The 260814-nt window shown below is 47.0% G+C and overlaps 5 protein-coding genes, 2 long non-coding RNA genes, 1 other non-coding gene and 3 pseudogenes across 35 annotated transcripts; 5 read left to right on the forward strand and 6 right to left on the reverse strand.

Moving 5' to 3' along the window:
* Positions 1–3594: 3594 nt before the first annotated feature.
* LOC107968258 (uncharacterized) lies at positions 3595–27311 on the reverse strand. The gene is made up of 4 exons (XR_008538950.2): positions 27128–27311; positions 10129–10328; positions 6718–6853; positions 3595–4099 (listed from the first exon to the last, which is right to left on the reverse strand). It is a non-coding gene; the product is annotated as an uncharacterized LOC107968258 (long non-coding RNA).
* Positions 27312–27388: 77 nt separating this feature from the next.
* Positions 27389–29017, forward strand: LOC129136915 (uncharacterized). The gene is made up of 2 exons (XR_008538949.2): positions 27389–27495; positions 28419–29017. It is a non-coding gene; the product is annotated as an uncharacterized LOC129136915 (long non-coding RNA).
* A 14568-nt stretch (positions 29018–43585) lies between these two features.
* Positions 43586–45749, reverse strand: LOC129136916 (uncharacterized). The gene has a single exon (XM_054665822.2). The coding sequence runs from the start codon at positions 45747–45749 to the stop codon at positions 45201–45203; it is 549 nt and encodes a 182-aa protein (XP_054521797.2). The 3' UTR covers positions 43586–45200.
* A 541-nt stretch (positions 45750–46290) lies between these two features.
* Positions 46291–55077, forward strand: EIF5 (eukaryotic translation initiation factor 5). 2 transcript variants are annotated; one of them, XM_016926765.4, is made up of 11 exons: positions 46291–46499; positions 47554–47833; positions 47937–48018; positions 48578–48750; positions 49012–49123; positions 50223–50368; positions 50628–50786; positions 51065–51226; positions 51532–51696; positions 52320–52454; positions 52853–55077. In XM_016926765.4, the coding sequence occupies exons 2-11, from the start codon at positions 47762–47764 to the stop codon at positions 52940–52942; spliced, it is 1296 nt and encodes a 431-aa protein (XP_016782254.3). In that variant the 5' UTR covers positions 46291–46499; positions 47554–47761; the 3' UTR covers positions 52943–55077. The 2 variants fall into 2 exon arrangements, with proteins under 2 accessions (XP_016782254.3, XP_016782256.3); XM_016926767.4 differs by lacking the exon at positions 46291–46499 and adding an exon at positions 46733–47086.
* Positions 49745–49870, forward strand: LOC112205484 (small nucleolar RNA SNORA28). Its single transcript, XR_002939436.1, has one exon. It is a non-coding gene; the product is annotated as a small nucleolar RNA SNORA28 (small nucleolar RNA).
* Positions 55078–77702: 22625 nt separating the features above from the next.
* On the reverse strand, positions 77703–78347 carry LOC112205369 (high mobility group protein B3-like; annotated as a pseudogene).
* Positions 78348–87265: 8918 nt separating this feature from the next.
* Positions 87266–88238, reverse strand: LOC735746 (small ribosomal subunit protein uS2-like; annotated as a pseudogene).
* A 10672-nt stretch (positions 88239–98910) lies between these two features.
* Positions 98911–216543, forward strand: MARK3 (microtubule affinity regulating kinase 3). 26 transcript variants are annotated; one of them, XM_009428520.5, is made up of 19 exons: positions 98930–99630; positions 118569–118760; positions 141839–141892; positions 162391–162439; positions 165361–165426; positions 170283–170353; positions 175515–175571; positions 178658–178894; positions 179073–179192; positions 179444–179543; positions 180174–180286; positions 181130–181283; positions 188115–188332; positions 193523–193626; positions 204076–204231; positions 204901–205158; positions 211648–211674; positions 213338–213382; positions 216064–216543. In XM_009428520.5, the coding sequence occupies exons 1-19, from the start codon at positions 99580–99582 to the stop codon at positions 216407–216409; spliced, it is 2418 nt and encodes an 805-aa protein (XP_009426795.4). In that variant the 5' UTR covers positions 98930–99579; the 3' UTR covers positions 216410–216543. The 26 variants fall into 26 exon arrangements, with proteins under 26 accessions (XP_001138504.4, XP_054521811.1, XP_063649991.1 ...); XM_009428523.5 differs by having other exon boundaries at positions 181178–181283; XM_009428522.5 differs by lacking the exon at positions 213338–213382.
* LOC107968271 (large ribosomal subunit protein uL1-like) lies at positions 125584–140112 on the reverse strand (annotated as a pseudogene).
* Positions 216544–232822: 16279 nt separating the features above from the next.
* On the reverse strand, positions 232823–235971 carry CKB (creatine kinase B). Of its 2 annotated transcripts, XM_009428530.4 has the most exons (8): positions 235890–235971; positions 235425–235629; positions 235147–235301; positions 234942–235074; positions 234387–234558; positions 233624–233747; positions 233280–233469; positions 232823–233198 (listed from the first exon to the last, which is right to left on the reverse strand). In XM_009428530.4, exons 2-8 carry the CDS (start codon positions 235615–235617, stop codon positions 233020–233022), a joined length of 1146 nt encoding a protein of 381 aa, XP_009426805.1. In that variant the 5' UTR covers positions 235618–235629; positions 235890–235971; the 3' UTR covers positions 232823–233019. The 2 variants fall into 2 exon arrangements, with proteins under 2 accessions (XP_009426805.1, XP_016782264.1); XM_016926775.2 differs by having other exon boundaries at positions 234942–235301.
* Positions 235972–242272: 6301 nt separating this feature from the next.
* TRMT61A (tRNA methyltransferase 61A) lies at positions 242273–249194 on the forward strand. The gene is made up of 4 exons (XM_016926777.3): positions 242273–242386; positions 243075–243434; positions 245731–245997; positions 247700–249194. The coding sequence occupies exons 2-4, from the start codon at positions 243104–243106 to the stop codon at positions 247969–247971; spliced, it is 870 nt and encodes a 289-aa protein (XP_016782266.1). The 5' UTR covers positions 242273–242386; positions 243075–243103; the 3' UTR covers positions 247972–249194.
* The last annotated feature ends 11620 nt before the right edge of the window (positions 249195–260814 follow it).

Genomic DNA, 260814 nt, shown 5'->3' on the forward strand with positions numbered 1-260814 from the left:
AGACTCTCAATCAATGGAGGCTGCGTGTGAAGCTCTCAATCAATGAGGGGTGCATCCGGGACTCTCAAGCAATGGGGGGCACATCTGAGACTCTCAAGCAATGGGGGCTGCACGTGAAGCTCTCAATAAATGAGGGTTGCATCTGAGACTCTCAACCAATGGGGGGGTGCATCTGAGACTCTCAATCAATGGAGGCTGCGTGTGAAGCTCTCAATCAATGCGGGGTGCACCCGGGACTCTCAAGCAATGGGGGGTGCATCTGAGACTCTCAAGCACTGGGGGCTGCCCGTGAAGCTCTCAATCAATGGGGGTTGCATCTGAGACTCTCAAGCAATGGGGGGTGCATCTGAGACACTCAAGCAATGGGGGCTGCATGTGAAGCTCTCAATGGAGGCTGCATCTGGGGCTCTCAATCAATGGAGGCTGATTCTGAAGCTCTCAATCAATGGGGGCTGCATCTGAATCTCTCAATCAATGAGGCTGCATCTGAAGCTGTCACTCAGTGGGGGCTCCATGTGAACCTCTCAGTCAGTGGGGGCTGCATCTGAGACTCTCTATCAATGGGGGCTGCATCTGAGATTATCAATGGGGGCTGCTCTGGGGTTCTCAATGGGGCTTCCTCTAGGGCTCTCAGTCTATGGGGCTGCATCTGAGACTATCAATCAATGGGGGCTGCAGTTGAGACTTCAATCAATAGGGGCTGCATCTGAGAGTCATTGAGGGTTGTGTCTGGGAATCAGTGGGGACTGCCTCTGAGACTCTCAGTCAATGGGGGCTGCACCTGAGACTTTCAATCAACAGGGGCTGCATCTGAAACTTTCAATCAACAGGGGCTGCATCTGAGACTCAATCAATAGGGGCTGCATCTGAGACTCTCGATCAATGGGGGCTGCATCTGAGACTCTCTATCAATGGGGCTGCCTCTGGGGCTCTCAGTCTATGGGGGCTGCATCTGAGAGTCAATCAACAGGGGTTGCATCTGAGACTTAATCAATGGGAGCTGCCTCTGAGACTCTCAAGCAATGGGGGCTGCATGTGAAGCTCTCAATCAATGGGGGTGCATCTGAGACACTCAAGCAATGGGGGCTGCATGTGAAGCTCTCAATGGAGGCTACATCTGGGGCTCTCAATCAATGGAGGCTGATTCTGAAGCTCTCAATCAATGGGGGCCGCATCTGAATCTCTCAATGGAGGCTGCATCTGAAGCTGTCACTCAGTGGGGGCTCCATGTGAACCTCTCAGTCAATGGGGGCTGCATCTGAGACTCTCAATCAATGGGGGCTGCATTTGAGATTTCAATCAATAGGGGCTGCATCTGAGAGTCATTCAGGGTTGTGTCTGAGAATCAGTGGGGACTGCCTCTGAGACTTTCAGTCATTGGGGGCTGCATCTGAGACTTTCAATCAACAGGGGCTGCATCTGAGACTTTCAAGCAATGGGGGCTGCACGTGAAGCTCTCAATAAATGGGGGTTGCATCTGAGACTCTCAATCAATGGAGGCTGCGTGTGAAGCTCTCAATCAATGGAGGCTGCGTGTGAAGCTCTCAATCAATGCGGGGTGCACCCGGGACTCTCAAGCAATGGGGGGTGCATCTGAGACTCTCAAGCACTGGGGGCTGCACGTGAAGCTCTCAATCAATGGGGGTTGCATCTGAGACTCTCAAGCAATGGGGGGTGCATCTGAGACACTCAAGCAATGGGGGCTGCATGTGAAGCTCTCAATGGAGGCTGCATCTGGGGCTCTCAATCAATGGAGGCTGATTCTGAAACTCTCAATCAATGGGGGCCGCATCTGAATCTCTCAATCAATGAGGCTGCATCTGAAGCTGTCACTCAGTGGGGGCTCCATGTGAACCTCTCAGTCAGTGGGGGCTGCATCTGAGATTATCAATGGGGGCTGCTCTGGGGTTCTCAATGGGGCTTCCTCTGGGGCTCTCAGTCTATGGGGCTGCATCTGAGACTGTCAATCAATGGGGGCTGCAGTTGAGACTTCAATCAATAGGGGCTGCATCTGAGAGTCATTGAGGGTTGTGTCTGGGAATCAGTGGGGACTGCCTCTGAGACTCTCAGTCAATGGGGGCTGCACCTGAGACTTTCAATCAACAGGGGCTGCATCTGAAACTTTCAATCAACAGGGGCTGCATCTGAGACTCAATCAATAGGGGCTGCATCTGAGACTCTCTATCAGTGGGGCTGCCTCTGGGGCTCTCAGTCTATGGGGGCTGCATCTGAGAGTCAATCAACAGGGGTTGCATCTGAGACTTAATCAATGGGAGCTGCCTCTGAGACTCTCAATCAATGGGGACTGCATGTGAAGCTCTCCATCAGTGGAGGCTGCACCTGGGGATCTCAACCAATAGGGGCTGCATCTGAGACTCAATCAGTGGAGGCCGCATCTGAGACTCTAATCAACGGAGGCCGCATCTGAGACTCAAAATGGTGTGGGAGTGCACGGCAAATCTGGCCTTTGGTGCCCTCTGGTGGGCATTGCATGCCCTGCTGACCAGTCTGAGGACAGAGATGAGGGAAAGAAATCAGGGTAGCGTGGGGCTGTCCAGGGTTTTCCCCACCGACATGGATGACAGGGTGACCCTGAAGAAGTCACTCTTTTCTCTTAGCCTTGGTTTCCTAATCTGCAAAGATGGTGACAGATACATTCCATTTCAAAAGGCTGCCAGGGTCTAGGCGCAGCTGCTCATGCCTGTAATATCAGGTGCACTTTGGGAGGCTGAGGGAGGAGGATCACTTGAACCCAGGAGTTTAAGACCAGCCTGGGCAAGATAGTGAGACCCCCATCGCTACAAATAAAATAAAATAAAATAAAAATTAGCTGGGTGTGCTGGTGTGTGCTTGTGGACCCAGGTCCTCCGGAGGCTGAGGTGAGAGGATCACCTGGGCCAGGGAGGCCAAGGCTGCGGTGAACCATGATTGTGCCACCACACTCCAGCCTGGGTGGCAGAGTAAGACCCTATCTTTAAAACACAAACAAAAAACAAACAAACAAAACTGCCAGGGATGAGATAGTTCAGGCGAGACTGTGCAAGTCCACAGCCCTGGCAGTTCCTTCCTGTGTCTCCCAGACAGAGGGGCTGAGTTCCAGAAGAAGAGGGTTTCACCGTCCCCCGTCCTCCCCTCCATCCTGTGTCTGGCTGCCAGGGGATGTTCCTAAGCCCTTCAGGTTCCTGCTGGCCATAGGACAGTCCCCGAGTGCTCTGGCCTGGCTCTCAAGGACGGGGATGCCCTGCCTGCCCCTTCCCCAGCCTCAGCTGTGCTGACACCTTCCATCCCCACACACACCCATACCGTGACCACCTCCTGGCCTTTGCCCCTGCTGACCCCCTTGGTCACTCCCTCCCGCTGTCCCCTTGCCCTCTGACAAATTCCTATCTTCCTTGTAATCCCAGTGTGGGTGGGCATCGTCTCCTCTGAGAACCTTCCTGGATCCCACTGCTCACCCCCACCCCGCCCCGGCCTCCCCTCTCCCCGGCCCGCCCCAGCCTCCCCTCTCCCTGGCCCCACCCCGGGTCTTCCCTCTCCACAGCTCCGCCCCAGCCTGCAGTCCACTCGCGTCTTGTCATATGAGACCCTGGGTGTCTCACATCCGACACGGCTTTAATTCTTATCTTCCTTACATGTTGTTCTCCCTTGTTGAACTAGGAGATCCCCTGACCTTGGTTTTCTTCCAGGCCCCGGAGACACCTGGCCTGTGTTGGGAAGGGTACAAGTGTGTTGAAACCTCTGTCCGACTGAGGCGGCACATCAGCAGAAAGGAGCCAGGGAGCCCAGGGACGTCTGCGGGCAGTCCCTCTGCCCTCCTACCCACACCTGCTTCTGGGCAGCCAGTGTTCATCTCTCGGAGGCCATGGGCCTGGGGACTGGGTTCAGGTGAGCCATGCTGCAGGTGCTCCCCACGCCTCGCAAAGCTGGCAGGAGAGGACTATCAGCCTGCACTCCCGGTGCCCACCCCGGGTCCAGCTGGGCCAGAACTTTTTGTTCAGAAGAAAGCCAAGGCTGTTCTTTCCAGAATCCATGTTGAAGGGTTTCCTCTTCTCCCAGGACTGCAGCTCACAGGGACCTTCCTTCAGTTGTTTAATTTACTCTATAAGTTATAGCAAAAAGAACATTGATTCAAGACAATCCCCATCAGAGTCTCAGCTGGCTTCTTTGTAGGAATTAAGCTGATCTTAAAATTCATGTAGAAACTCAAGGAACCCAGACAGCCAAAAAAAAAATCTTGAAAAAGAGCAAAGATTGGAGGATTCACACTTTCTGATTTCAAAATTTACTACAAAGCTACAGTAGTCAAACCTGTGTGTGCTTGTATAAAGACAGACATATAGACCCATACAATAGAACTGAGATTCCAGAAAGAAACTCACATTTAGGGGTCAGTTGATTTTGATGAGAGCCAAGGCACTCTCATCAAAATCAATTGACCCCCAAATGTGAGGGTGAAGAGGGGGAAGAACAATCTTTTCTTCAGCTGGGAGAGCGGAGAGCCACCTGCAGAAGAACGAAGTTGGAGCTCTACTTCACATCATATACATAAAGTAAATGAAAATGTACAAGACCCTTTCAGTTTAAAGATTATAATCTCGAGTCCACATTATAACTAACCTTTAATCCACATTTTAACCAATCTTTGATTATAACTCATCTTTTAAAGAATCTTTAAATAATCATGATAACTAATCTTTAAACATCTCCAGTTTTGGTGTGGTATCAAAGAAGGATAGTCACAACTATCTAAAGACAGTATTGAATTACTCATCCTTTTCCAACAGCATGTCTGTGAGCGGCTGAATATTCCCCACAAACTTCAACCAAAACAACGTATCACAACAGACTCATGCAGAAGCAGATATGAGAATCTACCTGTCTCCTATCAAGCCAGACCATAAAGATATTGACAAAAATGAAAACTAATGCCACCCTTATTGTTAACTTTGTTGTTGTGGTTTCAGAACATACTTATTTTTCATTTAAAAATAATGACTAATGTTAACATGTTATGGCTTTGTCATTCTTTTAAAATAAATATTGTTTCTAAACAAATATTCTTTTTAAATAAAAATTTATTTTCAAATGTATCTATTTATACAGTCATGTGTTGCTTAACAACAGGGATACATTTTGAGAGGTGTCATTAGGCAATTTCGTGGCTGTGTGAACATCATGACAAAGACCTAGATGAGGCAGCCTACTACACACCTGTACAACGTGGGACTGTACTGAATACTGTAGGCAATTGTGACACAATGGTAAGTATTAATATTTGTGGATCTAGGCCAGGCATGGTGGCTCACGCCTGTAATCCCAGAACTTTGGGAGGCCGAGGCAGGTGGATCACCTGAGGTCAGGAGTTCAAGACCAGCCTGGCCAACATGGTGAAACCCCATCTCTACTAAAAATACAAAAATTAGCTGGGGATGGTGGTAGGTGCCTGTAGTCCCAGCTACTTGGGAGGCTGAGGCAGGAGAATCGCTTGAACCCAGGAGGTGGAGATTGCAGTGAGCTGAGATCATACCACTGCACTCCAGCCTGGGTGACAGGGCCAGACTCTGTCTCAAAAAAAAAAAAAGTATTTGTGTATCTAAACAGATACAAACATAGACAAGGTACAGTAAAAGTATGGCATAAAAAATAAAAAATGACACACAGGTTTAGGACACTTACCATGAATGGAGCTTGCAGGACTGGAAGTGGCTCTGGGTGAGTCACGAGTGGGTGGTGAGTGAATGTGAAGGCCTAGGACATTACTGGCCACTACTGTAGACTTTGTAAACACTGACACTTAGGCCGCACTAAGTTCATAAAAAATATTTTTCTTTCTTTGATAACAAATTAGCCTTAACTTACTGTAATGGTCTAACTTTATATACTTTTTACTTTTTAAAAAACATTTGGACTCTTGTAATAACACTTAGCTTAAAACACACATTGTACACCTGTATAAAAATATTCTTTCCTTTTTTTTTTTTTTTTTTTAATTTTTGAGACAGAGTTTCTGTCTTGTTGCCCAGGCTGAAGTGCAATGGCGTGATCTCGGCTCACTGAACCTCTGCCTCCCGGGTTCAAGCGATTCTCCTGACTCAGCCACCCGAGTAGCTGGGATTACAGGCATGCACCACCATGCCTGACTAATTCTGTGTTTTTAGTAGAGATAGAGTTTCTCCATGTTGGTCAGGCTGGTCTCAAACTCCTGACCTCTGGTGATCCACCCACCTCGGCCTCCCAAAGTGCTGGGATTACAGGTGTGAGCCACTGTGCCCAGCCATATATTTTTTCTTTATATCCTTATTCTATAAACTACATACTGTTTTCTGGGTTTTTTGTTTGTTTGTTTGTTTTTGAGATGGAGTCTCACTGTCGCCCAGGCCAGAATGCAGTGGTACGATCTCAGCTCACTGAAACCTCCGCCTCCTGGGTTCAAGCAATTCTCCTGCCTCAGCCTCCCAAGTAGCTGGGATTACAGGCACGTGCAACCATGTCAGGCTAATTTTTTTTTATTTTTAGTAGAGACGGGGCTTCACCATGTTGGCCAGGCTGGTCTCAAACTCCTGACCTCAGGTGATCCGCCCACCTCGGCCTCCCAAATTGCTGGGATTATAGGTGTCAGCCACCACACCTGGCCATATAAACTGTTTTTTTTTTTTTTTTTTTTTTTTTTTTACTTTTTAAACTTGTTTTACCAAAAACTAACAGACAAGCACACACATTAGCCTAGGCCTACTCAGGGTAGAGTGTCTTCCGCCTCCACATCTTGGCCCCCTGGGAGGCCTTCAGGGGCAATGGCAGGCATGGACTGTCATCTGCGATAACACCTTCTTCTGGATGCCTCCTGAAGGACCTGCTGTTAAAACAAAGCTGTTTTAAGTAAACTTTTTTTAAAATAAGTAGGAGTGCGCACTAAAATAATGATCAAACATATAGTATAGTAAATCCAAAAACCACATAATTGTTTATTATGATTACGCACTGTGCACAGTTGCATGTACTAAACTTTGACACAACTGACGGTGCAGTAGGTTTGTGTACACCAGCACCACCACACACGCGAGCGGAGCACACTGCACCCTGATGAGTGTCAGGGCGACAGGCATTTTCCCTCTGTTTCCAACTCACTCCGCCGCAACCCCGCCCCGCCACCCTGCGCCTGCCGCGCATGCCTGCAGGGCCTCTCCGCGGAGACCACTGCGTGGGGGGAAGTATCCGCTGGCGTTCGGCTCACTGTCCACCTGGTGGCACTTTTGCCCAGGTGAGGCCCCAGAGAGCAGAACTGAGGCTTCCCCTTGGAAGAGAGGTGAAAGTCTGACCGAGTAGCTGGGGTTACACGTGCGCCCCACCACACCCGGCTGATTTTTGTATTTTTAGTAGAGACGGGGTTTTGCCATGTTGGCCAAGCTGGTCTCAAACTCCTGACCTCAGGTGATCCACCCGCCTTGGCCTCCGAAAGTGCTGGGATTACAGGCGTGAGCCCCCGTTACTCCCCGGGCGCTGTTAAGCGGCTTTGCGGCAGCCTCACACGTAGCCCTCACAACCACTAGGGACAGCGGCTTCTCACTGCTTGCTCCAACCCACAGTTAAGAAACACGTGGGTATTTACAATACATGCCCACAAATGCACAGGCAATCACATTTCCCCTGCACGCCCTGGCCCCTTCCCACACTTTCTCTTCCATTCTACTTAGGATTGCCAGATTGAGCAATACAAATACAGGACACCTGCTAAATTTGAATTTCAGGTAAATACTTTTTTTTTTTAGTATGTTCCACCCCATAGAATATTTGGGACATACACACTTTTAAAAAGTTACTTATCTGAAATGCAGATATGACTGGGTATCCTGTATTTCACCTGGTAACCCTAGTTCTACTCCGTTTTTTTAAAACTGCTGGTTGTAACCCCCTAACCCAATGTTACAGCCTTCAGTGAGTCCCAGCCCCCGCTTCCTTAGGCCAGGAGACCTGGAGTATCCCATTCCACAGGGGAAGCCACAGCTGGGAGGAATTCAGCCTCCTCCTTCCAAGGCCCAAGGGTGAGAGATTCGGATGAGCATCTCAAGGGCCTGTGGATGCCACAGGAGGAGGTTTAAAGATGTTTAAAGATGACTTCTGGCCGGGCGCAGTGGCTCACACTTGTAATCCCAGCACTTGGGGAGGCCGAGGCAGGCGGATCACAAGGTCAAGAGATCGAGACCATCCTGGCTAACACGGTGAAACCCCGTCTCTCCTAAAAATACAAAAAAAAAAATTAGCTGGGCGTGGTGGCGGGCGCCTGTAGTCCCAGATACTCGGGAGGCTGAGGCAGGAGAATGGCGTGAACCCGCGAGGCGGAGCTTGCAGTGAGCAGAGATCGCGGCACTGCACTCCAGCCTGTGCGACAGAGCAAGACTCTGTCTCAAAAAAAAAAAAAAAAAAAAAAAAAAAAAGACTTCTGCAGGCCGGGTGTGCTGGCTCACACCTGTAATCCCAGCACCTTGGGAGGCTGAGGCGGGAGGATCACTTGGGGTCAGGAGTTTGAGACCACCTGGCCTACATGGTGAAACCCCGTCTCTACTGCAAAAATTAGCCAAGCGTGGTGCTAGACACCTGTAGTCCCAGCTACTGAGGAGGCTGAGGCAGGAGAATCGCTTGAACCCAGGAGGCGGAGGCTGCAGTGAGCCAAAAAAAAAAAAAAAAAAAAAAAACAGAAAGAAAGACTTCTGTGCACATAAATGACTAGTGGCAGTTACTTCGGTTTTAATATATATATATATTTAAGGTATTAAAATTCTACACTTAAAAACCTAGTTTTTCCTTAAGTGTTGAAGATCAGCTCAAAAACCTGACCATGCTGTGGATAAATCCAGCCAGTTCTAACAACTGTTTACAGAGGGGCTTGTGGTTTACGTTCAGTCTCATTTACAAGCTGGTTTAAATGAGAACTCTTAAACCTTTTAAATTATATATTTAATTGCTTCAAATACTGCAATTGAATAACAAACAAAACATTCCCTAGGTCTTTGATCCTTAAACATTGGCCACACTCCCTTTACTAAATTCCTTTTAGTTTCAAACTAAAATATCATAGGACTAAATTAAAATACTCAATTAGGCATTGCAAATCCATGTCCCTTTCTAGGTGGGTTTAGTTCCCTGTGGGTCAGAGTCACTGACTGGGAGCCAGGCCTGGAGCTAAGGACAGCCACCAGATGGCTTTTTCATGACAAAAAGGGACAAGTTTTATATTCTCCGTAAAGCCAATAGGGGGCCAGGTGTGGTGGCTCAAGCCTCTAATCCCAGCACTTTGGGAGGCCAAGGCAGGAGGATCACTGGACCCCAGGAGTTCAAGACCAGCATGAGCAATGTAGCAAAACCCCATCTCTACAAAAAAAAAAAAAAAAAAAAATTTAAAAATTAGCTGAGTGTGGTGGTGCACACCTGTAGTCTCAGCTACTTGGGAGGCTACAGTGGGAGGATTGCTTGAGCCTGGAAGTTAGAGGCTGCAGTGAGCTGTGATCACACCACTGCACTCCAGCCTGGGTGACAGAGTGAGACTGTCTCAAGAAACAAAAAAAAAAACCCTGTGTAAGGCTCCTCCACACAGTGAAGCCTTCCTGACATGCCCTGCCTGCCCCACAAAGGAATCCTTCCCTTCCCCACCAGACGGATTCTGGATCTTGTGCTCTGGACCCCTTTGCCAATGTAGTAAAAACTATAGAGCCCTTTTCAGGGTACCATTTATACAGCGTAACATAAAATACATAAGGTTACAAAGGAAACCAAATATATTGAAAATATTACCAAGTGTTTTTAAAACAGTAACTGGGTGATATAATGATCTTTACTGTTATTAGGCAGGTCTATGGCTGATCTAATAGCTGCTATGGGTTCAAATGGTGAGCCTCACTGACACTTCTAGATCTGCTACAACTGAAACGCAGCAGGACAATGTCTGTGATGGTGACAAACTCAGGGACCCTGCTAATACTACTCTGGTTTGTTGCCTATGTTTGTGATTAAAGAAAATGCTAGATTTCAGGTAGAAATTAGTGAGACTAAAGATACAAGTTTCCCCTGCACTCATGGAACCCCTGAATTCTGTCAACAGACCCCAGGACAGGAAGCTCTGCACCATTTCCATACCTTCTGTGAGCTCTGTTCTTCTCTGGATATTCCATCTCTCCCTGGACGATGGTGGGGGCGCTCTTGTTAAGAATGATGGCAGGACCGGACGTGGTGGCTCACTCCTGTAATCCCAGCAATTTTGGATGTTGAGGCAGGCAGATCACTTGAAGTCAGGAATTCGAGACCAGCCTGGCCAACATGGTGAAACCCCGTCTCTACTAAAAATATAAAAATTAGCCAGGCTTGGTGGTGGGCACCTGTGGAGGCAGCTACTTGGGAGGCTGAGGCAGGAGAATCGTTTGAACCTGGGAGGCGGAGGTTGCACTGAGCCGAGATTGCACTGCACTCTAGCCTGGATGACAGAGTGAGATTCCATCTCAAAAAAAAAAAGAAAGAAAGAAAGAATGATGGCAACCAGCGTTTGCAGAGGGCTTAGTATAGGCCAAGTACTACGAAAAGCCTTTCATATGCATTATTTTCTCCAGTCCTCCCAGCAACTATTAGCTTGGTGCAAAAGTAATTGTGGTTTTTGGCCAGGCACGGTGGCTCACACCTGTAATCTCACGACTTTGGGAGGCTGAGGCAGGCTGATTGCTTGAGGTCAGGAGTTCGAGAGCAGCCTGGCCAACATGGTGAAACCCTGTCTCTACTAAAAATACAAAAATTAGCCGGGAGTGGTGGCACATGTCTGTAATCCCAGCTACTGGGGAGGCTAAGGCAGGAGAATCGCTTCAACCCGGCATTGCGGTGAGCCGAGATCATGCCACTGCACTCCAGCCTGGGACACAGAGTGAGATCCTGTCTCAAAAAAAAAAAAAAAAAAGCAAACAAAAAACAAAAGCAATTGCATTTTTTGCCATTGGAAGTAATGGCAAAAACAACAATTACTTTTGCACCAACCTAATAGTAGGCTTTGGATGCAGGTTAGTCTGACATTCCGTTCTGCTGTTCATCAACACAAAGCCAGTGTGTCCACATGCCTGCTTCTGCCATTAGACAGTAGCCCTTCAACAGCAGGGATGATCAGAGTCATCTTGGTGTGTACAGCTAACACAGATGCCTGGCACAGAAGAGGCACTTGCTTTCCACCTGCTGGCTGGTCACGAAGACGATGCACACACATGCACAGACATGAGCACACAAGCACACACAGGAGTGGACCAGGCCGAGTGCGGGGGGACACACGCCTACCCTCTTTAGAGCCCAGCCATGCTGACCTCCAATCACACATCCTATTCACTCGCCTACTTCTGCTGCCACCTAACCAAACTTCCTGGCTTTCGGTATAAACAAATCCTTTCTAGAGAAATAAAGCATTCCTAGTTCACTTTTGAGAAAAGTGAGCCCCCTGGGGAACTGCAGTGCTGAGAAGTCTGGCGGGAAGGGCACATTCATGGGGCTTGATGACAGGGAGGGACTGGCTGGATCTGCTTTGAGCACAGTCCAACCATCTTTATAGTTCATCACAACCAGCCTTTAAAATGCTTCGGGAACATCAGGATAGTGATCACCATCAGGGCACCGAGGACAGGGCGTAAGGGCGGCTTCTGAGAGGGGGTGTGATGTTCTGTTTCCCAATGTGGGTGCCAGTTCCCCCAAAGTGGTCGGTGTAAGAGTGGTCATGGGGCCACACTTAGGTACCTGCGGTTCTCTGTATTTCATATTTCAATACAAAGCTCCAAAAATTGCTTCAGAAGTCAGTTAAGCTTCTCCTCCTCCAGATTCCAAACTCATATGCCAAAAGTTCACTTCTCTGCAGGCCAAAATGGAGCAGCCTTTTATAAACAGGCTTCCTAGAGTTTTGCCCCAAAATATTCCTGTATCCCAGCAGCAAGCACCCTGATGCCCACCCAGCGGTCTGTATCTGTGTCAACCAGCGGTTCTCAGCCTGGCCTCATCCAGGGCTTGAAGCCTACTACAGAACCCCCAGCAGCACGTGGGGTGCACAGCAAAGATCAGCCCTGGACACAGCCGGGTGCACGGGGCCGGGGTAAGGGGGCAGGAGGCAGGACGCAGGAGGTGAGCTGTCCAGGCGGGGCAGAATGAGGGAGTCCTGCATTGCAGAGCTAAGGGGGAGAATCATCAGCACCCTAATTAGCTCTTGATGGCTTCCAAAGCCTTTTAAGTCCTTTTTTTTTTTTTTTTTTTTTTAATCCCTACAAGAACTCTGAGTGGTAAACAGGACAAGTAACATAATTCCCAGGATACAGGTAAGGACACTAAAGCCCAACCCAAACCGGTGGGTAGCAAGGCCAGGCCCAAACCCAGAGCTCTGGGCTCTAAGCCAGCACCTACTCCCCAACACAGAAAGGAGGTGGGAGCAGCCGGGCCCTAGCCAACCACTCCCGGCCCCTTGGCAGATCGGGCAGAGTGAGGGCACAGGAGGGAGAGAAGACCTCTATGCAGACCAGTGCAGCCAGGCAGGGGTGAGGGGCCCCTGCCACCACCACCAAAGACAAAACTGAGCCTCGATCCAATGCAGACTCCAGGAAATATGGGGCAGGTCCATGACCTTGTGAGAAGGGAATCAGTCAAATCCAAAATGTGGGACATGTACGGGACAACTGACCCAGTTTCTTTAATGAGTCAATGGCATTAAACTAAGGAGGGGTGACAGTTCTAAATTAAAAGACACTTTCAAAGGACCTCAAGACGGCAGTGCATACCGTGAGCAGATCTTATTTAGATCCTGATTTAAGTAACTCAACTATAAAAAGACCTTTTTTTGAACAGAGCAATTTAATTTGGTACTTGGTACATTTAATGTGGCAGTTGGATATTCAATGATATTAATCTTCAATTTACCAGCAGGGTCCAGTGAGTTCTTTTTTTTTTTTTTTTTTTTTTTTTTTTGGAGACGGAGTTTCACTCTTGTTGCCCTGGCTGGAGTGCAGTGGCACAATCTCGGCTCACTGCAACCTCTGCCTCCCAGGTTCAAGTGATTCTCCTGCCTCAGCCTCCCGAGTAGCTGGGATTACAGGCATGCAACACCACACTCAGCTAATTTTTTTGTATTTTTAGTAGAAGTGGAGTTTCACCCTATTGGTCAGGCTGGTCTTGAACTCCTGACCTCAAGTGATCTGCCCGCCTCAGCCTCCCAAAGTGCTGGGATTATAGGCGTGAGCCACCACTCCTGGCCTATTTTTATTTTTTTAGTTTACTTTTTGAGTAGTTCTAGCACTGTATAAGGATTGATAGTTTGTGAATTTTATTCTGTCTTAGAGACCTTCTACAGAACAAAACCCATTCTGTCTTGCAATTCCTACAGGGATTGGTTCAAGCCTTTTGTAAATCTAAGATATATTTTGGAATCAGGGATCTTATTTTTGCTGTATCTTGAAATATTTTTCTATTTCATCATCCTGAGAATTATTTCATCATCACTCATTTAAGTATTTCCAGTTATGCTAAAAGAGACTAAAATAACAAAAAAAATGAAAAGCTGATGGACTTGCCTAAAAAGCAGAATGAAATAAACCATCTCTGCCACAGCATCCTTCCGTTTTCTCACTACATTGCTAACAGTATTGCATCAACTTTCAAGAAGGTAGAAGAGAATTCTGGAGATGACAGGCTTTCCTTTGTTTCACTCTTATCGAACAATACAATCAAGCATTCTGAATTTTTCATTTTTTACCCATAACAGCAAGGAGAAGAAAGCTGACTGAGGGAGACATTCATAATTATAGGCAATTAGAAGCGGGGGAAGGCCCAACACAGTGGCTCATGCCTGTAATTCCAGCACTTTGGGAGGCTGAGGTGGGCGGATCACTTGAGGCCAGGAGTTTGAGACCAGCCTGGCCAACATGGCCAAACCCATCTCTACTTAAAATACAAAAATGAGCCAGGCGTGATGGTGAATGCCTATAATCCCAGCTACTTGGGAGGCTGAGGTGGGAGGATTGCTTGAACCTGGGAGGCAGAGGTTGTGGTGAGCTGAAATCACACCACTGCACTCCAGCCTAGGAGACAGAGCAAGCCTCCATCTCAAAAAAAAGAAAGAAAAGAAGAAGAAGCAGCAGCAGCAGCTAGGGGAAGGCCAAGCTCCATGGCTCAGGCCTGTAATCCAGCACTCTGGGAGGCTGGGGTGGGTGGGTTGCTTGAGCCTAGGAGTTCGAGACCAGCCTGGGCAACATGACAAAACCCCACCTCAAAAAAAAAAAAAAAAAAAAAAAGAAAGGAAGGAAGGAAGAAAGAAAGGAAGGAAAAGAAAAATTGTCCAGGTGTGGTGGTGCATGACTGTAGTCCCAGATACTCCAGAGGCTGAGGTGGGAGGATTGCCTGAGCCTGGGAGCTAGAGGCTACAGTGAGCTATGATCACACCACTGCACTCCAGCCTGGGTGACAGAGCAAGACCCTGTCTCTTTAAAAAAATATATATATATATATATGGGAGAAGGGACAGTCAGCCACTCTGTCCCATTAGCCAGAGGCTAATGATGATGGTGAAATCAATCAAATGGGATAAATTTCAGTGAGCATTCAGATGACCATATCCCAGACAAATTTTCTCAAATCCATATTTCCAATGACACAAAAAATTTGCATTCAATTAACAGGCAAGACTTCACTCAATATTTTGTAATAAGAACTTGGACCACTGCATTTTTTCTAAAAGGATGTATGATGGTATACTTTCACATTTTTTGATGTTTGTGAACAAAATGGGATACATTTCATAAGTGGACAAATGCCAAAAGCAGGTGTTTATACAAAGATACTGAGAGGAAATAGATAATGCAAAATTTTAAATTAATTGATCATTCTAATGGGTGTTTATAGATCAAAAAATGAGAATGTTTTGCAATCATGGAACAAAGAAAATGGCCACACTCTCTCCAACAAAATTGTAAGTGTCAACAATTTCAAAAAGTTCATCCAAATATCACATTTTGACAACATCAGTGCAAGAAGAAGGAAAAGTAATGTTAGCTTAGACACCCCTAGAGGTGCAGTTGAAACCTGGAATTAGCACTTTTAAGGTGGATGAGTTCCAGGCTCATGCAAGGCAGGTGATAAGTAGCCAGTTGCATTCAAAGGATGCTACCAATATACCTTCAAAATCACAAACATGGAATAAAAAGTTCAGTTTGCTATGTCTTCATTCTAAAATGTCTAATGAAGTTGTATTTCACCATCCCTTTATTCTTACTTCTGCAAATGACCAACGGGGACGCCTCAGAGATATTGCAGGTTCTGTTCCAGACCACTCAATAAAGCTAATACTACAAGAAAGTGAGTCACAGTTTCCCAGTGCATATAGAAGTTATGCTTACGTTATAGTATAGTCTGTTTATAGTCTATTAAGTGTACAATAGCATTGTGTCTAAAAAAACAAAGTACATACCTTAATTTAAATATTTTTATTTCTGGCTGGGTGCAGGGGCTCACACCTATAATCCCAGCATTTTGAGAGGCTGAGGCAGGAGGATCATTTGAGGCCAGGAGTTTGAGACCAGCCTGGCAACACAGAGAGATCACATCTTTATATATATATATATAATTGCTAAAAAACATGCTGACAATCACATGAACATTCAGTGAGTGGTAATCATCTTGCCGGTAGGGGTCTTGCCTCAATGTTGATGGCTGCTGACTGATCAGGGTGGTGGCTGCTGAAGGTTGGGGTGGCCGTGGCAATTTCTTAAAATAAGACAACAACGAAGTTGGCTGCATAAAGTGACTCTTCCTTTCATAAAAAAATTTCTCCGCAGCATACAATGCTGTTCGATACCATTTTATCCACCGCAGAACTTCTTTGAAGATTGGAGTCCATTCTCTCATACCCTGCCACTGCTTTATCAACTGAATTTATGTAATATCCTAAATCCCATGCAGTCATTTCAACAATGTTCACAGCATCATCACTAGGAGTAGTTTCCATCTAAAGAAACCACTCTCTTCGCTCATCCATAAGAAGCAACTCCTCATCTGTTCAAAGTTTTCTCATGAGATTATAGCAATTCAGTCACATCCTCAGGCGTCATTTCTAATTCCAGTTCTCTTGCTCTTTCCACCACATCTACAGCTCTTCCCTCCACTGAAGTCTCAAACCCCTCAAAGACATCCATGAGGTTGGAATCAACTTCTTCCAAACTTTTGTCAATGTTGGCTGGGCGCAGTGGCTCATGCCTATAATCCCAGCATTACAGGAGGCCGAGGTAGGTGGATCACTTGAGCTCAGGGGTTCGAGACCAGCCGAGCCAAAAAATACAGAAATACAAAAATTAGCCAGGTGTGATGATAGGCTCCTGTAGCTACTCGGGATGCTGAGCTTGGAGAATCATTTGAGCCAGGGAGGAGGAGCTTGCAGTGAACTGAGATTGCGCCGTTGCACTCCAGCATAGGCAATGGGAATGAAACCCTGTCTCAAACAAAACAAACAAACAAACAAACAAACAAAAAACCCAATCAAACTCTTGTCAATGTTTGTTGATATTCTGACTTCTTCCCATGAATCACAAATCTTCTTCATGGCATCTAGAATGGTGAATCCTTTCCAGAAGTTTTTCAGTTGACTTTGCCCAGATCCACCAGAGGAATCACTATCTATAGCCTTATGAAATGTATTTCTTAAATAACAAGACTTGAAAGTCAAAATCACTCTTTGCAGAGTGGACGTTGTGTGAGGAGGCATGAAAACAATATTAATCCCCTTGTACATCTCCATCAGAGCTTTTGGGTGATGAGGTGCATTGTCTATGAGCAGTAATATTTTGAAATAATTTTTTTTTTTTTTTCTGAGCAGTAGGTCTTAACAATGGACTTAAAATATTCAGAAAACCACACTGCAAACAGATGTGCTGTCATCCGGGCTTTATTGTTCTATTTATAGAGCAGAGGTAGAGTCAATTTAGCATATTCTTTTTGTTTGTTTGTTTATTTTGAGATGGAGTCTCACTCTGTCACCCAGGCTCGAGTGCAGTGGCACAATCTCAGCTCACTGCAACCTCCACCTCCCAGGTTCAAGCAATTCTTCTGCTTCTGCCTCCCCAGTAGCTGGAACTACAGGCACGTGCCACCACACCTGGCTAATTTTTTTTGTATTTTTAGTAGAGATGGGGTTTCACCATATTGGCCAGGCTGGTCTCAAACTCCTGACCTCATGATCCACCCACCTCAGCCTCCCAAAGTGCTAGAATTACTGGCGTGAGCCACCACGACTGGACATTTTTTTGGAGGGGGGGTCGGGGGGCTATGGGGTCTTGCTCTGTCACCCAGGCTTTAATGCGGTGGCACAATCTCAGGTCATTGCAGCCTCTGCCTCCCAGGTTCAAGAAATTCTCCCACCTCAGCCTCCCGAGTACCTGGGATTACAGGGGTGCACCGTCATGCCTGGCTAATTTTTGCATTTTTAGTAGAGATGGGGCTTCACTATGTTGGCCAGGCTGGTCTTGAACTCCTGATCTCAAGTGATCTGCCCACTTCGGCCTCCCAAAGTGCTGGGATTACAGGCATGAGCCACCACGCCCGGCCAATTTAGCATATTCTTAAGTGTCCTAGGATTTTCTGAAAGGTAAACAAGCACTGGCTTCCATGTAAAGTCACCAGCTGCATTAGCCACTAACAAGAGAGTCAGCCTGTCCTTTGAAGCTCTGAAGCCAGACATTGACTTCTCCTCTCTAGCTATGAAAGCCCTCTTTCTATGAACCAACCTCTGGTGGCTTCCAACTTTTCTTCTGCAGCTCCCTCACCTCTCTCAGCCTTCACAGAATTGAAGAGAGTGAGGGCCATGCTCTGGATGAGGCTTTGGCTTAAGGGAATGTTGTGTTTGGTTTGATCTATCCAGACTCCAACTCCCTCCATAGCAGCAGTGAGGGTGTTTCACTTTCTCATCATCCATGTGTTCACCGGAGTAGCACTTTTAAATTTCCTTCAAGAACTATTCCTTTGTGTTCACAACTTGGCTGTCTGTCGCAAGAGACCTAGCTTTTGGCCTATCTTGGCTTAAGGAGGCCTGAGGAGTTGGAGAGAGATGGGGGAGCGGCCGGTCTGAGGAGCACTCAGAACACACAACGTTTATCCATTAAGTTCACTGTCTCAGAAGAACACGGTTTGTGGTCCCCCAAAACAGTGATGATGGTAACATCACAGATCACCGTAACAGATATAATTCTAATGAAAAAGTTGGAAATACTGTAAGAATTAGCAAAACGTGACAAGACAGACATGAAGTGAGCACATGTTGTTGGGGAAAAAATGATAGATTTGCTCACAAACCTTGAATTTGTTTAAACAATTAAAACAATATCTGCGAGATGCAATTAAGTGAAATGCAATCAAATGAGGTTTGCCTGTATTTCTAAAATGACTTAAACATTGAAAATGTAAAGGGTCCTTTTGACCCACGGAGCCAGTGGTGACGCTGAGGGGGAAGCAATTGCTGTCGATGCTGTAAGGTGTAACAGGGGCCCTTTAGTTACTTAAGAAAATGACCTTGGCCGGGCGTGGTGGCTCACGCCTGTAATCCTAGCACTTTGGGAGGCTGAGGCAGGAAGATCCCTGGAGTCCAGGAGTATGAGACCAGCTTGGGCAACATAGGGAGGCCCTGTCTCTTAAAAAGAAAGAAAGAGAGGAAAGAAGGAAGGAAGGAAGGAAGGAAAGGAGGGAGAGAGGGAGGGAGAGAGAGAGAGAAGGAAAGAAAGAAAGAAAAAAGAAAGAAAAAGAAAGAAAAGAAAAGAAAAGGAAAATGACCTTCTTTGGGCTGGGCGCGGTGGCTCATGCCTGTAATCTCAGGACTTTGGAAGGCCGAGGTGGGAGGATTGTTTGACCTCAGGAGTTTGAAACCAGCCTGGGCAACATAGCAAAACCTTGTCTCTACTAATAATACAAAAATTAGCGAAGCACAGTGGCAAGTGCCTGTAGTCGCAGCTACACAAGAGGCTGAGGTGGAAGGATCACTTAAGACTGGGAGGTAGAGGCTGCAATGAGCCATGATCATGCCACCATGCTCCAGCCTCAGTGACAGAGTAAGATCCTGTCTTGAAAGAAAGAGAGAGAGAGAGAGAGAGAGAAAGAAAGAGGAAGGGAGGAAGGGATGGAGGAAGGGAGGGAGGGAGGGAAGGAAGGAAGGAAGGAAGGAAGGAAGGAAGGAAGGAAGGAAGGAAGGAAGGAAGGAAAATAAATGACCAGGATGCTTTGTTGAGATGCTGGGCAAAGAGAGGGTGGCTGCCAAGGCCGAGTGGGTGCTGTGAGTGCTGCTGTTTGCTCTGCTCCTGTGAATGTCGGACCTCTCCATAATACTTTTCTTCAGAAACGAGAACAGGAGAATGCTTCAGCAATGCAGCTGTCACTCTGCACAACTGGGAGTGCAAATGACATGCCCTAGTCAGGCCCTGGCATGGAACGTGTCCACCTCCACACTGGGAATAGCAGAAGCCCCACCGGCCGGTCTATCCTGGCTGCCCCAGAGCCTGAAACCCAGTCCTAGCCCAGCAGGTGGTCCAGAGGGAGAGGAGCTCAGGCCCCCAGGGAGGCTCCAAGGCGGGTCTTATCAACACCACTCAGTCAACCGGCCTTGAGAAGGTCAGTCTGAGGGTAGATGGAATCCCAGCTCCTGTCCATCAAGGCACAGGCCTTGATCTTAGGACAACTATTGGTGGGGGGCTGTTCCCTCCCCAGCACAGCAGCTGACAAATGGGGATCCCAGCAAAAACTGCCAGAATCCTTGAAGTTAAAGCTCCATCAGTGCCATGTTTTTGGGTACCTCCTTCCCCAGGCAATGGCAGCAGAAAAGTTTGTGAGAAACCAAGGCTGGCAGGTGCCCAAGAACGCCAAGAGTGGATGCCATAGGAAGGCTGGGGAAGCCATGGAAGGCACTGCCTTCTCTGCCAGGCCACCACAGTGGTCCCCAGGGCCAGGCTTGATGACAGGCCCCTACATGCCCTTACCCAGCTCCAGCCAGGGTGCCGGGGGGTCAGGCAACCCATCCAGGCCGGTCTCCTTCACAGCTCTGCCCAGAGTCTCTCCAAGATGTGCAGCTGCTTTCTAAGCTGAAACGTCTCCTGGTCCAGTGGGGCCCACTAGCACAACCAGCTCGTCCCGGTTTTAGCAGCGAAAGCCCTGTGTGCTCATCCTGGGGCCTGCTTGCCCATCATTTAAATAACCAAGGAAGGCCGGGTGTGGTGGCTCATGCCTGTAATCCCAGCACTTTGGGAGGCCAAGGTGGGCGGGTCACTTGAGGTCAGGAGTTTGAGACCAGCCTGGGCAACATGGTGAAACCCCATCTCTACTAAAAATACAAAAATTAGCCTGGTGTGGTGCTGCACGCCTGTAATCCCAGCTATTTGGGAGGCTGAGGCACGAGAATTGCTTAAACCCAGGAGACAAAGGTTGCAGTGAGCCGAGATCACACCACTGCACTCCAGCCTGGGCGACAGAGTGAGACCCTGTCTCAAATAAATAAATAAATAAATAAATAAATAAATAAATAAATAACCAAGGGAGGCTGACCCAAGCAATTCTTCCCAACATTCTTCTAGCCTTTCCTGATCACTCTTGAAAACTGCTGGAAAATTCTCTACCTTAAGAACGATGGGAAAATCTATCTCCACACTCCCCCTGCCCCATACATACCCACATATGGATGGAGACTCTCTGAAGGCTTCTCAAGCTTTTGACTGTGACCCCACTATAAGAAATAGGTTTACATTATTGCCCAGTGCGCACACACAAGTACACACACACACACACACACTCAGGAGTCATAATACTAAGTACTTAGAGACAATGATAACAGAGACAGGTTGGAGTCAAATAACCAACCCTTCTCACCAGGGACCCAGGAATAGATGCGGCAGCCCCTCGCCGCAGCCTCTGCCTGGGGACAGCTTTTCTGGGGGAAGGCCTCAGGGCAGAATGCAGCCTCCACCTTCCCAGGGCTCAGCTTGGGGGTCAGTGGGAAAAGTCGGAAAGCAAGGATGCAGGGCCAGCCTCTATTCCCCAATCAGGAAGAAACACCAAGAGGGAGAAGCCTCTGCCCGAGACAGGAGGCCCCGGCTGTATTGTGGGCTGTGCCAGGAGCGTCCGGTTTCCAGCCTTGGTTCCCAGGAGTGGTTTCTCCTCCCAGGGCCCCTCTGGCCTCATCTACAAAATAACCTGCAAGACCGTGGCACCACTAAGCGCTGTCTTCAGATTCAGAGAGTTTACAAAGATCGTTCTCTCCCTCACTTATTCTACAAATGTTTGTTATGTTACCCAAAAACATCAGACACTGAGCCAAGCACTAGAGCTTAAAAAGACAAAGAAGTCACAGTCCCAGAGCCCACAGAGTCTCGAGCCCAGCCCAGAGGCACGGGCTCCCCCACCCAACACCCTGCACGCGGATCCATATGTGCGCCTGTGTGTTGGGGACGGGGGTGTGGGCAGGGCACAGAGCTGCTCATGGTGGCCAGGTCCCCTGTGCTACAAGTAAGGCAGCTCCTGCCATTGCCACCTCGTCCTCTAGAGAAGCCTTTCCACGAGCCACGCTGTGCTGTTGCCTTTTCCCCAGATGGTCCACGGAGGTTGCAATGCTCAATTAACACACTCTGAGAATGGAAGTGACAGTGTAGCACAAAGCAGAGGTAACACGCGTGAGCTCACGGCCGGGTCCCCCCCAGCGTCCACCCCCCAAGAAGTCCCCCGCTGTCTGGGCCGCCAGTTTCATTCAGCAAATACTATTCTATAAACAGCTGACCCAGATTCTCCGCTTGAATTAGGACGTTTCCCAGGCAGTCGAGGATGTACAGGGATGAATTTCAATGTTGCTTAAAAGCATTAAAGCTTGAAGGCACACTCAGGCCACTCTTCCACGGGGACAATGCTGCTGGCACCATCCGAAGGCCACAGCCCCCAGGCAGCCAGGACCCTCCCAGCGCCTCTCTCGCTCAGGGCTGACTCAAGGAACCTCTGCGGAAAGAGGCGTTTTAAACTTTAATTAACCTACGTTCTTTCCCAGGCCTCGTGACCTGACTTTCCATCCTCTCTCCGTAGGGACCTGCAGCAGCAATACAGTCACATTCCATTTTAATCCCAACGCCCGTCAAACGTGGCTTGGCCCCCAGAGCAAAAGACAGGAGCGTCAGCAAGTAGGGAGGAAGCGGGGACAGACGCACAGGCCAGGGCCACAATCCCCTTGACCCTCCATGCATCCTCACGGAGGCAAGGTGAGGGAGAGCTCCAGCTGTTCACGCTGGGGGAGTGTGGAGGCTGTGAGAATGCACCTCCCTCACCCCCCACAGCCCCAGGAAGTGTCATCGGCCCTGGTCCCAGGTGCTGGGCTCTGAAATCCATGTTCCCCCAGGCTGCTCCCAGCCAGTGGTCTGGCATGGCAAGGGTACCGAGGCAGGCCCGTTCCCAGGGGACAGGAGATTTGCCGATGGCCCTGTGGGCCCTTTCCTCAGGGCCAGACCTGCAGCACGGATCCATAGCCCTCCCCGGCTCCTTCTAGGAGGGCCCAGGTTAACAAACAGACCAGCCACCGACACCACAGCTCATGCCGCCGCCATTCCTCACCCAGTGGTGGCACAGGCGTCCCAGCTGGCAGCCCCTGACACCCTGGCCCCCAGGCTCCATCCTCCATGCAGCGACCAGACCAACCCTTCGAAAACATGAATATGAGGCCAGGTGTGGTGTAATCCCGGCACTTGGGGAGGCCAAAGTGGGAGGAGAGCTTGAGCCCAGGAGTTTGAGATCAACCTGGGCAACCAGAGTGAGACCTTGTCGCAACAAAATAAAGTTTTTTTAAAAAGTAAGTTAAATTAAATGATTACAAAGACTCGTGACTGAAAGGCTCACAGAGCACCAAAAAGAAGACCCACGCCCGCAGACTAAGAGGAAAAGAAAATCTCAACAGCCAAGACCAAGTGGAGAAATCTATGTCTGAAACAATACAGAAGTAAAAGACCAGAAGTTGTTAGTACAAGAGGAATCAGGGCATCCTGGGAGACCAAAGGATGCGGGCAGCTGGTGTGTCTGTGTCTGCTCAGGAGAGCACACAGAAGTTAATTCAGAAAACAGACAGCATTGAAAAGAAATACAGGGCCGGGCATGGTGGCTCACACTTGTAATCCCAGCACTTTGGGAGGCTGAGGCAGGCGGATCACGAGGTCAGGAGATGGTGACCATCCTGGCCAGCATGGTGAAACCCCATCTCTACTAAAAATACAAAAATTAGCTGGGCGTGGTGCCGCATGCCTGTAATCCCAGCTACTCGGGAGGCCCAGCCAGGGGAATCGCTTGAACCCAGGAGTCGGAGGTTGCAGTGAGCTGAGATCATGCCACAGCACTCCAGCCTGGGCAACAGAGCAAGATTCTGTCTCAAAAAAAGAAAAAAGGCTGGGCGCAGTGGTTCACACCTGTAATCCCAGCACTTTGGGAGGCGGAGGCGGGTGGATCACGAGGTCAGGAGATCAAGACCATCTTGGCTAACATGGTGAAACCCCGTCTCTACTAAAAATACAAAAATAAAAAAATTAGCCAGGCGTGGTGGCGGGCGCCTTGTAGTCCCAGCTACTCGGGAGGCTGAGGCAGGAGAATGGCGTGAACCCAGGAGGCGGAGCTTGCAGTGAGTGGAGACTGCGCCACTGCACTCCAGACTGGGTGACAGAGCAAGACTCCGTCTCAAAAAAAAAAAAGAGAGAAGAGAAAAGAAATACAGAAAAAGTGGGACCAACTGATGTAACAGATTAAAATGGTAGAAACGGGTCTAAATAGATCAATAATTACAATGAAAGAAAGTGGACTAAACCTATCAGTCAAATGACAGACACAGACGCTGTGGATTTTTAAAAACATCATGACACACACAGTTTCCCAAAGACACACATAAAGCCTAAGGACACACAGAGGTGGAAACAAAAGGCGGAAATGATGAAGCCGTGAACGCTTGCCAAGGGATGATATGATCAGCTGAAAGAGACTCTGAGACAAAGCTTCATTGGGGATAGAGATGGCCACTAAGTAAGATAAAAGGTTCGATTCACCCTGATGACAAAGCGATTTTAAACCTAAGTGCCCCTGACAGAGTGGCCTCGAAAACCATGACATGCACAGAGAAACAGGCGAGCACCGATCTTACTGGGGGGGTCTCAACACATCCCTCAATATATTGATCGTTCAAATATCAACAGAAAAGCAGCAAGGGCTGAGATCTAAAACTCAATCAACAACGTGCATATGGTGTTTTGCAGCCGACGAAGAAAAAATGCTCACAGGGGCCATTTTCGGAAATCTGTCACGGACTACCCCTGGCCACAAGAAAGGGCTTCCGTGCCCTTCAAAGACCAGGTCTCCCCCAGACCATGAGCCTGGACCAAGCGCATGAAGACAAGATGTTCCCAACAAAAGGGAGAGATTTTAAAAGAAGATCTCGCATGTTTGTTTTGGATAGCATAAAACACCACTAAGTCATTCACGGGTTAAAGAAAAATATCAGAGTGGAAATACCTATAACATAGTTGGAATTCTGGAAGGAAATTGGCAATGGCTAAGTTTTCTAGAATTGAGAAAAGAAAGATATTGGCATCCAGCTTCAGAGAGCCCAGCTCTTGCTCTCGGGAAATGAGGCAGAAACAAGACTCGGTACCAAACATGTGAGGCCAGGAAACAGAACAGCAAGTGGAACCTACAAGTGTGCCCTGTAGGTCCTGAGAGTGAGAGCCCCCAGGTGGTGAGTGGGGCAGCTGGGCAGCCAGGGGTCAGACGTCTGTTTACACACAGACACACACGACAACACGCACACAAGGAACCGCCCCTCCTGCTCCGTTCTCTGGCATGCACGGCCTTGATATCTGTTTTTCAGGTTGACTGGAGATTGTTGGCCACATTTGCCAAGAAAAGATAAGCAATCCTCACCACGGGCTCACCCATGGTGCACAGAACTCCCAGCCCGGAGATCCAGCCACTTCTGAGAACAGAATCAACAGCCACTTAGAAGGCTCAGCCTAGGCTGGGCATAGTGGGTCATGCCTGTAATCCCAATACTTTGGGAGGCAGAGGATCACTTGAGCCCAGGAGTTCAAGACCAGCCTGGGCAACATGGTGAAAGCCCCTCTCTACAAAAAAAAAAAAAAAAAAAAAAAAGCCAGGCATGATGGCCTGCACCTGTGGTCCCAGCTACTCGGGAGGGGGAGATGGGAGGATCGCTTGAGCCCAGGAGGTCAAGGCTGCAGTGAGCCGAGATCAAACTGAACCACTGCACTCCAGCCCGGGCAACAGGAAAATACCCTGCCTCAAAAAAAAAAAAAAAAAGAAGAAGAAGAGAAGAAAAGAAAAAGAAAATGAAAATGAAAAAGGAAAAGAAGGCCCAGTCTAGGTGCAACTTAAGCCCACCAGCATCCTTCGAACCATAGCAGATCAAATTAAAACAAGCCATTGGCCCAATTCTAACTTTCTTATGGGCAAAATGGAAAAACGTCTGGCCTGAGAAGGAAATGCCATGTTACTCCTAGGGTGGGCTGATTAAGTCACTCTTCCCATCCGGGGCCAGAGCAGGATCCGTCAGGACTTAGCTTGGTGTGAAATGAGGCCTTTCCTGGAAATGCCGTTCATAGAACGCGACGAAGCAGCCGTGACATAAGAGCTTGGCATTTTGCTGTGTACAAATCCAGACCTTTCAACAGGATGTTGGGGTGGCCAGCCTGCTCTTTGGAAACACGGGGCTGGCAGAGGCCGCCCCTGCCCCTCGTCCTTGGCCCAGCACTATACTGTCTTTGTGTCATGGACAGAGACCAACACTTCTCCTACGTGCCCTCCTACTTGGAGTTAATCCCAGCCCAGCCAGTGCAGGGGAGACAGGTGTCACCACAGAATCACAGTGGCTCCACTCTCTGCCCTCCTGAGCCTCTGGGCAGTCCCACACTGCCAGGTCATCTGCCCAGGAGCCTTCCCAGACCCCGGGCCCCCTCTCCTTCATCTGTATCCAGGCACGTGCCTCGTGACAGAAGCCTTCCCAGACCCCGGCCCCCTCTCCTTCCTCTGCATCCAGGCATCAGCCTCGTGACATCTCTTTGGGTTTCAGGCTAATATTAAATACACTAATCATGGTGTGGAAAGAGTTTCTGGGTCAACAATAACCAAAGGCACACAGAGACAAGGATTCGAGGCAGGCACCGCGCTGTGTCCGTCTGTCCTCCACCTCTCCACCCCTGGGTACTTCAGGGGCCCCCTCACAGACTACAGGGTCCTAGGGGGCAGGACAGTGGCCAGTTTACCTGGGATTTCCCAGCAGGGCCTGGCCTGAGGCTGATGGTGCTCAGAGACTGTTCGGGATGAGCAAGCCGGTGCCTCCCTGTGCCTCTACATCTGCTTAGCTCCCCGCCGCCAGCCTGACTGGGGCCTCCTTCCTTGGGCTGGCAGACTGCTGGCCTCCCCTAGTCCCCCCACGGGCCTGGCAAAGGGCAGCCTGCCCAGAGCACTGTCCCCAGGGCCACCACTCAGAGCCCTGGGGTGCTCACTTCCACCATGGTTTTTGCTTGTTTGTTTTGTTTTGTTTCGTTTGAGACAGAGTCTCGCTCTGTCGCCCAGGCTGGGGTACAATGGCACGATCTTGGCTCACTGCAACCTCCGCCTCCCGGGTTCAAGCGATTCTCCTGCCTCAGCTTCCTGAGTAGCTGGGATTACAGGCACCCGCCTCCATGCCCAGATAATTTTTGTATTTTTAGTAGAGACAGGGTTTTGCCATGTTGGCCAGGCTGGTCTCAAACTCCTGACCTCAGGTGATCTGTTCATCTCAGCCTCCCAGAGTTCTGGGATGACAGGCGTGAGCCACCACGCCTGGCCCCACCATGGTTTAAACTCTTCTTCTTCCCGTGCCACAGAGTCCTTGTGCAGCGAGGCCCAATCACTCCCCAACATCTGTACGTCGGACTTGGACACCCCACCTTCACGCCCACCCCACCTTCACGCCCAGCCACCTTCACGCCCCACCTCTGCAGCCCCTGTCCCGCCTCTGGCACGCCTCCCACTCCAGGAGCCTTCACAAGCGCTGCTCCCTCTGCCTGGAAAGGCTTTCCTATTCTCCCATCCAAGTACTAACCAGGCCCGACCCTGCTGAGCTTCCGAGATCAGAGGAGATGGGGTGCGCTCAGGGTGGTATGGCCATAGACAACCCTCCCCTATTCTGTTCATCTGGCCGCTTCCTGCTCAGCATTTGGGGCTTCATTTAACGGGCAGCTTCCTTAAGGAGGCCTTCCCTGACCCCCTTCCCTTCCCATTCACCCCGGCCCACAATGCACATTGATTGCCTGAACTCAGGGTACTCCTGAAGTACCAATCATCACGTTGCATCATAATTGTTGGTTTCCTTGGAGGCACAGGGTCAGGCTCCGCGTGGGCAGGAGAAGTCTTCAGGGTGTGTTTGCTGGATTAACGAAAGGTCGATGCCAATACAGGACACCCCTGCAGGTGAGGATCCCCCTCCTCAATCTGATCCTGAGAAGACGCCTTCTCCGGCCCTTTGGTCCCACCCACCCTGACTCTCCCAGGTGAAAAGCAGCTGGTGGTGATATTTGCATGACTGTGCCAGCTGGAACTTTTACTGTAGGGCCGTTTCCTAAGATCATTTCCTAAGACTCTCTCATCACTCTGATGGGGACAGGAAACTGCTCTGGGCACAGCACTTGTGCGATCTCCAGCCACAAAAAGCCGTTAATCTGGCCAAGAGCAGAGGCTTGCGGGTGAAGGGAGTGGAAGGGCTGCTGAAGATGGAGATGGTGCTTAGTTTTTTTTGTGGGTAGAAGAGTGCAGAGAGGCCCCTGCTCATCCCAGGAGAATGAAGTAGGCTTTTTGTTCTAAAGGGCCAGGTCTCTAAAAGCAACGGATTATATTGTTCAGGCTGCGTCAGTGGTGTTTGTGTTTTCAAAACCAACAGTGGGCCGGGTGCAGTGGCTCATGCCTGTAATCCTAGCACTTTGGGAGGCCGAGGTGGGTGGATCATTTGAGGTCAGGAGTTCAAGACCAGACTGGCTAACATGGTGAAACCCCATCTCTACTAAAAATACAAAAATTAGCCAGGCATGGTGGCGGGCACCTGTAGTCCCAGGTACTTGGGAGGCTGAGACAGGAGAATCTCTTGAACCCAGGAGGTGGAGGTTGCAGTGAGCCGAGATTGCACCACTGCCCTTCAGCCTGGGTGACGGAGTAAGACTCTGTCTCAAAAAAAAAAAAAAAAAAAAAAAAAAGCAAGAGCAGAAAGCTACCAGGCAGTTGCAGGGGGCTCCCTAAAGCCAGCTTATAACCAGGAACCAAAAATAGGGCTTGGCACGAGGAGGGGAAGAGGGGTGTGTGTCTCAATGAGGGGAATGGCAACATCTCTTTGTGCTCTACAGGTTTTAAAAAACAAAATGGCCAAGGCTCTCCCCAGGTGTCGATGGGGTGGGAGGCATGGCCCAACTCCTGAAGATGTCATGGCACAGTGGGCAGCCACCATGGGGAATCCGGCCAGGATGACAGAGACAGCCCTGCAGCATGGCACTGCTCACAGTGGGGCCAGGCCCTGGAGGAGTCTCCTGAAGCCACAAACATACATAGTCCGCACCCTCCCCTGCCCCAAACTCAGCGTGTAGCAGATCAACCTCTGTACTATCAGCCAAGCCAATACAACAAGCACAGTGATCTGTGGACTACTCCCCAAGAACAAAACATCGAAGAACAGCCAAGCTGGCACGCTGGCTCACACCTGTAATCCTAGCACTTTTCAAGGCCGAGGCAGGCAGATCCCTTGAGCCCAGGAGTTCGAGACCAGCCTTGGCAACATGATGAAACCCTGTTTCTACAAAAGGCACAAAAATTAGCTGGGTGTTGTGGGAGGATCACTTGAGCCAAGGAGGTAGAAGTTGCAGTGAGCCTTGATTGCACCCTGCACTCCAGCATGGGTAACAGAGCAAGACCCTGTCTCTAATAAATAAATAAATGAAAATAACAGCCATTCATCAGAACAGCCATTCATCAGAACAGCCATTCATCCCGGCTCTCAGCACCTCCAATCTGCACCCTGTACTGGTCAGCCCAAGCTATTCTAGAGAGTGCTACCCCACAAGTCTCCCTAAGCAGTCTGACCATAATAACAGCTAAAGATAGGTGCCTCTGATACTTCATATACTGTGCCAGGGGAATGCCACAATTTACTCACCTGGCACTGGCACCAACCCACCCAGATGGGCACCATAACTGCCCCCATCCCACTGCTGAAAAACAGGCATAGAGAGACTAAGTAAGTGCTGGGGTTTACTCATCCAGTAAGCAGGAGCACGGGTTCAGACCCCAACCCCTCCTCACAGCCTTCCAGGGCTCCACCCCGCCCATGGTCTCACCACCCTTCCGGTCACTGCCGCCCACCTTCCCCCTCCTGGGCATCCTCCACACTCCTCACTGTCCCCTCAATCCCTCCCCCAATACTCTTGGCCTCTGTTGGGTTTTCTCCCTCCTTTCCCTACCTTCCAGGGTACCTGACCCCAAAAAGCCCTTCCAGGCTCTCCCTAACCTGATGTGCCTCTCCATCCCTTGAACTCCCAAAGTCTCTCTCAATCTTTTGTCACCACAACTCACAGTTAGGGAAGAATTTTGCACGACAAACAGCACATACATTCAAATTCGTAACTGAAACAGGACGTTTCCCAGAACGATACTGTACTTACCGCCACCAGATGCAAAGCACCCTGACCTAGTCTGTGCTGCTTTTATTTTTAAAAACGTTTTGCTGCGTAGAATGTGCCACACCAAGAGTGAGCCCGAATGTAGCATGGACCAGGTGGTTACAATGCGTTCATGTTGGGTCATCAGGGGCAATCAATGCGTTACCCAGGGAGACGCTGATAACAGGGCAGGCTCTGCATGTTGGGGGTGCTGGGGGCACTTGGGATAGTTTGTATCTTCCTCTCAATTTTGCTATGAACCTGGAACTGCTCTAAACTGCTCTAAAAAATAAGATCTTTTTTTTTTTTTTGAGACAGAGTTTCACTCTTGTTGCCCAGGCTGGAGTACAATGGCAGGATCTCGGCTCACTGCAACCCCTGCCTCCCGGGTTCAAGTGATTCTCCTGCCTCAGCCTCCGCAGTAGCTGGGATTACAGGCACCCTCCACCATACCCGGCTGATTTTTGTATTTTTAGTAGAGACGGGGGTTTTGCCATGTAGGCCAGGCTGGTCTCGAACTCCTGACCTCAAGTGATCCACCCACCTCAACCTGCCAAAGTGCTGGGATTACAGGTGTAAGCCACCGCACCTGGCCAATAAATTTTTTTAAGAGATAGGGTCTTGCCCTGTTGCCCAGGCTAAAACTGGGCTGTTGCCCATTTCCTCCCTGCTTCCTGATGCTCCTGTCTTTTCCTCTGGGGGCCAAGCCAAGTGCAGCTCACTGCAGCCTTGATCTCCAAGGCTCAAGAGATCCTCTTGCCTCAACCTCCCAAGTAGCTGGGACTACAGGCACACAACACCATGCCTGGCTAATTTTTGTGTTTTTTGTAGAGGTGAGGTTTCTCTATGTTGACCAGGCTGGTCTTGAGCTTCTGGGCTGAAGCAATCCTCCTGCCTCTGCCTCCCAAAGTGCTGGATTACAGGTGTGAGCCACTGCACCTGGCCAAAAAAAAATTTAAATGCTCCTCTGGCCCCACTAAATTGATTGTACGTCTTGGCTGCTCCCTGCAATGTGGACATTCCCTAGAGAACTTGATCATTCTTTTGGGCAAGTTTTTTATTTTCTCATAAATAAATAATAAAAATTATTTCTCATAAATAAATAAATAAATATCTATTTTTTAATTTTAATTTTTATTTTTATTTTTTTTGAGACAGAGTCTTACTCTGTTACCCAGGCTGGAGTGCAGTCTCCAGCTCTCCAGTGCGATCTCAGCTCACCACAACCTCTGCCTCCTGGGTTCAAGCGATTCTCCTGTCTCAGCCTCCCAAGGAGCAGGGATTACTGACATGTGCCACCACGCCCGGCTAATTTTTGTATTTTTAGTAGAGACGGGGTTTCACCATGTTGACCAGGCTGGTCTTGAACTCCTGACCTCAGGTGATCCACCCACCTCGGCCTCCCAAAGTGCTGAGATTATAAGCATGAGCCACTGCGCCCGGCCTCTCATTCCGCTTTATATCATACCATGTAATTTAGGTAAAAGTCATGCTGCTGCCCATGGTGACCAACTGTCCTGCTTTGCTTGGGATGAGCTGGTTCCTAGGTGGAGGGATTTTTGGTGCTCTAACGCAAGGGTTCTCCACCCCTGGGCCACAGACTGGTGGCCTGCTCACGGCGGGGGGTGAGCGGTGGGCGAGTGAGCATTCCCGCCTGAGCTCCACGTCCTGTCAGATCAGATTTGATTCTCATGGGAGTGTTAACTCTACTGTGAACCGCGCATGCGAGGGATCTAGGTTGCGCACTGCTTATGAGAATCTAATGCCTGGTGATTGGAGGTGAAACTGTGGTTTCATCCTGAAACCATCCCCCCGCCGCCACCAGTCTGTGGAAACTGGTTCCTGGTGCCAAAAAGCTTGGGGACCCCGGCTCTAATGAGAACATCCCGAGGAAACCAGGAGGTGCTCCGCCTCCCTACATGGGCCCCAGCGTCCACACAGGGAAAGAGCTTTGCTCAGAACCTGCTTGCTGGCAGGCAATGTGCCAACGCGGGCAGCTGCTGTGTTACCACCCTAGCACTGATAGCCCCGCAGGCTTGACCTTGGGCATGCTCTCCACAAACACCTGCTGGGTTGCACTGGGCTGGAAAGGTTGTGAATTCCATTGCTAAACCTGCAGGGGTCCCCTTTGCTGCTCACTGGGGGCTTCTCAAGGTTCTGACCAAAGGGCCATGTGGCCAGGAGGCAGCAGGCACAGGAGTTAGAGCAGTCAGAGTGGCCCCTGCCCAGAGACATGCGGCTGTCCCAGCAATATCAGTTGACACGGAAGCTTCCAGCACTCACTCTTGATCTCCATACACATCTCAAGAACCTCACTTTAGGCCGGGTGCGGTGACTCACACTTGTCATCCCAGCACTTTGGGTGGCCGAAGCAGACAGACATCCTTGAGCCCAGGAGTTTAAGACCAGCCTGGGCAACATAGTGAGATCCCCTCCCCACCAATCTCTACAAAAAATAGAAAAATTAGCCAGGTGTGGTGGCATGTGCCTGTAGTCCCAGCTACTCAGGAGGCTAAGGTGGGAGGATCACCTGAGCCTGGGAGGTTGAGGCTGCAGTGAGCCATGACTGTATCACTGCACTCAGGCCTGGGTGACAGAGCAAGACCCTGTCTCAAAAAAAAAAAAAAAAAAAAAAAGAACCACCCTCACTTCGATAGCACTGCCTGCACTACCTATGGCACCATGATTCCCCTTTACTGAGACCCATCACGACCACATATGTCTCCACTGGCCAGGGACGGACTATAAGAGCTCAAAAGAGGAAAATGTTATTTGGAGGAAGTGGGGAACCTGCAGGGCTCCCCCGAGCACATGCTGCCCTGAGGGTATGCCATTCCAAGGAAAACCGTTTTTTTATTTGTTTTTGAGACGGAGTCTCACTCTGTTGCCCAGGCTGGAGTGCAGTGGCACGATCTCGGCTCACTGCAACTTCCACCTCCCAGGTTCAAGCAATTCTCCTGCTTCAGCCTCCCAAGTAGCTGGGATTATAGGTGCCCGCCACCACGCCCAGCTAATTTTTGTATTTTTAGTAGAGACGGGGTTTCACCATGTTGGCGAGGCTGGTCTCAAACTCCTGACCTCATGATCCACCCACCTCAGCCTCCCAAAGTGCTGGGATTACAGGCGTGAGCCACCGTGCCCGGCCTGGAAAAAGGTATTTTGAAGCATAGAGCTGGCGAGCATGACATGTCTACAGAGGCCCTGCTCATCCCAGGCCTGCCAGTTTGTGCCCCGGGTTAGAGTTCTACTAAAACAATCTAAATTCTCACAGTACATGTTAATAACCTGAGAACCAAAGATAAAAATCCGTCTGTCTCAAGACGTGTAAAATTTCATAGAAGGCCAACAGAATCAGAGATACAATAATGTTCACAATAAATTCTTTAGACAATTTAATCCAAAGAACCAAATAAAAACACTGTCATTGCAATTTTAAAAGGCTCGTAGGCACATAGTATGCATATCAGAATTTCTGGTGAACATTGAATGCTGGGTTTTGTTGGGAGGTGGCAGCTATCATTAAAATAGAAAAGTACTAGGAGCTGACTTGATCTGGGCAGTAACACAAAATTAAACAAATGTATCTACGTTTAAAAAAAGATTCAAATTCAAACTTGGAAGGATATATTATCTGAAAATAAAAAATGTTTCTAGCTGGCAGGGAGGTAGAAGAGAGCCCTGAAAATAATTGTCTAACACCTGGATTCTAGACCAGCTCTTCCTAAAGCAGCCCATATATTAGTCATGGTTTCTCTTCTGAAAAATAGGGGTTGGGACCAAAAGGCCTTCCATGTCCCCTCTAGATCTAAGCATCTCTCACTCTAAAACAGAAATTGCAAGCTGGGTGCAGTGGCTCACGTCTGTAATCCTAGCATTTCAGGAGGCCAAAGCAAGCAAATCACCTGACCTCAGGAGTTCAATACCAAGACAATGTGATAAATACAAAAAATTAGCCAGGCATGGTGGTGCATGCCTGTAATACCAGCTACTTGGGAGGCTGAGGCACGAGAATTGCTTGAACCCAGGAGGCCGAAGTTGTAGTGAGCTGACATTGCACCTCTGCACCCCACCTTGGGAGACAGAGTGAGACTCTGTCTCAAAACAAACAAACAAACAAACATATAAAAATTTAAAAATATATATATATATACAAAATTAGCCAGGCATGGTGGTCCATGCCTGTAATCCCAGCTACTCGGGAGGCAGAAGCAAGAGAATCAATGGAACCTGGGAGGTGGAGGTTGCGCTGAGCCAAGATTGCACCATTGCACTCCAGCCTGGTAGCAACAAGAGTGAAACTCCATCTCAAAAAATAATTAATTAATTAATTTAATTAAAAAGTGAAGCAGAAATTGCAAACCGGTGGCCCACTGGCTAGATAAAATCCGTCCAAGTTTTGTTTGCCCTGCATGGAGTTTTTGTTTTTTTCTAACTGAATATAAATGCCTCTAAATTGAGGCCCTCCGGTTTGCCACAATTACTGCCGTTCCTTATTGCCTTGCCCCAGCCTGCTTCCCTCTTTGCCATCACCTGCTTGGCCCCTGAAGGACTCGGGCTTGGGACTGCCGTGCTATGGGGCTAAGGGATTTCCAGCACTGCACTTGTTCCCATTACCACTTAAACCCTACTGAAAGATGATCTCAATTTATTTTGGTTTCTACCTGTGTTGCTGAGCAAATTTCACAGCTTTACAATTTGGACGGGGGTGGGCACCCTGTAGAGTACTATCATTCCTATTATACAGGACACTAATAGCTCAAAATACAAAAGACACTTGTTCAAAGTCACAGAGTTAGTAAGTCAGAGAGTTAAAATAATTTCTGTTTGCCAAGGAAAGTTTTAATTTGAAAAACCTGGAAATATACAAACCGAAAGCAAATTTCATATATACATGATTATAATTAATATTTATGGCATACACCATGTTTAATTGCAGAAATGTAATCATTTATATATTCACCATTTTGTATATATTTGCTTTTGTTTTTTTAAGAGATGTGGGTCTCACTATGTTGCCCAGGTTGGAAAGAAGTGGCTATTCACAGGCGTGATCATAACACAGCACAGCCTTGAACTGCTGGTCGCGCAAGTGGTCCTCTTGCCTCAGCCTCTCGAGTATCTGGGGCTATAGGTGTGCAACGCCATGCCCAGCTTTTATGTTGTATATATTTGGATGTAGTCACTTAGGCTATTATTGTAGGGTAGTGGCTTTTTGTTATTGTGGTAAAATAATGGTTAAAGTTTACCATTTTAACCCTTTTCAAGTGTACAGTTCAGCGGCATTAAGTCTATTTACATTATTGTTCAACTCTCACCAACATTCATCTCCAGAACTTTTTCATCTTGTAAAACTGAGACTCCGAAACATTGAACCACGACTCCCTCTAGCCCCTGCCCCAGCCTTTCTGTCTCTATGAATTTGCCTGCTCTGGGTACCTCATACTAATAGAATTCTATAGTAATTCTCCTTTTGAAACTGGCTTATTTCCCTTAGCTAAACGGATGAACCCCGAAGACATTATGCTAAAGGAAATAGACCAGTCATGACTTTAAATTCTGACTGTGATTTTATCGCAGCAAAGGTGTGTGTTAAAAATGGCTATGAACTTTGTAGATGCCTAGCAAGAGAGCATGGAATGTGAATGACCCAGCCCGGAAGACTTCCTTCTGCATGAAATACCCAAACATACAAGTAGCCTTTATGAGCGAAACTAAAAAAAGGATTTCTGAGCACAGGCTCCTGGCACATAAAGCTCAGAATAGCTGAGCTTCACTTACCAACTATAACAGCACAAAATGTCACGCCGGGAATATTGAATGTGGGAGTTCAGTGCTCAAGGAAAAAAATCGCTCACCTAATTTAAGGAAACCCTAAATGAATCAATTTTTTTTTGTTGTTAAAAACTCTGTATTGCAACAGTCCCATCTGGTGCTAACTATATTTGCTTAGAGAAAGCAGTACCACAAAAGAAAGGTTATTTAGAGCATGCAATGGTTTCTGGATGGTTCTTCCATCTACTAGAGAACATGACAGAGACCTAAGAAATTGACCCTAAATATGGATATAAATTTGTGTAAACGTAAGGTTAGAAACATCACATTCTGGGCCGGGTGTGGTGGCTCACAGCTGTAATCCCAGCACTTTGGGAAGCCAAGGTGGGTGGATCACTTGAAGCCAGGAGTTGGAGACCAGCCTGGCCAACATGGTGAGACTCTCTACAAAAAATACAAAATGCAAAATACAAAAATTAGCCAGGCGTGGTGACGCATGCCTGTAGTCCCAGCTACTTGGGAGGCTTCGATCACTTGGACCCAGGAGACAGAGGCTGCAATGAGTCTAGATCAAGCCATTACACAAGACCCTGTCAAAAAACAAACAAACAAACAAACAAACAAACAGGCACAGTAGCTCATGCCTGTAATCCCAGCACTTTGGGAGGCCGACGCGGGCGGATCACAAGGTCAGGAGTTCGACACTCCTGACCAGGAGCCCAGCCAATATGGTGAAACCCCTGTCTCTACTAAAAATACAAAAATTAGCTGGGCATGGTGGTGTGCACCTGTAGTCCCAGCTACTCGGGAGGTTGAAGCAGGAGAATCACTGGAACCTGGGAGGCGGAGGTTGCAGTGAGCTGAGATTGTGCCACTGCACTCCAGCCTGGGCGACAGAGCGAGACTCCACCTAAAAAAAATAAAAATAAAAAAAGAAATATCACCTTCTGGGTCAAGAAGATAATCAGATTCATTTTACCTTATACCAGAAGCCCTTGCTTCTGTACCGTCCGTCTCCCTGTAAGATGGTCACCCTGGGAAATTGGCAGGATAGCCTGTCCTACCTTGTGAGGGTATTTAAATGACGGCAGACTTGACTTCAGGAGAGTGACCAAAATATAGGTTAGTTTCCTGCTGTCCACATCACAAGAGAGGAGTCTGATGGGAAAGAGATCACAGCCTGCTGGGCTTTACCAGGAAACACACGCTGTTCATCTCTCAGGACCCTGCCTCCTGCCCGTATCCACACACCAGCTCTGCTCAAGTGATCCTCCTGCCTCAGCCTCCAGAGTAGCTGGGATTATAGGTGGGCAACACCGTGCCTGGTTTTTATTTTGCATATATTTGGATATAGTAACTTAGGTTTTAATTGTAGCCTCGGTCAAGCTGTATAACCTCTCTGTGCCTCAGTTTCCTCATCTGTGCAGAAGTGGAGCAGCAACAGAATCTCTGTCAGAGGACTGCTATTGTGGGGATCCAGTGATTAGTGTATCTGAAGCAACAAGGCCACCAAACCACAGCTGCCACCGGGTACTGGCTGACGCTTTAGGAGTCTCCCAGAGTGGATGATGAGCAAGGGCCATGCTCTACATTTCGTGTGATTTGAGGTTTTTTTAAATCATGTCCCCAAAGCGATATGTTCTCTCACTAGACCCTCCAGAAGAAAAAACAAAACAAAACAAAATCTAATATGTTTAACACCTAACCCCAGGTACCTGTGAATGAGACCTTATTTGAAAATAGGGTTATTGCAGATTTAATTGAGTTACAATGTGGTCATGCTGGAATAGGGCAGGTCTTCAATTAAATATGTCTGGTGTCCTTATAAGAAGAGACACAGAGGCCGGGTGCGGTGGCGAGGTGGCTCACACCTGTAATCCCAACACTTTGGGAGGCCAAGGCGGGTGGATCATCTGAGGTCAGGAGTTCAAGACCAGCCTGGCCAAAATGGTGAAACCCCATCTCTACTAAAAATACAAAAATTAGCCAGGCGTGGTGGCAGGCGCCTGCAATCCCAGCTACTGAGGAGGCTGAGGCAGGAGAATCGCTTGAACCTGGGAGGCAGAGGTTGCGGTGAGCCGAGATCGCATCACTGCACTCCAGCCTGGGCAACAAGCGCGACACTCCATCTCAAAAAAGAGAGAGAGAGACACAGAGAGGAAAACGCCAAGTGAAGATACTTTACGCAAGGGCAATGAAACCAAGTGATGACAGAGGCGGATTTGGAGCTCTATGGCTGCAAGCTGAGAAACGCCAAAGACTGCCGGCAGCCATCAGATGCTGGAGAGTGCATGCAGTGGCCAACCCAAGGATTTTGTACCTTCTGGACTACGGAACTGTGAAAAAATGAATTTCTTTTTTTTTTTTTTTGAGACGGAATTTCACTGTCGCCCAGGCTGGAGTGCCGTGGCGTGATATCAGCTCACTGCACTCCAAGGTTCAAGCGATTCTCATGCCTCTCAGCCTCCCGAGTAGCTGGTATTACAGGCATCCACCACCACGCCTGGTTAATTTTTCTATTTTTAGTAGAGATGGGGTTTCACCATGTTGGCCAGGCTGGTCTCAAACTCCTAAGGTGATCTGCCTGCCTCGGGCTCCCAAAGTGCTGAGATTACAGACATGAGCCACCGTGCCCAGCCAAAAACTAAAACTGAATTTCTGTTGTTTTAAGCCACACAGTTTCTGTTGCTTTGTTAACAATAGCCCTGGGAAACAATGTCTTAGCTGTTTAAATCCTCTAGGGCTGGCAGATAGAGGGCATGTGATACATATCCATTGAATGAATGAATAAATGAGTAAAGATAAACACAGAGGTAAGGCAAGCAATGGGGAATAAATGATGGGGCAGATGTGGGTGCACACACACACCTGGAGGGGGAGAGCCCACACACACACCTGGAGGGGGACAGAGCACATGCACACCTGGAGGGGGACAGAGCCCACACACACACCTGGAGGGGGACAGAGCACAGACACACCTGGAGGGGAAGAGTGCATACCCACACCTGGAGGGGGGACACAGCATATGCACACCTGGAGGGGGACAGTGCCCACACACACCTGGAGGGGGACACAGCCTACATACACACCTGGAGGGGGACAGAGACCACGCACACCTGGAGGGGGACAGAGCCTACATACACACCTGGAGGGGGACAGAGCACACGCACACCTGGAGGGGAACACTGCACACCTATACCTGGAGGGAGACAGAGCCCACGCACACCTGGAGGGGGAGAGTACATGCACACCTGGAGGGGGACAGAGCCCATGCACACCTGGAGGGGGAGAGTACATGCACACCTGGAGGGGGACAGAGCCCACGCACACCTGGAGGGGATACAGCCCACGCACACCTGGAGGGGGACAGAGCACACGTACACCTGGAGGGGGAGAGCACAAGCACACCTGGAGGGGGAGAGCACACGCACACCTGGAGGGGAACAGAGCACACACACACCTGGAGGGGGACAGAGCACACGTACACCTGGAGGGGAGAGCACACGCACACCTGGAGGGGGAGAGCACACACACACCTGGAGGGGGACAGTGCACACGTACACCTGGAGGGGGAGAACACATGCACACCTGGAAGGGGAGAGCACACACACACACATGGATAGGGAGTCACTCGTTCTTTTCTATGAGCATTCAGTCCCCAACTTTGGGTCTAAAAGGTCAGCTGAAACTTGGCTCCTGGAAAATCTATCATGTCGGTATGTCCCAGAGTACAAGGGCTTCCAACTGTCCAAGGAACCAAAAATCTGAATTTTTAGGTGAAATCTTCCATGTTTTTCTTTTCTTTTCTTTTTTTGAGACGGAGTCTCACACTGGTGCCCAGGCTATAGTGCAATGGCACGATCTTGGCTCACTGCAAGCTCAGCCTCCCGGATTCAAGCGATTCTCCTGCCTCAGCCTCCCGAGTAGCTGGGATTACAGGCACCCGCCACCACGCCCGGCTAATTTTTTGTATTTTTAGTAGAGACGGGGTTTCACCGTGTTAGCCAAGATGGTCTCGATCTCCTGACCTCGTGATCCACCCACCTTAGCCTCCCAAAGTGCTGCAATTACAGGTGTGAGCCACCATGCCCGGCCTAAAACCTTTCATGTTTTTCAATGTTGTCTTACAAAAGTCCCCACTCTGGGGTCCATTTGCATCTCCAGTGTCTGGCGCCCCCCGGGCAGGATATGCAGTGGCTAATGAAAATCTGTAGCATAAAGGAGAACGCATCCTCACAGGTCTGAAGACAGCACACCTGAGTGGATCTTCTGGGATCCACTATCAGGGTTATGACTTGGATCCTGCCTCCCCTCATGTGAAACTTTCAAAAGCACTGGAGTAAAGGAAATCCAGCTGAGGGAAGAGAGGCAAATCCCTGGGACCCAGATGCACCACACAGGACTATTAGTCCCTAGTCAGGGGGAAGAGCTCTGAAGCTGGGAATCAGGACACCTGACCCCCCAGCTGGAGGCAAATCATCTCTCTGAGTCTCGGCTTCCTCGTCCATAAAATGAAGGAATAAAATGTATCCTTGCCACCTCCCAAGGTGTGAGGAGGACAGTGAGAGAGCATGGGTGACGAGGCGTTGTCAGCACGGCAAGGCCATTGGCACCTTCCTAATTCTAACAGCCATGATCAGTCTAATGCCACTCCCATCACGTCGCCATTAGACCTGGGGACCACTTCTCCAACCCACCCATTGGGGCAGAGATTTTGTTCTTCTTATCCACAAACAGACTATCTAAATTAGGGCAGCTCGAATGTCTCAAAAGAAAGCTGCTGAGACTATGCTGAGGGGAAGAAGGGTATTTGGGTTCCAACATCATGGGGGTCCCCCAGTTTTAAGGCACAGGACAGTCCTGGGATCAGCAGCTCCTGCAACCCCTGAGAATTTGTCACTGGGGTGCTGTGTGTGTCTTCAATGTGACCAAGACAATACCAATCCAATATTGTAGGGCCTGCTCTGATCCATCCACGTTTCTCTGTCATCTGCTGCACGTAGGACGCTGCGCAGGCAGAATCAATGCCATTTTGCATTTTTTTCTTTTTCCAGGAATGGGACAATTTCTTTTTCCAGGGATGGCTGCTGGGTGGGATCACAGCTCCACACTTCGGAGGAGGAAGACTTTGTGTCAGTCTCCAGTGATCCCTCACCTGGACCCCTATCTTTCCTCAAACACCTCTGCTTCCTGCCTCTGTCCCTTTTGGAACTAAAGGCCTGTTCCTCAGCCAAAGTCCAGAATCCTTTCTTCTCAAGCATGAGTCCCCTGCCCTCCAGTTGCTTGGCCCAGTAAGGAAGTCAGAGAAGGAAACAGGCAACTGCAATCAAGTGACATGAATGCCAGTGGTGTGGCGTAGGTGCAGCCTAGCCATGGGATGGGCAGGTCACGAAGGCAGGGAGACATGCTGTTCAGAGCGTCAGAGATTTCACGAAGGGCAAGCTTCAGTGGGGTGTCCAGCAAGCAGATATTTGCCTCTACTTGTTTACATGTGACCTCCTGGGCAGGGTCTGTGATGTAGGCGGGCCTGCACCCTCACTGCCTAGCACAGAATTATGTATTGATAGGGATGCACTAGATTACCATGGTTTAAGACACCAGCCCTCATGTCAGCCGATGCCTCTGTACTCACCAGATAACCTTCAGTTCCCTTCCAGCAGCTTCAAATGTCTGCTCTATGAACACCCCTGTGACTGGCTGGTGCTAGAAGAAAAATTATGCATATACCCTGTAGCATATACCCTGAAGTAGGGGGGACAAGAACTTCAGTTAACAGTGTGCAGCTTTAAAAGTTGAGAGGTTGGGCACGGTGGCTCACACCTGTAATCCCAGCACTTTGGGAGGCCGAGATGGGCGGATCACCTGAGGCTGGGAGTTCGAGACCAGCATGACCAACATGGAGAAACCCCGTCTCTTACTAAAAATACAAAACTAGCCGGGCGTGGTAGCAGGTGCCTGTAATCCCAGCTACTGAGGAGGCTGAGGCAGGCGAATCACTTGAACCCAGGAGGCAGAGGTTGCAAGAGCGGAGATCGTGCCATTGCATTCCAGCCTGGCAACGGAGCGAGACTCCATCTCAAAAAAAAAAAAAAAGTTGAGAGGTGGGTGTCACAGAGGACCAGCTGGCCAGCCAGACTGCCCCTCACAGTGTACAATATCTGAGTCCATTTGAGAGCTCACAGCTCAGAAACACAAGGCTCTCAGTCCATGCAGAGTTGATCTTGGTGGGGGGTGGGAGGGAGGGGACACTCATTCACATTCAACAGAGTCACAGCCAATGTGTAAACAACCAGAAGGCCAGTTTACCAATCTACCTTTCCAGCAGCTATTCCTGTCATCAGGGCATGCACTGAGGTGTGCAATTCATGCACTCATTCAACAAGGTTTTGACAAGCACCAAGTGTCCATTAGTGCACGGACTGTGAGCACCTGACTGGGGAAAATAATGCAGCCAAATGAGGTGGAGATCCAGAAACGGGAAGTGGAATTGTGCAATGAGCTTGGCGTCACACAAGCTGGAGTTCAAATGCTGTCCATCATTTATTAGGGAGGCAACTTTGGGGAAAATTGCTTAACCTTCCTGAGTCTCTTTCCTCACCTGTAAAATGGGTATAACATCTCCTTACATGATTATTAAAGAATGGGATTACATATGTAAAATGCCTAGTTTTGTTTGTTTTTGTATTTATCTGGAGAGGCCATGCCACATAATTTTTAAGGGAACAGGCTTTGGGATCAGACAGAGCTGTCTTTAAATCCTAGCTCTGCCACTTACTAGGTACATGATTTGGGTAAGTTGCTTAATTTTTTTCCACTAAGCCTTGGTTCGCTCATTTGTAAAATGGAAATACGAATTCCTCATAGGGCCTGGGAAATAAGATAATGTATTCCAAGGACTTAGAAAACTCCTAGGATATGATAAGCATTTAACAAATGGTATGATTAAGAGTAATTTTTAGGTGCCAATATCCAGAATAAACAAGGAACTCAAACAACTCAGTGACAAAAAATAAATAAATCTGATTTTTAAATAGACAAACGATCTCAATAGATATTTCTCCAAGAAAGACATACAAGTGGCCAACACATGTATGAAAAAATGCTCAATGTCACTAATCAACAGGGAAACGCAAATCAAAACCACAAAGACAAAAAACAGCAAATGCTGGCAAGGGTGCAGAGAAAAGGGAACTCTGATGCACTGTGGGTGGGAAGGTAAATTAGTACAGCCATTATGGAAAACAGCATGGAGGTTCCTCAAAAAACTAAAAATAGATCTTCCATATGATCCAGCAATCCCACTACTAGGTATTTATCCAAAGGAAATCAAATCAATATTATCAAAGAGATATCTGCACCCCCATGTTTATTGCAGCGCCAGTCACAATAGCAAAAGATATGGAATCAACTTAAGCATCCACCAACAAATGAATGGACAGGCTGGTTGCAGTGGCTCATGACTGTAATCCCAGCACTTCAGGATGCCAAGGTGGGAGGACTGCTTGAGGCCAGGAGTTCAAGACCAGCCTAGGCAACATAGTGAGACCCCCCACCCCTCCCACGCCATCTTATTATTTAAAAAAAAAAAAAAGGATAAAGAAAATGTGTTATAGGCTGGGCGTGGTGGCTCATGCCTGTACTCCCAGGACTTTGGGAGGCCAAGGCAGGTGGATCACACAGGAGTTCAAGACCAGCCTGTCCAATACAGTGAAACCCTGTCTCTACTAAAAAAAAAAAAAACAAAAATTAGCCGGGCTTGATGGCACGCACCTGTTGTCCCAGCTACTTGGGAGGCTGAGGCAGGAGAATCGCTTGAACCCAGGAGCCGGAGGTTGCAGTGAGCTGAGATCAGACCACTTGCACTCCAGCCTGGGTGATACAGTGAGACTCCGTCTCAAAAAACAAAAGTCTTACATATACTGGAATACTATTCAGTCATAAAAAAATAATGAGATCCTTTTATCTGAAGCAACATGGCTGAGACTGGAAGACAGTATCATATTAAGTGAAATAAGTCAGGCACAGAAAGATAAATACCACATATTCTCATTCATATGTGGGAGCTAAAAAAAAATTCGAGTTCATGGAAGTAGAGACTTGAATTGTGGTTTATTAGAAGCTGGGAAGGCTAGTGGGAGGAGGGGAGAGGTTGATACAAAATTGCAGCTCAATAAGTTCTAGTGCTCTGTAGTATTTCAAGGTAAATATACTTAACAACAATCTATTGTATATTTTCAAAAAGCTAGAAAAGAGAATTCTGAATGTTCCCAACACAAAGAAATGATAAATATCTGAGGTGATGGATATGCTGATTACTGTGCTTTGATCATTACACATTGTATACATGTACTGAAATATCACTTTGTATCCCACAAATGTGTTATGTATTAACTAAAAATAAAAGGGAGAAAAAGAACACAAAAGTATAATTTTTTAAAGTTGTCCATGGTTGCATATAAATGAGTGGTACACATATTAAAAAGCAGTTAAAATTATTACAAACTTCAACGAAATTAAAAATTGTGCCACTAAACATACAAAAAAGCTAATTACTTCGTGTTTCATTATTAAAACTTTTCTGAAAAGGAAGGCCTCTCACCTCAGAGTAGTTTCATGCCTATACTTTCCAACAGAGTTTCTAAAATAACATCATTTTTGTGCTGCCAAGCAAAAAGTCAGATCTGTTTCAAGATTGCTAAGTCATGCTCCACAGTGAAACAGCAGCAGCATGTCTGGGATCCCCTTTTCTAGTTCGTCTGATAGGAACCCTGGTACTCATAAGGCACTGTGCATTTGGCTTAACAACTATACACCAAGGTACACACTGCGGGATTATAAAAGTCCTTGCCCTACAGAACACAAATCACCTCTCAATTCTGGATTGTGCCTTTATTTCTTCCTACCAACACTGCCAATTTTTAAGTTGTTTATAAAGCTTTTAGTTATGGAATCGCGATCTTGGATTTTGATAAAAATCAACATAGCTGCCAATTCTAACCTCAGTGCAAATGCAACTGGTCTATAACAAAGGGCAGCCCCTTATCTACCTCATCCTGTCCTCAGCAACATTGCTCTTTTCCAGATCGGGAAACCTGCACGGCCGCTCAGGACTTTTCGATGACTGCACCTTAGAGACCAGAGTGCAGGTTAGCGGGGCTCTCGCTCCATCAGTCAAGTGAGGTCTTCAAACTTCAGGGTGAACTATGGATGTGTTTTTAAGACTCAAGTTTTCACAAAAAAAATCCAAGTTTCAGAAAGAATGGGAGAGTTTCAACAGAACTAAAATATGAGAGCCTCTCTCTAAATAATAAAAAAAATTTTTTTTTTTTGGAGACAGTCTCGCTCTGTTGTCCAGCCTGGAGTGCAGTGGTGTGATCTCGGCTCACTGTAACCTGTGCCTCCCGGGTTCATGGATTCTCCTGCCTCAGCCTCCCGAGTAGCTGGGATTACAAGCGAGCCACCACGCCCAGCTAATTTTTTGTATTTTTAGTAGAGACAGGGTTCCACCATATTGGCCAGGCTGGTCTCAAATTCCGGACCTCAGGTGATCCGCCCACCTCAGCCTCCCAAAGTGCTGGGATTACAGACGTGAGCCACCGCGACCGGCCTAAATAATAGTAATTTTCAACGGAATACATTGGAATCTCATTATAAATGCCTGCTCTGGGCTACGATTTGCTTATCAAAGAATTCACAAGTCATAAACTAGAGGGGTGGACTCGACGTGATGCCCACTAGGAGAAAGGTGACAAGAGAAGCACGAAGGATAGCGCTTTTCAACCCTGGGAGAGCAGGGAGGCCTTCACCAGAAGGTGGGAACCCACCACGAAGCGCCTTCAGGAGACCCCGGGATTCCAAACCAATTAAGGGCCTCCTCTTCCGAAAACCGGAGGCGACGCGCTGAGCTAAGCGCGCAGGCTGGGTTGCGGGCCGACACCGAGGCGGCGCGGCCCCGCGACCGCCCTGGGCGGTCACTGGCGAGTCACGGACTCGTTCCGCCAGCGGCCAATCCACCCCGAGTCCGAAACAGAAGACGTCCCTGGGATGAAAGACCCAGGCCTGGGGCTTAAGGTGGAAAAACAACTCATTCCTCGAGGCCCGGAGACGGGCGTCCCGGGAGGACGGGAAAGGGAGATGAGCGCCCGCTGCGGGGAGAACGCGGTCGGGTTCCTCTGCCCGAAGGTGGCGGCCGCAAAAACACGGCCTCGAAAGCAGTTTCGAGGACGATGGCTCCTGCGTCCCGGGAGTCGCCATGACGCCGCGGCCTGTCCCAGACCCGGCGAGGGAGGGGACCAACCACCATCTTCCCCTCAAGGCCCAAACCGACAAAGAACGGCCCCCGGCGCCCTGGCCCCGCCACCAGGGCCACTCCGGGTATCGCGAGACCCAAGGGCTGCGCCGCGAAGACCTCTGGGAAAGGCGGGGGAGGGGAGAGGAAGGAAGCGGGGCCGGGGCTGGAGGCGGGCCGAGGCCGCGAGTGGAGCCTCAGGAAGCAGAAGGGGCGCGGCAAGATGCGATTGACGTCGCAAGCGAACCAATGACGAGCGAGCTGTGGCAGGCCTCCAGCCAATGGGCAGTGAGGCCTGACGCGGGGGGCGGACGCTGGGGCCGAGGGTAGCTTGAGCGCGGCGGCGGCGTTGTTCAGTCAGAGCGAGAACATTCCAGAGGTGAGTCCGGTGGAGGGGCGGCCCCCGGCCCGGTGCTTCCCGCCCCCTCGACCCCTCGGGCCGCTGGCTGGCGGGGAAGGCGCACTCCCCGACCGCCCACGGCTCACGGCGCCGTCTCTCCGCGCCAGGTCGCCCAGCTCCGGCGCTGACGGGTGTGGACCGCGGACGTCGCTGGGACAGCCCCTCCCCGCTGCTCGGCGGCGGCACCTGGCCCGGCCGCTCCTCGCTGCGCTTCGCCTCCGCCTCCTCGGACTCGGACTCGGGTTTATATCGCGCCTCACTTCATCCCAGTCCCGGGCGAGCAGCGTTGGGTTTATGTCTTTATTTGACGAAAACGGTGAGTCGCGGGCGCGGCGGGCCAGGAGATGGCGGCCGCACAAGATGGCGGCGGCCGCCGCGTGACCCCGCCGCGGCGTGTGGCGCAGTTTGGGCGGACGGCGGGCGGGCGCGGGCCCGGGTACCGGCCGCCCCCTCCCCGCGCGCTCCCCGGCCCGGCCTCGCCCCCTCCCCGGCCTGGCGGGAGCGCGCCGCGCGTGCCCGCCGCTCGGGCTGACTCAGGCTTCAGCTGCTGCATTTGTGAGTCATCGCGCGCTCCGGGGCGGGGGCGGCCCGATCCCGGCACCCCTCGGCCGTGTGTCGCTTCCCGGCTGTGCACCCTCCGGGGCCGCCGGCTCTCGGGGGACGCGCTGGGGATGGGGCCAGACGCCCCGGTCGCGCGCCGCCCTCCTTGGCGGAGCTGCCGGGTTCGCCAGCCCCCGCGGAAACGCCTCGGAGCGCGGTAGCCATGGGGACCAGGGCGAAGGTTAACCGAGTGTTTGAATAGCGAGGAAAAGGGAGGCCGGGGCGAGCCTGGCGTTCGCTCGCGCTCTCTTGCTTAATGGCCCTTCTGGGCGAGCGCTGCGTTTAAGGAAGTGCTGCTTTGAAGTAAGCCATGGTTGCCGAAGCAACAACTAGTTGTAGAGAACAGTTCCCTAGTTTCCCCTTAAAAATGAAGACGAACGGGGGTGTGCCTGAGAAGTTTGCTTATCCGGGCGGGGTGGGCGGCGGAGAGGGCTGGGTTCGTTCTTCAGCACTTCCAGGATGGCCGCAGAGGCAAACCTGCTGATTGCCCTCGGTCTGATGGAATCTCACGGCGGCTGAGGCAGCACAGCTTGTGTTTTCTTGTCAGGCATTTCCCTACCAGAGTCACAGTTTAGTCGAAATGGAGGCCTTTTTATGTTCCCGCAGATTGTACTGTGTTACATGAGAATGGCTGTTTGCATGTGATCTCAGATGCTTTTTAAGGTGGAATTAAGCGGAAGCATAACTAGGATGTAAAAGGAGGCGTTTCCATCCAGCGATGGTGTTAAACCTGGGGGGATTTTTGTGTGTTCTTTCCCTTTTTCTTTCAGAGCTGTTGCGCAGCCATTGGTACCTGTATTGGGGAAACATAGCATACAAGCAAGAAGCTTACAGCCTCAGTGGCGAAAATTTTTTCATGTCAGAGACCGAGAACTCTTGCAGTCGTTTATGTCATCCCTTCTTCTCCAGACAGAAGATACCAAAAAGTTGCAATCAAAGATCTCTTCATCTTATTGATAAAGTCACTAATAAGCCAAAATGTCTGTCAACGTCAACCGCAGCGTGTCAGACCAGTTCTATCGCTACAAGATGCCCCGTCTGATTGCCAAGGTAATAAACTGCTCTTCAATTTAGTTGATAGCTCTTTTTGTAGAATTTTGAAGTTTGCATTTGTCAGGGGAAACTGCACAACTAAAATTCTTATTTCCTTTAGGTTGAGGGCAAAGGCAATGGAATCAAGACAGTTATAGTCAACATGGTTGACGTTGCAAAGGCGCTTAATCGGCCTCCAACGTGTAAGTAAAGCTTGGAAAAGTCCATAAAGGGCATATTATGGATAGAGTCTTCCAAGTCTTTGAGCTGCAAAACTTGTTCTAATTGTGTGCTAGCTAATTACCTTACAAGTTGTGAGGAACCGTGGTTTATTGGTTGCCATGAGTTTACAAAACTACCAGGGGAACGCATTTAAAGAGTGGATGGCTGGGCGCGATGGCTCACACCTGTAACCCCCAGCACTTTGGAAGGCTGAGGCAAGTGGATCACGAGGTCAGGAGTTCTAGACCAGCCTAGCCAACATAGTGAAATCCTGAGTCTACTACTAATACAGAAATTAGCCAGGCGTGGTGGCATGCACTTGTAGTCCCAGCTACTTGTGAGGCTGAAGGGGGAGAATCGCTTGAACCCCGGAAACGGAGGTTGCAGTGAGCTGAGACCGCGCCGTTGCACTCCAGCCTGGGTGACAGAGTGAGACTCTGTCTCAAAAAAAAAAAAAAAAGTGGCGTTCGTACAAATGTGACTGAGTAGCCAGAGATCTAGTTAACTGTAATGATCCAAACTCCTTTTTCATTCAAATAGATCCCACCAAATATTTTGGTTGTGAGCTGGGAGCACAGACCCAGTTTGATGTTAAGAATGACCGTTACATTGTCAATGGATCTCATGAGGCGAATAAGCTGCAAGACATGTTGGATGGATTCATTAAAAAATTTGTTCTCTGTCCTGAATGTGAGAATCCTGAAACAGATTTGGTAAGTGCTTTTGTGGTTGTCGAAAGAAAAAGCCATATACCTGCTTCTGTGATACCGCTAAGTCACCTTCCTGAGAAGGCAGAGCAAATGTAATTTTAAATCAAACACAAAACTCCAGTTTTCGAGATATTTCCATTCTTTTTTTTAAAGTAGGTCACTGTGTGAAAAAAGTTTGCATGTGAAGCTGTCTGTGGTTTAGATGTCCTCTGATTAGATATTTTCATGTTATATTATGGATAACATTTGTTATTTTTTTGGCAGCATGTCAATCCAAAGAAGCAAACAATAGGTAATTCTTGTAAAGCCTGTGGCTATCGAGGCATGCTTGACACACATCATAAACTCTGCACATTCATTCTCAAAAACCCACCTGGTGAGTCTTCCATGATGAACTCCTAAGATCCTAAGAGAAGTGACTAACTGTTGGGAACAAAATAGAAGGTTTTTTTGTAATAGGAATGTAAGGGAGACTGGGCACGGTGGCTCATGCTTGTATTCCCCGCATTTTGGGAGGCCAGGGCGGGCACATCACTTGAGGCCAGGAGTTCAAGACCAGCCTGGCCAACATAGTGAAACCCGTCTACTAAAAACACAAAAATTAGCTTAGCATGGTGGTGTGCTCCTGTAATCCCAGCTACTCCGGTAACTGAGGCATGAGCGTCGCTTGAACCTTGGAGGCAGAGGTTGCACTGAGCTGAGATCGTGCCACTGCACTCCAGCTTGGGCAACAGCGACTCTGTCTCAAAAAAACAATATAAGGAACCTTTTAGTCCTTGTACTATATTTTATCAAATCTAAGACATCTTTCAAAAGTGTATTGTTAATTACCATTAAAGGTGAAAAATAGGCTGCCAATTAAACTGTGCCATATCAATTAAGACGTTATCTGAGGATAGATGAAGTAATGACTAAAATTCTGCTGGAAACCCAGCAAAGGTTCTTTTACTGGCATTGTTTGGTAAAGAGGGCCCCCTTCGTTAAACTTGAGTATTGCAAGCAACACTCTGTGGCAGATGATCAAAACTGTCTGACACAATTTGAGCTTGCTATAGCAAGAAAGTCTAACCTATTCCGGTGTTCTCTCTCCCATGAGACAAGCCGTTATATAGACTTAAACAGTGTTCCACCTGTTGGCTAAAGCTGGGTTGAGTTAATGACTTTGTTCATGAGGGATGACAGGGATCCTTAGGGCCACCTCTCCCTAGTGGAGGCATCATCACTTCATCTTACTCTTTCTTAGCAGTTACAATACCCCTAATATTTTGTGTCACTCCATGCTTAGACTAACATTCTTACGTATGAAATACATGATGAATTTGATCTGTGAAGCCTCTTAGGTAGCATTGTGTGTGCTGTGTGGTTTTTCTGAGGGGATCCATAGGAAAATAAGGGCAGGGTTTTAAACGTTAATGATGGGCAATGAGGTAATGTAAGTTATGGGGTTAAATTTTTATTTTCCTTTTTTTCTGTAGAGAATAGTGACAGTGGTACAGGAAAGAAAGAAAAAGAAAAGAAAAACAGAAAGGGCAAAGACAAGGAAAATGGCTCCGTATCCAGCAGTGAGACACCACCACCACCACCACCACCAAATGAAATTAATCCTCCTCCACATACAATGGTGAGTGCAGGGTTGATGGCCTAGTGGGCACTAAAGTTGTGTAAAGTATATGGCATTTGGTTGAGGTGGGTGGAAGTGTTGAAACTAGCCTTCAGTGTGTAATACACTAATATTTTGGATTCCAAGTACTGTTTGTTGTTTGAATTAAGGTGAACCCAATTTTGGATGGAGATGGACTTGATGCCATTAACTTGGCAAAATCTGAACCTTTTTGTTGTTTTTAGGGCCTTTGATCAAGTAGCTCTGTTTTCATAAACAGGAAGAAGAGGAGGATGATGACTGGGGAGAAGATACAACTGAGGAAGCTCAAAGGCGTCGAATGGATGAAATCAGTGACCATGCAAAAGTCCTGACACTCAGTGATGATTTGGAAAGAACAATTGAGGAGAGGGTCAATATCCTCTTTGATTTTGTTAAGGTAAAACGTTTGCTTGGTCTGTAAATCAGCTTCAACCCAGCCTTGTTTGTGCCTTTAGATATAGGATACTTTAGCAGTGTAATTAGGATTACTCTAATGCACGACTTTTTAGAACTCTTGTTCATTTAAATATTTTTTGCGCGTGATTCCAGGCACTATGTGTCACAACTGCCAAATTAGGCAGGAAAAATATGTCCATCAGAGCAGGGACTGGCTGGTGTCTTGAGCCTGGCAAAGTGTGCCTCCATTGCACTGAATTGTTTTCCTTTTCTTTGCAGAAAAAGAAAGAAGAGGGTGTTATTGATTCATCTGACAAAGAAATCGTTGCTGAAGCAGAAAGACTGGATGTAAAAGCCATGGGCCCTCTTGTTCTAACTGAAGTTCTTTTTAATGAGAAGATCAGAGAACAGATTAAGAAATACAGGCGCCATTTCCTACGAGTAAGCAAAGTGCTCTGGATTCATAAATGAGACTACAGCTGTGTGGCTTTCGAGATGGTCATTTTAACCACTCTTGCTTGTCCTGTCATGCTTGAAAGTGGGGAAATTGACCCACCTTACAAGCCTCTGAGTATCTGAAAGTGCCGTACCTAGGCCCTTACAAAGTAATAGGGATGTTTATGCATTGACCTTTTTGAACCACTATGGTATGGACCATGCACTTGCAGACACTCTTATTTGGGTAATAGAGTTGTCAACTTAGAACACATAAAAAAGCTTGTTAACACCAAGGTGTCTATTTGCAGTTTTGTCACAACAACAAAAAAGCTCAACGGTACCTTCTTCATGGTTTGGAGTGTGTGGTAGCAATGCATCAAGCTCAGCTTATCTCCAAGATTCCACATATCTTGAAGGAGATGTACGATGCAGACCTTTTAGAAGAAGAGGTCATCATCAGCTGGTCAGAAAAGGTGGGGAATACATAGGTGGGCTCTTAAAGTTCACAAGTTTTGGGGGATTTTTTTGGTTGGTTGATTGTTTTTGGAGACGGAGTCTCATTCTGTTGTCCAGGCAGGAGTACAGTGGTATGATCTCAGCTCCCTGAAACCTCCACGTCCCGGCTTCAAGTGATTCTCCTGCCTCAGCCTCCCAAGTAGCTGGGATTACAGGCACCTGCGATCATGCCCAGCTAATTTTTGTATTTTTAGTAGATGGGGTTTTACCATGTTGGCCAGGTTGGTCTCGAACACCTGACCTCAGGTGATCCACTGGCCTCCCAAAGTGCTGAGGTTACAGGTGTGAGCTCCTGCGCCCAGCCGTTCACAAGTATTGAGACGGCTTTGAGATGAAGAAAAAATGTCTTAATATCTATAGCTAAAGTTCAGTGCCTGTCCTATAGATTGTGATTCACATCATGTCAGCTTTGTAGTCATAACAGACTGCTGAGACTAATGTGTTCACTGAGTACCTTGATTCTGTTTGAGGATTCAGACTTGTTAGGACCCAGTCCCCTCAGCTCAGTAAGGGGGATTGTATAAATAATCAAAAGTTGTTAAAATTCCTCAACTAAGAGACTTGTACTCACATTTTTTAGGCCTCTAAGAAATATGTCTCCAAAGAACTTGCCAAAGAGATTCGTGTCAAAGCAGAACCATTTATAAAATGGTTGAAGGAGGCAGAGGAAGAATCTTCTGGTGGCGAAGAAGAAGATGAAGATGAGAACATTGAGGTAAACATTGGGGGAGGAGGGTATTGGATACAGTGCTGGCATGGGTGTTTGAGATTTAAAAAGGTTTGCGAGGAGTGATATAATGGCAGTTTGGGGTAATTTCAGGTTTAGAATTTAAGATGCAATGAAATACAGCCTCTCAATAATTTGGAAAACAATAGAAAGGGTGATGGAAACTGTTCCTACTCCTACACATTATAGTCTATAAAAAACTTTAAAAATGCCCTTAGACCGGAGCCTGTGTAAGAGAACTTGCAGTGTTTGCATAACAGAGCTGTTCCGTGAAGAAGAAATAGCTGCATCTAGGCAGTTTCCTCCTCTGTGACCACAATTTACATTGATTTGTTTTATAAACAGATGTATCAGCTTATGTTGAATAAAATCATTCCTCTTAACAGGTGGTGTATTCGAAGACTGCCAGTGTACCGAAAGTTGAGACTGTAAAGTCAGACAACAAGGATGACGACATCGATATTGATGCCATTTAAAGGGATGGATGCAACCTAGCTTAACAGTATAATGCTGCAAATTTTCCTCCATTATCAGCCAGAAGTGCAACATGTATGTGCAAAAGCTAAAATGGCTTAACATCATGCTACACTTTACACTAAAAATCTATTACTGTGAGTGGTCTGTTATTAAGCCCAATGAGACATCTAGGGAGTCCATACACATCAGTGAGCAGATGTAGTTTGCTTATTTATAGCATGTTTCTTTTTGAAAAACTAGTGGTGGACACATTTGGATCACATTTATACAGTTATAAAAATAAAGGTTTGATTTTGGTCGTTCTTCAGATGTTTGGCTCTGAATGACTTAAGCTGAAGTAACTGGCTCCTTACTTTAAATGTTCTGCCATCATTTCACCTGATGAGCATTCTTGGAGCCTGCCAGATATTGTTAGGTCCTGGGGCTGCAAAGAGGTCCTCAACAGGATGTAAAGCAAACTTAATTGTCATTAATTTGTTCAGCCCATTAAGAAAGTACTAAAGTTTTATCTCTGTAGTTCCTCAAATTGGCATCTGGTAATGTACATTGTGAGGTAGACTGATAATCAAATGACAGTGCAACATCTTACCAAGAAGTAAATATGAGCTCAGTGTCCTATAAATAATGTAAGAGCAGGATTTGAAACTTGGAGAGCTGTTTTCTCATTTCATGTACACTTGCCCCAAATTGTAGTCTTTGAAGTCGTGTGCATTGCACGTTGGATGAGCCAGGGAAATTATTACATTAACAAGCATTTTGTGTGTACGTAGTAGTTACTTTGTACTGAGAGAACTTGCTTTGGGGTGCAATTAAACAAACTGATTTTATTTGGGAGAAACAGGGAAGGGTGCACTTAACTAGCAACCTAAGCATGATTTTTCAGCTTTTGCCCTTAGGGTTTAAATTACAATTCCAAAATGTTAGACATACTGTATTTTTTTGTTCAGTGTGGCTTTAATTTTCCCTTCTTGCAGTTTGTTCTGTAATGCCTTTTACATTTGGACACATAGTTTATGCTTTTTAGATTTTGGTTGCTTTCTTGCCAAAATAAGTGTTAACTGTGTTTCAAACTTGATTTTCTTTCTTTTTTCTTTTCTTTTTTTTCTTCCAGAATGTCTTATTTAAAAAGAAAGCTAAAAGTATACTTCTAAGTCAGAGCCTCTATTTTGGTGTAAGACTTGGGATATTTTTTACTTCACATTGAATATAGCCAGGCACCCAAGAAGTCTGATGGCCACCTGAGTGCAGGTGACAAGGACCTGACAGCCCATGCAGGGCTTTAGATTTGGACACACAAGAGTTGATAACTTCCTCATGAACTCCTTGCCTGATCTAAACTCATATTATGGGTTCTGACTGTGTTTGAGTAATCATCTTCAAGGTTAAACCTCTTGGCAGTTACCCTTTTCACAAAGTGCACAGTGGGAATCGAGAATCGATAGGGTTAATTTTGGAGCAGTGGCTTATACCATTCACCTGTTTTTTTGTGATTATTTCACAGATAATGAGACCTTAATAACAAATAGGCGTAAAAAAATTTTCACATTGAAATGATAGAAACATTTGATGTAATAAAACTTGGTTGGCTTGATATTTTAAGGAATTGAAACCTAGCAATCTTACTGGAGAGACAAGAATTGGTCTCCAGCTGCCTTTGATAGATTCGGGTGCAAGTGGAGCAGGAGCCATATACCTGGAGGGAATGTGCTTTGTCACACCAAAGAGGATTTTTTTTTCTTCAAACTTGTATGTTGCCTAGGTTTCAAATTCTTTGCCGCAAGGCTGATCTGCTTTCATTAACTGGAATTCTGTAGGAGATACAGGTGACCTAAGCTAAGTTGCACTCAGCATACTCAGTGTCAAGCTAATGAGGTTCTGTTATAAAGGTTCTACTTTTAATCTGAGGGAAAACATGTTCAGGGCTTCTAGAACACTAAAAAATTTGGCTTAAACCAGTGTTCAGTCTGGTGCCAAACTTCCAATGGAATACAAATTCACATAATCTGAACTTTGTTCACAGGTTATCCTAATAGAGTAATTCTTCACTTTGCTCTATTGAACTGTCTTAAGGATTTGTTTAAACAGCTAAGTTACTTGATTAAAATAATAAAATTGTATTTTGTCTCTGCTTTAATATTAAAGTTAACAAGTTTTCATTTTATAATGAGATCAAAGCATTGGAATCTGCCCTGTTTTGTAGCCGTTGCTTTGGATTTGTGTTGAATGTATCCTGCAGTTACACTTGCCAGCCCCACTCACAAAAGTTGTTCATTTCATTGGGTCACTGGCTTTATTTGCTAGTCTTGTCTGTGAACTGAGAATCTGCCTCAGTTTTATTACTTGAAATCTTGGCAGGTACTTAATAGGGAACATACAACTATGTAACTGAATAATTGTATATATCTCTAGTTAAGAATGAGGGAATGGGGAGGTTTGCTTTCTAAACAAGTGCATTCTGAAATTGACTCAAAAATTTTTAGTGTGGGTCCTAAAGTTTAGAGATGGGCAAGGAGGTCTCTAATCCACCGCTTCCCACTTGAGAAGGGAGGGGTATCAAAATTGAGCCCCAAGCTGTTTGTTCAGTGTACCAAGCACTGACTTTATGCCTTTGGCCTGGAGATGGCAGAAGTGAAAGCTGGCCATCTGCAAGAAGCAGATAAGTGAGTTTGAACCTTTTGCATTTTGTTTACTCAGTCAGTCCTCATCGTGGTCCTGAGGCATAGGTACTGTTGTACCAAGGTCACTTATCTAACAAAATAACCAACCCTTCATGTATTTTAAATTTGACAAGTCTGCAGACAATCCTTATCTAACCAACTATTTTCCTAATTGCTACAGCTTGACCTACCAGTGTTCCAGAGTAACCAGCAAATGCAAAGTTGACCTTGTTCCTGCATCATCTTTTTGATGGTTCAAATTTCAGCCTTCCTGACTACTACAAAGCCAGAGCAGTCTTAGTACCAGAAACAGTGTTGCACTTTTGTTGCATGTGCTGTGTGACCCCAAGGGGACAGGGAGTCACTTTGGTCATCTCTGTCCCCAGTACAGATCTTGATTCATGATGACATTCCATAAGTGGGGTGACAGCAAATGACTTGCCAGTAGTCTCATTGTAGGTTTGTGCACCAGAGTGACCCTGTGAGCCTTTGTTAATAGGTTGGGAGCTCAGGGTGTTTATGTCCACCTGTCTGGTCTAGCCAAACAGTTTTTTTCTGGGAATCAAATTTCTGTGGTTTTTATGGCCAGAAATTTTAAGGACTTGTGTGTGCTGGGATATGAGAATAGAAGCTACAGAGTTCTTTTCTTGGGACCTAGACTGGGAGGTGCAATGTCAGGACCTCCAGGTGAATGGTAGGATCTGAGTTGACCCTGCAGTTCGGTTATGCAGTCAGTTATTTCTTTTTAAGAGGAGGAGGATTCACTTGGGTGTTGGGATCAAATCTGGATTCTGTCCCGGGCCTTACTGTAAAACTGGGGGATTGCCTTTCCATATCTGGTGGGGGCAGAGACCCTTGTGTGCGGCGCTCAGAATCCCGCTGGAAGCCTAATGCTGCAGTCAGAAGCAATGCCTGGCGGGGGCAGTAGGGGAAATTCCACCCAATTTTGCTATGAGCCTAAAACCTCTTTTTAAAAACGGTCAGTTAACTAAAAAATAAAAATCGAGTCTTTTACTTTAGGAGAGTAGAAAACAACTAAAAAGCAGGGACATCTGAAAGAGATGTATTAAGTTAACATTTTTAAAAATCCAAATGAAAGTAAATGGAATCTATCAGGTAAAGGACAAGTTGTAAGCTTGGATTTTTAAGTCTAGCAATACACTGTTTACAAGAGCATCACCTAAAATGTGACAAAAGATGTTGATGAAAAAAGGTATAGTAGACATACACTAACCAAAAATGTAGCTCTTTGAATCTCAGAAAAAAGATTTTAATAAAGTGAAAGTTGTCAGAATCAAAGCGGAGTCCCTTGTGTTCAAGAAACAAAAAAACAACCCGAACAAATAGAGTAGGGTTTGCAGTCTTGTGATGGTGAAGGGTCTCATGCTGGTATGCCCAATAACGAAATTATCACAAAAGATTGCGAAAACCGCAGCCTTGCACAAAAAGCATCACAGCCTTATGCAAAAAATACTTCAAGGATATCTACCCAGCAACAGCCTGTCCAGCCGTGGACTTGCATCGCCCTTGTTATGGATCTTTGTAGCCACCGGTGGTAATCTCAAAACAGTTATGTAATCTTCACTTATCCTTTAAAAACCATTCTCGGCCACGCGTGGTGGCTCACGCCTGTAATACCAGCACTTTGGGAGGCCGAGGAGGGTGGATCACCTGAGGTTGGGAGTTCCAGACCAGCCTGACCAACATGGCGAAACCCCATCTCTACTAAAAATACAAAAACTTAGCCGGGCGGGGTGGTGCATGCGTGTAATCCCAGCTACTCGGCTGAGGCAGGAGAATCGCTTGAACCTGGGAGGTGGATGTTGCAGTGAGCCGAGATCGTGCTACTGTGCTCCAGCCTGGGCGACAGAGTGAGACTCCATCTCAAAAAAAAAAAAATTCTCTCCCTTTACCTCCCTAAAGTACACACACAGCTCACAATGACGTGTATTCCCATTGCAATGCCCTATTCCTGAATACATACCTTTCTTTCAGCCCGTCTCTCTCATTTAATTGATATAAATGGGGTCAGAAATGAGACCTAAAGAAAGATGACTATCAGAAAAAAATACCCTTTTCTTGGCCGGTATGCATGAGCCCTTTGCGCTGTAGGCGTCCATGGCTCACATTTTTGGCCCTGGTGAGTCTTCTCTCAGGCCAGCCCTCCCTGTTTTTGGTGGAGGCTTTGTTTTTCTTTTTTCTTTTTTTTTTCTTTTTTTTTTTTTTTTTTTTTTTGAGACGGAGTCTTGCTCTGTAGCCCAGGCTGGAGTGCGGTGGCGCAATCCTGGCTCGCTGCAAGCTCCGTCTCCTGGGTTCACCCCATTCTCCTGCCTCAGCCTCCAGAGTAGCTGGGACGACAGGCGCACGCTGCCACGCCCGGCTAATTTTTTGTATTTTTAGTAGACACGGGGTTTCACCATGTTAGCCAGGATGGTCTCGATCTCCTGACCTCGTGATCTGCCCACCTTGGCCTCCCAAAGTGGTTGGATTACAGGCGTGAGCCACTGTGCCCGGCCTATTTTTTTTCTTTTTTTTTTTTTCTTTTTTTTTTTTGGTAGAGGCTTTTTGATATTCAAGATCAGGTTTGGTTATAAGGCCACCTTAATAAAGAACCTTACATCCCTCCTGAGATGATAAAAGACTGTCTTTTCTGGTAAGTCCTTTCTGGTATAAAGACAGAGGTCTCTGGCTTGAGTATTCTGGTTTCTATTGAATTCACATTCTGTGAGGCATGTCATTTCTGGTGAATTCACTTTTGGTCTGAGCGTGTAATATTTTGTTTGATCTGCATGCCTGGGTTAAAATTTTGTGAACACTCATCTCTTGGTGTCCTGTGATTTGGTTTCACTCGTTTCCCTGGATTTTTTTCTAAAAACCTTCCGCGTTTTAAATAGTGGGCTCAGGATGTCTAATTAAAAGCCACTAGGGCAGTTGCCACCATCTAAAACACCAATCCAAACTCCTGACATTCTCTCACAGGATAAAAAAGATATTCTGGCCGGGCACAGTGGCTCACGCCTGTAATCCCAGCAGTTTGGGAGGCTGAGGCGGGCCAATCACTTGAGGTCGGGAGTTCGAGATCAGCCTGACCAACATGGAGAAACCCTGTCTCTACTAAAAAATACAAAATCAGCCAGGTGTGGTGGCACATGCCTGTAATTCCAGCTACTCAGGAGGCTGAGGCAGGAGAATCGCTTGAACCCGGGAGGCGGAGTTTGCAGTGAACCGAGATTGCGCCATTGCACTCCAGCTTGGGCAACAAGAGCGAACTCTGTCTCAAAAAAAAAAAAAAAATTCTTTGCTCTTGAGAGATTAATAAAAAGCAGAATGGGATTCTCAACCATTATAACATGCTGCTAGGCTTTCTGGGACTCCAGCCAGTTACATATGATAGCCCATTCTTGTGAACATTTTTTAAATGATGGGCAAATTATGTCAAGGAAAAATCAGAGTTCAAATGGTCATTGTTTGAACTTTCAAAAAAAAAAACAAAACCCAAAACTCTGCAACTATAGAGTTAAAGTAGGCCGGGCGCAGTGGCTCATGCCTGTAATCCCAGCACTTTGGGAGGCCGAGGTGGGTGGATCACTTGAGGTCAGGAATTCAAGACCAGCCTGACTAACAGTGAAACCCCATCTCTACAAAAAAATACAAAAATTACCTGGGCGTGGTGGCTCACACCTGTAATTCTGGCTACTCGAGAGGCTGAGGCATGAGAATCGCTTGAACCCAGGAGGCAGAGGCTGCAGTGAGCCGAGATTGCGCCACTGCACTCCAGCCTGGGCAACAAAACAAGACTCCATATCAAAAAAAAAAACACTACAGTTAATGTAAAGCCTTCTAAGTTGTGTGTGTGTGTGTCTCTCTCTCCCTCTCTCCCTCTCTCCCTCTCTCCCTCTCTCCCTCTCTCCCTCTCTCCTCTCCCTCTCTCATCTCCCTCCTCTCTTTTCTCTGCTGGCTATTCTACTGGTATTGGGATAAAACTCACTGCTTATGGCATTCCAGCCAAGATTTTTTTTTTTTTTAAGTCTTAAAGGGCTTTCTACTTAATGGCTTATAAATGACGAAAGCGCATGGTGACCAACAACCTAGACACCTTTTGGAAATGTAAATTTAAATCTGCTTGACTAATAATTGCTTAGGGTGATGGAACAGTTAATTGAAAGATTAACAGTCTAAAAGAAAAGAGCCAGATAAATATTTATGAAGGTTAGGCTCTGATTAAATGGGCCAGAATCTTCAGCTCAGAGCAATAACATAAAAGATCACTATGGGCCGGGCGCGGTGGCTCACACCTGTAATCCCAGCACTTTGGGAGGCCAAGACGGGTGGATCACCTGAGGTCAGGAGTTTGAGACCAGCCTGGCCAACATGGTGAAACCCCGTCTTTATTTAAAAAAAAATACAAAAATTAACTGGGTGTGGCGGCATGTGCCTGTAATCCCAGCCACTCAGGAGGCTGAGGCAGGAGAATCGCTTGAACCCGGAAGGTGGAGGTTGCAGTGAGCCGAGACCGTGCCATTGCACTCTAGCCTGGGCAACAAAAGCAAAACTCCATCTCAAAAACAAAACAAAACAAAAAATCAAAAAATGTCATACTGTTATGTTAAAATTTTTGCAAAGCCTGGTACAGTAGCTCACACCTGTAATCCCAGCACTGTGGGAGGCCAAGGTGGGCAGGTCACTTGAGCCCAGGAGTTCAAGACGAGCCAGGGCAACATGGTGGAACCCCATCTTTACTAAAAATGCAAAAAATTAGCCAGATGTGGCAGGCGCCTGTAGTCCCAGTTACTCAGGAGGCTGAGGAAGGAGGATCGCTTGAGTCTGGGAGGTGGAGGTTGCAGTAAGCTGAGATAGTGCCACTGCATTCCAGACTGGGTGACAGATTGAGACCCTGTCTCAAAAAAAAATTTTTTTTTTTGCAGAATGGCAGGGCAGCGTGGCTCATGCCTGTAATCCCAACACTTTGGGAGGCTGAGGTAGGAGGATCACTTGAGACCAGGAGTTTGAGACCAGCCTGGGCAACAAAGTGATACCCTGTCTCTACAAAAAAACTGAAAAATTTAGCCAGGCACAGTGGCCTGCACCTGTAGTCCCAGCTACTCAAGAGGCTAAGGTAGGAGGATCCCTTGAGCCCAAGAGTTTAAGGTTGCAGAGAGCTATGATCGTACCACCGCAGTCCAGCCTGGGTGACAGAGCAAGACCCTGTCTCAAAAAAAGAAATTTTACAGAAGTACAACTCCTAACAGAATAACGCTGGCCTGGCGCTTTGAAATGATTGCAAAAAAAACTATGGAACAGACAAAATTGAACTCAGTAATGGACTCTAAGTAGACTTAGCTGACAGCCGCTCCCTTCGAACCTCCCTCGTTGTTCACAGGTGGCTAGAAGGTTTTGACACTGGCTCCTAGTCCCCAATCACTCCCTGCAGTGTGGGACAAGACTGGCAGCCAGGACAGATCCACCCTGGTATCAAGGGACAATCAAGACCCAGCCACAGGATGACTGACCAGCGATGCTTTCAGGGAGAGATGCTGACCAGAGGCGGAAACGTGAAGGCTGTCAGAATGAGAATGGAGTCATTTGTGTTTTAAAAGGCAAACACCAAACAAAAAAAACCCCTGAGAAATAGAGCCAGGTGAGGCTGTGAAGAGAGCATTCTCATGCTTGTTTGTCCTATCACGACTATCAACTAAACGATCACAAAAGACTGCAAAAACCACAACCTGCACAAAGGCCGTCACAACCTTCCACAAGTAATACTTCTGCAAGGACATCTACCCAGCAACTGCCTGTCCAACCTTGGACTGGCGTCGGCCTTGTTATTGACCTTCATGGCCAAGGCTGATTATCTCAAAACAATTATGTAATCCTCCTCACTTTTCCTTTAAAAGCTATTCTCTCCCTTTACCATAGCTCACTATGACATGCATATTCCCATTGCAATGCCCTGTTCGCAGATACCTTTTTCTTTGAGAGAGCCTCTCTCTGTTTATTTTGTTGACAAACCAAGAAAAGTCATTAGGAATAAAGAGGATCAGCACAATGTGATGAACAGTTCAACACATCAGAAATAAAAGTTCTGACTGGGAACGGTGGCTGACGCCTGTAATCTAAGCACTTTGGGAGGCCAAGGCGGGTGGGTCACCTGAGGTCAGGAGTTCGAGACCAGCCTGGCCACTACTAAAAAATACAAAAATTAGCCAGGCGTGGAGGTGAGTGCCTGTAATCCCAGCTACTCAGTAGGCTGAGGCAGGAGAATTGCTTGAACCCCAGGAAGCAGAGGTTGCAGTAAGCTGAGATCGCACCACTGCACTCCAGCCAGGGCAACAGAGCAAGACTCTGTCTCAAAAAAAAAAAAAAAAAAGAAATAACAGTTCTATCATTGGATGCACCTGATGAAATACTCTCAAAATATATAAAGCAAAAGTTTACGAAAGAGCCGTAGTGAAATACCACTACACACCCACCAGAACAGCTGAAATTTGAAACTTGACAACACCAAATAGATGGTGAGGAAGTGGGGCCACTGGAACTCTTACATACTGTGGGTTGGTATGTAATATGGTACCAACACTTTAGGAAAAGTTCTGACAGTTTCTTACAAAAACTGAACATACACCTGCCTTCTAAACCCACAATTCCACTCCTAGAGAACTCCACACTTAATAGAAATGAGGCCAGGCGCTGTGGCTCACGCCTCTTAATCCCAGCACTTTGGGAGGCTGAGGGAGGTGGATCACGAGGTCAATAGATCCAGACCATCCTGGCCAACATGGTGAAACCCTGTCACTACTAAAAATACAAAAATTAGCTGGGCATGGTGGCACACGCCTGTAGTCCCAGCTACTCGAGAGGCTGCGGCAGGTGAATCACTTGAACCCAGGAAGTGGAGCTTGCAGTGAGCTGAGATCGTGCCACTGCACTCCAGCCTGGTGAAAGATCGAGACTTTGATGCAATAAATAAATAAATATGAAAGCAAGCGTTCCTGAAAACACTTATGAGAATGGCCATTGCAGCTTTTTTTCATAATAATCCCAAACTGTAAACATCACAAGGACCTATTAACAGGAGAATGGATAAACAAACTGTACCATATGCTCAAAATTGGATATTAACAATAAAAAGGAATGAATTACTAATGTGCACAACAAAAGTTATGAATCTCAAAAATGTACTAAATGAAAGAAGCCTTACAAAGAAGAATACATATGTACAGTTCCATTTATATGAAGTTCTAAAACAGGCTACACTAATCTGTGGTGAAGAAATCAAGACAGTGATTGCTTCTGTGGATGGTGTGGGGTGGGGATTGATGGGAAAGGGCACAGGGGAACCTTCCATGGTGACAGCAATGTTTTATATCTTGATAGAAGTTTGGGTTACATAGGTGTATGGGTATATGCATTTGTCCCAAATTTGTTCATTTCATTGCATGTAAATTTTACCTTAGGCCGGGCACGGTGGCTTATGTCTGTAATCCCGCACTTTGGGAGGCCCAGGCGGCTGGATCACCTGAGGTCAGGAGTTCGAGGCCAGCCTGGCCAACATGGTGAAATCCTGTCTGTACTAAAAATACAAACATTAGCTAGGTGTGGTGGCAGGCATCTGTAATCCCAGCTACTCGGGAGGCTGAGGCAGGAGAATCGCTTGAACCCAGGAGGCAGAGGTTACAGTGAGTCGAGATCGGCCATTGCACTCCAGTCTGGGCGACAAGAGCAAAACTCTGTCTCAAAAAATAAAACAAAGTACAAAAAACTAGCACTATGTGGTGGCGCATGTCTGTAGTCATAGCTACTCAGGAGGCTGAGATAGGGAGCTCGCTTAAGCCTGGGAAGTTGAGGCTGCAGTGAACCATGATCATGCCACTGCACCTGAGCCTCGGGGACAGAGTAAGACCCTGTCTCAAAAAAAAAATAGATAAAATAGGTATACAAGATATATATTGTATATACAGATATTTCAATTAAAATATATAAAATATGAAATTATGTATTTCATTACATGTCTAAGATTCTGAGTGGCCATGGCAACCAGTGTCTCTCAAGATGGCAGCTGTGGTGTCAGCATGGGTCCCAGAAGGGGTGGAGCAGAGCCCCCAGTGGACCCTCAAGGGAGCTGGAACATCAGTGAGAAATCACCTTTGTTGTAGGAAGTCACTGAGACAGGGACAGTGTGGTCAGCAGAGCCTCCTTGACTGAGGTGTGCCCGACGCTGAGCGTGTCCTTTTCTAAGTTCTCCTTTCAGTCTACGTCAGTCTGCATCAGTCTATGTCAGTCCATGTCGGTCTATGTCAGTCTACGTCAGTCCACGTCAGTCTATGTCAGTCCACGTCAATCTACGTCAGTCTATGTCAGTCTATGTCAGTGCATTTCAGTCTACATCAGTCCATGTCAGTCTACATCAGTCTACGTCAGTCCACGTCAGTCTACGTCAGTCTACATCAGTCCATGGCAGTCTACGTCAGTCTACGTCAGTCCACGTCAGTCTACGCCAGTCTGTCAGTCTATGTCAGTCTATGTTAGTCTATGTCAGTCCATGTCAGTCAATGCCAGTCTATGTTAGTCTATGTCAGTCTATGTCAGTCTATGTTAGTCTATGTCAGTCTATGTCAGTCTATGTCAGTATGTAAAAGGGATTTTTGCTGAAACATTTCTTTGTCATGCCTGTGGCTAGCCACCCAGATACCCTCTACAGAAAAGAGTCAATGTTGTCAGAAATAGTTTATGCATATTCAAGCAAAATCATACTTTTTCTCCTTTTTTATAACACAAATGATTGCATGTTTTACATCCTGTTCTGAACCCTGTTTCTTTCACTTTATATTTTGGAAATTATTCCATAGTAGTACATGTATATTTTCCTAATCAGTTTTTATAGCAAAATAATATACCATTGCTAGAAGGTAGCAATATTTATTTATTTAACCAGTGCCCTATTGATGGACCTTTGAGAAGTTTCCAGTCTTTTGCTATTACAAACAATACTGGGTTAACCTTCAGTATACTGGAAAAAAGAATTATATAATAATTTACCTCGGGTCCAAAGGACCCTATTAATTTTATTTATATTTTAAGCAGCCTTATAATAATTTACAGAAGAATAAAAGGATCATAACAAACAACCTTATTAGAAATTATAATAAGAATGTAAGTGTAGGAAACCCAAATTTCAATCCCAAATTTTCCTGTTTTGAAAGTATATATACCAAGAAAGGGCTGGGCGCGGTGGCTCACACCTGTATCCCAGCACTTTGGAGGCCGAGGTGGGTGGATCCCTTGAGGTCAGGAGTTCGAGGCCAGCCTGGGCAACATGGCAAAACCCCATCTCTACAAACAAAACAAAACAAAACAAAAAAAATAGCTGGGCATGATGGTGCATTCCTGTAGTCCCAGATACTTGGGGGGCTGAGGTGAGAGGATCACTTGAGCCAAAGAGGCAGAGGTTCTCAGCTGAGATCGAGCCACTGCACTCCAGCCTGGGTGACAGAATGAAACGCTGTCTTAAAAAAAAGAAAGAGGTGGCTGGGTGCGGTGGCTCACGCCTGTAATCCCAGGACTTTGGGAGGCTGAGGTGGGCAGATCACCTGAGGTCAGGAGTTAGAGACCAGCCTGGCCAATGTGGTGAAACCCTGCCTCTACTAAAAATACAAAAATTAGCCGGGTGTGGTGGCGGGCGCCTATAATCCCAGCTACTTGGGAGGCTGAGGCAGGAGAATCGCTTGAACCCGGGAGGCAGAGTTTGTGGTGAGCCGAGATTGTGCCATTGCATTCCACCCTGGGTGACAAGAGTGAAATTCCGTCAAAAAGAAAGAAAGGAAAGAAAGAAGGAAAGAAGGAAGGAAGGAGGGAAGGAAGGGAGGGAGGGAGGGAGGGAGGGAGGGAAGAAAAGAAGAGAAGAGAAAAGGAAAAAAAAGAAAAGAGAAAAGAAAGAGAAAGAAAAAGAAAGAAAGAAAAAGAAAAAAAAGAAAGAGGCCAGGAGTGGTGGCTCACACCTATAATCCCAGCACTTTGGGAGGCCGAGGCAGGTGGATCATCTGAGGTCAGGAGTTTGAGACCAGCCTGGCCAACACAGTGAAACCCCATCTCTACTAAAAATAAAAATTAGCCGGGTGTGGTGGTGGGCACCTGTAATCCCAGCTACTTGGGAGGCTGAGGCAGGAGAATTGCTTGAACCCGGGAGGCGGAGGGTGCAGTGAGTCAAGATCGCGCCATTGCACTGTAGCCTAGGCAACAAGAGCAAAACTCTGTCTCAAAAAAGAAAGAAAGTATATATACCAAGAATGGACTGAATGCAATGACTCACATCTGTAATCCCAGCCCTTTGGGAGGACAAGGTGGAAGGATTGCTTGATCCCAGGAGTTCAAGACCAGCCCAGGCAACATAGCGAGACCCTGTCTCTGTTATAAAAAAAAAAAAAAAAAAAAAAAAAAAAGACTAGGCAATGTCCTTTGCTTGCCACTTACTGCTCATGCCCTGCCTTGTATGTTGAATCTAGAACATATCCATCTTGTAAAAACTGCTTCCAGATTTCAACTACATCTTTAGTAGGTTTTAGCTTATCATGACTTCTCACTCTTCTCTTTGAATCTGTGAAACCCAATACTTTTGAAAACTTTGACACTCATAATTTTGTTGAGAGGATGGCCATCTTCTTTGTTCCATAATTGTGAAATATTGTCACGGTTAGATTTATAAACCCCAATTAAATGGTCAATCCAATGAATTGTTTTCATTTCTTCATCATCTATTTCCTTCCAATCACCCCTGTGTATCCAACTTTATCATCCACTTACTGAATGTATCAAGTAAAGTATGTACACAAACATCATAAAAGATGAAGAAATATTATCATGCATCCTTTTAACAAAATGTACCCCATTTCTTGTCACAAAACGTTGTGTTGCTAGTTCTTCCTGTTGAAGGACTGAATATGGATATGAGAATCCATAATTCAGCCGGGTGCGGTGGCTCATGCCTGTAATCCCAACACTTTGGGAGACCGAGGTGGGTGGATCACTTGAGCCCAGGTGTTCGAGACCAGACTGGGCAACATGACAAAACTCCGTCTCTACAAAAAATACAAAAAGTAGCTGGGCATGGTGGCTCGAGCCTGTAGTCCCAGCTATTAGGAAGGCTGGGGTGGGACTGCTTGAGCCTGGGAAGTCAAGGCTGCAGTGAGCCAAGATCACTCCACTGCACTCCAGCCTGGGCAACAGGAGCAAGATCCAGATTTCCTTTTTGTCCTCAGATGCATATTGTTCACTCATTGATGCTTGGATTTAAGAAAACTCATCTAGGGTATGGTCATCTGAAGAGTCATGGAGGGTTTTTTGTTTTGTTTTGTTTTGTTTTTTAGGTGGAGTTTTGCTCTGTCGCCCAGGCTGGAGTCCAATGGCACGATCTCGGCTCACTGCAGCCTCCACCTCCCAAGTTCAAGTGATTCTCCTGCTTCAGCCTCCCGAGTAGCTGGGATTACAGGCACGTGCCACCATGTCTGGCTAATTTTTGTATTTTTAGGAGAGATGGGGTTTCACCATGTTGGCTAAGCTGGTCTCAAACTCCTAACCTCAGGTGATCTGCCTGCCTCAGCCTCCCAAAGTGCTGGGATTACAGGCATGAGCCACTGTGCCCAGCCAGAGATTTCTTTTCTATGATCCATTTTACCATCACAATTGGCATCTTGACACAGTGCTGTTCTCTGTCTCTGCACACATCTCCTGATTGTCTAAGAAGCATGAGCCCCGTGAGTGTTGACTGCCAGAGTTCACGCCCACCTTCTCTCCAGCCAATTGCCTTGGAAGAATAGGTACTGCCTTGTCTGATAAGTCAGCAGCGAATGACAGACTCACAATGTGAAATGCCCATCCCTTGCTTTGATGTGGGATGAACCCAGATGCAATTTTTGCTCCAAGCTTTCCATGGGACCAGACTGAAGCCACACGGACCCCACCCGAGACCACAGCCGTGCTTACCCTTTTTCCTTTGCCCTCTCCGATTTTCCTCACTCTCTTCTCCTTAGAAAGCTGATATAGTTTGGATATTTGTCCCACCCAAATACATTTAAATGTATCTCCAGTGTTGGAGGTGGGGCCTGGTGGGAGGTGACTGGATCATGGAGGTGGATTTCCCATGAAATAGTTTAGCATCATCCTCTTGGTGCTGTTCTCATGACAGTGCGTGAGTTCTCACAAGATCTGGATGTTTAAAAGTGTGCGGCACCTCCCGCCCACTCTCCTGCTCCCACTCCTGCCTGGTGAAACACCTGATCCCGCTTTGCCTTCCGCTTTTGCTTCCTGAGGCCTCACCAGAAGAAGATGCTGGCACTATGTTTCCTGTACAGCCTGCAGAACTAGGAGACAAATCAGCCTCTTTTCTTATAAATTACCCAGCCTCGGGTATTTCTTTATAGCAATGTAAGAAACGGCTGAATGCATGCACACTGTAATAAATTACTTTTACAAGAATCCCCGTTGCAGGTGCTGCTTATGGGAACTTGACCTAGGATAGCTGGAACCAGAGCCATCCCATGAAGGAGACCGCAAGGATGGGATTCCTTAAGGGTGACTCACTGGCTGAATGGTAGTGAGGACCCAGCAGGTGGAATATTGACAGTCCCTGAAGTGCCCGAGCCCTGCAGTGGCTAAAACTTTCACCTGTGGTGCCCCGGGGGCACAGCAGCATCCGTTTATGGTCTTCCCAACAGCAATGTGAATTGTGCAGCTCTCTGTCACAATAGAATTCAAGACCTGAACCCTGGCTGCTGCAGATGTCCTGAGGCTGGATGTGATACTCATCATCTCCCTCCTCCCACTATGAGGCCATAGGTGTAGCTGAGGGAGAGGTGTTGGTGCAATACTAGCAGATGACTCGGGTGTCTGAGCCACCTGCTGTGCAGCCCATTGCGCCCCCTGGTCCTGCCATGCTGTACTGCAGATGTACCACTTCCATCTCACTGTGGGTTACTGTTGGGTCTACCTCACCTGAAGACTTGGTGGGTCCAGCAGAATCAGCTCTTTTATTTATTTATTTATTTATTTATTTATTTATTTATTTATTTATTGGAGATGGAGTCTTGCTCTGTCACCCAGGCCAGAGTGCAGTGGCGTGATCTCAGCTCACTGCAACCTCCTCCTCCTGGGTTCAAGCGATTCTCCTGTCTCAGCCTCCCAAGTAGCTGGGATTACAGGCACCTTGCCACCACGCCTGGCTAATTCTTGCATGTTTAGTAGAGATGGAGTTTCACCATCTTGGCCAGGCTGGCCTTCAGTGGTCACTGACCACTGACCTTCAGTGATTCACCTGCCTCGGCCTCCCAAAGTGCTGGGATTACAGGCGTGAGCCACTGCGTCCGGCCAGATTGAACTCATTTTGGGAAGTTCTAGCCATCAGACAGTTTCTAGCAGGGTCCAGGAGCGCATCAGGGCTGCTTTTTGAATGGTTTGTAGTTCTCTGTTGTGTAAGGCACAGACTTTCTCCAGAACCCAGGGGGTCTGTACTGGGAAGTAGCATCTTTCCCAACCACAGCCCCCTCTAGTTCCATTGCACCTGCTGAGTCATGGGTGCATGCAGGAAGCTGCTCTTGTGGCAGCCTGGGCTGCTGGAGAGCTCTTTCTGCTCCTGGCCCAATGCAAAACCAGCAGTCTTCCATGTGCCCTGATGAATGGGTGAAACCGTCCACGTGGAGGCTCCTGAGTCTCCGTAGGCTTTATCTCCAGTCCCCTGGAATGGCATGTGTCTTACCACGGCATCTGCTCTGATTAACGTGATGCCCTCTATATGGTGGCCAACATGCTGTTTTGCAGAATGTCTAGATGGTTCAGGGTGGGGGAAGATAATGAGTATCAAGTACAGCCTCAGGGCATTGGCAGCAGCCAGACTGTGGTTCTTCCCACTAACTCTCGTCTTGTAAATGTCCCCAGAAAAGTGTGACCAACCAGAGTCACGGAGAAGTCGTGCCTGGTCGGGACCACCTGGCAGTGAGAAGTAAGTGGGTCTGAATGGGGCAGAAAGATCAGAGGCTGGCCCCGGATGCTGTTGAAAGTGTCGTATCAACACTGTGCTGATTCCCTTCAAGGTTCTTTTAGAGGAGGGAAATAAACATTTGCCTTGTTTTGCATATTTTTTCTTATGCATGCAGCCAAAACTCGTCAAAGCTGGTATATAGGGGAAGATAAATACCCCCAAGAACAACGTGAGTGTCAGAGAAATCTCCCGCTCAACATCAGAAGAGATAGCCTAGCCAGAGCAGCCCAAACACACCATGAGCAAGATGAAAGTAAACAGCTTGGTAGATATGCAAGCATACACAGGGCCACTACAAGGAAGCAAAAACGTCAGTGTCATGAAGCACCAAAAAATAAATAAATAAATAAAATAAAATTTAAAAGTCTTCTTTAATCTAGAAAGAAGGTTGCTATGGACTAAACAGTATCCTCCCAAAATTTCTGTATTGCAGGCCAAACTCCCAATGTGATGGTATTTGGAGATAGAGCCTTTGGGAGGTCATAGGGTTAGATGAGGTCAAAGGGTGGGGCCTTCACGAGGGGATTAGTACTCTTATAATAAGAGACACCGGAAAGCACTTTTTTTCTTTTTTTCTTTTTCTTTTTTTTTTTTTTTTTTTTTTTTTTTTTTGAGACAGGATCTTCCTCCATTGCCTAGGCTAGAGTACAGTGGCACAATCTCAGCTCACTGCAGCCTTGACCTCCCGGGCTCAAGTGATTCTCTCACCTCAGCCTCCCAAGTAGCTGGGACTACAGGCATGTGTCACCATGCCCAGCTAATTTTGTTAATGTATTTATTTTTTGTAGAGACAAGGTCTCATTATGCTCCCCAGGCTGGTCTTGACTCCTGGATTCAAGCAATCCTCCTGCCTCAGCTTCCCAAAGTGCAGGGGTTACAGGTATGAGCCACCACACTTAGCACAGAAAGCATTCTGGAGTGTGTTCTCTCGTCTCTCTCTTCTCTTCTCTTCTCTCTCTCTCTCTCTCCTGTCTCTCTCTCTTCTCTTCTTTCTCTTCTCTCTCTCTCTCTCTCTCTCTCTCTGTCCCCTGTGGGGGTCACAGGAAGAAGACAGCAAGCCAGGAAGAGAGCCCTCACCGGGAGCTGATCATGCTGACACCACGATCTTGGACTTTCCAGCCTCCAGAAGGACAAGAAAATAAATCTCTATTGTGTAAGCCAATCAGTCTATGGTATTTTGTTATGGCAACTAAAGCAGACTAAAGATACATTTCTGCTAAATGCAATGTGTGATCCTCAGTTGGAGTCTGATTTTTTTATTCAACCTGCAAAGGAAAAAACAAACAAGGACAAGTATAAAAACAGATATGGTGAAATTCAATCCAAGGCAGAAAAGCAGGTGTCCCCAGATCCATCTCCCCATAAAAGAGCTCATAACAGTGGCTCACGTCTGTAATCCCAGCACTTTGGGAGGCCGAGGCAGGTGGATCAGTTGAGGTCAGGAGTTCGAGACCAGCCTGGCCAACACAGTGAAACCCCATCTCTACAAAAATACAAAAATTAGCCGGGCATGGTGGCAGGCACCTGTAATCCCAGCTACTCGGGAGGCTGAGACAGGAGAATTGCTTGAACCTGGGAGGTGGAGGTTGCGGTGAGCCAAGATCGCGCCACTGTGCTCTAGCCTGGGCGACGGAGCAAGACTCTATCTAAAAGAAAAAAAAAAAGAGCTCATAAGACTGTGACGTGGTGAGGCAACAACTCAGAGACAGGGCAGGAGCAGACAGAACCAAAATAATAACACTGCACCTCTAATGGATAATGAAACAGCAAGAGGCCAGGCACGGTGGCTCACACCTGGCAGCTCCCACCTTCCAGCATTTTGGGAGGCCAAGGCGTGCCATCTTTTGAGCTCAGGAGTTTGAGGCCAGCGTGGGCAATATAGTGAGACACCGTCTCTAAAAAATATACAAAAATTAGCAGGACATGTCTGTGCATGCCTGTAGTCTCAGCAACTCTGGAGGCTGATGTGGGAGAATCACCTGAGCAAGGATGGGGAGGCTGCGGTGAACCAAGATGGGGGCAGGAGAATTGCTTGAACCTGGGAGGCAGAGGTTGCAGTGAGCCGGGGTCATGCCACTGCACTCCAGCCTGGGCGACAGAGACAGAGTCTGTCTCCAAAAAAAAAAAAAAAAAAAAAAATACAAGCTTTGGAATTGGCCTGTAGTAACTGAACTTTCTGTTTGAGGTTTTTCTGATGATTAACCTCTAACTACTATATAACACGGGTACATAGCTATAAGTTGCTGTCATTTTGAGACATTATCCCTTGGGGTCTCAGATGACACCTGTAGAGGTGACTCACCACCCCATCCCCCCACATCTTCCTCTTAATGTGGTTATTACTATTTTCTATTATTATTTTCATTTTTTTTAAACCGAGTCTCACTCTGTTGCCTAGGCTGGAGTGCAGTGGTGTGATCCCAGCTCACTGCAACCTCCGCCTCCCGGGTTCAAGCGATTCTCCTGCATCAGCCTCCCTAGTAGCTGGAATTACAGGCATGTACAACCGCTCCCAGCTAATTTTCGTTGTTGTTGTTGTATTTTTAGTAGAGATGGGGTTTCACCATGTTGGCCAGGCTAGTCTCCAACTCCTGACCTCAAGTGATCCACCTGCCTTGGCCTCCCAGTGTGTTGGGATTTCAGGTGTGGCTCACAGCACGCCTGGCCATTATTATTATTTTCAATCCCTCTATTGGTTCCTTCTATAAGCTTAAACATAATATTTGCGATTTTATTACTGGTTCTTCTATCCATAGAGGCTTCTCTTGATTCCCAACAAGGGAAGATGAAGATATTTGTTTCTCTAACCTTGGCTTTATAACCTCCACCTTCCAGCTCCCAACTTAAGTCGTCTGTACTATTACTTTCATACTGTCAGAATTGATAGTATTTATAATCTGCTTGCAATAGAAATAAACTGGTTTTTTGTTGTTGTTGTTGTTGTTGGGTTTTTCTTGAGACAGGTTCTCACTCTGTCACCCAGGCTGGAGTGCAGTGGTGCCGTCACAGCCCACTGCAGCCTCGACCTCCTGGGCTCAAGGGATCCTCCCACCTCAGCCTCCCCAGTGGCTGGGACTGCAGGTCAATGCCACCACACCTGGCTAATTTTTTAATTTTTTTGTAGAGATTGGATCTCACTATGTTGCCCAGGCTGGTCTTGAACTCCTCAACTCAAGCAATCCCCCTGCCTCAGTCTCCTAAAGAGTTGGGATTACAGGCGTGAGCCACTGCACCTGGCCCAGAATAGAGCTTTCTGTCCTTTACTTATAGGTCGATTCTAAAGGCGAAGATTGGGGCAACACTTTTCTTTTTTCTTTTTTTTTTTTTTTTTAAGACGGAGTCTCGCTCTGTCGCCCAGGCTGGAGTGCAGTGGCGCGATCTCGGCTCACTGCAAGCTCCGCCTCCCGGGTTCACGCCATTCTCTTGCCTCAGCCTCCCGAGTAGCTGGGACTACAAGCACCCGCCACCACGCCTGGCTAATTTTTTGTATTTTTAGTAGAGATGGGGTTTCACCGTGTTAGCCAGGTGATCTCCTGACCTCGTGATCTACATGCCTCGGCCTCCCAAAGTGCTGGGATTACGGGCGTGAGCCACCGCGCCCGGCCAACACTTTTCTTTATAAGATAATACAAAATGTCATCACTGTAGAACCAAGTTGTGCAGTGCCACATTTTTCTTTATTCAACTTTTGCTTTTTTCCCTAGAGTTGGAAGTTGCCTTTTTTGTTTTGTTTTGTTTTGAGACGGAGTCTCGCTCTGTCACCCAGGCTGGAGTGCAGTGGCGCGATCTCTACTCACTGCAACTTTCACCTTTGGGCTCAAGCAATTCTCCTGCCTGCCTCAACCTCCCGAGTAGCTGGGATTACAGGCACTCGCCACCACGCCTTGCTAATTTTTTGTATTTGTAGTAGAGATGGAGTTTAACCATGTTGGCCAGGCTGGTCTTGAACTCCTGACCTTGAGCGATCTGCCCGCCTTGGCTTCCCAAAGTGCAGAGATTACAGGCGTGAGCCACCAAGCCCGATGGCAAGTTGCTTTTCTTTCTGTGTTGCATTGTCTTCCTTTACTGCATCTCAAGGCTCTTCCAGAATCTCAAGGGTGCTCTGGCATCTGTGGAATCGCCTTGTTTTCAGGACGCCCCTCTCCCGCTGCTGTCGTGCCCTGCTCCAGTCCGAGCCTGCACCCACTGTCTCCCAGGTCTTCCTTCATTGCTGTCTGAGTTGAATCTTCTGTTTCCTGGATCCCATGCGTTCCCCTCTCTGCCATCGCAAATCCCCAAGGAACCTCCCCAGAAAGGGTATGTGGGAGAGAAATTATTCTGAGTCCATGTGTCTTAGGTTTTGCTGTATAACAAACTACCACAAAGCACAGTGGCGAAACAACCATTTATTTCTTCCTTACATATCTGCAGCTCAACTGTGGTTCAGCGGGTCCAGGCCAGGCCAGGCCTGGCTGGGCTTGACTCTGGACTGCGGATCAGCTCCCAGTCTGCTCCAACCATCTTTTGTCCCACGTGAACCAGCAGCTACCAGACCGATATCTCTCTTGGTGAAAGACACAAGCCCAGGCCCATGGCAAGCATATTTCAAGTTTCTGCTGGGTCACACACATCTGCTTCCATCTGATTAGCCAAAGCAAGTCACACGGCTCAGCCCAACAGCAACGGGGCAAGGAAGTCGGCACCTCCCACAGAGCTCAGGGGAGAGGAGTGAATATTTGCTAGGTAATAATAGAATCTTCCACAGCATGTAGTTCTAAACATGTCTTTATTCCAGGCCTGGCACGGTGGCTCACACCTGTAATCCCAGCACTCTGGGAGGCTGAGGTGGGCAGATCATCTGAGGTCAGGAGTTCAAGACCAGCCTGGCCAACATGGTGAAACCCTGTCTCTACTAAAAATACAAAAATTAGCCGGGCATGGTGGCAGGCACCTGTAATCCCAGCTACTCGGGAGGCTGAGGCAGGAGAATCACTTGAACCCAGGAGGCAGAGGTTGCAGTGAGCTGAGATCACACCATTGCACGCCAGCCTGGGCAACAGAGCGAGACTCCATCTCAAAAAAAAAAACAAGTTTTTATTCTGCCCTAACATTTTGTTGGTAAATTAGCTAGGTATAGAATTTCAAGTTTCAGATTATTTTTACTGAGAACATTGAAGGCGTTGCTCCAGGATCCTCAAGCATCCAATGAGGCTGATAAATTTGATGTGATTGGATTTTCATTCCTTAGTAGGTTAATTTCTCTCTCTCTGAGAGCTTTTAGAATTGTCCTGCTTTTTCATTTTTCTTTGCTTTCTTTCTCAAAGTACTGTTTTATGTATGTTAAAGAATATATACAGTCGGGCTGGGCAAGGTGGCTCATGCCTGTAATCCCAGCACTTTGGAAGGCTGAGGCAGGCAGATCACCTGAGGTCAGAAAAAAAAAAAAAAAAAAAGACTTGATTACTATGTATATAGTATTTTTTTTGTTTACCTACATACCCATGATAAAGTTTCATTTATAAATTAGGCACAGTAAGAGATTAACAACAATAACTAACAATGAAATAGAACAATTATAATAACCTACTGTAATAAAAGTTAAGTGAATGTGGTCTATCTCTCTCTCAAAATATCTTATTATACTGTATTCACCCTTCGTATGATCATGTGAGATGATAAAATGCCAGCATCACTACTCGTGCCCTTTGGGGCCGTTATCAATGAAAACAGGAGTACTTGAACACAAGCACTGTGACACCGTGAGAGCCGATCAGAGATGGCTGCTGAGTGACTAATGGGGCAGGTAGCGTAGAAAATGTGGATACGCTGGACAAAGGGATGATTCACATCCTAAGCAGGATGGAGCAACCTAGCAAGAGATTGCATCATGCTCCTCAGAATGGTGCACAGTTTAAAACTTATGAATTGTTTACTTCTGGAATTTTCCATTTCATATTTTTGGGCCACAGTTGACCATGAGTAACTGCAACCACAGAAAGTAAAGCCTTGGGTAAGGAGGGGCTGCCGTAGCATACTCTGCTCCTATACGGCTCTGCCACCACCCTCTCAGCTAATGATGTCAGAAGTTACACCTTTATACATTGGGTGCCAAAAAACATAGACTTATTACTGGCTTTTTACTATTAGTCTTTTAAATCATGTATAAAAAGAAAAGTGGTGTTACATCCCAAAATGACAATAATACTAGCTTTTGTAATTGTCCATGTATTTACCTTTATAGGAGATCTTTATTTCTTCATAGGACTTTGAGTTATTGTCTAGTGTTCTTTAGTTTATTTTTTTTTTAATTTTTGCTTTCTTCCTACTGCCTATATAATGGCAAATGTCCTTTAATTTCAATCTGCAGAAGTCCCTTTAGCATTTTCTGTAAGACAGATCTAGTGGTAATAAACTCTTTCTGCTTTTGTTTATCTGGGAATACCTTCATTTCTTCTTTTCTGAGGGCAGTTTTGCCAGGTATAGGATTACTTTTGTTTTGTTTTGTTTTCTTTTTTAAGAGACAGAGTCTCACTCTGTCAGCCAGGATGGAGTGTAGTGGTATGACCACAGCTCACTGCATCCTCAAACTCCTTAGCTCAAGTGATCATCCCTGCCTCAGCCTCCTAAGAAGCTGCAACTACAGTTGTGCACCAACATGCCTGGCTAATTAAAAAAAAATTTTGGGGGGGATGAGGTCTTGCTATGTTGCCCAGGCTGGTCTTGAACTCCTGACCTCAAGTGATTCTCCCACCTCAAGCCTCCTAAGTAGCTAGAATTACAGGAAGGAGCTAACTTGTCCAGCAGGATTCTTGATTGACAGTTTTTTCTTTTATCTCTTCAAATGTACCAACCCATTGCCTTCTTGCTGCCAACGTTTCTGCTGAGAAATCTGCTGTTAATCTTACTAGAGATCCCTTGTATGTAACAATTTGTTTCTCTCTCCCTGCTTTCAAGATTCTCTCTTGGCTCACACCTGTGGCTGGGTGCAGTGGCTCACACCTGCAATCCCTATACTTTGGGAGGCCAAGGCAGGAGGATTGCTTGAGTCCAGGAGTTTGGGACCAGCCTGGGCAACATAACAAGATCCTATCTCTATAAGATTAATTGGTTAGTTAATTAATCTATAAGGTTAATTAGTTAATCTATAAGATTAGTTAGTTAGTTAATCTATAAGATTAGTTAATCTATAAGATTAGTTAATCTATAAGATTAGTTAATCTATAAGATTAATTAATTAATTAATTAATCAAAAAATTAAAGATTCTCTGTTATCTGTGGTTTGGGCAGTTTGATTACAGTGTGTCTCTGTGAGGGCCTCTTTAAATTCATCCTACTTGGAGTTCACTGAGCTTCTTGGATGTTTAGATTCATGTATTTCACCAAATTTGAGATGTTTTCAGCCATTATTTCTTCAAATAATCTCTTATCATTTATCGATTAAAAACAATAATAATCTCATTTTCTTTTTTCTTTTGAGATGGAGTCTTGCTCTGTTGCCCAGGCTGGAGTACAGTGGCACAATCTCAGCTCACTGCAATCTCTGCCTCCTGGGTTCCAGTGATTCTCCTGCCTCAGCCTCCCAAGCAGCTGGGATTACAGACACCTGCCACCACTCCTAGCTAATTTTTGTAGTTTTAGTAGAGACAGGGTCTTACCATGTTGGCCAGGCTGGTCTTGAAGTCCTGACCTCAAGTGATCTGCCCACCTCAGCCTACCAAAATGCTGGGATGACAGTTGTGAGCCACTGCACCCAGCCAATAATTTAATTTCCTCTTTCCCTCTCTCTGTTCTATTTCTGGCACCCTGACAGTGTGCATTCTTCTACTTGATGGTGTCCCACAGGCTTCTTGGGCCCTGTTTACTCTTCTTCAGTCCTCTTTCTTTCTGTTCCTCAGACTTAATCATTTCAGTCGTCTTATCTTCAAGTTTGTTGATTCCTTCTTCGGCCTGTTCAAATCTGCTTCTGAATCCCTCCATGAATTTTTCATTTCAGTTATTGTACTTTTCAGCTACAGAATTTCCTCTTGGTTCCTTCTTGTGTTCACTGTATTTTTATTGATCTTTCCATTTTGTCCCTAAATAATTTGCTTGGCTTTGTCTGCGTCTTTCTTTTCTCTTCTTGACAGTTAAACGGTTTTTTTTATTCATCCTCCTCTTTCTTCTTCTTCCTCATCTTCTTCTCCCACGTTTTTCCAGGCAACTTTAGCAGGACCCTTTGTGCCATCAAACTTTCCTTTAGACTTAAAGTCAGCAACATCCTTCTCATACTTCTCCTTCAGCTTTGCCGCCTTAGTGATGTAAGGCTGCTTTTCACTGTCGTTTAAGTTATTCCACATCTCACCCAGCTTTTTGCCACATCTCCAGTAGAGATGCCAGGGTTTGTGGATTTGGTCTTGGGGAGGAATTCTGAACAGAACAGAAATAATATAGAGGATGGCCTTTTGGGGGCATTAGGAAACTTCTTCTTGCCCCCCTTAGCTGGTGGTCTGTTATCCTCCATTTCCCGATCATAGCATACTTTATCTGCCTTTGCAATTTCATCAGATTTAGACTTCTCTTTCCCATTGTCTTGCACCTCTCAGAGGACTTCTTGGAAAATTCTGCAAAATTGACAGGGACCTCTGGGATTTTCTTCTATGTCCTTCTCTGCACATCTGCACAAAGAAGGCATAAGCAGACATTTTGTCCTTTGGTTTCCTGGGATCACGTTTAGCCATCCTGACTGTATTGTTCGCTAGTCTCTATCTGCATCTCTCTTTAGCTCTCTGAGCATTATTAATCAGACAAAATGCTTTGTCTAGCAAGCATTAAAGACAAAGCCAGCCAGGTGCGGTGGCTCACATCTGTAATCCCAGCACTTTGGGAGGCCAAGGCGGGCAGATCACTTCAGGTCAGGAGTTCGAGACCAGCCTGGCCAACATGGTGAAACCCCGTCTCTACTAAAAATACAAAAATTAGCCAGACCTTGTTGCAGTTGCCTGTAATCTCAGCTACTCAGGAGGCTGAGGCGGGAGAATCGCTTGAACCCGGGAGGCAGAGGTTGCAGTGAGCCAAGATCATGTGACTGCACTCCAGCCTGGGCAACAGAGCAAGACTTTGTCTCAACAACAACAATAATAGCAACAAAAACAAAGCCTCAGAAAAGGCTGAATAAGTTTCAGGCCATTGTTATAATGTCTTTGTCTAGTAAGTTTGCCATGTGGTTCTTCCTTAGAGATGGTTTCTATATATTTTTTCCCTATGAATGAACCCACTTTCCTGTTTCTTTGTATGCCTGTGATTTTTTTGTTGAAAACAGGATTTTGAATGTTACAATATGGTAACTGTGGAAATCAGGTTCTCTTCTTTACCCACGTCTGTCTGTCTGTCTTTTTCTTTCTTTCTTTCTTTCTTTCCTTCCTTCCTTCTTTCTTTCTTTCTTTCCTTCTTTCTTTCTTTCAAGACAGAATCTCACTCTATTGCCCAGGCTAGAGTGCAGTGGGACTATCATGGTTCACTGTAGCCTCTACCTCCCGGGCTCAAGCAATCCTCTCATCTCAGCCTCCCACCCAGCCAATATTTTTTTTTTTGTAGAGACAGGTTGTCACCATGTTGCCCAGGCTGGTCTCAAACTCCTGGGCTCAAGCAATCTACCTGCCTCGGCCTCCCAAAGTTCTGGGATCACAGGTGTGGGCCACCATGCCCAGCCTGTTTTTCTTTTTAAATTGTTGTAAGGTGTCTCTGTGCAGGGGACGAACTTGAGGTGTAAACTTGAGATTGTCTCGGGTCTTTTCTGAGGCTTTGTCTTTCCAGGCATGAATGGTGACTTTCTAAATTCTCCTGTATACGTGGTTGCTTTTGAATGTCCTAGTCCTTAATTGTTTGGCCACTAAAAGGAGAAAAGGGAAAAATTAAGGGTAAAAAAATAAAAAACAGGCCGGGCGTGGTGGCTTGGGCGTAAGCCTGTAATCCCAGCACTTTGGGAGGCTGAGGCGGGCGGATCATGAGGTCAAGAGATCAAGACCATCCTGGCCAACATGGTGAAACCCCGTGTCTACTAAAAATACAAAAATTAGCTGGGCATGGTGGCACGCGCCTGTAGTCCCAGCTACTCAGGAGGCCGAGTCAGGAGAATCACTTGAACCCAGGAGGCAGAGATTGCAGTGAGTCGAGATCACGCCACTGCACTCCAGCCTGGCGACAGAGTGAGACTCCGTCTCAGTAAATAAATAATTAAGTAAAAAACAAAAAAACCTCAAAAACCAGCCTCTATCTCTTTAAATGCTCTGGAAGCTGCTTTAGCCAGTGGGGTTGTAACAATGGCAGTCACCTCTGTGTCTGAACCTCTGCAATCAGAAGCAACAGCCAGTGATGAGAATACACATCTCTTCCGGGCACGGTGGCTCACGCCTGTAATCCCAGCACTTTAGGGGGCTGAGGCAGGCGGATCACCTGAGGTCAGGAGTCCGAGACCAGCCTGGCCAACATGGTAAAACACTGTCTCTACTAAAAATACAAAAATTAGCCAGGCTTGGTGGTACACACCTGTAATCCCAGCTACTCTGGAGACTGAGGTGGGAGAATTGCTTGAACCCGGGAGGCGGAGGTTGCAGTGAGCCGAGATGGCACCTCTGCACTCCAGCCTGGGCGACAGAGCAAGACTTCATCTTGGGAGAAAAAAAAAGAATACACATCTCCAGTATTTGGAGGACAAGGTTATGTGCTAACCCTGGGTGCTGCCAGCTATTCCAAGAACGACTGCATGTAGGGCTGAGGGGGCTGGGGAATGCATAGCCACTACCATGCAAAGAGAGGACACTGACCGAAATTAACCAGGATTTACATTCAAGCTGTTATGGTTTGGATATTTGCCCCTTTCCAAACTCATGTTGAAATTTGATTGCCATTTTAACGGTATTACGAGTTGGGAGGTTTAAGAGATGATTAGGGCCAGGTGTGGTGAGTCACACCTGTAATCTTAGCACTTTGGGAGGCTGAGGCAGGAGAATTGCTTGGGCCTAGGAGTTCAAGACCAGTCTAGGCAACATAGGGAGACCCCCTCGCTACAAAAAATAAAATAAAATAATTAGCAGGACATGATGGCACATGCCAGCTACTCAGGAGGCTGAGGTGGGAGGATACTGGGGCCTGGGAGTTTGAGGCTACAGTGAGCTGTAATCATGCCACTGCACTCCAGCCTGGGAGACAGAGCAAGACCCTGACTCTAAAAATAAAATTTAAAATAAAGAATAAAAAATTTAAAAATTAGCCAGATGTGGTGGCACACACCTGCAGTCCTAGCTACTCAGGAGGCTGAAGTGAGATGATCACTTGAGCCCAGGATTTCAAGACTGCAGGGAGCTATGATCATGTCACTGCACGCTAGCCTGGGTAACAGAGCAAAACCGTGTCTCAAAGAATAAATAAAATAAAATAAAAATAACAGATGATTATGCCCCGAGAGTGGAGTGAATTAATTAATGCCATTATCTTGGGAATGCATTTATTATTATGGGAGTGGGTTAATTATAGTACGGAGAAGGCTGGGCACAGTGACTCATACCTGTAATCCCAGTACTTTGGGAGGCCAAGGTGGGAGGATTGCTTGAGCTCAGGAGTTTAAGACCAGCCTGGGCAACATAGTGAGCTCCTGTCTCTACTAAAAATAATAAAACTAGCCAGGCATGGTGGCACATGCCTGCAGTCCCAGCTACTGGGGAGGCTGAAGTGGGAGGATTGCTTCAGCCCAGGAGACTGAGGCCTCAGTGAGCTATGATCACACCACTGCACTCCAGTCTGGGTGACAGAGTGAGACTCTGTCTCAGAAAAAAAGAAGGGGGAAGAGTTAGGCCCCCCTTTTGCTCTCTCTTTCTCTCTCTCTCTTCTCTTTGCCCTTCTGCCATGGGCTGACACCATAAGAAGACCCTCATCAGATGTCAGCTCATTGATCTTGGACTTCCCAGCCTCCAAAACTGTGAGCCGATGGATTTATTTTCTTGTAAATTACCCAGTCTGTGGCATTCTGTTATAGCAGCACAAAAAGGAGTAAGATACAAGCCTTCCCCTGGAAACTGCAGGCCTTCAGATGGACTCCAGAGTTCCAAAATAGTTGCATCAGACAGATTCTGCCAGATTGTTGTCTAGATGGGGGCGACAGATTCCTGGCACTTTCTACTGTGTCATCTTCCATGATATCACTGCTATGTAAATAATTCTTACAACTCAATAATAAAAAGACAGCTCAATTAAAAATTGGGCTAAGCGTCTGTATACACATTTTTCCAAAGAAAATATACAAGTGGCAGGCTGGGCGTGGTGGCTCATGCCAGTAATCCCAGCACGTTGGGAGACTGAGGCAGGTGGATTGCTTGAGCTCAAGAGTTTGAGACAAGTCTAGCCAACATGGAGAAACCCCGTCTAAAGAAAAAAAAAAGAAGACTGTTCTCCAGGCTCTGCAATGCCCTCTGTTGTCAATCAGGTATCCATGTGTGTTGGTCTGCTTCGGACTTTTTCTTGCTGGTTCACTGGACGATTTTTGTATTTGTGCACTAATCACACTGCCTTAATTACCATACTTTATAATAAGCCTTGACAGGTAGTGAGGTAATTGTCTTGACTTGTTCCTCTTCTTTTTTTTTTTTTTTTTTGAGACGAGGTGTCACTCTGTCGCCCAGGCTGGAGTGCAGTGGCGTGATCTTGGCTCACTTCAAGCTCTGCCTCCCAGGTTCATGCCATTCTCCTGCCTCAGCCTCCCGAGTAGCTGGGATTACAGGCGCCCGCCACCACGCCTGGCTAATTTTTTGTGTTTTTAGTAGAGACGGGGTTTCATTGTGTTAGCCAGGATGGTCTCGATCTCCTGACCTCATGATCCGCCCACCTCAGCCTCCCAAAGTGCTGGGATTACAGGCATGAGCCACTGCGCCCAGCCTGTTCCTCTTCTTTAGGAGAGTTTTTGGATATTCTCATTCTTCTGTATTTCCATATACTATTTATTTATTTATTTATTTATTTATTTATTTATTGAGACAAGGTCTTACTCTTGCCCAGGCTGGAGTGCAGTGGCGCGATCTTGGCTCACTGCAACCACCGCCTCCCGGGTTCAAGCGATTCTTCTGCCTCAGCCTCCTGAGTAGCTGGGACTGCAAAAGCGGGCCACCATGCCGGGCTAATTTTTGTATTTTTAGTAGAGACGGGATTTCACCATGTGGTCAGGCTGGTCTCGAACTCCCGACCTCGTGATTCGCCCCCCCCCCCACCCCCCCCACCCCGACCCTTGGCCTCCCAAAGTGCTGGGATTACAGGCGTGAGCCACCGCGCCCAGCCTAATTTTTGTATTTTTGTAGAGACGGAGGTCTTGCCATGTTTCCCAGGTTGGTCTCGAATTCCTGGGTTCAAGCGATCCACCCGCCTCAGCCTCCCAAAGTGCTGGCATTACAGGTGTGAGTCCCTGCACCTGGCCTTTTTCTCACTCTTGACTTTTTTTTTTTTTTTTTTTTGCAATTTTCTCTTTTTCTTTGGTCAGTTTCACCAGAGATGAGACTTTTAGCTTTGTTGATTCTATTATATGTTTGTTTTTTATTTCATTATTTTTCCTCTTTATTATTTCCTATCCTACACTTTCTTTGGATTTGGTTTGCTGTTTCTTTTCAAGTTTCCTGAGATGTTTGCATAGTTCATGGATTTTCAGCTTTTCTTCTTGTCTGAAAGAATTTGTATAGAACTGAAATAATGTCTTCTTTGATAATTTGGTAGAATTCACCTGAAAATTATTTGGGTTTGCTTTGATTTCCTTAAAAGTAACAGAGCTATTAACGTTCTATTTCTTCTTGGGTTGTTATGATGATACCGTTTTCAAGGAACTGATTGGTTTTGCATAAGCTTTCAAATTTACTGATGCAAATTTGTTCACTGAATTTCCTTATTTTTTAAATCTCTGAACATCTGTAGTTGTATCTCCCTTTGTGTTTTCTAATGCTTACCCATGCTTTCTCTGTTTTATTCTTGGTTAGCCAGGCTAGAGTTTTGCCTTTTTTTTTTTAATGAGTTTTTACAAAAAACTGTTTCTTGGCTTTATTGATCTAATTATATCTTTGGGATTTCATTAATTTCTGCTTACTATGTCCTTTTAACACTCTTTGGGTACACTGTGTTCCTCTTTTTTTATTTATATTTATTTATTTATTTATTTATTTATTTTTGGAGACAGGATCTCCCTCTCTCACCCAGGCTGGAGTGCAATGGCTCAACCTCAGCTTACTGCAACCTCTGCCTCCCAGGTTCAAGTGATTCTCCTGCCTCAGCCTCCCGAGTAGCTGGGATAAGAAGCGTGCCACCACGCCCAGCTAATTTTTGTATTTTTAGTAGAGACAGGGTTTCACCCTGTTGATCAGGCTGGTCTTGAACTCATGACCTCAGGTGATCCACCCACCTCGGCCTCCCAGAGTGCTGGGATTACAGGTGTGAGACACCGCTCCCAGCCTGCATTCTTTTTCTTTATTATTATTATTTTTAACTCTGTCACATCTCGGGATGTGTTCTTTTTCTTCTTTTTCTTTTTTTTTTTTTTTCGAGGCAGAGTCTCGCTCTGTCATCCAGGCTGGAATGCAGTGGCATGATCTTGGCTCACTGCAACCTTTGCCTCCCCAATTCAAGCAATTCTCATGCCTCAGCCTCCCAAGTAGCTGTGATTACAGGTGGGCACCACCACGCCCAGCTAATTTTTGTATTTTCAGTAGATACAGGGTTTCGCCATGTTGGCCAGGTTGGTTTCGAACTCCTGACCTCAGGTGATCCACCTACCTCGGCCTCCCAAAGTGCTGGGATTACAGGCGTGAGCCACCTCGCCTGGCCCATAGATGCCCTTTATACAAAGTTCCTTTCTATTCTTAGTTTAAGGGTGGTTTTTTGTTTTTTGTTTTTACCATGAAATTGTCTTGGGGCCAGGTATGGTGGCTCACAGCTGTAATCTCAGCACTTTGGGAAGCCAAGGTTGGAGAATCACTTGAGGCCCAGAGTTCGAGACCAGCCTGGGCAACATAGCAAGACCCCATTTCTAATTTTAAAAAAATGTTTTTAAAGAATGAGCCAGGTGTAGTGGCGCATGGTGGTATTCCTAGCTACTCAGGAAGCTGAGGCAAGAGGGTTGCTTGAACCCAGGAGTTTGAGGCTACAGTGAGGTATGCCTGTGCCACTGCACTATAGCCTGGGCAACAGAGCTAGACCCTGTCTCTAAAAAAAGGTGTTGCATGGCCAGGCATGGTGGTTCACGCCTGTAATCCCAGCACTTTGAGAGGCCGAGGCAGGCAGATCACCTGATGCCAGGAGTTCGAAACCAACCTGGGCAACATGGTGAAACCCCGTCTCTACTAAAAATACAAAAATTAGCCAGTCGTGATGCCATGTGCCTGTAATCGCAGCTGCTTGAGAGGCTGAGGCATGAGAATTGCTTCAACCTGGGAGGCGGAGGTTGCAGTGAGCCGGATCCCGCCAATCCCGCCACTGCACTCCAGCCTGGGCAACAAGAGCGAAAAACTCCGTCTCAAAAAAAGGTGTTGCATTTTGTCAAATGCTTTTTCTGGGCCTATTAATATGATTATATTGTTTTTGGCCAGGCGCGGTGGCTCACACTTGTAATCCCAGCACTTTGGGAGGCTGAGGTGGGCAGATCACCTGACGTCAGGAGTTTGAGACCAGCGTGGCCAATATGGTGAAACCCCATCTCTACTAAAAATACAAAAAGTTAGCCAGGTGTGGTGGTGGGTGCCTGTAATCCCAGTTACTCAGGCAGCTGAGGCAGGAGAATCACTTGAACCCCGGAGATGGAGGTTGCAGTGAGCCGAGATCGCGTCACTACACCCCAGCCTGGGTAACAAGAGCGAAACTCCGTCTCAAAACAAAACAAAAAAAAAACAAACGAAAAAACAGAGTCAGGAATGACAGTGTGCTGCTCAGGGCCAGTCCTGAGGAATGGAAGACAGTGGCACCATCACACACACACACACACACACACACGCACATGCACACACACACACAAAGTCCTTTTTCCATTTCAACCCTAAAATTGTAATTTTTAAAATAACATGCTTATAAAAATAGAGTCTCTTCCAAGTAGGTTTCTGTTAAAAACAGGGGGTTCAGGAAGTTTAGAGGTGTTGTTTATGTGGGTTTTTTTGTTTTTTGTTTTTTGTTTTTTTTTTTGCCTTCGGTGTAGATTGGAGGATTTGCTTTAACAGAATATCTTTTTGGTTTTACTGGCTAAAATAGCCAGTTCCTGCTTATTAATACTCAAACACATCAATTATTCATCTGCACTTGGGTATATTACACACGCCGAATCATCCATCCTCCTGCCCTCTTTGTTAAAGGAGGCTTTGAGGCCAGCAGCCCCACGGGGAAGGCGTATAGTTGGGACTCAGGGCTGACTCAGAGGGCCAGCCCTGGCCAGCTCATGTCTGAGGTCACATCCGAGGGAGAGGAGGCAGCAGAGCTGAGTGAACAGAATCTTGTTCTAACAACTTCCCAGGCTCCACACTGCCTTGCCATGCTGAGCTGTCCATGTGAGGTCAGGGATTTGTCAAGGTGAAGGGCTAGACCTTTGAGGGTTTTGCTCTTTCAACTCTGCTCTTGTCCTTGACCTGAAATTATACTAGCGGCAAAAAAAGAAAAAAAAAAATGATGACAGCTGATGTGTGCTGGGGAAAATGATGGACAGTCAGAACCATTGTGATCCTCAGATGAGGAAGCTCAAGTTCAAGGTGGGAAGGAAGGCTATAGGCAAGGCCGCTTGGCAGCCAAATGCAAAGTCACAGTAGAATCTCCGTCTCCCGGTGACCATCCCCCATCAGCCTCCTGCATGGAATCCATAATGAGGGCCAGAACAGTGAAGGGTCTGCTGTTAGCTATGCCCTGGTGCACTGACTCCCAGGTAAAACCAGATCCACAGAGGAGAAGGGAGTGAGGATTATTTATTTATTTATTTATTTATTTGAGATGGAGTCTCACTCTGTCACCCAGGCTGGAGTGCAGTAGCTTCATCTCAGCTCACTGCAACCTCTGCCTCCCCGGCTCAAGCCATTCTTGTGCCTCAGCCTCCTGAGTAGCTAGGATTACAGGCATGTGCCACCACGCCCTGCTAATTTTTGTATTTTTAGTAGAGACAGGGTTTCACCATGTTGCCCAGGCTGGTCTCAAACTCCTGGGCTCAAGCGATCTGCCCTCCTCAGCCTCCCAAAGTGTTGGGATTACAGGTGTAAGCCACTGTGCCCAGCCACCACTACCCTGATTTTTGTGTTTTTCATCCCCTTGTGTTTTTTTCAATAGTTTCATTCTATACGTTTGCATCTTTAAACAGTATGTTGTTTGGTTTTGCACGCTTTCATTTCTGAATCACGCTATGTGTATTCTAGGAATTGCTCTGGTTTTTTAAATAATATCTCAAGATTATGATACTGAGATGCATTCACATTGTGTGTAGCTGTAAAAATTATTCTCTCTGTTATATACTATTTCTTTGTGCTAATATGCCATTTTCTGTATTCGTACAGATAATGGACATTTGAATTGTTTCCAGTGTGTTTCTATAACAAACTGTAGTGCTGTGACTATTCTTATACATGTTCCCGTGCATATGTTTGAGAGTTTTTTTTTTTTAGAAACTGATGTCTATTTTCCATCAACCTTATTTCCATGTTGCTGAAGAGCCTGTGCAAGAACAGCTTAAGACTATTCAGTGGTTGCTCCTACCCCTTCAGTGGCCTGAGCAGTGGGAGCTGCAGACCAGTCTTCCGTGGCAGGCTGAGCCCTCCAGTCTTCAGTAGGGAACTTCTGAATAGGCACAGAGGGCACCTAAATGCCGTCAGACCAGTCTGCAACCTCAGGCTGAGTAGCAGCTGAGGAGCTGGAGCAGTCCATTCACCCTGAAATTCCTCTTTGGTCTCAGCCTTTTCAGCAGCAGCCTGCTCTTCTTTTTTAATCTCTTCAGGATCTCTGTAGAAGTAGAGATCAGGCATGACCTCCCACGGGTGTTCACGGGAAACAGTGCCATGCATGCACAGAACTTCCCGAGCCAGCGTCCACCACATCAAACCCAATGAGTGAGCTCCCTTGTTGTCACATGGGATGGCAATGTCCCCATAGTGCAGAGGAGAATCTGTGTTACACAGAGCAATGGTAGGTAGGTTAACATAAGATGCCTCCATGAGCGGCCGGTGGTCAGCTGTGAGGTCAGTAACCACAAGAAGCCGTGGCTCCCGGAAGGCTGCCTGGATCTGGTTAGTGAAGGTTCCAGGAGTGAAGCGGCCAGCAACTGGAGTGGCTCCAGTGGCAGCAGCAAACTTCAGCACGGCCGTCTAGCCAGTATTCCTGGATGATATGGCACTAACATCAGCAGGGTTTTCAATGGCAACAATGGCACGAGCTGCCAGCAGAAGCTTCTCCCAGGTCCTCCTCAGATTTATGATGTAGATGCCATCACTTTTCCTTTTACAGATGTACTGTTCCATCTGGAAGTCAAGCTTGGTGCCACCTAAGTGGGTTCCTGCCGCAAGGAACTTAAGGACATGCTCCTTCTTCATTTGCAGGACATCAAAAGCTCCGGACCTTGTGAAAGTTTCCCTTTAAGTTACAACGAGAATCCAGAACAACGCCGTATGGACCCCTCTGTGGGTAGCGCGGAAAGCGGGAGTTTCTTTTTTTTTTTCTTTTTTTTTTTTTTTTTGAGATGGAATCTTACTCCGTCACCCAGGCTGGAGTGCAGTGGCGCCATCTCGGCTCACCACAGCCTCCGCCTCTGAGGTTCAAGTGATTCTGCCTCAGCCTCTCGAGAAGCTGGGATTACAGGCGTGGGCCACCATGCCCAGCTAATTTTTTTGTATTTTTAGTAGGGAAAGTGTTTCACCATGTTGGCCAGGCTGGTCTTGAACTCCTGACCTCAGGTCATCCACCGCCTCGGCCTCCCAAAGTGTGAGGTTATAGGCATGAGCCACTGTGCCCAGCCGAGAGTTTCTTTAGGGCAAATATTTTGGGTGGAATTGCTCAGTTGTAGGGGCCACACGACTTCAACTTTAATTGCTAATGTCAGATTGTTGTCCAAAATGTCAATTTTACTGGCTTTTGCCAAAGAACTAAGTTTTGGCTTTGTTGAGTATGTGATCTTTGCACTGTGCTTCACTATTTTCTGCTCTTACCTTGAACTTACACTCCCAAGCAGGGTCTAAGAGTGCCCACTGAAGCCAGGGGCAGCAGCTCATGCCTGTAATGCCAACACTTTGGGAGGCTGAGGCTGAGGATTGCTCGAGCCCAGGAGTTTGAGACCAGCCTGGGAAACATAGTGATATCTCATCTCTTTTTTTTTTTTTTTTTTTTTTTTTTTTTTTTTTTTTTTTTTTTGAGACAGAGTCTCGCTCTGTCGCCCAGGCTGGAGTGCAGTGGCCCGATCTCGGCTCACTGCAAGCTCCGCCTCCCGGGTTCACGCCATTCTCCTGCCTCAGCCTCCCTAGTAGCTGGGACTACAGGCGCCCGCTACCACGCCCGGCTAATTTTTTGTATTTTTAGTAGAGACGGGGTTTCACCGTGTTAGCCAGGATGGTCTCGATCTCCTGACCTCGTGATCCGCCCGCCTCGGCCTCCCAAAGTGCTGGGATATCTCATCTCTACAAAAAACAATTTTAAAAAAATTAGCCAGGTATGATGGCTCTTGCCCATAGTGCTAGTTACTTGAAGGTTGAGACAGGAAGATTGCTGGAGCCTAGGAGTTCGAGGCTGCAGTGAGCTATGATCATGCCATTGCACTCCAGCCTGGGTAACACAGTGAGACCCTGTCTCTAAAAGATAATAAAAAGTTCCCATTGTTCCATATTCTCAGCAGCACTTGATATTGTCAGACTTTTTCATTTTTGCCAATCTGGTGGCCAGTACATGGTAACTTATTATGGTCTTTGCGCTATAGATTGTTTGTGTCCATCCAAATTCATATGTTGAAAACTAAACCCCAGCTGGGCACAGTGGCTCAGGCCTATAAACCCAGCACTGGGATGCTCAGATTGGAGGATCACTTGAGCCCAGGAGTTCAAGACCAGCCTGGGCAACATGGTGGAAACCCGTCTCTACAAAAAATATAAAAAAATTTGCTGGGCATGGTGGTGAGTGCCTGTAGTTCTAGCTGCCTGGGAGGCTGGGGTGGGAGGATCACCTGAGCCTGGGAGATTGAGGCTGCAGTGATCCATGATAGCCCCACTGTACTCCAGCGACAGGGTGAGACTCTGTCTCAAAAAAAGAAAACTGAACCCCAGTGTTTGATGGTATTGAGAGGTGAGGCCTTTGGAAGGTAATGAGGTCAGGAGGGTGGATCCCTCCTAGAAAAGAGCCCCAGAGAGCTCATTCGCCCCTTCTGCCATGTGAGGGCACAGTGAGATGATGGCTATCCATCTGTGAACACAAAGCCAGCCCTCACCAGACAGTATGTCTGCCAGGACCTTGATCTTGGATTTCCCAGCCTCCAGAACTGTGGAGAATAAATTTTTGCTGTTTTTAAGCCACCCAGTCTATGGTAGTTTGTTATAGCATCCAAAATGGACTGAGATAGCTTGCACTTGCAATAACAGACGACTTTAAGTATTTGTTCTTATTATTTATCAACCCCCAAGTGCCTGTTGTTGTCTTTTGCCTATATTTCTATTGGGTTGTTGATCTTATTAAATTATAGATCTTTCTTTCTTTCTTTCTTTTTCTTTCTTTGTAATGGAGTTTTGCTCTTTTTGCTCAGGCTGGAGTGCAATGGCATGATCTCAGCGCACTGCAACCTCTGCCTGCCAGGTTCAAGTGATTCTCCTGTCTCAGCCTCCTGAGTAGCTGGGATTACAGGTGCACACCACCACACCTGGCTAATTTTGTATTTTTAGTAGAGGTGGGGTTTCACCATGTCGGGCAGGCTGGTCTCGAACTCCTGACCTCAGGTGATCTGGCCTCCCAAAGTGCTGGGATTACAGGTGTGAGCCACCGTGGCCAGCCAATTATAGACATTTCTTATATGGTATGGATTGAAATCCTTATCGGTTATAACTTCTCCCAGTTTGAGGCCTGCATTTTTACCCTCTTTATGGTGTTTTTGAAAAACATAAACTGTTAAAAAAGCTTTAACTGTGTATTCCTTTGCAGCTTTTTATTTTGCACTATGTGTACTGAGGAACAAAAGAAAAAAATGAAATTTGAGGCCAGACGTGGTGGCTCATGCCTGTAATCCCAGCACTTTGGGAGACCCAGGCAGGCAGATCACAAGGTCAGGAGATCGAGACCATCCTAGCTAACACGGTGAAACCCTGTCTCTACTAAAAATACAAAAAATTAGCCGGGCATGGTGGCGGGTGCCTGTAGTCCCAGCTACTCGGGAGTCTGAGGCAGGAGAATGGTGTGAACCCGGGAGGCGGAGCTTGCAGTGAACCGAGATCGCACCACTGCACTCCAGCCTGGGTGACAGAGTGAGACTCCATCTCAAAATAAATAAATAAATAAATAATAAAAAGAAAGAAATTTGAATTAAAACCAAAGAGCTTAGTCTGTATCACCCTCCCCTGATTAAATTTTTAAATTACAGTTCTCCTGTCCTGAAATTATATTATGCATGAGTTCTGCTATGTGTGTCCTGTGACCTGAGAGTGGTCAAGAACTTTCTCTGTTCACAGCTATGTCCTCAATGCTTCAAACATAGCTTTGCCCAAAGTAGGTGCTCAATAAACACTGTGGATGGAAGGAACAAAGGAAGGAGAGAGGAGTAGGGGGGCAGCCACCGAAGGCCGATGTGGCTTTTCATGACTCCACCCAGTGAGGCCCAGCTGGCTCCAAGGGTAGGGCAGCAGCCTAAGGAATGGAGGAAATGGTCTTTCCTCAAGCAGAGCTTAGACTTTATTGTCTTGGAAAAACCTGTTTGTATTTGGGAGATTTGCTTACTTTAATAGGTCAACCCTGCAATAATGGGCAGGTCTGAGGCTCCAGGAGTGCTGGGGTAGTCTATTCACCCCCTTATTCCTTCTCTCTATCCTTTTTTACCCACCTGCCTTGCAGCCAGTGGGTGTCAGAGCCAGCAGCAGACTGGAGTCTAAGGGCACTGCTTTCTGTCCGTGAGCTTGAGAAAGCTTCTTGCCCTTCTGAATCTCCAAGTCCTTGCCTGCAAAGCAGAGGCAATGATAAAAACACTAACGCCTTATCTGGTGTTGCAGGATCCCTTACCAAGGGCTTCTACGTCTCCTATCATGAGCTCAGTACTCAGTGAGGTAGGCAAAACTGGAGGAGGAAACTGGGGAGGAGGAGTGAGTCTCTAACTCCCCACCCTGTGTGGCCTAATAAGCCTTGATCTGTGTTCTACAGACTCTGAGCTCTGTGCTCCTCTCTGGGGGACAGGTGGAAAGGGCAGCCCTCCAGGAGGTGGTGAGTCCTCTGAGCTTTGGAAGGGTGGACTCTGCACCTGCTGCGCTGGTGCTCTCTGGGAATTTTCTCCACGGACCTCCAGAGCAACTGTGAGTGGTAGCTGTTACCATTCCCATTTGACTGGTTCAGAAACCTTGCCTGAGAGACATGAAGTCACTTGCCCAAGGTCCCCCAGCATTCAGGGTCATAGTCAGAGTTCAAACTCCAAAGCCCTTGCCTCTGCCTCACCACTGTGGTCTCCCTAGACCTTTAGATATAGTTCCAGACAGTGGGTTTTCCCAGCTCAGAGCAGAGTGGGTCATGGGACAGGGCAGGCTCCAGAGGGCTACGCTACCAGAATCTGGTAATGACAACTGTGTATGTGTGCGTGACAGGCGGCTGACCGATCTAGATGGGGACTGACCGATCTAGAACTAGACGGGGATCAATCATCTTCAGCAGATCCGAGAGCTGGAGAATTACTGCAGGGGCAAACGGCTCTTTCTCTCCTGCATCCCCCAGGGCCATCTCTACACTGCGGTGAAGCATGGGACGTGGTCAAAGGACACCTTTGAGCTGTGGGAAAAGCTGACACGATTTTTCACAATAGTGTGTTTAGGAAGGCGGGGGCGCCCATGTTCTTCCCGAGAGGCGTTCCATCCAGAGCTATCTGGAAAGGCTGGGGTACTGGAAGCCAGAAGGTGGAGAATCACTGATGCAGCTCTACTGAGTTTTCAACTGGGCCCCACCCACACTGACCTAAGCACAGGAGGTTCGAGGGCTCTCCACTGACCAGGAATGAAAGGATCAATTGCAGAGTTTCGGCCTTGGAGCCCAGTCCTGGCTCTCCCTTTGCTTGCTCCTGACGTTGGAAGAGTTACAGCCCCTCCTGAGTCTCAGTCAGTCGCCTCTCACATGCCCATTGACGTCTCACAGGCTGTTGGAGAGTTAGGGGGTCCTAGCATAGGTGTCTTGTGCCAGGTACACAGCTGGAGCTCAATAAATGTACTGTGACCTCAGGCAGGAAAAGCCAAGGAGGGGCGGGCCACCCTGGGGGCTGGTCTGCAGAGTCTTCAGGGAAGAAGCCAGGACGAGGACAAGGACCCAGGATGAGGACAGGATGAGAGGATGGCTGCATAACAGCAGGGAGGCTTTGGGCAGGCAGGGGAGCCTTTCCAGGTGGGTGAATGGCAGGAACACAATCTTGGAAGTGAGAATTCCTGGGGTGCCTTCTGGGCCTTGAAGCAGGGCTCACAGAGGGCAACAGGACCCTGCTGGAGTGAAGAAGGGGACTGGAGGGTAAATTAAAAGAATAGCAGCTTGTCTGCCCTCATCCCCGGTGTGGGGGGAGCAGCCTGGCATGGAGTCCAAATGGACCTCATATTTCCCAAAGACTCAAAGCATCTGGGGCCTACCTGGAATGTCCCAGGAACACCTACTGCCCGGCCCCTCCTCTTTCCCCTCACCAAGCATGATGACTGCAATGTCTCATAATTATCACAGTCTGCTTTTCTCCATCTCTGTGGCTTTACATATTCTCAGTGTTCAGCTCTTGGTCTGCAACATATCTGCGTACAAACACACACACACACACACACACACACACACTGAGGAATGGCTCCTGGGTCCCAGTGGTTCCCACTCTCTGGTAGAGGAGTTGTGTTTGTGAGGGCTGTGATGGGGTGACGAGCCTGCAGCAGCCTTTCCACGTTCGTCCAAACTAGATGTGGTGCAGACAGCACAGGCCTGTGGATCAGCAGATGTGACACTTAGCATGATGGTACTGGTTAGGATCAAGCTAGGCAGTGAGTAACACACAACCCAACTGTAGTGGGTGCAACAAGCAGGTGCTTATTTTTTTTGCAGAAGAAATCAGGAGGATGGCAATCTCACTGCTGGTGCAGGTGCTTGAAGCTGCCATCGGGGACCCAGATACTTTCTGGTGATAGTGTATATGGGGGGCGTCTGCTGGAGCTTGGGAGATTTGGGCCCCCCTTCTGGCTCTGTTGCTAACTAGTTGTGCAGCTTCAGACAAAGCTTCTGAAGCTTTGACTTCATTTCTTTATTTGTTTTTAAAATTGCAGGCTGAGTATAGTGGCTCCTGCCTGTAATCCCAGCACTTTGGGAGGCTAAGGTGGGAGCATTGCATGCGGCCAGGAGTTCGAGACCAACCTGGGCAAAATGGCAAACCCTCATCTATACAAAAAAAAAAAAATACAAAAAATTAGCTAGGCATGGTGGTACATGCCTGTGGACCCAGCTACTTTGGAAACTAAGGCAGGAGGATCACTTGAGCCCCGAAGTTTGAGGCTGCAGTGAGCTGTGATTGTGCCACTGCACTCCAGCCTGGGTGACAAAGTGAGGCCCTATCTCAAAAATGAATAAATAAAATTGTGGTAAAAACATATAACATAAAACCATCTTAACCATTTTTAAGTGTACAGTTTAGTGGCATTGAGTACATTCATACTGTTGTGCAATCCGTCCTCATGTCTCTTTTCTTTCCAAACGGAAACTCTGCCTATTAAGCAAGAACTCTCTATTTCCTCCTCCCCACTGGCACCACCATTCTGCTTTCTGTCTCAATACATTTGACTGCTCCAGGTAACTCATAGAAGAGGGATCATACAGAATTTGTCCTTTTGTGTTTCACTTATTTCACTCATCATAATGTCCTCAAGTTTCATCTGTGTTGTAGCTAATGTCAGAATTTCCCCTCTTTTTAAGGTTGAATAATATTCCATTGTATGGACATACCACATTTTGTTTAGCCATTCATCTATGGATGGACACTTGGTTTGCTTTCACATTTTAGCTATTGTGAATAATGCTGCCATGAACATGACTGTGCAGATATTTCCTTGAGACTGTGTTTTCAATTCTTTTGGGTATCTATCTGGATGTGGGATTATTAGATCCTATGGTAATTCTATTTCTAATTTTTTTCAAGAAGCATAATACTGCTTTCCATAGAAGCTGCACCATTTTACATCCCCACCAACAGTGCACAGTTTCCAATTTCTCCACGTTCTTGCCAAAATTTGTTATTTTCTGCTTTTTTGGTAGCAGCTATTCTAATGGCTTTGAGACTCAGTTTCTCGTCTGTCCCACAGGGACACAGTAGGGCTAGATTATCTCCAGCTTCTGATGTCTCATGGTGCCTTCCTTCTTGCCATGAAAGTAAGTACTGCTTATGCACATATACATCTTAGTAAATTTAGTTATATCTTTTCAGCTTGGGGCCCCAAGGTAGAAACTATTTTAATATGAAGACAGGAAACAAGAAATATGAAAAGGGATTGAAGAAGGCATTCCAAAGACAACTTCCAAACCCTCCTCTCTATTCCTTCCAGACCATAGATGCACATAATTCTGGGCCACAGAGAGTCCTTTGGACAGAACAATACTTTACTCTTTCTTCTCTTCCTCTCCTTTTCTTTTTTGCTTGTAATTCACACACCCAGGTGGCTAGGCACAGTGGATCACACCTGTAATCCCAGCACCTTGGGAGGCAGAGATGGGAGGGTTGCTTGAGGCCGGAAGTTCAGTCTGGGCAAGACTTGGTCTCTAAAAATAAATTACCTAGGTGTGGTGGTGCATACCTGTAGTCCTAGCTATTCAGGAGGCTGAGGCAAAGAATCACTTGAGCCCCGGAGTTCAAGGCTGCAGTGAGCTATGATCACACCACGGTGCCCCAGCCTGGACAAGAGAGCAAGACCCTGTCTGGGTCAAGCAACAACAAAGGAAGGAAGGAAGGAAGGGAGGGAGGGAGGGAGGGAGGAAGGAAGGAAGGGAGGGAGGGAGGGAGGAAGGAAGGAAGGAAGGGGAAAAAGAGAGAGGAAGGGAGGGAGGGAGGGAGGAAAGAGAGAAAAAGGCAGGCAGGCAGGGCAAGAAAGAGAGAAAGAGAAAGAAAGAAAGAAAGAAGAAAAAAGAAACACACACACCCATCTCCCACTCTTTATAGTGTCATGATGTCATTTAACATAAGTACAAGGAAAAGTTCAAGGCATTTAATTCTAGCTTTTACAAAACCCAGAAGCATCTTGAGTTAAGTACTATTATCTTCATTTCCTAACTTTTGGCATTCGCTGACTCATTATTTCATATGTGGCTTGGGTGAGAAAAGCATCTGGGTGGCAACCTCCTCCCCCAGCTACTTCTCTGGCCAATGGGGACTGTTCTGAACTTCCCATACACTTTCTCGCAGCTTCTGCCTGCGGCTGAAACCCTTTCTGGGGTGTTTTCCCAACTGTCATCAGGATGGGATGCAGAACCAGGTGCCATGCTCTGTCCAAACCCTGCCTGGCTCCGGCCTTCTCCGGCAGTCTCACTTCTCACCGCTCACTCTCCTGATATTTACCCAGACCCACCGTGTGGCTTCTCATTGCGGTGCTCATCAGGCCATCCTTCTGCTTGAACTGTCCTTTCTACCCATCCTCCCACAGCTAACTCTGCTCATGCTTTTAGACTCAGCATAAACATCCTCTCCCCCAGGAAGCCTTCCCTGATCCAAACCCCCGAGTTGAGCTAAATGTCCCTGCTTGGGTCTCCCACAACACTTATGCTCACCCCGTCTTATCATAACCAACATTGCAGTTGAAGTGTGTGAAGCACACATTTAACTAATGGAATTCCACTAACTCCTCTTGGCCAGAAGGAGAAAGAGAATAACTTTATTTATTTATTTACTTATTTATTTATTTTTGAGGCATGTTCTTGCTCTGTCTCCCAGGCAGGAGTGCAGTGGGCATCATCCTTCTGCCTTTTTTTTTTTTTTTTTTTTTAAGTTTTTGTAGAGACAAGGTCTCACTCTGTTGCCCAGGCTGGTCTCCAACTCCCGGGCTCAAGTGACCCTCCCACCTCAGGCTCCCAAGTAGCTGGGATTACAGATGTGCATGCCATCTCCCTATTCACATTTTATTTTACTTTATTTTGTTTTTTGAGACGCAGTCTTGCTCTGTTGCTCAGGCTGGAGTGCAGTGGGCTGATCTTCGCTCACTTCAACTCCGCCTCCCAGGTTCAAGAGATTCTCTCGCCTCAGCCTCCTTAGTAGCTGGGACTACAGGCACACACCACCATGCTTGGTTAATTTTTTGTATTTTAGCAGAGATGGGGTTTCACCATGTTGGCCAGGCTGGTCTGAAACTCCTGAGCTCAGGCAATCCGCCCACCTCGGCCTCCCAAAGTGTTAGGATTACAGGCGTGAACCACCGCGCCCGGCCCCTATTCACATTTTAAATAGAACCACTCTTGGCCCCCTGAGCATTCCTCTCTGAGGGTTAGATGGGAGCCCTGAGTGTTACCTTAGTCCTCAGGTGTTTTAACATTGGGAGCCTCTGGCCTCTCTGGGAGTGAATCTGGCGTTTAAAGATACATATATTTGGCCGAGCGCAGTGGCTCACGCCTGTAATCCCAGCACTTTGGGAGGCCGAGACGGGCAGATCACAAGGTCAGGAGATCGAGACCATCCTGGCTAACACGGTGAAACCCCATCTCTACCAAAAACGCAAAAAAAATTAGCCAGGCATGGTGGTGGGCACCTGCAGTCCCAGCTACTCGGGAGGCTGAGGCAGGAGAATGGCGTGAACCCGGGAGGTGGAGCTTGCAGTGAGTGGAGATCGCGCCACTGCACTCCAGCCTGGGCGACAGAGCAAAACTCCGTCCCAAAACAACAACAACAACAACAACAACAACAAACATATATTTCGTGGAGCAAGAAATGTCTCAAACATAGCAAGACAGTTGGGATGCCAACGGACCAAAGGGAAAGCAAGCATGACATAGCCACCCACTACAAGGGCTTACCTATTATCCAAGCTTTGGGAACTAGGTTAGAATCCCAGCTCTGTCGCTAACCAACCTGTGTACTTTAGCCAAGTCACTGTACCTGTCTAGACTTCGGATCGCATGTGTGTCTGCCCATCTCATAGGGTTACCCTGAGGCTAAATGAGGTAACAAATGTCATGAACCCACAAGGTAGACTCGACTCTCGGTAACAGTTCCTGTCACCCCCATCTCACACTACTCTCCCTCTTCGGACCCTGCACCCATGGATTCCATCCACCGCTGGCCAGGAGCTGAGTAGAGGCACCGAGCACGTGAAGAGGTGAATGGGCAAGGAAGGCTTCCAGGTCAGGTAGCATTTCCAGTGTTCCAGCCTGCAGGCATCTACCGAGCCTGGCCCGAGGCTGGCACCCAGAGATGCTTCCAGTCTTCCAGCAGCAACGCACTGACTGTAAGAAAAGCCTGCTTATAAACCCCCTACAGGCATTTGGAAGCTGGTTCCTGGGGTCCTCTACAGATTCATTTCGCCCCCGACCCCATCCCCTTTGTGCCACCCTCGTTATTGCACTCTTCCATCCGGATGGCATTTAGCTGGGTCCGGGTCTGTCACCCGTCTGACCACCAGCTCCTTGAGGGCAAGAGGCGCCTGCTGCCCTCAGGGTCCGCGCCCAGCCCGCAGCTGCTCAGATCCGGAGACGGGAAGGTTTGTTGGCGAGAGCCTGACTCCCGGGTCACAGTTAAGGATGCAAGAGCCCGGCGCCTTCCCGTAGCCCCGGCCCTGTCATTAATTAATGCTGGGGCTCCATTCGGTGCAGCGCAGTCCCAGGGATGCAACCGCAACTTTTGCGCACAATAGGCTCTCGATCTGTAATCCAGCCAACCCAGGCCTGTAGTGTGTAAATGCCAACTCAGCGGGAGGGCTCTGGCTGTCGCCCAGAGCCGTTTCTCGGCTCTTTCGCGGTTGCCGGCGCGCTCGGGACAGGAGGAACCCGCAGCCCGCGGGAGTCAGCGGAGACCGGACCAGCACTATCCAGCCCTCTGCACCGCCCCCGCGGCGGGGTCTGGACCAAGTCGCCCCTAGCAACAACAGCCGGGCCGGCTTTCTCAGGCCATGCTGATTGGCGGGACTCCGGGTGGCGGCCTGTCGTCACTTCCGGCAGCCGGAGGCAGCAGAGGAAGCCGAGGGGCGGCCATCTTGGCTCCGTAAGGCTCCGAGGTGCCGGGGTGCGGCGGCGGCAGCGGCGGCCAGCAGGGCGGAGGCTGAGGCAGCAAGCTCGCTAGAGAGGGAGAAGCAGTCGGGCGCAGGCGCCTCCTCCGCAGCCCGCTCCATGGTCGGCGCCCACAGCCCGCGGCGGCCTGTCTTGCGCTCCACTTCCTTCACATCCTCCTCCGCCTCCTCTTTTTCAGGCGCCGCCGGCGGCGCTGTGTGGAGGCCCGCGAGCTGAAATTCGCGGTGCGACGGGAGGGAGTGGAGAAGGAGCTGAGGGGGCCCAGGATCGCGGGGCGCCCTGAGGCAAGGGGACGCCGGCGGGCCGAAGCGCAGCCCGCCGCCCGCAGGCTCGGCTCCGCCACTGCCGCCCTCCCGGTCTCCTCGCCTCGGCCGCCGAGGCAGGGAGAGAATGAGCCCCGGGACCCGCCGGGGGACGGCCCGGGCCAGGCCCGGGATCTAGACGGCCGTAGGGGGAAGGGAGCCGCTCTCCCCACGGCGCCTTTTCAGAACTGCCGTGGACTCGAGGACGCTGGTCGCCGGCCTCCTAGGGCTGTGCTGTTTTGTTTTCACCCTCGCATTGTGCAGAATTAAAGTGCAGTAAAATGTCCACTAGGACCCCATTGCCAACGGTGAATGAACGAGACACTGAAAACGTAAGTAACCTGGGCGTTGTAGTTGGCGGACCTTCGGGGTGGCATTCGTGCTCCTCGGGCAGTGCCTTGCAGTCGGGTGTTCCCCCCAGCCGAACGCTCTGGAAATAGAGGGCAGGCCGTAGTCACCCAAGAGGCAGCCAGGTCGGACCGTTTCCTCCAGAAGTCTGCCCTGTCCCGCTGTTCGCGGGCGGGTCTGCGAAGTATATCGATTATGCCGGCAGTCTAGTCGGTTAATAAAGCCCAGGAGTTGCAGCGTTACGGATCGGTGCTTTGAGAGGCCAGGTTGCCGCGCAATGGATTGTGCAAATGTGTGTGTCAGATCACTGCAGTGGTCAGCGCTTATTTTAACCGAACTCTGCTTTTAACTTGGTCAGGCAGTTCTTGAGAGACTGTCACATTAATAACATATGTTACCGGTGCTGAGTAAGAGTAATCGATTGGGTCAAGTGGGCGGTCTCGCTCTTTAAGATGGTCTGGAACTAAATTTAATCACAGTCACTAAGTGTCCACTGAGGGATCTTTGCGGTCCCCTTAGGAATTCCAAAAACACTAGCGCGCAGCCTTTATTAAGGCAGTTTCCTTTCCATACAAATCTTTTTTGAAGGAGTTGGTTAAACATTTTGAAAAGCAGAAAAGCAGATGTATAGTGAAGCTGTGCTCTGCCACTCACTGCCTAGCTGAGGGACACCCGCTGGGGGCTTCGCTGTCCTCCTTCCTAAAAAGAGATTGGCTTAGATGAGCTCTTAGGTCCCTTTCAGCGCTCACAGGCTATGGTTTTATAAAAGGAACCTTTGATTTTGTTCATGTGAAACTACAAAATGCCAGGAACAGCATTGCTAGAGAATGAGAACTTGCAGTAGAAATTCGATTGAAGAAACGTTTGACTCTGTTCGTTTTCTGAACTCTCCTCTAACACTGGGTTCAAAAGTGTTTCAATCTAGTTGTTGCCTATATTCTGTAAAACATCTAGTAAATAATTTGTAAAGAAACTTCACTGGCCTTTCATTAAAAGTGTTATGAGGTAATTGCTGGCACGAAATGTCTTCTCTTAGGGAATGCTTCCTCGCTTTGAGTGTTTTCATGCTTTCAGTAATGTCCTGAGATGTTGTGGCCTAGTGGAGTTAATGCTTTCATTTTGATCTTCAAAAATGCCGCTTGTTTGCTGGATAGCTGTTTGATAATTTAATCCGTAAACGTAAACCATAGCCTAAAGCATCCCTGTAGCATATTAGTATACAATATTTAATGCTCTGTGGCCCTGAGTAAGTAGAACAGTGATGTACCTTTCTCCACCTGAGATAGATTAGAAAATTATATAAAGAGTGAGTAATAGAAACTCTTAGACTAGGTGAGTCAGGGTACTAATTTCCTTATAGTCCTTTTAAAGAAAGCTTATTTATTTATTTATTTATTTATTTTTTGAGACAGACCGAGACTGTCTCCCAGGCTGGAGTGCAGTGGTGCGATCTTGGCTCACTGCAGCCTCCACCTCCCAGGCTGAAGTGATTATCATGCCTCAGCCTCCCGAGTAGCTGGGATTACTGGCGTGCACCACCACGCCCGGCTAATTTTTGTATTTTTAGTAGAGACAGGGTTTCACCATGTTGGCCAGGCTGGTCTAGAACTCCTGGCCTCATGTGATCCACCCGCCTCGGCTCCCCAAAGTGCTGAGATTACAGGCATGAGCCAGTGTGCCCAACTGATTAGTTTTGATCATTGATCTTCACTCAGAGAAGCAAAACCTTACATTGAACCAGAGTAGGAGCTCCATGCTTTCTAAACTGAAGCCAAAAACAGTCATAGCAGATTTGTGATAATGAAGGATTTCAAATGGGTCTTTTTTCTTTCTTTCTTTTTTGAGATGGAGTCTGGCTCTGTCTCCCAGGCTGGAGTGCCGTGGCATGATCTCGGCTCACTGCAACCTCCACCTCCCAGGTTCAAGTGATTCTCCTGCCTCAGCCTCCGGAGTAGCCAGGATTACAGGCATGTGCCACCACTCCCGGCTAATTTTGTATTTTTAGTAGAGACGGGGTTTCTCCATGTTGGTCGTGCTGGTCTCAAACTCCCGACTTCAGGTGATCCTCCCGCCTCAGCCTCCCAAAGTGCTGGGATTACAGGCGTGAGCCACCACGCCCAGCCATGTAGTGTATTTAAAATGAATTTTTGACTTTTTTTAAAAATCAAGTTTATCACATATCGTTGCATTAATTTACCATGCCCTGTTACATTTTTAACTCTTGCATTGGCATGTTCTGGAAGGAGCTGTGTAGCTTTCACAGTGTGGAGCCCTTGTGTCAGTGTTACAACTCAGGTATAGACCATATTAATTACCTACATTACTGCACTGCTAAGTATTAGACTTCCTGCCAATTGAGTGGTGAATGTACAAGAATGAATGGGAGCTCTCATTCTGTTGAGAACCTTTTTTCTTAAAGTTAGGTTTGTTGAGATGTAATGTTCATCTGTTTTAAGTATACAGTTTGGTGAATTTTGACAAGCATATAGTTATGTAACCACTATCACAATCAAGATGTAGAACACTTCCATTGCCAGAAAGGTCCCTTATGGCCCTGTATAGTCAGTGCCCTCTCCCTTTCTCAGCCCCTGGGTAACCACTGATCTGCTTTCTGTCCCTGTAGTTTTGCCTTTTCTAGGATACTATGTAAATGGAGTCACAGAGTAAATAATCTTTTGTGTCTTCTTTCACTTAGAGTAGTGCTTTTGAGATTTATTTGAATGTGTATCAGTAGTTCATTCCTTTTTATTGCTGAGTAAGTATTTCCTTGTTTGGATGTGCCACAATTTTTTTTAATCCACTCACCAGTGATGGACATTTTTGGCTATTGTGACTAGAACAGTTTTCTTTTAGTATTCTGTAAAAATACTGTTTATTGTGCTTATCCCAGGAATCTTATTTAAATTTTAAATAATTGTATATAACTGTGATAAGAATGTTGCTTATTAGATCAAGACTAAGAAAAGGCAGGCCGGGTGTGGTGGCTCATGCCTGTAATCCCAGCACTTTGAGAGGCTGAGGCTGGCGGATCACGAGGTCAGGAGATCGAGACCATCCTGGCTAACATGGTGAAACCCTGTCTCTACTAAAAATACGAAAAATTAGCCGGGCGTGGTGGCAGGCACCTGTAGTCCTAGCTACTCGGGAGGCTGAGGCAGGAGAATGGCATGAACCTGGGAGGCAGAGCTTGCAGTGAGCCGAGATCGGGCCACTGCATTCCAGCCTGGGCGACAGAGCCAGACTCCATCTCAAAAAAAATAATAATAAAATAAAATTAGCCAGGTGCGGTGGTGCATGCCTGTAATTCCAGCTACTCAGGAGGCTGACGTGGGAGAATCACTTGAACACAAGAGGCGAAGGTTGCAGTGAGCCGATATCATGCCACTGCACTGCAGCCTGGGAGACAGAGTAAGACTCTGTCTCCAAAAAAAAAAAAAGAGCAGACAACTTGCAACATAAATATTATCTTCATCCTTGTACACTAATTTGTTTTTGTTTGATTTCCAAATATTAATGTCCACCCTTAGTGAATGGGTATATAAAAGTTTACTGTTGGCCAGGTGCAGTGGCTCACGCCTGTAATCCCAGCACTTTGGGAGGCCGGGGCAGGTGGATCATCTGAGGTCAGGAGTTCGAGACCAGCCTGACCAAGATGGCAAAACCCTGTCTCTACTAAAAATACAAAAATTAGCCGGGCGAGGTGGCGGGCACCTGTAATCCCAGCTACTTGGGAGGCTGAGGCTGGAGAATCGCTTGAACCCTGGAGACGGAGAGTGCAGTGAGCTGAGATCAAGCCATTGCACTCCAGCCTGGGCGACAGAGGGACACTCCGTCTCAAAAAAAAAAAAAAAAAAAGGCCGGGCGCGGTGGCTCACACCTGTAATCCCAGCACTCTGGGAGGCCGAGGCGGGCAGATCACGAGGTCAGGAGATCGAGACCATCCTGGCTAACACGGTGAAACCCTGTGTCTACCAAAAATATAAAAAATTAGCCGGGCGTGGTGGCAGGTGCCTGTAGTCCCAGCTACTTGGGAGGCTGAGGCAGGAGAATGGCGTGATCCCGGGAGGCGGAGCTTGCAGCGAGCCGAGATGGCGCCACTGCACTCCAGCCTGGGCGACAGAGCGAGACTCCATCTCAAAAAAAAAGTTCACTGTTGCTGCATCGTGTTATAGCTCAAAAGAACTACTCAATCTGATCCAGTGAGGTTGCTGAGACTCAGAGAGGTGACAAAGGCTGCTAGTAATGACAGGAGACCACTAACTATTTAGTAGCAAAGCCTCTACTGGGCCCCAGATCTCTAGCTTAGGCTCCACAAGGAGATGTAGTTGTACCTGTACATAGAGTATTTCTAAAACTTTTTTTTTTAAGCTTGTAGATCAGGGGTGTCCAATCTTTTGGCTTCCCCGGGCCACATTGGAAGAATTGTCTTGGGCCACAGATAAAATACACTAACACTAACAATAGCTGATAAGCTTTAAAAAAACTGCAAAAAAAATCTCACAGTGTTTTAACAAAGTTTATGAATTTGTGTTGGGTCACTTTCAAAGCTGTGGTGGGCTGCATGCAGCTCTAGGGCTGTGGGTTGGACAAGCTTGCTGTAGATTTTATTTTGATTTTGAGACAGTATCTCGCTCTGTCACCCAGGCTGGAGTGCAGTGGAGCAATCACAGCTTGCTGTAACCTTGACCTCTTGGGCTCAAGCAATCCTTCCGACTCAGCCTCCTGAGTAGCTGGGACTACAGGCGTGCCCCACCACATGCATGGCTAATTTTTAATTTTTTCGTAGAGATGGGATCTCCCTGTATTGCCCAAGGTGGTCTCTAACTCCTGGGCTCAAGCAGTCCTCCTGTCCCAGCCTCCCAAAGCACTGGAATTACAGGTGTGAGCCACCACACTCAGTCAAAACTATTTTTTAAAATATTTTATTATAGGAAAATTTTTAAAAATAGAATGTTATTTATCAGTGCTTCTCAGCCACAGGGTGATTTTGCCCTCTAGTGGACATTTGACAATGTCTAAAGACATCTTTGGTTATCACAGCTGGAGAAAGGTTTGGCTGACCAGGAATGCTACTAAACATTTTACAGTACATAGGACAGCCTTCCACAGCAAAGAATTACCCGGCCTAAAATGTCAGTAGTGCCAGCGTTGAGAAACCCTGGTATGTACTTAGCCCCCATGTACTCAACAGCGCGGCTCAGTGGCCAATCTTATTTCATTTATAAATGAAGAAGCAAATGCAGTATCATTTCCTCTCTAAAGCTTTTAGAAGAGATAAAGCCTGTTTTGAGAAAAAAGCAATACTTTTATCATATTTTCTTAATATCAAATATGCAGTATTTAAATTTTCTCACATTTCTAATTTTTAAACTGTTCAAATTAGAATCCAGCTTGAATTCATACATTATAGTTGGCTGATATGTCAAATATGCTTTTTTTTTTTTTTTAATTGAGACGGAGTCTTGCTCTGTCGCCCAGGTTGGAGTGCAGTGGTGCAATCTTGGCTCACTGCCAACGTCTGCCGCCCGGGTTCAAGCGATTGTCGTGCGCAGCCTCCCGAGTAGCTGGGATTACAGGCTCCCGCCACCATGCCTGGCTATTTTTTTTTTTTTTTTTTTTTGTATTTTTAGTAGAGATGGGGTTTCGCCGTGTTGGCCAGGCTGTTCTCAAACTCCTGACCTCAGGTCATCCGCCCGCCTTGGCCTCCCAAAGTGCTGGGATTACAGTCGTGAGCCACTGTACCTGGTCAAAATATGCTTTTTAAAGGCAACCAAACAGTTTGCATTTCAGTTTATGTTCTGTAGTTATATGGAGCCACAGATACATCCTTTTTCTATACTGGCAAAATGAGAAACATATTTTTCATCTTAATTTCAAAGGATATGACACTTTGTAAGCCTGGTAATGTTATTGGCCAAAGTACCAGAGGCCCAGGGCTTTCCCAGTTATTTAACAGTTACTGATATGTGTGCATCATGTACTTATTATTAGTTAATGCAAATAGTCCCCCAGATTTCTGACCTCTGTGAAACTGATGATGCTGTTGTCTAGTCAGTCGTCGGTTATGTGAGACTGAATTAACCTATTCAGCAAGTGTGAATGCCTACCGTGTGTATGATACTGTGCTAGGTGCTGTAGAGGCCATATACCTGGGACACATAGCTTTCCTGCTCTTTAGGATTTCCTGCTCCTTGCAGGACAAAGCAGCCTGAGCTTTATGAAACTAGTCTGTAACTCAAACTTAAGCAAACATCAGAATCACCTGAAGGGCTTTAGAACCGTGATCACTGGGCCCTACCCCTAGACCTTGATTTTACCCATAGAATTGGAATTTCTAACAAGTTGCCAGGTGATGTTGATGCTCTAGGTCCGGGGACCACTCTTAAGAATCACTATAGCAGGAATTTCTGATGTTTATTTATTAAGAAAAAAAAATCACTGCCTTAGTGTGCAGTGAAGGCTTGCTAACTAAACTATACTCCTTTTAGATTGTACTGTGACTATCAAAGGAAGATTTCCAGACCATTTAATTGAGTTTTCAGGTTCCACGAGTTTAAAAAAAACTGTTTATTAAAAATTGTGGTTCTGGAAAATAACAATAGTTGCCATTTGGTGATCACTTAACTGTATACCAGCCAGCAATACTTTGTAGAGTATCTCATTTAAAATATGTAATATGGTTTTATTTAATTAACTTTTTTTTTTTTTTTTTAATTTCCTGAGGCGGAGTCTCGCACTGTTACCTGGGCTGGAGTGCAGTGGCACGATCTCGCTCGCTGCAACCTCCGCCTCCCGGGTTCAAGCGATTCTCCTGCCTCAGCCTCCCAGGTAGCTAGGATTACAGGCACCCGCCACCATGCCCAGCTAATTTTTAAATTTTATTTTATTTTTTGAGACAGAGTTTCACTCTTCTTGCCCAGGCTGGAGTGCAGTGGCATGATCTCGGCTCACTGCAACCTGCGCCTCCTGGCTTCAAGCAATTCTGCCTCAGCCTCCCGAGTAGCTGGGATTACAGGTGCCTGTTACCATGCCCAGCTAATTTTTTTGTATTTTCGGTAGAGATGGGGTTTCACCATGTTGGCAGGCTGATCTGGAACTCCTGACCTCATGATCCTCCCACTTCCCTCCTCGGCCTCCCAAAGTGCTGGGATTACAGGCGTGAGCCACTGTGCCCCGGCTTAATCAGCTTGTCAACTTCTAAGCACAACCTGTTGAATCAAGCTGTTTGGGCCTTATCAGAAAAAAGTTGGCCTATAGTTTCAGCTACTCAGGAGGCTAAGGCCAGAGGATCACTTGAGGCCAGGAGTTCCAGTCCACCTGGACAACATGGTGAAACTATGTATCTTAAGAAAGAAAAAAAAAGTTGATCTCTGAAGAATTCATGAAAATATTTAGTCAGTTTTCAGGGAAAGATCTTATAGACTTCAATTTGAGCATCCTTATCTTATGTATGTAAATTAGGTAAAGGTTGAAATTTGCAGTAAATAGAATTTTGGTCATTTAAGTTATGTAGCTCATGATATATACATTGTATAACTATTTAGACTTACATGGTGCATGATTTACATTGTAATTACATAGAGGCTTATACAGTCTAATAAAAATTAATATTAACTATTTGATTGCAAAGAGGATTGTTCTGCATTTTATTACTTTTTTTTTTTTTTTTTTTTTTTTTGAGACAGAGTTTCACTCTTGTTGCCAGGCTGGAGTGCAATCTCGTGACCTTGGCTCACTGCAACCTCCACCTGCCAGCCTAAGTAGCTGGGATTACAGGCACACACCACCATGCCCAGCTAATTTTTTTGTATTTTTAGTAGGGATGGGGTTTCACCATGTTAGCCAGGCTGGTCTCAAACTCCTCACCTTGGGTGATCCGCCTGCCTTGGCCTCCCAAAGTGCTGGGATTACAGGCTTGAGCCACTGCGCTCGGCCTGCATTTTATTATTCTAAGATATAGCCAAATTTTATGCCTGGAATTTGTTCCTGGGCTGGAACAAATTCCTAGTAAGAGTCAGGGAATATTCCATGACTTGTGGCTTTGGTTAAAAAAGAAAAAGGAGTCAGGGAATGCAGTACCCTCTGATCACCACTGGGAGGACTAAAGCAGAAAATTCATTTGTCTCATATCCATTTTCAAATTTCAAATTAAACATGAAGGAGAAAATAAATCTCTTACCTGGGAAGCTTTAATGTCCTGTCTCACACAAGAAGTTAAAGGTTGTGCTTGGAGTTGGTCTGCAAAAGTAATAAGGAATTTGTACTCACCCATCTGCACCTGCTTGTACAGAACAATTGGAAGGGCAGAAGTTGGCTTTGAAAGAAAAGGCCTTTTTTTGGAGGTGGGAGGGGCATCCAACTTTGTCTTCAGCCGAGAGTTCGCTAGCACTACACTCTAGCCACTCAAGCTGCTCAACTATGGTTGGTCTTGTGTACTTCTGTGTGCACTAGATAAGACATTGTTTCTGTGGGTTATGTGGGACCTTGAAGTTCAGTGTTGAAGCTCAAACAAAGCAGGTGTTTTTTCTGTATTTCTTGTTGATAGGCATTTGCTTTTTGTTGGACCTAAATATTGTGGGGTTTGTGTATGGACATTTGACACAAAAATCTGTATTGGTAGAATTTAATATAAAATCAGGGAAGTTGAATTCACAGGTTTTGTTCATAGAATTTTACATAACCCTAGTCTTTTTTCTTTTTTTGTGATGGAGACTTGCTCTGTTGCCCAGGCTGGAGTGCAGTGGCATGATCTTGGCTCACTGCAACCTCTGCCTCCTGGGTTCAAGTGATTCTCCTGCCTCAGCCTCCCGAGTAGCTGGGATTACAGGCACCCGCCACCACGCCTGGCTAATTTTTGTATTTTTAGTAGAAACGGGGTTTCACCATGGCCAGGCTGGTCTTGAACTCCTGACCTCAAGTGATCCACCTGCCTCGGCCTCCCAAAGTGCTAGGATTATAGGCATGAGCCACAGCGCCTGGCCACAATCTTACACTACTTTCCTGAAGGGATGTGTGATGGAAAGAGTCTGGGCTTGAAAGTGGAAGACAAAAATGAGACTCTAAGACTGATTGAGATAAAGATTCTGAAGAGGTAGAATGGACCTCATAAGATGGAGCAAAAAAGAAGGAACAACATATAAAAGGAGAAATTAGAATTTAGAGTTATAGACTAGAATTTGAAACTAGTCGTGAGATTTAACTGTGGACAAATTCACTCGGCTGTGCCTCATGGTTTTTTTTTTTTTTTAAATCAAAAGAGAATAACATCATCTCAAGTTGTGTCTTGGTTTTTTTGTTTGTTTACTTAGATTTTTATGACTTCACTTTCTCAATTTCCTCTGTGGCCAGATTCATCAGGCATTCAGTCACTTTCATCTCTGTCAGGCTGGCCTTGTGTTCTGTCTGTCTGTTCTGCTGCATAGTTGTCATCCTGAGATCTCCCTTCACCCATATCCTAGGGATTCCCTTTGCCTTTCCTGTTCGATCCATTTTCTTCCTCTTGGTTCACTCCCAGGTTTCATTGCAGCAGTTCCTCCAGTGATTTTCTGAGAAAGTTGCTCAGAGGTAAATTTTTAAAATCCTTTCATATCTGCAAACATCTTTATTCTGTTCTTATACTTGATTGATATTTTGGCTGCATATAGAATTCTAGACTGAATGCCCTTTTTCCTCAGAATTTTGTTTTCTGTCTTATATAGCATCTGACACTCCGATTTGGAGAGAGAGAATGCTATTTTGAGTCTTGCTTATTTTTCTGTTTATTTAAGGCTGATTGGAAGTTTTGTGCATTTGGATGGATCTTGAATACAACAGTGGGACACACTGTTATTTCTTTGTGGTGCTCTTGATACCAATATATTTTGTCTTATCACTTGGCCTAGGCAAGCACAGAATGCCCATGTTCCAGGGAGCTGAGTCGGGAGAGGGCAGAAGGAAAGATCTGTGGCTTTCTGCTTTCTCTGCTTGTTTTCAGTGTCCCTGCCCTCAGTTGTGCCCTGTGTCCCCAAGCCCAGAGACTTTCCATTTTGCCCTTTCTAAAGAACCTCCAGTTTTTTGCCTGAGTGGGAGAGGAGACCCAGGGGGTCTGTTATTTAACAGACTGATAGATCTTCTTGTTTCAGGCTTACTTCACTCACACTTCTAGAGGTACTTGTACTACCAGTTCCTGAACCTTTTGAGAGTTCTATAATACAAATCAGGATTTTCCAATATCTCCATAGCTGGCTTAGGATTAATCTTTCTTATATGTGTTAAGTCATTTTCCTTCTTTTTTTAGTTTCTGAAAGTATATCTGTTACCACTTTTATTTTCTTTGTCTTGTGGCTTTTTTCCTTATGCCTTATATTTTTTTCCTTTACTTTCATATTAATGGAGTTTGGAGAGGGAGGGGAAGTAAATGCAGCCATGATTTATAACCAGACTTGGATTAGGTGTTTACATATGTCAATACATGTCTTTAAAATTTAACTAGTACTTGTTATTATAAATAACAAACTAAGATTGATAGGCTTCTTGAAAAATTGGCAGTAAATTTGGCTAATGGTGGGTTGTTGTAGTAGAGTAGCGTTTCCCCTTTTCACCCAAGCTTTCTTACCTCTTCTTGGGTGGTGCCTGGCCTGAGATGTCCCTCATCTCTCATAAGAACTCTCCTACTTGCCCTTTGAGGACTCCATCCCTTCACATCTTGGGGTACCTTTTTTCCTTCATCTCACCCAAATGTGATCATGTCCTTTGGGTGCCTAGAGCTGCATTATCCAGCACAGTAGCAACTCGCCACATGTGGGGCTACCAAGCACTTGAAACGTGGTTAGTTTGAATTTAGGTGTTCTGTAAGTATAAAAGATAAACCAGTTCAAAGACAGTATTTCAAAAATAGGATATAAAGCCTTTTTATATTATGCATTGAAATATTGGGGGGTATATTGAGTTAAATAAAATGGTATTTAATGTAACGTATTAAATATGTTTCTTTTTACATTTTTTAATGGAGCTACTAGAAAATTGAAAATTACATATGTATGTCACATTATACACCTATTGGACAGCATTAGAGTATTCACTCTGATTTTCTCTTGGGGCAGGAATTGCCCCTTGTTTCAGTTGCTATTCCCCCGTTAGCACCCCGTGTATATCATGAGTGCCTTGAAGGTTTGACACCACACTTTTCTATTTCTTTTATTCCCTGCTAATGCCTACCATATAGTTGACTAGCCGAAAGTTACTGAATAAACTTTTTTTTTTTTTTTTTTTGAGATGAAGTCTCACTCTGTCACCCAGACTGGAGTGCAGTGGCGCGATCTCGGCTCACCGCAACCTCCGCCTCCCAGGTTCAAACGATTCTCCTGCCTCAGCCTTCTGAGTAGCTGGGACTACAGGCACCCGCCACCATGCCTGGCTGATTTTTTAATTTTTAGTAGAGATGGGGTTTCACCATATTGGCCAGGCTGGTCTCGAACTCCTGACCTTGTGATCCTCCTGCCTCAGCCTCCTAAAGTGCTGGGATTACAGGCGTGAGCTACCGCACCTGGCCTGAATCAACATTTTTTTAGCCACAACTTGTGCCTTACAAGTTTTTTATTCTAAGGATTAGACAAGTAAATTATTTTTCACCATATTACATTAGTTCACCTACTATACCAGTAACAATTATTTTATTCAAAAGTGAAACAGATTTTACTGTATTTATGGGACAATAACAGTTCCCCCTTCCTATTCATATTCTTAGATGCTTTCTCATAAATTCAGCTGTGAAGAGTCACATTATCTTTGATACATGTGAGACTATCTTCTTGTTTTATCTATTCCTGTTAGTCTCCATATGTCATTACTCTTACCCTCCACCCCACGTTACTGTTTTAATGTGTTTAGTATGTGTATGTGTTCTTACATAGTGTATTTTGGTATGTTTGCTACTTTATGTAAATATTACATATGTCTCATCTGTGCGCTTAATATATTGCATCTAACTGCTGAATAGCAGTGAGATGTATGCATCTACCACATTTTACCAGTCTGCTCGCCAGAGGTGCACATGTTAATTTTCTCCAACTCTGTTACCACAAAAAAAATGCTTCAACATCTTCATGCATGTCCCCTTATGGAGCAATGTAAGAGTTTCTTTGGGATATATAGCTTGGAATGGACTTGATGGGTCACAGGAAATGTCAGATTGTTCTTCTAGATGGCTGCTTCCATCAATAGTGCACCACAGTTTCTGTATTCCCGTTTCTCTGCCAACATTTCAGAGCTTTCTGCCTTTTCCCTATCTAACAGGCCTAAGGTGATACTACATTGTGGTTTTAACTTGTATTTCTTTCTGATTTTTAGAATCTCTTTATACATTACTTGGCTTTGGGTGCATTCTTGTTTTTTGGGGGGGTTGGTGATTTTTATCAAATCAAGGACAGACATCCCATTCTAATCCTAGTTTGCTATAGGAATTTTGTGGGGGCTTTTTGGTAGAGACAGGGTCTTGCTATGTTTGCCCAGGCAGGTCTCAAACTTCCGGGTTTAAGCAAGCCTCTTGCCTCAGCCTCTGAAGGTGCTGGGATTACAAGCATGAGTCACCATGCCTGGCCAAGAGTTTTTAAATTATAAATTGTTCAATCTTATCAAATCCTTTTTCTGTGTTGAATGAAATAATTGCCTAGCTGCTTTCAAAAGTGAAACGTGACTTTGTGAATATTTCTAAAGTACAAAATACTTGGAGGATAGCCATTTATTGTCACAACTTGGCTTTGTAGTTTGTTTTTGTTTTTGTTTTTTAACATTTGGAAACCATACCTATGTGTTAAGTAGGTGGCTTGTGATTTAAGGAATAGAACGCATGTAAGGGCACACTTCTTGTGTTTTACAGAAGGGATCAAGTTCTGTTCAGGAAGATTTGAAACATAGTGTAAAGTTGTTGCTGTTTTAAACTTGTAAACCTGATTCTTCTCATGTGGGAGGTACGTAAGTAGGCCTCTCAGATTTCAGGTTGGTTCTCTGCCTGGTAGATACAAGGGCAAAACTATTCTGGAACCATATTGATGTTAAAAAATTTTTTTACGGACTTCCTGCCGGCAAGGATTTTTTAAAAAGATTTTAAAAATGTGTCTAAGAAATGTTTTAATTTGTCTTCTGATTATACAGTGATTTACAATTCATGGTTCTTTTATATGTGGGCAAAATTAAGAACTAATATGTAAAACAAAATGGAGCACATTCCCATTTTTCTTATTGCTTTGAGTTGATATGGCCCCTATGTCAGTTAGTAGTGCTTTGGCTGAACGTCACAAAGACCTAACACAGTGCCCTAAACAAATAGGGGTTTGTTTTTCTCCAAAAAGAAATTTGGGGTAGGGTGCGGTGGCTCACGCCTGTAATCCCAGCACTTTGGGAGGCCAAGGCAGGTGGATCACAAGGTCAGGAGATCGAGACCACGGTGAAACCTCGTCTCTACTAAAAATACGACAAAAATTAGCCGGGCACGGTGGCAGGTACCTGTAGTCCCAGCTACTCGGGAGGCTGAGGCCAGAGAATGGCGTGAAGCCGGGAGGCGGAGCTTGCAGTGAACCGAGATGGCGCCACTGCACTCCAGCCTGGGGCAACAGAGCGAGACTCCATCTCAAAAAAAAAAAAAGAAAGAAAGAAAGGAATTTGGAGGTATGCAGCGTCTAGCTTTGGATCAGCAGTTCAGTAATATTGGATTTGGTGGTATTTTAAGGTAGTTTTGTCTTTTCTGTCATGTTTGAGACCCTGTAGCTACAGGATAATGTTTTACAGTTACAGCTACATGGTTGCATTCAAGGAAGGAGGAAGGAACTGTACTGGCAGCTCTGTCCTTACCCCCCCACACTCCTTTTTTTAATTGAGATGAAGTTTCTGTCACTCAGGCTGGAGTGCAGTGGCGGAATCTCAGCTCACTGCAACTGTCGCCTCCCTTGTTCAAGCGATTCTCATGCCTCAGTCTTCCGAGTAGCTGGGATTACAGGCATGTGCCACCATGCCTGGCTAATTTTTGTACTTTTAGTAGAGATGGGGTTTCACCATGTTGGCCAGGCAGGTCTCAAACTCCTGACCTCAGGTGATCTGCCAGCCTTGGCCTCCCAAAGTGCTGGGATTACAGGTGTGAGCCACAGTGCCCGGCCTCCCCTTTTATGATAAACAAAGGCATTACCAACCCCTACCCCCTACTACATTGCCACCTAGTAGACTTTAACTAATGAGAACTGGCCAGAACTAAGCCAGATGGCTATCTCTAGCTGCAGAGAAGTTTGGGAAAACAAGTATTTGGCCAGTGTGGTCTCCCTAAACACGTGTTCAACTTCTTGAAGAAGGAAATCTCATGTCTTTGGCTGTATTCAGCATTATTTTCAGTAGCAGTTACATATTCTAGTTTTCATGGTGGATGAAGTGGTACCAGCTCAGTTCCACAGGAGGGAGAAGAATCAGGACTCATTTAATCCATAAGAATTAAACTCAGCAGCTTTTGAGTACCCATTATGTGCATAGTCTGCCATGAAATATTATAAAGTAGCCCAGGTATGGTGGCTTACACCTGTAATATCAGCACTTTGGGAGAATAAGACAGGAGGATTGCTTGAGGCCAGAGTTTGAGATCAGCCTGGGCAACATAGTGAGATCCTATCTCTACAAAAAATTAAAACATCAGCCATGTGTGGTGTACGCACCTGTAGTACCAGCTACTAAGGAGGCTGAGGTGGGATGACCCCTTGAGTCCAGGAGTTCGAGGCTGCAGTGAGGTATGATCGATCACACTACTGTACTCCAGCCTGGGCAACAGAACGAGACCCTGTCTCAAAAAAAAAAAAAAGGTTATCAAAGAATTATATAACATTTTGTGTGTGTGTGTGTGTGTGTGTGTGTGTGTGTGTGCAGGTTGTTTATTGGCTCCTTAGGAAGAAAAAAATATGTGTATGAAATAATTGATTAACAGTACAAGAATTCATAATTATTTGTTTAAATGTTTAATGTTGGTACTGAGTGCTGTGGCATAGGAATAGGGAACTTTTTCTTAGGGTCGGTGATGGATTCTTGGGAAAATAAAATGAAGGGCAAATGGAAGCAAAAGACAATTTAATTTGCTTCTGTTTTAAGGGAACTTTTAAAAAGTTAATTCTTAAATTTTTTAATTTAAGGACTTCGTCAAGAAACATCAAATTAAATATATTGAGTTTAACCCTAACGAGCATCAGATCTTTCAATCTGCTGTATGAGGAAATACAAGTTTCTTTCTGCTTTCTATTATGATTGTTGATTTGCATGAGCGTGTTTTAGGTTAGGCTGTGTTATGCTGTGGTAATACATACCACCAAAATCCTCATGATTTAACACAATAAAAAACTTCTGCTCACACCAAGTCTGCTTGAGGGCTCATTGGCTCCGTGGAAACTGACCTCCATGTCCAGGCCAGTTTGGTCTTGTGGCCGTCCGTTTTAGGGCAGTGCTTAGGGTCAGGAGAGCAAAACACAGGGCTGGAGAGTTAAGCACAGGCAACTAAATGCTTCAGCATGGGAATGGCATTCATTTTCACTCACAGGACGTGTTCAGCTTAGTCACATGGCTGTCTATGCCTAACCTCAAGGGAAGGGAGTGCAGTCCTCCAGGAACTCAGATGTAAAAAAGCCAGTATGATGGATATAGTATTGTCTACAAAAAAAAGTAGCAAAGTACTCTGGGATCCCAGTAAGGAGAAGTAAGAAATTCTGATGAGATGCAGGGAGAGCCATAGAAGGGTTCATGAAGATGGTGACAGATGATACAAACTCAGTAGAATGAGCAGGTTTTTCTTAGATTTGAAGAGAAGAAAGGACATTCAAACTAAGGGAACAACACTGACTGAGTCAGAGCTAGACTCAAAGCTAGAGTCTACTGGATGATGTCATGGGAGAGGAAGAAGAGATGAGCGGGCCTTGAATTCATTTAACATTCAGCAAAAATGTATTGCATGTCTACCATGTGTTAGGCACTGTTTCAGGTTTGGGGAATATCTGATAATGAACAAAACACAAAAAGCCTGTCCTTGTGAAGGTTACATGCTAGTGGAAGAAGCGCTAAGGAGTTAGTATTTTATTATAAGCACACTGGTGAGTAAGCAAAGATAGGAACATTGGATGCCTGTGAATCTTAAGATTTTCCTGGCCGAGCGCGGTGGCTCATGCCTGTAATCCCAGCACTTTGGGAGGCTGAGGTGGGTAGATCACTTAAGGTCAGGAGTTCGAGACTAGCCTGGCCAACATAGTGAAACCCTGTCTCTACTAAAAATACAAAAATTAGCCGGGTATGGTGGCGCGCACCTGAGTCCCAGCTACTCATGAGGCTGAGGCAGGAGAATTGCTTCAACCTGGGAGGCGGAGGTTGCAGTGAGCTGAGATTGCGCCACCGCACTCCAGCTGACAGAGTGAGACTCCATCTCAAAAAAAAACAAGATTTTTCTAAGATTTCTATTTTACATTAAATAGAAGGCAGTTGGTTTGCATGAAAATTATTATTTCATCAATTTGACTGCCTCATTGTAGAAAACACATATTGAAGTCAAATAAAACGTAGAGATGAATCTCTGAAGTTAAAATATGTTATTTGGGACGCAAGAATTGCAATTTGGGGCACACAGACCACAGGGTGGTCTTCAGTATGTATGAAGAACAAAGTAAAGGATGGAGGTTTTATAAAGAGAAGTGTTACATATTTTGAAAGACAGGTCATTGGCACTAGTGAAGTTTTGGGGAGGTGGCAAGCCCTGATTGGTGAGTGACAGTGGTGGGTAATACTGGTCTTAGAGTCAGCAACAAGTTGTTTCAGTAGCCATTAGATAAACTGGTTTCAGGTTACAATAGGCAGTTTCAGCAGCCAGGCTTACAGAGAATTATCATCTTGGAGCAATGTTACATCCCTCCCCCTCCCCTGGCCCCCCACCCCATCCCTGCCCCTCAACTCTGATTTAGTTGAGTACGAATAGAATGACCCAATTAGTATGATCAGCTTTCACACATGAAGGTTGAATTTATGAAACATGTAAATTTGAAAATATAGGTTTACATTGCAAAAAGCTTTTTTAACAAAAATTTTGGCAAGTAGTATAATTTCAGTGAATATGTTTTCATTGCACAGATAGTAAAACCACTTGATACATACCTCATGGGGACATGGACTGCTTTATGCACTGCTTTTTACCACACCTTAAATAGTGCCTGGTTGTATGTGTGTGTGTGTGTAACTCACTCAGTAAATATTCAATGAATGAATGAAGAAATTCAGAAGATAAAAAGGAGAAATTTCCCTTATTTTTAACCTTCTGAACACTATAGTGGTTAGCATTTATATCATTTATTCGGCCATTCTAATATTTATTGAGTACCAGTTTTGTACCAACTGCTGTTCTAAGATATAAGGAATAATAAATTCCTGTTACTGTTTTCATGAAACTTAAATTCTAGTGTAATTAAAATCATGTAGAAATAAACATAAACATGATCACCCAGCTTCTTTTAAAACTAGATTGCAGTTGATGTAATAATTTGCATTACAACAGCATGCATCTTGTGCACAACAAAATCTACCTGTTTTTGTATTAAAGCCTTAGTGTCAAAGCTTTATTATCATTTTAGTCTTTTATCAACTCCATATTTATAAATGGTCTATTTTCCCAAAGTTCTAATATGGAAATCAGAATCATTTTTGTTAGAGGAACAATGTTTACAAGTTGCCTAGATTTGCAGTGAGGTCATAAAAAGCCTGTTTAATCTAAAATAGACATTTGCAATAAAAACAGAAATTGTTGTTGAGATGCCATATTATGTGATAACTGAGTAAAACAGACAAGAGCCTATCCCCAAACCTGGTATGTGAATGTGAAAATATTAGAGAAATAATGAAGAAGTAGATGGAGACTAATGAGGAAATTCTGAAAAGGACATCTTTTGAGAAATTCAGAGGTAGATGGCGCAAGTTTTAAAGCTTACTTTCACTTTAAAACACCTGAGTTTCATTTCCTTTGATTTGAGGAAATTACAAAGCAGTTTATTAGTTAAATCAGGCTTGTTTTGATTTATAGGTATATAGAGAAAGACAGGACATTTTCCTGGACAAAAAGTTGGAAAAGAGAAACGTGTAAAGGGGGTGGAAAGTGGCTGTGAGTGCATGTGGAATGAGAAGCCTCCCTTGGGCAGGAGTTAACAGCCACAATGGGGAAAGGATTGGGACATCTAATCCTTTGAGTGTGTGTGGGGGCCAAGGGAGCAGTAGTAGCAGGATACCTGCGCATACAGCCATGTACACAGTGTGTACACAGAAGTGTAATTCTTGGGCCTGAATATTTCATAGGGTAGAGACATATTGAGTACTTTATTAAGTAAGCGTATTGAGTACTTTATTCATCTATACAACAAGGGTCGTCTATTAAGGGCCACACAGTCTAGCCGTTTCTGTAAAGCACGTTGTTTTGAATTACTGTTAGCAGTGTAGTGTAGAAGGAAATCGGGAATCCAGATTCTCTATGGATTTCCCCCTGAACAGTTACGTGGCTGTATCCTTATCTAGTGAATGGTGACATTAGCTTTTCCCCTGCTGCACGGGCTGTAGTGAGGCTCAGGTGTGCAGGTGCACTTACTAACATATGGAAAAGTTAAGCACTGTATAACCAGAAGGTAGCCCTTTTACTCCTATTTTATATGACAGCCACGTATGCAAAATATCTAATTTCTTCCTGAACACTCAATTGAACTTCAACACTTGGTATTTTTCGTCTCAGAATTTTTATTTTCCTCAAATTTATATTATGTGTTTAAATTCCTTTGAAGTGCTAGATACTTTAAGATTAAAATTAAAGTAGGAATGTTTTTTCTTCAACTAGAAGCTCTTAGAACTTGGCAAGTACTCTGTGTTCTCTCATTTCCTTATCTTTGTGTATGCTGTATTGCAGCACACGTCACATGGAGATGGGCGTCAAGAAGTTACCTCTCGTACCAGCCGCTCAGGAGCTCGGTGTAGAAACTCTATAGCTTCCTGTGCAGATGAACAACCTCACATCGGAAACTACAGACTGTTGAAAACAATCGGCAAGGGGAATTTTGCAAAAGTAAAATTGGCAAGACATATCCTTACAGGCAGAGAGGTAAATACCAGTTATGCTTATTTCTGTTATGACAGTTGCTCTGTTTATTTCCATGTAAGAGAAAGAAAAGAATATAGATATAGGCCTTATTTCTTTTTTTTAAGACGGAGTCTCGCTCCGTCACCCAGGCTGGAGTGCAGTGGCATGATCTCAGCTCACTGCAAACTCTGCCTCCCGGGTTCACACCATTCTCCTGCCTCAGCCTCCCAAGTAGCTGGCACTACAGGTGCCCGCCACCACACCCAGCTAATTTTTTGTAGAGACAGGGTTTCACCATGTTAGCCAGGATGGTCTCGATCTCCTGACCTTGTGATCCGCCCTTCTCGGCCTCCCAAAGTGCTGGGATTACAGGCGTGAGCCATAGCGCCTGTAATACATAGCTTCTATGTATTACATGTATTACATGTCAAGTTCTAACCACATAATATAAATTTGTAATACATAGCTGGGATTACAGGCGCACACCACCACACCAGGCTATTTTTTTTTTTTTTTTTTTTGTATTTTTAGTAGAGACGGGGTTTCACCATGTTGATCAGGCTGGTCTCGAACTCCTGACCTCGTGATCCACCCGCCTTGGCCTCCCAAAGTGCTGGGATTACAGGCATGAGCCACCGTGCCCAACCTATTTTATTTTCAAGACAGGGCCTTGCCCTGTCACCTGGGCTGGAGTGCAGTGGCTCAATCATGGCTCACTATAGCCTCGACCTCCTGGGGTCAGGCAGTTCTCCCACCTCAGCCTCCTGAGTAGCTGAGACTACAGGCATGCACTGCCACACCCGGCTAATGTTTAAAAAATTTTTTTGTAGAGACAGGGTTCTCACCGTGTTGCCCAGGCTGGTCTTGAACTCCTGAGTTCAAGCAGTCCTCCTGCCTCAACCTCCCAGAGTGTTGGGATTACAGGCATGAGCCACCATGCCTCACTAATTAAGCTTTTTCTTTTTTCGGGGGGTGGGGGGGGTGTCGGGGGTTGGGACGGAGTCTTGCCCTGTAGCCCAGGCCTGGAGTGAAGTGGCGTGGTCTCGGCTCTCTGCAACCTCCGCCTCCCAGGTTCAAGCGTTTCTCTTGCCTCAGCCTCCTGAGTAGCTGAGATTACAGGCGCACACCACCACGCCTGGCTAATTTTTTTTTTTTTTTTTTTGTATTTTTAGTAGAGGTGGGGTTTCACCATGTTAGTCAGGCTGGTTTCAAACCCCTGACCTCAGGTGATCTGCCCACCTCAGCCTCCCAAAGTGCTGGGATTATAGGCATGAGCCACCACGCCCAGCCTAATTAAGCTTTCTCAAAAGAACATGAAACATATATTAGGTGTCTGGGAGTTTTTTGTTTTGTTTTTGTTTTTGTTTTTTTTCTGAGGCAGAATCTCACTCTGTCACCCAGGCTGGAGTGCAGTGGTGCAATCTCAGCTCACTGCAAGCTCCGCCTTCTGGGTTCAAGCCATTCTCCTGCCTCAGCCTCCTGAGTAGCTGGGATTATAGGCATGAGCCACCACGCCCAGCCTAATTAAGCTTTCTCAGAAGAACATGAAACATATATTAGGTGTCTGGGAGTTTTTTGTTTTGTTTTTGTTTTTGTTTTTTTTCTGAGGCAGAGTCTCACTCTGTCACCCAGGCTGGAGTGCAGTGGTGCAATCTTGGCTCACTGCAAGCTCCGCCTTCTGGGTTCACGCCATTCTCCTGCCTCAGCCTCCCGAGTAGCTGGGACTACAGGCATCCGCCACCACACCCGGCTAATTTTTTGTATTTTTAGTAGAGACGGGGTTTCACTGTGTTAGCCAGGATGGTCTCGATCTCCTCATCTCGTGATCCGCCTGCCTCGGCCTCCCACAGTGCTGGGATTACAGGCGTGAGCCACCGTGCCTGGCCCATCTGGGAGTTCTTTTGCTTTCCCATTACTTTAAATGTTGGAAATATCATAGAGTGTTTAAATAATATTTACCTTTAAAAATAGGTAATGTTTTGTTCTTTTTCAGTAGCAAATGTCTGCTACCACAGTAAAAATTGTCTTTAACTTCAGGTATACACTTATGTGTATGAGCTCATGTTACTTGCTAATCAATAGTATTGTCAATATTTGCAGATTTATCTTCAAGAAGTTTCTTAATCTCTCTACTTTTCTCATAGCGTATGTTTAATCGGTTATTGTGTAGGAAGGCACATACTTTCCTAACCTTTGTGAAATGGCTTTCTGCTCAGCCCCGTTCCTATTAATCAAAAATACGTGCATTAAAACCACAAAACTAACTCCCTCCTATTGTTATACTCATATGGTACAGAGCCTGTTTTGCTTTTTTTTTTTTTTTTTTTTTTTTTTTTGAGACGGAGTCTAGCTCTGTCGCCAGGCTGGAGTGCAGTGGTGTGATCTCAGCTCCCTGTAACCTCCGCCTCCTGAGTTCAAGTGATTCTCCTGCCTCAGCCTCCTGAGTAGCTGGGACTATAGGCGTGCGCCACCATGCCCGGCTAATTTTTGTATTTTTAGTAGAGATGGGGTTTCACCATGTTGGCCAGGATGGTCTCAATCTCTTGACCTGGTGATCTGCCCGCCTCAACCTCCCAAAATGCTGGGATTGCAGGTGTAAGCCAGCGTGCCCAACCTTTGATGTAGTTTCTTGCATTTAGGTCTTTGCGCCTGCTTTTCCCTGTACCTGAAATACTCTTTACTCTTCTGTTTAGGGAACATTTCTGAGAAGTAATCATTGACAAATCCCCTTTCCCCAGGCATGGGATTCCATAAAAATCCCGATACTCCCCTTATATGGCACAGTTTACATTGTATTGGAATTGCTCGTTTGTCTGTCTCCTTCTCTAGTTTGTAGGCTATCTCCAGTCTGTAGGGGAAGATGACAGAACTTAACACAGTGCTTGGAACCTGTTAGGTACTTAATAAATATTTGTTAAATGAATGCAATAATACTGTTTTTTGGGTGGGGGGAGGCGGTGTTGGCAACAGAGTCTCACTGTTGCCCAGGCTGGAGTGCAGTGGCGTGATCTCAGCTCACTGCAACCTCCTGCCTCCTGGGTTCAAGCGATTCTCCTGCCTTAGCCTCCCGAGTAGCTGGGATTACAGGCACCCACCACCACACCCAGCGAATTTTTTGTATTTTTAGTAGAGAGGGGGTTTCACCATGTTGGCCAGGCTGGTCTCGAACTCCTGATGTCAGGTGATCCACCCACCTCAGCCTCCCAGAGTGCTGGGATTACAGGCGTGAGCCACCATGCCTGGCCTGAATGTAGTAGTAATACTTTTGAAGGAAGCTTTTAAAACAAATGCTCTCCCTGTGCGAGACCCTTCTGATAGATGTGCCAAGACTGTGACACATATGGCGTAGCATTCATGCCTGCAGCCCACCAGGCCTGGGGCTGCAAGAGCATGAGCCCTGGGTCTGTCATCTGTCAGCATGCATCCTCTGTTTGCAGCAGTGTGCCCTGTAAATATTTTCATTTCCTGTGTGTGCGGAGACTTGGAAAAGGTTGGGAAGTACTGGACTGTGCTAACTGGAATTTTAAAAGACTGTTGCCAGAAATTTGCCTTTTGACAATTCATTAATTTTAGTGATAAAATTCTTGTGGATTTTTAGTTAAGACTCCTTGTTGCTGAGCTGCCTTATAGACTGCTTTTGGAATCTGTAAACAGCTTGTGTGGGCGGAGCTGTCCTTGTTGTCCTTGATTAAAGCTTTCTTGAGATAAGGAACGAGACCTCTGAGTTTCTTAGTTCCCACCAGTTCCAGGTGGCTACTTGCCAGCTTCCTCATGTGGGCAGAGATGGTGGGCCAAGAGAGCGTTGAGACAGACGAACCTGTTCCATTTACCTTACCTGATTTACATTATCTAGAGTCTGGCCTGTGGTGTTTACTTCTAGTAGGTTCTTTCTCTAGAAATGCTTGAATATGACTAGCAGAGTGGTTTAATTTAAAAACTTTCTCAGTTTCTCAGTTTTTTAAAAACTTTGAACAAGTTCTCACTCGTAAGTGGGAGTTGAACAATGAGAACACATGGACACAGGGAGGGGAACATCACACACCAGGGCCTGTCGGGGTGAGGGGCAAGGGGAGGGATAGCATTAGGAGAAACACCTAATGTAGCTGACGGGTCGATGGGCGCAGCAAACCACCATGGCACATGTATACCTGTTTAACCTGCACGTTCTGCACATGTATCCCAGAACTTAAAAGTAAAAAAAAAAAAAAAAAAGGAAAAACTTTTGAACAAAATCATTTTACTCTTGTGGGGTTTTTTTGGCCTATTGTAGATGTGACATATAAAATGTAAACATTATAGAAATATAGAAATTCATTATGTAGAAAGTAAGTTCCTTGAAATTTGTCTCTTCAAAGACAATCACTTTCAGCAGTTTGGTATATATTCCCAGAGTTTTTTATATAGACATTAACTTTTAAAAAAATTTTAACAGAAAGGGACTCATGGAACATGATGATAGTTTTTTTTACTTAGTAATGTACCTTGACCATGTCTGGGTCTTAGTACTCATAGATCTGACATATTAGTCTAAAGGCAGCATAGTCTTCCTGGCTATGGTGGTACCATAGTTTATTTCCTATCAGTGGGCATTAGGGTTGTTTCTAAATTTTTGTTGTTACAAACAGATCTGCAGTGGACATTCTTTAGCATTGCGTGTCCTTGTTAAGTGTTTCTGTAGGATAATTCCTAGAAATGGAAGTCGTGGGTGAAAGTGGATGACTATTTGACATTGTAATAGATACTACTAAATTGGTTTTGAATAAAAAGTGATGTACCTACTTTATTATTCTACCAAAATGGAATAGAGTATTCATTTTCGTACATGCTTCTACACTGTAGATAATTTTTGTCTATCTGAAGGTCTCAGTCTGTTTTTGCTGCTGTAACACAATACCAGGGACTAGGTAATTTATAAAGATAAGAAATTTATTTCTTACAGTTGTGGAGGCTGGGAAGTCCAAGATCCAGGGGCTGCATCTGGCCAGGGCCTTCTTGATACATGAAGGGCGTGATGGAAGGGCAAAGAGTGGGGAAGGAAGGGAAGAGGAGCGCAGAGCCCTTGCAATCTGATTGCCTCTCCAGGGCCCCGTGTCTTAGTACTGCTGCAACAGCAATTACATTTCAACATGAGTTTGGGAGGGGACATTCATTCAAACCATAGCACGTATGGACAAAAAAAGGGTGTAGAAAAAACCAGAAGTTGCTTTTTCCCTTTTCACTACTTAGATTTATGATCTTTTTATATATTTTTGTCATTCATAATTTCTTTTTGAAGCAAGTTCCCTGGCCACCCGCAGTAGCTCATGCCTGTATTCATAATGCTTTGGGAGGCCAAGGCAAGGAGGATCACTTGAGCCCAGGAGTACAAGACTGCATTGTGCTGTGATTGTACCACTGTACTCCAGCTGGGGCAACAGAGGACACTCTCTAAAATAAATAAAAATAAAACAAGTTTCCTGTTTATATCTTTTATTCATTTTTCTTTTTTTTTAATCTTAGTGATTTAAACCCTTTATGTTTCAGTCATCTGTCTGATGTGTCTGTTAATGTAGGTTATGAATATCTTTCCCTAGATTACTCCTTTTAACTGTTTATGATGTCTTTCTTGTTTTAGGGAAGTTTTTAAGTATTTATGTGGCAAAATCATTTAATCTTTTTCTTTATTACATTTGGGTTTCATGTCTTCTTGAAGATTTGTCCCATGACTTAAAAAACAGTTCTATAGGCCGGGTGCAGTGGCTCACGCCTGTAATCCCAGCACTTTGGGAGGCCGAGGTGGGTGGATCACGAGGTCAGGAGATCAAGACCATCCTGGATAACATGGTGAAACCCTGTCTCTACTAAAAATACAAAAAATTAGCTGGCGGGCGCCTGTAGCCCCAGCTATTCAGGAGGCTAAGGCAGGAGAATGGCATGAACCCGGGAGACGGAGCTTGCAGTGAGATGAGACTGCATCACTGCACTCCAGCCTGGGCGACAGAGTGAGATTCCGTCTCGAAAAAAAGACAAACAAAAAAAAACCAGTTTTGTATTTTCTTCTAATACTCCTCCTATGGCTCACATTTTAACATTTAATTCATGTGGTATGTATTTGGGAAGATTAGTATTAGGTGTAGGGATCTGACTTTTTTTTTCCACTTGGATTACAATTGTCCCAGAACCATCAGTTCTCTCCCAACAATTGAAGATACCTGCGTTAACACATAATAAATTCTCATATGTGTCCTGTTATTTCTCCAGTCTGTTTATTTAGTCCTATACCCATACCGTGGTGTTTTTATTACTGCAGCTGTGGATTGTATGTTTTAGGTCAAGTTCCCCTCCTGATGATTCTTTTTTTTTTCTCTCTCTCTTTTTTTGGTGAGATGGAGTCTCGCTCTGTCGCTAGGCTGGAGTGCAGTGGCGGGATCTCAGCTAACTGCAACCTCCACCTCCCGGGTTTAAGCAATTCTCCTGCCTCAGCCTCCTGAGTAAGTGGGATTACAGGTGTGTGCGACCACGCCCAGCTAATTTTTGTATTTTTAGTAGAGATGGGATTTCATCATGTTGGCCAGGATGGTCTCGATCTCTGGAACCCATGAACTGCCCACCTCAGCCTCCTAAAGTGCTGGGATTACAGGTGTGAGCCACCATGCCTGGCCAATGACTCTTATTTTTCAAAATTTTCATAGCTTTTTTTTTTTTTTTTTTTGGTCATTTACTCTTCCACATGAATTTTAGAATTAAGTTGCCATTTTCTAAAAACAGAACATGAAATTTTGATTAGATTAGTTTTCATGGGATTAGTTGGTTTTTTGTTTTTTGTTTTTTTTACTAGTAGCAGTAGAATCTTTTCAAATATGCCTTAATATAGGCGCTGGGGCTTGCCCATGGTGCTCTTGATATATAAGGCCCAGACATTCTGCCAGTTTTTTCTCGAGCAGTGACACCAAGAGGTTAACAACCAGGTGAATGTTATGCACAAGCTCATCGTCTGTCATCTTCATGTGGCCAACAGCCACAGCCAAACATAACATGTTCATATGAAACTTGATTGTGGACTTCGCCTCATCCACTTTGGCCACCGTGTTTTCATCGTGTGTGAGCAGGGAAGGGAACTTTACTGCCTTTGTTAGGCCTATGCCGAGGATTCGTGGGATTTGCTTGATCAGAGACTCTGAAGCCAAAAATGCATCATAATTCTTGGCCAGCTTCTTGACCAGTTTCTTATTCTTGAGTTTTTTTGGCACCTCAGTGTCCACTTGGGGGGATATCCATGGCCTTGGTCTCGTCACAGTGCTGCTGTTCCCCCAGGACCCACACTTGGGACAGGGAGTGGACTTAAGCCTGACGGTGCCCGAGAAGCGCTTGTCCTTCTGGGGGTCATAGTTCTTCAAGCTGATCTGCAACTCCACCATCTTCAGGAACTTGGGGCACTTTCACTGGTTCCCGTGCAGGACTTCCTGCACCGCCTCATCCAGGGTGTCGTCAGAGACTTTGCTGCTTATGGGTTCTCATGCCACGCTAACCAGAAAAGAGGGTTTAGTTGGTTTTATAAATTATTAATAGTTTGGGAGGAAATTGATATTTTAATGATGCCAAGTCTTTCTTTCTTTTTTTTTTTGAGACGGAATTTCGCTCTTGTTGCCCAGGCTAGAGTGCAGTGGCGTGATCTCAGCTCACCACAACCTCCGCCTCCTGGGTTCAAGCAATTCTCCCACCTCAGCCTCCCGAGTAGCTGGGATTACAGGCATGCACCACCATGCCCGGCTAATTTTTGTATTTTTAGTAGAGACGGGTTTCTCCATGTTGGTCAGACTGGTCTCAAACTCCCAACCTCAGGTGATCCACCCGCCTCGGCCTCCCAAAGTGCTGGGATTACCGGTGTGAGCCACCACATCCGGCTAATGCCAAATGTTTCTATTCAGGAATGTGCATGTGTCTCAAATTTGTTTTCAGGTTTTGTAACTTTTTTCATCTATGTTTTATATAATGCTTGTTAAATTCATTTCAAGCTATTTTATAATTTTTGTTGCTAATGTAAATGGAACTTTTTTTTCCTCAAGAAGGCAATAATCATATAACTTCTTGCATTTGGGAAACTTTTGATCTCTCATTTGGAATGTCGAAAATTAAATTTATATTGTTTTTTAATAGCACGCTTTTTTTTTTTTTTGAGACAGAGTCTGGCTCTGTCGCCCAGGCTGGAGTGCAGCGCGATCTCGGCTCACTGCAAGCTCCACCTTTTGGACTCAAGCAACCTCCCACTTCAGCCTCCCCAGTAGCTGGGACCACAAGCACACAGTACTGCACCTGGCTTATTTTATTTTATTTTATTTTATTTTATTTTATTTTATTTTATTTTATTTTATTTTATTTTATTTTTGGTAGAGATGGAGTTTCACCATATTGCCCAGGCTGGTCTCGAACTCCTGAGCTTTAAGCAGTCTGCCTGCCTCGGCTTCCCAAAGTGTTGAGATTACAGGTGTGAGCCACCACGCCTGGTCAGTTGTCTTTTTTTGAGAATGTCAAATAAAATGGGATCATATGGTATGTAACCTTTTGAAACTGGCTTCTTCTCACTCAGCATCATGTCTTTGAGATTGATTCAGGCTGTTGCATATATTGACAGTTTGTTCCTTTTTGTTGCTGAGAAGTATTCTGTTGTATGGCTGTGCTACAGTTGGTATTAGCTCCCCCACTGAAGGACATTTGAATAGTTTCCAGTGTTTGGCAATTATGAATAGAACTCCTGTACAGGTTTTTCTGTGAACATAAGTTTTAATTTCTCTAGGAGTGACATTACTGGATCGTGTGGTAAAGAATTAAGTGAATTGTTAACTAGAAAACTGATTTTATATAACAGTATAATATTCCTAGTAGAAAGAAACCTAAGGCCTCTGGTCTGGTCTGTTAATTGGTGTATTTTTATTACTTAGTACTTTTCTTTTCTTTCTTTCTTTTTTTTTTTAAGATGGACTTTTGCTCTTGTTGCCCAGGCTGGAGTGCAATGGCTCAATCTCAGCTCACCACAACCTCCACCTCCCAGGTTCAAGCGATTCCCCTGCCTCAGCCTCCCTAGTAGCTGGGATTACAGGCATGTGCCACCATGCCCGGCTAATTTTGTATTTTTAGTAAAGACAGAGTTTCTCCATGTTGGTCAGGCTGGTCTTGAACTCCCGACCTCAGATGATCCGCCTGCCTCGGCCTCACCAGGTGCTGGGATTACAGGCATGAGCCACCACACCCGGCTACTTAGTACTTTTCTCAGCTAAGATCTTTATTTTTGTCAGCGTTCTCTTGCCCTGTGATGGGAACGTGATGTATCTTGCCTATTGAAGAACTAAAACCTCTGAAGAAAACCCAGAGGGTTGTGGGAAGAGTGGCATTGATGATTTGGGGACTTAATTCATTCTGAGTCAGTATAAGTTAAAGGCTTATTGTGTATTATGTTGAGAGTTTTAACTGCTATCCTTGGGGTAAGAACAGAGATGTAGAATTATATAGTGAAAAGAATTTTCTGAAAGAAGGGAGTAGGGACAATCTATATCATGCATTTAAGTCACAAGGATGTCATGAACATAAAAGATACTCACGAAGGCCGGGCATGGTGGCTCACGCCTGTAATTCCAGCACTTTGGGAGGCCAAGGTGGGCAGATCACAAGGTCAAGAGATCGAGACCTGAGGTCAGGAGTTTGGGACCAGCCTGGCCAACATGGCAAAATGCCATCTCTACTAAAAATACAAAAAATAGCCAGGGATGGTGGTGTGCGCCTGTAGTCCCAGCTACTCGGGAGGCTGAGGCAGGAGAATCACTTGAACCCGGGAGGCGGAGGTTGCAGTGAGCCAAGATCACGCCAGTACACTCCAGCCTGGCAACAGAGTAAGACCTTGCCTCAAAAAAAAAAAAAAAAAAAAAGATACTCATGAAAAACTATGTGTTCGTTGGAAGAAAGTTGTTTTAATTTAACAAACATGTTGGAATAAGAATTATAAACAAGATACATTAATATGTACACTCTGGAGACCATTTTAAATCAAGCCTTTAAATAGCCTAGTTATGGTGTAAGTTCAGTTTAGATGAGACTTCCCCCAGGATGACCATGAACCAATTAGAAATGGATATCAAAATGCTCATTTTATATATTTTTAAAACACATGTACCAGTTGTGAAATTCATCTGATTTAGCTCTTAAATGAAAATGCTACCCATTATCCATATTGTCCTGGAAGCATCTATCCCATATTTACTATGAATCTGGGGATGTTAGTTGCATCTGCTGTCTTGCTTTTGACCAACTTTTCATAGCTTATGGTTATTTTGGTGTGAAATATTGCCTGTTTTACACCACAGTTTTCTTTCAAGTTCATTATTTTCCCCCCACTAATTTTCATAGCCTCCCAGAGACCTTTCCCCTCACACGAACTACAGAACTCACTTGTTTCAGTCATTCGTACTTTATTGGAGTTATTTATTGTTAAAAAATTATTTTCCTAAAGTAATGCATGCACATAGCTTAACAAGTCAAATATACTAAAAAGTTCTAATGACAATCAGAAGTTTCTTTTCTTATCCCTCTTTTTCCTCAGCATTATTACTCAAAGGCCCCAACTTTTTTAAGCTCTTTCTTCTGATACTCTAATAGCTTTCTCCAAATTTATCATTTTAAACATTATTGACTTCCACTTCCCACTTCCATATCTACATTTCTTTCCCTAGCTTTTCTATTGCAGTGATATATTTGGCTTATTTACTTAAATTACGACTGTGTAAGTATTGTTGAGTTTTGGCTATGATCATTTATTTTCTTATATAATTGTAAAGCTTTGTCTAAGGTTAATAGTTGTTTCTTTTTCTATAAACTCTTAGGTTTTATGTGTTACTGCTAATTGGCCAAAATGTTCTAGCTTATCTTTCAAATATTTTGCAGCACTCACACATATAATATAATGTATTAGCTCAAGAGAGAATCGGTGAGTATAAATTAGAGACAGCAAGGTAGCTCTTTCTAGGCACAGATAAGTGGGATGGTAGCTACAGGGAGACATTAGGCCAAGGTATTTTTTAGAAGATGGACAAAATATCAACATATTTCTCTACTAATGGGGATAATCTCATAGAAAGGAGGAAATTGGTGCTGTCGAAGAGATTTTGGAATAGGTGAGGGGATGGTGGAGGCATTGGTCTTTGGATAACATGGACAGTTCTTCCATAGAAATAGGAGGAAAGCAAGCCAGGCGTGGTGGATCACGCCTGTAATCCTGCACTTCGGGAGGCCAAAGCGAGTGGATCACCTGATATCAGGAGTTCGAGACCAGCCTGCCCAACATGGTGAAACCTCATCTCTACTAAAAATACAAAAAATTATCTGGGCATGGTGGCGTGCCCCTGTAATCCCAGCTACTCAGGAAGCTGAGGCAGGCGAATTGCTTGAACCCAGGAGGCAGAGGTTGTGGTGAGCCGAGATCGCACCACTGCACTCCAGCCTGGGCAACAAGAGCAAAACTCTGTCTCAAAAAATAAAGAAAGAAAATAAAGTAAAGAAATAGGAGGAAAGCAGAGGGTGCCGGCATCAGTGCAGGTGAGGGGATCCTTATGGTAGTAGGAGCTTGTAGAAATTTTCTGAGTGCAAACTGTTTTTTCAGTAAAATGGAAAGCAAACTGATCTGCTACGATGAGGAGATGTATTAGAGATGTGAGGAGGTTAAAATAATTGCCAGATAAGCAGGAGAGTGAATGGACTAGAGAAATGTAATAGAATTGCCAGGCAGCCTTAAGGCTTCCCTGAGGTTGGTGACCAAGGATTTAAAGTGGGAAGAGTCAGCATGGCGTTGTGCTACTCTCCAGCCGCGTTCAGTTGCCCAGCTGCAGGCATGGCATTTGCAGAGATTGGGGTTTTGTCACATTAGTATAGTGAAAGGACAAAGGAGCATTGTTATACAACACCCCAGGGAGTGATCACAACGAAATTAGTGATATAATTAGGAAGTAAGAACTTGAGGAGGAAGACTGACCCTATGAAGGTGTGGGGTCAGTGAATTACAGATCCTGGTAAGTTCCAAAAGTTATTAGAGTACTAGATTGAGTGAGCAGGAAGGTGGAAGAAGTTGGTTAAAGAATGGGAAGCTCAAACTTGGATCATGAAAGGTTTTCAGATATTGGAAATGTCAAAGACTGGAGTATAACCATGTAAGTAGCTTAAGTATGTAATATTTTTTTCTTTCTGGAAGTTTATCCTTGGTTTTTAGAAATTAGCCATTGAGGTGCCAAGGGTTAGTCTTCATTCATTGTTCTTGGTGCTCATTGGACCCTTTTAATATAGAGGTTTTTGTCTTTCAGTTCTGGAAAATTGTCTCTTTTTTAACTTAAAAATCTTCATTCTGGAATCCTTAAGCAGAGACTGGAGTGCTTGAAAAGAGCCTCAAAATCTGTCTTCTATCTCTAATGTTTTACTTTCTGGGAGATATTTTTAACTTCATCTTCCATTCTTTCTGTTAAAAATGTGTGTGTGGGCCGGGCACGGTGACTCATGCCTGTAATCTCAGCACTTTGGAAGGCTAAGGCAGAAGTGTCACTTGAGGTCAGGAGTTTGAGACCAGCCTGGTCAACATGGTGAAACCCTGCCTCTACTAAAAATCCAAAAAAATTAGCTGGGCGTGGTGGCGCGCACCTGTAATCCCAGCTACTCAGGAGGCTGAGGCAGGAAAATCGCTTGAACCCGGGAGGCAGAGGTTGCAGTGAGCCGAGATCGCGCCACTGCACTCCAGCCTGGGTGACAGAGCGAAACTCTGTCTCAAAAAAAAGAAAGGTGTGTGTGTGTCTCCTCTTCTCTCCCCAGCTCACTCTTTGATCATTTTCATCTGTTTGTTGTTATTGTCTTTACACCATCTAGCCCTGGTATTATGAATGTTGTTTCTTCTGCTGACTCCCTGAGATAGTAAAGGCTTTTTTTTTTTTTTTTTTTTTTAGCTTTTTTATAAAGTAGATTTTTGTTCCCTGCATTGTTTCTCTTTTTTTCTGGGGTTCTTTCTTGTTACCGCTCTTTCATATAGAGACTTTCTCTGGATGTCTGGTAGCCTCTGGTTGTCTGTACCTAATGTGGAGCCCTAAGCATCTGATCACAAGCTGTGTTTGTATGAATAGGACATGTTTGACCACAGAGCTTTCCTATTGGGAGTTGTCTGGTGCTTTTATTGAAGACCCCAGATATTTGTGTCCTTAGATTTCTGAGAGTATCCAGTTTCTCTAGATAAGAATCTTCTCTTCTGCCTGGGAGGAACTGATGATCCCACCCCTCAGTCACTTAGTCCTCCCCCTCCTGCCTTTTCATCTGGTGCTTCACTCCTGAAACCACATTTCTTCATCCTGGGGTGTGTGAAACTTCCTGAGACTTTGTATAAATGCTTATGTTTAGTCACGAGTTTGTTGGTGAAGACTATGTTAACAACTTTACAGAAAGTTTGGAGAATAGAGAAGAAAAACCCCACAATCCTAATATTCTGAATACCATTTTTGTTTTTGTATATTTTCCATATACATGTTTTTTCAACATATTTTTGATTATAATTTTGTATCTTGTTTTTTCGCCCTCGGAATTTTATCCAAAGCAGTTTTCTACGTTGCCACTAATCGTCATAATTGTTCATTTCAGTGGTTATGTACAATGCCATTGATGAGAACAGCAGTTCTCAAACGTTTCTGTCTCAGAACTCCTTTAAATTGAAAATTGAGGCTGGGCGCGGTGGCTCACACCTGTAATCCCAGCACTTTGGGAGGCTGAGGCGGGCAGATCACGAGGTCAGGAGATCGGGACCATCCTGGCTAACATGGTGAAACCCCGTCTCTACTAAAAATACGAAAACAAAATTAGCTGGGCGTGGTGGCGTGCGCCTGTAGTCCCAGCTACCAGGAGGCTGAGGTGGGAGAATGGCGTGAACCCGGGAGGTGGAGCTTGCAGTGAGCCGAGATTGTACCACTGTACTCCAGCCTGGGTGACAGAGCGAGACCCCATCTCGTAAATAAATAAATAAATAGAAAATTGAGAACTCCCCAAAGCTTTTATTTATTAGGGTTATATGTATTGATAGCTGCTGAACTGGAAGTTATTACTTAGGAAACTTAAAATATATATTAATTCATCAAAAATAATCCTGTTACATGGTAATGTAAATAACATATTTTTATGAAAAACAACTATTTTCCAAAGCAAATTATTGAAAAGAGTGAATTGTTTAAATTTTTTGCAAACCCCTTTAATATCTGGCTTAATAGAAGTTAGCTGGGTTCCTGTGTCTGCTCTGCATTCACACTATTTCAGTATGTTGTTTTGGTTGAAGTGTATAAAGAAATGTAGCTACAAAAGGAAGGGAGCATATTAATACCTTTTCAGGTGATTGTGGATATTGTTCTTTGACATTATACCAAAACTCAGCAAGTGGTTTCTTGGGGGTGGGTAGACAGTGATGAATTTTTATTCAAAACAACTGTAGTGACTGATAAAAAAAGTTAAAACCCAGAATGATTTGCTTCAATTAAAAATTAATTATATCCCAAGAGCAGGGGTCTACCAGGTTGTCTGAGGGGAGGGGTGAACTGGCCCAGAAACGGAGCAGGTCAAAATTCCTCTGCTGATCAGTGGGATGGGGATTGGGATCAAGATTGCTTCTGTGAATAGCCACTGCCTGGGGAACATAGCGAGATCCTGTCTCTTAAGAAAAAGAAACAGAAACTTTTGGAAACAAGCAGACAAGGGCGAAAGAAAGCCTTGGTGTAAGATATAATTTATATATTCCATATAAGATATAGAATACATATGTTATATAACTAAAAAGCATGAAAACAGTCAGCATGCTTTTAGTACAACCTGGAGGTATGGTTAATGTGCAGGAAAAAAGCTCCATATAAGCCTAATCCCTATATATAAAAAATCACGGAATTCCACAGTTTTGAACATTTTTTTTTCTTTTTGAGACAGCCTTACTCTGTCGCCCAGTCTGGAGTGCAGTGGTGCAATCTTGGCTCACTGCAGCTCTTTACCTCCTGGGCCCAAGCAATCCTTCCACCTCAGCCTCCTGAGTAGCTGGGACCAGAGGTGTGTGCTACCACATCCGGCTGATTTTTTGTATTTTCTACGGAGACGAAGCATCCCCATGTTGCTCAGGCTGGTCTCGAACTCCTGGGCTAAAGTGATCCTTCTGCCTGGGCCTCCCAAAGTGCTGGGATTAAAGGGATGAGCCACCACACCTGGCCAACACTTTTTTTTGTGTGTGGTAAAATACATACAACATAAAAGTTATAATTTTAACCATTTTTTAAGTGTGTAGTTCAGTGACATCAACTATATGTACATTATTGGGCAACCATCACCACTATTCATTTCCAGGCAGATAGTTAATACTCATTTTTTTGTGGTTTCTATATTTGCAAATTTACCTGTTCGATAAAATTTATTTGTAACCCCCAAATCAGTACAGCGCTTTGGTAATCCTTTTCGGACATACGCGGAACGGTGAAAAAATATGCACATCCCTAGTTGAGGTTCAACAAGAGGACACTTTGCTTTCTTTTTTCAGTCTTTGTGCCGTAAACCAGTGTCTTTTTTGTGATCTATTTAATGCCTTTTTTTCATTTTTGTACTTTTTGTTGATGATTTTGCCATTTAAAATGGGCCCGAAGCATAGTGCTGAAGTGCTGTCTAGTCTTCCTAACGCACCCTTGAGTGAAACTTACCTAACACCTGCATTTTCTTTGTAAGGCACATCATAGCCTTGCCATGGATAAAACTCTGGACAGTTGAGTTTTTCCTTGCACTGCACATGGCTATGGTGCTTTACAAAGAAGATGCACGTGTTAGAAGTTTCACTCAGGTGTGCGTTACAGTGCTGTGGCTGTGAATTCAGTGTTAACCAATCATATATAGTAAAGAAGGTGTTCTTAAACAGACACACACATAAAACAAACTTATGTATTAATCTGCTGTTGCAAAATGTTGTGACCAGAGGCTTGCAGAAACCTAACCCCCTAGAAGCAATGATTTCGTATTCACTAATTCAGTGAGCACAGTAACTGCATAGAATGAACAATGAGAATTGACTGTAGCTCCTTTTTTGAAAGAAGAGGCTTAATTATGGAGCAAGGCATCAGGAAAAATCACAGGCTTTCCTCATTTGTGTGATTTTTTATTCTGTTCATGTCTTCAAGAGTGGAGCCCTAAGAAGAAAGCTGAGAGCTCCCAGTAAAGGGGTGACGAGTGCCTGGCTTAGCCTCATAGAGGCCAGAGGAACGTCGGTCTTTACACTGGGACATTCCACACACGCAACACAGAGTTATTTTCTATGGACAGTTGAGTTTTTCCTTTTCCAAGCATATTCTAGGGTTGTCTTTCTGTGCCCTGCTACATGTGCCACTGTACTGCTGTCAGATTTTTATCTCCCAGAAATTCTTTGAAGTCACTTGTCTTCTGGTGGCAGCCCTTCCCTTCTCTTGGCCATTCTTTGTCATTTGGTCTTTGTTCTTCAGTGGGCCTATCAGGTGGCAGGACAGAGAAATGCATGTGATCAATATGCCATCTTTAACCAATGTCCTCATTATGGTTATGAAAATAACTTTTCATGTAATTATTTTTATTCAAGTTACATATTACACACAGTTTAAAGAGTCAAGACTTGTTAAAAAAGATTCCCCTAGACTCACTGGTTTCCTTGTCTCCCAGGATGGCCACTTTTAATCTTTTAAAGTGATTCTTTAGTCTTTTAAATGATTCTTTCATACTTTATAACATGCTTGTAGTCTTACTTGTTTTTCAGGTTTAGGCATTATCTATTGACATTTTATTTAAAGTCATCATTGACTTTAAAAACACAAAAACTCTTTACTGAAATGTAACACAGGTTGGGTGCAATGGCTCATGCATGTGAATCCCAGCACTTTGGGAGGCCGAGGCAGGCAGATCACCTGAAGTCAGGGGTTCAAGACCAGCCTGACCAATATGGTGAAACCCTGTCTCTACTAAAAATACAAAAATTAGCTGGGCATGGTGTGTGTGCCTGTAGTCCCAGCTACTTGAGAGGCTGAGACAGGAGAATTGCTTGAACCCAGGAGGTGGAGGTTGCAGTGAGCCAAGATCGCGCGACTGCACTCCAGCCTGGGCGATAGAGCAAGACTGCATTTCAAAAACAAAACAAAAAGAAACGTAACATACATAAAAAGTGCCCAAATCATAAGTGTACAGCTTGATGAATTATCACAAAGTAAACACATTTGAATAACCATGACCCGGGCAAAAAATATACTGTGACCCACACCCTAGAAGCCTCCCTTTGGCCTCCTTCAAATCCCTTCACTACCCCACCTCCTCAAGTGAACCTCTGTGCCACCTTCTAATACCATAGGTTTTGTCCGTTTGTTGTTTTAACATTGTGCTAATAGAATGTTAGAGTATTTTAATAATAGTGTATTATTTTGTGTCTATTTCTTTTACTCTACTTCATGCTTGTGATATTCTTCCATGTTGAGGTTTTCCTTTGTAACCAACTGTTGTAGTTGTTTGACTTGGCCTCCATTTGCTATGGATTGAATCATATGCCTCAAAATTCATATGTGTAAGCCCTAACCCCCAGTGTGACTGTATTTGGTGATAGGGTCTTTATAGAAGGTTAAGTGAAGTCATAGTATGAATCCTGATTGATAGGATTAGTGTTATTACATGAAGAGACACCAGAACGCTAGCTTTTTCTACCACATGAGAACGCAGGGAGAGGGTGGCCATCTGCAAGCCAGGAAGAAGGTCCCCTCCAGAACTGTGAGAAAATAAATTACTGTTAAGTCCCACAGTGTGTGGTATTTTGGTTATGGCAGTCCAAGATGACTAATGCATCATTCTTCAGGCCACTCTATCCCCCTAGAGGACTTGCAGTCTTTTTTTTTTTTTTTTTTTTTTGCCTCCTCTTTTAGTGACTGAGAATGTTGTTAACACTTTCAGAAACAGGGTGTTAGCATCTTTTGACCGTTGGTGAACCAACAGAAAGTGGAAGATAAGGATTTTTCTCCAGTGGGTATTTGCTGTGGATTTGTTGGGAGAAGCCCATCTCATGTATGAGCTGTCCCATCCCTATTGTGTAATATTCCACTTTGCTGCTGGCATCAGAATGAATGTAAATGGAATTTCCCAGAAATTTCCACAGCAAGTGGCTTTCTCACTTAGTGAGCCCCCTTGGTGTTTGTTGAGTCTCCCTTTACCCAACCCCACAATCACTGGAATAAAGGGGTGGTCTTCTCTCCAGTCTACACCTTTCTGAGGCACGGCAATCGGGGATACCCCAGTTACCACCTCTTTTGGTGACCCCAAGGTTTCAGCTTTGCCTGAGCTCTCCAGGCTCCAGCTCTGGGCCAAGGTGATTTTGATGGAGTCATCCCAGCGGGGAGCTAGGAGGAAGAGGGGATTAGGAACTCCCGCTCAGGCTTCCTTGCTGCACGTACACATGTCACATCAAATGATGGTGTTTCACTCTGGGGACATAGTTGCTCTTGATAAAATGACTTTTCTGCAGTTTGGTTAAGCTGAATGAAACATATTTGAGCTCCTATTTTTGCTTCAGATGCTATTGAATAGCAGTACCTGAAGATGAAAGTGTATAAGAACAGAATCAGTCCGGGCGCGATGGCTCATGCCTGTAATTCCAGCACCTTGGGAGGCCGAGGCGGGTGGATCACCTGAGGTCAGGAGTTCAAGACCAGCCTGGCCAACATGGCGAAACCCTGTCTCTACTAAAAAAATACAAAAATTAGCTGGGTGTGGTGGCACGTGCCTGTAATCCCGGCTACTTTGGGGAGGCCAAGGCACGAGAATTGCTCGAACCCGGGAGGCGGAGGTTGCAGTGAGCCAAGATCACGCCACTGCACTCCAGCCTGGGTGACAGAGCGAGACCCTGTCTCAAGAGAAAAAAAAAAACGCAGAATCAGAATCTTTGGAATAGTGACCGGATGCCGTGGCTCATGCCTGTAATCCTAGCACTTCGGGAGGCTGAGGTGGGCAGATCGCTTGAGCCCAGGAGTTTGAGACCAGCCTGGGTAACATAAGGAGACCTCATTTCTACAAAAAATTAGCTGGACATGGTGGCACGTGCCTATAGTTCCATCTACTCGGGAGGCTGAGGTGGGATGATCACCTGAGCCTGCAGAAGTCGAGGCTGCAATGAACTGTGATCATGTCACTGCACTCCACCCTGGACAACAGAGTGAGACCTTGTCTCAAAAAAAACAAAAAACAAAAGAATCTTTAGAATAGGAGGAGGATATTGAGCAGAACCATAAGGAACTAGTGATTAGGAGTCCAGGTGTGAAAATAGAAACCAGGTCTCAGAAGCTCAGAGAGAAGAAGAACTGGAAAGGCAGCATCTTTGATGGATTTGGCCATGAGGAGGAGGAGGAATAAAGCAGAATGGAGGCCAGAAAAGAGTGTGTATGTCTAAGGGTTTCTTTGGAATTGGGAGATCTAGGTATACCATGTAAAATTACTGATGAAGGTAAAGTTTGAAGAAAATTCATTCGACTTTGATTTATATAATTTTTAAAACCTCATTATCTGTTAAAACACCAGAAGCCCTGTTTTTTAGTTACTGATTATGAGTGTTCAAGGCCTCAGATCAACTCAGCATTTATTTATTTATTTATTTATTTATTTTTATTTTTTTGAGAGGGAGTCTCGCTGTCTTGCCAGGCTGGAGTGCAGTGGCATGATCTCGGCTCACTGCAACCTCTACCTCCCAAATTCAAGCAATTCTCCTGCCTTAGCCTCCCGAGTAGCTGGGATTACAGGCCCATGCCACCATGCCCAGCTAATTTTTTGTATTTTTAGTAGAGATGGAGTTTCACCATGTTGGCCAGGATGGTCTTTGTCTCCTGACTTCATGATCTACCTGCCTTGGCCTCCCAAAGTGCTGAGACTACAGGCGTGAGCCACCACACCTGGCCTATTTATTTATTATTTATTTATTTATTTATTTATTTGATGGAGTCTCATTTTCTCGCCCAGGCTGGAGTTCAGTGGCACCATCTTGGCTCACTATAACCTCCGTTTCCAGGTTTCAAGTGGTTCTCCCGCCTCAGCCTTTCGAGTAGCTGGTGGGATCATAGGCATCCGCCACCAAGCTCAGCTAATTTTTGTATTTTTAGTAGAGACGGGGTTTCACCATGTTGGCCAGGCTGGTCTCGAACTCCTGACCTCAGGTGATCCACCCACCTCCCAAAGTGCTGGGATTACAGGCATGAGCCACCGCACCCGGACAACTCAGCATTTATTGAGTACTCCTTATGTGCCAGTTAGGGCTATAAAGATGAATAAGATGTCTTTTCCCCAGTTGAGATATGCATAAGACAGTTCGTGTTTGCCTATTTCAGTAGTCAGTATTTTCTTTTGCTTATTCAGTTTCCACTGAAACTTATGTTTTCCAAATACAAAATTAGAATTCCAACTTTGCGTTTTTCAGGCGCACACACTCGTTTTCCCTCCACTCCTTCCCCAGTTCTGATTTGCTTCCTCCTGAAAATGGGGGTGATGGCCCATCCACTCCAGGGTCAGAATTGCTGGATACCTTGTTGCAGTGATTTTTTCTGTAGCTCCTCTGGAGGTTATAGACTCATAGGGAATAAATAATGTGGTCAGGTGGAGGCTTTAGACCAAGTTAAGCAGGGTTTTTAAAACATGGTGTTAATGTACATAATGCAGCCATTCTCAAAAGTATGACATGGGGAGACCCCTGGAGGTTTTCTGAGACCCTTTTAAGGAGTCTGCTGAGTCAAAACTATTTTTGTGATACTAGTAAAACATTTGCTTTTTTCATTCTGTCTCTCACAAGTGTAGAGTGGAATTTTCCAGAGGTTACATGATGTGTGATATCACAACAGATTGAATGTAGAAGCTTGTATGAAAATTTCATACAAATATATTATTTGTGTTATAATGTGCTTATTGTTATTTTGAAATCAATTGTTAAATACTTTTTTTTTTTTTTTTTACAGTTTCTCAGTTTTTATTTGTATTATGGTAGATATTCGTTGATACAACCCACATTTGGGGGAATGAGTAATCTTTAAAAGTGTAAAAGGGACCAAAAAGTGTGAGAATGTTTGATGTAGAGAAACTCCAAGCTCATTCCCTGGACTTTGGCTATAGATGCTTTCTTCAGGGGTGGGTCTTCTGGGCTTGTGTCCTGCAGGATGCCCAGTAGGAAGCACAGCCTCTTTGATCTTATGGGGGTGGGCTCATTTGCTGTTTTGGAGCTCAGGTGCAAAGCCGAGTTACTTGATATTCCCTGGTCATGGCAAAGCCTCTCTCCACTTTTCTTCCCTTCTATTGTCACTTCCATTCTTTTTCCATAGTCCATAGAAATCATTTTTACGTGACAGTGATGAGCTGACCAGAAGCTATAGAAGCTATAGTACTTCCTATATCCTAATGGGTTTTAAAAACACTGGCTGGGGCATACTCACCCTTTCTGAACAAAGGCTGCTAGGTGACCCTGCTGTTGCCTCTCTGTATATTCACTTGGTTAGCCCACAGATTGGTTTGGACCTAATTCCCTTTCCTTCTTTAACTGCCCAAAGGGCTTTTCTATTTAAAAAAAAAAAAAATGTTTTTAAAGTTTTCAGATTCAATACCCACCTATTTGTATGCTTACCCATCCCAGAGTCAGCTAAATTTAAAGTGTCAGTAAATTGTAAAGAAAAGATTTGCTACATTGCATATGTTTTTAGAAGTGCTTTCTGTGTATAATCTCTCTCTCTCTTTTTTTCTTGGTTTGGAGGAGACTTTCCCCTTGTCTATAAGTAACTTAAATATAAAATGTTATAACAATACGTTTATTAGTTTGGAGCCCCAATTTTCTTTTTTTTTTTTTTCTTTTAAGTGAAAACAAGTTTATAAAAGAAGTAAAGAAACAGGCCAGGCGCTGTGGCTCACACATGTAATCCCAGCACTTTGGGAGGCCGAGGCAGGTGGATCACCTGGGGTCAGGAGTTCAAGACCAGCCTGGCCAACATGGTGAAACCCCATCTCTACTAAAAATACAAAATTAGCCAGTCGTGGTGGTGTGCGCCTGTAATCCCAGCTACTCCAGAGGCTGAGGGAGTAGAAACTATGAAAACTTGGGAGGTGGAGGTTGCAATGAGCCGAGATCATGTCACTGCTCTCCAGCCTAGGCAACAGAGGGAGACTGTTTCAAAAAAAAAAAAAAAAAAAGAAGTAAAGAAACAAAAGAATGGCTGCTCCATAGACAGAGCAGCAGTATCAGCTGCTTGACTGAGTCTACTTATAGTTATTTCTTGATTATATGCTAAACAAGGGGTGAATTATTCATGAGCTTTCTGGGAAAAGGGCAGAGATTTCCTGGAACTGAAGGTCCCTCCCCTTTTAGGGGACTATTTAGGGTAACTTCCCAAGGTTGCCGTGGCATTTGTAAACTGTCATGGTGGTGGTGGGAGTGTCTTTTAGCATGCTGATGCATTATAATTAGCTTATAATGAGCAGTGAGGACAACCAGAGGTCACTTTCATCGCCATCTTGGTTTTGGTGGGTTTTGGCCTGCTTCTTTACCACATCCTGTTCTATCAGCAGGGTCTTTGTGACCTGTATCTTCTGCCACGCTCTTCCTATCTCACCCTGTGACTAAGAATGCCTGACTTCCTGGGAATGCAGCCCAGTAGGTCTCAGACTTATTTTACCCAGCCCCTTTTCAAGATGGAGTTGCTCTGGTTCAAACACTTCTGACATATTTCCCCCCTCCCTTTTACAGGGGGACCCTTAATCCTTAAGAATTGTAGCGGGACAAAGATCATCTGTAACTTCTTCAAGCCAAATAGGGGTGATGATATTCCTGCCTATTAGGGTCTCTTGTATTTAGGGTAGGGAGAAGTTTAGTTAGAAAGCATTGGTATAGAAGCCCTTATTTTCAGTTACACAATTTTATAAAGTTACAATTGCTTATTGTAACCAGCTGAGTTTTAGGTTTTGTGGTTTGTTGCTTGCTTGGTTGCTTGCTTCTTAATGCCATATATCTTGGCATTTATCAGTCCATAATTACTAAATTCTTAAAATCCATAAATATTTATTATTCTTTCTAGGTTGCAATAAAAATAATTGACAAAACTCAGTTGAATCCAACAAGTCTACAAAAGGTAAGATTGGTTCAATGTCTAGTACTTTTTAAAAAATTATCAGTGCTAATTGCCATCTAATTTGTCACTTAAATACCCCAACTGTTATTTTATGTTTAATGCCATAAAGCTTCCTATTCCTCAAATGAATGCAACTTAATGTAGTATTTCATGAAAAATTGTTGGGTTATCTTTGGTCGGAGATTATTTTTAAATGTTCTTAACAGCACAAACTAAAGGCTGTGCTTTTTTTTGTACTTTTTTATTGATATAGTTGTACGAGGCTGTACTTTTTATTGAATATTCTTAATATCGACTAGAGTTTTTAAAAAATAATACAGTACAAAAATATTTTCATGTAATTGATATTGTGCAAATTTGTACCTTATAGCTAATACTGAAAATTTTAAAGTGAACACTTTGGCTTCCTTAAACTCTTGACACACCACATCTGATTAAGGACTGATGATTAATATAAAAGGGAAATGTTAAAGTAAAACTGAAAGTGGAAAAGCATGTTCATAAAGCAGTATTGCCATTAGTATCATTTAACATAGATCAAGTCTTTGCCCTAGTGCCTTTTAGAATCACCTGGGCAGATTTTTGAAAGTCTTAACACTTACATAATAATGCCTAAGCAATTAGGTTGGGCCCAGGCATAGGTATTTCAGTGGTAGGACATCAGCAAATAATTAATGATCTTCATAATAAAATCCTTCTAGTTGTTTTTAGCTTCGCAGAGTCTTTTTACATACTTCATTTGATTTCTAGATTTGACCTGTAGTAGTTGAGGGGGGTACAGAGACCATGAAGTAGGAACAGGAAGTACTGAATTTCAGTCCTGGCTCTGCCACTTAGCCGAATATCTGACCTTGAGCAAGGCACTTAACTTTGCTGGACCTTGGGTTTCTCATCTTTAAAATGGAGATAATTTCATCTTCTTATGATGGATGTGAGTATTAATGAAATAATGCATATAAAAGGGCTTTGTAAACTGCACAGCACTGCACAGTTGTGCGATATTTTGATAAGAGCAGTGCTCTATATACATTTCTAATGTATTCCTCATGGTTGTTTATATCCTGGTAATTTTGAAGCCCTGTCCCTGTTTTGTGTGTGGGAGGTGGGGAGGGAGATAGACTTTCTCTGCACTAAAAATGTTATTTCAACAAGTGGTTCTTTGTGATCTGCAACCCATAATGGGCCTTAAGGCTTCTCAAGGTGGGCATGAAACATCTAAAAATCCCAGTCCTTTGTCCTGAAGAGTAAATTTTATCTATTTCCTTAAACTTCCATATCTTCAGCTATCTAAGGATTTGGTACTAACAAATACATTAGAGTTTAATACAATGTGGTATTCAGAACTAAAATTAACATACAAGGATGTTTAATGAGGACTCTAATTGAGTATTCTATGATGTTACATACCTTCCACTATTCATGTGTACCTGGATATAATTGTAATCCTAACAGTTTTCCCGGAAAAATTTTTACCATGGTGTTGTATCAAGTTGGCTGCAGTTTTTCCTTCTTGTTTGCTTGCTTCCTTTAGTCATTTTTTATTTTATTTTTTTTTTTTTTTTTGGTAATTTTTCATTGCTGCTCTTTGTTTATTATTTGTCACATCATTATCAGTTTAGTGCATGGTAGTTTGGTTAGCCCATTAGTGTGATTATGCATATTTGCATCTGAATTAATTTTGACTTATAATAATAATTAAAACTTTAAGATTTGTTTTTGGTATTATTCAAGTATGAACCATTCACTGAAGACTTATTCTAAAGCCAGCTCTATCCCAAGTTAAATAACTTGATAAGTATAATATTTTCAGTTTATAGGCCATTGTTTAAAATTGTGTATATAACTTCATATGCTTATGAAGTAAATTAGAAGCATTTTACATACATTTGTTTCCAATTCTTTTTCACCAAGTATCTTATCCCCAGCCCCCCCATCTTCCCCCACCCCCAGCAATTTTGCAACAATGTAGAATGTACCAGGCAACTTGGTCAGCCCCCTTTGCAGTCATTCTTGCATCCTTTTTTCTTCTCAGCACCATTCATAGTTGTATCACACTTGCTTCAGGAACAGCTCTCTTAGATAGTGATTTAAAGCTGTGGAGCATGCCCTAGCAGCTAACATCATAAGGAACATTCTGCCATCAGCAGTGTGCAATCTCTTTTTACCACCACTACCGAAAAAGGTGGACTGGCTCATTCAGGCAGTATTTTAACAGTGAACACACGTGTTAAAATATCGGTTTCATGATATTCAGGCTTGCATACTGGGTCATGAACATTTACTAAATGCACATATAAGTAAACCTGAGTTGACTATGTTTGCAAATTGATATTATTTTCACAGATGAGTCTCTTCATTTTTCCTTTGTATTTTTGCAGCCATTGAATTAATAAACGTTAGATTCTGGTGAGAGATTTATTTTTCTCCATTGTTTTTGTACTTTTTTTTTTAAGAGATGGGTCTTGCTCTGTTGTCCAGGCTGGACTCGAACTCCTGGGCTTAAGCAGTCCTTCCACTTTAGCCTCCCAAGTAGCTGGGACTACAAATGCACACCACAGCATCTGGCTATATACCTTCCAATGTCTCACTAGTATATCTGGAATACTATTCTATTCTTACGCATCTTTTAGGTCAATTTTTTGTTTGTTTGTTTGTTTGTTTTTGTTTTTGTTTTTTTGAGATGGAGTCTCGCTCTGTTGCCCAGGCTGGAGTGCAGTAGTGGGATCTGAGTTCACTGCAGTCTCCCTCCGCCTCTTGGGTTCAAGCAATTCTTCTCCCTCAGCCTCCCAAGTGGCTAGGACTACAGGTGTATGCCACCACACCTGGCTAATGTTTGTATTTTTAGTACAGATGGGGGATTTGCCATGTTAGCCAGGCTGGTCTGGTCTCAAACTCCTGACCTCAGGTGATCCACCTGCCTCAGCCTCCACTTGCTGGGATTACACGTGTGAGCCACCATGCCCAGGCCAAGGGATCACTTGAGGTCAGGAGTTCGAGACCAGCCTGGTCAACATGGTGAAACCGCGTCTCTACTAAAAATACAAAAATTAGCTGGGCGTGGTGGCACATGCTTATAATCCCAGCTTCTCAGGAGGCTGAGGCAGGAGAATTGCTTGAACCCAGGAGGCGACAGAACAAGACTTTGTCTCAAAAAAAAAAACAAGAAATTTGTAACATGTAATGAAATAATTGATTTTTTTGTAATGTATTTATGATAGCTGGTTAGTTAGCCAACCTTGAGCACATTCAGGGATGGAGACACACTCCTTCCCGTAGCATCTTGTTCCAGTGTTCAGTGGCTTTGCTATTAGAGTCTTTTCCCCTTACTTCAGACTAGCATCTGTCTTCTAGAAACTTCTACAACACTGTTTACCATTTGTCATATGGAGTTATAGTTACTCCAAACATAACCAGCCCTTAGAAGTTGCTATTTTGGGTCTTGTTGATTTTCTCTTATGCAGAGTAAATCCCCTCAGCCTCCTTGGGTACTCCCACAGGAGTTTCGCTGAACAGAAGCCTACTTTATTCCATACTTGGAATTGTTCCCCCCCCCCACCTGAATTTGTTTGATTCCTGCTAAAATTCATTTAATTGATTTTCTGCCTTAATTCCAGTCTTTTGGGGGATTTTTGGAATAATGGGTCATTTGTATTAGCTGCTATGTAAATTAGATATGGATGTCTCCATCCAATTAAAATATTAAACAAGACAAGAACAAGACTTTTCAATGGAGAATTCATCCAAGTTGATACTGCTGACCCAGTAGTAAAGCATTTTTTGAGTAAGATTTAACCACCATTCTTAAATCTAGACTGAGTAGGACAGAAAGGGAAATCCCTGTGTTTTTAAATTTTAATGAGATTTACAGAGGAAGAAAAAAAGGAACATTAAACACAAATATATGCAAAATACCCAGTAGGATTTATTAAAGCATTATTGACTATGGATTTCATCAGGGTCTTTGTGGGGAAATCCTGCTTATACCCACCTCAATCTTCCTCCCTCCCTTCCTTCCACTGGCCTTATCGTGATTGTAAAATAGGGCAACACTACATTCCATAAAATAGAATAAGTGTTCCTATGAGCTGAGCAGAAGTTGGCTTTAGAGACAGGCAAAGGCTGAAGAAGGCTGAGGCAGGCCAGGCACAGTGGCTCACTCCTGTAATCCCAGCACTTGGGGAGCCTGAGGCGAGAGGATCACTTGAGCTCAGGAATTTGAGATCAGCCTAGGCAGCATAGAGAGACCCGTCTCTACCAAAAAAAAATTAAATAAATTAACCAGGTGTGGTGGTGTGTACCTGTAGTTCCAGCTACTTAGGAGGCTAAGATGGGAGGATCACTTGAGCCTAGAAGTTGGAGGCTGCAGTGAGCTGTGATGGTGCCCCTGCATTCCAGCCTGGGCAACAGAGCAAGACCCTGTCTCAAAAAAAAGCTGAAGCAAAGAACAAAGAGTGTATTGGTCCTTTCAGAATTCCTTTTTTTTGTAAGGCAGGGACAGGGAAACAGAACAATAGACCACAATAGACTATACCACATAGAAAAGTAACCGATTAGTTAATGTCAGGTTACTTCACACTACATTTTTTTCTGTAAGGATTAAAGCAGTAGGAACTTTGTTATTGTGCCAATTGAAGTTTTTCCTTTTCTTTTTTTTTTTTTTTTTTTTTTTTGAGACAGAGTCTTGCCCTGTGACCCAGGCTGGAGTGCAGTGGTGTGATTTTGGCTCACTGCAACCTCCGCCTCCCGGGTTCAAGAGATACTCCTGCCTCAGCCCCCTGAGTAGCTGGGACTACAGGTGTGTGCCACCACGCCTGGCTAATTTTTGTATTTTTAGTAGAGACAGGGTTTCACCATGTTGGTCAGACTGGTCTCCCAACTCCTGGCCTCAGGTGATCTGCCTGCCTCAGCCTCCCAAAGTGCTGGGATTACTGGCCTGAGCCACCGTGCTCAGCTAGGACAGTTTAAATCTTCAATCAGGGGCTGGACGCAGTGGCACACGCCAATAATGGCAGTACTTTGGGAGGCCGAGGCGGGTGGATCACCTGAGGCCAGGAGTTCGAGACCAGCCTGGCCAGCATGGTGAAACTGCGTCTCTACTAAAAATACAAAAATTAGTTGGGCATGGTGACATACCCCAGCTACCCAGTAGGCTGAGGCACAAGAATCGCTTGAACCTCGGAGGCGGAGGTTGCAGTGAGCCGAGATCACACCACTGCACTCCAGCCTGGGTGACGGTGAGACTCTGCCTCAAAAAATAAATAAATAATAAACTGTCCTGTTTGGGAAATTAGCTATTATCTCCTTTTCTTCTGATTTCTAGGAAGGTCAGATAACAACTTAATTTAGGTTTGGGAATGTGGAATCTTAGCAGGGATTACTCCATTTTTAATTTTAACCTGGTTTCCTGGGGCCTAATGCAGGAGTTTAGTCCCAAACAATGGCTTCCTATAATTTTTATTTAACAATTCTTCCCTTTTGGTCAGGCTTTCACCTAGGTAAGAGTGTAACCAAAACCTAGGATATCCCTGCTGTTCTCAGTTGCCATCATTTTGAGTTTCCTGTTTCAGCATGCCGTTGACAGGGTGTTCTCATTATCGTGTGTTTCTTTTGAGTTTTTGTTGTTCTAGCCAGAGAGAAACCATTTGACATCTGATAGGTGGCTACATGGAGACACTTAACACTCTGGGAGGATACAGCGTACCAGAGAGACTACCATTATGACTATCATGAGGATCACACCAAGCATTTAGAGTATGCTCCTAAGCCAGGGTTTTTATGAACCAAATCAACTAAAATTGTATAGCCAAACAAGGAGTCTGCCAATTTTAACCAAGTTGTCCGCTCTACCATACCCAAATCGCAACGAGAAGTGTCATGAACTGCACAGATTCCTCCATGTTTAGTAGGCAGCCCAGCATTCCATGACCGGGCTAAGTATAAAGCAGGGAGTGCAAGTTACCCACAGAAGCTACTGACTGTGAAATTTTAGCTACAGCATGATCCTGCCAAACTGAAAGAGGTAGGCATTAGTAAGGAAAAATTAAGAGGGGCAAAAGCCTTGTTATGAAGTCTTGTTGTTCTGACAGTCTTGGGAAAAGCTGTCCATAGCATGCAGTCCACAACTTCTCGTCCTGGTTCGCAGTTTGAATGTCTCTGGTTGTGGCATCTGGCATTCTGGTGAATTCTCTGTGTGGCCTACACATCAGGCATGAGACTCGAAATTTACATCAAGCTGTCAGCTTTGGTTTATAGGGCTTCTGAAATTGAGCAGCTCATTCTTCATTGGCAAGTTGTAGCCAGATATTAAAGAAAACTAGAAGAATTCAGAATCTAGTTCAGTCAGGAATAATCTTATCAGGTCATTTCTGGAAGTCATTTCTGTGAATTAATATTTTAGCAGCCTTTTTTGCTTCTAATTTCAAATTGGAAGGTATAGGGTTATTCATTGTGCCCCTCAAGCCTGGTCCACTCCGATACCCCTCAAGCACCAGACACCTACCCAGGAAGAGGGAGGCTGTTTTCTTTTTAAAGCTAGTATTTGCTTTGGAGCCACTGTTAGTGCTTAGAGCTCTGTAGCAGTAGCAGTAGTGGCCTTTTTTGGCGTCCTAGGGAATCTTGGTCATGGGATGTAGCAGGGAACCTTATAATTTGAAAGCAAGGAGAACCAGTTCATGCTTTTCATGTGGTCTGTCGTGTAATGACTTTTACTGCTGCCACCACTGGGTTATTTTGGGCACTGTTGATTTGGTTTTCTTAAGCCAGTACTTTTCAACCCTTCTTGTGCATTAGAACCATTTGTGGAGTTTGAAAAAAGCATATTTCCTTCACAGTACTTTCCTCCCTAGAGGTCCTATCTTGGCGGGTCTAGAAATGTGGTGATCTCAGTACACACCCCAGATGAGAATGGCTCCTAGTCTGTCTTCACTTCCCCCAAAGTTCTTAATTTCTCTCTTCTTCCAATTTTACTTATTTTTATTTATTTATTTATTTTTTTGAGACGGAGTCTCGCTCTGTCACCCAGGCTGGAGTGCAGTGGTGCGATCTCAGCTCACTGCAAGCTCTGCCTCCTGGGTTCACGCCATTCTCCTGCCTCAGCCTCCCGAGTAGCTGGGACTACAAGCACCCGCCACCACGCCCGGCTAATTTTTTGTATTTTTAGTAGAGATGGGGTTTCACCGTGTTAGCCAGGATGGTCTCAATCTCCTGACCTCATGATCTGTCCGCCTTGACCTCCCAAAGTGCTGGGATTACAGGCGTGAGCCACCACGCCCGGCCTATTTATTTTTTATTGATTGAGTGATTGATTGATGGGGTCTTGTCCTGTTGCCCAGGATGGAAGGTAGCAGCAAGACCAGAGCTCACTGCAGCCTGGAATTCCTGGGCTCAAGTATCTTTCCACCTCAGCCTCCTGAGGTAGCTGGGACTATAGGCGCACACCACCACACCCAACTAAAGTAACCTATTTTATTTATTTATGAGACGGAGCCTCCCTCTGTTGGCCAGCCTGGAGTGCAGTGGTGCCATCTCGGCTCACTGCAACCCCTGCCTCCCGAGTTCAAGTGATTCTCCTGCCTCAGCCTCCCAAGTAGCTGGGATTACAGGCACCCACTGCCACACCCAGCTAATTTTTGTATTTTTAGTAGAGACAGGGTTTCACCGTGTTAGCCAGGCTGGTCTCGAACTCCTGACCTCAAGTGATCCACCCGCTTCAGCCTCCCAAAGTGCTGAATTACAGGTGTGGCCACCGTGCCTGGCAAAGTAACCTATTTTAAAGATGACCCCTTCCCCAAATATTCTAAGTTTCATAGACAGCTGCTACTGCCACTGCTGAATATTTTCTCCCTCTCTGGAACTCTTCCTAGGAGTGCCTTAGTACCCAGTTCCTGGCCTCCTTTCTCTATTGGGTGAAGCACAAGTTATTTTGGAAATCGTTTTCATTGAACAACTCTTTTCATCTTTTTCTTTTCTTTCTTTTTTTTTTTTTCCAACTATCTTTCTCTTTCATTTTCTTAATATTGACTTTTCAGGCCATTAACAAAAGTGGTAACCACTGTAAAAATAGTTGTTACAGTCTTGTCTGTTATTTAAAATCCAGTGTCTGCATTCACATCAGTGTCATAAATCTGATAAATTAATACAAATAGGAGATGGCAAATGAAATCCAAGACAGGCACTTCTTATATTGATTGATTGAGGCTGGATCTTACTTTGTAGCCCAAGCTGAAGTGCAGTGTCATGATCATAGCTCACTGCAGCCTGGAACTTCTGGGCTTAAGCAATCCTCCCGTCTTGGCCTCCCAAAGCCTTGGGATTATAGGCATGAGTCACCACCCCCAGCCTGATTATACATATTTAAAATATTGAGAATAGACTGGGCACGGTGGCTCACTCCTGTAATCCCAGCACTTTGGGAGGCCCAGCTGGGTGGGATCACCTGAGGTCTGGAATTCGAGACTAGCCTGACGAACATGGTGAAACCCCGTCTCTACTGAAAATACAAAAAAATTAGCCAGGTGTGGTGGCGCATGCCTGTAATCCCAGCTACTTGGGAGGCTAAGGCAGGAGAATCACTTGAACCCAGGAGACGGAGGTTGCAGTGAGCCAAGATGGCACCACTGCACTCCAGCCTGGGCAACAAATGAGAAACTCTGCCAAAAAAAAAAAAATTGAGAATAAAACTGTATATATGTTTGTTTATTTTTAGATTTCAAAAGAGATAGAAGAAATAGAAAAAACGGCTTTCAGTATTGTTGCTTCTTTATTCCTTATAAACTTTTAAATTTCTTGCCAGGCTTATTTTTGTTTTGGCAATAAATAATACAGGTTGATATTTAGAATACATTATAAACTCGGGAAGCTGAGGCAGGAAAATGGTGTGAACCTGGGAGGCGGAGCTTGCAGTGAGCCGAGATCACGCCACTGCACTCCATCCTGGGCGACAGAGTGAGACTCCGTCTCAAAAAAAAAAAAAAAAAAAACATTATAAACTGAGAATAGTAGAGTGTATTTTAGAGATTGTTTGTTTGTTTTTAGAATTGAGGTCTCACTGTCTTGCCCAAGCTGGTCTCAGACTCCTGGGTTCAAGCATCCTCCTTCCGAGGATTCCAGTCTGCCTTCCAAGGAGCTGGGATTACAGGCACACACCACCATACCCAGCTAAAGTATATTTTTCATTGTACCAAGGACTCATTATGCTATTTTAGAAAAGTCACCAAGGAACCAAGTATTTTAAGTGGGTTAAACTTAGAGCATAGCCTGGACCCATTTGCAGAAAATATAAACTTGGGTGCAAATTAGGCCTTTGTGAGAGAATTATAACAGTAACATCAGCCAGAATCACAAACACATGTCAAGAGTTTATTGTATGCCAGGTGCTGTTCCATGCACTCTGTATGTCAAGCCATCCTTTCATTGTAGAGGTGACAGGGTCAGGGAGGTCAAGTTACCTAGACTCAGTGAGTGGTACAGCTGGGTTGGGATTAGGTAGTATAGCTCCTGGAGTCAAATTCTACACACACTTTATCTTATATCATTGCATGTACTTTTCACAACAGTCCTGTGAAGCAGTTGTTTTCTTTTTTTTTCTTTGAGACAGAGTTTTGCTCTTGTTGCCCAGGCTGGAGTGCAATGGCGTGATCTCTGCTCACCGCAACCTCCACCTCCCTGGTTCAAGTGATTCCCCTGCCTCAGCCTCCCGAGTAGCTGGGATTACAGGCACCCACCACCACGCCCAGCTAATTTTTTTGTATTTTTAGTAGAGACAGGGTTTCTCCATGTTGGTCAGGCTGGTCTGGAACTCCCGACCTCAGGTGATCCACCTGCCTCAGCTTCCCAAAGTGCTGGGATTACAGGCGTGAGCCACCACGCCAGGCCGAAGTAGCTGTTTTCAAAATCTATCTTATAGGTAAGTAGGTTAACGCTCTCAAGATTTTGTGGTTTGTTCACTCATCCAGTGAATAAGGGACTGAACTAGCCTTAGAACCTAAATTTATAACATCAAATAGCTTTCTTTGCATAAGTTCCCTTGGAGCCAGTCACTCATAGTACTTTCCATATGGGAAGGATAACAACGGAACATATGGAAATTCAGCTTGCATGTGGTAGATACCTAGTAAAATCTGGTAAGTTAATTTTGTTAGTACCAAATTCATTTTAACACTAAATTAATTTTTCCTGATGTTGCTCTGATTCTAGGAATCTTGACCACCAGAACCTTGAGTTTGGGAGATGGGAAGATTCTTAGTTTGTCTTTGAAATATTTGATCATAAAAAACACATTATTGGCCAGGCATGGTGGCTCAAGCCTGTACTCCCAGCACTTTGGGTGACCAAGGCAGGCAGATTGCTGAGCTCAGGAGTTCAAGACCAGCCTGGGCAACATGGCAAAACCCTGTCTCTACATACAGAAATTAGCCAGATGTGGTGGTGCGCACCTGTAGTCCTAGCTACTTAGGGGGCTGAGGCTGGAGGATTGCTTGAGCCCGGGAGGTCGAGGCTGCAGTGAACCATGTTCATGCCACTGCATTCCAGCTTGGGTGACAGAGCAAGACTCCTTCTCTAATTAAAAAAAAAAAAAGCACACACATTGTCGCTACTCTTATTTTACATTTTTAGAAAACTGATTTGTTGTATTACTCAGCTCAAGCTAAGCAATTTTTTAAAATTTAGTTTTTAATTTTTATTAGATACTGACTGCATACAAAAGAATGTTCCATGTTTAGCATATAAATATGTATATGAGATGAGCACCGTTATACTACCTGCTTCAAGAAATAGATCTTCAACCATACCTTTAAACCAGTCCCATATTATGCCCCTCCTCAACCTGATTCCCCTTTTTCATTGCCCACCTACTGGGTAAACACTAACAAGGATTTTGTGTTATTATTTTCTTGCTTTGTCCGTATAATTTTACCACATATGGATCACTCATCAATGTAGTATAAAGGTTTTTTTTTGTCTGTTTTTTGTTTCTTTTGTGTTTTTTTGTTTGTTTGTTTGTTTGTGACTGAGTCTCGCACTGTCTCCCAGGCTGGAGAGCAGTGGTGCGATCTCAGCTCACTGTAACCTCTGCCTCCCAAGTTCAAGCGATTCTTGTGCCTCAGCCTCCTGAGTAGCAGGGATTACAGGCGTGCGCCACCACACCCAGCTAATTTTTGTATTTTTAGTAGAGACCAGGTTTCACCATGTTGGCCAGGCCGGTCTTGAACTCCTGACCTCAAGTGATCCACCCACCTCAGCCTCCCAAAGTGCTGGAATTACAGGCGTGAGCCACCGCACCCCACCAATGTAGTGTAAAGTTTAAAAAATTGTATAAATGGACTCATGCTATGTGTATTCTCCTATTGGCTTTTTCTTTGCTTCCTTTTTTTTTTTTTTTTTTTTTGAGACGGAGTTTCGCTCTTGTTACCCAGCCTGGAGTACAGTGGCGTGATCTCAGCACTGCAGCCTCTGCCTCCTGGATTCAAGTGATTCTCCTGCCTCAGCTTCCAAAGTATCTGGGATTACAGGTGTGCATCACCACACCTAGCTAATCTTTGTGTTTTTAGTAGAGACGGGTTTTCACCACGTTGGCCAGGCTGGTCTCGAACTCCTGACTTCAAGTGATCCACCCACCTCAGCCTCCCAGAGTGCTGGGATTACAGGTGTGAACCACCATGCCCAGCCGCTTTTGCTTTCTTTTACCTACATTGTGTTCCATGTTGATGTATTTTGCTGTAATTCACCTTCACTGCTATGTCCATTTTCAAGAATATGTAGTATCCCATTATGTGAATATGCCACTCTGTATTTATTCCGTGATTCAGAGACATTTGGATTGCTTTTTGTATTGCAAACATGACTGCTGTGAATTGTCCTCTGTGTGTCCTGGCACACTTGTGAAGAGTTTCTTAAATATATATACTTAGAATTCTTGTATCACAGAGTCTGTCTGCACATCCTCCTTCTTCATTAGAGAAGGCCAAATTATTTTCAGAGCAGGTATGCTAATTTATATTTCCATCAGCAGTGTGTAGGAGAGCACAAGTGATGTAGCATCCTCATCAAAATTTGATTTTCTCTGATTTTTTAAAATTTGTGCCATCACAGGAGAATTGCTTGAACCCGGGAGGTGGAGGTTGCAGTGAGCTGAGATTGTGCCAGTGCACTCCAGCCTGGCGACAGAGCAAGACTGCATCTCAAAAAAAACAAAAAAATTGTGCTATCAATTTGGTAAATATAAAAGTGATATTTGGCCAGGCATAGTGGCTTCCTCCTTAAATTCCAGCACTTTGGGAGCCTGAGATGGGAAGATCTCTCCAAGCCAGGAGTTCAAGAACCAGCCTGGGCAACAGAGCAAGACTCTGTGTCTACAAAAAGATTTTTTTTTTTTTTTAAATTATCTGGGCATGGTGGCACATAGCTGTGGTCTCAGATAATTGGGAGGCTGAGGATTGATTAAGCCCAGGAGTTTACAGCTGCAGTGAGCTGTGATTGCACCACTGCACTCCAGCCAGGGTAGCAGAGCAGGAGCCCCTCTTAAAAAAAAAAAAAAGAAAGAAAGAAAAGAAAAATCTCATTATGGTTTTAATGTAACATTTTCCTAATTACTGATGAGGTCATGCATTTTTTCATATTTAGGTTTTTTGTTTCTTCTGTGAAGTACGTATTCATCTTTTGTTTAATTTCTAGTGGATTTTTTCTTAGTTATTTTAGGATATCATTATATATCATAGATACTATTATATATGTGGCACATACCTTCTACTTGATGGTATATCTTCACTCTCTTGATACCGTCTCTCAGTGAATAGCAGAGGCTCCTAATTTTAAAGCAGTTACATTTATCAGTCTTTTTTTTATGTGCTTTGCACTTTTTATGTCTTTTTTGTTTTTTTGTTTTTTTGTTTTTGAGACGGAGTTTCGCTCTGTCACCCAGGCTGGGGTGCAGTGGCACGATCTCGGCTCACTGCAAGCTTCGCCTCCCGGGTTCACGCCATTCTCCTGCCTCAGCCTCCCGAGTAGCTGGGACTACAGGTGCCTGCCATCACGCCTGGCTAATTTTTTTTGTATTTTTAGTAGAGACGGGGTTTCACTATGTTATCCAGGATGGTCTCGATCTCCTGACCTCGTGATCCACCCATCTTGGCTTCCCAAAGTGCTGGAATTACAGGTGTGAGCCCCCACGGGTCCGGCCTTTTTTGTGCCTTCTTTAAGAAATTCTTTTCTACCTGGGGTCATAAACATATTTTTCTCTGTTGTCTTCACATGTTTAAAGTAATCTTTAAGCCACCAGCAGTCATGTGTTACGAGGTAGGGATCCAGTTTCATGGTTTTTCGTATGTATAATCACTTGCTGCCTCACCTCTCCTTTCTTTGCTGATCTGCATCGTGGACAGAGTCTCCGTGTCTAAACACACACTTTGTTCTTCAGAAGTGGTTATTCTGGTTCACTTAACAATTGCCATTTGAAAAGCAATTATTTTTATTTTATTTTCATATTTTTAAATTTTATTTTTAATGATAGGACACCAAATGATAACCAGAACCCCAAAATACATAGGTGAAAATCTGAGCTAAATTAATAGAAACACAGGCATGACAGAGAAGACTTTATCACTTAACTCTCTTAGGCCATTCATTAATTACACAGTAAGTAGGGGGAAAAGGTACATATCTTAATATACAGCACCTCCATGGCCAGGTGCGGTGGCTCACACCTGTAATCCCAGCACTTTGGGAGGCTGAGGTGGGCGGATCATGAGGTCAGGAGATTGAGACCATCCTGGTGAACACGGTGAAGCCCCGTCTCTACTAAAAAATACAAAAAAATTAGCTGGGCGTGGTGGCGGGTGCCTGTAGTCCTAGTACTGGGGAGGCTGAGGCAGGAGAATGGTGTGAACCCGGGGAGCGGAGCTTGCAGTGAGCGGACATCGTGCCACTGCACTTCAGCCTGGGTGACAGAGTGAGACTCCGTCTCAAAAAAAAAAATAAATAACAGCATTTCCATTAGCCCATAGTATAGCTGTTTTAATCCCCTTTTCAGGATACATAACAGCTGTGTGCTAGGATATTATCGTCATTACTATTCCAATGTGTGCTGACTATGAGGTATATTATTTTCTCAGAGTTGGGCAATACATAACATTTGAATAAGCCAGACTAACATCTTTCTAGGCTATAGTTCTAATGTAGAGCAATAAAAATAGAACCAAACAAAATATACAAACATGTGGAACCTAAAACACACAGAATTCTTGGATCAAAGAAAAATTGCAAACAAAAATTACAGTATATCTAGAAATTAATGATAATAAGCTGTGTGTCAGAACCTATGTAATACTGCTTTTTGGTGCTCCGGGAAATTTGTAGCCTTAAACACATTATTAAACAAGAATGACAAGGAATGCATTAAACATTAAACTAATAGTTTAGAAAAGGGAACAAAATAAATCTCAGGAATAAATAATAATGTAAGGAGTCAGTAAAGCTAAAGGCAGAAAATAATGAATTTGAAAACAGTAGAAATGGTAAATCCAAAACTTTGGTGGGTCCCCCCCCCCCCGCCAAGGAAGTGAGAAGAGAGGCAATGAAATAGATAAGCTACTAGGTGCTGCCAGGGGGAAGGGAGAGAAAACACAGAAAAATGAGGGGGAAATACCAGACACTGAAGAATTTAAATTATTATAAAGGAACCTTTTCTACAACTCTGAAAAATGTTAGAATATCCAAAGAAATTGATAATTTTCTAGGAAAACATGACTTACCAAAATTAACTCTAGAAAAAAATTGATACACATCAGTAACAACAGAAGTTGAGAAAGTAGTTAACATATTGCCAAACCTGGAATTCATGATTGAATTCTTTGAGATCTACTGTGAGTACATACTCTGCCTCTGTTCAGCTGTTCCAGAACTTAAGAAGAGGAACTTCCAAATTCTTTTCTCAAATTCAGAAACATTGCTATTGAAATATATTGGAAACAGGAACGAAAACTACCGTTCAGTTTCACTTATAATATCCATTCTAAAATTCGGAATTAAAAATATTAGCATATAGGACTAAATACTGGTACATTTATCTTTGTTTCCCCAAAGATTCACTAAATGATGGTAAAGGAATTAAAAAGGAGGGGAAAAGAGTCCAGGAATTGAGTACTGAGGCATTCTCAGGAAGAGCCCCAAGAGAGGGAGGAGATACCCAGCGGTCACAGTGGAAGTCATCTTTGAGACTTAGAGCGTTTGAGGAAGGGGTCGTCTTTAAAATAGGTTACCTACCTAGCATTTGGGAGACCAGACCAGCCTGTGGCAACCAGTGACATCAGTTCCTTTGAGTCTTTCCAGAGATACTCTGTATATTAAGAAGCAATTTTTTTTTTCCTTTTTTACACAAATGCATTTTCTTGAAAATTCCTTCTCATGAACTTTGCCAGCCTCTCTGTCTTGGTTTGTCTGAGAGGGCCTTTGATGCACCCTTCCATTTAGGTGCTGTGGTAGTTGAGGCAAAGAGACAGTTTCTGTAGAGTGATGAGGGAGTGACTTAGGTGGCCTGGTCTTCTGTCCCTTATCTGTGTATCTGGAGAAGGGAGCCTGAACACCTTCATTGTGATGGTTTAGATCAGTTTTATGTCTGTAACCCCCGTGTTCTCTTTTACATACTCATTTTACTTTCGTATTGGTTGGTAAAATTGTCTTTTTTTTTTTTTTTTTTTTTTTTTTTTTTACTAGAGACTAAAATTCTCTCTCTCTCTTTTTTTTCTACTTGTCAAAAGGTAAAATTTTATTTTTCCAATGGTAATACTTGACAACCCCCAGGTCTTGGCTATTGGGACATGTTTCTTTACTTCTCTGATACCATAGATTTAGTGTCCTTGATATCCCCATTGCCAGGATTCCAAATCTTTGCCTTCAAAGGTATTTATTCTCCTCTTGTGTGCCAGTTCCATAGAGGATGTATAGATGTGAAAATGTGTGGAGGATATAGATTGATCAGTAAGGAGAGAATTCTTTCAATTTATACGTTTCCATGTAATTTGATTTCTTTTTTCCAACTAACATCTATTTAAGATTGAAAAGGGAATGTGGAGAAATAAGTTGTATTAAGATAGTAGAAATAGGCCGGGCGCGGTGGCTCACGCCTGTAATCCCAGCACTTTGGGAGGCCGATCACGAGGCCAGGAGATCGAGACCATCCTGGCTAACACGGTGAAACCCCGTCTCTACTAAAAATACAAAAATTAGCTGGACGTGATGGCAGGCACCTGTAGTCCCAGCTACTAAGGAGGCTGAGGCAGGAGAATGGTGTGAACCTGGGAGGCGGAGCTTTCAGTGAGCCGAGATGGCGCCACTATACTCCAGCCTGGGCGACAGAGCGAGACCCCATTTCAAAAAAATAAAGTAGAAATAAGGTGAGTTTCTCTTATTTAAATGGCCTTTTACAATTACAAAACTTTAAAATTTTTCTGGTATAGTCCTTATAGGGACTTTCCTTAAAGTTCATATTTGCCTTTCAGTACATTATTCCTATCCAAATTTAACTATCTTTGGTCATCAGATTCAGAGATTATGAAGTCTCTGGCATTTTTATCTCACTTGTATGCAAATTGTCAACTTCGTAAAAAGCTCTGTGCCAGTACCCACCTGTTGCTCTGGACTTTTCTATATCAGCAGCTTATAATTTGTTGATTTTTTTTTTTTAGTTAAATTTCTAAGGTAGCAATGTGGAATCCTGAGATGAACGTAGACTTTGGAGTCAGGCAACCCAAAGTGAGAATCCTGGCTCCAGCATATATTAGCTGAGTCTTTGGATGAGTTTGCTAACCTGTCTCAGTCGTCTTTCTCTGTATACTGGAGATGATCATACTCAGCTGATAGAGTTGTGAAAATTAAGCTTAGATAAGACTGTGAATGTGAAGCATCTGGCTCTGTGCGTCAGACACAGCAGGCACTAGATAACTGTTAGCTTCCTGCTTCCTCCCTGTCCTGCTTGTTTAACTTAGCATAAAGCTTATTTACACATTTGCTGCCTGCCAGTATCTACCTAATACATAATTCCAATAGAGAGGTGAATACATAAAGTTATTTGGGCTAATATCCTGCCACTACCTCTCTTGGGATTCTTTGGCTGCTCTTTTTGCCTACGGAATTAAATTTTTACTAGTCTTCTATCTGGTCCCATTTACCTGTCCTTTTTGTTTTCACATTGCATCCCTGGTATGACCTCTGCTGTAACTCAGGAGTTCTCGCATTTTAATATGGTGTCTGCAGAATATTAGTTATCCACTGCTGCCTAACAAATTCCTCCAGAACTTAGCAACTTAAAGCCAAATCTTTTGAATTCCTTTAATAGTCCATCTTTTTCCTGCTTTTTGGCTCTAATTCACTTTGTTTCATTTCTGCTGTACTGTTAGTAGAGACTTAAAAATGATTGCCTTCATTTGACCTGCTCCCCTGTCATCAGAACTGTGACAACTCTGTAACAAGCATTGTGCTGCGGAGGATTTAAAAGCTATGTGGTCATTAGAATGCTGAGGCTGGCTCAGACCGCAGTTGTTGGTAGTTAGTGCTTTCATGCAGGCATTTATCAAACAAATGCATTTCAGTTGTGTGCCAGCCTTGGTTTCAGGTATACAGTAGTGAAAGGAGACAGGCATGCTCCCTGTGGGTGACACAAGGATAACAAACAGGTGCACAAAAATGTGTCTTCATAGCTTGAAAGACATCCCAGGAAAGAAGTGAACAGATGGGCTATGATGTAAAACAAGGAGACCTACTTAGATACGTTTTCAGAGAATCTGCCTGAGACTTAAAGGATGAAAAGGGAGAAGACATTTAAAGGAATTTAGTATGTTCTGTGGCCAGGCGCGGTGGCTCACATCTGTAATCCCAGCACTTTGGAGGCCAAGGCAGACAGATCACCTGAGGTCAGGTGTTCGAGACCAGCCTGGCCAACGTGGCAAAACCCCATCTCTGCTAAAAATACAAAAATTAGCCAGGCATGGTGGGACCTACAATCCTAGCTGCTCTGGAGGCTGAGACAGAAGAATCCCTTGAACCTGGGAGGCGGAGGTTGCAGTGAGCCGATATTGTGCCACTGCATTCCAGCCTGGGCATCAGAGTAAGACTCCGTCTCAAAAATAAATAAACAAACAGTATGTTCTAGTAACTAAAAGGAGTTGGGGTGACTAGAATGTACCTTTGAGGGGTATGCAGAAGTTGGCAGGATGCAGGGATGCCACAGCCATGGTCAGGGTTTCATTCTCAGTGCTGTATCCTGAGCTATATTGATATGGCATCCAAAGTGGAGATTGTTGTCTTTTTTTTTTTTTTTTTTTTTTTTTGAGTTGGAGTCTTGCTCTGTCACCCAGGCTGGAGTGCAGTGGCATGATCTCAGCTCACTGCAACCTCCAGGAGGTGTTCTAATTTAGCAGTTGGGAAGTAATTGGGAGATTTGAATTCTAGCTACCAATTCAACTATAATGGATTGGAAAACAAGATTTCTGTGTTAGTTTAACAGAGGAGAGCTAAAAAAGAACTCAGGCCTGAATGGTTGTCAGGAATTTACTTGGGTGACTATCTTCTCATCTCAGAACATAAAATGTAGGAATTACCACAGTTGCAAAGGGAGATGTTTATGTTGGAGATAAAAATGCTCCTCCCTTCAAAAATGAGACAGTATTTTAGATAGGAAAGGTTATTTATCTGATTACATGTTTTAAAATTCTGAGCGTAAGGTTATATGTCAAATCCTGTCCATGGGCTGGGCACAGTGGCCCACACTTGTGATCCTAGCACTTTGGAAGGCTGAAGGGGAGGATTGATTGAGCCCAGGAGGTCAAGGCTACAATGAACTATGATCACACCACTGCACTTCAACCTGGGCAGCAGAGCGAGACCCTGTCTCAAAAAATAAATTAACAAAAAAATCTGGTCCATGTCCATCTCCTCTTAGCTGCTAATTCAATTTTAGATTAGACACAGTGGACAAGGACAAGTATGGTGAGAGTCCTGTGATTTCTCACCAGCTTCCTTTCCACATAGGCCGCTGCTTCTCCTCTTCCAAGGTTTTTCCCTGCTTTTGCCTCCTGGAGGTTGTATCCTGGGTGTTAGGAGACTGAGTTCCGGACACATTCCCCACAGAAGGATAGCAGGACCTTAGAAGATCTTTTTCTTTCTTTTCCTGGTTTCCTCTTGTTTGCAAGAGGGTTGAATAGGATGGTCTCTAAAATCCTGTTGTTTTTCTGGGTTATATTAACCCAGGCCATAATGATAAGAACCTGCTCTGAATTCACAACATGTATTTATACAACAGCAATTTAATATTTCTTATTCTGTGGAATGGCTAGGAAGCTCTGCTGGTCTTGGTTGGATGGTTTTTTGTTTGTTTTTTTTGAGACAGGGTCTCGCTTTGTCGCCCAGGCTGGAGTGCAGTAACGCCATCAGCTCTCTGCAACCTCCACTTCCCAGGCTCAAGTGATTCTCTTGCTCAGCCTCCCGAGTAGCTGGGACTACAGACACATGCTACTGCACCCAGCTAATTTCTGTATTTTTAGTAGAGATGGGGTTTCACCATGTTGCCCAGGCTGGTCTCGACCTCCTGAGCTCAAGTGATCCACCCACCTTGGTTTCCCAAAGTGCTGGGATTACAGGTGTGAGCCACCGTGCTCGGCTGGTTTTTCTTAAGGTCTCACCTGGGTTCACTTGTGTGGCTGAATTCAGCTGGTGGTTTGGCAGGGGCTGGATGCAGTTACCACAGAGGATCTGTCTCTTTAAATAACTACCCTTCATCCCCAAAGAGGCCAGACCAGCTCCTTCACAGTGCTCCAAGAGAGCAAGCCATGACGCCCAAGCATTTTATCCAGCCTCTGCTTGCTTCAGTTTGCTAAGGTCCCACTGGCCAAAGCAGATTACATGGCCAGGTCTAATGTCAGTATGAAGGGGGCGCTCCACAAAAGCGTGAACATGTAAGGCATGACTCATGAGGGTTACTAATGTAATAGTCACCACAACCTCCATGCTAAGTTACCTATATTCTCCAGTGAGGATTTCCCAAGGTGGTTTTGTTCATAGTCTTCTAATAGAATTATTTGGAATTATCAGTTTAATATGCTTATGATGTATTTCACTGGAACCATACAGGTTTTGATTCGCAGAGTTGGGAGCCCTGGGTAGATACTGAATCAGACTAAGTTTAATCACAGAAATTATTCCTACGTAAGTCTGATCTTATGTTTTCAAGATAGCATTGTAAAATTCAGAGTATGTTACCATCCCCCTTTGAGACCTCTGCTGTTTTTAATAAATGGAAGCATTTGGGAATACTATTTGGTAATAGTTTATTAAAACTACTACAGAGATATTCTGGACTTTCATGTTAGTCTTAGATATGGATTAATACACATTAGCAATGAATCTGTTATCTAAGAGAAAAATTTAAATTTATATTACAATAGTGGAATATAATGTTTAATAACTTGTGTTGGGGGATTTTGTGTTTTGTTTGTTTTTTTTTTTTTTAGCTCTTCAGAGAAGTAAGAATAATGAAGATTTTAAATCATCCCAATATAGGTACTTTCTGCTTTTTTAAATATTTTGGGGTCTAAATACGTACTTGAAATTATGTCATAAAGCTAAACACGTATTCTAGAAATGGTAGAGTACACCTCTAGTAAAATATATATACAAGTTGTTGATCATTTGTATTAGCTTTTTGAAATTGCTGAAGACAGGTTAAAAGCTTAGGTATTAAACGTTGAATTTAAAGCTTTAATCTGGTAGAAACATCTGTACTCTGATTATAATTTTCTAATTTTTAAGTATATTAGAAAATATAATTGTATTGCATGAGTAGATAGAAGGGAATTATAGGAAGTCAGAATTAATATTTTCAAAGGGGCTGGGCACAGTGGCTCATGCCTGTAATCCCAGCACTTTGGGAAACCAAGGCAGGAGGATTGCTGGAGGTCAGGAGCTCAAGACCAGCCTAAGCAACAGAGCGAGACCCCGTCTCTCCAAAAAAAAAAAAAAAAAGTAATAATAATAATAAACTTAAAAATTTGTAAAAAGAATATTTCAGAGGTCCAATACTTTTTGCTGTGTGCCCTAAGAAAATACTTATTTGAAAGATGGAATACTTGCTATCTAATGGAATTGTGATAGGAATTATTTTATAAATCAAAGATTTGTTTTCTGTGTCCTCTGTGTGCACAACTCTGTGCCAGGTGCTAGTAGGTGTGTTTAAAGATGAGGAAGGAGCGACATGGTCCTACCCTTAGAGTAACTGTAGAAACAAGAAGAGAATAAATAAGCAAATGACTTAATACTGACCCAAGAAAAACTTTTGATCCCATATGCATTGTAATAGGGCTTTTAAAAAATTACATAACTGCTTTTTTGTGTAGTGATAGATCATACAATCTAAAAATAATATTTCAAGAATGAAATCACTCTTAAGACAGCCCATAATCAGCTTACTGTCAACATCAGTTTTAGGAAATGAAAGGATTGATGTTTAGTATCAAGGATAGCCTATCAAGAATGCATCAGGCACAAGAATAGAAGAGTAACACAGAACCACCACAGGAAGAAAGAAGCTTTTACAGAGAGCTGCTTTTTTAACAAAAGGCGTATGCCCTATTTCATCAGTCTAAACCACCATTACTTTAAAGGTGTTCTTGTTTCCTTGTTTCATATACTACTAAGAGAAATGCTAGCAAGCCTTCATCCTGATATCAGGGATATTAATTAAAATGTGAAAAAAAAATTTAGAATCAATAAGTATGGTTGAAGAAAAAACCACGGAACAACTTCATAGTTGGATTAAAAAAAAATCACAAGGAATATAATAGTGGGAAGAAAATCTTGTTTCCTTGATTTTCATTTCAATCCTTGGGGCCTAGCTAGCCAACTCTGGATTTCAAATTCCAACTTTTCACACCCGTCCTCCCTCCCCCAACAAAAAAACTTTATCACTGTTGCCTAGAACAAGCTAACGTAAACATGTTTATTTTGTCTTTTAATTACTTAAATTGTGACCTGATTAGAGTTTTGTACTTAAAACTTGACATATCTTTGATAATAAATTGAACTTTTAAAAAATTCCTATTGCATTAACATAGTTTTCCCAGAAGACCCAAAGTTTCGTTGGAAGATTAGAAGGGTTTTATTTTCATGCAGCTTACCAACACATGTGCCTTAACTTTCTGAAGTGGCTTTTCTTCACAGTCTGAACGTATCAGAGTCTAGGGAATGGTATGATAGCTTTATTCATCAGTTCATCAAACATTTACTGACTGCTATGTTAGGCATTTTGTTTGGCCTGATACTCTATTAAAGCCTCAGAAAATTGCTTGAAATATAAAACACTAGCATACCCCCCAGTTTTGGGTAAACTTAAAGTAAATATTAACATAATAAAGTAGATATGCACAATGGTGATTTGATAGCTTCAGAGATTTACTCCAGTTTCATTTTTAAAGTGTGTGTGTGTGTGTGTGTGTATTCTTTTTTTTTTTTTTTTTGAGACAGGGTCTAGCTCTGTTGTCCAGGCTGGAGTGCAGTGGCATGATCTCAGGTCACTGCAACCTCCACCACACTGGCTCAGGCCATTCTCCCACCTCAGCCTCCCAAGTGGCTGGGACTACAGGTGCATGCCGCCACACCCAGCTAATTTTTGGCATTTTTTTGTAGAGAGGGAATTTTGCCATGTTGCCGAGGGTGGTGTCCAACTCCTCAGCAGAAACGATCCACCCGCCTCAGCCTCCCAAAGTGCTGGGATTACAGGTGTGAGCCACCATACTCAGCCAAAAATGTATATATTTCTAATAAGGTTTTATGAATTAGCAGTGATAGAAATATTTCCATCTGTAACAAAAGACTGCTGTAGGAAAATCACCCTGACCTACTGAAAATGATTCTTATAAAAAAGATTCCCCCCCTCAATTAATTGCAGTATAATCCCTCTACTTCTTTCCATCTTTGGCATCAGAAAAGTAACAAAGGAACCTTGTTCTTTGAAAGTTGTCATAAGTTTCCCAAGCAATAAAGGTCTCAAATAGAATTACATCCTTAAAGCCATAATCATAAGCAGCTAGATTTGCATTTGTTGGAGCAGAGTAGAACTGAGCAGTTGCTGCAGGCTGACCACTTTTCCTGGGGTGCTGGGAGGGCAGCTAGCCAACACAGACATGCTGAAGGACAGTGAGGGTGACAGAGGAAGTGAGCTCAGGTACACCTTGCTGGACTGCTGAGCACATATGGAAGTCACACTGAACATTCAGAAATTATTTTTATGGAATTCCATGCTTTCATAGACTCTTTTCTGTTGTTGTGGTATTTGATAAAATTCCCTAAAAGCATTTTTTAGAGGGCCAGCTATTAAAATCTTTAACAGGGAAAAGGTTGCTTTTCATAGTTACAGTTTATATGTGCATGGTTTGTGCATACAGACATTTGTCTCTTTTTCTTCTGTGTCCTCTCCTCTCCCCCAGTGAAGTTATTCGAAGTCATTGAAACTGAAAAAACACTCTACCTAATCATGGAATATGCAAGTGGAGGTAAGAACATTTTTATATATGTTGGGTTTTTTTTCTTTCTCCCTTTTAAAAAAATACACAACCATACTGCCCATATGGGTCATCATTAAGGTCTCATTTAACGTCCACAGCCATAATACACTAGGATGAGAGTCAGAAAAGCTGACTCTTAGCACTTCTAGGGGTTGCCATGAAGTGTTTCACTATTAGCATTGTTAATTGGTAATATCTAAATACCTGGATATTTTTTGTGGTAAAACATGCATCACTGAAAATTATCGTTACAATCATTTTTAGGCGCACAGTTCAGTGACATTAGCATGTTCACATTGCCCTCACCACCACCCATGTCCAGAATGTTTTCATTTCCAACACGAAACTGTATACCCATTAAACACTAACTCTCCATTTCTCCTTCTCCCAGTCCTTGGCAACCATTCTCCTTTCTGTCTCTATGAATTTGACTACTCTTGGAACCTCATACAAGTGGAATTTTACAGGATTTGTCTTTTTGTGTCTGGCTGATTGATGCAGCATAGTGTCCTCAAGGTTCATCCATGCTGTAGCATGTGTCAGAATTTCATTCCTTTTTAAGGCCGAATAATACTCCATTGTGTGTGTGGGACACACACCTCACATTTTGTTTATCTTGAGTATGTGGCTATTTAAACATATGAATGCTTAGTCTGTTTGAAACAAATGTGTGCTTTGGTTTAGATGCTTTTCTTTACCAGATTTTAATGTCGCTGGTGTCTGTCTTCCCCAAGGCCAGAAATGATGGTTACAGTACACATCACTAGAGTTTCCTTAAAATAAAGATTAATGACTAGTAACTATTTGCCTATGGTTTTGTAAAAATGTAGATGTTTTCTGAAATGCGTGTTTATAGCTGCTGTCTTTTATAATGATTTGTATTTTATGGTTGAGATTGGGCTGGGTTTGTAGTTTGCGACCACACGTGAGTTGCATTGTCTGTGAAGGGCAGAAGCTTTCTTGTTCATCTTTTTGTGTCCCCTGCCTCTAGCACACTGCCTGGCACACAGCAGATACTCAACAGATAAGAATTAGACTGCATTTAGGAATTATAAACTACTGGGTACACATTCTGTTAAACTCTATCGTAATTTTATCATTAGCACTTTGATCCATGTTACAAAACCTGAAGATAGAAAGTTGGATTATAGTCTCATTTGAGTGAGTTTACCATTGAAAATAAAAAGATTGTAAACCTGTTGTGGAAAACAATGAGTTGTAGTAAGCATACCTTTGACACCACTTTTTTATACTCCTAATTCATTATTAGTTGTGTATTTTATACTTTATATATGTCTAGTTTGGGAATTTCATTGGGATTTTCAAAACTTCAGGGGTAGTAGAAAGAGGGGAAGGTTAATTTCAGGACCAAAAAGCTTTATGGAGTTCTAATACTTTCTGTGGGCAAACAACACAGAGTAATGTTCATAGCCCTCACGTTGTACAGCCTCTACAGAGTGTACAAGGTGCTTTCTCTTACCAGATCTCCTTTGACCTTCACAGCGACTCCATGCTGTGGCCAGGCAGTGAGCGATGGGCTTTTTACCCATGAGGAAATGGAGGCTGGGAAGTCTCACTGTGGGCACTCTGGGCCTGGACTGCCAGTGCTCTGACAGCAGATAGCCTTTCTAGTTTGTTGGTCAGTCACGGCTTTCTGTTCCCATCTGTTTTAGCTACCCAGGTCACAGAGATTACTCATATAGGGGCAAGACAAAAACATCTAAGAGTCATCCAGGTTTAGTAGAAAGAGGATGGGCTCTGGAAGAGACAGACATGGAGTGAATCCAGCCAGTGGCCCTCATTGGCCATGTGACCTGGCAAGTAACATGTGCTGAGCTGAGCTTCACAGTGAGCATAGGAACCCCCTCTGAGGGCTCAGTGCACTTGGCAACATTGTAAGAGCCTTTAATCATTTAATCCAAGGTGGTGGTTCTGTATTACCTTGGGTTTTTTTTTTTTTTTCTTTTTGGAGACAGGGTCTCACTCTGTTGCCCAGGCTCGAGTGCAGTGGCGCCATCTCAGCTCACTGCAACCTCTGCTTCCTGGGTTCAAGCAATTCTCCTGCCTCAGCTTCCTGAGTAGCTGGGACTGCAGGCGCACACCACACCTGGCTAATTTTTCTAATTTTTGTAGAGACAAGGTTTTGCCACATTGGCCAGGCTGGTCTTGAACTCCTGACCTCAAGTGATCCACCTGCCTTGGCCTCCCAAATTGCTGGGATTATAGGTGTGAGCCACAGCACCTGGCCTCTTTAACAGTGTTTTGTTGAGTTTATTAAAACAATTTCCAGGACATATGTTTTATTGTTGATGTGTTTGCCATTGTGAAAAGTTTTATTAAATTGGCCACCCATTCCACCATTGCATCTCCCCCACCCGCCAGCCTGCTGCCTTTTGATTTGGTAAACTCATAGAATTTTAGAATTGAAAATAATCTTAGAAATTTTAGGGCAGCGGTCTAATTTTTACAGATGAAACTGAAGCTCAGAAAGTTTGTTCTATGCCAAGGGGTCCATAGCTAGTTAGTTTCAGGACCTGAACTAGAACTAAGGGCTTTCTGAACTGGCCTGTCAGTGTCCTTCCATCCAGCCACCTGTTCCTGCCCAGGCAGGAGAGCCACTCTTTGCTTCTTGCTTCTTTTATCTCTAATAAATAGCCTTAGTATTTTTCAGTTCAGCTGCTTAACCTGAATGTTAATACATTTTTAATAAGGAAAAAAAGATCTGGATTGAATTCCTGGTTTAAAAGTTGAACTCCTGAATTATAATTTAGTAATTATGAGTGTGACATACGGTTCCACAAATCTCTTAAGAGGTTTATATTGAATTCAAATTTAGAAAAAAATCTGTCAAAATTATATTGACAGACTTGGATTTTATCTGTCTTACTCTACAACAGCTGGTAGGCTTAATCATTTAATTTTTTTAAGTGAAAACTCTTCTATATGATACTCACTCATGTTTAGTTGTTTTTGCTTATTAACCACTTGTTTTGACATTGTGTGCTTTTCTGCAAATAGGTCATTCGCATAGAAAATGCTGACACTTTACCGAGCTGACATTTAACTTCATAATTCATCATAGTTAAGTGAATTGTGTTGTGTAAACTTGACAGTATGTAATGCCTTTTAAAAGATCATTATGCAGGCTGGGCACGGTGGCTCATGCGTGTAATCCCAGCACTTTGGGAGGCCAAGACGGGCAGATCACTTGAGGCCAGGAGTTCGAGACTAGCCTGGCCAACGTGGTGAAACCCCCATCTCTACTAAAAATACAAAAATTAGCCGGGTGTGGTGACGCACGCCTGTAATCCCAGCTACTCAGGAGGCTGAGGCACGAGAATTGCTTGAACGTTGGAGGCAGAGGTTGCAGTGAGCCAAGATCGGGCCACTGCACTACAGCCTGGGCAACAGCACAACTCTGTCTCAAAAAAAAAAAAAAAAAAAAAGCATTATGCAATCAAGTAATAACATGAAAATATTTGTGCCCATTCATTATGTAAAATTTATTCTTTCAGAGTTAGGGTTAATAAGAGTTTCAAAGTCAGATAATTGTGTAATTCATGATGACTTTCAAGTATCAAAATATTTTAGTTTAATATTTTCACTAAGCTGATGGAGGTATTCCTTATTTGTATGAAGTAAAGATGTTTCCTGAAAACACTTATATCTAATTTTCTAAATTAGTATTCTTTTCTATTGATTTCAGAGGTGGTGATTCTTTATTCTACATTGATAAGCAGTTGACAGTGCTAATAATATATTCCTTGAAGTGTCACCTTTCTTCCCCAAAGAATTAATGTTGTGTAAACTGCCACCTAGGCGTGCATCAGCTGGTTCTGTTGTTTTCACCTCCATTGTATCCTGAGCTCCTACTTCTCACCACCACTGTGCTTCCCACTCTAGTCCCCGTCACTTTCATGATTGGTTTGATTATTGTACTGATCTCTCTCTTGGTCTTCCTGTCCCTTCCCGTCATTGGAAGCCTCTTCCCCGCTAGCAGCCAGTGATCCTTTTAAGAGGTCAGTCTTTTTTCATCTCTGCTTCTCATCTCACTTATAGTAGAGCCAGAGTCCTCACCACGCCCTACAGGACTCTTCCTAGCCTCATGAACTACCCTCTTCCCCTCATTCACACTTCTCCAGCCCTGTGGCCTTCTTGCTCTTTCTCTTAATTACTGTGGAATCTTACCCCAGATAACTACATTGTCCACACCCTCAAGTAGTCAGCAAAACACAAGGGTGTGCACACACAGGCTCACTTGTCTGTCTCTCCTACTTTTTCTCCACAGCACTTACTGTCCTCTGATACACGATATGTTTATTCATTTATTGCCCCCTCCCCCAACTAGAATGTAAACTCTATGAGGAAAAGGATCTTGTGTTCACTGCTGCATCTCCCCAGAACCTACCTAGAACAGTGCCTTGCAGTTAGTAGACATTCAGGAGATATTTGTTGAGTGAGTGAATATACTCCGGAAATGCTTTGTTGTCGTAATCCTGCAGTGAGGGTGTCCTCTCCTAACACAAGTAACTTCATCCATTTTAATTTTCTGTTTGAATTGCTTCGTTTTTATTAAAGCCTACTGAAAACGCTCTTTAAAATAAGACTTACATAATTTAAGTAAAGGGAATTTAATTTTAAGGCTTTTCTTCAGCTTAAAGATTTTGTTGGTGAATTTAAATGCCTGTAGTTAAAGCCAGCTTAGCTCAAATTCCACATATTTCTGGCTAACTTTATATCTATATTTAAAAATTAGAGCATTGCTAAAAGTGAAACATCAATTTATGGGAAAATTAATGCTCAGAAGTAGGATTTCTACTTACTTTTATTTCTCTCACCTATAGGTGAAGTATTTGACTATTTGGTTGCACATGGCAGGATGAAGGAAAAAGAAGCAAGATCTAAATTTAGACAGGTATGAATTAATGTGTCTTTACTATGTCAATTTGATAATTTATCTCACTTAAACCCTGAAGCAAACAAGTGTTTGCCTCCATAAATGCTTATAAGGCCTGTTGGATGGCAGGGGTTGGCCATTCAATTCAACAAAAATTTATGAAGTACTTTTCATACCTATGGCACTGTGCTGGAGGCAGCCATGGTTCTATTCCTAGCTTTGTAATGGGAGCATTAGTCTTATACTTAACCTTCCCTTTTTACAATTGAGCCTTAAAAATCTAGAGCCTTTCAAAAACACCTGTGATTACATTAATTAAAGCCATTTCAGAGTTTTTAGCAAGCAGAATGTCAGAACCCCAAAATTCATTATTGGCTTTGTCTGACATAAACCAAGGCCAAGTGTAACTGAAACTGTTAATTAGTAACTTCACTTCTTGCTTTGTTTTTACTCTGCTTTTTAAAGAGACTCAGGTTTTAATAAGCAGGTTTTAAGCAAACAGGTTACTTGACTCTCCTGTCTTTATTAATAATAATTACTGTTATCTGTTGACCATGCCACACACTGAGATAAGTACTTTACCAACATTAATGTAAATCTTACAGCCGCCTTGTGAGTTAAGGACTGTTATATCCATTTGCTAAAAAATAAGACAACTGAGACATGGGAAGATTAAATAACTTGCCCAGAATTGCCTTTCTTTTTTTCTTTTTCCCCCCTTATTGTGGAGAACAGGGTCCCGCTGTATTGCCCAGGCAGGTCCCAGAATTGCCTTTCAAGTAGGAGACCTGCCATAGACTCAGAGTCCCAAACCCTCTGACCCCAAAACTCAGATATGCAATCATTATATTGTGCTATTATTTAGACGGGGAATCAGCAAACTTCTGTAAAGGACCAGATAGTGAACATTTTAGGCTTTGTGGGCCACACTGTCTCTGTCGCAACTATTTAACTCTCTTGTTGTAGCTTAGAAGCAGTCGTAGGCTGGGTGCGATGGCTCATGCCTGCAATCCCAGCACTTTGGGAGGCTGAGGTGGGCGGATCACCTGAGGGTCAGGAGTTCGAGACCAGCCTGGTCAACATGGTGAAAACCCTGTCTCTACAAAAACACAAAAATTAGCCGGGCATGATGGCAGGTGCCTGTAATCCCAGCTACTGGGGAGGCTGAGGCAGGAGAATCGCTTGAACCTGGGAGGCGGAAATTGTAGTGAGCCAAGACCGTACCATTGCACTTCAGCCTGGGTGACAGAGACTCCATCTCAAAAAAAAAAAAAAAAGAAGCAGCTGTAGACAATACCAAATGAATGAACGTGACTGTGTTCCAACAAAACTTTATTTACAAAAACAGGGATGGGCCGGATGTAGCCAGAGGCCATAATTTGCCAACCCCTGATTTAGACGAAGGAAAGGAGCAGTGCTTCACTGCTTTTAAATTAACTCTGTATTCTCACAAGGCCTACATTGAAATGGAATTATAGCCTCATTTTTTCTTAGAACCTTTATATTTTGTTTTATTCATATACAGGATTGTCAAGCTGGACAGACTATTAAAGTTCAAGTCTCCTTTGATTTGCTTAGTCTGATGTTTACATTTGTAAGTGATAGGACTTATTAAGTTTCTTATAAATGTTGCTTATATTTTGCTGTTGCTTAAATACTAATGGTACTTTGAATTCAAATCTAGTAAAACCAAAGTAAAAATCAGCTTTGGCTATCATTTCACTTCTCTGATCCTGTTTTTAAAGCTATAAAAAAAAAAGAAATTATTCTTGATGAATTCCATAGTTCTTTGCAATTCTAACATAATTTGATTGTATGGTCTATTAAAGGAAATTCAGATTTTTATTAGAAAAAAAGTGTTTGGCTCTTTCCATAACTGTACTCTTAATTTTTATAAATTGGCCACCTAAAAGGTAACATTTTTTTGCTTCATACAATTTGCATTCCTTCCTACTCAGATGAATCTGACTTGCAAACATGTGTGAAGATGGCTTATTGACTATGAGGAAGGGGCTGGTGTCACCCAGCAAGAGCTTACTAACCTAAATCTTGAGGAAATTACTCTAATTTTTATTGTAAATTCCCTGCAGAAATTCTGAAGCCTTTATTTGAGGAGCCTGTTAGTTGAACTAGGAAAGATGGTTTGTATGTATGTGTTTTTTCAATTAGCAAATTGATTTAGAATGCTTTAGAATTGACCCCTTCTTCCATGGTATTTGCCTAAAACAGCTCCATTAGACTTGGAAGGATACGCATGATATTGGTGTTTCCACTTTTCTGTTTCAAATGCTGTGGTTTCTTTGTTTTTTTGTTTTTGAGATGGAGTCTCCCTCTGTCACCAAGGCTGGAGTGCAGTGGCCCGATCTCAGCTCACTGCAACCTCCGCCTCCCAGGTTCAAGCGATTCTCCTGCCTCAGCCTCCCAAGTAGCTGGGATTACAAGTGTGCACCACCACGCCCAGCTAATTTTTTATTTTTATTTTTTGTAATTTTAGTAGAGACAAGGTTTCACCAGTGTTGGCCAGGCTGGTCTCAAACTCCTGATCTCAAGTGATCTGCCCTCCTCAGCCTCCCAAAATGCTGGGATTGCAGATGTGAGCCATCGTGCCTGGCCTCAATTTCTGTGCTTTCTAGGAGCTTATAAGTCATAATTACTTTGACTAAGTAAAACAAGTTTTTCTATTTATGACAAAAAGGAAGGTATGCCACACACAAAGTACACTGTGTGTGATCCCTTTTCCATATTCATCACCAGATGGGTTTTCCCCTTCTGCTTCCTTCACCATGCCCATCCTAGTTACTGCTTATGACATTTTAATTTTTTGGTTGAGCTCATTCTTTTCCAAGAAAAAGAATAGATTTCCAGCTCCATCTTTTTTTTTTTTTTTTGAGACAAATCTCGCTCTGTCGTCCAGGCTGGAGTACAGTGGCGCGATCTCGGCTCACTGCAAGCTCCGCCCCCTGGGTTCACGCCATTCTTCTGCCTCAGCCTCCCGAGTAGCTGGGAATACAGATGCCTGCCACTACGCCCGGCTAATTTTTTGTATATTTAGTAGAGACAGGATTTCACTGTGTTAGCCAGGATGGTCTCAATCTCCTGACCTCGTGATCCACCCACCTCGGCCTCCCAAAGTGCTGGGATTACAGGCGTGAGCCACGTGCCCGGCACAGCTCCATCTTTTTTACTTACCTCTTTATTGGTGGGCTGGTAATATTGATGATTTGACACTCTTTTATGTATGATTGAAAGTGAATTAGGCTAGCATTGATAGTTTAACCTAAATAACATCTGTTAGAAATCACCATTTCTACCTGGTAATAGAATGCAAAAAAAGCAGTAAGTTCAAGTTGAGTCTTTTCAGCTTATTGTGGCATCAGGTTAGCTTTGAGCTGTTTTGGAGCTAAAGAGAGAGAGAAATCCTTTGATCTCTTTGAGAAAGGGCAGGAAATCAAATCTGCTTCAAAAGCAGAATTTGAAAATAAACTATAAGAGAAATCTCAATATGAGGAAAAACTAATATAAATTCTGAATGAGGAAAGGAAAAAGATTAGATAAAATTTACCTGTGTCCTAGGTGACAAAGCTATGACTTTGTTTTGGGAAAACAAAGCTATTTTACTTTTCAAGTTTTCATGCTGACTGAATAGAACTATAGTGATAAATCCAAAGTAACAGATGCTCTAAAACCCGTTTTTTGGCATTGGAATTTTTGTACCTTTAGTTAATTATAAGTGGGTCTGATATTCTGAATGTTAATTTTAAATAATGAAGCTGCTTAGTAAAGTGCTGATTTTTGTTATCATCTCATCCTAACCCCAGTTCACCTTTTCCTTGCTGCTTATTCTGAACCAAAATATTGTACAGCCCTCTGAGATTTTATGTCCACGGGTGGGTCCATGGGGCTTAGAGCTAAGAGTTGATGATGATTTGGAGGAACCAACAGTAATTTTATTATAACCTCAGTTTTATGTATATGTAATCATATGTGTCTAAATATACATGCAGAATACCAAAGAAAAGACTAGATGCAAGTACAGCAAAATAGCAAGAGATGTTACCTCTGCTTAGTGGTAATGCAGGAATATATTTCTATAGACTTTTCTGTATTTCCTGAAATTTCTACAATGACCATATAAAGCTTTAATATTAGAAGACTTTTTTTAAGTGACCGGTAAGTGTGAAATTTCAGTAAAACAATTGTTTAATCATAGGCATGACTGCAAGTTGACTAAATAAAAGCATACTATTTACTGAAAGTGGGAGGAATCCTTAATAGTGCACGTAGTAGTTTTCATAGTTCACGTACGTCGCAACATTCATTCCTCCATTTTAATAAAGGAAAAGGAAACTGACCCTCAGAGAAGTTAACTAACTTTTGCTCTCCATGATCGACATCAGTTAGAAGGAAGACTGTTGCAGGGAGCAGGCTGAGAAGGGCACTTACAGAAGAGAGCCAGCCTGGATTAACACCTGGGTATGGGCAACTCTCTAACCGCTGGTTTGGTTTGGAGTTGACTCTATGGGTATGGAAAGGTTGCACCAGGCCGGGCGCAGTGGCTCACGCCTGTAATCCTAGCACTTTGGGAGGCTGAGACTGGTGGATCACCTGAGGTCAGGAGTTCGAGACCAGCCTGGCCAACGTGGTGAAACCCCATCTCTACTAAAAATACAAAATTAGCCGGGCATGATGGTGCACACTTGTAATCCCAGCTACTCGGGAGACTGAGGCAGGAGAACTGCTTGAACCTGGGACGGGGAGGTTGCAGTGAGCCAAGATCATGCCATTGCACTCTAGCCTGGGTGACAGAACGAGACTCTGTTTAAAAAAAAAAAAAAAAGTTACATCGGAGCCTAGGGGCAGCCAGGGTCCTCCAGATCTAGGCAATTTGTTGGGTCCTGGCACTACACTATAAGTGGAATGTCAACGGATAGGGTCCAAAAAGAGACTTCAGTTAAAACAGTAGAAAACGGAAGAACGTCCTCACCTATTTGTTTTTGCCCTCACCCATGAATTTCTCCAGACTGGAAAGTTCAAGGCATAGGAAAATTGTTTTTAGAAATCCACACGGACATTCGAGTGTATACTGAGTATTCAATATGTGTGAACATTAACAAAGTTATTTTCATCTTAATTACGAATCTGCACCAGTGATGACTGACTCTGTGTCTCTCCTATTCAGATTGTGTCTGCAGTTCAATACTGCCATCAGAAACGGATCGTACATCGAGACCTCAAGGTGAGTAGAAGTGCCTCACTCAGTGTATGCTCTGTCTGTTTGTGTGCAGTTCTCTCAGTGGTCATTAAACAAATGAGGTGTAGATTAGCCTTATTAACATTTTTTAAAATCCAACAATAATTGAATCCTCTTAATCAAGTTATGGGAAAGAGCATTACAAATAAAGAAAAATAAAGGTTATTGAAAGTATTTTACATTTCAGTTACGGTGACTGGTGGTTGATCTCTGGAGAACAGTCATCACACAGCCAAACAAATGGGGGCCTCCAGAAATGTATGGTCACGCCCACAGCATCCTCAGTGCCACCCGGCATTCATTTCTGCTGCTTTCATCAGTATTCTCTCCCGTTAACAGCAGTGCCTGTTTGAGACCTCTTTCAAGGTCCTCAGCCTCTGCCCTCACTCTGGCATAGGATGAGGTTTCGTATCGCACAGAGAAAATAGAAACACCGTGCAGAAACTCTCATTTTCTACCAGGCCCTCAAACCTAGCAGCACCTACCCCCATCCATCACTTCTTTCCTCCTGTTACAGGAAAGTGGGGTGCTTCTGCTCTGAGCTCTGGGTCCTGATTCCCTCTGGGAGCTGTGCTCTGTCTGATGCCTCTTTTCTCTCCATTTGTTTATTCACTCTCCTTCTCTACTGGCTTTTCACCAGCAGCATTTACACATGTTCAAGTCTATATACCTTTTTTTTTTTTTTAACTAAAAAGCCATGCCTGTTCCTCTTTCAGATACACGCTTTTTCTCTCTTCCCTTTCATAGCCATATTTCTCTAAACATTTCCTAGATTCTGTGTCTTAACTTGGCACTCACTTTCACTCTCCCCTTACATAATTGCCATTGACTTGCTTGTTCTCTGCACCCGCCCCTAGAGCATTCACATTCACTCTCTCAACTGCAGTGGCCAACTGTATGCTGATGGCCCCAAATCCATTCCTACGGCCAGAGCACTCTTCTGGGATCCAGGACCCAGCTGAGCAAAGGGTGTCTTCATATAAGCATCCCTTGGGTGCAGCAGGTTCAAATCCTATAAACATGAATGTTCACTTCTCATTCAGGTGTCTGATGTCCCTCAAGTGCCTTACTCTCCTGTACTACCCACTCAGTCACCAGATCCTTTTGCTGCTGTGTTCCAAGTATCTCTTAAGCTCACTCTTTTATGCCCCTGTTACACTGTCCAAGACCAGACCACCATTATCTCATAGGTGATTCCGACACTACTTTCTTATATGTTCTTCTCTGTTTCTAGTGCCTCTTCCTCCCGTGTATGTTTTCTACACTGCACCCAGAATGGTCTTTTAAGGAAACACAAATAAGATGGTCATTTCTCTGCTTGAACAACTCTTCATTGGCTTCCCATTGCTCTTACGATGAAAACCCAAACTTCTCAAGTACAATCCTTTGTGATTAAGCCCTGACCATCTCCCCAGCCCCCTCTACACATCTCTATCTCACATACTGTCTTTCAGTTTCTTGTGTGAAACATACTGTGTCTCACATGGGTTCTCAGACTCTTTATTCTGCCTGAAATACCCCTCATCAACACATCCATTATGATCAGATGCACCTTCTGGTACTTTGATTTCACTTCATCTGGGAAGCCATTCACACCTTTCAGTGCCAACCCACAACTCCCTGTGCCTCTTCAGTTATGGCATTTTGTCTCAGGACAGCTGCTTATCATTCTCCCTCTTCCCTTCTAAACTGTGAGCTACTGAGGGTAGGGCTTTATCTGTCTTCATCATTATCCATCCAGACACTAATATAGCATCTGCTGTGGAGTAGCCACTTAGGAAATGTTTGTTAAAGTGACTGTGATTTGTCTCTTTTTTTTTTTTTTTTTTTTTTTGAGACGGAGTCTCACTTTGTTGCCCTGGCTAGAGTGCAGTGGTGCGATCTCTGCTCACTGCAACCTCCACCTCGCAGGTTCAAGCGATTCTCCTGCCTCAGCCTCTCAAGTAGCTGGGATTACAGGCGCCCACCACCATGCCCAGCTAATTTTTTGTATTTTTAGTAGAGATGGGGCTTCACCATGTTGGCCAGACTGGTCTCAAACTCCTGACCTCAGGTGATCCACCCGCCTCAGCCTCCCAAAGTGCTGTGATTACAGGCGTGAGCCACTGCACCCAGCCATGATTTGACTCTTGAATGAGGTTTAGGATTCTCCCCTCCTCATTAACAGCCGTTTTATAGCTATTTAGCCGTTTTTATGAAATGCCCTTTTTAAAAAAAAGTTATTTATTTTTTGAGACAGGGTTTTACTCTGTCACCCAGGCTGGAGTGCAGTGGCACAGTCATAGCTCACTGCAGCCTCAAACTCCCAGGCTTAAGAGGTCCTCCTACCTCAGCCTTCCAAGTAGCTGGGATTGCAGACGTGTGCCACCATACCCAGCTAATTTTTTAAAATCTTTTGTAGAGAAAGGGTCTCACTATGTTGCCCAAGCTGGTCTTGAACTCCTGGGCTCAAGTGAGCCACTGTACCTGGCCCTGCCCCATATTCTTGTTTTTTGGTTTTGAGATGGAGTATTGCTCTGTCGCCCAGGCTGGAGTGCAGTGGCACGATCTTGGCTCACTGCAACCTCTGCCTCCCGAGTTCAAGCAATTCTCCTGCCTCAGCCTCCTGAGTAGCTGGGATTACAGGTGTGTACCACCACACCCAGCTGATTTTTGTATTTTTAGTTAAGACAGGGTATCACCATGTTGGCCAGGCTGGTCTCGAACTCCTGGCCTCAGATGATTCGTCCACCTCGGCCTCCCAAAGTGCTGGGATCATAGGTGTGAGCCACCGTGCCCAGCCCCCATATTATTATTATTAATTGAAAAACTCAAGGCTTTTCTTGATCTTGGGACATTGATGTTTAAATTAGTGCTAGAATTAATCTGTACTTCATGTTTGTTATTGTTAATATTATAAAATAAGGAGTTCTGACTTGTCTCCTGTTTTTTTCTCTAGAAAAAATGTTTTCACATTAATTAGGAGGTAACTTCATATCATTACAGAAAGCTTTTCTAAAATGCCTAATCCTGTCATAATTCTAATTCTATTTTGGCTAAATTTCATTTTTGTCTTGATGTTTTCCCTCTAGGCTGAAAATCTATTGTTAGATGCCGATATGAACATTAAAATAGCAGATTTCGGTTTTAGCAATGAATTTACTGTTGGCGGTAAACTCGACACGTTTTGTGGCAGTCCTCCATATGCAGCACCTGAGCTCTTCCAGGGCAAGAAATATGACGGGCCAGAAGTGGATGTGTGGAGTCTGGGGGTCATTTTATACACACTAGTCAGTGGCTCACTTCCCTTTGATGGGCAAAACCTAAAGGTATAAGAAGCTGCACCCATGTACTTCACTAAACTAAAAGAAGTTTCCTAATATTACATGGCTTAATATTTTTAACATTATATCAGTGCGGGGGGTTTCAGGGGTTTTTTTGTTGTGTTTTGTTAACTAAACCTAAAGGTTGACTTACTCGTTTTCTTTCCTCTGTACCTCCCCAAAGGAACTGAGAGAGAGAGTATTAAGAGGGAAATACAGAATTCCCTTCTACATGTCTACAGACTGTGAAAACCTTCTCAAACGTTTCCTGGTGCTAAATCCAATTAAACGCGGCACTCTAGAGGTAATCATGTAGGTGGAAACAAGCAGTAACTTTGGAGAGTCTTTAGAGTGACCTTAGATCTTTGCTTGATTTGTATGCCATACTGGATATATCCTGCGGCTTTTTAAGCAAGAATTGAAACATTAAAAAATATTTTTTGAGTTTATGCTTTGAACGATAGTCAATGAAATGTTGAAAATAAATTTTTGTAAATATTACAGTTATCAGAATATTTCATTTTACTCTGCTAATGAACAGTTTACCTTTTTTAGCAAATCATGAAGGACAGGTGGATCAATGCAGGGCATGAAGAAGATGAACTCAAACCATTTGTTGAACCAGAGCTAGACATCTCAGACCAAAAAAGAATAGGTAATCACTCCATGCCTGCATGTTCATGTGTTTTTGTCTAAGTAACATATTTCTGTTTTGACTCATGTCTGTGCCTAAAATGTGAATAATGGAAAGTTAAGCACAAGTTATATGAACAGTTTATCTGTTCTGTCATATTTAGGAACGTAACTACCTGCAGTTTCCTATAATGGCACCCAGTAACTCTGAAACAAGTGCCCATTTATGTTACAAAATATATGTAATATGTCATCTTTTAGGTCAAATGAAAATTATTTTGCCCTACAAAAGAATGATTTCTGGCCGGGCGTGGTGGCTCACGCCTATAATCCCAGCACTTTGGGAGGCCAAGGCGGGCAGATCACCTGAGGTCGGGAGGTCGAGGCCAGCCTGACCAACATGGAGAAAACCCATCTCTACTAAAACTACAAAATTAGCCAGGCACGGTGGCTCATGCCTGTAATCCCAGCTACTCGGGAGGCTGAGGCAGGAGAATTGCTTGAATCTGGGAGGTGGAGGTTGCGGTGAGCCAAGATCGCGCCATTGCACTCCAGCCTGGGCAACAAGAGCGAAACTCCGTCTCAAAAAAAAAAAAAAGGATGATTTCTTACCCAAACAAAACACATAAACTGTATTATGCCCTTCTTTTAGATATTATGGTGGGAATGGGATATTCACAAGAAGAAATTCAAGAATCTCTTAGTAAAATGAAATATGATGAAATCACAGCTACATATTTGTTATTGGGGAGAAAATCTTCAGAGGTAAGAGTAATCAGAAAGAGCTGAAATACGCTGTATGTAATTATTAGTTTATGTAAACTGTTTTCTTAGTTTTTATCTTTTGAATATTTGTAACATTTGATACATCATTTTTTAGATTTACTTGCAAATAGCAAATCTAAATCCTATGACTATTATAAGCTATTTTAACTTAACCCTTAATGATGGATATTGGCCAGGCGTGGTGGCTCATGCCTGTAATCCCAGCACTTTGGGAGGCCAAGGCGGACAGATCACTTGAGACCAGGAGTTCGAGACCAGACTGGCCAACATAGGGAAACTCTGTCTCTGCTAAAACAAACAAACAAACAAAAAATTAGCTGGGCGTGTTGGCGCTTGCCTGTAATCCCTGCTACTTGGGAGGCTGAGGCAAGAGAACTGCTTGACCCTGAGAGGCAGAGGTTGCGGTGAGCCAGGATCACGCCACTGCACTCCAGCCTGGGTGACAGAGCGAGACTCTGTCTCAAAAAAAAAAAAAAAAAAAAAAAAAGATGGATGTTGTCATAAACCTGGTCTTTCATAAATTAACCTGTAGTCATTAATAGCTTAGAAATGACGTAAAGCATCAGATGAAGTAAATACAACATTTAAAGTTATTTGAGAAAGCCTGGAAAGAAAATCATAAATACCTTACCTTTAGTGTCTTTCCAGCCGTCAGAAAACTACTTTTGCTTGAGTTTAGGGTTGTCATTTTTGTACGTTGTGATTCCTCCTCTCTCTGAATGAACGGTTTATGAGAGGTCTGTGTTAATGAAAAGTTTAACTTCCTAATAAGCCATTTGGGTTCGTGTTGTGGTTTGCTCTGTTTTTCTCATTTTCTCTTAGCTGGATGCTAGTGATTCCAGTTCTAGCAGCAATCTTTCACTTGCTAAGGTTAGGCCGAGCAGTGATCTCAACAACAGTACTGGCCAGTCTCCTCACCACAAAGTGCAGAGAAGTGTTTCTTCAAGCCAAAAGCAAAGACGCTACAGTGACCATGGTAAGTTTTGGAGTATCCCAGTGCCTTCTCTTAGAGTCCAGGCAAGAGGTCTCCTAGCACTGGGAAGCATTCTCTTGCTCAGAGCCTGGCTTGATGTCCTTTCTTGGCATTGCTTTCTTTCTTTCTTCTTCTTTTTTTTTTTTTTTTTTTTTTGAGACAGAGTCTCACTCTGTTGCCCAGGCTGGAGTGGAGTGGCACGATTTTGGCTCACTGCAACCTCCACCTCCCAGGTTCAAGCGATTCTCCTGCCTCAGCCTCTTGAGTAGCTGGGACTACAGGTATGTACCACCATGCCTGGCTAAGTTTTGTATTTTTAGTAGAGACGGGGTTTCACCACATTGGGCCAGGCTGGTCTTCGGCTCCTGGCCTTAAGTGATCCACCTGCCTTGGCCTCCCAGAGCGCTGGAATTACAGGCATGAGCCACCGTGCCTGGCCAGCATTTTTTCTTAGTGTTCCTGCAGGTGCTGCCATGATTACGTATTACTTCAAGGCTCTTATCTTCTTTATACATTCAGTAGATTTTTGCTGGATAAAGCTTAGTTGAGTGGAAACCTTACCATTTGCCCTTCTAGAACCTCTGCTTTAATCTGTAGTTTTCCTTTTTTTTTTTTTTTTAAATGGAGATGGGGGTCTCGCTATGTTGCCCAAGCTGGTCTCAAACTCCCAAGTTCAAACTATTCTCTCACCACAGCCTTCTAAAGTGCTAGGATTACAGACGTGAGCCACCATGCCCAGCGCTAGAACTGGGCGCTGTACCGAACTGAATAGAACTGCTAGTCTGTAGTTCTATTCACTCTCTTCACCTCTGCATTGGATTTACTTTGTAGAGTAGCACTGTCCAGTAGAACTTTCTGAGATGATTACAGTTTTGTGTATCTGTGCTGTCCAGTCAAGAAGCTACTGGCCACTAGTGGCTATCAAGTACTTGAACTGAGGAAATGATTTTTACCCTTTTTATTTCTATTTATTTTTTATTATATTTATTTATTTATTTATTTATTTATTTTTCAGATGGAATCTGGCTCTGTCACCCAGGTTGGAATGCAGTGGCATGATCTTGGCTCACTGCAACCTCCACCTCCCGGGTCCCAGCAGTTCTCTTGCCTCAGCCTCCTGAGTAGCTGGGATTACAGGCATGCACAACCACACCCGGCTAATTTTTTGTATTTTTAATAGAGACAGGGTTTCACCATATTGGCTAGGCTGGTCTTGAACTTGGGAGCTCAAGCAATCCACTCACCTTGGCCTCCGAAAGTGATGGGATTACAGGTGTGAGCCACCGCGCGTGGCCTTATTTATTTGTTTATTTTTTGAGATGGAATTTTGCTCTTGTTACCCAGGCTGGAGTGCAACGGCATGATCTCGGCTCACTGCAACCTCAGCCTCCGAAGTAGCTGGGACTATAGGCACACGCCACCACACCTGGCCAATATTGTATTTTTAGTAGAGACGGGATTTCACCATGTTGGCCAGGCTGGTCTAGAACTCCTGACCTCAGGTGATCCATCCACCTTGGCCTCCCAAAGTGCTGGATTACACGTGAGTCTGTAATTGGCCTGGCTGATTTTTACCCTTTTAAAATTTTCCTGGCCGGACATGGTGGCTCATGCCTGTAATTTCAGCACCTTGGGAGGCCGAGGCGTGTGGATCACTAGGTCAGGAGTTCGAGACTAGCCTGACCAACGTGGTGAAACCCCATCTCTACTAAAAATTAAAAAATTAGCTGGGCATGGTGGTGTGTGCCTGTAATTCCAGCTACTCAGGAGGCTGAGGTGGGAGAATCGCTTGAACCTGGGAGGCAGAGGTTGCAGTGAGCCAAGATCGTGTGACTGCACTCCAGCCTAGTGACAGAGTGAGAGTCCATCTCAAAAAAAAAAAAAAAAATTTTGTACTTAAGTGTAATATATAGCCAGTTGTGGCCAGTAACTCTCATAATAGACAGGACAGCCCTGGAGAATATATGGAACCTCAGTTTTGCCTTAATTGGTTTAAATGTTGTACTGTGTCATTCTCATCCATACTCTTGCTGTTAGTGTGGTTAAGCCACTCTCCCTTTTAAACTTCACCTAGAAGCCAGTCCTTTATGAGACATAAGACTCCCAGTGGGTAGGCTTACCAGGCTCTACAGTTGCTCTGCCTTCAAGGCAGCCCGTGTGTCAGAGTCCTGAGGCTAGCATGTGTGTTTACTTGCCCATAACTATAAATGTTAACATTGCAGATATTTCCTTTAATTCTACTATTCCAGGATTCAGGAACTAAATCTTTTTTTTTTTTTTTTTTTTTGAGATGGAGTTTCACTCTTGTCACCCAGGCTGGAGTGCAATAGCGCGATCTTGGCTCACTGCAACCTCCGCCTCCTGGGTTCTAGCAATTCTCCTGCCTCAGCCTCCCGAGTAGCTGGGACTACAGGCATGCATCACCATGCCCAGCTAATTTTTTTATTTTTAGTAGAGACGGGGTTTCACCACATTTGGCCAGGCTGGTCCCGAACTCCTGAACTCAGGTGATCCATCCACCTCAGCCTCCCAAAGTGCTGGGATTACAGGCATGAGTCACTGCGCTCAGCCTCATTTTATTTCTCTTCTCTGGACATTTTCCATCTTAATACTTTCATCTTGAGATTTGACACTTAGGACTGCACAGGGCATTTTAGGTGTGGACAGCTTTGATTTTGTACTAAAAATGATTACACTTGGCTTGATTTCCATTTCTCTTCCTTCTGTTGCTTGCCTTTCTACATGGTTTAGACTGAAGCAACAGTGTACTAATATCACTAGTAAACCATCTACAGTGCCTGCTATTCTAGGGTGTAACTGAGAGCTCAGAACTCATTCTCACATCAGGATTTGGGCTCCTAGCATTTGTAGGTGACGTGTTGATCTAGGTCTGCCTTTTTTGTGTTCATGTTAGTCACTAACAAGGGGGGTTTCTAGTGCTTATGGACCACATGGCAATTAAATGCCCGTATATTGCCCTGAAACCATCTGGTTTAACTTGTCCCTCAATCCTAGAAGAAACCTGACAATGGGATTTTCACATTTCTCTAAGGAATATGTTAGTAAGTTATTCCTTAAACACATAGATTCCATCCAGATTATTAGTGCCTTTTTCCCCCCAGCTCAATTTTAGAGATAAAAAGAGCTTTAGACATGGTATTGTACACTCACCAAACCTCTGTTTTATCCCTAAAGAAATAGACCAAGAGAGATTACCAAGTCTCCCAAGGTTACATAGTAAATGAGAAACACCTGGGGCAGAGCTCAGGCCTTCTGGTCCAAGCCCTGTGTTTTTTCTCCACTGAAGCACCTCATTGGAGTAGCTTTTTCATAATCCTCATCTTTCTTGGAATTTCTGAAGGCAGGCAAACCTGTATAGCCAGGCTAACTTTCACCTCATCCTCCTGCCTCGTCTCACCTCTCCCTTCCCTTTTCCTTGCCTGTGGATGCTGACCTCTGCATGGGTGCCTGCTTCTCTAAAGCCACGATGTAATCTGTAGCTGTCCTTCCTAGTTTGAGACCCACATGTGAACACCCCATATGTGTGTACACACTTTTTCTGCGAATGGTGATCATCTGATTTTCAAGGGGTTCTTTAGCTTGTTTTTTAAAAAATGAAAAAAAAAATCACTGTTTACTAATCAATGAGTGGTATTGGGGCAATTTGGTAGTTCTCAGAAAAAAAATTAATTTGGATCAATTTCTCACATCTTATACAAGGATGAATTCTAATTGGAGTTAAGATACAAATATAGGGCTGGGCGCAGTGGCTCATGCCTGTAATCCCAGCACTTTGGGAGTCCGAGGCAGGTGGATCACGAGGTCAGGAGATCGAGACCATCCTGGCTAACATGGTGAAACCCCGTCTCTACTAAAAAATAGAAAAAATTAGCCGGGCGTGGTGGTGGGCACCTATAGTCCCAGCTACTCGGGAGGCTGAGGCAGGAGAATGGATGAACCTGGGAAGCGGAGCTTGCAGTGAGCCGAGATCGAGCCACTGCACTCCAGCCTGGGCGACAGAGCGAGACTCCGTCTCAAAAAAAAAAAAAAAGATATAAATAAAACTCCAGAAATATTGAAAGAAACCTTGGGATTATTTGCTTTGTAACTTGGACTGGTGAAGGTGTTTCTGTCACCCCAAACACCAAACCCATGAAATAAAAGACTTACAAATTTGATTACATAAAAATGAAATTTCTGGCCGGTCGCATAATCCCAGCACTTTGGGAGGCCGAGGTAGGCGGATCACGAGGTCAGGAGATCGAGAACATCCTGGCTAACACGGTGAAACCCTGTGTCTACTAAAAATACAAAAACAAAATCAGCTGAGCTTGGTGTCAAGTGCCTGTAGTCCTAGCTACTCGGGAGGCTGAGGCAGGAGAATGGCATGAACCCGGGAGGTGGAGCTTGCAGTGAGCCAAGATCATGCCACTGCACTCCAGCCTGGGCCAACAGAACGAGACTCCATCTCAAAAAAAAAAAAAAAAATGAAATTTCTGTGTGACACATCCATACCGTGGACTACTACTCACAATAAAAAGGAACAGGCTGGGCGCAGTGGCTCACGCCTGTAATCCCAACACTTTGAGAGGCCGAGGCAGGCAGATCACGAGGTCAAGAGATCGAGACCATCTGGCCAACATGGTGAAACCCCGTCTCTACTAAAATTACAAAAAATTAGCCGGGCATGGTGGCAGGTGCCTGTAGTCCCAGCTACTTGTGAGGCTGAGGCAGGAGAATCGCTTGAACCTGGGAGGTGGAGGTTGCAGTGAGCCAAGATTGAGCCACTGCACTCCACAGCCTGGCCACAGAGCGAGACTCCGTCTCGGAAAAAAAAAAAAGGAACAAACTATGATGTGCACAACTCAGATGGATCTCAAGGGAATTATACTGCATGAAAGTACACAAAAGGTTACATTCCATGGATGCCCATTCATATAACATTCTTGAAATGACAGAATTCTAGAGATGGCGAGCAGGTTAGCGGTTGCAGGGGTTTAGCAAAAGGGAGAGTAAGAGGGAAGTGGCTGTGGCTGTGAAAGGGTAGTCTACAGGGTCTTTGAGATGGAAATGTTCTGAATCTTGACTGATGGTGACCATATGAATCTGAACATGTAATAAAAGAGTATAGAATGAGATACACAGACATACAAATTAGTGCAAGTAAAACTGGGGAAATCTGAACGAGGTCAGTGGATTAGATCAAGGTCTGTTTCTCTTCAGAATCTCAAATCTTAAAAGGTTTTATATTTTCTAAACACAAATAAAAGCTGGAAAGCCAATCAGTAGTAATCTGAAAGTTCACAGTGTCAGTAGACGTCTCATGGTTTTGGGAAGAAAGATAAGCATTGAGGCTAATATCACCCTATACTTGATTAAGTTTTTGTTTTATATGTTAAAATCACTAAACCGAAAGCTTAATTGTTGTTCTCCCACAAATAAAATTAAGCCCTCATTTACTTTTAATTCAGTTCCAAATAGGTTTGCCATTTAGATTTTTGTCCAAGAACTAGCTCCTCCCCACTCCCGGATTTTGTTTGTTTGTTTTTTAAATTTATTTATTGAGACAGGTTCTCACTCTGTCACCCAAGCCACATGTAGCCTCAAACTCTTGAGCTGAAGCCATCCTCCCACCTCAGTCTCCCAAAGTGTTGGAATTACAAGCATGAGCTACCACACACCTCCCACCTTTAATATATCTAAAATATAAATTCTCTTCTGCCTTAGGAAAAACAGGCTGGGCGCAGTAGCTCATGCCTGTAATCACAGCACTTTGGGAGGCCAAGGTGGGTGGATCAGAGGTCAGGAGATCGAGACCATCCTGGCTAACACTGTGAAACCCCGTCTCTACTAAAAAAAACAAACAAACAAACAAACAACAACAAAAAAAATTAGTTGGCATGCGCCTGTAGTTTCAGCTACTCCGGAGGCTGAGGCGGGAGAATCCCTTGAACCCAGTAGGCAGTGGTTGCAGTGAGCCGCGATTGCGCCACTGCACTCCAGCCTGGGCAAGAGAGCTAGACTCCGTCTCAAAAAAAAAAAAAAAAGAAAAAACAAGCATTTGACTCTGTCTTTTAAGATTACCACTGGATTATCATATCTGAGGCATATACTAGTTATCATGTTCATTTCCAAGATTCTTTGCCCTCTGAATCTCCTGTGCTGCTATTGGAGTCTCTATATGGTTTACTACAGGACATTAGTCTGTCATCCACATGTCCCTAGGCACATGTCCCTGGACACACTCCTCCTGGAGTGGCAGGAATGACTAGTGACCTCCACCGACTTCCTCCCTGTCGCTTGCATGATTCCTCTGCTTCTACACCTTCCCCTGTCTACTCAAACTCCGGTTTATCTAGAAGATTATGAGTGCTTTTAAAAAGATCCAAGATAAAACTTCAAAAGAAGTGGCCCATAAAATCTATACTCTTCTCTTCCAAAAGGTGATGGTATCTCTCCTACAAAAGAGGATGTAATTCACTCAGATGTACAAGATGAACTGGTTCATTCTGCTTGTTACGTATGCATCTAATTAGTTTGAATCTATGCAGTACCACCACCTTAAGATGTTTCCAAAGGACAACTCTAAACTCTTACTATTAAAAAAAAAATGTTTTAAGTAGAAAGTTAGGGGTATTAAGTGAAATTTCAATATTGAATTCATTGCATAAGGCAAACATTAGATATAAGTGGGAAACATCTTAGAGGATTTTACTGTTTTACATTTTTTTAGGTGAATAGCAACCTTAGATCATCTTACAAAATATGGTTACTGTCACAAAATAAAACTTGAAACTATATTCAGTCATTTAAAAAATGAACTCTTTATTTTAGCTGGACCAGCTATTCCTTCTGTTGTGGTGTATCCGAAAAGGAGTCAGACCAGCACTGCAGATAGTGACCTCAAAGAAGATGGAATTTCCTCCCGGAAATCAAGTGGCAGTGCTGTTGGAGGAAAGGGAATTGCTCCAGCCAGTCCCATGCTTGGGAATGCAAGTAATCCCAATAAGGCGGATATTCCTGAACGCAAGAAAAGCTCCACTGTCCCTAGTGTAAGTGTTGTTGAACTATAGAGTGGTCTTAGGGTGGTAGGGTTGGAACCAGCTAGACACCAGGTGTTCATTTTACTCCTGTGGTCTCTCGTACTGGAATGCCCTCTCTACTAGGCAGCCATGCCCAATCTTAACTTACAGAAATCCTACCTGCTGCATTGTAGGTATTTATTGTTGACACTCTCTTAGTTCATTCTTGCTGCTGTAACAAAATACCTGAGACTGGCTAATTTATAAAGAAAAGACATTTATTTCTTACAATTCTGGAGGCTGAGAAGTCCAAGATGAAGGCAACAACAAGTTCCGTGTCTGGCAAGGGCCCTGTTCTCTGCTTCCAACATGATGCCTTGGTGCTGGCATCCTCCAGAGGAGACAAATGCTGTGTTCTCATGTGGCTGAAGGGACAGAAGGGGTGAACTCACCCCCTCAAGCCCTTTTATAAAACACTAATCCGGCCGGGCGCGGTGGCTCACGCCTGTAATCTCAGCACTTTGGGAGGCCGAGGTGGGTAGATCACAAGGTCAGGAGTTCAAGACCAGCCTGGCCAAGATGGTGAAACCCCGTCTCTACTAAAAATACAAAAATTAGCCGGGCGTGGTGGCAGGCACCTGTAATCCCAGCTACTCAGGAGGCTGAGGTAGAGAATCGCTTGAACTCAGGAGGCAGAGGTTACAGTGAGCCAAGATCGCATCACTGCACTCTAGCCTGGCGACAGAGCGAGACTCCTTCTCAAAAAAAAAAAAAAAAAGATACTAATCCATTCATGAAGGCGGAGCCCTCGTGGCCTTAACACCTAAAAGACTCACCTCCAAATATTGTTTTCTCCTATGGGAGATAAAGCTTAAACATGAGTTTTGGAGGGGACACATTCAGAGCATAGCACACCCACCATAGACACTAGATGGTGATAGGTCCTTTATTTCAAGGGCTGGTTCCAGTTATTTCGGACACCCGCTGAGCCTTAGGTTGTCAGGTGCTGAGACATGGAAAGACCTCACAGTCTAACAGGAAGTGAATGAAAACAGTGACAGTGCAGATGGAAGCCTACGTGCACACACGGGGAGGTCTGACTGCCAGTGCCCCAAAGATGTGGTGTTCACACTGAGTCTTCAAAGGGCTCTAATGATGAAGAGTGTTGGCTGAGTTCTTACCATGTGCCAAGGACCATGCTAAGTGCTTTTTCATGGATTAGCTACATTTTAAGGTGGAAAAAAAGTTGGGTAATTGCCTAAAATTACACTGCCAACCTGAATCCAGCTCTTAATCCCTATCTGTAACAAAATCTCCCCAGTAAGTAGATAATATTTACTAAATTAAATTGAATCCATTCAGCTTCAGAAACTTTTTTCTGTGTATTGAAGTATGTTCTGTCTAACCTAACATATTAAAGAATTTGCAGAGAAGTAAACAATCTTAAGATTATTCTGTAAGCACGTTTTTCCCTACAAAATTAACAATGATGCAGCCCTGCCTCCAACTCCAGAACAACCCTGGACTGAGGAGGCTGTGGAGAAACCCTGTTGCTCTCTGAAAGCCCTTCATTGTTCCATTCTGGGGAATGGGTGCATGAAGGACCCCAAGGGGCTTTGCGTGTTTCATCCTCTGACCTTATGCTTAGTCGAAGTAAACCCTGTGTGAAAAGTTTATTCTGGCCTCCAAATGCCATACAGTAGGATTATTGTTTCCGTACTCCTGCAGTTAAAATTCCGTCTCCAACGTTTGTTGACAGTTACCAGAGAAGATGAGGGCATTATTCCCTGCCTTCATGACTTCTCTTCCCCTTTGCTCTTGTCTACACACACTGCCCTTCTGAAAGTGAATCATGAGTATTTTCAGTCCACCCATACTAAATTACTTACAAAGGAAAAAAGGTAGTTAGCAATATTATTATTTTCTCCCATGAGTCTTCGGGATTTCTCTGTAGATGGTCTGCTCAAGCTGTAGTAAAAGTGACTGCTCTATCTTTGTTTAAAAATTATCTGATAAAATTCCATAGCTATGGCCAGGCACGGTGGCTCACACCCGTAATCCCTGCACTGTGGGAGGCCAAAGTGGGCGGATTACTTGAGGTCAGGAGTTCAAGAACAGCCTGGCCAACATGGTGAAATCCCATCTCCACTAAAAATACAAAAATTAGCCGGGTATAGTGGCGTGCTCCTGTAATCCTAGCTATTCGGGAGGCTGAGGCAGGAGAATTGCTTTAACCGAGGAGATGGAGGTTGCAGTGAGCTGAGATTGTGTCATTGCACTCCAGCCTGGGTAACAGAGCGAGACTCCATCTCAAAAAAAAAAAAAAAAAAAAAGTCCATAGCTGTGACTTGTTCCTTGCTTTTTAGTTTTTTGTTTTGGAAGTTAAATTCATGTGAATCCACATGACAATGATTAACCATTTTAAAGTGGGCAATGCGGTGGCATTTGGTACACTCGCAGTATTGTGCAGCCAACACCTGTCTTTAGTTTCAGAACTTTTTCAGCTCCCCAGAAGGAGCATCTGTTTAGGCTGGGCACAGTGGCTAACCCCTATAATCCCAGCGCTTTGGGAGGCTGAGGTGGGAGGATCACTTGAGCCCAAGAGTCTGAGATCAGCCTGGGCACCAGAGTGAGACCTCATCTCTACAAAAAAAATTAAAAAGAAAATAGCTGAGCATGATGATGCACACCTGTAGTACCAGCTACTTGAGAGCTTGAGAGGCTCAGGAGGGAAGATCATTTCAGCCCAAGAGGTTGAGGCTGCAGTGAGTCATGGTCACATCACCATATTCCAGCCTGGGCAACAGAGCAAGACCCTGTCCTTAAAAAAAAAAAAGAAAAAAGAAAAAGTGGCCGGGCGCAGTGGCTCACGCCTGTAATCCCAGCACTTTGGGAGGCTGAAGTGGGCAGATCACAAGGTCAGGCGTTCAAGACCAGCCTGGCCATCGTGGTGAAACCCCATCTCTACTAAAAATACAAAAATTAGCCAGGCATGGTGGCGGGCGCCTGTAATCCCAGCTACTCGGGAGGCTGAGGCAGGAGAATCGATTGAACCCAGGACGCAGAAGTTGCAGTGAGCCGAGATGGTGCCACTGCACTCCAGCCTGGGCGAAAGAGCGAGGCTCCATCTCAAAAAAAAAAAAAAAAGAACACCTGTATCCCTTAAGTAATCACTTTCCATTCCTCCTCTCCCCTCTGCCCCCCTCCCTTCCCCCTCATTCCCTGGCAACCACCAGTCTGTGTTCTGTCTCTGGATTTGCCTGTTCTGAATATTTTATATAAATGGAACCATTTCACATGTATCCTTTTGTGTCTACTTCTTTCTTTGACTCAGCATAATGTTTTCATGGTTCATCCAAGTTGTAGCATGTATTTTCTTTTCCCTTTTTTTTTTTGAGATGGCATTTCGCTCCTGTTGCCCAGAGTGCAATGGCACGATCTTGGCTCACTGCAAACTCCACCTCCCGGGTTCAAGCGATTCTCCTGCCTCAGCCTCCTGAGTAGCTGGGATTACAGGCGTGCGCCACCATGCCTGGCTAATTTTGTATTTTTAGTAGAGATGGGGTTTCTCCATGTTGGTCAGTCTGGTCTCAAACTCCCGACCTCAGGTGATCCACCCGCCTCGGCCTCCCAAAGCGCTGGGATTACAGGCGTGAGCCACTGTGCCCAGCCTGTAGCATGTATTAGTACTTTGTTTCTTTTGGGGGTAATATTCCATTCTGTATATATACTACAATTTAACTGTTCATCTGTTGATGGACATTTATATTATTTCCATGTATTGGTTAAAATGAATAATGCTACTATAAACAATTGTGTACAAATTTCTATGTGGACTTAAGTGTTTTAATTTCTTTCCTTCTTTCTTGGGGAGGAGACGGTCTCACTCTGTCACCTAGGCTAAAGTACAATGGTGCAAACATGGCTCATTGCAACTTCGACCTCCCAGACCCAAGTGATCCTCCCACCTCAGCCTCCCAAATAGCTGATACCACAGGCATGCATCACCATGCCTGGCTTATTTTTTCTGTTTGTTTGTTGTGGTAGAGATGAGGTCTCCCTATGTAGCCCAGCCAGGCTGGTCTCAAACTCCTAGGCTCAAGCAGACATCCTGCCTCAGCCTCCCAAAGTGCTGGGATTATAGGTGTTAGCCTCTGCACCTGGCTGTGTTTTCATTTTTCCTGGATATATATTTAGGAATAAAATTGTTGAGTAATATGGTAACTCCATGTTTAATTTTTTGAGAAACTGCCAAACTGTTTTCCTCACAACTGTACCATTTTATCCAGCAATAGTGAGAGTCCCTGTTTTCTTCACATTCTTTCTAACAATTAATAATTATTTTATTATTTAAAGCTTTCCTAGCAGGTATGAAGTAGTACCTCATGCTTTTGATTTGCATTTCTTTAATGACCAATGATATTGGGCATCTTTTCATGTGCTTCTTGGCCATATGTATAGCTTTTTTTTTTTTTTTTTTTTGAGACTGAGTTTTGCTCTTGTTACACAGGCTGGAGTGCAATGGTGCGATCTCAGCTCACCGCAACCTCCACCTCCCAGGTTTAAGTGATACTCCTACCTCAGCCTCCTGGCCTCCTGAGTAGCTGGGATTACAGGCATGCACCACCACAGCCAGCTAATTTTGTATTTTTAGCAGAGATGGGTTTTCTCCATGTTGGTCAGGCTGGTCTCGAACTCCTCACCTCAGGAGATCCGCCCACCTCTGCCTCCCAAAGTATTGGGATTACAGGTGTGAGCCACCGCGCCCAGCCGTTGTATAGCTTTTTTAAAGAAATATCTATTGAAGGTGCCGATTTTAAAATTAGGTTGTCAGGCCGGGCACCTCAGGAGGCTGAGGCAGGAGAATCGCTTGAACCCAGGAGGGGGAGGTTGCAGTGAGCTGAGATCGCACCACTGCATTCCAGCATGGCGACAGAGCAAGACTCCGTCTCAAAAAAGAAAAAAAAAAATTAGCCAAATGTGGTGGCACATGCCTGTATTCCCAGCTACTTGGGAGGCTGTGGTGGGAGGATTGCTTGATCCTGGGAGGCAGAGCCAAGATTGCTCCACTGCACTCCAGCCTGGGTGACAGAGTAAGACCTTGCCTCAAAAAACAAGTAAATAAAAGACTGGCATTCCTATTTATGTAGATAAGTTCATTTTTTCTCATTGTACTGTATTTACCAAATAAATTTAAGACAAAAATGCCCTTTTTTATAGAGTAACACAGCATCTGGTGGAATGACACGACGAAATACTTATGTTTGCAGTGAGAGAACTACAGCTGATAGACACTCAGTGATTCAGAATGGCAAAGAAAACAGGTAGGAGATTCTACCTGTTTGTAAGAAAAGTTGTTTTTCCCAAGAGAAATGGAACCATGTTATTTACTGCTTTGTTTTTATAATCATTTTCAAATTAAAACTGTAAGTATTCTCTGAAGGTAAGTTAAATTTGTATACTAATTTTTAGCAAGATACTAGAATTCTAAATGCTTTTTGTTGTCCAGAGCATCATCCTCCTGCCTGGCTGTGTATGATGATTAAAAGGCTTGAGTTAAACCCAGGGGGTTTCCTAGAGGAAGTAGATAGTAAGCTGTGGTTATGTTGTAGAACAGTGAATAAGGAAATGGAGATTGTCTTGTGCTCATTAATAACTTGAACAAAAGCCGAAAGTGGGGGAAGATAAGGACGTGAGGCAGAGTCATACCTCAGGAGAATGTACAGCACCAGGTAGCATTAAAGGTCCGCAGTTTACCAAAGGGTCCAGATGGCTGAGTCTAAATAGAAACACTGGAGAAGCCAAGAGAAGTGGAGAGTCCAGCCTTCTGAATGCTTTTAATTTGGCTACATAGCAAGCATACATAGGATGAGCGTGATTTTAAAAAGACAATGATGTTACATGTCAATAAGGAGAGCATCCTATCATGCACATGATTTTCTTGGGGTTTTGAAATAAAATAAGTAGAGTCAGTAAAATGGGATTGGATAGGTGTAGAGACTCTGAGGTGGGGTTAGTCTGGGTGGAGAGAAAAGAGAAGTTAGATTGGTAGAGAATAGTTAAATATGCTATATTCTGTTCAGAACAAATTTCCCAGGCTAGCATGGATTTTCCTTCTTTGTTTTTGGAAGAGCAGTAAGTGTACATCATTCTTTTAACTTGAACATTGTTTGCATCAGAATTGTTCTGACATTTACTTTCTGCAGTTACGGTGTGAGGTTCTGTTTCTTAATCCTAACCTATGTTTGATCTCATTAGTCAAACAAAATGTTTGATCACTACATTTTGTGACAGCCTAATCAAAAATTCTCTCCTCCTTCATCCTTAGTTCCAAACTGCTTATCACTTCCCTGTTCCATAGGCCACTTAGGATTGAGTTGATATGAGGAGTAACATTTGTTCTGTAAGATTATGGTTATTATTCGTTGAATTTTTAGCAATATTTACATTCTCTTGTTCTCTTTTATGACTCGTGTGTGTGTGTGTGTGTTTCAACATTGTCTTTTCTTATGATTAAAAACTACTAAGAACTTGAGTATAGCAGCTGGGGTAGATAGTTTACAGATAATGATTGATATAGGTATTTCTTTTTTTTTTTTTTTTTTTGAGACAGAGTCTCGCTCTGTCCCCCAGGCTGGAGTGCAGTGGCCTGATCTCGGCTCACTGCAAGCTCCGCCTCCCGGGTTCACGCCATTCTCCTGCCTTAGCCTCCCGAGTAGCTGGGACTACAGGCGCCCCCCACCACGCCCAGGTAATTTTTTGTATTTTTAGTAGAGATGGGGTTTCACCATGTTAGCCAGGATGGTCTCGATCTCCTGACCTTGTGATCCACCCACCTCGGCCTCCCAAAGTGCTGGGATTACAGGCGTGAGCCACCATACCCGGCCAGGTATTTCTTAATAGTAGTCTACTCTCTGGTAGATTTGTATTATAGTTCAGTTCTTAACTTTCAAATTTCTTCTAGTTCAAAAGTGACTTAATAGAAAATATCAATAGAAGACTTAATTAGAAGTTTCTGGTGTTACAGATTGTAGTCTACAGGACTACAGAAATGTTTCATGGTCAGGCACAGTGGCTCACACCTGTAATCCCAGCACTCTGGGAGGCCAAGGCAGGTGGATCACTTGAGGTCAGGAGTTTGAGACCAGCCTGGCCAACATGGTGAAACCCCGTCTCTACTAAAAATACGAAAATTAACCATGTGTGGTGGCACGCGCCTGTAGTCCCAGCTACCAGGGAGACTGAGGCAGGAGAATTACTTGAACCCAGGAGGCAGAGTTTGCAGTGAGCTGAGATCACGCCACTGCAGTCCAGCCTGGACGACAGAGCAAGACTCATCTAAAAAAAAAAAGTTGTTTCTTTACCTTTACTACTTCTAAATTCTGAAAATGCACTACCCAGCTCCTTCTGAACTTTAGGATATGTGACTGTCTGAGGTGCAGAATCAGTCTCCTCAAGGGTGTTAAGACTAAGATCTGCTCTCTGCTCCCATCCTGTGCTACACGTATCATACACCAGGCACATGCATATATGCCTGTGTCTTCTGATCCTCTTTTCCTAAAATTTTTCGTTTCACTCTTTGGAAATAATATTTAAGACTTCTTTAATTTCTTTGGCAACATTTCCTTTCTGCATTCCCCCTGGAGACACCTGCCTTGCTGGGGCCAACTCTTTCATATCCTGACCTGTCTCGTTGCTTCTCTTAGCATCAGTCATTGAAATACTTTGCTTCTGAAGGTGTCGTCTTTCTCTTTAGTCAAAGAGAGTCTCACCGCCAAACCTTAAAAGACAGGGCCCATTGTTTTAATAATATTTGGACTTTCCTTTCCTATCTTACAAATGAATTAAAAGACTGGAAAATTATTGGGTTTAACTTCTTTAGTTAAGGCACTAAATGTGACAGCTTTCCCTTAAAATTGATGCTTGAGTCTTCAGTGAGATACAATTAGCTTTCCCTGCACAGATGACTTCTTCGGCAAATTGTTCCTTTTCCCTCTCTTCACCCACCCATGTATCTTATTTCTTCACTAATTTAAAATATGAGTGAGCTGTAGGATGCCTGGACCTATGTTAACTTCTGAAACAAACATGTTAAGTTCCAATTTTAGCCTTAAATATTTTCGACATTTAGCCTTAAATGTTTTCTTCTTTATATGAGTGTTCATACGGAATTTCAACATGAGAATAATGATGGCTGATTTTTTAAAAACTGTGTGAAGGTTTAAACCAAAGACTCCACATATCTTAAGCCCTTACTACCTTCAAAATCCTACTGTAAACAGGATATTTTAAAGGCTTACTAAATGCAAGGCTTTTTCTCGTCATAGGCAATATAATTAATTTTAATAGCTTTTTTCTTTTGAAAATTAGTTTTATTAATTGGTTCTTACTAGGCCAATCTTTGTTTTATCAGCTTTCCTGTGGGAACAATAAAGTTAATGACACAGGGAGCATAGGTTAGGGCCAGTTGTTACTTTGGCACAAACACCTGTGATTCGTTTTCTGAGACTAGTTTTAAACTGGTCGTGCTGAAGGCCAGCCCACTTTCTGCTGTAATTATTCTGCCTTCTGATGTTATTCTCGAAAAATGGCCAGATTCCAGGCATGACTAATGGTTGGTGTAAACTAGGCATGAGAAGGTTTGGTTACACCTTCAATTGTATGATTCTATCATGATGGTATAGGTTTGCAGTGAGTCTTAAACCACATAGCGCTGACACATAGTGAGTGCTCAACAAATGTTAGCTTTCATTATTAATTATAGACTGTTCAGACAAGGTTATGCAGAATTTTCTTAGTTTGCACTGACTAAACCTAATCTTTCAAGTTAATAATGTTGCTAAACCACCTACATAGCAGAGACACTCTGCTCCTACGATTTCATCTGCTTTAGATACCCGGACGACACTGTTTAGACTACTTCATTTAAAGACCCCAGAGAAGTGACGTGCTGGTGTTACAGTAATGCGAACAGAATCTTTTCTTTTTTTTTTTCTTTTTTTTTCTGCGATGGAGTCTCGCTCTTTTACCCAGGCTAGAGTGCAATGGCACGATCTCCGGTCACTGCAACCTCCATCTCCCGGGTTCATGCAGTTCTTCTGCCTCAGCCTCCCAGTAGCTGGGATTACAGGCACACACCACCACACCTGGCTGATTTTTGTATTTTTAATAGAAATGGGGTTTCACTAGGCCAGGCTGGTCTCAAATTCCTGACTTCAAGTGATCCACCTGCCTTGGCCTCCCAAAGTGCTGTGATTACAGGCATGAGCCACTGCACCAGGCCCAGAATCTTTCAAATAAATTTTAGATATTGGATATTACTGTAAAGTTTCAAAATTGTGAAGTGGCTTATTATTTTATCCACTTTACCCTGCATCAAGCCACATAGAGATTGAGCAGAGAAGGATTGAGGACACTTAGCGTATGTATCTTTGGACTACATATAAAAGTTGCTTTTTTTAGGCTGGGCGCGGTGGCTCCCACCTGTAATCCCAGCATTTTAGGAGGCTGAGGCAGGTGGATCATGAGGTCAGGAGATCAAGACCATCCTGACCAACATGGTGAAACCCTGTCTAAAAATTAGCTGGGCGTGGTGGCATGCGCCTGTAGTCCCAGCTGCTTGGGAAGCTGAGGCAGGAGAATCACTTGAACTCAGGAGGCAGACGTTGCAGTGAGCCGAGATAGCGCCACTGCACTCCAGCCTGGCAACAGAGCAAGACTCTGTCTCAAAAACAAAAAAAAAGGGCTGAGCACAGTGGCTTACGCCTGTAATCCCAGCACTTTGGGAAGCTGAGGTGGGCGGATCACCTGAGGTCAGGAGTTTGAGACCAGCCTGACCAACATGGAGAAACCCCATCTCTAGTAAAAATACAAAAAAAAAAAAAAAAAATTAGCCAGGCATGGTGGCGCATGCCTATTATCCCAGCTACTTGGGAGGCCGAGGCAGGAGAATCGCTTGAACCCAGGAGGCAGAGGTTGCGGTGAGCCAAGATTGCACCATTGCACTCCAGCCTGGGCAACAAGAGCAAAACTCCATCTCAAAGAAAAAAAAAAAAAAGGCTGCTTTTTTTTTTTTTTTTTTTTTTTTTTTAAGATGGATGGAGTCTTGCAGTGTGGCCCAGGCTGCAGTACAGTGGCTAGTCACAGACATGATCATAGTGTACTGTAGCCTTGAACTCCTGGGCTCAAATGATCCTCCTGTGTTGGCTTCTTGAGTAGCTGGGACTACAGGCATGGACCACCACACCTGGCTAATTTTTTATTTTTTGTAGAGATGAAGTCTTCCCGTGTTACCCAGGCTGGTCTCAAATTCCTGGCCTCAAGGGATCCTCCAGTCTCAGCCTTCCAAAACACTAGGTTTACAGGCATGAGCCACCATGCCTGTCCTTGGACTATATTTTTAATTCTGCTTTTGCCCAGTCACTTGAGTATGCTTTTAATCAGCAGCCAATACATTTCTTATCAGAATGTTCTGATAGGGGCTAGAGGTCATAGCAACAAATTCAAAGTGCCTATCCTTTAGTAACCTTAACTGGATTAATGTTTTAGAAAAGATAGTCAAGACTGGGCACAGTGGCTCACAAGGCCTGTCATCCCAGCACTTCGGGAGGCCTAGACAGGAAGATCACTTGAGGCCAAGAGTTCAAGATCAGCCTGGACAAAGTAGCCTGAGACCCCCGTCTCTATAAAAATATATATATTTTTTAATTTTAAAAGATAGTCATGAATACAAAACAGTTGGGAAGATTAATAGGAACTCAACTTCATGCAACTTGAATTTTAAGAAAAACATTGCTATTTCTGTCAATTAAGGTTTAAATGTAGACCAGGCATGATGGCTCACGCCACCATGTAATCCCAGCACTTTGGGAGGCCATGACAGGAGGATTGCTTGAACCCAGGAGTTCAAGACCAGCCTGGGCAACATGGTAAAATTCCATCTCTACCAAAAATACAAAAAAATTAGCTGGGTGCCAGGCACAGTGCCTCACGCCTATAATCCCAGCACTTTGGGAGGCCGAGGCAAGTGGATCACCTGGGGTCGGGAGTTCGAGACCAGCCTGGCCAACATGGTGAAACCCCATCTCTACTAAAAATACAAAAATTAGCTAGGTGTGGTGGTACATGCCGGTAGTCCCAGCTATTTGGGAGGCTGAGGCAGGAGGATGGTTTGAGCCTGGGAGATGGAGGTTGTAGTGAGCCGAGATCACACCATTGTATTCCAGCCTGGACAGTAGAGCCAGACCCAGTCTCAAAAAAATAAAAATAAAAAAATTAATGTAATACAGCTACTATGAACCCACAAAAACTTAAAAAAATTTTTTTAATTATTAAAAAAATGTAATGCTGCTACTGTTTTGCTTATGTAGATTGTGGGCTAGAATAGGAAATAAAACTATCATTTTTAACACTTTTCTGGGGGGAAATATTATTCGAATTTCATAACAATTAGCTTGATGACCTTTTAGAATATATATGTAGACCATTGTGATGTTGGGGCTGCCTGTTGTAAATAGGATTTTTGTGAGCTTGATTGTACAAAATTGAAATTTGCAAACATCTTACTGAGTTTACTGTTTCCTTCTGGGTGTTAGGCCTACTGTAGAAATCAGAAAAATCGGAAATATTTTGTTGCTTGCTTTGTGAAACTCATGATGTGACATGGATTAAATTTCTAAAAAGTTTATTTAATTGCCTTTAAAATTAGTATGTCAAAAAGTTTATTTATTTATTTATTTATTTATTTTAATTTGAAACAGTCTCTCTCTGTCACCCAGACTGGAGTTTAGTGGCATGATCTCAGCTCACTGCAGCTACCACCCCCGGGTTTAAACGATTTACCTCAGCCTCCTGAGTAGCTAGGATTACAGGGGCCCGCCACCACACCCAACTAATTTTTGTATTTTTAGTAGAGATGGGTTTTTGCCATGTTGGCCAGGCTGGTCTGGAACTCCTGGCCTCAAGCAATCCACCCGCCTCAGCCTCCCAAAGTGCTGGGATTACAGGCATGGGCCACCACGCCCAGCCTCAAGTTAATAATTTATAATCCCAGCACTTTGGGAGGCCAAGACGGGCGGATTGCCTAAGCTCAGGAGTTCCAGACCAGCCTGGGCCATGACGAAACCCTATCTCTACAAAAATTTTTTTTTTAATTTATAATGAGAAAATAAATTTACATTTCCTTCTTAGGTCTCTAGAGGATCCATTTTTTTTCTGCAAAGCATCTGTCCACACCCTCTTACCATGCTTGTATGCCTTAAAGATCTAGCTTGGCCTGTCAGCAGTGTGCTTCATTGGGAATCGATGCAGCACCCTCCTGCCTGCAAGCTGACTAAAAGCCTTTTCCTTCTCCAAAGACTTTGGGACCATTTGTATTCACCAGGGAAAGGGTCAAACAACTCCTGCATCTTCTTCCCCTGCTTTTCTTGGCACGTCTACTGATACTAGCTCCTAATTTGGGCAAGAAAAAAGTCAACAACTGGAGGTAGAGTGTTTTGACCCTGGACTCACCCTGAAAGGTAAGGGCACAAGAGATAGTTGTATTTAGCTGTATCTTGTTAGAAAAATACATTTGTGTAGCCAGGCGCGGTGGCTCACGCCTGTAATCCCAGCACTTTGGGAGGCTGAGCTGGGTGGATCACGAGGTCAGGAGTTCAAGACCACCCTGGCTAACATGGTGAAATCCCGTCTCTACGAAAAATACAAAAAATTAGCCGGGCGTGGTGGTGGGTGCCTGTAGTCCCAGCTACTTGGGAGGCTGAGGCAGGAGAATGGCGTGAACCCAGGAGGCGGAGCTTGCAGTGAGCAGAGATCACACTGCACTCCAGCCTGGGTGACAGAGTGAGACTCCGTCTCAAAAAAAAAAAATAAATAACATTTATGTGCATTCATGTGTACGTGTGTCTGTACACATGTACAAGAAACAACCGAGCATTTCTTTAAAAACCTTAGTCAGTTAGAACTGTCTCTGTTGCAGGTGACAGAAAACCCAGTCTAAACAGGCTTAAATATAAAAGGGCTATTAGTTCATATAACTAAAAAAAGTCCAGGGCTAGAGTTAGGGTCCATCTGCTTCTGCCTCCTTGGCCGTAGTTCCATGATTGGGCTCGGCACCATCAGACATAACTTCTTCCCGCACACGGCTGTGCTCAAGCAGAAGCCCTCAGGTGGTCTCCTCGATCTGTGTGGGGCCTAGAGTTGCTTCCACCACAGCAAAATTTCATTATTGTTGCTGCAGGAAAAGAATGGATACTGAGTGGCAGAAATACGAAACTGGATAAATTTTTGCCTTTATAAGACATTTGTTTCCAGTCCTTCTCAGACTGTATAAATTCTCCCAAGTCAGAGAGCAGAATTCTCAAACAAAAATGCAGGGACAGAACCAGGCACAGTGGCTCACAAGGCCTATAATCCCAGCACTTTGGGAGGCTGAGGCAGAAGGATCACTTGAACCCAGGAGTTCAAGACCAGCCTAGCCATCATAGTGAGACACCATCTCTACAAAAAATTTAAAAATTAGCCAGGCATAGTGGCACACTCCTGTGGCTGAGATAGGAGGATCGCTTGACCCCAGGAGGTTGAGGCTGCAGCAAGCTGTGATAGTGCCACTGCACTCTAGCCTGGGTGAATACAGCAAGACCCTGTCTCCAAAAATAAAAATTTAAATAAAAATGTTTTAATTCAGGGACAAGCAGTTCTTGCTTTTAAAGACGTATCTCCCTTACGTTGGGGCTGGGCTATCAGAATTCCAGTTGCTAATTGATTAATCTGCTCTGTTAGGAGAACGTTTGTTGAATACCTGCCCTGCCAGGCTTTCTGCTTACACTGGTGGGGGGCACATTGACAAGATTTTGGGCTATGTTTTCAGGGACCTCCAGCAGAGAAGGGTCACTAGGATACAATGTGGCATGCATGAGCTAAAAACAGAAGTGATTTAACTCTCAGAGGGAAAATGGATCAGATAATACTTCATGGAGATGACGACATCTGGTTCATTTTTGAAGAGTGAATAGAAAGATCCCAGCCCTCCATACCAAGAGAATAACTCCTGCAAACATTTTCTGACCTGGTGCCTGACCAATGGACCACACATCATCAGGAAGGCTAGAAAGTTGAGTTCCAGGAGGGAATGATAGAAGGCAAAGCCTAGAGAGATGGCAGGGGCCAGACTTCAGGGGCCTGGGGATGTGTACTTGCACTCCAAGTCGAGGAGACTGAACTTTTTACCAAAGACTTGGTGTTCTGTAGAAGTATGAGCAGATGAGTGACAAGATCTGGTTTATATGTTAAGAAGTTCTCAGCTGTAAGGTGAATAGATTGGAGGTGTTGGGGCAAAGGCAGGGGACCCAGTGAAGACAAGGAGTGAGGCTCTATACTGAGGCCCTGGTAGAAGTGGAGCAGATGGGCCACCTAAAGAGCTACTAGGAAGTTGACACCAATAAGATGTCGTTAGTCTGTGTATGGGGAGTGAGGGAAAGGAAGAACTTGCCAGTTTCCAGGTTTTAATCCTTCCAAAGGATTTCTGCAGAAAGACACTGGAAGAGCTGTATTCCTACTTATCCTTAAAGGAAAGAAACTGCCCTTGAATTCCAAGGACATGGTTACTGAGCTGGAATTCCAAATAATGTGTCCCAGTGAGACTCCTGGGGGTAGTTTTGTCCGGTAACTGTGTGTGTTAGATGAAACTGCAGACTTCCAGCCACTCTTTATCTTACCATGTCTGTTAACAGTTAATTTGCTCTGATGAATTTGCCCATCTTGGAGAAGGGGGCTCTGCTGACTGTTTTTTATCTTGGAGTAAATGTCCTTTGATTAGGAAGGTTCTAGACTATATTGTTAAAACAACATTGGAAGGCTGGGCATGGTGGCTCATGCCTGTAATCCCAACACTTTGGGAGGCCAAGGCAGGCGTATCGTTTGAGCCCAGGAGTTCAAGACCAGCCTGGGCAACATGACAAAACTCTCTCTACTGAAAATACAAAATTAGCCAGGCATGGTGGAGTGCGCCTGTATTCCCAGCCACTTAGGAGGCTGAGGTGGGAGAACCACCTGAGCCCAGGAAGTTGAGGCTGCATTGAGCCATGATCGTACCACTGCACTGCAGCTAGGTGACAGCAAAACCCTGTCTCAAAAAAAACACCAAACAACATAGGATACTGTTATATAACAGCTAGTTCCTATACCTGTAATCTTATTAATTCATTTAAAATACATCAGTGTGGGCCGGGTGTGGTGGCTCACACTTGTAATCCCAACACTTTGGAAGGCCAAGGCGGGAGGATCACTTGAAGCCACGAATTTAAGACCAGCCTGGGTAATATAGCGAGACCCTGTCTCTACAAAAAAAATAAATAAATAAAAAATAAAATATGTCAGTGTGTTTTGGGAACAGGTTGAGAGCATAGCATGCTCATATTATATATTCATTTTACCACTTAGATTTGAATTGAGGCATCTCTTAGAATAGGTTTTATTTTGTGCATACCCTCAGAGGACATTGTCCCTCTCATAGAAACAGATATTCAAACATGTAATCTGCTATTTTATTTTAAGGTAATACATTTTTATGATTACTGTTTGGAAAAAAAAAAAAAAAAGCAACTATAGGTTAGCAGTTGCTCCAGAATCTCCAAAACAAGCTTAGGAGATTTTTATTCTTTACCAGAAATGAGATGGCTTGGGAGGAAGGTGTGTGCATTACACACAGGTTGCTCTGTGGTCACTGCTCCTTCATACTGTGTTTCTGCCTCTGCCTGAACCCAAACCCCTCCCAGCCTGACAGAAATGTTCGCTTACGCAGCTAGCCCTGCCTCAGTTTGTACATCTACCTGTCGGCTGAGACATCAGAAGTCGATGTCCATGTCAGCCTCTGGGCACCCCAAGATGATGTTACCTCCAATAGACAGTGAAGGAGATAACTTCAAGGCTATGTAAGAAAAATGCACATTCTTTGTGAAACTAATGTGTACCCACTGCTTCTTAATTTTGTGCTGTGGATTTTATAGTCTGAGATTTTGTTACCGTTGTCCACAAGGCGTCCTTCCTCCATGTGATTTTAGTTAAGCACATCTTTTGTCATGATGTCCTCGGTTGTGTATTGTGTGTCTTCGTGCCTTCGCGTACTACAAAATGTATAAGAAGTTCCTGCTCCTCCCAAGTTGCTTTCAGCATGCGGAATTTTATACATATATCATTTGTTTACTTCCAAAACTTTTTAGTTGCCTGTTCTTCAGTTACGCCAGCATATCCTTTATTTCTTTCGTATTGGCACAGTTCTCTATGTAAGCAATTTGAGAGGGAAGCAAAGGGGAAAAGTTTCAGTTAGCTGTTCTCTGTCCTAGATTTTCCCTGCATTAATCTTGTCCTTGAAAATATATATAATACTGGTCCCTTAAACTCCATGAGGCTTTGTCTCATTATGTATTGTTCTTTTGGTACCCTTTCCCACTTAACTTACCTTTTGCTCCTAAGTCCTATAAAATACCCCTTGGATCTGGATTTTTTATACCCGATTTTCTCCACTGTGTATAAAAGGTATATTGTGACTGTAAATTTTTGTATATCATGTTCTGAGAGCTTCTTACTTTCTGATCTCATAGCACTATTCCTGATCAGAGAACTCCAGTTGCTTCAACACACAGTATCAGTAGTGCAGCCACCCCAGATCGAATCCGCTTCCCAAGAGGCACTGCCAGTCGTAGCACTTTCCACGGCCAGCCCCGGGAACGGCGAACCGCAACATATAATGGCCCTCCTGCCTCTCCCAGCCTGTCCCATGAAGCCACACCATTGTCCCAGACTCGAAGCCGAGGCTCCACTAATCTCTTTAGTAAATTAACTTCAAAACTCACAAGGAGGTAAGTGCTAGGTGCTGGTTGTTTGGGAGTGAACACGTAGAGCAAAAGGAAAGATGTCTTTTTTGTTGTGTGAAGCCACTGCTACCTGGATGCTTTTCAGTCTGCCTTCAGCTCATGGTTTTCTGGTTTTATATATGTCTAACTTTATACTTTAAAACCTTTAAAGTAGAAATTGTAGAGCTCAGAGTCTTCATAACACTAAAAGTTAACCAGCATTTAGGAGGTTTTTGTTAGTGTTCTTTAATTATTGTTCCTTTTGCTCACGTATCTCTCTGCATGGCATGTTCGTTGTTGTTGAGCAGGCAGACCTCGAGTTCTGGTGTGGGGTGGGGGGCTGGCACTCTGTAACAATCAGCAGGAAAGACCATGCATGTCTTTCATAATCATCTCCAGCCCCAGAGGAAAGAGACAGCTTCTCTTTTCTCGCTTTATTGTTGTTAAGGAGCAGTAAATTTCTTAAGAGTCCAAATCTTGAAAGTTTCTCTCTCAGTCTTAGTAATTTATATTGAGAGCAAGGTAATGTCCTTAAATGGTATAGTTTTGGAGATAAAATCTCTGGTTTATTATCAAAAAATAATGTTACTATTATTAAGTTATTTTTATTAAATGCTGCATGATTCTTGGCTGATGGTCCTGGAAATTTTTTAAAATGTTCCATGTGTCTAGTAGGCTAGCATCTGGGGCCTCAGTAAACTCTCAAGGGTCCTTTGAGATTAACTTCATTTCCGTAACCTTGTTACCTGTTACAAAAGCCCAGAAATACTGGCTGCTTCAAGAGGAAAAAGAAAGGATACCACTTTGAACCGTAAACAATAGTGAAAGGCACCTTTCCGAGAAGGAGCCCAGGAAACCCAAGAGCCCCTGCAGTTTCAGGACATCCTTGGAGAAATGTTTTGAAATTAAGCCTAGCTGTGGATGAGTCTGTCTGTGGTATCTTGCAGGTTTGCCTAGGACGGACCCTCTTATTTGTCATCTGTAGCTTACAGGACAGCAGTAGGAGTCTTTCCCGAGTCTGAAATGATCAGTACCCTCCTCTGTTTTTCTGCATTCCCTATGGCCTATAGCCTATTACTTCATTTCACTCCATCTCCATTATTTAAACTAAGCTAAATGTAATCTTGTATTCGATCATCTGAAACTTCGGTGAGTCACATTAAAGTCTGATCTACTTATTATTAGGACATGGAATAGATTAGGGAGTATTCCTTTTTTTTTATTTATTTTTTTATTTTTATTTTTTTTGAGACGGAGTCTCACTGTCGCCAAGGCTGGAGTGCAGTGGTGCAATCTTGGCTAACTTCAACCTCCGCCTAGATTAGGGAGGATTTCTGACATCCATTAGCATTAACTAGAAGTCAGATGCGTCAGAAGGTTTCTATTTACCCTCTTACTCACTTCTTAGCCCCTTTATTAAGCCACCTCATTTTAAACTGGGCAAAACAGAATCAGCCGAAGAGCTTTGCCAGGTTTGGGGCACCCATTCATGACCAGCCAGCAAGAGAGACAGTGAGTTCAATCTGAGAAGAGTCTGGTGACTCCCAGAATAAATCATTCCTTCCTGGCCAGCCGTGGTGGTTCACGCTTGTAATCCCAGCACTTTGGGAGGCCAAGGCGGGTGGATCTCCTGAAGTCAGAAGTTTGAGACCAGCCTGACCAATATGGTGAAACCCCATCTCTACTAAAAATACAAAAATTAGCCAGGCATGGTGGTGGGCGCCTGGAGTCCCAGCTACCCAGGAGGCTGAGACAGGAGAATTGCTTGAACCCGGAAGGCAGAGGTTGCAGTGAGCCGAGATCGTACCACTGCACTCTAGTCTGGGTGACAAAGTGAGACTGTGTCTCAAAAAAAAAAAAAAAAACTTTGAGTTTATTTTTCTTCTTTGTACTCTTTTTTCAGTCATTTTAAGACTAGTATTGGGCTGGGCCGGATGGCTCATGCCTGTAATCTCAGCACTTTGGGAGGCCAAGGGGGGCGGATCACCTGGGGTCAGGAGTTTGAGACAGGCCTGGCCAACATGGCAAAACCCCATCTCTACTAAAAATACAAAAATTAGCCACGGTTGGTGGCGCTCGCCTGTAGTCCCAGCTACTCTGGAGGCTGAGCCAGGAGAATCGCTTGAACCTGGGAGGCGGAGGTTGCATCTAGCCAAGATCGCGCCGCTGCACTCCAGCCTGGGTGATGACAGAGCGAGACTCCATCTCAAAAAAAAAAAAAAAAAAAAAAGACTAGCATTGATTGGCCGGGCACGGTGGCTCACGCCCGTAATCCCAGCACTTTGGGAGGCCGAGGCAGGTGGATCACCTGAGGTCGGGAGTTTGAGACCATCCTAGCCAACATGGAGAAACCCAGTCTCTACTAAAAATACAAAATTAGCCGGGCATGGTGGCACATGCCTGTAATCCCAGGGAGACTGAGGCAGGAGAATCACTTGAACCTGAGAGGCAGAGGTTGTGGTGAGCCGAGGTCACGCCATTGCACTCCAGCCTGGGCAACAACAGTGAAACTCTGTCTCAAAAAAAAAAAAAAAAAAAAAAAAAGACTAGCATTGATTTTATTACATGTATATAATGGAAAAAAGGAAACAAGATTATCATTGATAAAAATATCAGCTACCTCTTTTTTTTTCCCCACAGAGTCTCACTTTATCGCCCAGGCTGGAGTGCAGTGGCATGATCTCAGCCCACGGCAATCTTCGCCTTCCAGGTTCAAGTGATTCTTGTGCTTCAGCCTCCCGAGTGGCTGGGACTACAGGCGCCCACCATCACGCCTGGCTAATTTTTGTATTTTTAGTAGAGACCCGGTTTTATCATGTTGGCCAGGCTGGTCTTGAACTGCTGACCTCAAGTGATCCACCGCGCCCAGCCAAAGCTACCATTATTTGAATGCTTATTATGTGCTAAGGTAGATGTCTATATACATAGATACAGTCATATTCATTTTATACATATAAATATGTATGTACATTATATATATGCATATTTTATGTATAAAATGAGTATCTCATATATACACTTATATGTGTGAAATGAGTATATTTATACACATGTACAAGTGTGCACACACACTCTCTCATTTAATTTAATCTCCATAGTCCACCCCATTTTGTAAAAGAAACTGAAGGTGAAGTTTGGAGAGATTAAGGCACATATTTTAAAAAGTATCAGGGCCTGGTGCAGTGGCTTACGCCTGTAATCCCAGCACTTTGGGAGGCCAAGGCAGGTAGATCAGGTAGATCACTCAAGGTCAGGAGTTCAAGACCAGCCTGGCCAACATGGTGAAACCCCATCTCTACTAAAAATACAAAAATTAGCTTGATGTTGTGGCACATGCTTGTAATTCCAGCTATTTGGAAGGGTGAGGCAAGAGGATGGCTTGAACCCAGGAGGCGTAGGTTGCAGAGAGCCAAGATCACACCATTGCACTCCAGCCTGGGCGACAGATTGACACTCCATCTCAAAAAAAAAAAAAAAAGTATCAGGCTGAGCCAGGTCTATCTGACCAGACTCTGCCCTTTTAGCCACTACACTGTGCTCCCTTTAGAAAAAACAGTTGCAGGCGTGACAGTTGCATTACATTTATTTCATATATTTGAATTAAAATTGGAGACTCAGTCTTGTTGTTTAAAAAAATTCTAAGTGGTCATCTTGTTTACAATTTCCAGGCTATTTCCACACCCCCAGATTTTTGCAGAAAGATAGTCTTTTATCCTGTCTTGTTAAAGTTTATTAACTGAGGTCTGTTGTCTCCCTTAGTGCTATACTTAATCAGCTACTGACAGTTTGTTCTTAAAAACAATCAAAATCCTTGCTAGAGTGGTTGAAAGTTCTTATCCTCCTTTAGCAATAATTGGTAGGATTAAAATTGCATTGCCTGAAAGGCTGAGGTGTTTGCACTTAGATGCTGCCAAGGGAGACCTGGTGTGGCCAGGTCTGGAGAGGGCTGGAGTCAGGAAGCCTGCACTCTGCTTGGAGAGCACATGGCTTTGGAGAGCTATGGGCTCTTTGTAGTCGGGAGCAAAACTCTCTCTCCTTAGGATCAGGCCTGGCCTTGCTCAGAGACTGCAGAGTCACCCATACCCTGCAGGCAGAACAGCCAGGCACACACAAGTGCCTCTGCCCTCAGGTTGATCCATGTTGCCATGGGCAGTGTGAAGGCCTCCTCCTGCAGCTGCCTCCTTCCTCTTTATACCTCAAGGGATTATAGGAGGAAAAGTTAAGAAAAGCACTTCTATAGTAATTGACCAGTAACCCTGATTTTTCCGGTGGAAGATTAGGAAATGTCCAGGCACCATGGCTCATGCCTATAATCCCAGCACTTTGGGAGGCTGAGCCACATGGATCACTTGAGCCCAGGAGTTCAAGACCAGCCTGGACAACATAATGAGACCCCATCTCTACTTTTTTTTTTTTTTTTTCTTTGAGACAGAGTCTCGCTCTGTCACCCAGGCCGGAGTGCAGTGGCACGATCTTGGTTCACTGCAGTGTCTGCCTCCTGGGTTCAAGCGATTATCCTGCCTCAGCCTCCCCAGTAGCTGGGACTACAGGTGCATGTCACCACGCCCAGCTAATTTTTGTATTTTTAGTAGAGACAGGGTTTCACCATGTTGGCCAGGCTGGTCACAAACTCCTGACCTCAAGTTATCCGCCCGCCTCAGCCTCCCAAAGTGCTGGGATTACAGGCATGAGCCACCACACCCAGCCTTTTTTTTTTTAATAAAAAGAAAAAAAGTTGGGGAATGGGCCAGGCACTGTACATGGCTCATGCCAGTAATCCTGACACTTTGGGGGAAGGTGAGGCAGGAGGATCATTTGAAGCCAGGAGTTCAAGGCTGACCTGGGCAACATAATGAGACCCCCATCTCTACAAAAACACTTTTTAATTAGCCAGGAGTGGTGGTGCATGCCTGTAGTCCCAGCTACTTGAGAGGCTGAGGCAGGAGGATTGCTCAAACCCAGGAGTTTGAGGTTACAGTGAGCTATGATCACACCACTGTACTCCAGCCTGGGTGATTGAGCAAGACCTTGTCTCTAAATAAATAAATATTTAAAAGTAAAAGAAAATTAGGAAACAAAAATATATCTTAAAGACTTTTAATCATTTTCAACTAAAATATTTTGGATAATACTACTGCCTTATATTTAGGCAGTATATATTAAAGATTTTCACATGCATGATTGTACTGTCGATGACCCTGCTGTATACTACTGATCTGATTATGAAGTAGTTGGCAGTTATTTATAGTAGTTAGACTTTTTTTAAATTGGTAAATTAATACCTAAAGCAATGCCAAAGTTATCACAACCAAGGACTTCATTAATTTAGTCATTCAGCAGATATAGATGACTGCCTGCTATGTACAGTTACAGAACTGGACTTTACAAATAGAAATTAACAAACTCAGCCTATTTTTGCCCAGGGAAGCTGATCGCATTGATCATAAAAACCTCATTCGTAGTTTGAAAAATATTTTGTCAGATTATTTTCAGCACAACCTGCACATCTCCTTAAATTTTTTTAATGACCAGAGTTACCCCTTTTAAATAGAATTCTTCGTGTTTATTACACAAAAGTAAAATTCATACTGTTGTCTTGACACTTAGTTTTTATTCATTTTGAGATCTAAGACTGAAAAGTCTAGTTTAAATCCCCAATCACCTATTTTTTTCTTAAAAAGTGATTTATGTCATACCACTGTAGCAAATAATATGTTAATGTTTGTTTCATTTTCCTGAAAGAAGTAATGAATTTTTCTTAGTGGTTAAATATTTTATAATGAAATTTTTAATGTTTATGTAATAAGGCAAGATTTTTGTTCATAAGGTGTTCTGAAGAAAATTGAAAAATGTTTTATTACTAGTACATTGCAAATGTCTTGTCACTTCTTTAACATAAGACATAAATTTTATCTTAGAAAGTGTATCTGGCCAGTGCAGTGGCTCATGCCTGTAATCCCAACACTCTGGGAGGCCGAGGTGGGCTGATCACTTGAGGCCAGGAGTTCGAGACCAGACTGGCCAACATGGCAAAACCCTATCTCTACTGAAAATATAGAAATTAACTGGGCATGGTGGCGCGCGCCTGTGATTCCAGCTACTCAGGAGACTGAGGCACAAGAATTGCTTCAACCCGGGAGACATAGGTTGCATTGAGCTGAGATTGCACCACTGCACTGTGACAGAGTGAGACTCTGTCTTTAAAAAAAAAAAAAAAGTGTGTCCATCTGAAGAACTTTTAATTACAGCTAATGTCAATATGTACTGCTAAACCTTTTCTTACTTTTTTTGATATATTAAAAGATCACATACTCATTTAATTACCTGTAATAATTTTGCTTTTTCAACAAATGTCAGCATTTCTTTGTTGATTGGCCAGAGAAGGAACCCTGCTTTGTTTTTTTTTCTTTCTCTGTGTAATTGATTAGATTTTCTGTTTAATTTGTGCGAGTTATTTTTGTTAATTTTTTTTTTTTTTTACTTAATTTCTTTTAGAAACATGTCATTCAGGTTTATCAAAAGGTAGGATTTATATATACACATTTATTTTTCAATCCTCACCCCCAAATGGCTCCTGCAATTAACATTAGGTTTGGCTTTCTGGCCCTGTTTTTTCCTTATAAACTAAACTTTCTGCTGAGAACTAAATACTTAATTCCTTGAAAGGAAATTGAAAAGAAATAGATTAACTCTGTCAGGCATTTTAAAGGGACTATGGTACCCATGCAACAAAAGGCTGATGCATGCTCTGTGTATTTTCTTTCTTTGGTAGAATTATTTAGCATCCAAATAATTCTGTCTTCATACTAATAACACTTAGCATGCTCCTGTTTGAAGAATGAGATGCTCAGTAATGTTAATGTACAATTAATGATTATCCACAGGCATGCAAAAGGTAAGTATTAATTGTGTTATTTTTATTTCACTGAGGATGGAATTAGCAAAAGGCTTTAAAATGACAGGAAAATTAGCTAATACAGAAAACAAGCATAAAATTCAAAGCTACAGCCTCATTTGATTTGGCTTTTTCAGAAATTAAAATGTGAACAGCTGCGTAGCAGAAATGTTCTAATATTTTCAGAGTTGAAAGCCACTTTCCAGCAACCACTGAAGAAAGAGTATCTCATTATTTTTACTTAAAGCACTACAGAAAGTGGTGTTCTAATTTTATTAATATTTTTTAGGCCAGGCATGGTGGCTTATGCCTGTAATCCCAGCACTTTGGGCGGATCACTTGAGCCCAGGAGTTCAAGACCATCCTGGACAACATGGCAAAACCCCGCCTCTACAAATAATATAAAAATTAGCCGGGCATGGTGGCACACATCTGTGGTCCCAGTTACTCAGGAGGCTGAGGCGGGAGGATCACCTGAGCCCTGGGAGGTCAAGGTTGCAGTGAGCCATGATCATGCCACTGTGCTCCAGCCTAGGGGAGTGAGACCCTGCCTCAAAAAAGAAAAACATATTTTTTGATGGTGATAATCAAGAAACCAAAAATATTGCTTTCTTAATGCACACATGAGGCAGGAAATCTTTCCTAAAGGGCTACGTTGTACCTGTGCCTCTCAAGTCACCAGAAGGCCAAGCTGCAGGTCAAAACTGCGGGAAAAGCACTTTCTTCCTGTTGGCAGTTCCATTCTATTACTATTTTTAAATTGATCTTCCCACTTGTCTGATTTTTCCTTGGACAGAACAGGTAATAACTGAATATAGAATCCAGCTGATAGCCTCATTGGCTTTTAATTGGAAACCCATTATACTGTGTGGCACGATTAGAAAGTGAGAATAACCCCATTCTGAGGCCGAGTGTGCTCAGGCTGAAGAGCCAGCAGGAGTGCCCGCTGTGGGTGCGTGGTGTGCAGTGTGTGCAGCAGTGTGTGCAGTGTGCAGCAGTGTGTGCAGCAGTGTGTGCAGTGTGCAGCGGTATGGCATGCAGTGTGTGTGATGTGTGCAGTGTGCAGCATGGAGCTGGCCCCTGTGCACACCCCTGCAGCCTTGTGGAAGAAGGTAGCGCTGGCTCAGTCAAATGAGAGGAAGAGTTTTCATAAGCCCGGCTGGTGTTTAAAACGTGTTTTGGCTTTGTTCATTTTATGGTGTTGGTGTTGGTATTGGTGGTCATGTACTGGCATGTAAGATTTCTTTTCTCTTTCCCTCTTCTCTCTGCTTCTACATTCTGTTCATTGAGGCTTCCAACTGAATATGAGAGGAACGGGAGATATGAGGGCTCAAGGTGAGGGAAATGATTTTTACTTAAAATTTTTTTCAGGTGTTTACTTCATTTCTGTGGCAGAGGCGACTGTTTTCTGAATGTTCCCTACTGTATTCCTGCTGTCTCTGTAGGAGTTACGTAGAGAGGGTGGCCACAAGGGGGCGCCAGCCTGCCATGAGCACCGTCCAGATCCAGCTTGGCCTCTGCTCTACATTTGTGTTTGTGTTCAAAGCATGGCGAGGCCTTCAGCCTTCCTGCCTGGGCGTTAACAGCCTTTGGAGGTCTGGGTTGGGTAGCAGTGCTCAGAGAAATAAGCCCTTAGTTCATCACTGACCCCTCACATGGTTCTCTTCACAAGGAATAAAAGCAAAGTACTTAATAGAATGTCCATATTTCAAACTAGATATGTTTTCTTCTAAGAATGGTGATTATATAGTTGAGTGTTTTGCTTTTCTTTTTTTTTTTTTCTGAGACACGGTCTCGCTCTGTCACCCAGCCTGGGGTGTAGTGGCGTGATCACGGCTTACTCGAGCTCCCAGGCTTATGCGATCCTCCCACCTCAGCCTCCTGAGTATCTGGAACCACAGGTGCTGCCACCATGCTGGCTAATTTTTGTATTTTTTGTAGAGATGGGGGTCTCGCCATGTTGGCCGGGCTGGTCTCAAACTCCTAGGCTCAAGTGAACCTCCCACCTCAACCTCCCAAAGTGCTGGGATGACAGACATGAGCCGCCGCGCCCGGCCTTGCTTTTCCATTTTGTGTAGTTATCATTGCATGGATTTGGGGGGAGGCAATCACCAGGTAGCCTTAGGACTCTATGTCCCTTGTTCTAGGTCTCTTCCACTTGTGCCCTTTTTTATGCCAGTCACCAGCAGGCTATTTCAGGTCCTCATTCACCGTTTGTCCTTTTGGTCTTTCTAAAAGCCCGCTTCTGGTCATATGACCTTTCTGAATTAAAACCTTCAGTAACCTCCACTATTTCACCTGGCCATGGCCCTGCGAGGCCCTGAGTGGCGTGGTCCAGGCTGCCCCAGCAGCCCCAGCTCTGCTGCCCCATCAAGGCAGAGCACTAGGGTGAGTGCCAGGCAGCATTCCCCCTCCAGGCCTACCCATCCCAGCCAGGAGCAGGCTCTAGATCCTGGTTTGTTTCCCCACCCATAATAGGAAGGTGACATAATAGGACCTACGTGGGCATCAAGTAAGTTGGGGCCTGACCACCACAAGTGCTCATTAAGTGCCACCAGCTGTTGTGGGGGTGATGACACTGTGCCTCCAGTTCCACTCAGTCTGTGTACTTTATTATGCCACAGACACATCCTGTACTTTCCTACCTCCCCTTTGGCTGTGATCCCCTCTACTCAAAACAAACACTCTTCCCTATCTTCATTGCATTTTGTTGAAATCCCATGGCTCTTCATAGCTCTCCTCAGATGCAGGCCCACCCCCACCCGTGCTGTTTCCTCCTTGTCTCATCCTGCCTGTCACGTTCTCCTGCTCGGCGGGCTCCACCTCTTCTGCTGCCCTCTAGGAGATGGCCAGCCTTTCCTGTGCTGCCACTGTTGTCTCACCTTACAGTCTTCGTGGCTCCAGATGAGTTTGAGAGCTTTTGCTTATCTTTGTAACCCATTTAGTATCTAACGTGGCATTTTATACATAGGAAGCTTCTCTCATCAGTATTGGTGGATGTGAACCAAATTGAATACTAGCAGGTTGGTGACACGGAGAGCTATGTGCATATGCAAAAGCTGTAGCCCCTCACCTCTGGTTAGTTGGCCATAGGATGGAGTGTACTTAAGGTACATAGACTATTTTACTCCCAAGAATGCTAGGCACTCACTGTCTTAATTGAGGCCACCAGATACACACATGAGAATATAAATAGCGGCTTGTGGCAATAATGACTAAATGCCAAGGAATGGCTGGTAAACCGCGGTGTTCCCTAGAGACCCAGGCCTGGGCCCTACTTATGCTGCCTCTTGGACATCAGACCAAGGCTTACATTCTGAATCCACAGGGCATCCACATGGGTGGTGTCAGTCCTCCACAGACAGAGAAGTGTCCCATTGCATTTTTCCATCTATTCCAGTAGTAAGATTGTGTCATCTAAGATTTTCTTTAACTGTATAATTGGACGTTTAATTAACAAACCAGAGAGGAGGAAAAACAATGAGGTGGGTAGAGCATCATGTTCAGCCTCAGGGCTGTACAGCAAAGCAATTTTAGACTGCGGATGTTGAGTCTCCAGTTACCCCGAGTGCCAGTTACAGTGATTCACATCTGAAAGAACAGTGTTGCAGGAAAGGGACAGCCCAGGGTGGATGGGTGGGGTGGGCAGGAGCTGGCTGCCAACTCCTTCCCTGAGCTGGGCCTGCAGAGCCCTGAGGAGTGGGGCATGCTGTCCTTTTTGCCTGATTTCCAAGGATTCTGCTTAACGAATTACTTCGTTCATTTTAGTAAGCACAGGTGGCTGGTGAAGATTTTCCAGCTAGGTAGATCTTTTTGTGTGTGGCTTATGACTTTTAGGGGGTGAGGGAAGAAAATAGACGAAAATAGACTTAGTTACAAATGTGAGTCTGTGCAGGAAAATGTGGAGGTCAGTCGTTAGTTGTGTTGTATCAAAGACGTGAATGAGGAACTAGCTGAAGTGTAACAGGTTGATTTTCCTGTACGATTAAAAATAAACCTGCCTCTATGCATTTCAGTCGCAATGTATCTGCTGAGCAAAAAGATGAAAACAAAGAAGCAAAGCCTCGATCCCTGCGCTTCACCTGGAGCATGAAAACCACTAGTTCAATGGATCCCGGGGACATGATGCGGGAAATCCGCAAAGTGTTGGACGCCAATAACTGCGACTATGAGCAGAGGGAGCGCTTCTTGCTCTTCTGCGTCCACGGAGATGGGCATGCGGAGAACCTCGTGCAGTGGGAAATGGAAGTATGCAAGCTGCCAAGACTGTCTCTGAACGGGGTCCGGTTTAAGCGGATATCGGGGACATCCATAGCCTTCAAAAATATTGCTTCCAAAATTGCCAATGAGCTAAAGCTGTAACCCAGTAATTATGATGTAAATTAAGTAGCAATTAAAGTGTTTTCCTGAACACTGATGGAAATGTATAGAATAATATTTAGGCAATAACGTCTGCATCTTCTAAATCATGAAATTAAAGTCTGAGGACGAGAGCACGCCTGGGAGCGAAAGCTGGCCTTTTTTCTACGAATGCACTACATGAAAGATGTGCAACCTGTGCGCCCCCTGCCCTACTTCCGTTACCCTGAGAGTCGGCGTGTGGCCCCATCTCCATGTGCCTCCCGTCTGGGTGGGTGTGAGAGTGGACGGTATGTGTGTGAAGTGGTGTATATGGAAGCATCTCCCTACACTGGCAGCCAGTCATTACTAGTACCTCTGCGGGAGATCATCCGGTGCTAAAACATTACAGTTGCCAAGGAGGAAAATACTGAATGACTGCTAAGAATTAACCTTAAGACCAGTTCATAGTTAATACAGGTTTACAGTTCATGCCTGTGGTTTTGTGTTTGTTGTTTTGTGTTTTTTTAGTGCAAAAGGTTTAAATTTATAGTTGTGAACATTGCTTGTGTGTGTTTTTCTAAGTAGATTCACAAGATAATTAAAAATTCACTTTTTCTCAGTAAAATCTTGCATTGTCTCCTAATGCTGTATTTAACACACCCTCAAGTTGAGCAAAAGTAATGTGTATGTAGGCTTGGGGCCACGTGGACCTTAGCAGGGATCCCAGCATTTTGTGATTACCAGCATATTTTTTCTCCCAAGGCAATAAAGAGAGAAGATGGCCCTCATGGTGACCCAAGAAGGAAGGGAATCCAGAGCAGCTGCAGCTTAACCCTGGGAGTTGTGGCACAGCCCTATGGAGAAACACCAGGTCTTGACAGTTCTGGGTTGGTTCTCTGTGAAGTATGTAAATTTCCTTTCTCCTTTCTTGTGATTCAGTACATGAATCAGACCTGCAGCTTTTGTCCAACACCTACATGGTTGTGTAGGGGTAATGAGCTCATAACTCATTGTGTTGCTTTATTCTCACAGGGAAGTTGTCACACTGATTGGTGTGCTGTTCTGGGTTCTGGGTTTGTTGTTGGTCAGAGTATGAAAGTCTGGAGGCCGGACACAGTGGCTCACACCTGTGAGCCCAGCACTTTGGGAGGCTGAGGCTGGAGGATCATTGAGTCTGGTAGTTCAGGACCAGCTTGGACAACATGGTAAGATCCCATGTCTTCAAAAAATAAAAACATGGGCCAGGGGCAGTGGCTCACGCCTGTAATCCCAGCAATTTGGGAGGCTGAGGCAGGCGGATCACAAGGTAAGGAGATCAAGACCAACTTGGCTAACACGGTGAAACCCCGTCTCTACTAAAAATACAAAAAAATTAGCCGGGCGTGGTGGCAGGCACCTGTAGTTCCAGCTACTTGGGAGGCTGAGGCAGGAGAATGGCGTGAACCCGGGAGGGGAGCTTGCGGTGAGCCGAGATCGCGCCACTGCACTCCAGCCTGGGCGCTAGAGCAAGACTCCATCTCAAAAAAATAATAATAATAAAATAAATAAATAATAAAAACATCAGCCAAGTGTGGTGGCACACCTGTGGTCCCAGCTCTTCGGGATGCTGAGGTGGGAGGCTTGAGCCCAGGAGGTTGAAGCTGCAGTGAACTGTGATTGTGCACCCTCCGGCTTGGGCAACAGAATGAGACCCTGTCTCAAAAAAAAAAAAGAAAGAAAAAGGAAAGAAAGTCTGGACAGTCAAACAGAAATATTGTTGTCTCTCTCTAGCGTGGGCAAGGCACTGTTGTGATTGAGATCCTCAGCAAAACAGACACCTCTCTCCTTGAGCCTGACATTCTAGGCAGTGGATAAACAAGTAAGTTACCTAGTATGGAGCACAGCAGCACGTGTGAGAGAGCGCAGAGCAGGCACAGGTTTCATCAGCACTCTGGGTGTGAAGAGTGCTGCTTGGGCAGAGGCCTGGGTGGGCACGTTCACACAGATTTCTGGGGAAGAGCACTGCTTGGGCCTGAGGCCTGAGTGCATGGCGTGCCTGGAGCAGAGTGTAGAGATGCTTCTCCTACATGGCAGCAGCTGAGGGGATGACAAGGGCCTTGTGGCCTTGGGCTTTCAGAGGATCACCAGGCAGCTATGTTTGGAACTCACTGAAATGGGGCAAGGAGAAGCTGGGAAAGCCGCCTGGAGGCTCTCAGCAGTAATACAGGCAAGAGGTAGTGCAGCCTTGGGTGAGGATGGGCCTTGGCGCTGATGGTGGTTGGGTTTTGGACATGTTTTGAAATAAGAGGCAACTGCATTTTCCCTGGAGTTGGATATGAGGTGAGTAGAGCCAAGGACAGCTTCATGATTTTTGATCTGAACAGCATAAGTTAGGGCCGGAATTGCTGTTTGTTGAGATGCGGAATGTGGCTGGGGAGATGTTTGGGGACAGGAGGGGAAGAAGATGAGGAGAGCAAGCTGGAATGTGCTGAGTTTGAAGTCCCTTTAAACACTGAGTGGCAACGTCTAGTGGGCAGTTGGATAAACATGTGAGGGGTTCGACCAGGCGCAGTGGCTCACTCCTGTAATCCCAGCACGTTGGGAGGCCGACGTGGGTGGATCACGAGGTGAGGAGATCGAGACCATCCTGGCTAACACAGTGAAACCCCGTCTCTACTAAAAATACAGAAAATTAGCCAGGCGTCGTGGCAGGCGCCTGTAGTCCCAGCTACTCGGGAGGCTGAGGCAGGAGAATGGCGTGAAGCCGGGAGACGGAGCTTGCAGTGAGCCGAGATCGCGCCACAGCACTCCAGCCTGGGCAACAGAGCGAGACTCTGTATTTAAAAAAAAAAAAAAAAAAAAGTGTGAGGGTTGGGAGAGGTCGGGTCTGGGAGAGACCATAGGAAGCCCTCAGCAGGTGGAAGGCTCCTGCTCAAAGCTGTGAGACAGAGGAGAAACCAGGACTGAGCCCTGGACACAGCACGGGGAGAGGCCCCGGGGAGAAGAAGTGAAGCTGGCAAGGCAGCAGCAAGGAGGGAGGGCCCTCCAGGTGTCAGGCGGGTGGACATCATGACCTAAGGCTCACCTTGCGGGAACTTTCCAACTTGACTTTTAGCAAGTAAGTCCCCTTCCCTCTCTCTGTCCAGTGCCTTTCAGAGTGGAGTCCTCTAACGGAGCTGATTGTGCCCAGTCACAGACAGTGAGGACTTCCCCAGCTTTTTTTGCCTGGTGCAAGCTGGTTTTTATATCCCATTAAAGCATCATAAAGCCAACCCGGACAAGAGAATTGGGATGTCTCTCTGCACACATGAGCCTTTTTGTTTGTTTGTTTGTTTCCCCGGAGACGGAGTCTTGCTCTGTTGCCCAGGCTGGAGTGCAGTGGCGCGATCTCGGCTCACTGCAAGCTCCACCTCCTGGGTTCTTGCCATTCTCCTGCCTCAGCCTCCCGAGTAGCTGGGACTACAGGCACCCGCCACCATGCCTGGCTAATTTTTTTGTATTTTTAGTAGAGACGGGGTTTCACCATGTTAGCCAGGATGGTCTCGATCTCCTGACCTCGTGATTCACCCGCCTTGGCCTCCCAAAGTGCTGGGATTACAGGCGTGAGCCACTGCGCCCGGCACACATGAGCCTCTTTAAGGAGATCTACACACAGACTTCTCTCCCCCTTTGCTGTCCTTGTCTGTCACTGTCCCTTCTGCTGAGCAGAAAACCAAGGAGATGTTCTGCCATAAATTACTTCCTCCTCTGGGTAGATGTTTCTGAGCTGTTCTATGAAATTCATGACTATGAAACTGACTTCCTTAAGATTCCTACCCCAAGGCCAGGCGCGGTGGCTCATGTCTGTAATCCCAACAATTTGGGAGGCCGAGGTGGGTGGATCACCTGAGTTCAGGAGTTCGAGACCAGCCTGGCCAACATGGTGAAACCCCGTCTCTACAAAAATATTAAAAAAAAATTAGCCAGGCATGTGGCGCACACCTGTAATCCCAGCTACTCGGGAGGCGGAGACAGGAGAATCGCTTGAACCCAGGAGGCGAAGGTTGCAGTGAACCGAGATCTTGCCATTATGCTCAAACCTGGGCAACAGAGCAAGACTTCATCTCAAAAAAAAAAAGATTCCTACCCCAGAAACACTCATCACAGCAGGTTCCTGTGCATAATTTCTGCAGAGGTGGAGCAGAGCCCTGCCAAGCAGAGGCTGGGCCACGGCGGACTTCCTCTTCCTTATCTTTGTAGCTGGGACTGATTTTGAATTGTTTTCCATTTTTGCATTCTCAAGGACACATTGAGTACTAGAAGTTAAATTCCTTTAAGAAAAATGAGTTTCTGGAATGCCCTGATGCAGTGGCCACTCTTTATGCTCGTATTTTCTTGAGGGGCTCACTTGTCATAAGCAGTGGCTGCGTTTTAATGCGTTACTTGGTCAAATAAGGAGTGCGTGTCTCAGAAACTAGTATTCATCCACAGAAAGTTACCCGAGTGCGTTATGTTTATAAGACTATGTTACTAATTGATCTTGGCTTGATTTTCATGGCAACATGGGTAGTATTCCCTTTACCAAGGTTAAAATGTGAAAACTCATTCATTACTAAGGTTCCAGGCCCTTTCTATAGATTCTCCATTCTCAGAATGTGACATTTTTATTCTGCATACAATGAATTTTGAAAAGGGATATTCTACAACCATTGAAAATCAAAAGAGACTGCATTTTTTCCTCATCAACTACCTGGAAATCTCTCAGAAGTGAGGTGAGACACCTAGTGGGGCTGTGCTGCTGGTTTGATTTACCTGCCAAGCAGAGCATTCTCCTAATCCTGACGATGGTGTTCCTCTTCGTTGAGTGCCGACTTCCCTCTCTTCTACATCAGGCACATTAGAGGAACCAAAACCATACTCCTACAAGTAAGTGAGGTGCCCGGCTCTCAGGCCACCTTTGCATTTCTGAAAGTGAAGGCCCATGCAGAAAACTGTTACAGAAACATGACTGGCTTTTAGGAGCACAGCCGTGATCATTTTCACAGCATATGCTTCTCCAAAAGCCTAGACAATAATGATTTCTATTTTATTTTATTTTTTTATTTTTTTAAGACAGAGTCTCACGCTGTGGCTCAGGCTGGAGTGCAGTGGCGCGATCTCGGCTCACTACAAGCTCCGCCTCCCGGCTTCACACCATTCTCCTGCCTCAGCCTCCCGAGTAGTTGGGACTACAGGCACCCGCCACCACTCCTGGCTAATTGTTTCTATTTTTTAGTAGAGACGGGGTTTCACCGTGTTAGCCAGGGTGGTCTTGATCACCTGACCTCGTGATCCTCCCGCCTCGACCTCCCAAAGTGCTGGAATTACAGGCGTGAGCCACTGTGCCCATGATGATGCTTAGAATAATGATATTTAGAAGAAAAACCTCCATACATGGGCCTGTGAATAAATTATAGTTACTATGGAAGCTGCGTCAGGCAGCCCCTACCCAGTAAGCGACCTTCGTGCTGACCTTCAGGTCTGCAGAGCAGTTGCCCCTTCCATGGGTGTGGCACCAGGCAGAGCAGGGGCAGAAGAGGGGTGTTTCCCACGCACTGTCCCTTCCAGTCCGTCTCAGAGGGGCATCAAAATGAGAAAGAGCTTGTGCTCAAGAGTTGAAACCTTACGACTCTGTTGCAGGTTTTTTGTTTCTTTCATTGCTGGTTTGCCACGCAGCTCAGGGGCCCTTTAGACAGGAGGGATTGTTGCTCTTCAAGGGAGTGAAGTGAAGATGGTGCCTTAGAGGTGTTCTGACAGTGCACGGGGAGTCCCGGGGTGACTCCTCCATGAGTGGAAGGAACTCAGTGTCCTTGCCAGTCGAAGAGAAAGGAAACAGTTCAACAGCTATTTTTGTTTGTTTTGTTTGTCTTGGGTTTGTTTTGTTTCGTTTTGTTTTTGAGACAGGATTTCGTTCTGTCACCCAGACTGAAGTACAGTGGCGCAATCACAGCTCAGTGCAGCCTTGACCTCCTGGGCTCAAGTGATCCTCCCACCTCAGCCTCCTGAGTAGCTGGGACCACAGGCTTGTGCCCAGCTAATTTTATTTTTCGTACAGACAGGGTCTTGTTCTGTTGCCTAGGCTGGTTTGAATTCCTGGGCTCAAGCAATCCTCCTACCTCAGCCTCCCAAAGTACTGGGACTACAGGCGTGAGCCACCTCACCCAGCCCCAACAACTATTTTTGAATGGTTCCTTGAAAAGTTCCATTAAAGGCCAGGCACAGTGGCTCACACCAATAATCCCAGCATTTTGGGAGGCTGAAGTGGATGGATCACTTGAGGTCAGGATTTCAAGACCAGCCTGGCCAACATGGCAAAACCCCATCTCTACTAAAAATACAAAAATTAGCTGGGTGTGGTGGCATGCACCTGGAGCCCCAGCTACTTGGGAGGCTAAGACACGAGAATAGCTTGAACCCAGGAGGCAGAGGTTGCAGTGAGCCAAGATTGCACCACTGCACTCCAGCCTGGATGGCAGAGCCAGACCCTGTCTCCGAAAAAAAAAAAAAAAAAAAATCACACACTAACCCTCTTCTCTTCCTCCCTCTCCTGGCTTAGCCAGTGCAGTAAAGTCCTTGAATGGCGTGCTCCCTGGCCCTCAGGAGAGGACATTGCCTATCGAGTGGAGACTTGGTAAGGAAATTTTTCCCATTTCTAAGATGGAGAGTTCTGGACTCTGGACCTTCTATTAGGAGTTTACAGGCCTGTACTGCCACCTCCCTGGGCCAGAGCTTTTGCAGATATTCCTAGAGAACAGGTAAAAGCAATGAGCTTGGGGTAAGAGCTTAGACCAACTGAAGGCTCTCTGCCTCCCTCCTCCTCTAAGAGGCCTGCCCTGGCTGTGACACCTAAAAGCGCACTCGGGCCTCTGTGCCCAACTCTGCCCTTCCACCATCTGCCCCTGTCACACCAACGTCAGCATGAGTTACACAGTTGTGTTGCCCTTTGTGTCTACTCTCCCCACACTTACTAGAATGTGAGCCCCATGCGGCAGCGATCTTCATCCTTTTTCTTTTCCTCTATTCCAAGTACCTAGAATAGTGCCTGGCAAAGGCACTTAGTGCACAATTAGTGTTTTTAAAAAAAAATGATAGGAAGCAAGCAGGAGATACATAGCAAGTACAAGACATTTTCAGTGGCTTGCAGTCAAAAGTGTCACTGAGGTCCCCCCAGCTGCCCCTGCCCCGGCTGGCCGAAGGATGAGATAGGTGGCTGCTCTGGGGTCATGTCTTGCTTTATAGCCTGGCCTGTTTGGTCTCCAGGAGCCTTTTGAGTCTTGCCTGTTTGACAGAGAAGACTGAGGCCCAGAGGACGGAAGGGATGGGACTGGCACCCAGTGAGCTTTTCCCTTCATCAAGATGCTTACACAGGTGATGTCCATCATTCAGCTTGGGTCAGGTGCAGACCATGCACGTTGTGGTGGTGGGTGCGATGGACATGAAGTAGCCGACCCTGTGTAGAGATGACATTTCCCATCGGGTGTGGAACTGGGAGTTCAACCCTTTGGCTTACCACCCTAATCTGCATCCACACTAGAGAGTCACACAGCCCAGGTAGTATTTGGATTTCAACCCCGGGAAAGAATAGCAACCTGCCGCTTGGTGGCAGCATGGGAGCTGGGGTTTAGTGAGGAGGGGAAGCAGTTGTGTAGGCATCAGCAGTCATAGCACCAGGCCGAGGCGAGACCCTCTGAGCGGAGTCCGGCTCGTTAAAGGGCCTGCACGGGTCTCTCACAGAAGAAGGAAAGCTGGTCCTGAGGGTGGAGCCAGGGGAATCTGGGGGCCACTTCAGCATTCTTTGTTGCCATTGGCTTTGGTTCAGTAAGCTTTGTTGATTTATTTTGTTGTTGTTATTGTTGTTAGAGTGATGGGGCTGATTGCTTATAAGTTCTGAGGTTCTTATTTGCGTTTCCACCTCCCCGGGTATTCATTCATACCTGGTTTCTGGCTGTGGTGAAATGTCTTCTGACCAAGTGGGTTGATAAACGGCGCTTCGCTGGAGCGGGGGCAGGGGGCGCGGTCACTGAACAGAGAAAAAACTCAACTCATCTTCATCTCTGAGGGGACTCTTTCCCCCAGCCAGTGCCTTCTGCAGTTTCCTGCTCTATCTATATTCCACCCACTTAACCCACCTCTAAGAGTTATTTTAAAACAGCATTCTAGAACCCATCTCTCAAGCAAGAGGGAAGTCTCCAATGGCTCATCCTGTGCCCCTCCTGCATCTGCGGGCACCTGCAGTGCCGGGACGCTCACAGCCCGCCCCCAGGACCTGTGGGGGGAGTTCGGCTGCTTCTGCTGCTCCGCGTGCACATGGGCCTCCTTACCACCCTGGCAGTCTCCTCCTCTTGGAAGTTTTAACTATTCAAGACTCAATGGCCAGGCGCGGCGGCTCATGCCTGTAATCCCAGCACTTTGGGAAGCTGAGGCAGAAGGATCACTTGAGGTCAGGAATCGAGACCAGCCTAGCCAACCTGGTGAAACCCCGTCTCTGCTAAAAATACAAAAAATAATAATTAGCCAGGCATAGTGGCAGTGCCTGGAATTCCAGCTACTCAAGAGGCTGAGGCAGGAGAATCACTTGAACCTGGGAGGTGGAGGTCGGAGTGAGCTGAGACCACGCCACTGGACTCCAGCCTGGGCGACAGAGCAAGACTCTGTCTCACAAACAAAAACAAGGCTGGGCACAGTGGCTCACGCCTGTAATCCCAGCACTTTGGGAGGCCGAGGCGGGCAGATCACGAGGTCAGGAGTTCGAGAGCAGCTTGGCCAACATAGTGAAACCCCGTCTCTACTAAAAATAGAAAAATTAGCCGGGTGTGTTGGCACGTGCTTGTAGTCCCAGCTACTTGGGAGGCTGAGGCGGGAGAATCGCCTGAACACAGGAGGCAGAGGTTGCAGTGAGTTGAGACCACGTCACTGCACTCCAGCCTGGGCGACAGAGTGAGACTCCGTCTCAAAAAAAAGAGACAAGTATTTGAAGATTAAAAATGTGTTCCCTCTCTGAATTCTTTTTTTTTTTTTCCCAGACAGAGTCTCACTCTGTTGCCCAGGCTAGAGTGCTGTGGTGCGATCTCAGCTCACTGCAACCTCCGCCTCCCGGGTTCAAGTGATTCTCCTGCGATCTCAGCTCACTGCAAGCTCCGCCTCCCAGGCTCAAGCGATTCTCCTGCCTCAGCCTCCCAAGTAGCTGGGATTACAGGCGCCCACCACCACACCCGGCCTCCTCCCTAAATTCTTGCTTCTCCAAGTTAAGCTGCCCCAGTTATTTTCAGGTGTTCTAGAACAAGACAGGAAGACTTCTCATCAATCATTTGTTCATGTGTTCATTCATTGTAGCCATATTTTGAGGGTTAAGGTAGGAGAAGCACCTCTGTGCTGACCCCTGGAGATACAAAAATAAACAAGGTAAAACCTCCTGGCCTCGACTACCTCATCGCACAGGGAGGCGAGGGGCACTGGTGTGATACTAGGATGGGCTGATGCTGCGTTCAGGAAGGCCAGGGCCCTGGCCGAAGGGAGTCGGGCCTGGGTACAGGGGAGGCATGTAGAGGTGGCAGTGCACCGAGTCCGCTCAGTGGGGGAGAGAGGAGTGGCACGTGCAGAGGCAGGCGCCAGGGGCCTGGCTCATCTCCGACTCAGGCGTGGGGGCAGCGGCTGGGCCGCCAACTCCTGGGCAGGCTCTTTCTTGTCACCAGCCCAACATGTTATGTCTCAGACTCTGAGACACTGCACTTCTGTGAAGGGGCCTTCATTCCCAAGTACTTCATTAGGGAGTGACCTAGCAGGCTTTGGGCAGGGTTGTGCTGCTGCCAGACCAAAGCAGACTAATGCTGCACCAGACAGCCAGAGCCTGGCGAACCCAGAGAGCCTGGCATGAGACTGCCTGTGCTGGCGCCTACCAGAGCAAGGCCTGCTCTGACTCGCCTCAGCCTCCTCTCAGGAGGAAGCTGCCAGCAGGCGTGGGTAGGCGTGAGCACATTCTCAAAGCAGTTACGTTTTGCATGGAAGTCAGCTGGGAAGTAGGAGCATATGTAGTCATGTTCATTAATGTGGCACCAGAAGTCCCTGGGTGGAGCATGCCTCAGAGAGCATTTCCAACCCGCCACCACCCTCCACTCCACCCCTTCCCAAACGCACCTGTGCACTCCGCGAGTTCTGCTCTGCCAGTCACTCCCCTGCTACAGGCTGGCCTCCGCTGCTCTTTAGTACACAGCTCGGCTGTCTCTGGGCCATGTGGTTCTCGTGCTCTCCACCCTAATCCACTGGCCACTCCTCTGCTACCTCCATTCTGTGGGCTCTAGAGGGCTCCAACAAGCTTGTCCCATGCTGCTCGGACATCTCCTCAGCCTGTCGCCGTGGGTGGGAGTTGCTGCTCCCCAGAATGGTGATGCTGTGTGTCCTTTTGTGTTGATATCACTAAGTACATAGGGCACATTTTGCTGGCTTGCATTTTCTGGTTTGGGAATACTTTATCTGAAATGCTTGGGACCACCCACAGGTGTTTCGGGTTTGGGGTTTTTTCAGATTTTGGAATATTTGCATTATACCTACTGGTTAAGCATCCCAAATTTGAACATCTGAACTCTGAAATGCACGAGTGAGCACTCCCTTTTAGCATTACATCCGCACTCAGGTTCAGGTTTTGGAGTATTTTAGATTTCAGATGTTTGGATTTGGGATACTCCACCTGTATATTTCATTAATTTAACCAAAACACTGGAACTTTGCTGACAAAGTTAGTCATGTTATCCTGTGTCAGGGCCAGGAGAACAGAGGAAAGCAATCACCATGCTCCTTTCTGATCCCAAGGAAGAGTGAATAGGGTCAGGCCAGACTCTGGCCCCTCTGCCACAGCGTTTTGTCCCCCAGGTAGGTGCTGCTGCTGTGACTTGGGTGGGGGCTGCAGCACAGGGGTCCCTCAGAAGCACAGCAGTTTTGGGGCCAGGCATAGTGGCTCACACCTGTAATCCCAGCACTTTGGGAGGCCAAGGCAAGAGGATCGCTCAGGCCAGGAGTTCAAGACCAGCCTGGGCGGGCAACATGGCGAGACACCCCGTCTCTACAAAAAAAAATTTAAAAATTAGCCAGACGTGGAGATGCGCTCCTGTGGTCCCAGCTACTGGGGAGGCTGAGGAGGGAGGATCACTTGAGCCCGGGAGACTGAGGCTGCAGTGACCTGTGATGCCGCCACTGCACTCCAGCCTGGGTGGCTTCAAGACCCCATCTCAAAAAAAAATAAAAAATAAGAAATTTTAAAGGAACAATTTTGGGTATGGATGAGTAGCACCACCTTTATTCTTTTTTTTTTTTTTTTTTTTTTTTTGGTTGAGTTGATTGCTATATTTCTTTTCCTTTTAAGAGTGTAACACATTTGAAGTGCCATTTAATATGTTGGGTAGTCGATGGGTCAAAAGTATTGACAAAACTAGACTTTTCATTTTAATTTTAATGGGAGTTTCTGTCTTTTTGCTATAAGTTGTATATTTTCGGAATAGCTTTGATGTGTGTTAACACAGACCACATATACCAGTAATGGGTGCAGCTGAGTATAGGTGGAATGAGAGTAATGAAGCAAGACCTAAGCCCTGCCCTGGAAGCAGGCCGCATTCTCAGAGAGAAGGCTCACCAGCCCAGCAGTCCTCTAATGGGGAAGAGACAGAGGACGGAGCCGGAGGGGAAGAGGGATGCAGAAGGAGGCCCTCCGGGAAGGAGGCCTGGGCAGGCAGGGCAGTCCTCCCAGAGGGGATTCGGGCGATTGTGGGAAGCAGAGAGCAGACATGCAGGTGGGAGCCCTGCCCCAGGTTAGGCAAACAGGCAACAAACGCGTCTGGAGGGGTTGGTGCTGTCCTGAGTGCAAGTGGGTGTGGAGTACCTGGAGCCACTGGGCCAATTCCTCTGCAAGCCCAGCAGGATCCCAAGCCAAGCCCCATGCTGCATGGGGTTCATGAATGGTAGAACAGGGTTGCAGCCCCCTCACCACAGCAGGAATGTTGCCAGCACCTCAGGAGTCGGTGCCAGGCTGCACACACGCAGGCGTTTCACCCCGCAGCACCGAGGACGGCCTTGTCCTCACAACCTGGGCAGCTGCTGGAGCACGTTGATACCTGGCCACCCCTGGCTGCATGGGAGTCTTGAAAATGTGCTTTCACAACCAGGCAGCTGCATGCAGGCTGGAAACCAGGGCGCTGTCACTCAAGCAGAGGGGAGAATGGCTGCTAGGGGACCACCAGCATCCGTGCCATGAAGGTGAATCAGAGACAGGTGCCGCTGGCAGTAGCACTTTTATCTTTTGGGAGCCTTAATTTTTGTTAAGCCTTAAATTTTGGTAAATCCCCAGGCCTGAAAAGGGTGTGAAAATCAGGACTTCTGAACCCAAGCAAAACAATACAAAGTTGGGTTTGGGGAAAAAGGTGGAAAGAGTCCAACCAGCTGGGCACAGTGGCTCACACCTGTAATCCCAGCACTGTGGAAGGCTGAGGCAGGGGAAAGGCTTGAGCCCAGGAGTTCGAGACCAGCCTGGGCAACATGGCAAAACCCCGTCTCTACAAAGAAAAAAAAAATAGAAAAAATTAGACAGGTGTGGTGGCACGTCCCTGCAGTCACACAGCTACTTGGGAGGCTGAGGTGGGAGGATCACCTGAGCCCAGGCAGGTCAAGGCTTCAATGAGCCGCGATCGTGCAACTGCCCTCCAGCCTGGGTGACAGAGTGAAACCCCGCCTCAAAAAAGTTCAGTCACTGCGAGTACAGAAAGCCTCTAGCCAGACTGAGAAGTCTGCGTGTAAAAAACCTCAGCCTGGCCGGGCACGGTGGCTCACGTCTGTAATCCCAGCACTTTGGGGAGGCTGAGGTGGGCGGATCACCTGAGGTCAGGAGTTTGAGACCATCCTGACCAACATGGAGAAACCCTATCTCTACCAAAAATACATAATTAGCCAGGTGTGGTGGCACATGCCTGTAATCCCAGCTACTCTGGAGGCTGAGGCAGGAGACTTTCTTGAACCCAGGATGCGGAGGTTTCTGTGAGCCAAGATCGTGCCATTGCACTCCAGCCTGGGCAATGAGACCAAAACTCCGTCTAAAAAAAGAAAAAAAGCCTCAGCCTTCTCAGCAGTACCAAAAAAGCCTCACTTATCTAAGCTGAAATGCTGTCATCTGCTCAGTGGAAACCTCACGGCCAAAAGACTTCTTGCCAATCAAATGACTGTTTTCTTTTTACCTGTAGAAAAGGAGACTCACTTCACATCCATGTGGGTCCAATGTGCAACCCCTGAAGGGTGCTCTGGGAGGCTTTAGGAAGTGCCCGCTGGCTCGAAATAGAAATGCAGAAGGGGCAAGTGCAGCCTTTTAAGCCACTGCTAAGACAAGCAGGTCCCAACTGTGGGAGGCTAGAATGTTCTCAGAAGAGCAGTGAAAAGAGCCCAGGAGGTAGAGCCGGCGAGGCCGGACCGGTCTGTCTTCCTCTCTGAACCTGAGTTTCCCTGTCTGTGAGGCCTCAGGCCGTGGTAGTGGTAAAGTCCTGCTGCTGCTTGGTGGGCTTCCGCAGACGGGAACACATGACAGCATTTTCTGCAAAACACCATTAAAAACATTATTTTGGCTTATATAAGTAATACATGTGCCCTGTAGAAAATTTGGAAAATGTAAAGAAGGAAATCACCTGTTACCCCACCACCCACAGTGACTACTGTTCTTTGGGGTTTTTCCATACATATTCTGTGTGGGATCTCAGAGCACAAGCTGTTTTATAACCTGCTTCTGCTCTTGAGCTTTTCTCAGCATGTCACCACCTCACTAGATTCCTCACACTGTCCTCCCTGTCTGCACAGGACCCCAGAGGAGGGGTGGGGCTGTAGCCACTCTTCAGTGTCAGCAAGCCCTTACAGTTTCTCTGTTCTCAGTCATTGTTCACTTATATTTCTGTAGGGCAATGGGACTCGAAGAAGGGGGGCTGTTTTGCCCCCTAAGGGGCATTTGTGAATGTCTAGACGTTTTTGATTGTCATAAGTTGGGGAAGCGAGGACTACTGGCATGCAGCAGTTGGAGGCCAGGGCTGCTGCTGGACGCCCTGCAGCGCACAGGACGGCCCCCACCAGAGTGGTCCGGCCCAAGTGTCTGGAGCGCCACTGCGGAAACCCCGCCGTGGACTCATTCCCTAGCTGGGAAGTCCCTGAGTGGACGGGAGGGACAGCTGAGGTGGGGCTTGGTGCAGCCAGATTGCCCTGCGGGGAGATGTGTCCAACAGCCAGGACATCTTCCTGCGTCCCTGCCGCCCCTAGATACTGTCCTTTGCTGTCCATGTTTGACAGTGCTTTCAAGGAGAATTGCCTGTTAAAGTCTGCGGAGTCTGAGGAAAAAGGAAGGCTGTCTAGACTGTGGTTGGAGGCTCCGTGGAACTAGTGGCACAGGCAGACAGGACTGTAGCTCCCCCACTGAGGGGAGTGTATTTTAGGCCCTGCCTGGTCCCCAAAAGAATTAATGCAGTAAGATAAAATACGTGAGGCACAAGGAGGAGAGTGGGGCCCGGAGAGCTGGGGGTCCAGGCCCTGTGGGTGCCACAGGCCAGCCAAGGCCCCACCCACCTTCAGAGTTTTACTGCCTCAGAAGTGGTCTTGAGCCAGGCCCAGCCCTCTCGGCCTCCCCGGACAGTGCGTTGAGAGGCCTGCATGGGGTGATTAGGGGTTCCGCTTGTTTGACCACCGGTGGTTCTAGGAGTGCCCCACTCTGAGAGTCAACATGGGAAAGGGGAGCGTTGAAACACAACAAGTGTTAGGCCTGCCCAGCCATGCCCTCAGCCCTGTGTTCACCTCGGAGTGGGGCCCACACCACCCCAGCGATTGTCAGGCTGGTTCTGCCCAAGCCGTGATGAGGGGGACTGAGCCAGCACGAGGGGCTGCCGCTGTTGAGCTGGAGGAGGGCAGCACTGACAAGGCCCCCTGGGGGTGGGGCTTTGCTGGTCAGGTCCCCACTGGGTCTGCGCCCCTTCCTCACTGCCCTCAGCCTCCCCTTTCTGGAGGGGCTCACTTCCTGTGCTCACCTCGGGCCCTTCATCCCCGCCCTTCTCCCAAAACTCTCGATTGTACGGCCCGGCCTATCCTGGCCCGGGCCTTCCTAGCAAAAGGCTAAGCCAGAAACTGGCCTTGTGCCCAGGCCGGTCAGCCAGGGAGGGCCCAGTCTAGGGTCCAAAGGATGGATGCAGAAGTCCCCCCAGCCTTCTGCACCAGGGGACCTGCCCCCTATGCCCCTAGCCTACCAGGTGTTCACTCAGGGAGGTGGACACTTCAACCCTGCCCTTAGGACCCCCCACAAGCCAAGCCCAGCGGCAGATTCAGGGATGCACCCCACTGCTGCTCCTGGGCCCCAATGTCTAGGTTGGCAATCCCCTCGTGTCCCAAGGAGGTGAGAGCCCAGTGATCCGCAGCTTTTAGTGTCCAGGTGGGCATGGAGATGCAGGATAAGGCCTGCCCCAGACCCTGATCCCCAGGGGTGGGGCAGAGGAGGCCCTGGCCAGCAGGTGGCAGCACAGGCTGCGTCCTTGGAGCTTAGGAGCTGGAGGAAGGTGGGGAGCAGGATTCCTAGCCCCCGCTGGCTCACCCATCCGCCTCCACTCCCTGAGCTGGCCGAGCCCCTCAGGGTGCCCAACCATGGTAGGAGCCCTGAGCCAGAGGCTGGGCAGGGACGGTGGCAACTGGCAACTAGGGTGAGTTGGGGAGGGGGGTTGCACCAGGGACCAGGGAGACCAAGCCCTAAACAGCCCCAACCCCCCTTCTGCCCAGGGTGCCTACCTTGTGGTTCCACCTTGAGGCCAAGGGGCTGGACACCCAGAGGCCCCTGAAGAGGAGCCTGCCAGTAAAGGGGGGACCAGTGGCTCCCCAGGGCTGCTAGAGGGTCTTGAGGACTGAGCCCAATGACCAGTGGAGCCAGGGGGGCTGTTCAGCCTGAAGGCCGAGGCTGGGAGGGAAGGAAGCAGGGAAGAGAAGATAGAGAGTAGGTGTTGGCGGGGTAGGAAGGAGGCAGGGAGATGCCTGCATGTGATAATGTTGCAGCTTGGAAGACGAGGAGGAAGCCAGTTGGAGGGACCGGAAAGCTCTCAAGTTTCTGAGGTCAACCCCCCACCTCCACTATCCCTACCTCCCCCACCCTGCAGGATGGGCCTGAGGAACGTGCCAGGCTCCACACCCAGGCCTGAATGCCCTCAGATGCTCAGGCCTGGAGCTCCTCCCTCGCTCTCCCCCATGTTCCTGCCTGCACAGCCCGATAGACATGAGGGAAGGGGCCGGGGCCCATGGACTAGGTAGGGCAGGCAGAGTGGCCACCTCCTGGCTCTTGTCCCATCTCACAGAAGGCGAGGCCCACAGCAGGCCCAGGACTCAAGACTCCTGGGGCCTGGCTGCTGCCCTTCCCCCTCCCCCCCGGGAAAGGAGAGGCACCACTCAGACGCAGGCAGGCCAAAACCCTAGTTTATTTCAGCATCAGCAGTATCTTAGCCATCAAAAAAATAAACTCTACCAAGGGTGACGGAAGTCTCTACAGCAAGGCTAAGGGCTCGCCAGACGGCGAACATCAGGGGTGCATGGTGGGCACTGCCCAGGCAATAAGTTAGGAAGCAGCAGGGCTGGTGTCGGGTGTGGGCCGGGCTTCATTTCTGGGCAGGCATGAGGTCGTCGATGGCCTGGCCCTGCTCCAGCCGCTGCTCCATCTCGATGAGCAGCTTCACTCCGTCCACCACCATCTGCACCAGCTCCACCTCTGAGAAGCCCAGGCGGTCAGCGTTGGAGACGTCGAAGACCCCGCCCACCGCAGCCGTGTCCACACCGCCTGGGGAGACAGCAAGTCAGGGCGGAGGAAACAGGGCTGCCCAAAGGCCAACGGGAAGCCCGCAGCACCTGCCCTGCTCACCTGTGCCTCGCTTCTGAAGTCGCAGCCGCTTAAGCACCTCCGAGAACTTCTCATGCTTGCCCAGGTTGGGCAGCTTGATATGCACACCTGCCCGCAGCCCGGTGCCCAGGTTGGACGGGCAGGTGAGGATGTAGCCCAGGTGAGGGTTCCACATGAACTCATAGTCCTTAGACTTGAAGAGAGTTTCAATCTGCAGACGGAGAAGAGGGTATGAGGGAGAAGGCCTGCCTGAAACCCCTACAGGCCCTGAGACTCCCAAATCCCGGAAATCCCCCGGGGGGACTGACGGGGCACCCACATCCCTGCTGGGGCCCTGGGGTCTGGGCCTGCCCCGTCCCTGGCACCTGGGTGAGGCCGGTGCAGAAGCGGGTGAACACCTCCTTCATGTTGCCCCCCTTCTGCATGGAGATGACCCGCAGGTGGTCCTCCTCGTTGACCCACACCAGGAAGGTCTTATTGTCATTGTGCCTGCGGGAGGGCTGGTCTCAGGGCATACCCAGAAAAAAGCCCCAGGCCGCCCCCAGACCAAAGGAACTTCCCAAGTCCCTGAGGTGCTGCTCCCTGCCATGCCCAGGAGTGGGGGCTGCTGCCAAGACTCCACCCGCCAACACGGGGCAGGCGGGGGAACCGGGACGCCTCACAGCAGGAGAACCCCAGCTGCCATCATGTGCTGTGGCCTGAGGTGGGGCGGGGCCAGGGACCGCCAGGGCAGCCCGACCCGCCCCCCACAGTGGGGGTAGGAGCCCTGCCCCTGGAGAAGCTTTGGCGTCACCAGCCCCTAGTAGAATCCCAGCGGCGGAGGAGTGAGAAAAGAAAACAAAGAGCTCCAGCTCCCAGGGGCGTCGGGGAGAGGCGCCAGAGAGCCCCGCCCCCACCTCACGTCTCGGGGTGGGGAGGCGTTGCTGAGTCCTGAGCCCCGACGGGCCGGGGCCCAGTCCCTTAACGCACCTGCTCGGCCAAGGTCACCGGCGCAGGAGGAGGCGTGGCCGGCCCCTCCCTCCTCCTCCTCCTCGCCGCGAGGGGCCCCACCCCCGCGAGGGGGGCGAGAGGGAAAGCGGAGGCAGCGGGGAGGGAGGACGCCGCGAGAGGGCGCAGAGGGACACGCACCAGATACCGCGGGCGTCGGGCCAGTCGCGGGCCATGCCCGAGGCCAGCAGCAGGGGCGACACGGGCTTGTCGAAGAGGAAGTGGTCGTCGATGAGCTGCTGCTGCTCCGCCTCCGTCATACTCTTGAGCGCGTAGTACCGGCCCGCCAGGTCGCCGTCCAGGCTGGACAGGGCTGCGGGGGGTGCGCTCAGGACGCTCGGCTCCCGCGCCCGCCCCTCCAGCCCGCAGCGCGGACCCGCCCGCCCCCGTGCCCCACCTCGGGGGACGTCAGAGGGCCCCACCCGCCCGGATTTGCGGGCGTCCAGTCCTCACGGCCCGGGCGACGGTCCCAGGCGGTGACCCCGCGCCAGGACCCGCCCTCCCTGGGCCCCAGGCCGCTGTGGGCGCGGGGCTGGGCCTCCGTCCCTCGGTCCCTCCGGGAAACTGAACCCGGGCGCACGCAGATAAGAGCGCGACGGCGGCTGCCGCTCCCGGGCGACGTAAACAAAAGCGGGCGGGGACCGCGCCGGGAGGGGGACGCGGCCGCCGCCGCCCCTCGGCCCGCCCGGCCCCTACCTTCCACCGCGAGCTTCTCGATGGCGCGGCGCTCCCCGCGGCTGCAGTGCGGGGGGAGGCAGAAGCCACGGATGCTGCGGCCCGTGCGCACCCGCGAGCTCAGCACGTAGTTGGGGTCCAGGTCGTCGCCGCCCTGGGGGGCGAGACGGGAGTGAGCGCCCGAAGACCCCGGCACCGCCCGCCCGGCCCGCCCGCCGCCCCGCACCTGCAGGTTGTCGGGGTTGAGGTCGGTCTTGTGCTCATCGCTGGGCTTGTAGCCGCCGTGCCGGTCCTCGATGATGGGGTCGAAGAGATCCTTGAACACTTCGTAGGACTCCTCGTCGCCCGCCACGCAGCCCACGGTCATGATGTACGGGTGGCCTGGGGGAGGGGGCGCGGGACGGGGACAGTGACGTCACTGCCGGGCCCGAGCGCGCTGCTGAGGACCCTGCGGCTGCGCGCGGGGAGGGGGGGCCGGGACCCCGGCCCCGAGGGGTCGCGTACCCGGGTTGTCCACGCCTGTCTGGATGACGTCGTCCAGCGTGAAGCCGCTCGGCGTGCTCTTGGCGCGCAGCTCCGCGTACAGCTCGGGGGTCAGCACCTTGGCCATGTGGTTGTTGTGGGCGCTCAGGTCGGGGAACTCGTCCTCGGCCGGGAAGCGCAGCTTCAGTGCGTTGTGGCTGTTGGAGAAGGGCATGGCGGCGGCGGGCTGCGGGGAGACGCGGGGTCAGAGGGGACCGGCACGCCGGGGTTCCCGGGCTCCCGCGTACCGCTCAGGCCCCCGCCGCCGGGCCCCCCGGCGCCCCCCGGGACGCGGCCAAGGTCAGCGGGGTCCGCAACGCGCGCGGGGAGCGCCATCATCGCCGGGGACCCCCGGCCGGTCCGGCGCGCGCTCCAGGCGACGCGCCCCCTTTGCACGCAGCGCCCCTAGCCCGGGCGCGGACGCCCCCGGCCCCCGGGCCCACTCACCGGGCGGCCGGGCGGGGGCGGGGGCGCTCGGTCCGTCGGCAGCTCCCGGAGCGACGCAGGCGAACAGCGGCCGCTCCGCGCTCCCGCGGCTCTTAAGGGGCACAACGCGGGCCGCCCATTGGCGGCTATTTATAGCCCATTCATTCCATTGGCCCGCGCCGCGGGGTGGTGCCGCCGCTTTGTCCGCCGCCCGCAGCCCCCAACACCCTGGCCGCCCACCCGAGCTGTCCCCTTGCTGGGACCCCGCGCAGCCTGCCCAGTCCCCCGCCCAAGACCTCGAGGCCGAAACCTCAGGTCCTTGGATATCTGGATCCCCTCGCACGCCCTTGCCTCCGGGCGGGAAACAGAGGCGGAGAGCCTCCGGGCACTCGAGGACGCTTGGGTTCATCCGCATCCTCGAGCCTGCCCGCCTAGTCCAGCCAGCCCCCGCGGCGGCGGCGAGGGGCCGGGCGAAAGCTTTCGGGGCTTCCGCAGCAGGTACGGCCCCCGCCCCACCCCCGGCCAGTGCGAGCTGGCCCGGAGCCGCCGACCTTCCTCAAGGTGCCCGCAGGTATTTCCTGGGCGATCCTGGTGCAAAGCGAAGGCGCGCGGGAGGCGCAGTCTGGCTGCGGCCCAGCCCGGGGGCACCCGCGGTGCCCTGACCTTGGACAAGTCCTGGGTCTCGGGGGGCTGCGAGCCAGAAACCACGGGGACGCTGTGGCCTTAAGAGGCCGCTGGCAAGTGCAGCCTCGGAGTTTCCAGACCCCAACCCTGGGCCCTCTTCGCAGGGGACAAGTTTACCCGACCCCCAAAGGCAGTCCCCGGAGACTTCAGGCAAAGATGGGAGGAAACGCTAATAAACAATAAGCATAAGTGCGATTAAAAAAAAAAAAACTCATCTCACGAATAACCAGAATCATGCAAATTAAGCAGTGACTCCACCTGCCCCTACCCCCAACACTCCCAGATCGACCCCAGCCATTGCTGGCTTTGAGCTGGAATGCGGGAAGACAGGCGTCCACACGCTGCCTGCAACTTAAATTGCTGCATGCTTTTTGCAAGATAATTTGGCAGAATCTATTAACATTAACAATGTTCGAACTCCGTGACCCAGCAATCTCCCCTTCTAGGAATGCAGCCCTTAGAAAGGATGTCTCAGTTCTCTCCACTAATGGACCAAGAGATCTGCGGAGGGAAAAACAAACATAACTGGATACAACCCGATGCCCCATCAGGCGGGAGTGGCAAAGGGTAGGGAGGCATCTGCTTGCTGTGGAATATTATGCAGCTGTTAAGAGGGGGAAGTGGAGGGTGTGGGGTTAATATCCATCAGGGACCCTCATCCGTTGCTCTGTGAATAAAGCAAAGAAGGGGGGAACCCTTATCTGTGGGTATATTTGATACAAATCCCTCCAGCAGTGGCACAATGAGCACCTAACAGGTGCCAGCCGCTGGGGATACAGCAGGCAGCGAGGTACACAGCGCCTGCTGCTGGAGGAAGACTGGCCATGAGCCAGCAGCCCAACAAACCAGATGACATCAGATCAGTGCTGCTGGGGCCAGGGGGACACAGAGCAGTGGCGTTCCAGGTATAAGGGACCCCGAATAGGTGCCTCAGAGGAGAAGGCACCAGAGCCAAGGCCCAAAGGCAGGGGAAGCCTGTTCGCCTCTGCCTATGTGAGCATCGGTGTGGGGGCCTTTTCTCCTGTCTCATCCCCATGGTCACTGCAGAGGAGACACATGCCTCTTTGCTCCTTGGCATGCTTTGTCCTGTTCCAAGCCAGCATTCTTTAGACTTAATAAAACCAACCCATGTAAAAAGGCAAACGGCCCCTCTGGGCTGGCCAGACAGCAGGTGTCCCTTAAGCCTGGAATTCCTGCACTCTGTGCCCCGTGCAGCCTCTTCGCCCAGTTTTAGAAATTTCTGCAGCTGCCCACCTGCTACCCCACAAAACCTGAAGGGCTTAAGTTTCTGTTTCTGGAAGGGATAGCTGCAGCCCCTGGAGGCAGACTTGGGGGGAGGGAGAGACTTGGGGGCCACACTCAGGACTTCCTCTGTCTTCAGCAACTGCAGCTTCTCAGAAGGCCAACCCTCCCCTCTCTCACCCTCCTGGCTGAGAGCCTAACCTGCTTCCCAGGTCCCCCATGGGAAAGGACCCCCTTTCCCCTTTCCTGAAGGGGGCAGCCCTCCCCCCAACACCTGTGGTTATTTCTCGTCAGGTGGGATGAGACTGAGAAAAGAAATAAGACACAGAGACAAAGTATAGAGAAAGAACAGTGGGCCCAGGGGACCGGTGCTCAGCATATGGAGGACCTGTGCCGGCACTGGTCTCTGAGTTCCTTCAGTATTTATTGATTACTATTTCTACTATTTCACTGAGGGGGATGTGGCAGGACTATAGGGTAATGCTGGGGAGAGGGTCAGCAGGAAAACATGTGAGCAAAGGTCTCTGTCATAAATAAGTTTAAGGAAAGGTGCTGTGCCTGGATGTGCACGTAGGCCAGATTTATGTCTGACTTTACACAAACATCTCAGTGCAGTAAAGAGCGGTATTGCCGCCAGCATGTCTCACCTCCAGCCATAAGGCAGTTCTCTCGTATCTCAGTAAATAGAATGTACAATCGGGTTTTACACCGAGACATTCCATTCCCAGGGAGGAGCAGGAGATAGATGCTTTCCTCCTATCTCAACTGCAAAGAGGCCTTCCTCTTTCACTAATCCTCCTCAGCACAGACCCTTTATGGGTGTTGGGCTGGGGGATGGTCAGGTTTTTCCCTTGTCACGAGGCCATATCTCAGGCTGTCTCAGTGGGGGGAAACCTTGGACAACACCCAGGCTTTCTTGGGCAGAGGTCCCTGCGGCCTTCCGCAATGCATTGTGTCCCTGGGTACTCGAGACTGGAGAATGGCGATGGCTTTCACCAAGCACACTGCCTGCAAACACATTTTAACACAGCACGTCCTGCACAGCCCTAAACCCATTAAACCTTGAGTCAACACAGCACATGTTTCTGCGAGCACAGGGTTGGGGCTAGGGTTACAGATTAACAGCATCTCAAGGCAGAAGAATTTTTCTTAGTACAGAACAAAATGGAGTTTCTTATGTCCACTTCTTTCTACATAGACACAGCAGCAGTCTGATCTCTTTCTTTCCCCTACACTTTCCCTCCACAGGCAAGGTCAGAACTGCAGATATGAGATCCAGAGGGCAGGGTTGCCTATGGCAAGCAGTGAGCCTGGCACTGGGGCGGCTCCGGCCTGGGGCCGCTGGTAACCCTCAGCTTTCTGAGGTGGGTGTTTTTGTCCCCAGTGTGCAGACAGAAGATCATTTTATTTTTGTTTTTATTCTGTTGAGACAGGGATCTTGCTGTGTTGGCCAGGCTGGTCTCAATGTGCAGATAGATCAGAAGTTGGGTGACAGAGGTGTCCAGTCATGGGCCCAGCAATCCTTCCACCCTCCCAGAGCGCCGGCCCTGTGCGAGCCTGCCTGGGGCAAAACGACAGTGTAGGGGGGCCAGGCAGCTGTGACGGGGAGAGCAGCAGCAGATAACAGTGGGGAGGTGGCCCTCAAGGCCTTCAGACCTAAATGTCAGGGTGAGACCCCCCAGGCAGGGGCTGATTGGGAGCCTTAGTGGCCCCCAGAGCAGGTGCACAAGGAGAGGGGCTTGAAAGGTGCCAGTCTCCCCTCCAGCTGACCTCCCCTGTCCACAGCCCCTGCTCTCCCTGGGGCCCACAGGGGCTGCTTTGGCAGCATCCAGGCAGGAGGCTGCATGACGTTACCAGGCCAGTGTTTGGTCCAGGTTCCTCAGAAATCACACCTGGTTACACGTGAACCACTGGGCCTGGAGGGGGCTTCAAAGGAGGCCCAGGTCTTTTATCCACAGAACATGACCCGGCTCAGCAGGTCAGGCACAGGGCAGACTCCAGGCAGGGCACTGGACTCTATCCTTGTAGTCTGCTCCTCTGCAGAGTGCAGCCGGAGGCAGCATTGCTTCCTCCCAGTGCCCTGCACCTGAGTTCTGCAGAGCCCGAAGAGGAAGCGGGCTGAGGTCAGGAGAGGGACAGGGGCTGACTGGGGATCACAGAGCACAGTAGGGTAGGAGGCTGTGCTGCTCAGAGGGGAGGGACTGCAGTCACGTGGTCCCTGCCAGGGATTTGGGCACAGCAGCCTCCCCAGTGGGCATCCTTCCTGCCTGTTCCCACCTTTCTTCACATCAGCCATTGGTTCTCTGAAGCCGGTTTACTTTTAATTCTTAATTAAGAGATAGGGTCTTGCTATGTTGTCCAGGCGGAACTCCAACTCCTGGCCTCAAGCAGTCCTCCCTCTTCAGCCTCCTCAGTGCTGAGCTTTGGGGGTTTATTGGCTTTAAATCCTAATCCCACTTTGACCTCACTGGCTGTGACCTCAGGCAAGTTATTTAACCTCTCTGAGTTTCAGTTTCCCCATCTGTAAAGTGTTCCCTCCCTCCTAGGATCCTGGGGAGAAGTCAATGAGATGGCACAGCTGGGCATATACAACATCAGCTCTTGTTAGGGGAGCCCCAATACAAACTCTGCACAGGGAATCATCAGCTGAGGTAGGGGGGGTTGGTTCTGCTTGAGGACTCAGGCTGAGGACTGGGGCAGGCTCAGATGGAGCAGGTGGGCAGGGCTGAGGAGGCTGCCTGGAGGAAGGGGCACTGGAGGAGTTGACCAGCCAGTAATAGACAGAGAGGCAAGAGGGAAGTCGGAACCAAGGGAAACCACCGCCGAGTCACCAAGTCCCACCTTAGGCCCTTATAGGCACCCGGCCCTGACTCCACACCAACCACAGCTGAGAGGCTGGGGAAGAGAAACCCAAGAGAAGTGGAAAGTCAGAATCCCCCAGGGCAGAAATTAGGGGGTGACTCAGGCGGGTGCATCATCAAGGGAGAGAAGCATCCGCTGGAACACAGGTTCGGGAGCTGTGGATGGGGCTGTTTCAACGTTGAGAGCAGAAGGCAGGGAGGCCGTAAGGCAGAAGTAGAGGCAGCTGGTGGCCAGCGTGGTGGCCCCACAGGGACAGGAGCCCACAGAGAGTGGGAGGCCATGGAAGGCCTCTCACCAGCTTACTCCTGGGGGCTCCCAGCCGCAGCTAGGGCAGGGACACAGAGGGGCTGAGGTTGGACCCCTAGGTTTCCATGATGGACCCTGAGAAGCCAATGCAAGGGCCACAGACAGCCTGGCCTGGCCTGCCCCAGAGGCGAGAGAGTTGAGAGTGCTCTACAGGCTGCCAGGGCTCCAGAGGGGAGCTCGCTCTGCAGGAGCCTGGCCACCTCATTTTACCAGGCCGGAGTGGCTGAGTGACTGGGGAGGGTGCCCTAGGGTCATTGCTAACTGGCTTGGGTTCGGGCGCAGGCTAAACCCTAGGCTGGGTCGGGGGGTCTCTGTTCCTCTGCAAGCTCTGGTCCTGAGAGCTAAGAGCTGGAGGGAGAAAATCCGTGTCCCCTGCCCCCGCTCCCCTGCACACACACTCCGCAGAGGAGCCAGCTGGGAACGGTGTTGCTGAGACAGAACGCCACTCCCGCTCCCCTGTTCTGCCCATCCTCCAGCAGCACCTCCTCCAGGCTCCTGCCCAGGCTCCTCACCAGACCCAAAAGTGGGCCCAAGTCATCCAGTTCTCATTATGCCTTGGTTCGCAGGAGGGGACACAGGACCCCCACTCCCTCCTAGAAGCAGCTCTGCACTCAGGACAACGTGCCCCCGTCGGGGGAGGCAGGGCCTGGGCGGAAGGCCACTTCTGCAGACTTTTCCAGGCCCCCATCTGCTGCACAGAGCTCTGGCTGACCCTAGCCCAAGCCTTTTAGAACCGCCCCTTGACCTGCGATTCCTTTTCTGGAATTCATTTTAGGGCCCAGTCAGGGGTGTTCCCAGAGCAGTCTGCAATAACAAAATGTCTATGGCAAAGTGTCCTCATAGAGGACTGGGCAGTGAGCCACGGGCCAGCCCTCTGGTGAACCCCCAGGGGCTGTCAAAGGGGTCCGGGACAGCAGTGACAGCCAGGCCTTGGCTCCTGCCGCCCTTCAAATGTGCCTGGGTGCGACGGCAACCCGCGGCCGGCGGGGCGGGGGGACCTTTTGTTTGTTTGTTATTATTTGTAGAGATGGTGGGGGGGGTCTCACTACGTTTCCCGGGCTGGTCTCGAACTCTTCAGCTCAGAAGAACCTCCCGCCTCGGCCTCCCAAAGCGCGGGATCAAAGGCGAGAGCCACCGCGCCGGCCGGCCGCCATATGGATTTTGTCCAGTCTTTCGATCTTCCAGCGACCAGCAAATGTAAACAGAGCAGCTCACATGAGGGAAGAAGTCGCCCAGGAAACGTCCTCTGGGAGGGGCGGGAAGGGCAGCCTGGCGCTCCCAGGATCCCGTGCGCGGAGAGGGGGAGGGGGAGGGGGGAGGCGGGGCGCGACGTCATCAGCGGGCGCGGAGCCGGAAGTGTTGTGGCCGCCGCCGCCGCGCGTCGCGGAGGCACGTGTGGAGCCCCGGCAGCAGGAGCGTCGCAGGTGAGACTCCGCGGGGTACAGGGTGGCAGGGCGCGGGTGAGGGTGACCCGGGCCGGGCACGGTGCGCAGGGCCTGTTCCTCCAGCCTCGCATGGGCGGCCCCCGCCGGCCCGGCCTGGCTCCTTGCTGCCTCTGCATCGGCTGGGCGGTGTTTGCGTGGACGGCCAGCTCCGCGTCCCCAGCCCCTTACTGGGGAGCCCTGACTCCTCTGTCATACCCTGCCACCTAGCCCCCGTGGGGGAGACTGGGGCGAGGAATCAAGCCTGGCTTGGAGGTGACCTCATTGACCATTTGCCTCTCCCCCGCCGGTGGACACCTCGCAAAGGCGCTTCCTCATCTCACATCTTGGGAATGGGATTCAAGCTCCTGGAGAAGGGTGATGGGAGGGTCGGGTCCTCACTCCGGGAATCCTTGGGACCGACCTCCGCCATTGCCAAGCCTCAGTCTTTTCATCTCTGATTTAGGCTCATAGTCCCTGTCTCTTGTCCTAGACCAAGAAAGGCTTCAGAGGCCAGGCCAGAGTGCAGCGCTATTGGGCTCCCTGTCAGGCAGTGGCAGAGACTGAGGCTGAGCTAGCCACACCCCGCCCATGCCCACTGCTGGGATGTAGGCCTCGAAGCCTTCTACCTAGACGCCAGGCCCTCATCCTGCCTCCTGACTTGCTCATGCCTACACACACCCCTCCCCAGGTCCTTGGCCCTTGCCAGACATTAGCACCATGAGCTTCGTGGCATACGAGGAGCTGATCAAGGAGGGTGACACAGCCATCCTGTCACTGGGCCATGGTGCAATGGTGGCAGTGCGTGTGCAGCGTGGGGCACAGACCCAGACCCGGCATGGTGTCCTGCGGCACTCAGTTGACCTTATCGGCCGCCCCTTCGGCTCCAAGGTGACGTGCGGCCGAGGTGGCTGGGTGTATGTGCTGCACCCCACGCCCGAGCTCTGGACGCTGAACCTGCCGCACCGCACGCAGATCCTCTACTCCACAGACATCGCCCTCATCACCATGATGTTGGAGCTTCGGCCCGGCTCTGTGGTCTGTGAGTCTGGTGAGTTCCTCAGGCTGCCTCAGTTTAACTCAGAAATTGACACAAAAGTGGAGGTCAGAGCCTCCAGCCTGCCCTTCCTACAGACGGATGTGGCTCCTCAGTTTCTATTTTCACATCTTTCCGGGATGCTGACAGCAGGGAGTGAAGGTGGAGGCAGGGAAGCCCGTTAGGAGGCTGGCGCTGTAACTGGAGTGAGAGGTGGTGGGAAATGGACCAGGAGGAGCTGGGGAGGACTGGTGCTCTAGTGAGGGTCCTGCTTGCCTTGGTGGGGCGTGGCCAGCTTGATGCTTGGCGCTGTCCTAGGTACTGACCGTCAACCTCTAGTCCTCTGTGCTGATGGTGAAGCAGAGAGAGTTGCCCCTTCTGGAAAGAGGCCAGGGCTACCCCGAGGAGCTCACTGTAGGTGGGGAGCCTTCCCCATCCTCATCCATGATCAGATCCTCACCTGCTACCAATGAATGTGAGCACCATTGTTGAGTCCAGGGCCTGGGCTGTGGGAACCCCTGCACACATACAGGTGCTGGGGCCGCCCAGTGTGGCGATTGAAGCCAAGATTGGCCCCAGGCGCTGATGCATCTAGGCTGTTGGTGGCATGTTCCTCACGGGCAGGAGAGCTAGGGTCCAGGTTCACGAAGAGTGCTTAGCACTGCCATGCTGGCTTTCTGAGGGCTGCAGGTCACCGTGTCCCTCCCTGGGGTGTCTGGGTGGGAGGGGTGGAGAGCAGGACTTAGCCACCCCCATCAGCTGCTGCTCCTGCGCATCCTGTGGCGGGTGCTGGTCTCTCCGCCCCTGCCCCACCCTCGCGAGAGAGCTCAATCAAGCAGCACCTTCTCCTGGCCTCCTCAGATATGCCAGGTCCCCTCCTAGGAACCGTGAACAAGAGAGACCAGGTTCCTGCCCTCGAGGAGGGGGACACAGCCTAGGTGAGCATCTCAGTGCCGCTGGTTGCTGTGAAGGTTGTGAGACGGGGCTGCGTGTCTGAGGGGGACCCAGAGTGGGGTCTCTCCAGCTAGGCCAGGCAGGGAAGACCTCTCTGAGGAGGGGACATTTGAGTTGAACATGATGAGGAGGGACCTACAAAGAGCCAAGGGACAGCTCTGCACCAAGGAGGAGCCGTGCCGAGGCCCTGCAGTTGGAGCATGCTGCCGAGTCAGGCTCAGTGGGGGAGGCAGAGAGGCTGGGAGTGAGGTTGGAGGGGAAACGAGCTCCACCCCGGAGGCCAACAAGTCTGACTTGCCCCTTAGTGGGAAGGGGGCATGGCCAGGCTTTGCAGAGGGGCGAGGCAGCAGGCTGGGGGCACCCAGGGGAGGGGCTGGACAGGTGGGGAGAGGGGCTGGCCCCTGAAAGGAATGTGGGAGGTGGCAGGACGTGGGACGGGATAGAGGGAGTGGAGGCACCTCCATGGGTCTGGCCCAAGCACTTGCGATGCTCAGCGCTATTTGGGTTCCAGGGATGGGTGGCAAGTGTGCAGTGGCTGCTCTAGCAGGAGTCTCCAGTGGAGGGGCCTGGGGATGGGAGTGGCATCAGGTAGATGGCCCCTGAAGCTGGAGCGGGAGGAGGGATGCAAGCCTTGACCCTCTCCATAAGACAGGAAGTCAAGCAGAGGGGCCATCTTGAGGGAAGCTGGGGAGGGAAGCTGGGGGCAGGTGCGCTGGGGAGGACTGGGGCCGTGTGGCTGGTGGCCAGGCCCTGCGTCCTGAGTCCGGCCAGGCCCTGCGTCCTGAGTCCAACCAGGCCAGGGCAGAGCCCCAGCCCCTGTGTGGTGGGGGCAGGTTTGGGCAGGCTTGGTGGGGGTGGGCTGTCTCAAGGGGACCAAGGAGCTTCTGGGGAGAGGTGGGCATGAGGACCGGCAGGGTGGGCCACTGTTGACGGGGATTGAGGAAGTGATTGGCCATGCATGGAATAAGACAGGGCTGAGTGATGGGATGGCCTCCCTGTCCCCCTTGCACAGATTTCCCTGGAGGCTCCAGGCAGCTGGGCTGCTCTCATTCCCTATACCTGCACTAGGCAGGATAGGGCAGGGTTGCCACTGGCCTCGCCTGTGCCCACAACAGACAGCACGGCATACACAGCCTGTCAACCCCAGCTCACCCCTAGACGGGGTGCCCAACCCAGGGCTAGCCTGGGGCTTTAGGCAGCCAGGACCACACAGCCCTGGAATGACGCCCACCTGTAGCCTGGGGTCCTCCCAAGCCCTGTGTGGGTCTCCAGGGTGAGGTGGGGGTTGTTTCCTGGGAGGCTGTGGGTCCCGAGCAGTCCCAGCTGATGCCTTGCCCATCCCTTCTTGTCCTGCCAGGCACCGGCAGTGGCTCTGTGTCCCACGCCATCATCCGCACCATCGCACCCACGGGTCACCTGCACACGGTGGAGTTCCACCAGCAGCGGGCAGAGAAGGCCCGGGAGGAGTTCCAGGAGCACCGTGTGGGCCGCTGGGTGACTGTGCGCACCCAGGACGTGTGCCGCAGTGGCTTTGGCGTGAGCCACGTGGCCGACGCCGTCTTCCTGGACATCCCGTCACCCTGGGAGGCCGTGGGCCACGCCTGGGACGCCCTCAAGGTCGAAGGTGCATCAGGGGTTCCGGGAGAGGTACAGCCTGGGTGGGGGTGGGGCAAGGGTGCAGGACTGAGCTCCTGGGATCTCAGAGGGGTCCAGAGACCAAGCCACACCATGGCAGTGGCCAGGCCAGGGCCCCACTTTGGCCTGAGGTGAGGAGTGGGTCAGGCTGGCCAGGGGAGGCAGAGCTGGGGAGGATGGTCCCTGGCTGGGCCCTGCTCCTGGTCTCTGGCCTCTCCCAACCCCCCGATGGAGGAAGGTGGCAGCACCACCCAAGTGCAGGGCAGGCCCTGCCGGAGGGGTCTGGAGTCCCCTCCATGCTGTTTCCCAAAGTCTCTCCTCCCCCAGGCTCTGGAGCCCAGGGAGCTGGCCCCTTTTAGGGAAGATGCTGGGTACGGAGGCGGGGCAGCCCTGGGGAAGGTCGGGCCTCAAGCCAGGGAGGTGGCTGGGAGGCCCAGGGTTTTTCCCTTTTCTGGAGAAGGAGCAGCTCAGGCAGCAGGGGCCCCTTCCTTCTTCCCAGCTGAGAGTTGCATTCTGAGAGGGTTGGAGGGTGGAGGTGCTGGGCGCCCCACCCCACCTCAAAGATGAGCCGAGGCCTGGTGCGAACAGCAAGGCTGTGGCCGGGGGTCCCCTGCTGGCTCCAGCCCAGCCCTGACTCCTGGGTCCTGGTCTCTGCTGACGCAGGTAGCTGTGGGGATCTCCACACCCTGCCTCCTAGGCTTCCTGCTCTGGGGACACTTCTGGGCCTGGACCATAGTCCCAGGGAGGCTGAACCCGGCAGAGCCTCCCCTGGGGCCCCCCTGCTGCCTTTGTGACTCCTTCCTCCAGCGTGGCTCGGGGAACCCGCGCCTGCCTCTGGGACCTGTCCCTTTCCCTGAGAGCTCTCCCTTCTGGGTCCAAAGGCTCCTGGCTCATTCATGGGCCCGGCATCTCCTGCCGGCCACGGGAGCCCGCTGGGGAGGGTGCAGCATGCTCAGCCTCTGTGCCCTGTCTAGGCTGTTGTCACACAGAAGGTGCCTCCTCTAACCCCGAACCTCCTGGCGGCCCCGTGTTAGGGTACAGCTGAGGAGACCAAGCCTCAGGGACGTTTGAGGACACTTGCCTGGGCCACGTACCTCTACCCGGCCCTGGCTTCCCCAGGTCCTCCCTGCCAGGACAGGGACCCGGGCTGGGTTTTCATTCACTTCGGGCCAGGCCGAGTGAAGCCCGTGGCTGCCCTGGTGGGAGGCGGCAGGGAGGGGCTGTCATGCTCGGGCTCTGCTTCGAGTAGGCGCCTCCTGTTCCCGGGAGCAGCGACAGCCTCTAATTTCCTGTGACAGCAGCGGCCCCCGCACCGCCCCACGCTGCCGTGCTGTCAGAGCTGCTCCGGGCCCAGAGCTCCAGCAGCCCTGTGGAAGGCAGGAGAGCAGTGCCCGCTGTGAGCCAAGTGAGACGATGGCAGCGCGGGCTTGACCTGGTGCCTGGCACATGGGAGGGCCTGGCATGGCTAAGCTGGGTGACATGAACAGCGGCGCCAGGCCCCATGGGGGGCTGTCAGTTGAGGGCCAGGCCCCTCTGCCCTGCAGTCCCAGCTCTCTGGAGAGCTTGCAGTCTGTGTTGGGGCTGTCTTAGGCTGGCCTCAGACCCTAGGGTGGGAGTCCAGGGATGCTAGGGCCAGACGGGCCAGGCTCTGCCACCCCTGCCCTCTGACCCTCGGGTCCTGTTTCCCACAGGCGGGCGCTTCTGCTCCTTCTCGCCGTGCATCGAGCAGGTGCAACGCACATGCCAGGCGCTGGCAGCGCGCGGCTTCTCAGAGCTGAGCACCCTGGAGGTGCTGCCACAGGTCTACAACGTGCGCACTGTCAGCCTGCCACCGCCCGACCTGGGCACAGGCACAGATGGCCCTGCCGGCTCCGACACCAGCCCCTTCCGCAGCGGCACGCCCATGAAGGAGGCCGTGGGCCACACCGGCTACCTGACCTTCGCCACCAAGACCCCAGGCTAGGGGGCCGCCTCCCAGGGCACCAGGGAGCTGGGAGCACCGAAGGGCTGGGCAGGGAGGCCAGAGGCACCTTATATGGTCAGCAATGCCTGCCAGACACAGACGGTGGGGTGGGGCTTGGGGGCCTCCTGGGTGGCCAGAGTGGGACAGCAGGAAGGGCGGCTGTGACGGAGGAGCAGAGCTGGGGCTGGTCCTCAGCCATTCCTGTCCAGCCCTGTGGCCCATCCCAGCTGCTGTTTGTTGCCAATATGAAGTATCCACTGCCACAGGCTCCCCTGGGTGTTGAAGCCAAAGGGTGCAGGTGGGGGAGTCTGACCCCCTCCCAGGTGGGCCTAAGCAGGAAGGGGGTGGAGGAGGGAGGGGGCATTGTCCCTGAGGCCACGCTGCATCTGACCCCTGGGCCCCCACGGCCCTGGCTGCCCCACGGGGCCTGAGACCATCTCGTGCTTCTCCAGTCCCCGGGCCGAGGCTCCAGCCTTGGCCAGAAGCTGGGGTGAGCTGACCCAGAATCCCTGCCCTGCTCTCCCCAGCGCTAGGAGACCAGGCCAGCCCAGGAACCAGGGAGGTGACCCTGCTCTCTGGCCTCCAGGCTGATGTCACAGCACTGAGCTCAGCCCAGGCCTGCGTCCACTCATGTCCAAGAGGCGGGGCATCCCCCACCCAGCCAGAGCCCCTGACACGGGCTGCACGGGCTGAGGCCAGGCAGCGCTGCGGAGAGGAGCGGCAGAGTGGGTTGTCTGCCGCAGGCAACCAGGCAAGTGTGTCGGGGCTGGGGTGTGAATGCCAGCCTGTGAGTCCCGGAACTATGTGGGTACCCCTACCCCTCACAGAAGCCAAGGGCATGGAGGAGGTCCCTCCACGGCGACAACGGTGTGGGGTAGGGGAGGTGCATCCAGGACACCACCCAGGGACAGTGCCTATGTGATCACCTCTTAAAGGCTAAGCTTAGGGGCATTTCCCAAAGTGGGGACAGAGGGCAGGACGCCCAGGCTGGGGGCTCTCCTCGCCCGCCCTGGTGTCTGACAGCCTCAAGGAAGGAGCAGTGCCTGTGTCAGCCATGGGGCCCTTGGAGCTGCCGCTGGTGCCTAGGGGGCCTGGGTTTCTGCCCAGGCAGCCAGTGGCTGTTGGGAGCCTCTGTTTCCCCTGTGCTGGGGGCCTTAAGTGCTGTGCTAGCAGGGGCCTGGCCCCAAGTGTGAGTGATGAGCAATAAACGTGCCGTCCCCCTCTGTTCTGAGTGATCCCTAGCAGCCAAGGCCACCCCCAGCTGCTGTCTAGGCCAGGCCTACCTGCGCTCTGCCCCTGGTCCCTGCTCCTCCCTGTCCTGGTTTGGCATGATAGGCGCTCCAGTCTCCAGGACAAAGGGGCAAATGTGTGGCCACCCCCATCTGGCTGCAGAAAAGGCCACTCCTTCCTGGGGTTGGGGTGGTCCAGGAGTGCTGGCCCTTCTTCCACAGCCCTGGGCTGGAATTCAGTGTGGCTGCCTGGGTTACTTGTATGCACCCCTGAAGGAAGGGTCCACTCCAGGCCGTCTGGTCCCTGCGAAGTGTCACACTGTGGGTCACCGGGGGCTGTGGCTAATGTGGTCCGGGAGGCCTGTGTCCCTGAGAGTTGCTCAGCCCTGCTCCGAGGGCTTGTCCTCTCCTTCCAGGACCCAGCTTCCCTTCTAACCTTGTTACTCACCTGGGGCACAGAGGAGGGGCCCCCAGTCAGCTTCAACATGGAAGTGGGTGACCCTAATGCCAGGAGCTTTGGGGTCAGGCTGTCCCTGGGGTGTCATGAACTGGGTGACACACACCCCTGAGATCTCAGTTCCCCCAAGCCTGCCCTGCCCCTCCTGGCCACAGCAAAGGCCTGCATGGTGTCTGATGGGTGGACACCGGGAGGTGTTTCTTTGAGGCGCAGCTCCATGGTTTATAGGATACATAGGCCTCAGGCACTGTAGGGTCCAGGTTGTGTCCATTTTCCAGCCGGGGCTGGTTGCCCAGGTGGCAGCCCTGGGTGAGTCACCAGGGTCCGCACATGGAGAGCGGGAGGTCCCAGCCCACCCTTAGTTGTCACATGGGACAGAGTTGCTGTGTCAATCCCCTCGGCCCTGCTGCTCTTCCCTGCACACAGGCCCCCATGATGACCTTGAGCCTCCAGGCATCCACCCCCACCGTATGGCCCTCTAGACCCAGCTGGGCCTCACCCCACTCCCTCAGCTTGGATCTTCACCTGGCCTGGAGCCAGCATTAAACTCCTGTATGTCCTTCAAGACCCCTTCAAATGTCCTTTTCTCAGCATGCTTCCCCAGACATCTAATGCCCAGGCGGGAGAGTCCTGCACGCCATGTCCCGAAGGAGTCCCCATAGCAGAGGAGCAGAAGGCAAGCAGCGCCCCAGTTCTGTGATGGGGAGCCTGACTTTCAGAGGTAGAGCTGGGCCCATGGCCGTGAGTGACCGATGAGCAGGCCCGGATGGTCAGCTCGAGTCAGCAGCACGGGCTCATCATGGGGCAAGGATTCACCAGAAACGCCCTGCCTGGCCCAGTGTGTACTCGCCTGCGGCCCTCAGATTTTCCCTGGAAATTCCTCCCCGCTCACCCTGCTGTCCTGCACTGAGACAGTGGCACATGACTCCCAGCTGCCCAAGCCCTGGAAGGTCCCAGACCCTGGCCCTGACTCAACTGCTTGGAGGGTCCCAGTCCTGGGTACTTCCCTAGAGCCGAAATTAGAGTACCCCTCCCTCAGGAAGCCCCGGGGTGTCAGCTGCTCCTGGGCCTCACTCTGCCCCACCCATGCCTGCCTCAGGGCCCAGCCCCTCACCCAAGAGCCCCAGAGGCCTGGGCCCAACCTGGGCTGCACGGGTGGGGACCAGGGCAGGGTTTCTGGGTGGGTGGAGGGCAGCAGGCCGGTGGGGGCACACCCTGTCTAGTAGAATGTGATGAGGCAGGGTTGCCCCTGAGGGCCCAAGAGGCCCTCACCCCTGCAGTCTAGGTCTGGGGCTGTCCCCTCCACTCCCTCTTCTCTGCCTCCATTGCGGCTTTGCTCTCTCCACCCACCACCTCTGGGCCAGAAGATGGAGGATAGGTGGGCTGCCAGGGGACCCGAGTCCCCCAACAGTCCACTGCACAGGTAGGGAAACTGAGGCACAGAGATGCAACTCCGGAATCCTGGCCATAAGTGGTTCCCCAATGCATGACCCTAGAGGGCAGAGAGTTTTCAGGCAGAGTCCTGGAAGGTTCCTCAGAAAAGGAGACACCTGTGCAGGTGGACATTGGAGAAGGGTGAGCAAGTCATGCAGGGGGGTGGGAGGTGCCCCAGAAGCAGTGGGTGGAGAGGGTGCACCTCCAGCCTCTGGGCTGGCAAGTGCCATTTCCAAAGCTGCTCTAAGCAGGGTGGACACTGGACTCAGTGCCCCCACAGCCCCGGGGCTGTTGGGCTCACACGCCAGCCTGGAGGGGCCTTGAGCAAGAGGGTCCCCAGAGAGGGGCCTGGCTCCTGATGCCCTCAGGAGGGAGTGAGCAACTGCCGGGCCTTGCGCCCTGTCCTCACCAGCCACAGAGGGTGGGCGCTGTCATCAGTATGCGTGGGTTGAGTGCCTCCCACGTGCCAGCCCCTGCCCATTCAGGACGCCCAGGCCTGCCCTTCGGGCCTCCCAGGAACCAGACCCAGATCTGGGCACACAGTGCAGAGTGAGCTGTGGCTGCAGGAGCGGTGGTGGCCTGGACCCTGTGTGGCAGGTGTGGGTCGGTGTGGAGTGGGGGAGTGGACGGGCCTTTCTGTCTCAGGAGCTCTGCGCACTGCCCGCTCCTGGACACTGGAACTTAGCCTCGAGAGAAGTCGCTTCCCGAGGTGGCCAGCGGGTTGGCAGCAGACAGGCTGGGTGCCGGGTGTGTGGACCCCGGAGCCAGCGGGTTGGGCCCTGCCCCCGGTGGGTCATCAGTGAACAAGGAGGGGCACAGTGGGACCAGCCTGCTGCCCTGCCCCAGCAGTGGCCTTGCCAGCCCATGGGCCCTCCCCACCCGGAGCCTCTGTGCCCAGGGGAGCCTGCGTGGCCCAGCCCGGTAGCCAGGACGAGGGCGTTTCAAAGTCAGGCCGCCTCCAAAGCAGTGGCGTTGGTGGGAGGGAATAACTTGCTCCCACCAGGCTGAGAATAGCTCAGAATTGGGTCACGCTCACCGAGATCTCCGGTCACAGCCTCCAGCCTTTGACAATAATCAGCTTTCTCCCCGACATCTGTCCCTTCAAAGAGGGGGCAGGCCAGTGCAGGCACTTCTAGAAGCAGCAAAGCAGAGGGGACGGGAGTGGGGAGGGGCGTCCTCACCTCCTGGCCCCCCATGGCAGGCCCCCTCCCTCCCTCACACCCACCCCATGCTCCCTTCCGTGCCTCAGGTCCCACCAGCTTCCCGCGCAGGGCCAGGTAGGGGAGCAAAGCACGGCAGTGCCCCCTGACAGATGAGGACACCAGCTAGGGGCTGCGGGGAGGGTGGCGCCTGTGCCTGGCCCTCCGGTGCTCTGCCACCCATGCCCCTCAGCTCCTGAGACTTAGGGGCCTGCATGCCACTGCCCCAAGCCGCCCTCCTCTCGCCCCTCCCGGTCTGTCCTGGGCTCTTCTAACGTGGTTGAAGGGCATGGGTCAGAGCAGGCTGTCCTGCTCCGCCAGGCTTTTGGGGGCTTGTTTCCCCCAGCCCAGGACTTCACCCCGTGTCTTGTTTCCTATCCATTTTCCCGTGTCGGGCCCTCCTCATCCCAGAGCAGCCTTGAGAGGGCTGAGGTGGATGGTGTCACAGGCCCTCAGAGCCTGCATCTGTGCTGTCACCTGCGTATGCTGCCACCAGGTGGGTGCTGAAGCCATCCTCATAGCAGCATAGTAGGTGCCTCCTGCACAGAGAGATAGATATGCCTACCACATGCCAGGCACGCTGATTTTGGTTCTTTAATCTTTTTTTTGGAGACCGTCTTGCTTTGTCGCCCAGGCTGGAGTGCAGTAGCGCGATCTTGGCTCACTGCAAGCTCCGCCTCACGGGTTCACGCCATTCTCCTGCCTCAGCCTCCCGAGTAGCTGGGACTACAGGTATCCGCCACCTCGCCTGGCTAATTTTTTTTTTTTTTTTTTTTTTTGTATTTTTAGTAGAGACGGGGTTTCACCGTGTTAGCCAGGATGGTCTTGATCTCCTGACCTCAAGATCCACCCACCTCGGCCTCCCAAAGTGCTGGGACTACAGGCATGAGCCACCGCGCCTGGCTGGTTCGTTAATCTTCAAAAACCCACAAGGCAGTTCTTCTCGTGTTCTAGGTGACGACACCATTGCCAAACTTTAGCCACAGGTATGTTCCTGAAGTGCCCGTGACACTAAGCATCTCAAGATGTGGCCCCTGGACCGGCTGGTCAGCGTCGTCCCCACCCCACCCCTGCTGAGCCGAAACTCCAAGGCAGGGCCCAGGGGGCCCCCTTTCCCCAAGCCTCCAGGTGCTCTGGTACTCAAATTTGAGAATCACTGCTGGAAGACCCGGGAGTCTCGCATAAAGACGCGGTATTTATTTCTTAAATAAAAACCCCCTTTATTAACTGAAGCGGCAGCTCTCTGGCAGCTTCCTGCAAGCAGCTGGTTGATCCTCTGAGGCTGCACTGTCAGTTGCAGCTCAGTTTCACCCGGTGTGGCTGGACTGTCTGCTTCTGAGCCCCAGACCCTGTCGCTCCCTGCTGCTCCCCTGTGAATGCCCTCATGCTCCCAGAGAGAAACTGAGGCAGCAACAGCAGGTAGCTGTGCGCAGACCCCGCTGGGCCCCAGTTTGAATAAACCAAATGTCTTTACAAAATAGGACAGTTGGGAAGTTTGAAGCTTGAGTGGCCGTTTTGTGAGTTTAAGGAGTGGCCACATTTGCGGGCATGCTGACAAAGTGCTGGGGAATGACAGGGTGGCTGAGATCCAACTCTGAATAACAGGGTTGGGGAGGAAGGGGAGCAGACTTCAAACCAGGCTGGCCACAGACTCCTGGGAGCTGCGTACAGGATTCTTCACACGATTCTGCTGGTGCATTTCTTTGACAATTTCCAAAAGTTTTTATTTTTAAAAAAAGGAGACTGGGTGTGGTGGCTCATGCCTGAGGCCAGGATGGGAGGATCGCTTGAGCCCAGCCTGGGCAGCACAGGGAAACCCTGTCTCTACAAATAATTAAAAAATAAAAAAAGGAAAGATGCCCCAGGCCAGTGGCTGGCACTGGTAGCTGGCAGGACCCAGCCTGTCACCCAGGGTGCTGGCATGGCACACGCAGGCTGAATGCGGTCCGGGGCCTGGCCCCTGCCTGGAAGCCCTGGGCCTGCAGAGACACGGGCCCTGCGGAGGAATGCCGGGCCAGCTGTGGGTGGGGGGCTGGCCATGGATGGGGTGGGGACAGTGGGGGCGACAGGCTTGTTGCTAAGCAACAGGCACAATAGACATTCTGGGTGCCAGGCAACAGGGAAGCAGACGCTTCTTGGCGGGGAAACCCTGAGGGGCCCAGGCCACACTCGTCCCTCAGCAATGTGGCGTGCACCCCCACCCTCAGGCCATTGAGGCTCACTGGCTGCCTGGCCCCTCAGGGTGAAGGGCAGCCACCCTCCTGGTGGGGCTTCAACACTCCCTGATGCCAGCCCCCACCCAGCTGAGGACCTGGTCGGAGGGTGCCTCGATGGCTCCTGCAGCCCCGAGCCCTGGCCTGCTCACCTCTTCGTGGCCTCTGTCTCGGGGCCGCCTGCACTCCCCGCCTCTCCTGCCTCTGACTGTGCCTGCCTGGCTGGTGCCCCCAGGTGTAGGCGGGCCCTCATGGGGTTCAGAACAGGGCTTGGAGTTCTGGTGGAGCCTCCATCCCCTGCCACCCCTCTCCTGGCCCCAGACTCAGTAGCCCCCAGCCCTGCCAGCCAGGCTCTGCCAGAGCCACACTGCAGGGCCCCTGGCCCCTGTGGCTGTCCCTGTCCAGTGGCCTCTGGAGGGTGTGTGCCACTCCCTTCAGGCTCCACATCCTCCCCCTCCGTGGATGGCCCTGCTAAGGAGCTCTGGGCCCAGCTGGTGGCCAGGAGGAGGGAGGCTAGGAGGTCGCCGTGCCTGGTGGCCTTCCCCACCTCACAGACAGTTCCTGAGCTTCTGGGCACAGGGGCCAGCCCTCGCCCTCCCCCAACGCATGCCCTCCGTCCCTCTGCCTCAGCCCCTGCCTCTTGCCCCAGCCCTGAGGGTAGAGGTCGGACCCCAGCTGCTGTCTGCAGTGGCACCCAGGGTCCTGGCTAAAGCACACATTCCGTGTGGGCCAAGAGTGTACACGGTTCCTTTCCGTCCTGGGTGGGCCAGGCGTACAGTAGGCGCTCCGTGAACACACAGTGGAACCCGCCGGGCAGTGCCGCCACCCTCCCGTGGTCTCGGCCCCCCCGCTGCTCTGTTCGCATGGCTTCTGCCACTCTGGTCTCTGCCACCCGTTCCTCGCTGGCCTCACTGGGCCCTTTGCCCCACACCAGGAGGCATCCAGTGCCCTCCATGGGGAGGGACGCCTCCTTTGTGCTCTGCCTGGGGAAGGCAGGGAGGCCGGGGCAGGGGCGGGTCCCAGCCCTACCACCCTGGGCGGGACTTTGGCCAAAGGCCTTGCCCTCTCTGAGCCTCAGTCCCCTGCCCATCCCAGGGGTACCCTCAGGAGCTCCCGAACTGGGCTCGTGGGAGTCTCCTTGAGGCTGGCATTGGAAGTGCCCAGGAGTGCCCCAGGCCTGCCAGCCCCTCATTCCACTGCGTGCACGCCAGGGAGGCGTGGTTTTAGCGGCTGGTCCACACGTCTGGATGGTTGCCCCAGAGCCCCCATCACCAGGGTCACACTGCCCAGGCAGCTCCTAACACCTCAGGTTCCCCACCCCTTCCTGCAGCTGCCGTCCCCACCCCCAGAAGCTTGCCTGCCTCTCCTGGGGACCCAGGCAGACAGCTGGACACAGCCCCTCCCCCTCTGGAGGGGCTGCCCCTCAACAGGTGTTGCCACTTGATCAGGAGCAAAGTCAGGGTTGGGGTTGCTCCTGCTGCTCCCCCGCTCTGTGCCCCCCCTGGGATGGAAGCCCAGGCTCCTCCAAGGCTGAGCTGGGGCCCCTCAGCGTCTCTCCTGGGGACAAAGAGGCAGCTGCCAGCAGGGCGGGGCAGGGAGGGCGGCCTTTGTGTGCGCCAGGCCCCTCCTGGTGACCTCACCACCGGCCAGAGAAGGGCCCTTTCTTCCCAAAGGCAGCCGTTGGGAATCCGCCTGGGGACAAAGCCGCTGCCAGGCAGGGGACCAGCGAGTGTCTGGCTCCCCTCGTAGCATAAATTAGGGGGGGCCAAGGTGGGGGAGGGGACGGCAACTACTCTGACCCTGGGAGAGGGTCACTTGGTGCAAACAGATAACCAAGCCCCCAACTTACACATGGGGTGCATGGGGCCGCCCCTTCATCTTCATTCATTCATTCGGCCCATTCCTTCATTCTGCAGATGGCTGCTGGGCGCTGGCCCAGGCAGGCCCTGTGAGGGCCCTGGGGACACAGAGGGGATGCATCTGATGGATGAGGGAGCAGTGGGTGAGGGGCGGGGGTGCCCAGTCTGGAGGGGGAACTAGGACAGACGAGTCAGAGCTGCCCAGAAGCCCCAGGGCCTGGGTTGGGGCAGGCGGGAAGATCCCTGCTGAGCACGGTCACCTAGCAGGTCACCCAGCAGGGCAGCGGCCACAGCCGCCAAGCCCAAGTGCACGCAGCAGGCCACCCCAGGCCTCCAGGAGAGCTCAGGAAAATATTTGATTTTCAATGTGTGGTGTTGAGTGACACCCACCCCCCATGTGTGGCCAAGGGCTTCCCGTCCCCAGGGTCCAGGTGACCCACAAAGTGTCCTCACAGCCTTGTTGGCCCTCGGCCTGGCTTCCCGGCCCCCCGCAGGACACTGTTCCCCCCCCACCTCCCTGTACCCTGTCTTGAGACAGGTGGCCCAGGGTGGCCAATGCAGAGAGCAGTGTGGCCAGCACAGAGAGACAGGTGGCCTGAGAGTCCCACAGATGTCCACTGCTACTCAGGCCCAGCTCCCAAGGCCTGTTCCTCTGCCTCCCAGGCACTGGGCACGTGCTCCATCCCCAAGGCACTGAGCACATCAGGCCAGACCAGGTGGGCTTCCTGCAGGAGGAGGCAGCAGGCCCAGGTCAGGCTGGGTCTGGGAGGCAGGCACGGGGTGTGCTGGTCAGCAGGGCTCACTGCCAGGCCCAGAGGTGTCCTGGCCATGCGGATGACAGAAGGCCAAGTGGGTAGGGCAGAGGGTGTGAAGGGCCTCGTCCTGTGAGCAGGGCATGCGAGCAGCTCCTGGCCTGACCTCCAGCCCCGACACCTGAGGCCTGAGCTTGCCTTGCAGTCATCAGCAGAGCCAAGACTCCCAGATTTCCGGGGCTGGGAAACCGTCAATGCCTTACAGAGCCACTAGGTCCACAGCTGCCCAGGGCGGGGGGCACCTGCTGGGTGCTGGACCTCCCTGCACCCCGTCTTTACCTCCGTGTGTGGATGGGCAGGAGTGTCTGCAGGCCTGGCCCAGGCCAGGAGGAGGCCTGAGGCTTCTGGGGCACCGAGCGACCACAGGCCGGGGTGCGTGGCTCCCCCAGGAGCTCCAGAGGCCCTACGCCCCCTCCCCCGGGAGCCCCAGAGGCCCTATGCCCCCTCCCCTGCAGCGAAGCGAGATGGGCGGGGGCGGGTGTAAGTAGGACAGCGCTTTGTGCGCGTTGCTATGGCGCCGCCGCCGCCCGTGCAGGCTTCCTCTGGGCGCGTTCCCAGGACGCAGAGCCTGCCAGTTGGCCCTCCCAGCCCCTGGCCAGGCCCCATCCCAGTCGGGGGGCCTCAGAGCCTTCTCCACCCACAGGCTGCTGGGGGGCAGACTAATTGTACCACTTCGTTACACCCTCAAACCCACAGCACACATGTGCTCACAGCCACGCAGCACACACACACACAGGAATGTGCACATGCTCACACATACATGTACACGTGCCACACACATGCATACACCCCACAGCCACAGGCAGGCGCTCAGTCCTTAGCGTGCCCTGGGGCTGCAGCCTTCAGGTTCACACCCAGGCCCCAGGGGCCCCAGGCCAGTGCGCGGCCTCCGAGCAGAGCACACGTGGTGGTGGGCATGAACGTGCAAGGCCAGGGGCTGCCCCATCTCAGCCACCTGCTGAGACTGAGAGGTCATTGCTGACCTTGAGGAGGAGGCTGGGGGCCTAGAATTCAGGGGACAAGCTAACCTGAACCCTACTCCCCACCGCTGGGCCTGTGGGACAGACTCAAGGCCCTGTGCTGGGAGGACTGGGACTTCTGATGCCAGCGAGCTGAGGCTGGGCCCTTCCTGCTGGGCCAGCGCCTCGCCGGCCACTGGACACCAAGCGTCCCATTGGATGCTCACAGCCCCACAGTGGGGTGGGCACCACCAGCCCTACACGCAGGACAAAGTGGCCTAGAGATGGCACAGAGGGGGCCGGGCGGTGACGCTTTGACGGGGTGTGGCAGGAGGGTATCCGTCTCTTGAGGCACAAGAGGCCTTGGGTGGCCCAGCCTGGCTCCTGTTGTCAGCTGATGTCACAGGGTGGAGAACCTGGGTGTCCGGGGAGACAGATGGCCCCGGGTTCCCTGGCTGCCCTGAAACCTGCTGATGACGACCCCACCAAGGGGCGGGACGGCTTCCTTGCAGTTGGCGTCCTGGAGAGGTGACGGGCTATAGGCTGCAGGGTGGGAACGCAGGGAACACCCAGGCCCTCTCTGAAGGCCACAGCTGGGCCCTCTGACCCATGCCTCAGCCTCCAGCCCAATGGCACAGAGCTGGCCGAGGTCCTTGCCCCACGCATGCCGCCACCGGCTCCTGAGGGGCCAGCTGGTGGACAGGGACGCGGCGGTCCCTTTACCAACAGGAGGCCCATGGCTCTTGGCACTGCCGCAGAGGCTGTGGCTTCCCCAGGAGTGCGTCTGTCCTTTGGGGTAAACGCTGCTGCCTCTTAGAATCTGAGGCCCCTGGGACAGGCTGGAGCTGAGGCTGACAGGCAGGGCCCTCGTCACAAAGCCGCTGAGTCCCCCCGCAGCCCTCCTGAGCGCGGCGCTGTATGAGAGGTGCCCAGAGGTGCTCTCAGAAGGCAGGGCTGGGCTTGGGGCAGGGCAGGAGTGGGTACCGAGAAGCCCCAAACAGCTTCCTGAGGGAGAGGGGGCTTCACAGAGGCAGCTGCCTCAGTGACCCTGTGGCAGGTGTGTCTGCTGGCACCGAGGTCTTTTAGGGCAATGAAGGAGAAAGGGCAAGGCAGGGAGAACTCGGGGGCATAAAGGCCAGGGTGCGGGGGCCTGGCTTGTTCCTGCAGCTGCAGCGACATGCGTCAAGGCTCGCTGTGGGCAGAGGTCTCCACCACCAAGAAGCGAGGCCAGAGGGCAGGCACTGATTCTCCATCACCACACCCAGAGCCCCCACTGGGACCAGCGAAGCACAAGGCAGCCAGTGCCACAGCCCCACACCCCGCCCACCAGCTGCCCTGTGTGGTGTGGAGGCGGCTCCGGGGGCGGCTGTTCACAGCAGTGACCCCTGCCTGCTGCATGGCCACCTGAGCTGTCCTGGCTGCTGCCAATGCCACTGTGCAGTATGGTGACCCCATTGGCTAGGGATGGGGTCAGCACCCACGGACGTGGTCGGGGAGGTCACCAAAGCCTTCTTGCCGGAAGTGGCATTTGGCTTGGGGTGTGGAAGAGGAGCACAAATTACCCAGGAGGGCCGGGCCAGGGTCCAAGGAAGGGCCACCTGTGCAGAGACGCAGGGCTGATGGCACAGGCCTTGCCCACAGGCCCTGCCACGGGGAAGGACAAGCCCCTGCCAGCCGGCTGTGAGCCACCACCATCCTGATGACAGACCCACACCGGCAGGCAGGGCAGGCTGCCTGTGGCAGAGTTAGGGGGGTTGGGGGATGTAGGTTAGAGACTGCCAGATCTGCTGGGGCTCCATACCAACCCATGATGGTAGCAGGTGGTCACTGGATGCCCCGTGCAAGCGCCATCCATCCCCAGAACAGAAGCGCAGCTCAGGCAATGCCATGGCCACCTGTCCATCATTGGCCAGGGCAGGTGCACCTGGCGTGGCCCAGGCAGGACAGCTGCGCCGGCCGGCTGGCCCCAGACCACTTCTGGTGTTCTGGGCTCGGCAAAACCTGGCCTTGGGCGCCACCTGGTGACCACACATGGGAGAACCAAGCAGGCAAGTGGGAGCCTGGAGGGGCAGGCACGTGGCCTTTGGGGTACCTCCAAGGTCAGGGAGCCACGTGCCGTGCAGGTGAGCCACCCTGCAGGCCAGGGGCTGTGCGGAGGGCGGCAGGTAGCAGGGTCTGTCTGGAGTCCTCCCTCCACCCAGCCTGGCCAGTGCGGATGCTGAGCTGTGTGGGGCCCATGTGCACTGGGACTGGATGAGGGAACAGGCCAGCCATGATCCCCACCGCAGCAGGGACAGGCCTCGCACGTTCAGCTAGAGGCACCCCCTGGGGCGGGCTATCGGGTCTGCCCTGGCACAGACCTACTGCCGGTGTGGGGTCCATGGCAGTCACTGGGCCAGACTTGGTGGACTGCTGTGGGGCAGGCCTTGGGGGGCTCCCCCAAGAGAACCCAGCCCAGGGGAAGCCTGGGACTGGTGCTGTGCTCTCTGTGGGAGCCACTGATCTCCAGGATGCAGTCCTGCCCCTGTAGGGGCCCCCTGCCCCAAGGCTCTGTGGGATCTGGCCCTGCAGACTCTCACCTGCCTGCCCGGCTCCAACCTGGGGGTCCTTGCTCCAGCCGTCCAGCCTGCACACTCTTCCCCAGGCCCCCATGGCCTGCTCCACAGGACCACCTGCATAGC

Source organism: Pan troglodytes, chromosome 15, assembly GCF_028858775.2.
Source record: "Pan troglodytes isolate AG18354 chromosome 15, NHGRI_mPanTro3-v2.0_pri, whole genome shotgun sequence".
In the NCBI taxonomy this organism is placed as follows: domain Eukaryota; kingdom Metazoa; phylum Chordata; class Mammalia; order Primates; family Hominidae; genus Pan; species Pan troglodytes.

Coding starts and splice junctions, on each gene's coding strand:
- LOC129136916 (XM_054665822.2), bottom strand. CDS start 45,749: ATGGCGACTCCCGGGACGCAGGAGCCATCGTCCTCGAAACTGCTTTCG.
- EIF5 (XM_016926765.4), top strand. CDS start 47,762: ATGTCTGTCAACGTCAACCGCAGCGTGTCAGACCAGTTCTATCGCTAC. Junction 48,751..49,011: donor AGAATCCTGAAACAGATTTG/GTAAGTGCTTTT, acceptor TTTTTTTGGCAG/CATGTCAATCCAAAGAAGCA. Junction 51,697..52,319: donor TCATCAGCTGGTCAGAAAAG/GTGGGGAATACA, acceptor CACATTTTTTAG/GCCTCTAAGAAATATGTCTC.
- MARK3 (XM_009428520.5), top strand. CDS start 99,580: ATGTCCACTAGGACCCCATTGCCAACGGTGAATGAACGAGACACTGAA. Junction 181,284..188,114: donor AAGACGCTACAGTGACCATG/GTAAGTTTTGGA, acceptor TCTTTATTTTAG/CTGGACCAGCTATTCCTTCT. Junction 211,675..213,337: donor TCATTCAGGTTTATCAAAAG/GTAGGATTTATA, acceptor CTGTTCATTGAG/GCTTCCAACTGAATATGAGA.
- CKB (XM_016926775.2), bottom strand. CDS start 235,617: ATGCCCTTCTCCAACAGCCACAACGCACTGAAGCTGCGCTTCCCGGCC. Junction 234,559..234,941: donor CGAGAAGCTCGCGGTGGAAG/GTAGGGGCCGGG, acceptor CACCCCCCGCAG/CCCTGTCCAGCCTGGACGGC. Junction 233,199..233,279: donor ACTTCAGAAGCGAGGCACAG/GTGAGCAGGGCA, acceptor CTGTCTCCCCAG/GCGGTGTGGACACGGCTGCG.
- TRMT61A (XM_016926777.3), top strand. CDS start 243,104: ATGAGCTTCGTGGCATACGAGGAGCTGATCAAGGAGGGTGACACAGCC. Junction 243,435..245,730: donor CTCTGTGGTCTGTGAGTCTG/GTGAGTTCCTCA, acceptor TTGTCCTGCCAG/GCACCGGCAGTGGCTCTGTG. Junction 245,998..247,699: donor GGACGCCCTCAAGGTCGAAG/GTGCATCAGGGG, acceptor TGTTTCCCACAG/GCGGGCGCTTCTGCTCCTTC.